Source organism: Schistocerca americana, chromosome 1 (assembly GCF_021461395.2).
Source record: "Schistocerca americana isolate TAMUIC-IGC-003095 chromosome 1, iqSchAmer2.1, whole genome shotgun sequence".
Lineage (NCBI taxonomy): Eukaryota > Metazoa > Arthropoda > Insecta > Orthoptera > Acrididae > Schistocerca > Schistocerca americana.
Window position 1 is genome coordinate 184,050,664 of NC_060119.1, and position 288,358 is coordinate 184,339,021.

At 41.2% G+C, this 288,358-nt stretch overlaps 3 protein-coding genes across 4 annotated transcripts; 2 read left to right on the forward strand and 1 right to left on the reverse strand.

Moving 5' to 3' along the window:
- Positions 1-5,940: 5,940 nt before the first annotated feature.
- Positions 5,941-73,469, reverse strand: LOC124621141 (organic cation transporter protein-like). The gene is made up of 11 exons (XM_047147119.1): positions 73,374-73,469; positions 39,661-39,807; positions 21,205-21,433; positions 21,026-21,129; positions 20,279-20,433; positions 18,885-19,053; positions 11,275-11,529; positions 10,918-11,132; positions 7,240-7,421; positions 6,978-7,114; positions 5,941-6,067 (listed from the first exon to the last, which is right to left on the reverse strand). Exons 2-11 carry the CDS (start codon positions 39,801-39,803, stop codon positions 5,992-5,994), a joined length of 1,665 nt encoding a protein of 554 aa, XP_047003075.1. The 5' UTR covers positions 39,804-39,807; positions 73,374-73,469; the 3' UTR covers positions 5,941-5,991.
- Positions 73,470-90,777: 17,308 nt separating this feature from the next.
- Positions 90,778-233,351, forward strand: LOC124614995 (lysine-specific demethylase 6B). The gene is made up of 7 exons (XM_047142994.1): positions 90,778-90,843; positions 125,143-125,304; positions 141,523-142,005; positions 192,245-192,679; positions 200,959-201,151; positions 232,632-232,765; positions 232,863-233,351. Exons 1-7 carry the CDS (start codon positions 90,778-90,780, stop codon positions 233,163-233,165), a joined length of 1,776 nt encoding a protein of 591 aa, XP_046998950.1. The 3' UTR covers positions 233,166-233,351.
- Positions 233,352-251,136: 17,785 nt separating this feature from the next.
- LOC124621157 (zinc finger protein 135-like) lies at positions 251,137-265,028 on the forward strand. 2 transcript variants are annotated; one of them, XM_047147120.1, is made up of 3 exons: positions 251,137-251,196; positions 260,513-260,587; positions 263,378-265,028. In XM_047147120.1, the coding sequence occupies exon 3, from the start codon at positions 263,379-263,381 to the stop codon at positions 264,357-264,359; it is 981 nt and encodes a 326-aa protein (XP_047003076.1). In that variant the 5' UTR covers positions 251,137-251,196; positions 260,513-260,587; position 263,378; the 3' UTR covers positions 264,360-265,028. The 2 variants fall into 2 exon arrangements, with proteins under 2 accessions (XP_047003076.1, XP_047003077.1); XM_047147121.1 differs by lacking the exon at positions 260,513-260,587 and having other exon boundaries at positions 251,139-251,196.
- Positions 265,029-288,358: the final 23,330 nt, after the last annotated feature.

The window sequence follows — 288,358 nt, forward strand, 5'->3', positions numbered from 1 at the left end:
GAGGAGTGTTGCTGAACTATCACACAGGACAAGCCCTGAACATCACTGTATTGTTTCAGCATGTATCCAAGTCTTTCATTAAAACTAGAAATATTGCTCTTGTCTGTGTCTCAGATTTTCTGGGGCATCATGTGAAGTCTATTCTTGGTGATGTGTGATCTAAAACACAAATTACACAACATACTGCTACACAGATTTAATCGGAAACATTTACTGGTGGAACCTGGTCAGTTTTCTGCACTGTTACACAAGTAAACTCAGTCTAAATAACGGTCAACAGCCTTGCTGTGATTTATGAAACAGACAGGGTTAAACTTCGCACAGCTAAGAAGCCAATTACACTACTGGCCATTAAAATTGCTACACCAAGAAGAAATGCAGATAAACAGGTATTCATTGGACAAATATATTATACTGGGACTGACATGTGATTACATTTTCACACAATTGGGGTGCATAGATCCTGAGAAATCAGTACCCAGAACAACCATCTCTGGCCGTAATAACGGCCTTGATACACCTGGGTATTGAGTCAAACAGAGCTTGGATGGCATGTACAGGTACAGCTGCCCATGCAGCTTCAACACGATACCACAGTTCATCAAGAGTAGTGACTGGCGTATTGTGACGAGCCAGTTGCTCGGCCACCTATGACCAGACATTTTCAATTGGTGAGAGATCTGGAGAATGTCCTGGCCAGGGCAGCAGTCGAACAATTTCTGTATCCCGAAAGGCCCATACAGGACCTGCAAAATGCCATTGTGCATTATCCTGCTCAAATGTAGGGTTTCGCAGAGATCGAATTAAGGGTAGAGCAATGGGTCGTAACACATCTGAAATGTAATGTCCACTGTTCAAAGTGCCATCAATGGGAACAAGAGGTGACCGAGACGTGTAACCAATGGCACCCCATACCATCATGCCGGGTGATACACCAGTATGGTGATGACGAATACACGCTTCCAATGTGCGTTCACCGCGATGTCGCCAAACACGGATGCGACCATCGTGATGCTGTAAACAGAACCTGGATTCATCCAAAAAAATGAAGTTTTGCCATTCGTGCACCCACGTTCGTCGTTGAGTACACCATCGCAGGTGCTCCTGTCTGTGATGTAGCATCAAGGGTAACTGCAGCCATGGTCTCTGAGCTGATAGTACAAGCTGCTGCAAATGTCGTCGAACTGTTCATGCAGATGGTTGTTGTCTTGCAAACGTCCCCATCTGTTGACTCAGGGATCGAGACGTGGCTGCATGATCCGTTACAGCCATGCGGATAAGATGCCTGTCATCTCGACTGCTAGTGATACGAGGCCGTTGGAATCGAGCATGGTGTTTAGTATTACCCTCCTGAACCCACTGATTCCATATTCTGCTAACAGTCATTGGATCTCGACCAACTCGAGCAGCAATGTCGCGATATGATCACCTGCAACCGCAGTAGGCTATAATCCGACTTTATCAAAGTCGGAAACGTGATGGTACGCATTTCTCCTCCTTACACGAGGCATCACAACGACGTTTCACCAGGCAATGCCAGTCAACTGCTGTTTGTGTATGAGAAATCAGTTGGAAACTTTCCTCATGTCAGCACGTTTTAGGAGTCACCACAGGTGCCAACCTTGTGTGAATGCTCTGAAAAGCTAATCGTTTGCGAATCACAGCATCTTCTTCCTGTTTGTTAAATTTCATGTCTGTAGCACGTCATCTTCGTGGTGTAGCAATTTTAATGGCCAGTAGTGTATTAAGAGTCCTGTAGCTATATAGCAACTTTCAGAAAGATTCCAAAATCTGACCATTGGACTGGAAAATGTGCAAATGCCAACAGTTCATACACTGCCTCCATCTGTCTCTGAGATTCTGCCAATAATTTTCAAAACAGCAAAACAGGAACACTTTCACAGTCATCAGCAAGAAAAGAATCACACAAAAACCTTACACTCAAATTTCCACAGAAAGGAATATAATTTATTGGCTTCAGTGAAAACCACGAGTTCAGTCTCATTTACTAAACACCATCTACCTTGCTACTTGGCTCTGTACATGTTGCAGAAGCCTTTTAATGGAGTTGTTACACTTGCTTTGCAATACATTGTTTTTGTTGTTGGGCATAAATATCAGATTCAGCTGAACTGTGAGTTATACTGTAAAAATACAAGACACAAACAGTTTTGATGCAGACTTCACCTCCTTTTCTAGGTTTCAGAGTGGAGTTATATATTCTGGTGGGAAGATTTTCAACAAGCTCCTATCTTAACATAATGCTAAAAATTGGGAATTCCTATCAGCATAACAAAAAATTGAGAACATACCATAGCAGTCACTATTTCTACTCTACATATGTAGATTCAGAGATTCTAAAGTTCTGTTAGCTGCATAGCAAGTAGCAGTGTTCATTATAAAGCTATATGACCAGTAGCAGTGTACTGTAAATAGGTCTCAGTATTTACAAATATAAAAATTTTTTTTTGAAAAATACCACTGTAATCTCGTAAAATATTTAGCCACTAATAACAGCTAAACAGCAGCTTGCAGTAAAAACTAAATAGATGGGAGCTTTTTTCAAAATAGCGCCTTTCTTTCTAACATGCTTGCATAAATTTAAATATCATTCATATGAGTAGCACTAAACGCAATAGTAATTTGTGAGTTTTTATGAAACAATGGAAAATCCGGGATGGAATGTAACAATACCAGAGAAGGAAAGTTGCTATTCACCATATAGTGGAGATGGTGAGTCATGATAGGCGCAATAAAAAGATTCACACAATCATAGCTTTCGGCCATTAAGACCTTTGTCAGCAGTAGACACACATACACACTTGCGTGCACACACACACTCACACAAATACGACTTGCACACACATCTGCTGTCTCAGAGAGCTGAAACTACAGCGACTCAGCATCTCCGCTATATGGTGAGTAGCAACTTTCCTTCTCTGAGTTTTTATGGGATATTTGTCTTTTGCTGATGTATACTTTGACTCATTCTACATCCTTGAAAGTTGCAGGGAACGTGATGAATGAACGAATAAATGAATGAGCGATATAGGTTTTGAACAGTCTCCACTTCATCATTTTCATTTTCTTCAATTAACAACAAAGAGCTTCTACTGTTTAAGTTACTGATGTTGGTTGAGAGAATAACACTGAGCCATTTGCCAGTATGAGATTAACTGCATGTTCTTCCACAACAAAAAACAGTGTCAACATCTCAATGTCCCTACTTATGAGAGTGATCAGTATGAGTTTAAGTGCCAAGTACACTGCTACAAAATGGTAGCTAACTGACCAAAATGACCTTGCACAATACTTGCCCTTCTATATACCAAGAATATTAAGAGATATCATCATCACTAACACCCTAAAATAATAAAATATTGTGTATTAATATAGGGCACTCATGAATTGATGCTGCTTTTTCTTATTTACTCTATGTGATTATTTGACATAAAATCTGATACCACTGCTCTCCTATTCCAAGGACGACTCAAGGAAAGTGTCTAGTTTCTAATGGCAACAGTTATAGACTTAACATATTAAATGAAGTTTAAAATTGTATTAAAAATAAATAGAAAGAAAAATAACTTGTTTACAAAAAACTGTTGATTTGGCCAAAGTTCTAAAATTAGGCCAAATTTTATTCGATATGACATCAGCCAAAAATGTGCTTCACAGGTCATGATTACCCGAAGCTGTGCATGCTAACAGTATGAATGCTATTAGATGAGTGTAAGTGGTGATACATTCTACATCATCTTCCAACAAACACTGTTGTGACTTTTTGGTCTCTTTTATAAATGTATCTGTCACCATAGACAGATATCTGAAGTTACAATGACGTGCGAAATGCTATCAGCATTACTCTGTTTTAATTTTATTACAGTAATAAGAACTTTAGATTCAACATGTCTTGCCTTCACAGTGTATTTCAGTCAGCACACGACTGAAGAACAATTAGTGACTATCCAGAATAAAATTTTCACTCTGCAGCAGAGTGTGTGCTGATATGCAACTTCCCGACAGATTAAAACTGTGTGCCAGACCGAGCTTTGAACTCGGGACCTTTGCCTTTTGCAGCAAGTGCTCTACCAACGAGCTACCCAAGCATGACTCAGAACCTCTCCTCACAGCTTTACTTCCACCAGTACCTTGTCTCCTACCTTCCAAACTTCACAGAAGCTCTCCTGCGAAACTCGAGTCTCAGTCCGGCATACAGTTGTAATCTGTCAGGAAGTTGTAACTATGTTTTGCACTACAGTTTAGTTATAAATAAGTATAAATTTCTGTATGACTGGATTCAGAAATATTTACTGCTTCTCGTCTTGAAACTTAAAACCCCACCCTATCTTTCCAGTTACAGTACATGAAGATCTGAGTTTTGACACTGAGCAATAAGTCAACAGAGGCACAGGGGTCATGATAGTCATACCATCATTACCCACACAGATTATGCACTCTGATGAATTAACAACCTCACTATGTTTGTCATATTAGCTTTTCACTGTCCTTCATGACAAAAGTGCAGTCTATGCATGACCCATTATGTTAATACTATGCCAACTACAGTTTGTCATTCACATTTTTGTATCAGTTCCAATACAACATACCAATATTGTTATTTGTTGAAAAGATACAGCTTCCCTATGAATAATGGATGGAATTACTTGTGGTTACATTGTTACTTATGAAGAAAGAAAATTCTGTCACACTTTAGAAAACCCAACTGAAGAATGCATCAGGTTAAGATAGGTATCCATGTAATTATACAAAATTAAAAAACTGAATACTAAACAACAATTTTGTGTTAAGAAAAAAAATGAATTTATTTCCAAATAATTTTCAGTTTTTTAGTCAAGAGTGTTATATTTGATATTCCACATAGTTGGTTTTTCCTACCCAAAATATAGGAAGTTTGGATAAATGGAACTACCAGACACAGGATCTAATTGTTCTGGAAGTGATGATTACTTATTGAGAGAAAAAAATATGGGAATAGTTTAACAAAACATAAGATATGCAGTGACAGGAAGAAATCACTCATATCCTAGTATCAGGAAAGACACAAGAGGCACATATAATGAGCTGTATGATTATAAAAGTGATTCCTTGGTGGCAGTTAATATGCATGTTGCACTCAACAGTAGTAAGAACAGTAGATTCAACTTATGTTGCCTTTTTGTTTCCCTAAGCCATTTGCAGTAGTTCAAGTTATCATGATTAATAAAGTTCCCTTCTCCATTGATATGTATTGTTAGTTGCCGTTTTCAGTGTTCATGTAACCAGTATCATATATGCTGTTGCTTGACGGCTCAAAGGGCAAATGTCATTCAGCCCATGTAAAGTTATAAGCCTGTACGGGATGGTTAGCAGCCATGTGGAGGATTCAATTCCATCTTGATATTAAAAGTTTTCTATCACTTAAACTGATATTCATTTCTGTAAATACTGGTACTCCCTGCAGCACAGTTTTGATTCCATATTAATCTTTAGGTCTCTGTATAACTGGTTATAAGGGCTAGTTCACAGTATGCAAGAAAACAAAGAAACCACACCTGTAATGTGCTGTAATGCTCTGTCCCATTTCTTAATTCATATTTGTTTAAATATATTATCTTGAAGAAAAGCAATTTGAATATCTGTATCACACCACACTTGTTTAGAGTTTTGTCCCATTTGTGTGTCTGATGTTCAAATGCAGAAATCAACCTAGTATTTGCTGGCATGTATTTAAAAAACAGTGAATCAAAAACACATGGCCACAGAGCCATACCATCCTAGATAAGTCACATTCTAGTAAGTAAATTGGATCATATAGCTGCAGAACCAGAAATGAGGGATTATAGCACAAATAAAAGTTTTATTATGCAGTAGCTTAATAAAATCACATAAACAGTTATTAACAACATTGAATACAAAATGGAAATGTATATTTAATTTCTCAACATCCACTAAAAACTGGTAACAAATTCACATTCCTTTTTTTTCCTTTCAGCTGTCAATTTTAATTGGAGTTCTTGATTCACTCATAACAACACCATTATTTTCTTCTGCTCTGTGGAAGTCCCTGCAAAGCAAAACAAACATACACTAAGAGGTCAATACTGCTTGTACAAATTACCACATAAAGTTATTTTACTGCAGTGATAAAAATGCTCAGAACACCCATGGTCTCCAACTTACAACACATTAAAATATTCCTACAATATCTATAACTAGAGAAATAAATTTTATGATCTCTGTGATATTAAATTTATGTTTATTTGTTTATTATTTAACATTGACTGTTTTGCATGTACTGTATTTTTAACAGCAGTTTTGAGATGCTGAGTAAGGCTTCTGTAAAAAACACTGCCAGTCAAACTTGGTCAGCAACATAGGGCACCTTATTCTTAATCTTCATTCAGAAAACTATGATACGTTCCACAGATTTTTTTCCAAACTGTAACTATACCATGTTCTGTGAAACTGAGCTTGCAACTGGGCAAAAACTGCTTACAACTAATGTCAGAAATGGGAAAGTTAATGATTGTCAACCTTTTAGCTGGCCTGTACAATTAATTCATTAATCTGCTCTAAGTTTAACTGTTCTAAGTCTTAATTGGAATAACCAGATGAAGATATGACTCTCATTCTTGTTGAATATGAGTTACATGTTTTAACCACTACTCCAACTATTTGTTGTAGAGAGAGAAGACAACTATCCTAGTAATAGCACAATTAAATTGCATGTTTTATGCCTTATATATAAGAACAGTACATAATACATGGCTCAAGAAAGTAAGTAAAGTGTGTTCAGCTATAACATCAGTAATCAGAACATCAACAGTAGTTGATGGGCTACATCTTGGTATTACATTGCTCTGCATACAGATCAACTTGTTATTTTCAATGCAACTTTCTAATGTTGCCTCTCCTTTTCTTTCATCGACTATTAGAAACCTTAAGTTTTGGATTGTCCACAACATTTAACTCACCGACCAAATCTCTCTCCCTCCTCTATGGTGTCTGGCAGTTTCCTTCCCATTGTTTCTGGGAGAACTAGAGCCATCAAACCTCCCATCAGTGCCAAAGAACCAAATATTAGCAATGGAAAAGGTTGCCAGTACTCAGCCTGTCACAGAAACAATTTATATTATTTCAAAAAATATATGAAAATGTTTTCAGATGTAAATGATTCTTTATTTTCCAAACATTTTAAACAAATTTGCTTAATTGTACAACAGCTGAATTACATACTAGAAGATTGATGTACGGTGCTGATATGCCTCCTACTCGGGCACATGTTGAACTAGCCCCAAGTGCAACATTGCGTATTACTGTTGGAAACTGCTCAGTAGAAAAGACATAGACTGTGCCATAAGATGCTGTAATGGCCAATTTTCCAGTCATAGCCAGCAGGATCATCAACCAAGACATTCCTGTAAGAGAGAGTTTTTAAGTACATTTTTTATTCAAGCAAATGGACATATCTTAGTTATACTATTAGGCATCCCTTGAAGAATATTTATCACACACATGCACACACAACAAAAAATTATTTTGTTCACTCTTTTGTTCATGTGAATATATTTGTTAACACTAATAATTAGTACTGCACATTAGGGTATGCATATGAACTAAACATAATGCTAGCTTATGAGTTTCAGTTCCACGCAAAATCTTATATTGTCCCTTAAACCTTCTTACATGCAAATAAAAACCAAACAAGAATAGCCTGGCCAAATACAAAGCACACAAGAAGGAAGAAAATTAGAAACAATGCATTTTCTTCCCCAGAGTAATAAAATTATGGAAACAATATTTATATTGTTTTACTCATATAAATAATTTGAGTCAAAAGAGGTGGCATGCCAATGGTTGTAAAAAAGGAAACAAGAAGAGAAACACAGTGGAGATCTGATTGGTCATGAAATTTAAAAATTTTGGCTTCTATTTGTACATTTTCTCAGGGGCTCACTTTTCTTGGAAGTTTATGCTTCTTGGTTTACTGTGCTGCATCTCTGACTATTCACACATTTCAGATAGTTTGCCAATAGTTGCATTTGTTGCAATGTGTCCTATTATGCTCTTAGTTATTGTTATTATTATTATTATTACTGATTAGTGTTTATTGAACTATTTCTCAACTCCCCCCCCCCCCCCCCCCCCCAAAAAAAAAACAACAACAAAAGTGCTGGCAGCAGTCTTACATGTCCTATCAGCTGCTTATTGCTCATCTCAGATGTTTCGTAACCTATCTGTTATTCCATTCAGCTGCTTTTAAGAAATCCATATCCTTCATTGTTTTTCTGTTTTCCGTTCAATGGGGAATTTTTCATTCTCTCTCTTGTTGCTGTTTATTTACTCCTTTCAAATGTTATAATATAGTCTTGATACCTCTCTTTATTTACACAAGGCACTAATGCTACTTAGGCCAACATCAAAATATCAAAATTACAAACTAAATTCAGATTATGCTGGGCGATTGAGAGTTAGCCAGGAAGGGAACAGGAACAACTTATAGAAAAGGGCTTGATAACTGCTTTTCGTTTTAACGATGAATAAATTAAAAGCGCTGGTTGTCTTTATTGTCAATATATTGAAACATTAGCTTTATAAGTTTGGAATATCAGAGTACAAATTTATTTATTTATGTATTTTTCTTTTTATATCACAGTCACAATGGACAACAGTATTACTGTGGGCTGTGAGTTGAAATGGAAACAGCATATTAATTCCATATGCAAGTAACTCAACTGTGCCACATTCATAACAAAGCAATTATTGCAACATACAGACAATTAGCTTCTGTGGACAATATACCGCAGACTCTATGAACCATGCAACACACTTGCAACACATGAAGGTAGAATGAGATACAAAGCATACCCCACTGACTGACAGTCCTTGAAAAAGGACCTCAGGACTCTGTTACCATAAAAAGTCTGCCTAAAACATGGATGACAGTATACATGACACTTACTTTACAAAGAAACTAAAAGACTATCTGGTGAAAAAATAATTTTAGAGTATTAAAGACAGCCCATTAACTTAAAATTGCATTTATTGATATTTATAATGAATAATGCTTGATAGTGTAACCAAAATTATTACTCCATAGAAAATAAGTGGCAATGTATGTTTTCTGTTTTTACTGTGTACATTCACTATGCACAGTGTCATCCTACAGGATCAAATAAAATTCAGTTCAATATCAGAAACTACAAATTGTATCTAGGAATTAAAACTGGAGTGAAACATGTCTAGGTCAAAAAACAAAATCATGTTTTGCTCAAGGCAAACCCCACCCAATAACATATGTTATTGTTGAAGCAAACACAGACAAAAGAGCTTCAACCTCAAGGTGAAGAGACATCTATCACAAACCAAAGATGATTACCATATGATACTGTTTAATAAAAGGGATATGGATCACAGCCTACTTGCTGCTGGAAGACATTTCTTTAATACACTCCAAAATACCATTAAGTAGTTCCATGGAAATCTTAAAGTTACTAATTAAAAGATATTTATACTCAGTTAAAGACCTCTGAAATCCATTATTTTGGGGTCTCTCTCTCTCTCTCTCTCTCTCTCTCTCTCTCTCTCTCTCTCTCTCTGCGTGTGTGTGTGTGTGTGTGTGTGTGTGTGTGTGTGAGAGAGAGAGAGAGAGAGTGTGTGTGTATGTATGCATGCATTTCAAGAATATTATTGATAGTAAATATTTATTTAGAGATATTTGAACTATCTTATGTATGTGCTTTTATTGTATATGTCCTTTATATTTGTGGTGTGATTTTACTGATGCACATAAAAGGAAAATGTCCAACTGCAAACTTATTATGGGAAAATAAAGATTATTACTATTTTCATTACTATTATCAACAAAATCTGTTCAAACACCATATAACAGCCAAAATGATTTTTAGTAGACTTATACTGAAGACCCTGAAGGCAAATTGGTGTTCTTGAAAGAAATAAAGAAATGACAAGGATCCTGTAATTACTGAAGAGCTTGAAAACAAAAATTCCACATCTTTCGTAATTCTTCCTTCTATAACACAAAAATAAATGTGAAAGGAAGACAAATTTTGAAAAAAGAGCACGTTGGGAGAGAGTAGGGAATGGGAAAAACAGAAATGATAATTTTAAGTTTAAGGATGTCATGGGTATAGAAGCTACACCATTCACATTGGCGTCAAGAAGCTATAGTATTTGTCAAGAAAATGGTAATAGCTTTCCATTTCACTGACTAATTTTTCTATAGTTTTACATCTTCAGAACAGGGAAGTGCTAAAATTTACATGCAAACATTAAATGTGAACTGTTTTCTCAAGTAACTATAAAGTTCTGTCTTCAAATATAACTATTAGCATTTAAATTGTGTTGTTATTTGCAATTTATGACTCAGATTTTAAACTGAAAACCAAACAATTGGAAATTTGAAATTTATAAACTGAATTGTCCACATTCTCTCTCTCTTTCTCAGAACTGATGTCATGTATTCAATGTATTAAAAAGTATATAACTGATTAAAATAGACCAATAAAAGATGATGACAATGATGAAAGCATTTATTTAGTCATGTAACAACCAACATCCTATTTAAATTGGGTGCAAGTGTTATACTTATTTTTTGAAGCATAGAAATAAAGCAAGAAAATAGATGGCAGTAGAACAAAAAGGATCTACAATGTATTTCATAATCAAAATGAAATGGACATGTACTTGTAGCCTGCAAAAAGCTGTATTTACAAAATAATTTGGGATGTGAATATAAAATGACTCGCTCCACATCATCACAATGTGTTACACAAATGATCCATAGAATTTGAAACTAACTAACTAATTTCATAACCAAGTTACCTGTAAAAATCATAAATTCAAAAACACCCTATTTTTAATTATTTCAGTTTTATAATTTATATAACTTACTTGATGGAACTGCAATTGTGAGCAACAGAGCAAGACCTCCAGTGAGCATGCAGCCACACAGTATGGTTTTGCGGCCCCATCTGTTCAATGTCAAGAGTAAAAAGGTATATGCAGGAACTTCAACAGCTCCTGATATGAAAAAATTGAGATAGTCATTGCCTCCCAAGTTAGATGTATTCCAGGACAGGCCATAGTAAGTGCCACTGTTAACAAACCTTCAAAAGGACATCCTGTGTTTAAATCCACTAACTTAAATGTTACATAAAGAGAATTAGCAACAATAACAGAGTGTACATAAGAATTGACAGTTTATTCACTAGATTTATGTGTCTAGGTTGTATTTTAAAATATTGTTACCAGTTGAAAAAAATATTCAGAGTCTTTCTTCGCAAGTTGGGATACAAAAATAAATCCAAAATGGAAGGCTTCCTTTCACGCTGGCTTTCATCATAATGGTCGTTTGCGCAAGACAAGGCATTAGAGTCAAGCAAATCCTTCAAGATTTCTTCTGGGATCTTAACTTTGTTTTCTTCAGCTGCTTTCATTAGCAATTGCTCAGCCTCAGCACAACGACCTTTCACAAGTAACCACCGCACTGACTCCGGGATGAACCTAAAATGTCCCACAAGTTTTAAAACTTGTTGCAGATTATAGTAAAACTGTAAAGTCACTATCAAATGGCCAAGTTTAAAGAATGCCACAGCATTTATTTAAAAATAAAAAATGATAAACATATGTTATAAGCAGTCTAAAAAACATTCATATAGCTTCTAGCAGATCGTAAAGCTTTCATACAAACTCATATTATATGCAGTACATTATTTTGCACAAATCTATGGCCCTCTTGTAGAGAGCTTGCTCTGGACTTTGAGGAATTACATAGTGTCTGCTCTGGAAAACTCATGATTTTTAGCATTACATAGAACTTTTATGAGAAATTCCAGTACCTCAAAGTTCTCCAAAGAACTGATAGTATGTAAATAGCACAAATTCTTCAATATTTCACTATATAACAATGAGGTGCAGAATGTGTGTATTGCCACCATTTCCATTCAGTGATCTCTTTTGAGTTCAGCTCACAAGTTTGACACACTGATTACTAACAGCTCACTATTATGTGAAGTTTGAAACTTTTACTGTGTAAGATTGTTTCATTAGCCCAGTCAATGGAGATCAAAATAAGTCAAATAGGAGAAAAATCCATGTAGTTACAAATTTATGTACATTGATAGGAGGGAGGACCATGAACAAAATACAAAAAATTCTGACCACTGGGAAGTGGAGGTTCCCTGCTGTTTTGGGGTGGCACTATGTGGGGCCGAAGTATGCCACTGGTGGTCATGGAAGGTGCCATAATGGCTATACAATATGTGAATGCCATCCTCCGACAAATAGTGCAACCATATTGGTGGCATAATGGTGAGGCATTTGTCTTGATGAATGAAAATTCATGCATCCATCGTGCACGTCTTGTGGATGACATCCTTCAGCATAACGACATCGCTCGACTAGAGTGGACAGCATGTTCTCCAGATATGAAGCCCATCGAACTTGCCTGGGATAGAATGAAAAGGTCTGTTTATGGATGATGTGATCCACCAACCACTCTGAGGGATCTACGCCTGGGACAATATGGACCAACAGTGCCTTGATGAACTCATGGACAGTATGCTGCGATGAATAAAGGCATGCGTCAATGCATGAGAATGTGCTACTGGGTATCAGAGGTACTGGTGTATGCCAAAATATGGACCACCAACTCTGAAGATCTCGTTGTATGGTGTTACAACATGCAATGTGTGGTTTACATGGGCAATAGAGAGGCCAGAAATGATGTTTATGTTGATCCAGGATTGACAGAGTACATTGAAAAAGTTCAAAGAAGGACAGCATGTCTTGTATTATCGCAAAATATGGGAGAGAGTGTCACTGAAATGATACAGGATTTGGGCTGAGCATCATTAAAACAAAGGTGTTTTTCATTGCTATGGAATCTTCTCATGAAATTCCAATCACCAACCTTCTCCTCCGAATGCAAAAATATTTTTTTGACACTGACCTGCATAGGGAGAAATGATCACCATGATAAAATAAGGGAAATCAGAGCTCATATGGAAAGATATAGGTGTTCGTTGTTTCTGCATGCTATACGAGATTGGAATAACAGAGAATTGTGAAGGTGGTTCGATGAACCCTCTGCCATGCACTTAAATGTGATTTGCAGAGTATCCATGTAGATATAGATGTAGATGTATTCCAGTTTTCTGTGCAGGTTCTGAAACCCTCAGAACCAAGGTGATGCAAAACATTGTTTAATGTATGTATATACAGGCTAGGTAATGTCATTATGCTGAGACTTTTTAAATGGTTTCTGCAGGACTTTCTGTGTAGTACTTCTACTAAATATATAATTGTCTTCTTCTGCCATCAGAAAATACATTTAGCTCCTGGGGATTTGCTTCAGAGCAATATCACATACAGCAGACGAGAATGGAAGAAAGCAAAATATGACCAGAGCAACAACTGTTTGCTCATACTGTTTCTTAATTTATACAATAAAGAAGTATGCAAGCCAGTTTGTGGCACAGATAATTTGCGCAGTCTTCACAAGAGAGTTTTTGGTCTATGAATACTCCAAGTAGTTTTACTGTTTAATTTTCATTTTTGGATACCTTCAGATTAAATATTATTCCTTCTGTTTTTATTTGGTATCTACACAGCTAATTGGCATCACACCAGTAATTAGTCATTTGCATCATTTCCCTGTTGTTAGCTAGTGCACTTTATAAATTCTCCCCATGGTTATTAATGTCTTGTCATCAGCATACAGAATATTCTTACATTCTATATAATTTGAAAAGTCATTATTGTAGAAAATAAACAGGAAAGGCCTAAGAATAGAGTCTTATTATAGTCCTCTTTTTTATTGGGAGTATTGCTGATCTCTGCTTATTTGGATACACAAGCTGTAACCTATTGCTTGAATAAGATTTGAATAAACTGAGTGAGTTTCCTTCTATGCCATAATATTCTAACTTTTTGAGGATTATGTCATACGACACTAAGTCAAATGATTTGCTTAAAGCAATAAGCGTTCCAGACATAGATAGCCTTATCTCATAACCTTCATAAACATTATTCACCAAAGCTTCAACTGCTCTTACAGTGATGGATGAGACCTGAATCTGAACTGCTGCTCATTTAAAAGTTTGTTCATTTGCTGTATATCTGTTTATGCATGCAACTTTCTATTACCTTGGATATGACTGGTACTACTGTAATGGATCTGTAGTTGTTTGGGAGGCTTCTATCACCTTTCTTGTGCACAGGTAATGTAACTGTGAGGTTAAGACATTATGGGAAAACTCCTTCATCTATTGCTTTGTTAGATAGTGAAAGAAGTGGAATTTTTATTTTCTTTGCTATACAGTTTATTAAGTAATCACTGAGTCCAAAATAGTCTTCTGTTTTGGAATTGCTTAGTTTGTGTATCGATTTATGAATGCTGTTTAAAGTGATTAGGGTCTATGTAAATTTCTGACTTGTTTGTTTTACAAGAGTTAGCAGGGCTTCTGCACATAATGTACAGTTGCTGAGTGGAGTGGTAGTGCTGGCAATATTTACAAAATATTCATTGAATGTACCACAGTCAATAGCCATACCATTTTCTTTATTGATATCATTAACTTTCCTTTTAATGACATTCCAGGCTGTTTTACATTAATTTTTGTAATTTAAAGTGTACTCATCATTTGCACTGCATTGGCATTTTTTTATTTTGGATGTATAGAGTTTTCTCATATTTGTGTTATTTTCCTTGTCCCAGTCACTTTTATGAGACTCACCTTTTACAATTAATGGTAGTATCCTGAGTTTGTCAAGTTGTGGAATGTACCACTTGTCGATATGATTCTGCTTATGTTTGATGCCAGTGCAATGTCTTTTGATTACAGCAGGGCATGTCTTTTCCACTACGGACTTAACCTCTGGTAGGAACATTAGAAAAACATTTGTCAATCCTTTTTTAATATCACCCACAATTATAATCTTATGCTGTCTGTATTTGGACAACTGCAATATTAAAGTATTCATTTTTTTCTATAAATACTATAAATACTTGCGAGACCGGGCAAGCAGGTGAATATGGCCTTGGAGTGGTCACACCAGAAATTATGACAGTTCTTTGAAGCAGCTGCCTTGCAGATTGAAGATCTGCCACCCCCAGTCCCTTGCCTGAGCCTGATTGGATGGTGGCTAATGGCCTCACCCAGCTGTTACTGAAGCATTTTCCAGCACTGACTGACTCAACACTCACAACAGAGAGGCATTGCCATTCTGCTCTCCATCACATCAAAACTATGCCAGTGGTTAATGGGGTTAGTGGACCTCATCACCTGCTTCCAGAAAAGCTGCATGCTGCTCAGCAGTAGTTTGGTAAGATGATTAATGATGGTTCTGTTTCTCTCTCTAAGAGTGCTTGGACTTCTCCCTTAGAGATGGCTAGAAAAAAAGATGGAAACTGGAGGCTCTGTGAGGATTAAGAGCTTTGAAATCTTATACAATCACTGATAGGTACGCTGGCATTAATATATTGGATTTTACCAGTAACTTTACTGATGTTGTCAAAACTAAGGCTCTTGCACAGGTTCCTGTGGCACTGAAAGACAAAATTAAGACTCCTATTACTACACCTTTTGGGTTATTCAAAGACAATATTATGCCTTTTGGACTGTGTACTGCAGCCCAAACATAGAAATGGTTTGTGCATGAAGTTCTTCAGGGTTTTCCACTCACTTTTCGCTATGTCAATAAAATTTTAATTTTCTCTGCTACTCATGAGGACCATTTGAAACATTCAGTGCTCTGAAGGTTGGAGGACTGTGGTGTCATGATTAATGTTGATTGTTTGTCCCACAACTGTGTAGCGAATACTGTTACTGACTGGGTAAAAGTGGCTGCATACCAGAACATGACCCACACCTCCTCAAACTGCAGCTGCATCCGAAATCAACAGGTTTATATCTGAAATGCCTAGACCTGGATGGTTCTGCAAATGGTAATGGATGCGGTATTTCTGGGCTAAAAATACATCCATTTACCCCTGTAAAGTGGTACCTAATTGTTTTTCTTCATTTCACTCTTTGGGTCACCCAGGGGTAAGAGTGACTGTGCATTTAATTACAGGTGAAGTTGTCTGGCCTGTGTTACGGAAGTGTTGCAGCAGTTTGGTGAAGAAATGCATCAAATGCAAAGTTAATAGACATATGGCTGCTCTTGTTGCTGGTTTTCCCACCCTTTCCAGGAGATTTTCTGAATTGCACGTCAACATTGTTGCCCCCTTTCCCCCTTCTGAAGGTATGGTTTCTTGGTCCCAATGATCGACCAATGTAATCACTGGCTAGAGGCTGTATCTGTACAGGATATTTATATTGCTCACATTTTGGTATCTGTGTGGTTTGCCCATTTTGGAAACCTGAAGATCATTAGTTCAGTTAGGGGACATGAATCTGAATGCCAGTTGTTCACAGAGCTATTGCATATTTATGGTTGAAAGACTATTGTTACTATGAGCTAAGCTGCCATCACTCCAGTAATGGGATGATAGAGCATAAACACCAGACCTTAAAGACAGATCTAGCATTCATCCCAGAATATTGGGGCTTGGCATTGCCTTTCATTTTATTGGGATTGCGTACTAGTGTTATGGAGGATATGTAACGTTACCCAGCACAGCTGGTTTTTGATGAATCAATAAAGGTGGCTGATGATATTTTTTGCTATCTAAACTCCTTCAATTGCAGTCAGGGGAACTGGCTGATTTTTTAAACAAACTAAAAAAAACTTATGCAAAGTCTGATTCCGAAAAACACTACTAGACATGTGACTAAATGTTTTTTTTATGCAAGGTATCGAAGACATGCCACACAATGATGCTACCAGATAACCCCTTAACCCACACTATTATGGCCGTTTCAAGATACTACAGCATGACAACAAGGTATTCATGATCAACAGAAATGATAAACCAAATGCCGTCTCAATCGATCACTTAAAGCCACCCTATTGTGATAGCAATTTAGGAACTGTTTTCATGTCAAACAAGGACAGCAGTAGTATGCTTGTAACTCACTCAAATGTAAATACAGGGTTATTCTAAATGATGAACCCATTTTCAAAACTTCACATTTATTCAAGTATAAATCCAATATGAACAAGCTTTACACCAATGAAAGGAGGAAGTTTCAAAGTTTTTTCATAATGTTTTATATCAATTTGCTGATTATTTATTACTCAGAAACATGATAAATGTTATAAATGTTCAATGTGGCGACCGTAGGCTCCACAGTAAAACATCAATGCAGTAACCAAACTCGTCCCACACATGCAAAAGTGAATCTGCTGTTACTAAGTGCACTGCAGCAGTGATCCAGTTCCGCAGATTGTTCAGAGTGGTGAAACAGAATGACAGCCCTATTGATGAGTGAACTCTAACAGTTGCTCCTGAAACCATCACTACCCAACTACTGCTGCCCGACAAAAACTTTGAAACTTCCTCTTTTCATTGGTATAAAGCTTGTTAATTTTGGATTTGTCCTTGAATACCTACGAATAGGTCCATCATTTAGAATAACCCTGTATACTTCATGTTATTGAAATTTGTTCAGGTATAAATGTTGTATGTCAATACCCTGAAGTACCAGGGGCTGCTGGTTTCTTAAAGAGTTCTTAAAAGTTTCAATTTTCATTCTGCTCCTATGTATGCGGTTAAAAAAGCTACAGCTCTCCCAAAAATGGAGGTGGGGGAGGGGAGGTAGTGGGGGGTTGAGGTAGGAGTGTGTGTGTGTGGGTGGGGGACTAATGTTGCAAATAGATTTGAATCAAGTTATGAACTTAGGATAGAATGTGATATCTTTGTTTAAGGACTGAGTTCTTTGAATACTGTTTTGTGATGTATGCTTATTGTATGTGCTCTGAAGAAAGTATATAATAAATTGAAGAAAGTTCAGTATATTTAATAGTGTTTATTCAGAGGTATTACATAGAATATCTAAATGTATATGTACATAAAAGATGACATTGACTGCATTATTATAATGCTTAAGGATGGATGACAAAGAAATAAATAAAGTATAGGGGGCATCAGCTCTTAGCTACTGCCCACAGCCTAATTTATGTACACTAAAACTGTGCTCCCAGTTGCAAAAACAAACTATTCATTTGTTCATATGTTTTATGTTCACTCATTACACAAATATGATACTGAGATAAAAACTCAATTATACAAGAACATGCATATCACATTCCTTCAAAACTGAATATTTCACATTAAGTATGTGGAAATAAATGATGCTAAATACACAATGATTATTAGAAATAAATCAGTAAAAGGATTATCCTCAAGTTCTGTACTCAGGAATGTCTTAATTCTATTTTTATGAAAAAATAAACATATGCAGGACTACATATGCATGACTGCATAAACACCAAATTCGCAGCACACACGCACACACACACACACACACACACACACACACACACAAACACACAGGCAGAGAGATGAATTACTTTATTATTTACATGCAAAGCAGGGATAAAACGCGCGTGTGTGTGTGTGTGTGTGTGTGTGTGTGTGTGTGTGTGTGTGTGTGTGTGTGTGTGTGTGTGTGTGTGTGTCAATCCAACACTTAGATCATGTGAATATAAAAATTTATTTGTGAAACATAGTAACTGTTTTGTAATGTTTTTCCAAGTGTCCATAGCTTTGTCAGCTGAAACGACATATGTTGTAGAATGTTATAATGAATGTCAGTTAACTCAAACTGCTGAGCATAAAAAGAACTTCTTACACATACAAAACTCAAAAAGAGAAATACTTCATTGTGCATCACTAAAGAGTGGAAATTACATTATTATTACAATTTTAAAATGACCATTACCACAAATTATATTAATAACAATCTACTTACCACCAGTAACTTAAGAACAGAAGTCCAGGCAGTGAAAGTGCAATTTGCAACATTCGCCAGTCTTTGATGAAGTATGCTAGCAAAGCAGTCAACAAGTAACCTATTGTGAAGAAATACTGACAAACAACACCCGCAAACAGCCTTTTGCTTGGACCAACCATTTCCATTGCTACAGGAAGTAATGAAAATATTGATTAAAAGATTTTATATTTATGTAAAGCAACATAATATGAAATAACATGTTTAAAAAAATGTCAGTAACCATAACTATGGAAACAATGGAAAATCAACACTATAACTTACTACATCACATTTTAGAAAGCAAATGGCTGAAGAAGAAAAAGATGTAGGCAATGATAATCATGAGAACTGACTACTCCATTCTGTCAGAGCTTTTCATTAAGAACTGCAATAAATATGAAAATAAATAGTAAAAAAATTCAAGAACTATTTTTTCCACATTGTAAAAAAGTATAAAAACTAGCTATAAAAAACATGCACGGGGAAGGTGTAATACCTCATTTACCACCCACATTTTACACCAAAGCTCTCATCAAACAAAACAGTTTAAGAAGCTTAGAAATTGAAATTATAAAGGAGAGCAATATAACAAATGAGGAAGTTAATTCTCTGAGAGAATGAATAAATCTGGTAGTTGGAGCAAAGGATAATATTCCTCTCATTTTGATGTATTTTTCTATTATGTCATCACTCCTCAGCATCATTCTGGAAAGTGCATGCCAGAGGGAACTTATTATTAAACAATGTTAGAAAAGAAGATTCATGCTAATCTTACAGAAGAAATGTTAAACAGAAGACAGGCATATAAACAAGAAGTTGCACACTATAGCTAAACTTTCAAACTTTGTGTGTGTGTGTGTGTGTGTGTGTGTGTGTGTGTGTGTGTGTGTGTGTGTGCGTGTGTGTGTGAGAGAGAGAGAGAGACAGAGAGAATACTTTAATCTTGTGAGAATGTAGCTATGTGTCTGAAATGGTTCTGTGTGTGCTCTGAAGAAGAATACAAGTTTGAAAGCCAAGGTACAAAGTCAAAGTCCTTGTTTATGTACCTACTAACTGCTTACCACTTCTGCTATTTCCAGTGCAACAATCTAATACTACTGATTTCATCCATAGTTGATTATATCCCAGCCTGGTGAAGTATCCCTAGCTGAGTTACTATCTGTCATTTGCATAGTTGTATTGTTGGTAACTAGCCTTCTTCCTTTATCATTTTTATTCTTTTCAATTAGGTGCTAGCCACTCTTGATAATGGCAGAAATTTATTTCCATGGGATATTCAATAGTATATCTGTTAACAAATATGAAGTTTTTTCTGTCTTAAAAAAAAAAAAAGAAACTCTGTTGTATACTTCCTGGAACAAATGACAACTCACCTATAACATAAGCTACCAAGAAAACACCTGATGTTGAAGCTCCAATCAGCATCCTTGCAATCATGAAACTAATGTAATCAGGCAAAAATGCAGCTACTGTACCACAAATAACTTGTAAAACAAGTGAGATGAAGAAGATTATCTTACGCCCATACCTAAGGGAAAGTTTCATAAAACTTTTAGTTCAGCAACTAAATTTCTTGATCAATGTAATTAATATATCTACTATACCAAACAGTATGTTTGCTGTAATAACAGTATTTTTCTGTTTCACATTGCACAGTTTGCACTAACTACATTAGCAATTTTATGGATCAAGTAGATGACAGACAAAAGTTTTAAATGTCAGTTTTTGTTTAACCTTGGTCATTTATTGTACTAGTTTTCTCACAACATTTCTAATGAAATCCTCAATTATTCTACCACAGGCATAAAACCATACTAGGAGAAAGCTGTAGAAACTACATGTTTATAGAAGAAGTGACTATTTATTACTGTTATATGTCCACAAATGAACACTGAAATAAAATTCAGTACTGTAGCTGTCTTAATAACATAAAAAGAACCTAAAATAACCTAAAAACTATTTCTTGTATTCATGGTTTAGCAGTTAAACAGCTCATCTATAAATTTCTGATTGACAGCTGTATTAATTTACTGGACAAAATTAAGGAAATTCTCATCTACTTGATCCATTTAAGGAGAAAAAACAGTTGCTTAAACTAAATCATAACAGTGAGGTCTTACCTGTCTGAAAGTTCACCGAAGATTATTGAACCAAGTAAAACGCCTACCATGAAAAGTGCATCAGCAGTTGCTCTCAACCACGCATTTTTGCAAACCAGGTCAAACTGCCAAATAAAGTAAATTGTTATGTAATCGTAAAATTAATCAGTTAGCTGAGTCAATGTTTTCATTTGACAAACCTCAGTTACGACACTGCTTTTGTAAACTGTTGTATCATAGATCCACTTGTCACAGCCGACAGTGCAATTTGCTGGAATATTGTTTTCAAAATATTCACTTGAAAAGTTTGTATCAAATCTGTAACATGATGACCAGCTTCCTGTGCTTTCATCCCTTGGGATACTCAGGTTTAATTCTCTTTCTGACAAATTAAAGCTGGCATTGTTTTCTTCATAAGGAAGCCAACATCTAAAGGAAGAAACAAATACTAATAAAATATTTTCGTTTAATGTACAATGTCTAAAAACTTTTGTACCTACTACAGAATAGTTAATGAGTTCAAACAGATATGTACAGTGTGGTGTGTATGACAGAAATATGTGTGCTGCATCAAAATGCCACTTCTATTTTGATTACTAATTAACACGGATAATTTAAATATATTGAATCAGATGTCCCAAATAGGAACAGATATAACTTAAGCCTAGAAAGCAATGGTGGAGGTTACTTATTTGATAATGATCCAGGTAACAGATTTCCTCGCCTGAAGAATATCTTGATTAGTTGAAAGATATCTGCAGCAAGCACTCACAATATAAATTCTCACATGGCAAAAGGAACACTTACTGGGTGTCACTACCAAAAAGAAACCATTGTGACAAGTAGCACTGGATGTTCAACAGCCTTAACAGTCTTCAACGAAACATACAAACAATAAAAAATATTGATGATGTTTGAAAAGGATAGATTACTACTCACCATATAGCAGAGATGCTGAGTCACAGATAGGTACAACAAGACTGTCAAAAAAGTAAGCTTTTGGTCAAAAGGCCTTCTTCTGAATTAGACACATACACACACACATTCATGCAAATGCAACTCTGTAATCTTGCTGACACAATAAAAGCAGACAAAGTTATATATTTATGTCATACTGCAGAAAAATGCTAACACATTTATACAGACTAGAAAACTAATTTTTAAAAATATTAAGGCAGTTGTACAAACCGAAAAAAGTTTTTAAAATCATGTTTGCACGTAGATATACAGAATCAGGAAACACAATTTTCCGCTTGTCTACAATTTCACTTTTTCTGTATTTTCAGCACTACATTGGTCTTCCTTTTTTCTCTCTTCATGAAGCTGGTTTACACTTGAAGAAGTGTTTTACATGATTCCCAGTTTTAATTTCCTAATTTTTTTATGAATTTGCCTGCAAATATTGCTTCAACTTATAAAAATATCCAGATACGACATGTTCCTTCAGGTTTCTTTTGAAGGTGTGCAGTTCCATTATACCAAGTGGCATCATGTTATAAAATAAGCTTTCTGCTTTTCTAGGGTCCCTGTCTGTCAGTTTCAGTCTTTTGCTGCCAATATGGTAATTTTCTCTAGTTCTTGTATTGTGGTCATGAAGATCTCTGTTTATAGGTGCTGTACAATTTATCACCAAAAGAAGTATTGTCTCATATATGTACAGACCTAGTACAGTTAATATTTTAAACTCTTTAAATCTGTTTTTGCACAAGTCCTGCAGTATTAGTTTTGCTGTGTACCAGCTGGCTTTCTTTTGAAGTTTTAAAATTCTCTGAATGTGTGCATGTGCTGTTCATTTCCACATTGGATATTTTCTTCATTAAGAATGAATTTGTACTCATTTATTGGTGTGGATTTCCCATGTCAGAAAGTTGCCCATCTCTGTACCCAGAAACCTATTGCAGCCCACTTCTTCTAGGTCTGCAGCCCCAATGATCAAAATGAAATCTTCTGAGCTGAGAGTTCCATTTGTTGAAATTTTGTACAGGTTCTTTCTTACTGTTGATAACTAGATTAGTCTCCGCAAAATATCTTTCTGCCATTATATGTTCTCACAGGCTCTCTTTTCCAAACCATTTATCAAGTCATTGCAGTAAAGCTGTGTTGTTGGAATTCACAATCATTTTTTCGATTACTGCAATGGGAAAATCATTTATGCAAGGTGTCCCAGTAGAAATGGTCAGTATTCAGGGATATGAGTGAAATGATCATTTGATGCAACAGTGTCTGGTAAACATGGGCTCTAAAATGCATACCTCAAGAGCTATGAGCACTTCTTCATCTTCAGCCTTCTTATTCTTGTTCTTCTTCTTCCTACTGCCTTTCCATTGAAGTAGGGTCCACTTTTTAGGTCAATGTACATAATTTCTTATGGTCTAACACTTCCTGTGGATTTTGGCTTCTTTATCTTAGATCGGTATTTGTAGCATCTAGCCACCATAATTTAGGTCTTCTACATTGTCTCTGTCCTTCAACAGTGAGATGATAGGCTGAGCTGATAATGAAGTAGGCAGTGCCTCTATGATATGTCCATACCACCAATGTCTCCATTCTTGCATCTTCTCATTGACTGAAGCCTCTCCAGATGATTGTTAAGATCATTGCATTGTTGATATGGTCAAACAGGGAAATGCCTAATGATGTTCTCAGTATCCACATTTCCATGAAAATTCTAGGTGTGGGCCAATACTTGGTACAATATAATGCATCTGGCCTCACTATTCTGTGGCATATCTTTGATTTCATGTGGATTGGCATTTTCTTATCACAAAGAATATCAAGATATCTCTGAACCTAATTACTCTGATTCTTTTTGCACATCTTCATTCACATAACCATCACTCTGCGGTTGCGGGTGTAGTACCAGAATGTGTCCATCATGCTAAGGGGAGCTCCAGTGATTTGTATAGTTTCAGGAGATGGGTTTGTTTGAGGTAGTTACTCTTGTGGATGTTTAAAACGTGATCAAATCTTTGTAGACAATCATATCATGTTTAGACTTGAGTTTCTAGATACTTCCTGATACCCACCAGAAGAATCACATCATCAGCATATGGTACTGCCCACAGTACACATCTCCGTAAGTCTATTATGGTAACAGAGAGCAGTCAAGGCAGAACTGAGTCTTGATGAATGCCAGCTGTCACAGGAAAGCTTCCAGTCAGTCCTACAGAGGATCACCCCTGGATGCTAGTGTTTTTGTACAGCATTTTTACCCAGTCTATGTAAGTTTGAGAAGCTTGATGATTGTGAAAAGCATACCAAATCATTTGCTGTGGCACTCAATTAGATGCCTTCTTGAGGTCAAGAAAAGCAAGATGCAGTGACAACCTCTTTTTGGGAAATTTCTCCATCAGCTGGTGTGCAGCAAAAATTTGTCTCTCATGCCACATTCCTTCACAAACCCACATTGATTTACTGAGAGCTGGATTATATTCTGCAGCATGTCACTAAGAAATGTTCAAATATCTGCGTAGGGTGGAAGAGGACAGGGGTTCGGTAGTAATTAGTACATTCGGTGTGGTCACCCTTGCCCTTAAAAATAGGTACTGTGTGTGATACTAAACAACCAGTTGGTAGGTATATGGCTGCAGTGAATGACGGAGTTGAGGAATTCTACCAACCAGGTGCTCACTTTTTTGTTAAGTCCCTCAATTTCCCTATGTCTCCGGGAAGGGCATCTGGGCCTGGAGCCTTTCCATTTTGCATGTTACGAATGGCACATTTGACCTCATCTGTTATGATACATGGAAGTGGTCCAATCATAACACTGCCTTTTTGTATTGGTGGGTGATGTAAATCAGTATTGGGTATTTCACTGAAATACTCGTGCCAACTTTCTAGAAACATTATATTGTCATGGAGCTGCCAATCATTCTTATCTTGTACAAATCTGTAGTATCCTGACCTGCTGTACACAATGTTTGGGCCAGCCAGGAGACCATTTTTTCCAATTCTTTAGTTGTTAGCTGGTTATATAAATGTTGGTGGTGATTTGCTTTGGTCTCTGCAACTGCTCATTTTGCCTCATTCTTGGTGGGTTTCTAGTTCTGAAGGGTCTCCTCATTCTGGAACGAAATCACTTCTACTTCAAGCTCTTCACTTTCCATATTTCCGGAGGAAATAGTATGGACAAGAGCAAACTGTCTAGTAAACATGGGTTCTAAAATGAATACTTGTTCAGTGGAAGATATGATAAGGATGAAGAACCAGTGCTCATAACTATTTAAAGTATACACTTTAGAGTGCATGTTTAGCAGACATTTTTATCTTGTTTTGGTCCATACAACCTCCATATAACCACCTCTCAAAATATGGAAGTCACAGAGCTTGCTATAAAAGAGAATTGCTTCACAGTATTGAAAATGAATATGATCCCCTAAAAGGGTCAAACATGTCGTTAATATTAAATAATTTCACAACCAAGACTGTTTTTATTCTGGAATAATTCGAAACTGGTTACTGTGGCACCATGCCACAATGAAATTGAATAATTTTTAGATGAAGAAGTGCTCATAAGTTATGAATTGTAGGGTCCGTGTTTACTAGGTCTTTTGCTCTGAATGATCATTCCTCTCAGATCCTTGAATACTAAACATTTCTCCTAAGAAACCATTTATACAAGACAAATAGCATAAGTCCTGAAACTTCCTGGCAGGTTAAAACTGTGTGCCAGACCGAGACTTGAACTCGGAACCTTTGCCTTTCATGGGCAAGTGCTCTACCATCTGAGCTACCCAAGCACAACTCACAACCCGTGCTCACAGCTTTACTTCCACCAGTGCCTCATCTCCTACCTTCCAAACTTCACAGAAGCTCTCCTGTGAAACTTGCAGAACTAGCACTCCTGGAACTAGCATTTTTTCCAGGAGTGCTAATTCTGCAAGTTTTGCAGGATAGCTTCTGTGAAGTTTGAAAGGCAGGAGACAAGATACTGGCAGAAGTAAAGCTGTGAGGACAGGATAGCTCAGATGGTAGAGCACTTACCAGCAGAAGGCAAAGGTCTCAAGTTTGAGTCTTGGTCTGGCACACAGTTTTAATCTGCCAGTAAGTTTCATACCAGCACACACTCTGCTGCAGAGTGAAAATTTCATTTCAGCACTACTGCATATTTGACCTCTTGAATACCAACATTTTTCTCTGTACTTCCAGATTAATATTTTATTTCAACTCACTATTACCTGTTTCCCACTAAAGTTTTGTACTATCTGCATCTTTTCCTTTTATGCCACAGCAGCACAGTGGCTCTAGAAGAATTCTGTGGCAGGCACAATAAAAAGCTTAGTAGTTATGTAAGCATAAACCTAATAATTTCTTCTGAGTTTCCAGAATCTCATTTATGTGTTATGAAATTTTCCATTTTTCTCCTTTCTGAACCCATGTTGTGCTCCATTTAAGACAGAGCTTGCCACGGCATACCAAACTGCATGTGAGTAGGATGTCCAGGCTGTATAGAGGTTGAGGCTTGGCCTGTCTCAGCTTTGCTCAACTCTTCACATTTCATTTGGTATTGTGGTGTGGCATTTTCTGGTCAGCAAAATCCTCTTTGATTTGGCAGAATCATGGTGTCAGTGCTGTTTATGCTTCACCATTTGTTTGTGGAATGAAGAACATTCATAAGTCCAGTGCTGCTTGCATAAAAAGAGGCAGTCTAGCAATCTATTGTCACATGCCTTTGAAAATGAATGGGAATGACAGAAGAGAAGGATGAGAATTCTAAAGGCCTATTATGCTGTTGCATAATTGATGAGTACTGCAAATCTGCTATGAAACAACATTACAATACCATGTAGAAATAATTTAAAGATTTAGTTGACAATGAAAGAGCGAAAAATTACAATGACTGACACATGTGATTTATTGATCTGTAATTCAAGAAGCACTCTGTGAAAAATTTACAGGCATGGAACACATGAAGAAACTGGTGGTATGAATAATGAAATTTCTGAGGTCACACTCAATATTCTACTTCCAGTTGCAACAGTTTTTGATGGAAATGAACAAAGGGTATGTAGACTTTATATACAACTATTAAGTATGCTGGTTAAGTCAAGGGGCATGCCTGAAATGCTTTTTCAATTTGAAACCCTCTATTATTGAATTTATGAAAAAAAAGGAGCACAGAAACGAAAATTAAAACATCCAGACTGGATTGCAGACCTCGCATTGTAGGTGGACTTGACTGAGCACTACCCACAGTAAGACACTGAAATGTGGAAAAACTTATTTCCAGTTAGATGGAGATGCATTTACAGAGAAAATCACACAATAGAAGGGGCAAATTCCAACAAGCACAGTCCAGCTGTCTAAGATCACTGGTGTTAAAAAAAATAAATCTGAAGAATTCGTTGTGGCATTGAGAGAATTAAAACAATAATTTTCTAAATGTTTTGAGGATACTGCGAATGTCACATCTGTTTTTGAACTGTTTCCAAGACTGTCTGTGATTTCATTTGAAAGTGCCCTGTGCTTGTGCAGGTCCGACTAGTTGATCTGCAGTGTAATTCTCATTTTGAATACAAATGCTTTTACATTAAAACTGTCCAGGATGTCTATATTGTTGTCCTCAGGTAGAGTTTCTACATCTCCATATCAAGGTTACAGAAGTGCTCCCATATTTCAATCAACATATATGTGTCAAAGATGTTTTTCAATTATGAAATTGCCACAGTTGTTATTGTCAAATTATAAGTCACAATTACATGGCTTTCTGGGTGCAGAAATCTGTGAAACTGCCTGAATCTGACCATATGCTGACAGTTTGTACCAGATGAAAATTATATTATGTCTTCAGTGCACCAAAAATCATTAAATAATACTGAAAATTAGTTTTGTTTGTTATCCGTGTTGTTGAGAAATATGAAACATGAAACCAAGCCATATGAAGTGCAACTGCAGCGCCATTTAAATATGATGTGGACACTGTTTTTCCCGTTTCCACTTCCTTCCTCTCAGATAGTGTCGCATGGCAGTGGGGGGAAGTGTGTTGCCAGTCTGAGTGCTGTGGCATGTGAGACAGGGCACAGGTTGTGAGCCAAGTTCTTGGTCACCACTGTTTTAAGATGTTTTTTTTTTTTCATTGTCATTCTATTGTTAATCACTGTATCTACTATTTTAGATGGAACAGTTGTTATAATCAAGGGTCTATAGTTTCTGGGTATCCTTTATCCCCTCCTTTAAATACAGGCATTACCTTGCTCCATTTTAAGTATTCTGGGAAAACTTCTTGCTATACTACTAAATTTGTCAGAGATTCAGGGCTTTTGCAAGATATTGTGGGCTCACTTCAAAAACCCGTTAAGTGCAGATTTTGTCATTTTTGGGTTGTGTATGCAGTCTGTATCAGAAAATGATTGTGTTTTGTCTGGAGAAACTAGTTAAATGCTAAGAAGTTCAACAAATGTGGCAGAAAACTGTTAAGTGCACAGTTAAATATTCTGTACAGCCCAAATCATTCAGGTACACTTAAATGATTTTTCCTGCATTTTGTTGATAGTGTTGGTGAAATTATTTGAACAACAGCGCTCATGATCCATTGTTGGCCTCTAATAATGTCACATTACCTCAACAATGAGACGTAAGTATCATTGTTGATTGCTAAAAAAAAAAAAATTCAAGAAGTCCTCTGCTTGTGCCATTGGCCAAGAAAATGATACCCACTGAAGATGAAAGTGCAGGTAAGCGATAAAACGATACTCTAAACATGAACTTAATTCTTCCAGTGCACTGACATTTTAAAATGTATGAAGTAATTTTATTTCATATTTTTATTTTAAGGAAATGAGTCTGAAACTTCAAGTGCATCAACTGGAACCAGAACAAATGATGCAAGCGGAGTATATGATGAAGTCCCCACATGGTCAGCAGCACAAGATAAACCAAAGCAGAAACTGTATCAGATGAGCTGGGTGGAAGTCATTTTAGTGAAGTGGTCAGGCTTGGTGCTGAAGACAATGATTTTGATTCTGATTGTCCTGTCAAGGATCCTGACTATGAACCATATTCCAGTGATGTAGACAGTACAAATCTTATGATTAAAGAAATCAGTGTCCTAAAAGAGAATAACAGTGGTAAATAAACAAAATGGAATAAAAGTGATCCCAAGACATGGAAGAAGAACATGATTAAAAAGTATAAAACTGAATCTTTTTCATATGAAATGAGGTACTCCTTTTGTGGAAGCTTCTGGGACTGCAGTTATACAAGGAAGAAAGATTTTATTTTTGTTAACACTGTGAGTCTAGCTCCAGCAAAAAGATGAAGTACAGATCAGCCAATGAAACAATGTAAGTGTGGTGTCACCGCCAGACACTTCACTTGCTTGGTGGTAGCCTTTAAATCGGCCGCAGTCCGTTAGTATACATCGGACCCGCGTGTCGCCACTATCAGTGAATTGCAGACCAAGTGCCGCCATACGGCTGGTCTAGTCTAGAGAGAATCCCTAGCACTCACCCCAGTTGCACAGCTGACTTTGCTAGCGATGGTTCACTGTCTACACATGCTCTCATTTGCAGAGACGACAGTTTAGCATAGCCTTCAGCTACGTCATTTGCTACGACCTAGCAAGGCGCCATATTCAGTTACTATGAATGTATTCTGAACAAATAATATTGTGAATCATGTACCGTCAAGAGCGACATTCATCATTAATGGATTAAAGTTAAGTATCAAACTAATTACATCCACTTTCTGAATTCTAATTCCTTGTCACGTTCCAGACGTCACGTCAGTATAGTTCTTCCCTCCTCATGCCAGCCTGCGTGAGCTAAAATGCGTGCATTTCAGCCTCTACTAGTAACACGGTGTTGGCTCTTCTGCCAACACAACAGTAAGAATTCTAAGATTCACTAATTAAATAAAGACAATAAAAAAGTCAGAATCTCTAAGAACTTCTTTATTAAAACCTTACATGTTTCAGCTGATGTTACTGATACTGCATATAAAGGAAAGGCAGGGGCAAACTTTTCATAGACAAAAGAATTCCACATAGAAAAATTAAACCAAATGATGTACAGAAAGTTAAAGAACACATAGAAGAGTTTCCTACAATGGAGTCTCACTACTCTAGCAAATCCACAAAATGGCTGTACTTAGACCCCATACTAAGTATATCTAAAATGTATAGCCTGTATGAGGAAGAATGTAAGGATTTCAAACCAGTAAGTGAAATAGATTATAGAACAATATTTTGTCAGAACAACAATCTCACCCAACACAAACCTAAAAAGGATCAATGTCAAAAACATGTGAGTTATGAGTAAGCAAAGAACAATAAAGAAAATAAAGCTTGGAAATGAGCATATTGCAAGGAAAAATTAATGCAATCAAGCAAAAGTTGCTGATACAGAAAAATGTAAAGCAAACAAGACATTTATATGTTCCACACTTGATTCACAATCTGTCTTACAAAGACCTTGAAGAGGAGTCAGTCAAATGTACTACAGTCTCAAAATATGTGCATACAGTTTCACTATCTGTGAACTTTCTGAGCAAAATGTTGCATTCTGCTCTGTTTGGACTGGGCTAAATGGAACAAGGGGTAGCTCAGAAATCTGTACCTGCGTCATGAAATACAATAAAGAGATTTGACCAGATATAAAACACATTTATTTGTTCCACAATTTATTATTAATGTTACTGTACAACCTAGGTTTCAGGTTATAAGCCCATTTTCAAGTACATTACTGATTCCCAAAGATGATAATACATTGATAAACATAATGATGAGGCAATGATAATCTCAACTTCTTAGGTACTGATCCAATTTCTTAGGTACTGATGTACACTTACATCAATGACCATTTTTTTAAACAAATTACATCCATTGTTACACATTCGCCAATTACACTACAATGACCAGACTAAAGTTATGCATCAGCTAAGATATTTTTAACTATGGTGGATTGGGGCCAAAAGTTTTCCTTCTATCCTGGGGTTGTAATCTCATCTAAAAGAGGTGAATAATTAAATGGGGTTTGCTCATTTAATAATAGATGTGGGGATATACCCATCCATTTTTTAATTTCTAAAATTTCTAATTGGTCGAGTTTGGCCCCCGTTTTCTCTTTGTGTAGGATTTGTACATCCATTGAGTATTTGTGGTTAGTATTCAGGCAATGTTCTGCAAAGGCTAAATCAGGCTTCCTCAGTCTCCAGCTTCTGTGGTGTTCCTTAAGCCTGGTACAGATTGACCTCCCCATCTGTCCAATGTAGCATGGCTGACACTCCCAGCATGTGATTTTATAAACCCCACTTTTTGTGAGAGCTGGTTTTTTCCTTTTGTATTGAATAAGAAAACACCTATTGTCTGAGGTACATAGAAAAACACATAGAAACCCTTTGCACCGACTGCTGTGGCCGAGTGATTCTAGGCGCTCCAGTCCGGAACCATGCTGCTGCTACGGTCGCAGGTTCAAATCCTCCCTCAGGCATGGATGTGTGTGATGTCCTTAGATTAGTTAGGTTTAAGGAGCACTAAGTCTAGGGGACTGATGACCTCAGATGTTAAGTCCCATAGTGCTTAGAGCCATTTGAATCATTTTGAAACCCTTTGCCTTTAAGATATTACTTATGTTATTAGATGTTTTCCCTATAAAAGGTAATCTTCACCATTTTTTTTCCTGTTTGTCATTGGGGCAGTAGGAACCTGGCTTGCTTCTTCATCTTCTTACTTAAAATTTTATCAATGGTGTTGGGGTTGTGACGCTTTTGCCTTCTTTTATTTCTCCGCTGATTGTCTTCAGTGTTGACGTACTGGCTGAAAAAATAGGGGGTGGAAGTGCAACTACTGTCTACTGTAAATGATATAGCTGACAGATGCACAGTTGTGTTTCACAGTCTTTTACTTTTATTGTTCACAACCCCCAAATAATACACAGTTATATATGTATGGCCAGTGCGCTATTGTTTAAACTTTCCATAAGCCTCATTAATAGTTGCAGGAAAACCTCCACATACGGCTACAATAGTTTACTATTGAATATCTATGAGCAGTAAAAACCTAACCACAAAGTGCACTGTTCATGAAGCATAGAAAGGTATGTATGGAGCAGACACTGTCATTGTTTTAGCACACGGCCTAATAGTGTAACACTTATTTCACAGTAAAGTTGAAGCATTGTTGTTGTTCTAACCACCACAGGTTTCTCATCTGAAACTGTGCTGTGGACTGACTCATGACCAAAACTTGGGCCCTTTTATATCATCACAACAATAGGCCCTGAAACTACACATAGTTCGATGTTTAATTTACAGAAATTACAATTAAAACTTACCAGTTCATATTTTCTAAAAACTTATGGAGTTGTCTATTGGAACCTTTCCACATACAAAGAATATCATCTACATATTTGTATCAGTATACAACATATTTTGTCAGTGGTTCTCTCTTCATAAAATCAGTCTCCCACTTGTCCATGGATATTTCTGATAGTTGTTGTTGTTGTGGTCTTCAGCCCTGAGACTGGTTTGATGCAGCTCTCCATGCTATTCTATCCTGTGCAAGCTCCTTCATCTCCCAGTACCTACTGCAACCTACATCCTTCTGAATCTGCTTAGTGTATTCATCTCTTGGTCTCCCCCTACGATTTTTACCCTCCACGCTGCCCTCCAATGCTAAATTTGTGATCCCTTGATGCCTCAGGACATGTCCAAGCAACCGATCCCTTCTTCTAGTCAAGTTGTGCCACAAACTTCTCTTCTCCCCAATCCTATTCAATAGATCCTCATTAGTTACGTGATCTACCCACCTAATCTTCAACATTCTTCTGTAGCACCACATTTCGAAAGCTTCTATTCTCTTCTTGTCCAAACTATTTATCGACCGTGTTTCACTTCCATACATGGCTACACTCTATACAAATACTTTCAGAAACGACTTCCTGACACTTAAATCTATACTTGATGTCAACAAATTTCTCTTCTTCAGAAACGCTTTCCTTGCCATTGCCAGTCTACATTTTATATCCTCTCTACTTCGACCATCATCAGTTATTTTGCTCCCCAAATAGCAAAACTCCTTTAATGCTTTAAGTGTCTCATTTCCTAATCTGATTCCCTCAGGATCACCCGACTTAATTCGACTACATTCCATTATCCTCGTTTTGCTTTTGTTGATGTTCATCTTATATCCTCCTTTCAAGACACTGTCCATTCCATTCAACTGCTCTTCCAAGTCCTTTGCTGTCTCTGACAGAATTACAATGTCATCGGTGAACCTCAAAGTTTTTATTTCTTCTCCCTGGATGTTAATACCTACTCCAAATTTTTCTTTTGTTTCCTTTACTGCTTGCTCAATATACAGATTGAATAACATCGGGGAGAGGTTACAACCCTGTCTCACTCCCTTCCCAACCACTGCTTCCCTTTCATGCCCCTTGACTCTTATAACTGCCATCTGGTTTCTGTACAAATTGTAAATAGCCTTTCGCTCCCTGTATTTTACCCCTGCCACCTTTAAAATTTTAAAGAGAGTATTCCAGTCAACATTGTCAAAAGCTTTCTCTAAGTCTACAAATGCTAGAAACGTAGGTTTGCCTTTCCTAAGTCTTTCATCTAAGATAAGTCGTAAGGTCAGTATTGCCTCACATGTTCCAGTGTTTCTACGGAATCCAAACTGATCTTCCCCGAGGTCGGCTTCTACCAGTTTTTCCATTCGTCTGTAAATAATTCGTGTTAGTATTTTGCAGCTGTGACTTATTAAACTGATAGTTCAGTAATTTTCACATCTGTCAACACCTGCTTTCTTTGGGATTGGAATTATTATATTCGTCTTGAAGTCTGAGGGTATTTCGCCTGTCTCGTACATCTTGCTCACCAGATGTTAGAGTTTTGTCAGGACTGGCTCTCCCAAGGCCGTCAGTAGTTCTAATGGAATGTTGTCTACTCCCGGGGCCTTGTTTCAACTCAGGTCTTTCAGTGCTCTGTCAAACTCTTCACGCAGTATCGTATCTCCCATTTCATCTTCATCTACATCCTCTTCCGTTTCCATAATATTGTCCTCAAGTACATCGCCCTTGTATAGACCCTCTATATACTCCTTCCACCTTTCTGCCTTCCCCTCTTTGCTTAGAACTGGGTTTCCATCTGAGCTCTTGATATTCATACAAGTGGCTCTCTTTTCTCCAACGGTCTCTTTAATTTTCCTGTAGGCTGTATCTATCTTACCCCTCGTGAGATAAGCCTCTACATCCTTACATTTGTCCTCTAGTATGGGGGATAAATGTGAGCCTATTGCCCGACCATCTGTTTGCTGGTAATAGCTCCCTTCTAAGCAGTAATAATTTTGATTGAAATAACATTCCCCTCTACTAGCAATGCTCAGCTGATTTTCTAGAGTTATTTTGTGTGAATACAATGATTGTGGCACAATATTTATACAGTCTTGCACTGGAATACATATGAACAAGCTATGCACATCAAAAGAGACTAATGTTGCATTTGTTGGAACCTTAAGGGGAGTTGGAATGCCGGAAAATGGAAAAAATTCACATTTTCAGTTTTTAACCTTATAACTTAATTTGAAATTTTCTGCTTAAAATGGTGCAAAATTTGTTAAGAAATTCCAATTGGAAGTATTTTTATTTAATTTTTCAAAATTACATGTGCGCCCAGCAAAGTTACCCATCTTGTGATTTGTACACATTTAAATCTTCGCATTTCCGAAAACATTACATATAGAAGGCTGTGGATTTCACTCTTCAGTTGTAGAATCTTTGATCCTTCCATAGGTACCATTGTTTTTACGACTAGCTGTGTTTATTGTTCAGTTTTTGATCTGTGAGTGTTTGTTTTGAGCCTCGAGTTTAGTTTGTCGCTCATTTGGAGTTTGTTATCTGTCTTGTTTTGACTTTCAGTGGTGAGTGCGTAGTTTCTACGATGCCTAGGAGTGCATCATTATTTAAAAAGCGAAAGTTTCGCGGTAATAGATTTACAAATAACGTTTGTTCAAGTGATTCTGCTTCAGCACCTGTTGATGCTGGTGAAAGTTCTGACGTTTGTACAGCTGAGATGTGTGAAGGAGACACGCCCACCAGTGCATCAAAAAAGAAGTTATCAAACTGTGCAAGTGAAATTACAGATGAAGCTTCTAATGAACAATATGTTTTAGTCGACTTTCCTGTTTTTACTGAGTTTATGAAGAAATGTTTGTGTTGTAATCTTTGTGGAGGTTCTTTTGATATGAACATAACAAAATCTATAGGACTTTCCTGCAAAATTGCTATAGTTTGTGCCAGTTGTGAAAATGAGACCTGTTTTTGGAGCTCTAAAACATGCAGTAGCAATTTGTTTGAGAGTAATATCAGGCTAATGTATGCAATGAGAGCAATTGGTAAAGGACATACTGCTGCTCAAACATTTTGTGCCATAATGAATCTTCCACCTCCACCTGCTAAAATTGACAATTACACTGAAGTGATAGGAGATGCTGTTCAGTCTGTAGCAGATTTATCAATGAAAGCTGCTGCCAGTGAAGCAAAATATATAAATGAAGGAAACCCAGATATCCCTGTTGCTTTTGATGGAACCTGGCAGAAAAGGGGTCACACATCCAAAAATGCTGTTGCTACTGTTACTAGTGTGGACAGCGGTAAAGTTTTGGACTATGAAGTGCTCACTAAACATTGTTACCATTGTGCATCTGGTAAGATAGAAGCAGCTCACATATGTAGCAAGAATTATGAAGGTACGAGTGGAGGCATGGAGGCTGCCGCTGCTGTGAAAATGTTTAGCAGATCAGAAAAAGAACGGGGAGTATTTTACACAAAATTCCTTGGAGATGGGGACTCCAAGGCATACAAAAGTGTTACAGAATCCATGCCATATGTCAATAAGACAATAACTAAACTAGAATGTGTCGGTCATGTTCAGAAACGAATGGGCACTCGTCTAAGGAAACTGAAACAGAATCTGAAGGACAAAATTTTGTCAGATGGTAAAACCATTAGAGGTCGCCTGTCAGATAAAATTATAAATGAATTACAACAATACTATGGTATGGCAATAAGAAATAATGCAAATAATTTGCAGGAAATGAGACAAGCTGTATGGGCCACATATTTACATCGATCATCAACTGATGATAATCCTCAACATTTTGCTTGTCCAGATGGTCCTCAGTCATGGTGCAATTATAGAAAATCTCAAGCTACTGGGGATCCTTATCACCATAAAAATTATATTCCATTGGCTGTTATGGAAGTAATTAAACCAATATATAGAGACTTGGGGCATCCTGATCTTCTGCGAAAATGTCTTCATGGTTGTACCCAGAATCAAAACGAGTCGTTCAACAACCTCATTTGGACTCGTGTACCTAAGAATGTATTTGTTGGGATAAAAACATTGAAATGGGGAGTCAGTGATGCTGTTATTTCATTCAATGATGGTCATATGGGTAGGCTAAAGGTCATGGCAAGGCTCGGCATTGCTCCTGGTATCAACACCATCAGAGGTCTTCAGCTTCTGGACAGCGTGCGAGTAAGGAAGGCTCAGTATGCAGCTGAATTTAATACAAAAAAAGCAAGGGCAGCAAGGAGAAGAAAGCTTCTAGGTGAAGAAGAAGAACTAGAAGATGACCCTGATTACTCTGCTGGACACTTTTGATAATAGAATAAAAGGTATTTGTGAATTTTCATAATAAATTACTTTAATCGCATTTTCTGGCATTTGACATTTTTAGTGTTACATGTACCTTTATCTCATAAACCACTCAACCAACAACATTCAAATTTTCAGAAATGCTGCAAAACAGTTCAAAGAGGCCACTGAACTAGAATCATGACAAGAACTGGCTTATTCTCTGAACTAGGGAAGTTTATGTTATACTTTTTCCAATAAAAAATGGCTTAATGGTAAAAAATTCATAAATACTATACCAACAAAAAGAAAACATTGGTTCTAGTTCAGTGGGCTCACAATATATGCTGAAAACCTCTGCCAGAATTTCAAAGTTCTGAAGATAATAGTTCCAAAGAAAAAGGTACACAAAGTTAGCAAATTTAACATTGGCGAGATAGGGCATTCCAACTCCCCTTAACATCTGTTAACTTGTTAACTAAATCTAAACTGTCCTTAATGCTATATTTCCCTTTGAAGCTCAGCTTCTTCTTGATGATGACGAGTCTTTTGGCAGTCTTGAGTACTGGAGCATGTATTGCAGATACCACTGGACAGATTGGCACTTCTGGTTTGCAGAGCTTTGGTAAACCATGCAAAAGAAAAACAACCCGCTATCACGAAAAGTGGGGTTTATAAAATCACATGCCGAGAGTGTCAGCCTTGTTACATTGGACAGATGGGGAGGTCAATCAGTACCAGGCTTAAGGAACACCACAGAAGCTGGAGATTGAGGAAGCCTGATTTAGCCTTTGCAGAACATTGCCTGAACACTAACCACAAATACTCAATATATGTACAAGCCTTACACAAAGAGGAAACGGGGGCCAAACTCGACCAATTAGAAATCATAGAAATTAAAAAATAGATGTGTATAACCCCACACCTAATATTAAATGAGCAAACTCAATTCAATTATTCGCCTCTTTTAGATGAGATCACAACCGCAGGATAGACCAAAGCTTTGGGCCCCAGTCCACCGTAGTTAAAAATATCTTAGCTGATGCATAACTCTAGGCTGGTCATTGTAGTATAATTGGTGAATGTGTAATAACAGATGTAATTTGTTAAAAAAAAGGGTCAGTGATGTAATTGTACATTAAGCTATGGATCGATACCAAAGAAGTTCAGATTATCATTGCCTCATCATCATGTTTATCAATGTATTATCATCTTTGGGAATAAGTAATGTACTTGAAAATGGGCTTATAATCTGAAACCTAGGTTGTGCAACAACATTAATAATAAATTGTGAAAAAAGGCTAAAACAGTGTTTGTTTAATTAATTTACAATGTTTCATCAAGAACCCACAGCTGATTCAATTAAAACACATTTCATTCTTCTCTGACACCTTTGGGATTAGAACAGGAATCAAAACATAGCTGCGTTGTTTCTGTACTTGGTTCATACAACAAATTTACACATTATTTAACATAAGTTTCTTGAATATGGTCATACATTAATGGAAGTGGACACATGCATAGTGCAACTGAATGTGCAATGAAATATGTACTTGTTTATACCCTGCAGGATTGACTACACATATTCAGACCAAGATCAAAAAGTTTTTGAAATAAGAAAGGTTCACCTTATGCAGTACACGAATTGAAAAATGCAGAATTCAAGGATTTGTTTAAAAATTCTGCATCTATCATTAAAAACAGAAGTAGTGACAGTCTCAGAAATAAAGTTAACTGGTTAAAAGTTAAATTCAAGGCAAGAGTGACAGTACAGATACAATCACTCATGAGATTATAAGGAAATACATACATCTGGTAAAGGACATCATTTAAATATGGAAATATTGACTTACAAGATCTTCATCCTAAGATTCTGCCAATAAGTGGAAAGAAAAAGAAGTGACATTGATGCAAAAATGGAGTCATTCCTGAGGAATTTTGTACTTAGTATAAGTCTCTTCCTACTTCAACTGCAGCCACCGACACAGTTCCTGAACCTGGTATAGAAGAAAGTGACAATAGTGACGCAGATGTATAAAGTGCAGGAAAAAAATAACTTCTTCATTGTTTTATAATCATTTAGTGATTTAATAAAATGACTGGATACACTGATTCCATTTACGTAGTGATTTGTTTTCGATATAGCTGTGCGCGAGTTGTTAAGTAACTTGAATGATGTTTGTCCAAACCATATAAGTGCAGCAATATGTCTATTTTCTGTTAATTATTAAAAAATAATCAGTTAACTAGCCAGTCATGCATTAAGCTTTTCTACAAGACATCATTATTGCAAGAACCTTTGTGGATAAAGCTAAAATTCATGTACGTGCTGAAATAATTGCTGTGTGTGTGTGTGTGTTTTCTGTATCCCACAATCTGGAAAGATTTAAAGGATGAATCAATAAATCAATTAGCTAATTACTGCAGTGGAATAATCCCTGTGATGACACAATTATTTGTAGCTTATAAAGGAAACTAAAAATTCAATTTTCTCGGTACTTTCTAAAACATAGTTAGCAAATTTTGCAGTAAGCCCATGATATCTAACGCAGCTGGAGCCAAGAAGCAATGCTTAAAATAGTAATTAAATTCATGTGACTGAGATACCATGTTCTGTGAAAAATGTGTGCAAGCAGAAGCCACTGTGAAAATGTTGAGAATGGCTGCAGTGTGAAATGTTGTTCACTAAATGATAATAAAAAAGTACATTTAAAAAAAATTGAACTTCACCCAATTGAATTTCAACAATTTTAACTGTTATAACCAGTGAATGAACTACTTCTCTCTGATCCACTTGTTGTTTAGTTGCCCTCAGCAATGGAATCAACAGTGCAAAACTTTCATTCAGTGGTTTAGATTCATGATTGAAATATTGATCACGATTTATAAATTACGTATGGCACTCACTGAAGTTTTGACTATGGATAACTCACTCCACACTAATCATAACATATTGGCAATGTATTCGTACTTAGAATGATGTGAGATAGAAATTACCTTACAATTATACAGGAAATCACAATGATGCCAAATAGTATAATGTAGCATCTGCATAATATGAAGGACATTATTTATCTCATTACCTGTGATTAGGTTTTGCTTGCAGAAACACGCCAGCTAGTTTGTGAAGTGCACATGATATAGCTGGGAGGCAGAGTAAGAGGTAAATACGTGCTTGATATGGTCCAAAATCTCCAAGGTGTTGCAGAACATCATCATAGGCCATCTTTCTGTAAAGAATACATCTTATTCAGTGCTATTATGTGTGCACACAATCTTTAAGATATACCACAGTCTATTAACTATTTAGAATGAGTGAGATAAACAAAGTGTGAAAAAAAGCCTATACTGCTAGCAACTTGGGACTGCTTACTTACACTGATATAAAATTGTAGACATGACAAAATTCAAACAGTACATCAACCACATCATGGTGAATTTGATGTATGTTGAAGGCACCATAACAATGTTATACAGCTAACAAAATAAAAGTTAAAAAAGCTTCAATAATGAAAATAGATTAATGAACTACGTGGCTAAACATAACTTTCTTTGCAATGAACAATTCAGTTTCAGGCCACAAGAAGGTACAGAGTCTGCTACAGCACAGTTAAGAAAAGTTGTTCTTGAAACACTGGACAACACTGAACACATATCTGGCACCTTCTTGGGTCTGTCAAAAGCTTTTGGCACTGTTGACTACAGAATCCTATAACATAAACTAGAAATACTGGGAATAAGAGGTGTGAGAAATTAGTGATTTGAGTGTTATCTAGAAAACAGAGAGAAATGAGTTGAAATTTCATGTACTTCAAGACGATTACTAGTAAAACGCTTACCAGACTCAAAATATATTAATATAGGAGTACCCAGGCAAATGAATTGGACCCAAATCCTCTCTCTAACTTATATTAATGATTTCTCACAGAGTGTTGAATCTGCAGAAAAAATACTGTTTGCAGGTAACAGTACCATGCTGATCACACATGAAACACAAGCACAGCTGACAAAAAACCAATGATGCTCTCAAGGATTTGCACAGATGATCATTGGACAATAAAGAGACACTAAATATAAAGAAGACAGACTGTATGAGCATCCGATTAAATAAAATACACAATGGTGCTACATTAAAAGTCAACAATGCTGTACTAGAAAGTGTAAATCAGGCCAAATTCTTGGACGAATATAGGCTGCCAGCTGAAATGGGCAGAAAACTGAAGGTTTTGGCAAGTAGAGTATCTACACCTTGTTATGGGCTTTGAATTCTTGCTCCAGTTTGCAACATTTCATGCCTCCAAGTGACCTATTTTGGATAAATACATTTAGTCCTCAGTTATGGGATAGTGTTTTGGGGAATAAGTGTTGGGAACATCCAGATTGTGTCTCAGGTATGGAAAAAGGCTGAGCGAATAATGACATATAGCAGCAGTAAGCATGTTGTGCTGAGTGATTTTAGATGCTAGAAATTTTGACTGTCCCTTGTGAATGTATACTGCAGAATATAATGTACATTAGAAAAAATATTCATCTGTACGAACACAAACAGCTCAATACATGAGAATGGAACCAGAGCATGTCACGGTTTGCATTTAAACAGGAAAAACAAGTCTAACACCCAAAACAATGTGTGACATCATGACTAAATCTGTACAACAGCTGACCCTGGGAAATTAATTTTGTGGCACATAGCGTCCACCACAGTGGCCAGATGTTAATGGTCACTTCTTTGGCATTTTCAATGAATCCTGAGATTTGAAATGCACACAGCCCACTGCACTGTTGTCATGCCCTGATGCATTTGGATGCATTTGCAGCCTCATGAATGAGAAAATGCCAGAGAAGTGACCATTAAAAACTGTCCACTGCAGCAAAAACTGTGCACCACAGGGTGGGAACAGAGAAAGGGATAGGTGAGTGAAGGATGGTGACTAATGAAAGTTGAGGCTAGGAGGGTTATGGGAATGTAGGATATATGGCAGGGAGAGCTCACACTGGTGTAGTTCAGAAAAGCTGTTGTTGGTAGAAATAATCAAGATGGCACAGGCTGTGAAGCAGTCATTGAAATGAATTGTGTGTTGGGCAGTGTGTTCAGCAACTGGGTGGTCTATATGTTTCTTGGCCTCAGTTTGTTGGTTGCCATTCATGCAGACAGCTTGTTGATTGTCATGTCCATGTAGTACACAACACAGTGGTTACAGTTTAGCTTTTAGATCAGATGAATGGTTTCACAGGTAGCCCCGCCTTTGATGGAATAGATTATGCTTGTAATAGGATTGTAGTAGGTGGTGGAGGTGGGAGGATATTGGGACAGGTCTTCCATCTGGGTCTATTAAAGAGATATGAGCCATGAGTCAAGGGCCTGGGAGCACTGGTTTAGTAGAGATGGATGAGGATATTGTGTAGGTTCGGTAGGCTATGGAATAACACTGCAGAAGTAGCGGGAAGGATAGTGCTTAGGACATTCCTCATTTCACAGCTTGGTGAGAGGTTATCAAAATCCTGGCAGAGAATGTGATTCATTTGCTCCAGTCCTGGGTGGTAGTGAGTCACAGGGGAATGCTCCTCTGTGACTCGACATTGGGACTTTGGGACTTGGTGGGTGGCTGGTGAGATAAGGCAAGGGGTTATCTGTTTCTGAACAAGGTAGGGAGAGTAATTACGGTCTGGGATGGTCTCAATGAGACCACTGATGTATTTTGAGAGGGAATGCTCATCACAACAGATGCAATGGCCACAGGTGGCTAGGCTGTATGGAACGGACTTCTTTATATGGAATGAGTGGCAGCTATCAAAGTGGAGGCATTGTTCATGGTTGGTAGGTCTGATGTGGAGGTACTGATGTAGCCATTTTCGAGGCGGAGGTCACTATCGAGGAAGTTGACTTGTTGGGTTGAGGAGGACCAGATGAAATGAAAGGGGGAATAGGTGTTGAGGTTCTGGAAAAATGCTAATATATGTCCTCACCCGTGATCCATATTATGAAGATATCATCACTGAATCTGAACTAAGTGAGGGATTTGGGATTCTGGGTGGTTATGAAGGATTCCTCTAGATGGTCCATGAATGGGTTGCCTTAGGGTGCTGCAATACAGGTGCTGTTGCTGTATCCTGGATTTATTTGTAGGTGATGCCTTCAAACAAGAAGTAATTGTGGGTGAGGATATAGTTGGTCATAGTTACCAGGAAGGAGGCTGTAGGTTGGGAATCCATCAGGCATTGGGAAAAGGAGTGTTCAAATAGAGGAAAGGCCATGGGCATTAGGGATGTTTGTGTAAAGCGAGGGGACATCAGTAATGACGAGCAGGGCACAGTGTGGTAAAGGAACGGAGAGTCGGTTGAGAAAATGAATGGTATCTTTTATGTAGGCAGGTAGGTTATGGGTAAATGATTCTATTGGGAGGAGGGGGGGACACAGCGTTCAGCCAAAATGGAACATGTTCGGTGGTTGTGTTTATGGACTTTAGGAAGCATGTAGAAGGCAGGAGTTCGGGGAGTGGTAGGGATGGGGGAAGAGATAAACTCCAGGGAGATGTTCTGGGATGGACTTTAGGATTTTATAGAGACTGGAGATCCTGCTGGATTTCTGAAATGAGGTCACTGTGGCAGGGTTCATAGGTGGATGAATCTGACAGCTGGTGGAGTTCTTCGACCAGAAAGTCCTTTCAGTTCAAAAAAATGGTGTTGGAGCCTTTGTCAGTAGGCAGAATTATGAGATTGGGATCAGTTTTTAGGTGGTGCATACCAGTTCTTTCTGTGGATGTAAGGTTTGCTTGCATGCTGAGGTGTTTGGTGAATGATGGTGAAGCAAGCTTTGACGTTAAGAAATTCTGGGAAGTCAAGAGGGAATGACTTGGGGCAGTGGAAGTGTATCATGGTTGAATGGACGAGTGAGCTGAGTTAGAAGGGGTTCAATATTGGTTTTGGATTGTGTCTGGTTGGTGGTGAAAAAGTGTTTGCACTGTAGTGACTGGGAGAAAGAGAGAAGGTCTTTCACAAGTTCAGCATGACAGAATTTTGGAGTGGGGCAAAAGGTATGGCCTTTGCAAAGAACTGATACTTCTGTGGAACTAAGTCTTTTGCAGGAAAGGTTCATGATTGAGTTTTGGGTCTGTTTAGGTTCTGGATTTTTTATGGTGGAGGGAGGGAGGTTTTGAGGGCGGGGTAAATGTAGTAGGTCTGTGAGGCAGAGTTTGTCAGCAATAGGGGGATGTGTGGGAGGTTTGGATGCTGTTATAAAGGTGGTAATCCAAGGCAGGAGTAGGAAGTGAACAGACTGGAGGGCTTTTTTGAGGTGGTGTTGTGCCTGCTGCTCTAGTTCTGGAGGGTAAAAGTTTCCGTGTGTGAGATGAGATACAGGAATTTCGGATTGTACAGCAATTTTATGGATGGAAAGAAGGTACTGTGAGGACGTTTGGGCCTGATTTATATGGTTTTGCAGGACTATGTTGGTGAGGGTTAAGGATTGATGCAGTCTGAACAGAAGAAGGTCAATGTACAGTGTGTTAACTGTAAGACGGCAGAGTTGTGAGGGGAGTGCGGGGAGAGGAGGAAGCAAGCATTGGCTGTCGAGGGGAGAGGAGCCGTTGGGGGGGGGGGGGGGGGGGGGGGACAAGGCACGCCTACCAGTTGCAGTGCTGGCACTACAAATTGCACGTCATGCTTATACGAAAGCAGACAAAGGGCTTGGAAGTAAAACTCGCTTTAAATGTTGTTCATAAACGAAACTGAAATCGTCATGTACATTAAAATCTATATATAGAAAAATGAATGTATGTATGTTCGTCTAGTATGTGCTCACAAACCATTCATCCAATTGCAATGAAACTTTGGTGAGTTGTTCTCCGAACGCACAAAATCTTCCAATGCTACGTATGCTTTGTCCTGTGTATGCAGCAGCTCTCACTGAAGATTTGTAAATGGGGTGAAGCAATTTTTTCTGCTCCCTTTCCCTTTCGCAGCATTCAATCACACACAATATAATTTTGCGAGCATCGCTACGTAATATTGGTTTCCTTCTAACCGTAGGCGTACCGGTAGGGGTTGTTGGCGACTCCCGAGATGGACCAGCAACTGCCTCTTCACTCATTTTGATAATGTTTAGCACAACTGCACAATAAAAACACGCAGAACAGTACAGCGCAAAACAATAACGAACCAGACGACAATGGCTACCTTGTACAACACAGTCAGCTATGTAATGTTGGCAGCAGTCGAAACTGCGTGCCTACCGAAGCCTCCCGACGTTTACCGACTTCTACCGATTCAGGACTAGGGAGAGGTCTGCCATCTAAAAGTTTACGCACTGTAGAAGGAAGGGTGGCAGCCAGAAATGGGTAATTTGATGGTCAGGCCATTTGGGGGAATTCCATGAGGCAGACAGCAATGCAGGAATAGTATGTGGGAGTGGATTCTGACGAGGAATAAGAAAAATTTTCTGTATTTGTGCAGAAGGAAGGAAGATAAAAACGCGTAAAAATCCGTAAATAATGTATAAATACAAGAGAAAACGTCCGCAAAAATACGTCATGATAGGTGGAGAAAATCACAAAAATGTCTGAAAGGATTAAGTATGAAGAAACAAGATAGAACTTGAGTGAGTAGGTCGATAGAAAAAGGCGAAAACGAACTGAAATCGACGTGAAAACATGTCTGAACGGATTAAGTATGAAGAAACAGGACAGAACTTGAGTGAGTAGGTCGATAGAAAAAGGCGAAAACGAACTGAAATCGACGTGAAAACACAATGAGATCAAAGGTAAAAATAAATAAATAGCCCATAATGTGGGATGGAGGTCAGTGGGCAGACATGTATGTAGAAGAAGAACAGCAGATGTGACTAGAGTAGTGAGGCTAGTGTGTGTGAACTGGAGTAAGAGAGGGGAAAGAAGCAATACCTCCACTTCAACAGCTGCCACCTATTCCATACCAAGAAGTCCCATCCATACAGCGTAGCTACCTGTGGCCACTGCATCTGTAGTGACAAGCATTTTCTCTCAAAATACATCAAGGGTGTCACTGAAACTACACAATATCCTCATCCATCCCTACTAAACCCTCACTCCTAATCCCTTGCAGAAGCAAGATCTGACCCATGCATCCTCCCACCACTGCACCTACTCCAGTCCTGTTACAAGGACCATCTATCCCTTCAAAGGCAGAGCTGCCTGTGAAACCAGTCATGCGATCTACAAGCTAAGCTGCAATGACTGTGCTGTGTCCTACATGGGCATAGCAACCAACAAGCTGTCTGTCTGCATGAATGACCACTGACAAACTGTGGCCAAGAAACAGCTGAATCAACCAGATGCTGAACACACTTCCCAACACAGTATTCTTCATTTCAATGACTGATTCACAGCCAGCGCCATCTTGATCGTTCCTACCAACACCAGCTTTTCTGAACTGCACAAGTGTGAACTCTCCCTGCAATGTATCCTACATACCTGTAACCCTCCTGACCTCAACCTTCATGAGTCACTGTCCTTCAACCATCTATCCCCTTTCGTGTTCCCACTCCAGCCCTACACGCCCTCCTATTCCACGGATGTACCCACAGTCTTTTTACTTCAATCCTTTTCCACTTCCCCCACCCCCCCCACCCCCCCACCCACCTCACACCCTGCCCTCTGTCTAGCCTTCCAACTGCATCTAGATGCCCTATGCTCCCCCACCTCATCCCTGTATGCTTCCACAAGCAGCACTTTTCTGTCCCCACCCTAACCTGATATCCCTGCCCCTACCCATCCCAGTCTCCTCCTTACCTCCACTATCCAGATTGCTTCTCCCATCACACATTGTAGCTCGCAGCCTGGCCTCAGCAGCCAGAGACAGTAGTAATGTGTGTGTGAATTGCATTTGTATGAATGTGTGTGTGTGTGTGTGTGTGTGTGTGTGTGTGTGTGTGTGTGTGTGTGTGTGTGTGTGCGTACGTGTCTGATTCAGAAGAAGGCCTTTTGTCGAAAGCTTGCCTGTTTAGCAGCCTTATTGTTGTGCCTGTCTGTGACTCAGCATCTCCGTTATATGGTGAGTAGCAATCTATCCTTTTCATAACATTGTCACTGTTGTGTATGTTATTTAATAAGAACAATTGTATCAACCAGTGATGACACCCATACAAAATGCACTGTATGACAGGTAGCACAATCAATCAACAATCATATGAACTGTGAATAAATCTTGGTTCTCTAAAGTTACTCAATCACGTTTCATGAAAATATAATTTTTTAAGGCAACATCAAACAAATGTAATTTCAATATTTAATCCAGCTTCATTAGAAATAACTATGCACAGAATGAACACTATTCAGGACAATTGGAGACTGGAGATGTATGTACGAGGGTCACTCCAAAAGAAATGCACACTATTTTTGTAAAAATACACTTTTCATTCTGCATGTGTGAAAGTTTTACAGTGTGCAGATACATCCTTCCCACTTGTTTTCAAACTCAGTTCAACCTGTTCCCGTGAGTGGCGCTGCCACAGCATGTCTTCAAGATGGTTGCTACACTTGATTTTCGTCAGAAGCAACATGCTGTCATAGAATTCCTGTGCTGTGAAAACGAGACAGTGGGAAACATCCACAAGAGGTTGAGAAAGGTGTATGGAGATGCTGCTTTCGATCGCATTACAGTTAGTTGGTGGGCAAGCAGGTTATGTGATGAAAGCAGGCACGGCAATATTGAGGATTGTCCTTGCAGCGGCAGCCTCGTACTGCACACACTCCAGACAATGTGCAGAGAGTTAACGAATTGGTGACTGCTGACAGACACATCACAGTGAACGAATTGTCACTATAGGTTGGGATAGGGGAAGGAAGTGTTTGCAGAGTACTAAAAGTGTTGGCGTTAAAAAGGTTTTGTGCCAGGTGGGTTCCCAGGTTGTTGACACTTTTTTATGGAGAAATCGAGCCAAATGGTATATGTGTTTCATTAAGACCACAGTTGTTATTTTATTTCAATAAAATGAAACATATTTGGTGACAGAAATACGCATTTCCTTGGAGTTGCAAGACAGACTTAAAATACCTTCACTGTTTTCAGAAATAGCCTCAGAAAAAAGTAGGCCTCTTGAAAGAAGTGTAAGGCAGGCAGAGAAGAGTTGTGTAGGCTAACCACCAATAGGTAAACACCAATAAAATGTTGGTTCTGCTATGTTTGTTATTGTTGATTATTACCGACTCTGTTATGTTTATTATTTTACAGGTATTGTGTGATTTTTCTTTTGAGATATATGAGTACGGAGCATACAATCTGCCAGCGACTGCCACAATATTCTTCATCTTATGATCCATACTTTATAATATACTTTACAAATTACTTCTGAAGTGATTAAATGTACTAAAATAAATAAAATGTATATAAAATGCTGCACTGTACAATGCACTTGTGGTGAGACACTCTTAATTCCTGAAATCCATTGCCCCTGGTCTCTCGCCTGCTGAGGAGCACCGCAGTCCTGGGTCCATGGAAAAACCACGAAAATCTGCCGCATTACACCACACACAGACAGACCTGGCCTGTGGACAGATCTGTGGGACTAGATCCGATGGGCAGGGCCTGCACATTAGTGGGAAATGAGAGGCTTCAGATTGGTAGCCCTGATCCATTAGAGATGCCCACAGAAATGGCCTGTCGTTTTGGTTTGTCACGGAAATCTACTCACGTGGCCAACTGTTCATGTGTCACAGACAGGAAGTTGATGAAATGAGGCCACAGTGATCCATCCATGTGACAGATAACTTGTGCGAGTACTCTGAGAATCAATATTAATGAGACTTCCTGGCAGATTAAAATTGTAAGCCAGACTGAGACTCAAACTCGGGACCTTTGCCTTTCACGAGCAAGTGCTCTACCATCTGAGCTGCTCAAGCACGACTCACGACCCGTGCTCACGGCTTTACTTCTGCCAGTATCTCGTCTCCTTCCTTCCAAACTTCATAGAAGCTCTTCTGCAGGAGACATACAGGTCATGCAAAACTTATGAAGAATATTGGATTGGTGCAGAAGTCGGTAGCATTTTTCCGTAAGTTTAATAAACACAACAGGAACACATAACTGAGACTTCACTCGTCAATAATATATTCTCCTTCACTATTGATAACAGACTGCCAGCACTGGGGTAACTTTTCGATTCCATGACTGTTGACATCACGGGGTTTGAGACTGAACTCGTCAAACATTGTTCAGAGCGCATTTTCATCCGGAAAGGAAGTTCCTTGGAGGTTGTTTGATAGAAAGCAGAAAATCAGAGAATCTTAGGGCTCAAGGTCAGATGAATAAGTTGGGTGTGCAAAGACTTCCCAACCCAATTCCTGTATAGGGTCCTATGTCAGTCTAGCAGAATGCGGGCGGGCATTGTCGTGGAGTAGCATCAATTCATGCAGTCTTCCTGGTCGTCGTTCTTGAACTGCGTCTGCATGACGTCTCAGTTGATAATAAATGTCAGCAGTGATGGTTACATCTCAGGTGTGTGTGGTTTGGGGATCTTGTGGGTGCCCAATAGCAAGGTTATCAGGGCCCTAACAATGATTAAAATAAACGAATGTGTATAATGTGTATAAGAACGAAAACTGTCATACACGCATGCACACGAAATGACCACACAATTACTCTGTCGCACAGGCACTCTCACATGCACTAAAACCAATGAGGAGGCAAGATAGTTAGTCAAGAAATTAAAACAAAGGGAAAACAAAACACAGAAGAGCTAAAAGAACAACACAGGGAAATGTGAGTGGCTGACCACTTACAAAAAACTTGGGTGAGCCAGCCACCCTGTTGACACATTAAAATCATATCCCCAAAATCTTGTTAAAAAGTGGGACAATCCATGAAACTTTAAAACACGAACCACATTAGTTTGATCATTGCATAAAATAGACTGCAGATCCGCTGGCAAATCCGCTGGTCGCCAAATAAAATGCGGTCCAATAAAATGTGGTGCACCGTGATCTGCACGCCACAAGCACCACACATCGGAGGGTCCTCTCGCCGGAGTAAAAATCCATGTTTCATAGGGCTGTGGCCGATGCGAAGACGAGTAAGGAAATCCTTGTCCCGTCGATGGATTGGAAGAAAGAATGCCACAGCTGAGTTGTGGGCTTAACGACACAGAGCTTGTTGTCAGTCACTTCTAGCCACTTATGTTCCCAGCAACACAGGACTTATACCGCAACAGTGAGGTGAGGGCATGCATAGGGATAGAACACTGAAAGACCTGACGGTCACGACACGCTTCCTTGGCTGCTCGATCAGCCCTTTCATTCCTCAGAATTCCCATGTGCCCTGGTACCCAGCAGAAAGACACCTCCTTCCCGAGTCGCTGTAGTTGGATGAGGGCATCCCGGGTTAGTCTGGGTTACTTTATCTGCTGGGTACAAATGGTGACAAGAGTAAAGGGTGCTCAAACAACCTGAACATAAGAGAAATCTAATACTGGGAGAATGTCTCATCTGCTCCAGTGCCTGCAAGATTGCATATAATTCTGTGTCAAAGATGGTAAATTCGGGAGGCAGTCTGACCTTGAGGGCACGATCGGGGAAGACGACAGAGCAACCAACGGAGTCACCCTGCTTAGACCCATCCGTATAAACAGCTACATGGTTGTGGTGCTCAGATAAAACGGCAGAAAAGACCGCATTAAAAACGGAAGCGGGAGTGCTATCTCTCCTGTACCGCACCAAATCTAAAATCACTCTGGGCCGGTCCAGTAATGAGGGTGGCAGACGGTTAAAACGCTGGACTTGGGGTCGCACTGGCGCCACACTGAGTGACTCAAGCACATGCTGCACATGAGTCCCAAATGGCATTGTGGCTTGTGGACGGTTGGAAGAAAGGTGCTCCAGATGTGGACGAACAACCGTATGGTGTGCGGGTGAAGTTGGAGGTGCGAGGAACTTGCATGCTTGGCTCACCATGAGCAGCTGGCGTGAATGGTAAGTGGCAGTTCCCCCGCCTCAGCACAGAGGCTGGGTATGGGACTGGTCAAATAAGCACCCGTGGCCAGCCGAACTACCTCATGGTGGACAGCATCAATGGAAGCAATTTGTAGTACAACACACTGTCGCTGTTGCACCACTTGCATAACATTATCTTTTGTGAATGCACGCAAGTGTCTGAAAGGGGAGTTGCTGCTTTGTTTGGACTCAACAATTCCTTTGTTTTCCTTACATTAGCATAAAGCAGTGGCAGATACAGAAAAACCTCAAGGAGGTTGCACTAAAGATATCTTGAGCTACCTTTACTTTTACCGTAATAAAAAATAATCAAGTCACATGCAATGTTTAAGAAAGTTTTTTTTAAACTGATTATACACATATACAAGACAATGATATCTTATGATATAAAAATGTTGCAGTTGTGGTTCTCTTCCTTAAATGATGAATTCTATGCCCCTATACTTCCTGGCAACTTGGGCAATTACATCATCAATAGGACAATCAATGTCAGGGTGAGTGTTCAACAGAGTTAAGCCATTAAGTCGATCCTCCTTCATTGTCGACCTCAGCCATGTCTTGGTATGCCACAATGTTGAAAAACTTCTTTCTACTGTAGCAATAGATGCAGGTAGAGAAGCAAATATTTTGTACAGCATGTGCAAAGTAGGATAGTCAGATCTTGGACAAACAGACAACACTTACATAACAGAATCACGATTATTAAGAGTGTTTATGCTCGTTTGCTTGTATAGAAGAATTTCTCCCATTAGTCTCTTTTTAATCACAAAACAGTAGAATATTCACGACTTTTCTCGAACAAATGCCAGACAGAATAACGTATCGAGATCACTAGAGTGGCAGCGACTTTTCTCGTAGGTACACTACTGGCCATTAAAATTGCTACACCATGAAGATGCCGTGCTACAGACGCGAAGTTTAACCGACAGGAAGAAGATGCTGTGATATGCAAATGATTAACTTTTCAGAGCATTCACACAAGGTTGGCGCCGGTGGTGACACCTACTACGTGCAGAAATGGGGAAAGTTTCCAACAGATTACTCATACACAAACAGCAGTTGACCGGCGTTGCCTGGTGAAACGTTGTTGTGATGCCTTGTGTAAGGAGGAGAAATGCGTACCATCACGTTTCCGACTTTCATAAGGGTCGGATTGTAGCCTTTCGCTATTGCGGTTTATCGTATCGCGACATTGCTACTTGCGTTGGTCGAGAAACAGTGACTGTTAGCAGAATATGGAATCGGTGGGTTCAGGAGGGTAATACGGAACGCCGTGCTGGATACCAACGGCGTCATATCACTAGCAGGCATCTTATCCGCATGGCTGTAACGGATCGTGCAGCCATGTCTCGATCCCTGAGTCAACATATGGGGACGTTTGCAAGACAACAACCATCTGCACGAACAGTTCGACTACGTTTGCAGCAGCATTGACTATCCACTCGGAGACCACGGCTGCGGTTACCTTTGATGCTGCATCACAGACTGGTGTGCCTGCGATGGTGTACTCATCGACGAACCTGGGTGCACGAATGGCAAAAAGTAATTTTTTCGGATGAATCCAGGTTCTGTTTACAGCATCATAATGGTCGCATCCGTGTTTGGCGACATCGCGGTGAACACACATTGGAAGCGTGTATTTGTCATCGCCATACTGGCGTATCACCCGGTGTAATAGTATGGGGTGTCACTGGTTATACGTCTCGGTCACCTCTTGTTTGCATTGACGGCACTTTGAACTGTGGATGTTACATTTCAGATGTGTTACGACCCGTGGCTCTACCCTTCATTCGATCCCTGCGAAACCTTACATTTCAGCAGGATAATGCACCACCACATGTTGCAGGTCCTGTACGGGCCTTTCTGGATACAGAAAATGTTCGACTGCTGCCCTGGCCAGCACATTCTCCAGATCTATCACCAATTGAAAACGTCTAGTCAATGGTGGCCGAGCAACTGGCTCATCACAATACGCCAGTCACTACTCTTGATGAGCTGTGGTATCGTGTTGAAGCTGCATGGGCAGCTGTAAATGTACACGACATCCAAGGTCTGTTTGAATCTGTCCAGGCATATCAAGTTCGTTGTTATGGCCAGAGGTGGTTGTTCTGGGTACTGATTTCTCAGGATCTGTGCACCCAAATTGCGTGAAAATGTAATCACATGTCAGTTGTAGTATAATATATCAGTCCAATGAATACCCGTTTATCATCTGCATTTCTTCCTGGTGTAGCAATTTTAATGGCCAGCAGTGTATGTGTACAGCTATCTATGTGCCAAACAGAAACGAATAAAATACGATGACACGGACGCGGGGTGCTACATAGGAAAAGTACAACTACTCGATTCAGTCGAGTCGACTGAAGAAAGAAACGAACGAGTAGTGTGCGGGTTGACTGGCAGGGGGGGGGGGGGGGGGGGGTTGCAATGAGGTCAGCCCCACAGGGGCGTGTCCACCATATGTATCCACCACTGACATAAAGACACCATCCACTGGCATAAAGACACCATTTCTCATCACCAGTAACGATACAGGATAGGAGTGGTTGGTGTTCTTCAACAGCCAATTGATGACAAGCAAGGAGAGATGCACATATGGCCACCCAGTGATTTTTGTGATTTCGGCTTGGAGCATGTGGTACCAATCCACGCGATTTTTGAACCTTCCCCTTGCTTGCAAATGTCACACGACGGTGGGATGATCACAGGTCATTACATTTGCCAGTTCTTGAATACACTGATGTGGCTCATTGTAGATTAATGCGGTAAAACGATATTCATCAAACCCTGAAGTCTTCCTGAATGTGAAGAGTCACTAATGTCTAAGCGATCCTCCTTAAAACAAGAAAAGCATTTTCTTGCTGGGCGCTGTCCAATGGCATTATCCTTATACACGGCGCAAATGTTTCTAGCTGCCTCCACTGTTCGTCACCCCTCTATTAAACTCAGAGGAATATGTCGAAAATATTCCAATTTCTCCATTTGGTACGGTACTCCATTTTCTAGCGTCCACAGCTCCGCCCACTATCTCCAACTGACAAAATGACAATATGTTGTCTTAGATAGCAACAGTGAACTCCAAATAAAAAAACGACAATCGAAAAATAAAACCATACCAACCGGAATACTAACATGCAAAGCTAAAACTCTATGAACTTACGCACCAACATAGTATATGTTTACCATCTTGACAACTTGTAATAATGACTACTTCGCAAGCATTACCAAACCGCTTCTTGCATTCTGCGAGGCACTCCGGTCCTGGACCGAATCCGCTCAGGGAATTAACGACGAGTTGGGTTTTCCGACCACATATGTTTTAGCTGTGGTATTTCCGACCGTCAAAGGAAGTTGCAACAGAGGTCGATGTTCTGCCGACCGGTTTTTAATAACAACGTCCCTTCACATTTCATTCAGACTGGCTACACATATAGTACATAGGCATGTTTTAGTGATTTTTATCTTCTTACTTTTACCTTTTTTTGTACAACATTACAGCAGCGAATGATGAAACTTATGGAATTTCTCACTCAATTTTTTATAAGAAAGCCAAGGATTTAAAACTCCTCTTAAATTATTATGATGTCTTTTAAGCTTTTGTAAAAATCTAAGTATCTTTTTCTTCATTTATTTTCAAATTTAACATTTACTGCTTCTTTTTTCAGCTTATTTATCAGAAAGTATGCATTCGGATGTTTATGTTTTATTGAGGAGTTTAGTTACCCGTGCCAGCCTTCGACAAAACTCGTGGTCTTGTGCCTTGGTTAAAAACATTCCCCATTTCAATTGGTACATTAGGATTTTCCATCCACTGATATCTGCGAATTTCGGACCTTTTCTCCACTGGGCATTTCCCATTCCATTTAACCCAGCTCTTGTATTTTTTGACACAGATATTGGTTGCAGTGAAAATTGCAACCGGGATGCTTTGCGAGAAACAGAACCATCACCAGTTTTCAGAAAACTATTACCTTCAGTTAATCTCAAAATGTTTTCACTCAGTTGAACCTTCGAACTGCTGCCAGAGTTCTGCATCGTCCCAGTAGCTTTCCATCTTGTTTTACACAATGCGGCCCAGGAGCTCTCATAATTTGGCATATTTGAGACGAAATTTAAACCTTAATCTTTAAAATCATGAAATTTCACGTAAAAAATTTGGAAAACAGTCAGTACGGTTTCTTCGTGGACTCTCTATTTGCAGTTACGCATTCGTTTCTTAATCATCACATCTGCTTCGTCAGGTGGGCAAGAATGTTGCTATTCAGCCACTACTCTGCCATTTGCAAGTTTTAAACGGCCCTAGTATTTACTCCGTTGGGAATTCACGCACAACCAGTTCGTATACCCATCACATTTTCTGTGCACCTGGTAGCGATGACCATCCTTGAGAAGACGCGGCTTCCCTCTCTTTGTTGTGTTTAATTCCATCACTCACAGTGTATAGAACTCATGTAATTTAGTCCTACGAAAGTACGACGGGCGTTTGAAAAGTCCGTGCAAAGTCCAAGAGATGTCACCACCGGCACGTATCGAGGTCATGTTTAGTTAGTAGCATCTTTGGAAAGAACGCACACTAAGTTTCTGCCGTATTGGTCTATTTCTTTGTGTTTAGCATTCGCGTGAATCAAGGAAGTCGAGTGGTTGTCAAGACATGGACGAAAAAGAATTTCGTGTGGTGATTAAACATTACTTTATGAGAGGGAAAACGCCTCAGGAGATAAAGAGAAGCTTGATAGACATTACGGTGACTCTGCACCTTCGATTAGAACAGTTTATAAGTGGTTTCAAAATTTTCGGAGTGGCCATATGGCCACAAGTGATGCTGAACTTTCTGCACGCCCTGTGGAGATTACGACTCCAGAAATCATTGATAAAATCCATGATATGGTGATGTATGAGAGAACGGTTAAGGTGCATGAAATTGCTAGTGCTGTGGGCATCTCGAATGAATGGGTACATAATATTTTGCATAAACATTTGGACATGAGAAAGCTATGCGCAATATCGGATCCGGGTTTGCTCACGCTTGACCAAAAATGGAATTGTGTAAAGTGTTGCAAGAATGGTTTGCAGCTGTTCAGGAAGAATCCGCAGGACTTTAAGCGTCGTTTCGTCACTGTAGATGAAACATGGATACATTACTATACTCCTGACCCAATCAACAATCTAAACAATGGGCCATTCCTTCAGCCAGGAAGGTTATGGCAACTGTCTTTTGGGATTCGCAAGGGATAATCCTCAATGACTATCTGGAAAAGGGTAAAATTATTACAGGTGAATATTATTCATCGTTACTGAACCGTTCGAAAACCGAGTTGCAAGAAAAACGCCGGCGATTGGACCACAAAAATGTCCTTTTCCATCACGACGATGCACCAGCACACATCTCAGCAGTTGTCGTCCCAAAATTAATGGAAACAGGATTCCCACTCGTTTCACATCCCCCCTATTCTCCAGACTTGGCTTCCTGGGACTACTATTTGCTCCCCAATCTGAAGAAATGGCTGGCGGGACAAAGATTTTATTCAAACGAGGAGGTGATTGCAGCAACTACTAGCTATTTTGCAGACTTGGACAATTCCTATTATTCGGAAGGTATCAACAAATTAGAACAGCATTGGACGAAGTGTATAAATCTAAAAGGACACTATGTCGAAAAATAAAAAAGTAGTTTTTATTTTTGAATTGACTTTTCAAACGCCCCTCGTACACGGTCTGGCGTAAATCAACAGTGGGGAAGGCTCTGGTTGGAGAACCAAAGGTGCAAATGTGCTTGGTCGGAAGTTCCACGGTAACTGCGAAACCTCTAAAAAGGGATGGGAACACCACGGGCAGATAGCCCATGAATGCTGTGTTGCTCTACTTGGGTAAATTGATATGTTCATCCCTTCCAGATGCTCAGGCCGAGCTTCAACTCCTTACAGCCACCACGTGAATGTTGACAGCGCCAACAGTGAAGTTGTGTTTTTACGAAAATGGAACAAGGGAATTTAGATCAACGTTATGACATCAAGTTTTGTATTAAACTTGGGGAACCGCCGAATGTAACAGGCCTATGGAGAACATTCCTTATCAAGAGCACAAGTTTTTTGCTGACACAAATCGTTTTTGAAAGGCAGAGAACACGTTGAAGATGAACCTCGCCGAGGGAGACATTCAGCTTCAAAAACCGACGAGAACGTTGAACCTATGCATGCTCTTGTCCCTCCAGGACAAACTCTTAAACAAGTGTTTTACAAAACAGTCCTTGAAAGTCTGAGGAAAGGGGTGAATCGGGTGAGAGCAGATATTGCGGATAAGTGGATGTTGCATCATGGCAATGCTCCATGTCAGACTGCCATTTTCATCATGTCCTACAGGCCGCGTGTTTACATGATATGAGTCGTTGTGAATTTTTCCCCGAAACTGGAAAATGATCTAAAAGGACGTCATTTTTGGACTCTGGAGAACATTGAAAAGAACGTGACTGACATGTTAAAGGCCGCACAAGTTTAAGCCTTTCAGCGCTGCTACCAAGATTGGAAACGATGACTACGCCGGTGTGTAGCTGCCGAAATGAACTACTTTGAACGGGACAGTATTGTTGTTTGAAAAAAATAAAAACTTTGGTATATAAACAATCAGTCGCATTATTTCTCTCACACAGCTCGTATACTCATGTCCCACCTCTGTTACTCGGTTCGGAAACATTGGGATAATGTTCACACATTTTCCCATGGGATAATATTAGACACGGACAGATGGGGTACACAGATTCCGTCCCCAGGAAGAGGGATGTTGACAGGAAGGGCTGGAACGCCAACCTCTACCACTAACATTGCCAAACCCATGTTCACATGCCAAGCCGTACAGATACTGAATATATATATATATATATATATATATATATATATATATATATATATATATATATATATATATATATTGGCCACGACATCTTGGTAGATGATTGTTGCAGTGTCTGTGTGTTTATGGGTTGCATTTTTTCATATGACTTGTCAAGCCAATGGCAGCACGGCATCTCTTGCCATAATTGTCACAAGTGTATCTGGCTGCTGAGGCAGGAGCAGTGGTAGCATTGCGAAGCTTTTTCTGCCTTAATCTGTCTAACAAGCCTTCATCATGCTTCGACATTCCAGATGATATATCATCACGCCACTCTGGTCTCATGCTAGCCTGTGCCTCCCATCTGTTTGTGTCGATTCCAAAGCTCTCCATCCTCAGAGTAACGTGGAAGGACCGAGTGACCAACGAAGCAGTGCTATCTAAAACTAACTGCAACAGTATTTCAGCTATCTTGAAGCAAAGACGACTCCACTGGCTGGGACATGTCCACCGTATGGATCCTGACAGATTATCACGCGAGGTGATGCTTGGAGAGATCTCTACAGCCAAAAGACCTGTAGGACATCCTGTATTGAGGTTCAAGGGCTCCTGTAAACGAGATACTGGATAAGGCCAGGAAAATAGAGGAAGAAGAGACCATAAGGCCCGTTTCACACTGGGACACTGGTACCAGTCGCCAGTGATGGTCACCGGTAATTGTGGTGAACACTCCTGAATCACCAGTGTCTGACACCGCAGGTATTGCTAACTGATTAATTAGTGAAATGGACTCGAGCGAGGAGGAACTTTTGTTGTAACTTCTAAGGAGGAGGAGGAGGAGGAGAAGAATAAAGACAAAATGTTTATTACACGTACATCCACTGCTACATGATCGGCTGGAGAAAGGATTGTTTTATACTCATTATGTCGTTTGAGGATACGTTAACTATTCAGAGATTGCAGGACATGTCACCTCTTTTAGTCCGTGGAGGAAATATTGCGATCAGTGCTCGTTTTTCCCGCGTGCCGTTCAAGAGTGGAACGGTAGAGTGACAGCTTGTAGGTGGTTCATTGAACCCTCTGCCAGGCACTTTATTGTGAATAGCAGAGTAATCACGTAGATGTAGGTGTAGATGTAGGTGACTTTGCAAACTACTTCGTTAGCCCTGAAGATGAAGTGGCTTGGCAGCAGCAAAAAATGTAACTGCTAGAAATGTTATGTGAACGTTAATGTGGTTAGGCCTCATTGTTCATCTGGCATTGTATTTGGGATGTGCATTGTGCAATTATTACTATGTTAACGTCCACAGCTCGTGGTCTTGCGGTAGTGTTATCGCTTCCCGCGCACGGGGTCCCGGGTTCGATTCCCGGCGGGGTCAGGGATTTTCTCTGCATCATGGTGTTGTGTGTCTTTCATCATCATTTCATCCTCATTCACTTGCAAGTCGCCGTAATGGCGTTAAAGAACTTGTGGAGTGGCGGCCGAACCGCCCCGCGAGGGGTCTCCCGGACACCAATGCCATACGCTCATTTGTTCATTATGTTAACTGCAAGGAATCACATTATTGTGTTCACTGAACTGACTGGAACTTACAATTAAAATTACAGTGTGTCAGGAACTTGTACCTCAATAACATTATAATAAATTAATAAAATGCATTATTGTAGTAGCCTTTGTAAATAACTGTAATTAAGAATAACTGTAATTAAGAATAATATTTTAACTCTATTTTGGACCATATGGTTTAGATTAGATGAGATTAGATTAGATAAGTACTTGTTCCATAGATCATGAATACGACACTTCGTAATGATGTGGAACGTGTCAGGTTAATAAAAGGTGTCTATACAATATATTACATTAGACAACATATTGCATGACACTCATTATTTCAATTTTTTTGTGGGGGGGGGGGGGGGGGGTTGGGAAATTACCCACTTACTATATCTAAAAATTCATCTAATGAGTAGAAGGAGTTGCCATTAAGAAATTCTTTTAATTTCCTTTTAAATGCTATATGGCTATCTGTCAGACTTTTGATGCTATTAGGTAAGTGACCAAAGACTTTTGTGGCAGCACAATTTACCCCCTTCTGAGCCAGAGTTAGATTTAACCTTGAGTAGTGAAGATCATCCTTTCTCCTAGTGTTGTAGCCATGTACACTGCTATTACTTTTGAATTCGTTCGGATTGTTAATAACAAATTTCATAAGTGAATATATATAGTGTGAGGTTACAGTGAAGATTTCTAGCTCTTTAAATAAGTGTCTGCAGAATGATCTTGGATGAGCTCCAGCAATTATTCTGATTACACGCTTTTGTGGAATGAACACTCTTTTACTCAAAGATGAGTTACCCCAGAATATGATGCCATACGAAAGCAGAGAATGAAAATAGGCGTGGTAAGCTAATTTACTCGGATGTATATCGCCAAAATTTGCAATGACCCTAATAGCATAAGTAGCTGAACTCAAACGTTTTTCCAGTTCAACCCCTCATCAATGCATACACCTAGAAATTTTGAATATTCTACCTTAGTTATCGATTTCTGATCGAAGTCTATATTTATTAATGGTGCCATTCCCTTTACTGTGTGGAACTGTATATACTGTGTTTTGCCAAAGTTTAATGAGAGCCCATTTGCAGAGAACCACTTAATGATTTTCTGAAAAACATCGTTTACAATTTCACCAGTTAATTCTTGCCTGTAGGGTGTGATAGCTATACTTGTATCATCGGCAAAACGTACCAGCTTTGCATCTTCGTGAATATAGAATGGCAAGTCATATATATATATCAAGAACAGCAGAGGACCCACCTTAAGGCGCAGGAGAAAAGGGGGCGAGGGATGCAAAATGTGCTTGAAGGTTACTACCCTCCTAGCCACCATTTTGATGCTATAGTCATCGCTTTTGACGTCCCAAATAGCGGGACGACTTGCTACAATGCGTACAGTATAATATATAACGAATGTTTCGTGGCGGGAGCAGGAAGGGGGAAGCGAAAGAGCCGCTTGGTTTCAATAGCTGTGTCAGAAAATTACTCTGAAATGAAGGAGAGCATAATCACAATTTAAATTAAGTCAAATAATTGTTAACAAACGCCGGCCGGAGTGGCCGAGCGGTTCTAGGTGCCACAGTCTGGAACCGCGCGACCGCGACGGTCACAGCTTCGAATCCTGCCTCGGGCATGGATGTGTGTGATGTCGTTAGGTTAGTTAGGTTTAAGTAGTTCTAAGTTCTAGGGGACTGATGACCTCAGAAGTTAAGTCAAACGAAAGCCGAACGATTACAAAATAAACTGTCGACTGAATGCAAAAGCAAAATCTTGCCTACCGATCTGAAGAAAAATGCTATTTTCCTTCAGATCATGTTCTTATGAAAAGTCAGTTAACATATCAGCACTGTCTATTCAGTCGCCGAGGGACAGTGCTGGGACAGACGCAAAGTGTGACACTGGAAGGCAGAAACGTGAATTCAGTCTTCTAAAATTGTGTCACTACGATTTCCTCTTTCAATCATGGCGCGAACGTCGAATTTGCAAATACCGAGACAAAGTGATAGCAGAACAGAATACCAACTACAATCGTTCAGCAGGGCAAAGGCGATGTACTTTATATCTGAACGGTTCAACATAAAACATGTGATGTGGTCCTACTCAAGTCTGGATTTATCGTTAAGTAGGCTCCAACAGAGATAGCGAGGGGCGCGCCACAGAATAGGCAACTCTCTCAACCCACGTACGAGCCCAAGGTACAGGGTACAGGATCACGTTTCTTGTCTTCCCAAACCTTGAGTCGGAAGAATGTATATAAAAGATATACAAAAATTATGGTCATTACGCAATCAGACCAACAACCGGGGCACAATTCTCAATAATCAATAATGATAAGTTAATTCTCAGACCTGTTACGACGAAACACACACACACACACACACACACACATATATATATATATATATATATTTAAACAGTACATATGTACATAAAAATAGAAAAATATAATCATCCAAGCAACAAGCCCAGAATACTAAAGCTGATGGTCGTAAGCTACCAGGTAAACCTGCTGCGGGTAAGACTATTAAATGCCCAGAATTATTTTACCTTTTAAATATTAACAGACATAGATAAAGGACTACAACAAGATAACCGTTGAAGGAACAAGTAGCAGGTGTTACTGACAACAGTGATACTTAGTCGCCAGACCTGCTGCGACCCAGCATATACATACATTAAAAATAAGGAAGGTTAAACAGCAATATATATAAAACTAGTACTACGTTATCTTGCTGACAACGCTAATAATCAGTCGCCAGACCTGCTGCGACCCAACATACACATACATAAAAGGGGCTTAAACAGCAATATATATATATATATATATATATATATATATATATATATATATATATATATATATATATATATAAACTAAAACTATATAATCAACCAAGTCACAAGCCCAGAGTACAACTACTAGTGGCTGTAAAACTTTTGGTAATAACAGTATTTCCAACTGTACGCTGAGTGAGCACTGAACGGCGCTCTGTCGAAAGGCTTTTCTTGTGGATTGCCGTAAACAAATTGTGATTCAACGACGCACGTTAATAACAACAGGAAATATCAACGATGCTCTGTCGAAAGGTAGTAACCTTGCCAAGTGATTACTAATCATAGAGCCGGCCGGTGTGGCCGAGCAGTTCTAGGCGCTTCAGTCTGGAAGCGCGTGACCGATACGATCGCAGGTTCGAATCCTGCCTCGGGCATGGATGTGTGTGATGTCCTTAGGTTAGTTACGTTTACGCAGTTCTCAGTTCTAGGGGACTGATGACCTCAGATGTTAAGTCTCATAGTTCTCAGAGACATTTGAACCATTTTTGAATAATCACAGGGCAACGACGTATTTCGTTATAACAGTAATTTCAACTGTAAACTCATTGAATACTCAACGGCGTTCTGTCGAAAGGCTCTTCTTGTTGCTTGCCGTTAAACAAATTGTCACGAAAGGTAGTAATCTTGTCAACAGTATTTAATAATCACAGAGCAACGACATATTTGGTTATAACAGTAATTTCAACAGGCGTAAGCTTTTTGTTAATCGTTAAAGCAATGTAGTGTTCCATGGGACGCAAAAAAACCACCCGCATGTAATTACCGTTTCCAAAAAGGATCGTCGGACAAAAACGCACAACTTTGAGCCTATACCGAATTTGTCAATCTTTTCTGTAATTATAGAATACATTTTACATTTGTATATTATGACCATACTAGAGAACTCAAATCATCCCTGTGATAACAACATGGATACTGCAAACAGTAATCTTGTGAAGCTCTGTTCGTCTGTGAGACCCAGAAGCTAGTAGATGACGGCGACGTATTCCTTGACTTTCAAAACTCATGCTATGCAGTTCCGCACTGTCGCTTACTGAACAAATTACAACCTTACGGGATATCTTATCAGGTTTAAGATGTTCACAACTTCCGAACAGATAGAACACAACATGTCTTCTTCAAAAATGGTTCAAATGGCTCTAAGCACTATTGGACTTAACATCTGACATCATCAGTCCCCTAGACTTAGAACTACTTAAACCTATCTAACCTACGGACATCACACACATCAATGCCTGAGGCAGGATTTGAACCTGCGACCGTAGCAGCCGCGCGGTTCCGGACTGAAGCGCCTAGAACCGCTCGGCCACAGCGGCCGGCAAACGTGTGTTCTTTAATGGGACGAAACTCACGTATGTTGATTTTTTTTTGTGGTTTTAGGGCGCACAACTACAGTGGTCATTAGCGCCCAGACTAAGTTAGGAATGCACTGCGAGGCACAAGGTTAAAACAGCAACTAAAAAGGGCAACACTATAAAAGGCACATTAACAGGTAAGGTATTAAAAGAAAACAGCATAATCAAATGTCCTTAGACAGGTTTGTCACGTGGATAAAACGAAGAACGCGAGCAGCTGCTCCTGGGTCATCCGCTAAAATGTCATCCAGAGTACATGGCAGGCCAAGATCAACGCGCAGTGTATTCAAATTCGGATAGAACGTTAAGATGTGGCGTACCGTCAGCAATTGCCCACATGGGCAGAACGGCGCCGGCCCAGCCGTCAGCAAATGGCGATGGCTGAAGCGGCAGTGTCCAATCCGTAACAGGGCCAAAACGACCTACTCCCGCCGAGAAGGGCGTGAAGAGGTCGTCCAAGCTGTGGGGGGAGGTTTCAAGGGCCGAAGCTTGTTTTCGGTAAGTGTAGACCAATCGGCATGCCACAGCGATAAAATGCGCTGACAAATGACCCTGCTAAAATCAGATGAAGGCACACAACAAGAACCTGTCCGAGGCTGGAGGACCGCAGCCTTGGCCGCGGCATCTGCAGCTTCGTTCCCAGGGATACCGACATGGCCAGGAACCCACATAAAGGTAACCAGAGAACCGTCTTCCCCAGCTGCTGAAGAGAGCGTTGGATCCGGTGCACGAATGGGTGAACTGGATATGGATCACGTATGTTGAAGCAACTTCAGGGGTGTCGAGGACCGTCACTGTTCACAATATACACTGAAGTGACAAAAGTCATGCGATAGCGGCATACACCTTTACAAATGGCGGTAGTATCGCGTACACAAGGTATAAATGGGCAGTCCATTGGCCGAGCCATCAACTGTTTTCGGTTGATTCATGTGAAAAGGTTTCCTATGTGATTATAGCCGCAAGACGGCAAACAGATTTTGAATGAGGTGTGGTAGTTGGAGCCAGATGTATGGGACATCGGAAACCGTTAGGGAATTCAGTATTCCGAAATCCACAGTTCATGAAGGTGCCGAGAGTACCAACTTTCCGGCATTACTTCTCTTCACAGACAACTCAGACCGACGACCTCCACTTAACGACCGAGAGCAGCGGCGTTTGCACAGTCAGTGCTAACAGACAAGTAGCATTGCGTGAGATAACCATTGAAATCAACGTGGGACGTATGATGAACGAATCTGTTAGAACAGCGCGGCGAAATTTGGCGTTAATGGGCTATGGCAGCAGACAACCGACGCGAGTGCCTTTGTTAACAGCACGACATAGCCTGCAACACGGTAACATGGTCAAATGACTCCCAATTTCAGTTGGTTAGAGATGTAGAGATGATGGTAGGATTAGAGTGTGGCGCAGACTCCATGAAGCCATGGACCCGAGTTGTTGTTAAGAAACTGTGCGCCGGCCGGTGTGGCCCAGCGGTTCTAGGCGCTTCAGTCTGAAACAGCGAGACCGCTAAGATCGCAGGTTCGAATCCTGCCTCGGGCATGGATGAGTGTGATGTCCTTAGGCTAGTTAGGTTTAAGTAGTCCTAAGTTCTAGGGAACTGATGACTTCAGATGTTAAGTCCTATAGTGCTCAGAGCCATCTGCTAAGAAACTGTCGATGCTGGTGGTGGCTCCATTATGGTGTGGGTTGTGTTCACGCGGAAAGGACTGGGTGCTGGTTATGTTCGGCTGCTTGGAGAAAATTTACAGCCTTTCATGGACTTCATGTTGCCAAACAATGATGGAATTTTTATGGATAACGAAAAACTATGTCACTGGGCCACAACAACTATTCGCGATTGTTTTGAAGAACATTCTAGACAATTCAAGCGAATGATTTGCCCCCCTTCCCTCCCCGCCCACCCCAATCGAACATTTATGGGACATACACGAGAGCTCAATTCGCGCACAAAATCGTGCACCGGTAACACTTTCGCATTTATATCAGGGGGTATCCCATGAATTCTTTCTTCTTCTTCAGTATGTGTAAATGAACTAGTGGATAAATTCGGAATTTCTTCACAGTTTTCTGAAGTTATTTGTGAGAGTGTCGCAATGCCAGATAATTTTAATAAAATAAAGGAATTCCTGCAGAGGAATGACGATTGGTTCAAGGATTGGCAAGTCATTGTCAATATACATATTTATATATATAAACTAACGAGACGCTCTTTCTTCGCAATACTTACGGCTGAATGACATGTTTGGCGTACGTTGTCGGTAATTTTGTTTAGTAAGGTTAAGATAAAAGTCAGAGAACAACGTTAGGTAACTGAAATCGTTTCTTTCATATAAATTATAGGTTTTAAGCAGCACATGCCGCTCGCTGATGTACTGCACCATCTAAAGGCGTGAACGGATTGTCCGACTGCAACCCCTAACAGTGGGAACCCTGAGTCAAAAGCTTCCATGGCCGCTCAGTAATCGTCGGGGCGGTGGCGTCAGACCGCTGCGAGTATCAAAAAATCGCTACAGTAGTTTCTGAGAGTAGCCCGTCCATGTAGACAGAAGCGAGCACGGATATATACTGAAGCGCCAAAGAAAATGGTATAGGCATCCGTATTCAAGTACAGAGATATGCAAACAGGCAGAATACGGCGCTGCTGTCTGCAACGCCTATATAAGACAGCAAGTGTCTGGAGCAATTGTTAGACCGGTTACTGCTGCTAAAACGGCAGGTTATTAAGATTGAAGTGAGTTTGAACGTCGTGTTATAATCGGTACACGAGCGATAGCACGCAGCATCTCCGAGGTAGTGGTGAAGTGGGGATTTTACTGTACGAGTGTACCGTGAATATCAGGAATCCGGTAAAACATCAGATCTCCGACATTGCTGCGGCCGAAAATGGATCTTGCAAGAACGAGACCAACGACGACTGAAGAGAATCTCTCTACGTGACAGTAGTGCAATCCTTCCGCAAATTGCTGCAGATTTCAATGCTGGGCCATCAACAAGACTCAGCGTGAGAACCATTCAACAAAACATCGATAAGGGCCCACTCGTGTACCCTTGATGACTGCATGGCACAAAGCTTTACACCTTGCGTGGGCTCGTCAAAACCGGCATTGGACTCTTGATGACCGGAAACATGTTGCCCGGTCGGACGAGTCTCGTTTCGAATTGTATCGAGCGGATGGACGTGTACGGGTATGGAGACAACCTCATAAATCCACAGACTGTTCAAGCCCGTGGAGGCTCTGTAATGGTGTGGGGCGTGTGCAGTTGGGGTGATATTGGATTCCTGATTCGTCTAGATACGACTCTGACACGTGACGCGTACTTAAGCATCCTGTTTGATCACCTGCATCCATCCATGTCCATTGAACATACCGACGGATTTGGGCAATTCCAGCAGCACAATGCAATACTCCACACGTCCAGAATTGCTACAGAGTGGCTCCAGCAACACTCTTCTGGTTTAAACACTTCCGCTGGGCACCAAACTCCGCAGATATGAACATTATTGAACATATCTGGGATGCCATGCAGCGTGCTGTTCAGAAGAGATATCCACCTCCTAGTACCCTTATGGAATTATGGACAGCCCTGCAGGATTCATGGCGTCAATTTCCACTAGCACTACTTCAGAGCTTAGTCGAGTCCATGCCACGTCGTGTTGTGGCTCTTCTGCATGCTCGCGTGGGCCCTACACGATATTAGGCAGGTGCACCCGTTTCTTTGGGTCTTCAGTATAGTTCCAACGAATCCGTTGATAGGCACACCGATATTTCACAAAACGATGTCCCGAAACCGATTTAGACAAATATTATCATTTTTACATTTTTCTGACAACAACCATAAACCGGATAATGCCTACCGGCTTTTCAAAATGCAATTTGTAATTGATTACTTTTCCATGAAGCTTAAAGAAACGTTTAATCTAAGTCAAAACATTTCAATTGATGAAGGAATGATACCGTTCGCGTGGACAGTTTAATTTTAAAGTTTACAATCATATGGCATACTCATTCGGGTACTGTGTGATTTGAATACGGGATACATTTACTCATTCAAGATATATCCCGGCGCTGGGCAACCTTTAGCAAAAACAGTGATGAACTATTCACACCTTTTTACGGAAAGTGGCATTACGTCTACATGGATAATTGTTATAACAGTTGGTTGGTTGGTTGGTTTGGGGAAGGAGACCAGACAGCGTGGTCATCGGTCTCATCGGATTAGGGAAGGATTGGGAAGGAAGTCGGCCGTGCCCTTTCAGAGGAACCATCCCGGCATTTGCCTGGAGTGATTTAGGGAAATCACGGAAAACCTAAATCAGGACGGCCGGACGCGGGATTGAACCGTCGTCCTCCCGAATGCGAGTCCAGTGTCTAACCACTGCGCCACCCCGCTCGGTGTTATAACAGTGTAGAAATGCAGAGAAGTTACTTGGAAAGAAAATTCGAGTTTGTGGGACGATACCGCAAAATAGAGGATTTCCGGAAAAATTAAAGCGCGCAGAAGTCAATGTGTTTGAAGTTTGTCATCAATGGAAAGGTGACAAGCGGCCGGCGACAAGCCAAGTTCAAAATGTTCAAATGTGTGTGAAATCTTATGGGACTTAACTGCTAAGGTCATCAGTCCCTAAGCTTACACACTACTTAACCTAAATTATCCTAAGGACAAACACACACACCCATGCCCGAGGGGGGGACTCGAACCTCCGCCGGGACCAGCCGCACAGTCCCAGACTGCAGCGCCTCAGACCGCTCGGCTAATCCCGCACGGCGACAAGCCAGGTAATCCGAATTTGCGCTGCCGGCACCAAGCGAATAAATTTATACGAGACGTGCGGACGGCAGTGTTGTTATTATAAAAATCATAGAAGTAGTCGAGACACAAGACAAAACAACTGAAAATTAAATTTCGTGTGCAACTACTGAGAAATAACTTGAATGCATTTTTTTCCTAAATAGAATACTTTTATAAAGTAAATACGTTGAGAAGAAAACGTGCCTAGGTTGATGACCGCTTTCGAATGAGAAAGAATTGCACGTGAACACCGGACAAGCAAAGAGAAGATCACAATAAATGCGACTACAGTCAAAACACTTCAGATAAAACCTGTCTATAAAGCATTACTGAGCATACTTATTGCCTACGTCTCAGTTCTCTTAATTGTTATTGTACAAATCGTACCAAAAATGTCGCATTCTTAATAGCTCTTTCATATAATGGTGCCTCAAGTAGCATTATGTGATACACTCCCGTTGCATGTTGAGGTCTTCAGTCCGCAAGCAGGATTGATACTGTTCTCCACGCTAGTCTTTCATGCGCACTTCTTTCCACATCAGCATGGCTACTTACCTTACAGCGATTTTAATCCGTTTTCTGTCACTGATTACTTCTTTCTTCTCTAGTAATGTGTGTTGTGAAAAATGCAAGTCGGCGCCGTTGTTCGGAATCTACATTATAATGTAGATTCCCCTATAACTGGCTGTGTGAGTTCAAAGGTTGATGAAAGAGAACAGCTTACCACGTCCAACAGGACCACGTGTATAGCAGTTTCTATGGTAATGCCTTTTTGTTGTCGGAGCTCCATAGGAGACTATTGTTTCCGCCTGCAGCGTGTGTGTGGTTCCGTTGAAAGCTGGCAACAGTGCTGCCAGCTGTCGGGGGTCTGTGGCGGTTTTCACCAGTAATGATTAATGAAAACTACCTCAGCCGCATTATTACGCATTTATTGTGTTATGACTGGTTTCGTTTCTTTGAACATCTTCATGTTGCCAAGTTATGCCGAAATCAAGACATAAATGCTTTGGTCTATGTAACGTTTAAGATCAAATCCATGAACACTGCTGATCGCTTGGCGGAAGTGTGGCGAGCAGACACGACATGCTGCGTACAGTAACGTTACCAGTTTTATGAAAGCTTTACTTACCGTATTTTGCTCCCTCTACACTTTTTACCCCCTACAGTGACCTCAATCATCACATTAGGTATTCCTTGATGCCTCAGGACGCGTCCCGGCCACTTACACCTTCTTTTAGTCTAGTTGTGCAGCAAAACTTTTTTTTCTCTCTGATACGATTCAGTTCGTCATCGTTACTTACTCGCACATCCATCTAATCTTCAGTAGCACCAAATTTTGCAAGATACTTTCTGAACTGTCTACCGCTCGCATTTCATTTTCATTTAAGTCTTCATTTCAAATACGAATACTTTCAGGAAATGCTTCTTACCACTAGAACCATGCCGTAGTGATCCTTTGCGTCTGCCAGAACTACCGTAGTTGCTTAGATTGACAGAGTGCATAGCATGTCTTTAGGTACCACGACTACACCTCTCGTAATATTATTAACCTCCCATAAAAGGCCTATTCTCGAATTAAACGGAACCATTATAGAATCGCTTTGTTGTCCGTCTGTCTGTGTCTGTCTGTCCGACTTTTAAGAACCCTTTTTCTCAGGAACGCATAGACATCAACTTCAAATTTAAGTCAGATATAATAGTCTATAGGCCCTTGGCACTATAAAACCTTTAAACTCCTAGGTCAGTTCAGTCAGAAGATACGGCCATTTACGTCACACAGTTTAATATTCTAAAACTCATTCATCAAAACCTATAGCGTGCCTCCAGATGACTTAGAATCATGAAATTTGGCAACAGGCAAGGTTTCACAGTACAAGTAAAGGGAAAAAAGCGAAAATTACTTATCTGACATTATATGACACTAAAATAACATTTTTTGTCATTTTTTTATCCGTCTGCCTGTTCGTCTATTAAGACCCTCTTTCTTTGGAAAAGCTTGACGTTTCAAGTCCAAATTTATGTTACATACTAAGGTCTATGGTCTCTTGGTGGTGTAAAAAATTTAAGCTTCTAAGTTAGCGTAATCAAAAGATTCGGTGATTCATGATACATGTTTTGTTATTGACAAACTCACTCATCAAAACATATAGCGTTACTTCCCGTTGATCTTGAATCATGAAATTCGGCAAGAAGCAAGATTTCACAGTACAAATAAAAATCTGAAACTTGTTAAACTGTAATTATATCCAGTGCTGTTTTTCTGAGGGAACGCTGGGGGATGCGTACTTCTAAACTTTTTCGTTGACAAATTAATTTTTTTACGATATTGAGAATTTGGACGAGTGCCAGGGGTTTATTTCACAGACGTAAATTTTTTATTTCATTTTTTCGTGTTGGTAATTGCAATACGATTGACACCAGTGCAGTTTTTGGTGGGAAAATCGATGTCATTGACTGTTTCAAGCACTTCGAAGCTGCGCCAACCGTTCTCGACAACTGAATCGCTGGCAGCCAGTTCGACAAGCATGTAGTACCCTCGCCCGCTAATAGTGGGCGATTGTAGTGCTAACGGATAGTCCGCAGCTCGTGGTCGTGCGGTAGCGTTCTCGCTTCCCACGCCCGAGTTCCCGGCTTCGATTCCCGGTGGGGTCAGGGATATTCTCTGCCTCGTGATGACTGGGTGTTGTGTGATGTCCTTAGGTTAGTTAGGTTTAAGAAGTTCAAAGTTCTATGGGACTGATGACCACAGCTGTTAAGTCCCATAGTGCTCAGAGCCATTTGAACCATTTTTTTGCTAACGGATACGCGTATGCACGTTGATGACATATTGATGACGTCATGGCTAAAAGCAGACGGGTGGTATCCCATGCTTCATGTTGTGTCACCGCCAGACACCACACTTGCTAGGTAAAATGGAAATGTCGTGTGGCTAGGGCCTCCCGTCGGGTAGACCGTTCGCCTGGTGCAGGTCTTTCGATTTGACGCCACTTCGGCGACCTGCGCGTCGATGGGGATGAAATGATGATGATTAGGACAGCACAACACCCAGTCCCTGAGCGGAGAAAATTTCCGACCCAGCCGGGAATCGAACCCGGGCCCTTAGGATTGACAGTCTGTCACGCTGACCACTCAGCTACCGGGGCGGACTCTTGCTAGGTGGTAGCCTTTAAATCGGCCGCGGTCCGTAGGTATATGTCGGACCCGCGTGTCGCCACTGTCAGTGATTGCAGACCGAGCGCGGCCACACGGCAGGTCTAGAGAGTCGTCCTAGCACTCGCCCCAGTTGTACAGCCGACTTAGCTAGCGATGGTTCACTGACAAATTTCGCTCTCATTTGTCGAGACGATAGTTAGCATAGCCTTCAGCTACGTCATTTGCTACGACCTAGCAAGGCGCCATTATCATTTGCTATTTATCTTGTGATGCATGTACCGTCAGACCGATGTTCACCAATTATGGATTAAAGTTAAGTATTTCACAGCTACGTCCTGTTTCTGCTAGTTCATTTCCGTGTCCTGTTCCAGACCTCACGGCAGCCTGCGTGAGCTTAAACGCGTGCCTTTCGGCTTCACCTCGTAGTGGCTTGGCTGTCTTGCCAAGTCACAACACTTCACTTCAGGTATAAGTAATTTTCGCTGCATTATATCCAATGTCGGAGTACCCTCAAACTTTTTTTTTAGAAAAAAAGCGCTGATTATATCACATACAAACATATTTTATCTTTTGCATGTACATTGCGTTCATCATCCGTGAAAAACGTAGTATTATTGCATAGAAACATACTAAGTAAATTGTAGTCATGTTTTAGCAAGTAGATCAAAAAGTTTTATTAAATCTTCTCTCTCTACATATGGAAACTGAAGTCTCCTGCTCGCTTCATTTTGTAGTCTGAGGAACTATTATAGAGATTAGAAAAGGTCTTGGAATTCCCGGGACCAACATCTTGCCAGTATCGATATCGATAACGGGCAAAAATCGTTGAGATTCTCGATTTTCACGGTGGATGAACTAAGTTTGTAACGAACGCTCAGCACTCGCACTTGGCCAAGTATTTGTTTGCACCACCGATGGCACCAACCGAGACTTGGGAGTAGCGGTGTGTAAATTACAATTCCCCTTAGCGTTTGTTTTTTGTTTTTTTGTTTTTGTATTTTTTTTTTTTCCCGCACTGCCGCGATTCGCTCCGGTCCTCAGTCGGGAGAAATCGGTAAATCGATCAAACAGCATGTTTACTTCGGCACGTGCTGGCTGCACAGTGCACCCTGCTACCCAACACTTAACGGCACTCATTTCCTAAAATAATCCCTCAGCTAGAGTTAATTCGTCTATACTCCGTTAATGTTGATTCGCTTTGTGTGCGATTTGCACAATAAGAATGTCGAGAGAGGCGTCGTTAGAAAGTAAATTTGCTTACAGGAAAACAAAATGGTTTATATCTTGCTAGAGAGTTACTTCAGTCGGTTTGCGATATCTCAGCCGTTGCGATGTTTTCATACTTAAATAACTATGTATATTTTTTATATCAGTATATTAAACGTATCTCATACAAATACGCACATGAAAATAAAAACGAAACGCTAACTAGCCTTATTTTCTTACTTTTCAAAGAAATTGATTTGTTGAAACCTCCACAGTTAAGCGAAATGTGACGAGCGACTAACCTTACTACCAGAAGTGAGCACTAATGTAATGACACCGGTACCAGGTAATACTTACAAGCACCGCAATATCTGCTACAGGAAACCTGTGTTTTAAAGCGATACGCATACGAAACAAGCTTTACTGCGTACGCTGGGAATAAATTTATTTTCGTTTTCCCCTGATCGGAGGTTAAATGCGATAGTGTCACGTTAGCGTCTTTGTATTTTGTTGTTGTCATCATTTATGATATTACTGTGCTATTGAAACCCTTACTAAACAGGAATGTCTTTTTGAGACACTTCTATGATTGCGGACGTTTCGTGGATAATACGCTCCCACTCCTGTCCGCTCACTTCAAAAGTTGCCATTCTGCTTGTCTGCTGGACGCCGGATCGATAGCACGCGCTCCATGCGCAAGTACGACGTGTGTCGTTTAACGTTTATATGTTCTTATAAACGATAATCAGAAGGTTTTAATCGTAATACAGCGTTCCTTAAATAGCCTTAACAAATATGTCATAAAACAGTACTTCTTCGGTAGCACTCTAAGCTACGAAAAATTTGCCTCAGTACCGCTATTTCCTTTAAAATGCACTTTTCGAAGTTAATAGTTGTGGAGTCGTTTGCTATAATAATCAAACTACGAAGAAATTAAATGCGGAACTAGCATTAATCGATTTAAATTAACCAAAATTACGAGCATCGGCAGGAGTAGTACTGTTACACATTTTTTCAGTATTTATTTGGTGTTCTACATTTGAAAAGCAATAGAAAAAGGAAAAACATTTAATACACATGCTTGTGAGAAGCATAAGCTTACCCACCTACCTTCGCACGTGTTGCCGAGTGTCAGAGATGCGGACCCCAACATTCACGCCACAGATCTGACTCGGGGTTTCAGAACCAGAGATGTTCGTAGCGCCGTTGCAATACTCTTCGCTCAGTCAACTCTCGATTGCTAGTAGTCACAAACTGGATTATAGCAAAGCGCAGATATTGATCGAGAGGAATAAAATATGAGGTATCTGTAGCTGATGTTTACTTACTTCCAAGGTAATATTTGTAAAGCCACAACAGATAGAACTGCTGAAGTTGTTCTTTAATTGGCTTCGGAAACGAGTGGAGAATGTGATGATTGTGGAGTTTTTTTAAAATTAAATTATATTTTGATTAAATTATAATTCTCTTGTGAAGATTCAGGAATCTGTTGTGAGTTTTGCACCACTTGGCGGGAAGAGCAAAAACTTTTCAAACCCTAAGTACTGTATGTGATAGTTTATATGTCACCTGAAATCGTTTGCAGAAGGCGTAGCGTTCTCGAGATTAAGAACAGAGTTCGCATTGCCGCTTAATTTATTTGTGTCGTGATCATGTTCGATCACGATCGGATATGAGACATAGCAACTACGAACAGAGAAACCTAAGGAACCAGACAGAACTGGAAATTTTCTTTGCTATACTACACCACACATTAAAAGAAATTGGATTTAAATCACAAACAAGGTAAAAAACTTCTGCATTAACTACGGCGTTTGCAGTCAGTCCCTGGTAGCTGCATGAAAACTATAAAAACACCGTTATTTCTGTTGCAGTTAATAGGAGATGGACAGCATAGAAGTACTTTAAGTAATAAGGAGGCACTACAGCATTTGAGAGCACAAAAACCAATTTAATTACTTTGTCAGTATTGTTAACAATAGGCTCCGTACATTTCAGTTTTATATCTTGCAGACTGTTTCTTTAAATAAAGTCCTTTAACATTTTCGACATTTCATCTTAGCTGCACACATAAATTCTTACATAGCACCGCACAAATTTTCTAATAACCAATTAGTGATTGCGGACCACGCCACATACGCGTCCGCCGTCTTTAAAAAAATATATCAGGACTGTGCAATTCTTCAACTGTCAAAAAATAAGAAACACAAAATATCGCTATCGATACAACTTATGAAAAATTCGTAAGATATTCTTTGAAATATCAGGTGGTCGCTGCTCACCGACAAACTAAGAAATTTTTACACAAATTGTATGGCTTTTATGAGCCTGCATGGCTAGATTATCGAACGTAAGTTTATTTAAGCTATCGAAACAGATACTAATATTACAGGATTTGTCGCACTAGGGAAACAGTGATACAACTCAACACGGCACGCTTGAAATGTAGTCTGTTATGACGAGCAAATGTACCGCAACTTTGGTGTGCTTCGTACTTACGTATAGCAAATTCTTTGGCTTACGATCTTCAAAAAATCATTTCCTCCTGTAGTCCTCAGTTTAAACTAAACCCCAGTAAATGTAGTTTATAAATACGTAGAATGTAAAATGTTTGCTGCATAGGAAGTAACAAATAGGGTTTCTATTTCTCTTCCAAAGAAATGATGTTCATTTAATTTTTTCATTCGATACGAAGAGCAATATATATAAAATAGCGATTAAAATAACAATAACAATCATAGTAATCAGAGGTTAAACATGACCTATTGATATTGCAGTGCAGAGTACGTATTCTAGGTCATAAGTCGTTTCGGGGCACAGCAGAACTAATGTATTGCAAGATATACAACTTTTTACATAAAAAGGAAAGAAAGTAATTGTATCGAACGAGCAGGATCTATAAATACACTACTGGCCATTAAAATTGCTACACCAAGAAGAAATGCAGATGATAAACGGGTTTTCATTGGACAGATATATTACACTAGAACTGACATGTGATTACATTTTCACTCAATTCGGGTGCATAGAACCTGAGAAATCAGTACCCAGAACAACCACCTCTGGCCTTAATAACGGCCTTGATATGCCTGGGCATTGAGCCAAACAGAGCATGGCTGGCGTGTACAGGTACAGCTGCTCATGCAGCTTCAACACGATACCACAGTTCATCAAGAGTAGTGACTGGCGTGTTGTGCCGAGCCAGTTACTCGGCCACCATTGATCAGACGTTTAAATAGGTGAGATATCTGGAGAATGTGCTGGCCAGGGCAGCAGTCGAACATTTTCTGTATCCAGAAAGGCCCGTACAGGACATGCAACACGCGGTCGTGCATTACCCTGGTGAAATGCAGGGTTTCGCAGGGATCAAATGAAGAGTAGAGCCACGGGTCGTAACACATTTGAAATGTAACGTCCACTATACAAAGTGCCGTCAATGCGAACAAGAGGTGACCGAGACGTGTAACCAATGGCACCCCATACCATCACGCCGGGTGATGCGCCAGTATGGCGATGACGAATACACGCTTCCGATGTGCGTTCAGCGCGATGTCGCCAAACACGGATGCGTTCATCACGATGCTGTAAACAGAACCTGGGTTCATCCGAAAATATGACGTTTTGCCATTCGTGCACCCAGGTTCGTCGTTGAGTACACCATCGCAAGCGCTCCTGTCTGTGATGCAGCGTCAAGGGTAACCGCAGCTATGGTCTCCGAGCTGATAGTCCATGCTGCTGCAAACGTCGTCGAGCTGTTCGTGCAGATGGTTGTTGCCTTGCAAACCTCCCCATCTGTTGACTCAGTGATCGAGACGTGGCTGAACGATCCGTTACAGCCATGCAGATAAGATGCCTGTCGTCTCCACTGCTAGCGATAGGAGGCCGTTGGGATCCAGCGCGGCGTTCCGTATTACCCTCCTGAACCCACCGATTCCATATTCTGCTAACAGTCACTAGATCTCGACCAACGCAAGCAGCAATGTCGCGATACGATGAACCGCAATCGCGAAAGGCTACAATCCGGCCTTTATCAAAGTCGGAAACGTGATGGTACGCATTTCTCCTCCTTACACAAGGCATTACAATAAGTTTTCACCAGGCAACGCCGGCCAACTGCTGTTTGTGTGTGAGAAATCGGTTGGCATCTTTCCTCATGCCAGCACGTTGAATGTGTCGTCACCGGCGCCAACCTTGTCTGAATACTCTGAAATGCTAATCATTTACATATCACAGCATCTTCTTCCTGTCGGTTAAATTTCGCGTGTGTAGTACGTGATCTTCGTGGTGCAGCAATTTTAATGGCCAGTAGTGTATATTACCATTTTAATGATTTGTCCACTTACTCAGTTGGTTCTATTTGTAGAACAACATAATGCTCATTTGCTAAGGCTCCTTATCACGCTATCAGTATACATACATTGAGGTGACAAAACCCGTCTCTAATGACCTCGGTGACGACTGGACGTTAAACCCAATCTTCCTTCGTCTACTGAGGTGACGAGAAGTCATGGGATAGCGATATACACACATACAGCTGATGGTAGTATAGCGCACACAAGATATAAAAGGACAGTGCATTGGTGTAGTTATTATTTGTACTTATGTGATTCGTGTGAGACAGACTTTGAACCTGGAATGGTAGTTGGAGCTAGACGCTTGGACATTCCATTTCGGAACTCGCTAGGGACTTCAATATTCACAGCGTCGAGAGTGTGCTGAGAATACCACATTTCAGGCATTACCTCTCACCACGGACAACGCAGTGGCCGAAGGCCTTCACTTAACGAGCGAGAGCAACGGCATTTGTGTAGAGTCGTCAGTGCTGACAGCCAAGCAGCAATGCGTGAAATAACCGCAGAATTCAATGTGGGACGTACGACGAACGTATCCTTTAGGACAGTCCGAAGAAATTTGGATTTAATGGACTGTGGCAGCAGATGACCGACTAGAGTGCGTCTGCTAACAGCGCTACGTCGCCTCCAACGCCCCTTTGGGCTCGTGGCCATGTCGGTTGGACCCTAGACGACTGGGAAACCGTGGCCTGTTCAGATGAATCCCGGTTTCAGTTGGTAAGAGTTGATGGTAGGGTTCGAGTGTGCTGCAGACCCAACAAAGTCATGGACCTAGGGCGTCGAAAGGCACTGTGTAAGGTGACGTTGGCTCCATAATGGTGTGGCCTGTATCTACATGGAATGGGCTGGGTACTCTGATCCCCGATCATTGACTGGAAATCGTTAAGTACAGCTACTTGGAGACCATTTGCAACCATTCATGGACTTCCCAAACAAAGATGGAATTTTTATGGATGACAATATGTAATGTCACTGGGCCATAATTGTTCGCGACTGGTTTGAAGAACAGCGTGGACAATTCTAACTAATAATCTGGACACTGAGATCGCCCGACATGACTCCTTTCGAACATTTCCGGGACATAATTGAGAGGACAGTTCGTGCACATGTAGGGAAGCAGCCTACTCACGCTGTAGTAAATTCACATCAGTTTCCATTGTGTGCCAGCCAGTCTGCTGTAACTAGCTCTGACGTCATAAATGTTGCGCAATACCTTAAAAATCAAGCAAATGACCTAAAACTTTTCTAGCATGTCAGAAGTAATACTAAATTAATATGTGTTAAATATCAGTTCGATAACTTCAGCCATTTTCGAAATTTGGACGTTTTTCTGAAAAAATCATTGGCGCAACAGAAAAGAGCTAGAGACTTCAAAATTTATATTTAGATTCATCTTTCATAATGATTTAATAAAAACAGTACTTTGGATTTCACAAATTAAAATTTTAGTGGAAATTCATGATTTTCTGGTTTTCATCTTAAAACTGAAGGAAGCAAGGTAGATTAAGTAGGCTAATAAATAAGGCTAGGATGTTTAGATTTAAATAGGTTGGAGGTCCGCTATGACTATGAAGATGTGAAAAGTTTCTTTTGAATACCTATAAAATTATAGCGATAGCGGATCTCAAAAGCGCCAGTTCAGAGCTCATCTACTGCGTGCAGTGTAATTTAATTAATTCTCTCGCCCAAAATATTTAACTTAGCCACGTCAAAATTTTATTATCAATACTTACCTGCGTGCTGAATGCACGTTTAAATTAAGAGCTTCATCGGCCATCAGCAAAAGGAGCTATAATTTATTATGTAACTTGAAGTGGTGCGTTACTAGCCCAGCGGCTAGTCGGGAGAACCGATTTGATCAGGCGTTCCCTTAGCCGTCCGCACCGCGGCTTTATATAGAAGAACGCTGCGCGAGGAAGCAAGGCCCCAGTTCTCTCCAGACGCTGAATGACACGCCATCTGTGTCGGGAGTCGCGTCGCATCGGTATCACTGCTACAAACAGCCTCGGGTGCCGTATTAAGTTACTAGAGATACGCGGAACCATGAAAACATTTCAAGTGAAGTGTTAATTTTGGGATGATTTTCATTATCTAGCTTCAGTTTGCGTATTGTCGTATTTTCACGTGCCGTCGCGGGACAGACATTCTACCAAATATTTAGCGTGGCGTTTGATGAAATAATCTCATCAAATTATGGCGAGCATTCTTTTTAACATTTAATTCGGACATTTATAGTTGCATCAGCGCATTAGACTCTGAACTGCTCTGTTAGTTAGGTTGTAGGGATACTTGTGTTTTTTATCAGTGAATTTCAGAATATACTCAACTATTTTGGAAAACCGTTTTTGATTAGAAATCCCGGACAATCTCCTAATTCCTCGGAGCTATAAGCTGCAGCTATAATGGTATTCTCAGATGAAGTGGGCACTAGGATCTCTAAGTACTGGCTTCACGTTTTGTTAAATCACTTTCTGGGTGCTAAAAAGTAAATAGAGAGCCAGTGTTGAGAACGGCGAAAGACAGCATTAACAACATTCTAAAAGCCAGAAACTGATTCAACATGCAAGCATTTATACAGCAATTAGATTTTTTTACAAACTATCCGCCGCCCCACACACAGAATAACGCACCGGCAACACCTTCACAGTTATGGACGGTTATAGAGGCGATATGGCTCACTATTTCTGCAGGGGACTTCCAACGACTAGTGGAGTTCATGCCAGTCCGAGTTGCTGAACTACACCAGACAAAAGGAGAGCCGGCCGAGCGGTTCTAGGCGCTACAGCCTGGAACCGCGCGACCGCTACGATCGCAGGTTCGAATCCTGCCTCGGGCATGGTTGTGTGTGATGTCATTAGGTTAGTTAGGTTTAAGTAGTTCTAAGTTCTAGGGGACTGATGACCTCAGAAGTTAAGTCCCATAGTACTCAGAGCCATTTGAACCATTTTGAACAAAAGGAGGTCCAGTACTTCTTTGATCTCAGTGTGTGTGCTTTAACGTTTTGTTAAGGTTTAGCCCACACTAAAACACAGTTGGTACGCCACAAAGTGTGCGACTCTTAAAAGTGGTTGGTGACATTCCACTTTATTCGAGTATTTATGGCACTTCACCTTCCCCGTTTATTTCTAACCGAGTAGCTACGAAATTGTGAAATGACACACTTTTTATACTTCAACTTCTCCTAGGACGGACTTGCCAGTAGATGTCTATTTCCATTTACAATACTGCAGGCTTCCATTGTTCAGTGTAACTGCAGTCTGCGAGTGACCAATGTGTCTGTCATTTTGATAAAAATGAGCACATCTCACTCAAAAATCTGAATTTAGCTAATTCTCATTCATTCCTGTACTTAAATACTGTACTCGTATCATGCCTCAGGGAGAATTCTCTTCATCACAGAAATATGAACAACTTGCTAGAGTCTTTTTCTCAGATGTCAACGATATTTCTGTACATACCTTTGCAATTGGCACTCAGATTGCGTCTGGGTGACGGCTTCAGATTACGGCACCCTGACCATTCCTTTTTTGGTGCTAACATTTTACCACCTGAGCAATTCACAGACTGGTTCAAAGCTTTGAATCAGGTCGTTTAACGTACTTCAAAGGCTGATGTTGGAACGCTGTCCGGAAAGGCAAGGAATGGGTTATCGAGTTTTGATCTCGCTCGTACTTTTAATTAATAGCATGGTTCGGATCAGCGCAAACATCTCTGCATTAGAAAAGAATTCATCATTAGTTTCTCACATAAACGTCTGAACATGAAAGTAAAGTAAATCTATAGAAAAAACAACAACCATTTCTTTAATTTTATTTACAAAATCTCTTTCGTATTTGAGACTTATGTGAGAGCAAGAAAAAAATCCCACAGCCTTGTCATGAACGAATGAGTTTTAATTTTGCAAATGCACTCGCTATTCGACATAGTTCCCTTTTATTTATTTTTCATTTATTTTATTTATGTATTTATTTTATCTAGAAAGATAAGAGTTTTCAGGTCCCCCCCTAACTTTAATAGGCATCCTTGGAGATCAATTAACATTACAAAGGCAAGGAAAATCGATGATGATAATAAAAATAATAATCTTTCCAGTGATGAACGTCATAGTAATTGATATTGCGATCAGTAATTTTCTCATAATGTAAGGTTCCTGTCAAATCAAACTCATGATGTACTAAAAGAGAAACAATGACATAGGACCAAACGAAATTTGGAATCATCTGGGACGACGCTAATAGGCAATGAAGGAAAAATAACGGAAGAGATAGTAGGTATATGGGCGAGAAAAGCTAAAGAAAGCTGACAATTGCACATTGGTGCTGGTCCACTTTTAAACATATCGAATATACTGAGAACGCAGCTAGTATATTGTAAACAGGAAGAGCCTTAATCTCTTCTTAAATGCAACATGATTTCCGGGTTTTCTACCACAATCATCTGCTTGGGTAAAAAGGCTGAAATGGAGAAGGCGATGGAGAAAAATATGCTTTTTAAAAATTTCGTTGAAGGAGTTTGAATACCGATAGGGGAAAGTCGGGTAAGCTGACGCCATTAAGTTGTATTACGATTTTTCTGGTCTTTACTTTGACGTTAAATAGTTTTATTTATGTAAAACTTATTATTTCTTGTACCCCTTTTAATTCAAGTTCTTAAAATTTCCTAAAACTAAAGATTTTTTAGATGCTTTCAAAATGGTAAAGAACAGCAATCAGTTGTCGTTTCCGTTCCAGCTTTATTACAGCAGATCCACATTTCGGCTAGTAACTAGCCCATTATCAATGCAGTATTTCGGAGTTGTTATAGATGCCCTAGCACGCCTACACCTGTTGTTAAGACTCGTGTCACAGTTCATGCCCTCTTTTTAGCTTGTTGAATTTATGCTCTACATTCTTAATTCAGCATAAGCGTAGACAGTTCGAACGAAGTCTGATCTCGTCAGTCCAAATCGGTGACATATTGCTCCAATTCTCGTAATCAGTCATAATTGAATGTATTTCTAAATGTGCCCACATTTTGTGGCAGATCCTGAAACAAGATAAGCAGTGTGAATTATTTGGTCCACAATGAGATTTTCAAAAAATTAAATGACAAAGATTTAATTTTACTTTTAATCAAAAATAAATAGACAAAATAGTGATTTAAAACGAGATTTTCAAATGTGTTTAAATACGAATAAAAGCAGAGCTTACTACATTAGTATGTTTCTTTTGCATAGCGACGTAAAGTAACTTCAGGGAGGTTGAACTTTATGGCGAAGGAATTAATAGGCTTTCCACTTCTTACATTCCGCGTTACCTCTTTCATTGATTCCTTGCTCCATTTATGTCGATCTGTCTTCCTTATATACAATTTCCCCATATTTATTATGTAGCCCGTAATCAAAATGACTTGACTATATATTAAGAAAGGAATTAGAAGCATGGCAACAGCGAGAGGTGGGTATGAGACGAATTCACCATCTTAGCCTCTGTGTAATTCGCCAACGTAACCGCAGTCGATATTTTGGATACAGACTGAAACATGCACAAAGTCTTACAGAAAAATTTCATTAAACCGGTAAAAGCATAAGTAAATTTATAAGGCTTTAGAGCAATCATCATTAATATAAAAGTAATACTTACACGAAACTAATGAAACTGTAGGAAAAATTGTTCAAAACACAGCTATCACTTCCAAGCCTCTGTTCTCAATAAAACAAAATGACCAACAAATTCCAGTTGAACAGACATGCCTGAGGAGCGCGCTAAGGGAGCAGTACCATAGTGCATGGCTGCACTAACACCGTCTACAGCGTTATCGGAGAAATTCAGAATTCTTCTTGTTATACTTCTCTTTAATTTACCCCGATGTTCCCCTACGTCTTTTATGTCTTTGGTTTATTTAAAACTTATGATTCCATATAGCAATGTCAACAAAACACCCACAAATTTTGTGTGTGTTTCTTTCGTGTTTTAGTTTTTAGATGCCTCTTGATTGCCCTAAATACTGGGCTCAGCTTTTTACATTACTATTTATATGGTTTTCATAGTCATGAGATAAGCCACAACCATGGTAATAGAAACAGATTACTACATATAGCATGCCACTAATCACAATCATTCTAGTTTTGAAAAACTTTTGCGTAAAAAAAACCATTGTTTTAGTCTTAAGAGTTCATACAATCACATTTAGGTGCCTGGCAGAGAGTTCATCGAATCACTTTCACGTTGTTTCCCTACTATTCCACTTCCGAAAAGTGCGGGGAAAACGGACACTTACATCTCTCAGCTTGAGCTCTGATATCTCTTATTTTACTACGATGATCATTTCTGCCTATGTAGTTGGGTGTCAACAGAATATTTTCGCGTTAAGAGGAGAAAGTTAGTGACTGAAATTTCGTGAAAAGATCTCGCTGCAACGGGAACGCCTTTGTTTTAATGATTACCACAGCAACTCGCTTATCATATCCGAGACACTCTCTCCGCCATTTAGCGATAGTAAAAAACTTTTTCTATGTTCTACGTCAATCCTATGTGGTAAGGATTCCACATTGCACAGCAATACACTAGCAGAGAAGGGACAAGCTTATTGTAACCAGTCTCTTTAGTGGATTTGTTGCATCGTCTAAGTGTTCTGGTAATAAAACGCTGTCTACATCCACATCTACGTACATACTCCAGAAGCCACCTTATGCTGCGTAACGGAGGATACTAGGATACTTCGTACCACAACTAGTCACTTGCTTTCCTGTTCCACTCGCAAATAGAGCGAGAGAAAAACTACTGCCTATACGCTTCCGTACGAGCCCTAATTTATTTTGTCTTCGGGGCTCTTACATGAAGTGAACGATGGCAGCAGCAGAACCGTTCTGCAATCAGCTTCAAATAGCGGTTCTCTAAATTTTCTCATTAGCATTCCCCGAAAAGAACGTCGTCTTCCCCTTAGGAATTCTCTCTTGAGTTCAAGAAGCATCTCCGTAATACTGGCATGTTGATCGAACATACCGGTAACAAATCCAGCAGTCTGTCTCTGTATAGCTTCAGTGTCTTCTTCCTTTACTCCTACTTGGTGGGGATCCGAAAAATATCGTTTTCAACTTTACCCCCAGATATTTAATTAATGTGACTGTGTCAAGTGGTACACTACTAATGCTGTATTTGACTACTACGTGATTTTTTTTCCCTACTTATCTGTATTAATTTACATTTCTCTACATTTAGAGCGAGCTGCCCTTCGCACACAAACTAGAAATTTTGTATAATTCACCTTGTATCCTCCTACAGTCTCTCAACGATGACACTTTCAAAATGGTTCAAATGGCTCTGAGCACTATGGGACTTAATATCTGAGGTCATCAGTCCCCTAGAACTTAGAACTACTTAACTAATTAACCAGAGGACATCACACACATCCATGCCTGAGGCAGGATTCGAACCTGCGACTGTAGTAGTCGCGTGGTTCCAGACTGAAGCGCCTAGAACCGCTCGGTCACACCGGCCGGCGACGACACCTTCATGTATGCCACAGCATCATAAGCAAACAGCCGCAGTTTGCTGTTCACCATGTCTGTCAGATCATTTATATACCTAAAGACCAAGCCTTTTTCCTGTAGCTTCGCCCACGTATTTGTTCGACAACGTATTGAACACACGTCCTCCCTCTCAGAGTCCACCTCTTCCTCCCCATGTCTGTCCACCTCATCCTCCCACCTATATCGGTCTATCTCCTCCTCCCAACTCTGTCTTTCGTCTCCTTTTCCCCCTCCCTCCATCCCACCTCTCAAACTTTATCTTCCTCAACCTTCCGTCTTGCCACATCCCTCTCACCTCCTCTCTTTCCAATACCACCTCCCCCTCTTCCTTTTCCATCTGCCCACTACCCCTCTACACCTTCCACCATGCCTCATGCATCTTCCCCTACTCTCTTCTCTCTGTCCTTCCCCTTCTCGATATATCTCAACCTTTCTCCAGCCATGCTCATCAGTCTGTGTAGCCCCTGTAATGCAGAGGCTGAGACTGCTCCCACAACACGCCTGTCATGCAGGGCCAGCGTACATGTCGGAGACTGGAAAACTGTTTCTTGCACCTGACACGTTGGCTGCCCTGCAAAGCAGTTTGATTTGGTAGGCCTATACTGTTCCTACAAACATGACTGTCATGCACACAGCCTACTCACCAGGGGCTGGAAAAACACATTTTTGTCTACAGCCCTGCTGCTAATAGAGCTAGGAGGTAATAAATGCCACAGTGCTGAAACTTGCAAGGCCTGCTGTTTCTCTGCCAGATTTGGTTAAAATCAATCCAGGGGTTTGGGAGGAGATCCTAGGCATACATACGTACATACATATACACATACACTCTGTTTTATACATATGACAGATACATATAGAGAGAATAAGAGTCTTTGTTTCACCTTACCCACATCATTATAAGTGATTGTTCCAATTTAAGTTTTTCATAATTGCAATCCTTAGATATTTAGTTCAGATGACAGTTTTTAGATTTATGCAGTATCTTATATACTGAAATTTAATGGATGTCTTTTGGTACTCATATGGGTGACCTCACAGTTCTTCTTACTCAGAGACAATTGAAACTTATTGCTCCATTCAGATATTGTGTCTGAGTCACTCTGTAATTGGTTTTGATCTTCTGATGACTTTACTAAGTGGTAAATGAGAGCAACATCTGTAAATGATATAAGAGGGCTCCTCAGATCGTTTTCTAAGTCATTTCTGTAGATTAGGAACAACAAGCTTATAACACTTCCTTGGGGAATGCAAGACATCGTTTCTGTTTACTTGACGACCAATTACTATGATCTGTGATCCTTCTGACAGGAAGTCACGAGCTAATTCGCACAACTGAGGTGATCCACTGGAATGCGATTAGATTGGAAGATGCTTGTGAGGAACAATGTCAAAGGTCTTCTGGAATCTAGAAATATGGAAGCAATTAGAGATTCCGAGTCGATAGCACTCAATATTTGACATGAATAAAGTGCTAGTTGTGTAGCACGTGAGTGATATTTTCTAAATCTGTGATGACTATGTTTCAGTAGACCATTTTCTTTGAGGTAATTCAGACTACGAAATCTTTAAAATTCATTCACTCATGATGTTCTGTAGATCACATCAAGAAGGAGAACATCAGGCGATGCGAAATGAGTCTAGGTAGACATTAACATGAAACAATAAACTATCACTGTTTATTATGCTATCAAAACTTTTGGAAAAACTTGTTGTCACCTCTGTTTTACTATAAAGTCGTTATTTAACTGCCGTCAGTATTTTAATATTTACTTGATGATAATCTCATTTTTCAAGGAAACCATTTTTACATCTACAAATACTGAGTTCTGTTTATAGTACTCTAGCTGCGTACCCAGCACTGTCAGGTATGTATTTATTTCACTCTTCTACTTGTTTATGTCCTCCATTCCCTTCTTTCTTCCTGTCTCTTCTACCTCTCTCTCTGTCCGTCTTCTCCGTTCCCTCCCTCTGTCCATCTTCTTACCCCTCTCTCTTTCCGTCTCTTTCCCTTTCTCCCTCCCCCCCCCCCCACCCATCTCTGTCTATCTCCACCCATCTGTGTCAGTCTCCTCCTACTCTCCTCTTTCTCTGTCCATCTCCTCGACACCTTTTCTCTCCACGTTATCAACCCCACGCCAATAGGAGATTGCTGGTTCTTACCCTCTCAGTATTCCTTCCCAGATAATAAGTATTATTTGGCTGAAATTGATCCAGGGTTGTAGGAGGCGTTTTTTTTTTACTCACAGCTTTGTCGGCGTAAGAATTTGTCAAATGCATTTAACATATTTCACTTATAGTTGTACATATATTTCTCCTGCATCTACAGCGAATTTCACCCTGCAGTTTCGTTTTCATGCAGTTGTTTATGTCGTCATATCTCCTGAGGTATGTGTCGTACAATGATATAATTTTGCAGATACATCCAGTGGTATATGTGGGTACTGCCTACGAAATGTGTTGCGAAACAGTTGATAAAAGTGATAAGTTAAAACGTTGTGTTTGATGCGACTGTATTTCACGCATCACAGTGTTTATGACATCTCCTATGACAATTTTTCTGGTACATCCAACGGTGTAAGCCAATACTGTCTGCAAAATGTGTCACCAATACGGCTAGTAGTAAAGAAGTGATAAATTAAAACGTTAATCCTGTATGGCAATTTCGCTGCATGAAAAGCGAAAATGTAGTAAGCGATAAATTTTTTTCCATCCATCATTTTGTGGGGACTGTCAACGAGTAAAAGTTTTGCAAAGGTTTGAAATTTTGTGTAAAGTTTGTTGCAAGTCACAACGTGCTTTTATCCCCAAATTTTGGACGAATAAAGCCTGTTTTCCTGGGTCGTGAGGTACATTTCTTTCGCCACCCCCACTCCTTTTACTCCGAAAGCGATTATTTCCAGACAGACGGTATGTGGTATGTGAAATAAAGTTTGGTTGAAATCGATTGGGCGCTTTAGGAGGGGTTGTGGAACATACATACATTCATTTTTGTAATGTATATGAATTATTGCTTGTCATTCGGCTTTATAATTAGCATTGCTAGTTGCCTTGTAGCTAACAGAACTTTACAATCTATGAACCTGGATATTCAGATAATTTGTAGCAATAGTGGCTAGTGAGGTATGTTACTAATTTCATTTCGAGCTGGTAAGGACTCTCACTTTATTCTTTTATCTTAGACAGGAGCTTGCAGCATATCTTACCCCAGGAAGTTGGTATTTTCATATTTTATTTGGTATATACTGACACTTAAGTAATGTTATTGCGCAGCCCAGAAAAAAAGTTAAGTGTTTCTACTCGAGCATATGAGATTCCTCATTGTTGTAGAACCAAAATACAGACACTAGCAGAAAAGTGTTTGTACTATTTCACGCGTAATCGCTGAAGAATTCCGCGACTGCTTGGAATTACAACGTTGAGAGAATTAAAGCAACGAGTGTAAATTTTACCAAATGAATATTTCATTTATGCATAACTCTTTTCGGAAATAGGCTCCTCTACAGACGGTACCACATGTAATTCGCGCAGGAAATGTCTAAGGATTGGCTTGAGTCAGAATTGTCCGCCCCGTTAGCTGAGTGGTCAGCGCGGTTGTCTGTCACACCAAGGGGCCCGGGTTCGATTCCCAGCTGGGTCGGAGATTTTCTCCACTCAGAGACTGAGTGTTGTGTTGGCCTCATTATCATTTCTTAATATCGGTGGAAGCAACGAGAACCCACCCCTGAAATCACTTCCCTAGACGCTCATGCGGTGGACGTCTCTGACGAGGCTTCCCCATGACAAGACCTGCCGTAAGGCGGAACACAAAGTTTTAAGGTGAGTCAGAACTACAAATTATGTACCTCCTGATAGTCATCAGGCGTATTTTCTATCGTGTCTCGGCAGATATCTGAAATTTCGTTCCTACAGTGTTCCTATGCCCGAGGCATAAACAAATATTGCTTATCATGCGACTCTCAGCGACGACGGAAAGTGCTGATTTGATTACCGTTGCAAACGAAATGATTCTTAAAGTGGATTTTACGTGCTCATTCGATGGAGCGGTCCAAAATTAGTCTAGTGAGATGTTAGTTTTATCGATATACAACAGGGACGGTAAAACGAGAAGAGTAGCCAATGGCCCAGCAGCGACCGAGTAGCGCTGTTGCATGGCGGTAGCAGTCGGCGCGGACCAGGGCGGCAGGAGAGTCGCTGCTGAAGTGCTAGTTACTGTTTGTGTTTTACTTTCCGTGTTAATGCACGTCGATAAAACGCAATGGCATTAGACTAATCTGAGACCACTCTATGGAAAATGGTCGCTGACAATTCCTCTTTAAATATCATTTTGTTTGTTTCGGGAAACAAACCAATGCTGTGAGGACGGGGCGTGAGTCGTGCTTGGGTAGCTCAGTTGGTAGATCACTTGCCCGCGAAAGGCAAAGGTCCCGAGTTCGAGTCTCGGTCCGGCACACAGTTTTAATCAGTCAGGGAGTTTCAAACCAATGCTTTACATTGACGATGGGCGCCGCATGAAGGATATGACGAGCGATTTTGTTTGGTCTGAGTTCAGCTACACATGGCAGAAGTGAAATTGCAAATATCTGCTGAAAAAACAGAGGAAATTCTCCTAGCGACTCTTAGAGGCGACACCCCGTAAAGTTACCGACGAAGAACTGACTGATTCTTATAAATTGTGACTGACTGCGATTTCTTCGTCATCACTGTAATATACACATTGTTGCTGTTCTTCAAACTCGCTGCAATGTATCACTATTTTTGTTTATGAATAGATTTGCGCTCTACCAAAACTAAGGTTCGCTTGGTTCGGTGCACTGCATAAATGCCGTAGTAAATTATGTTACTTGTAGTATTGGTAGTATTGGTCGGGAAAGAAGCATAAATGAATGTGAGAGAGAGGAACTGTTTTTAGACTGTTTGTTTGTTTTGCACATAATTATAACTTTACATCGTTCAGTATTAGTCCATTATGTATTTTTTATCATTACAAAATAGAAATTGCATTGCATAAGGAAAAAATATTTGCTCGTGTAACTTCTGCGCTTTTATATAATCAAAACAATTACCTTTGATGAGAGTACAATTTACATGCACAGACACAAAAATACCTATATAAAATGCTTACTTGGCCAGCAATTCCTTTTTTTTTCCATTTAAAACCCAAGCAGCGACCGGTTTCACACCATCTTCACAGATTACAACCAAAACAGTTTAAGCTGCAACATCGCATCTGTCATTACTTTAAATTCGCCACGTCTCTGTAATGACAGATGTGATGTTGTGGCTTCAACTGTTTTAACCGTAATCCGTGAAGATGGTCGGTGACTGAAACCGGCCGATATTTGGGTTTTAAATAAAAAAAGCAACTGATGCTTTAACATGCGTTTTATACATTACTTGACGGCTGTTAGTAATCAAATGGCTCTGAGCACTATGGGACTTAGCTTCTAAGGTCATCAGTCCCCTAGAACTTAGAACTACTTAAACCTAACTAACCTAAGGACACCACACACATCCATGCCCGAGGCAGGATTCGGGCCTGCAACCGTAGCGGTTGCGCGACTCCAGACTGTAGCGCCTAGAACCGGTCGGCCACACCGGCCGGCTGTTAATAATCACATTCCAAAATGTTTATTACAAAAATATCTTTATGATTATTGTTATTCTGCTCTCTATATATCGTTCTTTATCATGATCAAAGGCAAGAGATTCCATTTGCAACTGATAGCTTGGAAAGTTGTTTAGAAATAACAGAAAAATGTTTTACATAGTCTCAGTGAAGTATTGAAGCGTTGTTTGTATATTTTTCTTTTGCGTTTACCTTTTCTTTTGAGGAAATTGCGATTTCTAGTGCTATAAGATAAATCTGTATTTTTTATTACTACTACAACATCCATATGTTTCACATTACGAATCAATGATTTTCGAATAAAATCCTAATTAAACTACGACAGTTCCAATTGTACTACAAATACCGCTTATTTTTAAGTAACAGGCAAGAGGATAACTACGTAGAACAAAAATGTTCTGCAGGTTACGCGACCATTTAATCCACACTCACCCTCCAAATGATTCACCGCTTCCACTTTTTACGGAAATCTAGTAAGACACTGATCGCACACGCAAAGCGATCGAAATGAGATAAGGCCCGATAGGTATGCAGCACACCTGACGTACACGTAACGCCTTTACGATCTTAATTAACCAAAGCTGCGAGGAGAACTGCCGCAGTCAACGCTTACTTACGATAGTCTACGGTAGTTTTACAACCATACTTAAGAATAATCCGTAATCGTCCTCATCTGCGAAAGTCTGTGCCTCTCGTTCTTGTACCAGAGACGCAACGTTACTGTTTATTTGTTTGGAAGATTGCAAAGAATCGCGGTCAACGTCCTGAGGCGGGACATATGATACTCGCATTATCGATTTAATACTAGTTGCCACGGGGACAGAGCGCTGGGTCTGGACGCGGGAGGCACCGAAATGCCCATCAGCTGCGCGGCATTTCGCGCCATGCAGGCTCTTCCAGCACGTACGTCACAGTTTGTTTACTAATCCGAAGAACAAGAGGAAAAAAGAGAAGTTAACTCGGGAAAATAGCACAGTGTAGTCGTATCATGTAAATATTGTACGTGCTCCCTGCACTGCAGTTCCGATGGTGCTTATAAGCAAAACAGGTTTACTTGAGGGTGTCAAGAACCCCGTCAGAAGACATGTGCGGGTAAGCAGTTCGTTTTTCTTACTATGATAGAGTTTTTGTGTCCGATAAAGTAGTTAGGGTATTCATGGTGCATATAAGCATAATCAGAACTGTCAAAGCATTTCAAATACTACTGAATACATAAACTTTGGCCTTTTACATCCTTCCTGAATCATCAGTTTAAAAAAATCTGAAAATATGATTTTTTTCTTTATTTGTCTTATTTGTTTTCTATGGTCGTTAGCCCAAGACAACATGATTAAATTAAATTCGTTCCACAGCACGTGTTCTAATCAACAGGTACTGCACTTCTTCAGACGTAGGAAGCCCAATACGTTTCAGTACTTGCCATACCTACGTATCCACGAAAAAGAGTGTAAATAAGAAGCTGACTCGTTCCTGCTCTGAACATAATAATAATTTATTTTTCATTTTTTTTTTCTTAAATCAGAAAAAGCTTAGTGTTTTTCCTAAAAATCTATGTTGATAATTAGAAACACGCGCACTATTATGTATAATAACAATTATTGTTGTTATATCATTTACGGTGATTGCCTGTTAAAGCGTTTGAGCTTGGATTTCTTTATAATAATTTCTTTGTGTTTTTTATCTCTTCCCAAATTATCTTCATATGTTCGCTGTGTTGTTTCAGTCCATTCACATTCTGTCTTCTTTTCCCTAGGTGTTTCAAATTCTTGTTGGTTGTTACATCCCATCTTCTTTCTTTCTCTGGTGGTTGCAAATTCCTGATTTTTGATGGTACTCCTGAACTCTTCACGATATTTCATTTCATCTGTTGTCACACATAGTTGTCTGAGGTCATCTCAGCTTTCTTTATCAGCTTTTGTGTTCTAGTATTTGAATCCTGTGAATATCCCGTCAAATCCGAGCTTTCTTTGCCTGAACGTGACCGTTTTACCGTCTGTATTTTTGGATTTTGATGTTAGTCTACGCAGCCAAATAGCTCCTCTATTTATTGGTCCGAAAATTTTTCTAAGGATTTTCTGATTTTGTTTCTCCATTTCTTTCATTTTTGTTTAACCTTCAAATCGTATTGTGTCTACTGTGTATGGTACTTCTAAAAAATATCAGTGTTACGCTGCCTTACTTTTACGTTGAAGGATGTGGACCTCTTGGTGTACGTGATTCCCCGTGAGCATTTATGCTTTTTTGAGATTTCTATTTCCTGCTTGACTGACCCCTAAAAATAAAATTAATACCTGTTGACTGAATTGTTTCTCATAAGTATTTGGAGTCAGGGCTGTGTGCGATTTTCCCGTATGTGGTTTCAATGGGGTATTGTTCGTCAGTCTCTCAATGTACTGAGCATTTTTGTGTGAAAGTTGTAATCCAGAGTTTCGACTGATTTAGTGTTGCTATTCTGCGGAACCATTGGCTAGTGCAATTCGGATTTCATTAATTTCTTTTTTCAAGAATAATGTCAAAGAATAATGGTGAGAGGCCGTCACCCTAGCACAATCTGGTTGTGATCTCAGAAGGATCGGACATTTCACTCCTGTACTGCTCATTGGAGTTTGTGTCAGAGTGCTTCCCAAATGACTGCTCTTGTGTGGCTGTCTAAGCCAGATTTCTCTAGTGTGCTGCAGAGCCCCTGTGTGTCTGTGGAGACATACATATGCCTTGTTGAAGCTACAAAGGTGACCACTGTATTTTTGATGTTTCTCGTGCCAAGAATCGTTTTGAAGACTCCACATCTGTTCTGTGGAGGAGCGGGCCTCACGAAAACCTGACTGATACTTGCCTGTTTGTGGAACCGCTTGATTTTGGAATCTGTGTGAGAGAGGTTTCGAAAGAAATTTGTAGATGACGCCAGGTGATATATTATTTTGTAATTTTCGGGTCTTTCTGTCCCCCCCTCCTTGTGAAGTGCGTGGATAAGTGCCCGAACTCTTACGGGAATCGGCAAAAGGCCGTGAGTAATAAGTATAATGGGCAGGGGCGCTATGAATATAGTGCGGGACAAGAAGTTGGGAATGTGGGTCTTACGGGAGGCGTGCCAGAGATAAGTCCCTGCAATCGCACAATCCTCTGTGTCCTCGGTGGCTCAGATGGATCAGCCCGCACGATAGTTCAGCGTATGCGGTCAGAGAGCTGGTTGGCCTCTGTGATAAAAAAACTGAATGGAAGGATCAACAAAGGAACTTGAACGGATGTCATGTGACGTCCGCAACGACCAAACACTACGATCAGCAACGAACAAAATGCGAAAAAAAAGATGGATAGAGCATCTGCCATGTAAGCAGGAGATCCCGGGTTCGAGTCCCGGTCGGGGCAAACATCTTCAACTGTCCCCGTTGACATATCAACGCCTGTATGCACCTAGGGGGTATTCATTTCATTGTAAGTATACATTTCTATGCAAAGAGAATGCAATCTGTTTCCCAGGTTTCTGCCATGGTCGTGTAGATTTCCTTGAGTAAATTTTCGTTATTTAGCTTCTAGAGCTCTGAAAGATTTCTTCTTCTGGATTCCTGTTTTTGTGATTTAATTTTTTCCATGGGAGATTCGCAGATGAGGAGTTTGTCGAAATACTCTGCAAGGATTTGGCATTTATTTTTCAGTTTGATTTCTAGCGAGCCATTTTACCTTTTGAAGCATAGACTGGTAGCGGATGTTCTGTGAGATTTTCTTTAAACTTATTGTAAAAATTCACATTAGTATTCTTAGTGAAGTTTTGTCTATTTGTTTTAATAGATTTTTATGTTTTCCACTTCTTATCGATCTAGATGAAAGGTGTAATTAGATAAACACAATGAGGGACTGTTATGTAATGGCTCCAAACTGGTTCCCAAAATGTAACAAAATAAATAAAAAATGATAAATACTTGGAAACATTTACCTTTTTATTATTATTATTATTATTATTATTATTATTTGCAGATCAACAATACCAATAAAAGCACAGAGACGATTTGACTGGGCATAGACAGTTCAGACACTGGGCAAATGGCAAAGGAGATTAACCACTTCGTCTTACCATTTCACGGCGTTCGCATTATGTGTAGATGATTGCGACTGTAGCCTACAGATCACTCTTGCATTTCATCCTAGAATATTGCCCAATAGGACTAATATGGGATATTGAACGTAAAAAACACAGGCGCGCGAATAGTGACAGGTTTGTTCGACCGATGATATAGCTTCACAGTGAATCTGGAAAAGCTGAACTTCTCGGCCCTTGAATATAGACGTAGTGTATCCTGTAAAATCTGATTTACAAAGTTTTTAGAATCAGATTTGAGAGCTCTAGGAATGTATTGAAACCCGCTTAGATTAGTTACAGCGCTCACAATTGTATTTATTATTTACTCTTTCGGCACTTACAAAGGCAATCATCGCATTAAACGTTTAACGCAATGTATTAATTACAGTATTCTTGTAGGTGTGTTCTGAATTACAATATTCTTTACATGTTGTTAAAATTCTGTACTATATTACAAAAATTCTTTAGCCACTCTGTGGCTTAGTTAAAGGGCCTGTATATGTCCTTCAGTTTACCCTCATAACTACGGACTTCACACACAAGTAAATGGTCCATTGATTGGAATGAACCACACTCAACATTCAAGACAGGACGATAAGCCGCATTAATTCATTGGTTGCTTACATTCACTAATACTCGTCCTGACGCGGTTCGAAGTTGTCCACAATTTCTTTGGCAGGTTGAATCTTTCAATCTTCTTGTTGGACCCTTGTTTTGGTTGTTACGTCCACTTACAGCTCACAGTTCTTTCCAAGCTGTCCTTGAGTCAACGCCTTGCACTTCTGCCGCCATTTACCATAAGACAAGTCTGTTTTTATGTCTTGGTGTAATGAGAGTTGTGGGTTGTCTAGGGTTTTTTTGAATTCTATTGTGGTTAACGGTAATGAGCTAATTTCATAGGGCTCTATGTTTACAACGACGGCGAGTCAGGCACATGGGGTGGCCCCGAGTGTTACAAAGATACTCTGCATTGTCTCCTTCAATCAGATGTCCACTTTAGCTACATGTGCACGTCTCATCTAGACTGGTGAACAATATTCAGCCATACTATACGTAAATACTAGAGTTGAAGTTCTCAATGAGCTCGCTCCACCTCATCACTTCATTCCAGTCAGTTTCGGCGGAACAGCATCTCCGGATCATAGTTTCTGTTTTTATCTATAAGTCGAAGAAGCACAACGGAAATAAAAGAAAGGTTCTAGAGTGGGATTGTAATTCAGTATGAAAGGATGTCAGTGTTAAGATTCGCTGATGACATCGCTATCTTCGATGAACTACAGGGCCTGTTGAATGGAATGAACATTCTAATGACTACAGAATATGGATTGAGAGTAAATCGAAGAAGGACGAAATAATGACAAGTGGATGAAGTTAAGGAGTTCTGCTACCTAGGCAGCAGAAACGGGCGAAGCAAGGAGGATATCAAAAGCAGACTAGCACTGGCAAAAAGGGCATTGCTGGCCGAGAGACGTCTACTGATATCAAACATAGGTCTTATTTGAGGAAGTCATTTCTGAGAATTTCGGAGCATAACATTGAATGGCAATGAGACATGCGCTGTGCGAAAACCGGAACAGAAGAGAGTAAAAGCATTTGAGATGTCTTGCTACAGAAGAATGTTGAAAATTAGGTGGACTGATAAGGTAAGAATGAGGAGGTTTTGCACGGAATCGGAGAGGAAAGGAATATGTGGAAAACACTATTAAGGAGAAGGGCGGGATATTAGGACACGTATGAAGACATCAGGGAATGGCTTCCATTGTACTAGAGGAAGCTGTAGAGAGTAAAAACTGTAGAGGGAGACAGAGAATGGGATGCATCCAGCAGATAACTGAGAACGTAGCTTGCATGTGCTGCTCTGAGAGTAAAGGGTTGGCACAGGAGAGGAATTCGTGGCGAACCGCATCAAGCCAGTCAAAAGACTGATATCTCAAGAAAAGTCTTATGCGTGTGATCTTCACGTTAGAAACACAGCGCACAGGGAAGTGTAAGCAATCATTCTTCTGGTGCTCCATACATGAGCTGAAGCCGTAATATCTAGTACAATGGCAAGTACCCTCTGTTATTCACTTCCTAGTGGTTTTCAGGGCATGGATGTAGATGTAGAGAGTAACTGCCCCTGCCCAAAAGAAAAATTTCGCCTCCTGCTCCGCCACACATACTGACGTATCAGATCAGTATCAGTTTGAAGAAAGTCAGGACGTGTCACGGATACTGAAGAGCAGTAGGTGTGTCCGGAGCCATTTCTCGTGAAATCTCAAAACAATTTTGCTCTTCGCCACTGTTGTCTTGCAACCGAAAATGCCAGACGGCTATGGATTCTAAAAGCTACTAGCAGTCTTGTACTTTCAATTCCTGACTTTTTTCCATGTTACCAGCAGATATCAAAAACTATTATCAATATGAATATAGAAGGTATTCGCATGAATGTGAAAGTTACCCCACTGACAGAAAAATTATAATTATGTACGTGTCTAATACGGACTACACGGTCCAATTACATTAATGTGAGTATCATCTGTTCGACGTCAACGTACAATAACCACTCAGAGACGGCAGGAAGCAGCACTAGCTGCGGAGGGTATATAAAGCATGTCAAGGCGACGCGGGGAACCGTGCACTCGTTGTAATGCGGAAATGCAGCAATTTCTCTGACGTCCGAAAGTGTACGATCATTGGCTTTCGGGCCAAGGTTGGAAGCGTTTCCGAAGCTGCTAAGTTTATAATCCGTTCGCGTGCCGACGTTGGTAAAGTATACCGTGCTGTAGAGGTATACCACATCTGACACCAGTTTTAAATGTATACATGGTTTGGGGAAAGGGGGGAGGCTGTCGTTACATATGACTCGTGACGACAGGGTGCAGGAAGTCGAGCGGTCAGGATTAAGCAATGGGAAACCAGGCTGTTAAATGACAAAACAGGAAATTAGGTACAATAACGAGAATATATTTCTCGGTACGGTATACAGGGGCGCGCCTAGGGTCGGAAGTTAGCAGGTTTAGGCCAATCTAGAAGGTAGAACAACTAATTGAAATGGGCAACGTAAGGGGAAGCGGTTCATCTTAACTGACGATGGTGGCCGGTCGTGAAAAGCAGAGCCAGAGGCTATGCATTCCAAGAAGACGTCTGTTCTGCTCGAAGTCTGGGTTACAAGAGAGAGAAGCAACTGTGTTCTGCACCGCAGTGCCGGCCGCAGTGGCCGAGCGGTTCTAGGCGCTTCAGTCCGAAACCGCTCGACCGCTACGGTCGCAGGTTCGACTCCTGCCTCGGGCATGGATGTGTGTGATGTCCTTAGGTTAGTTAGGTTTAAGTAGTTCTAAGTTCTAGGGGACGATGACCTCAGATGTTAAGTCCCATAGTGCTCAGAGCCATTATGCACCGCAGAACACTCCAGCGGCCACACACGTGATCGGTATCCCGCGCACGCTATTGGCTAAAACCAATGGCGTGAATTCGCTAGCAGTTTCAGCAGAGGGCCCGGGCCGTCTCCTGTCAGCAGCTTTAACTGGACAGAACTGCCTCGGTTTTGAAAGACAAGCGACTTGTGTCACGTAGACACGGCGTGAATGACTCTGGGAGAAAACTTGTAAAGTATTCCACTGGGCCTTTGGAATAAATTTCTTAAACCAGTTCCCTAAAATACTCCTTGACTGGGTGCCATCCTGTACAGTGCGTGGCATAATGGCGCTACGCAAAACCGGCGCCCAGATAACAGTGGTGCACCTCGGATTATAGACGACAGGGGTGAACGATATCCGCGGAGATGTGTGCAGGCGCATAGACACGCAGCTGTTTGGCAACTGACCACCCAAATGAATCAAGGGGCTACCCACAGTGTCTCTTCAACGATCGTCCAGCGAACGGTGCTTCGTGTGGGCCTCCGCAGCAGGTTCATGCACACGTGCTGACGCTGTTCGTCGGCGACGAAGGCTGGAATCGGCATGCCAGTAACGCAACTGGACGTCCACTAGATGGCGGCAGGCGGCTTTTCTAGATGAATCGCGTTTCATAGTCCAACGGAAGATGACCGTTGGCGTGTACTGCATGAAACGTCTGAATGCAAACACCCTGCAACCTGGAGGGAACATTACGATCTGGGGAATGATTTTCGTGGAATTCCGTGGGAGATCTCGTGATTCTGGAAGCCACAACAGGTCAACACAAACATGCCTCTGTTCTTAGTGCGCATATCCACCCCTGCACGCAGTTTGCTTTTCCTCGGCACAATGGCATCTCCCAGCAAGATAATGTAACGCGTCACTAAGCTCGCACTGTATGTGTGGTTCGAAGATCACCAGGATTAGTTTACCGTACTCCTCAGACCACCTGCCAATGGCCTTGTCGCAGTGGCAACATCGGTTCCCGTCAGATCACCGAAGTTAAGCCCTGTCGGGCTGGGCTAGCACTTGGATGGATGACCATTCCGTCCTTCGAGCGCTGTTTGCAAGCCGGATGCACTGAGCCCTTGTGAAGAAAACTGAGGAGCTACTTGACTGAGAAGTAGCTGCTCCGGTCTCGTAAACTGACATACGGCCGGGAGAGCGGTGTGATGACCACACGCTCCTCCAATCCGCATCCACTGACGCCTGTGGGCTGAGGATGACACGGCGGCCGGTCGGTACCGTTGGGTCCGCGATGGCCTGTTCGGACGGTGTTCCAGGCCACCTAACTCCCCAGATTTAAATCCAGGTGAGAATTGGTGGGAGCACCTCGACAGGCCTGTTCAAGCCAGGGATCATCAACAGAGGAACCTAGCGCAGCTGGCCATGGCAATGGAGTGGCTCCACATTCCTGTTGGTGCCTTCCAGCTCCTGACTGACTCTCTGACCGTCTCCAGAGGTTCGCGCTGCAAAAGGTCGTTATGAAGGCTTCTGACTGTTGGTGACATTAATGCGACTTGGCAGTGTATATTCCATGTAAAGTAAAGTGGTGGCACTTGTATCTTTAGTGATTAACAAACATAGTTTTTACTGATTTATTACGTAAGAAATCGTGCTTCTTTTACTGTATCGCCCCCCCCCCCACCCCCAATTCCACGAAACTAATGTTATCGCCCCTTTCCCTATTCCAAGCTCAGATCTAGGTAACCTGTTGGCTCGAGAATGAGAAAAGGGACGAGAGGGGTAGAGTAGAAGAGGGTCGAGAGGATGACAGGGGAGGGAACTCCTACGTATAGAGAAGACGGAAAAGAGTTGATGGGCGGAATCAGATTGACAGGGAATATTTGCGAATGATAATCGGTTGAATTTACTCTGTGCCATTATTCAAAAGGTGTGTGGGTGTACGTTTGATGGCGTTGTGTTAGTATTAAAGTAGCAACGTACTAGGATTATAAAACTGGGAAAAATGAAAGGACTGCTGGTATCAGATATGTTCAGTATGGTGGAGGAGAGAGCGGTATTTGACAAGCTGTAAATGTACTCGTTTTATGGTGGAAGAGGATATGTGGAAAGCAGGGCGAATTGTACTACGTTCAAAGATTTGGAAAGAGTGATAGAATGTCGTGCGAGTGCAAATAACTCCAACATTTAAGTAGGATATCACAGCAGGAAAAGAGGTTTACGTGAGTTTCAGTCCATCGTTCAGTACCCACAAAATAGGTGTACTGTCAGAAGAATCTGCGGAGGAGACATGTAACTCAATTATTCCAATAAGGTTGGCATAAGAATGTTGTGCTGCCCACCTCTGTAGGATTGGAATGATTGACTCTCTCATATACAACTGACATCCACAAGATGATGAGGATTTGAGCCATTTCATGTTGGGATGTACTCAGAATGCTGCACACCCAAATGGACTGTCGGGAAACCTTTCAAACGTGCGGATACCTTGTCAACAACCATTAAAATCCGGAGGAGCTTGAATAATCTCAAAATTAACGGTGAAAAGACAAGAAGTGTACATAAATCTCTGACATATCAAACACTGTCGTTTGTAAATTTATACAAGCAGAAAACAACTACATATTTAAGGTTTAACATATTAACTAACTGAAAAGGCACATGTAAATGCCCGTATTCTTTCCAGAAAAAAAGCCACTAAAGTTAAATTTTAAACACGAAAGTTATTGAACACATGCAAGAGTATTAGTTAAAGGTTTCTGCAGCTGAAGCTGTCATCACAGTATTTATCAAAGATATGACCTAGACAGCTCTCCCTGCCGAATATTAAACTATACAATTCACCTGAAAAAATTACGTTTTTGCTTCGTCACAGAACTCATTTACGATTTGCGACGCAATTTTTCTGTCCTGTTAGCATTATCTTAAATAATGTCATCTTTTGAAATATTGTCTTACTGCTGCTGACACTCTGTCATGTCACGTTCAGTTGCTGTACAATTAGAACAATACTTCCACCATTTGGCCCAGCTGAGGTGGGAGGTACTGAATGCTACAATCACTTAGTCTCCTCTCTGTACCATTCTCGTAAGCAACTCTGTCCCTACGACTATTCATTCAATTTTTATTGGCCTTGTGGTCGCTACATTGGAGGTAAAAAGGTAGGAAACGTTTTGTGAATGTTTTAAAATTTTGGTTTGCGCCATTTTTAGATTCACTCTAGTTTTTGTATGACAGAATGTAAGAATCATCGGAAAATCCTTTGATTGTAATCAGAAACGTAGAGAGTAATATTTCTGAAAAAAAAAAAAAAAAAAAAAAAAAAAAAAAAAAAAAAAACCGTCTCACACACGAATATTTCCTTGCAGTACGTTCACTGACCATAATGTCCAATGAGATCGATGCGATCTTACGATTGCAAGAAGAAAACTTCCGTAGTACATTAGGCGTAAAACCTATTTGGAAGCTCCTGACCTTCGTTTTACTTATAACATGGTAAAACCGCGACATTCGGTATTTAAGAAATAAAATGTAGTTATTTTTGGAGTTGCAGTGCAAAAAATATAAGCGCCAACTGGAACTGCTAATTAAGACTCAAGTGTTGTGAATAAATTGTTATGCAGCAAGCCACGGAAAAACGAGGATGTCGTAAGTGGTATCATTAACTATAATACGTCGAAATATGGAAGAATGCGACGATAGATATCTTCATTAAACAGTGTCACTGGGCGAATACGACGATTGATATCTAAATTAACACGTCACGGGGAGAAATGAGCTACTCTTTAAAAATTTGTCGAACCGTCTGATGGTTAGGTTTATTGAATACCGCTGTTCGATAGGTCACATTTCGCCGTACCAAACTGTGAAACCGAGCGAGTTGGCGTAGCGCTTTTGAGTTTTGACTCGCCTTTGGGTGAACAGCGGTTCAAATTCCCGTCCGGGCATTCAGACTTCAGTTTCCCGTGGTTTTCTTAAACCGTTTTGGGAAAATGACCTGGATGCAAAGGATTTGATTGATTTCCTTCCCAAATCCTTTTCTAATTACCAAGTCGTCGACGAGACTTTAAATTCTAGTCAGATGCCTGAGGTAATATTCCCGCAAACAAAGTTGACACTCGGCGCGGTGGCTGATGGGAGCAACTGTAAATGGGAAATGCCTTACCGTCGCTCCCATCAGCCACAGTACCTAGTGTCAACTTCTTTTGCGCGTGTAGTTCGAATACTGAGACGATTCTTGCTGTTATATTCAGAGATACACTATTCCTCTAGCAGAGATGACGATGTCAGACAAATATTGAATATGACGACTAAGTATTTCGTCAAGTGACGAGTGGCAAATATATTGACACTGACAGAAGTGCATTTCGTAGTATTTATTTCAACTAAGATGTACAGGCCGTTAATGGAACCATACAAGGTATGTATTTTTCATGCTTAAAACATTTTAGACCCGTTGTTACTGCTTTAGTTTGTGTAGTTGTAATTTACAATACAAGAGGCTCCTAGGTCTAAGTTAACGATTTTTGTCAATTATACACAGCTTCTGAGTTAACCGTCATTTTACATCGTGTGCAATGACTAAGCATGTATCCTAAATTAGGTCTCTCTGGAATCAGATGGCCCTACTACAGTGTACTCTATGTTTGCTAGTGAACAAAAACTGAACAGATTAAAATATCAGAAAATGACATGACCTCCCATATGAACAATCGACTTCCAGTTGAATACACACACAAAAGAACAGGTGGCTGGCTGGTGCTTAACCAACGAGCAGCTAGTACGCAGCCTAAAAAGCACGTCTTTTAAGAGAAAACCGGCTTCTGGACGAGATCCTGCACGGCGATCTCACCTCTAACGACGAGGCACGCAGTTGAGTCACACCCTCGTATTGACTAAACACATTTGTCATGGTTCAGACAGCCGCCTACGGATTCGCTCGCTCAGACTGCTCCGGAAATCGACGCTGCGGGCATTCACCTGTATCAAGCAACAGAAGACAATAGGGATTATTGTGGCGATGTGCAAGCCTTGTCAGGGACGCAGTAAAACAAAACGAAATATATTTTCATATTAAATTGCTATGTTTAAAAAACAAACCTCTAGTTCTCTACAAAGAAAAACCAGTCGAAGGACGCAAATTTAACTTTTTATTTTTTTCACTCGATGACTAGTTTCGGGCGGAGACCCATTTTCAAATCATCGTAACGTAGTCAAAAATGGTATTTCAGAATATGTGAAAACCATGCCAAATATGTGCAACGAACAGTTACAGCGCACACAGCATTGCTTGCCAAGTACGAAGACAAGCAGTAAGAATCCTTGCCGAGTGCGGGCGGGCACTGTCTTGCTGGACTGTTATGTGCATGCGCTGTAACTGTTTTGTCATGGCTTTCACAGCTTCGTAAATACCATTTTTGACTATGTTACGATGATTTGAAAATGGGTCTCGGCCCGAAACTAGCCATCGAGTGAATAAAAAAGTAAAATTGGCAACTTTGCACTGGTTTTTCGTTGTATTGATTAACAGTAGTTGCTGACTCACAGCCACTCCAGCATGCTGAAAGTTCATAAACATTTAGTTGTCTTTCCACTCAATCAACGCCAACACCCCTACCTCTTTTTCAACACCGGAGAGGTTTGCAGTAAGCTCTATTAAGGGGAGGTTTACTAGCCTTGGCCCGAAAAAAGCATGTTCTTCGGGAATTTTTTTTCTCGGGATGGTTATAGATATCAATGTCAAATTTGGTCAAAATGTTTATTGATATTTCCTCTACAAACAGGAATTGTTTCGACCGGAAATGTCGAAGAGCAAAGGCGGAAGTGCCGTCGGAACGAAACAAAATTTCGATGTATTTTTTTTTTTTTTTTTTTTGTGGTTTTCGGGCGCACAACTTCAATGGTCATTAGCGCCCTGACTACTCTAAGAATGCACCGCGAGGCACAAGTTGACAACAACAACTAAAAGGGAAAACACAATAAAAGACAGACTGACAGGCATAGGGTCAAAAAACATCAAATGTCCTTAGCGAGGTTTGTCAAATTGATAAAACAAAGAACACGAGCAGCTGCTCGTGGGTCATCCGCTAAAATGGCATCTAAAGTATTAGGCAGGTTAAGATCGAGGCGCAGTGTGTTAAGATCTGGACAGGACATTAAAATGTGTCTAACCGTCAGCAAGTGCCCACATGGGCAGAACGGCGCCGGCGCAGCCGTCAGCAGATGGCGATGGCTGAACCGGCAGTGTCCAATTCTTAACCTTGCTAAAACGACCTCCTCCCGCCGAGAAGGGCGTGAGGAGGACGTCCAAGCCACGGGAAGAGGTTTTAAGGCCCGAAGCTTGTTGGTGGTAAGTGCAGCCCAATCGGCATGCCACAGCGACACAACGCGCCGACAAATGACCCTGCTAAAATCGGACGAAGGGACACAACAAGAAGCTGTCCGAGGCTGGAGGACCGCAGCCTTGGCCGCGGCATCTGCAGCTTCGTTCCCAGGGATACCGACATGGCCAGGAACCCACATAAAGCTAACCGGCGGACCGACGTCCACCAGCTGCTGAAGAGAGCGTTGGATCCGGTGTACGAAAGGGTGAACCGGGTACGGATTACTGAGGCTCTGGATGGCGCTCAGGGAATCTGAGCAGATGACATAAGCAGAATGTCGGTGGCGGCAGATGTAAAGAACAGCCTGGTAGAGGGCAAAGAGCTCAGCTGTGAAGACCGAACAATGGCCGTGGAGCCGGTATTGGAAACTTTGTGCCCCGACAATAAAGGAACACCCGACCCCGTCATTGGTCTTAGAGCCATCTGTATAAATGAAAGTCATGTTGTTGAACTTCGAACGAAGTTCCAAAAAACGGGAGTGGTAGACCGAACCGGGGGTGACCTCTTTTGGGAGCGAGCTGAGGTCGAGGTGAACGCGGACCTGAGCCTGGAGCCAAGGTGGCGTGCGGCTCTCGCCCACTCGAAAGGTTGCAGGGAGTGAAAAATGAAGGTGTTGAAGGAGGCGACGAAAGCGAACTCCAGGGGGTAGCAAGGCAGAGACATACAACCCGTATTGAAGGTCAAGAGAGTCGTCAAAAAAGGAACGATAAGACGGATGGTCGGGCATTGACAGTAGCCGACAGGCATACCGACAAAGCAGTATATCGCGCCGGTAGGTGAGTGGCAATTCGCCAGCGTCAGCATGAAGACTCTCTACGGGACTGGTATAAAATGCTCCGATCGCAAGTCGTAAACCCCGATGTTGTATGGAGTTGAGGCGGCGTAAGATGGATGGCCGTGCAGAGGAGTATACGAAGCTCCCATAATCCAGCTTGGAGCGGACGATCGACCGATATAGACGAAGTAGGACGGTTCGATCCGCTCCCCACGACATACCACTGAGAACACGGAGGACATTTAAAGAACGGGTACAACGGGCGGCCAAATATGACACATGTGGAGACCAGCTAAGTTTCCTGTCAAAGGTAAGGCCTAAAAATTTGATTGTCTCCACGAGTGGGAGAGCAACGGGGCCGAGTCGTAAGGACGGTGGGAGAAACTCTTTGTAGCGCCAGAAGTTAATACAGACCGTCTTCTCAGCAGAAAAACGGAAGCCATTGGCGACACTCCAGGAGTAAAGACGGTCAAGAGAACGCGGAAGACAGCGCTCCAGGACACGTGTACACTGCGCGCTGCAATAGATGGTAAAATCGTCCACGAAAAGGGAGCCTGATACATCAGCTGGGAGGCAATCCATTATTGGATTGATCGCGATGGCGAAGAGAGCGACGCTCAAAACTGAGCCCTGTGGCACCCCATTCTCCTGGCGAAAGATGTCGGACAGGACAGAACCCACACGTACCCGAAACTGTCGATCCATTAAAAAGGAACGAATAAAAAGAGGGAGGCGACCGCGAAAGCCCCATGCATGCATGGTGCGGAGAATGCCCGCCCTCCAACAGGTGTCGTAAGCCTTCTCCAAATCAAAGAACACAGCCGCGGTCGGGCGCTTCCGCAAGAAGTTATTCATAATGAAGGTCGACAAGGTAACCAGATGGTCAACAGCAGAGCGGCGCCTTCGAAATCCACATTGTACATTGGTAAGTAGGCGTCGAGACTCGAGCAGCCAAACCAATCGAGAGTTAACCATTCGCTCCATCACTTTACAGACACAGCTGGTAAGCGAGATAGGTCGATAACTGGAAGGCAAGTGCTTGTCCTTCCCCGGCTTAGGAATCGGGACAACAATAGACTCGCGCCAGCATGCGGGAACATGTCCCTCAATCCAGATGCGATTGTATGTATGAAGAAGAAAACCTTTACCCGCAGGAGAAAGGTTCTTCAGCATCTGAATATGAATAGAATCAGGCCCTGGAGCGGAGGACCGTGATCGGCCAAGTGCGGTTTCGAGTTCCCGCATGGTGAATGGGGCATTATAACTTTCACAATTCGAGGAGTGGAAGTCAGGTGGCCTAGCCTCCTCTGCCTGTTTGCAGGGGAGGAAGGCAGGGTGGTAATGAGCGGAGCTCGAAACCTCGGCGAAAAAGCGGCCGAAGGCATTGGAGACAGCCTCAGGGGCCACAAGGACTTCATTCGCGACCTTCAAGCCAGAAACTGGGGAGTGGACCTTAGTGCCAGATAGCCGGCGCAGGCTACCCCAGACAACAGAAGAAGGAGTAGAACTGTTGAAGGTGCTTGTGAAAGCAGCCCAGCTGGCTTTCTTGCTTTCTTTAATAATACGACGACACTGAGCACGTAATCGTTTATAATTAATACAATTCGCCACTGTAGGGTGGCGTTTAAAGGTGCGTAAAGCACGTCGACGAGCACGTAAAGCGTCTCTACATGCTGCGGTCCACCAGGGGACCGGTACGCGACGTGGAGAAGAAGTAGGGTGAGGGATGGAATATTCAGCAGCAGCGAGAATGACTTCCGTGAGGTGTGCGACCTGACGATCGCAGCTTGTGAAGGTTTGATCCTGAAAGGTCGCCCTGGAAGAGAAGAGCCCCCAGTCTGCCTTGGAGATGGTCCAACGAGAGGAGCACGGAGAGGGAGTATGCTGCAGGAGATGGATAACACACGGGAAGTGGTCGCTCGAATATGTATCAGCAAGTGCATACCACTCAAACCGGCGTGCAAGATGGGGAGTACATATAGAGAGGTCTAAATGGGAATAGGTATGAGATGTGTCCGAAAGAAAAGTAGGGGCGCCAGTATTGAGGCAGACAAGACTGAGCTGGTTGAAAAGGTCTGCTAACAAGGAGCCCCTCGGGCAGGATGCTGGAGAGCCCCAAAGGGGATGGTGGGCATTGAAGTCTCCAGTTAACAAAAATGGTGCAGGTAGCTGAGCAATAAGTTGCGTCATGTCTGCCCTGGTAACGGCAGATGACGATGGTGCGTAAACGGTACAAAAGGAAAACGTAAAAGTGGGGAGAGTAATGCGGACGGCAACTGCCTGCAGGCCGGTATGCAACGTGATGGGATCGTAGTAAATATCATCCTGGACCAGCAACATAACCCCTCCATGAGCTGGGATACCTACCACAGGGGGTAGGTCAAAACGCACAGAGGTGTAGTGTGCCAAGGCAATTTGATCGCAGGGGCGTAGCTTCGTTTCCTGGAGGGCTACGACGAGCGGACGATGCAAGCGGAGCAGCAACTTCAAGTCCTCTCGGTTGGAGCGAATGCCGCGAATATTCCAGTTAATAAGTGCCATCGTAAGAAAAGGAAGATGAGAGAAGGGGTCACCTCGAAGGCCGCTTAGGGCCTGGCTTCGAGCGAGCACTGCCGCCGCTAGCAGGAGGCGGACAGTCATCGTCCATGGGGTCTATAGGGTCATCGGCCATCTCGGGAGGATGGCCGGGAGGGGGAGCTTCCTCCGCCGGTGAACGGCCAGATGTTCGGCTACCAGCGGTGCGGCCAGGTGAAACGGATGACGGCCTGGGGCGGCAACCGCTGGGTGGCGCAGGAGAAGAAAGGCGCCGCGGCGGAGAAGGAGAACTGTGCTTCCTATGCGCCTTTTTAGAAGGACGTTTGGTGGAAGTACCGGTCGAAGGCTGGGAGGTCGAGGGACGGAGGAAGTCTGCACGGGATGGTTCCTTCTTGAAGGCCCGTGCATCTGACTTCGGGGTCTTCGACTGAGCAGAAGCTGAGGAAGTGGCTGGTGTCTGTGGGGTGATGGGAGGAAGAGGAGACGTCGACCGCGCGATCTTAGCACTGGCCGAACGGACGACCGTGGTGCTGAAGGTCAGATCGCATGTCTGGGTTGCTACCTCCCGGGTAGTCCGAGGAGAGGCGAGGACAGTGCTGTATTTCCCCGCTGGGAGCAGCGTGGGCTTCCTACTAGCCAATAGCTTGCGAGCAGCCGAGGTGGACACTTTCTCTTTGACTCGAATTTCCTGGATACAGCGTTCTTCCTTATAGACAGGACAGTCGCGGGAGGATGCGGCATGGTCACCCTGACAGTTCACACAACGAGGAGACGGAGGTGGACAGTCACCCTCATGGGCATCCCTGCCACAAGTGACACATTTAGCCGCATTGGAGCAAGACTGCCGAGTGTGATTGAAACGCTGACACTGGTAGCAGCGCGTAGGTGTCGGGACATAGGGGCGAACAGAAATAACCTCGTAGCCCGCCTTGATGCGCGATGGCAGCTTAACACTATCGAAGGTTAAGAAAAGTGTCCGGGTCGGTACAAGGTCATTGCTGACCTTTTTCATGACCCGATGGACAGCCGTCACGCCCTGTTCAGCAAGGAAAGATTGAAGCTCCTCGTCAGTCAATCCGTCGAGAGAGCTACTATAGACTACACCACGAGACGAATTCAAAGTGCGGTGGGCCTCCACCCGGACAGGGAACGTGTACAAGAGTGTGGCCCGAAGCAGTTTTTGTGCCTGAAAGGCACTCTCAGTTTCTAGTAATAAGGTACCGTTACGCAACCTGGTACAAGATTTGACGGATCCGGCTATGGCATCTACGCCCTTCTGAACAACGAAAGGGTTGACAGAGGAAAAATCCTTTCCGTCCTCAGATCGAGAAACTACGAGGAACTGTGGGGCAGGCGGTAGTACTTTTGTCACTGTTGGCTGGTCACGTTTCCGTTTGTGGGTCGAAGTCGAAAGCGATGGAGTAGAATCCATTGCGGAGGAATCCCCCATGATTGCCAGCGTCTCCGATGGCGCGCTCCTTCCTTGTGGGGACCCTCTCAGAGGGCACTCCCGCCTTAGGTGAATGTTTACACCTCAGGTCACACCTCCCGAGAAACAGACGGAGGGACCAATCGGCATGGTCAGAAGGTATCAGCTCAGGCAATCACCCCTCCCCGGGCCTGGCCTTTACCAGGGGGTACGCGCGTGCCTTACATGTCTACCCAGGGCGGGGACTTACGCGTTACCCCGTCACCGGCTACGCGTGCGAACGCGTGGGTCGGCCTTCAGACACGCACAGGGAGGAAGGAAGAAGAGGAAAAAGAAGAGAGAGGGAGAAAGAGGACAGACTGTCTCAAACGCCGAGGCGGAGACCAGAGAAGGCAAGGAGAAGAAGGCAATGAGAAAGCAAGGAGAAGGAGGCAATGAGAAGGCAAGGAGAAGAAGGCAATGAGAAGGCAAGGAGAAAAAGGCAATGAGAAGGCAAGGAGAAGTCAAGGGAAAGAGTAAGGAAGACAGTGAAGTGGAGAAGAGCAAAGAAAGGAACCAACAAAAGGAAGGAAGAGACGAGAAGTGAAAAACCAAAAGGACCACGATTATAGGTCGTGAAACCGTCCGTCTCCGGACGCAGGCGCTAACTACCCCCGTGAGGGGGATGGACTCCTTTTAGTCGCCTCTTACGACAGGCAGGAATACCTCGGGCCTATTCTAATCCCCGGACCCGCAGGGGGAAAATTTCGATGTAGACCTCTACGCGCGGTATGTCACAGGCCAGCTGGCTCGTCTGAAATCAAAATTGAGTTGACGTTAGCGAAGTATATAAGATTCTTTAGGAGCTGTACCTCGCTTTAGATATTTGGACCATAGGAAACAAAATGGCGACCATTTCAAAAAATAGGGTTTTTTCATCGATTTTTCGACTTTATTGGTTTAGTAAAAATATTTATCGTTGATGGATCGGAATAAAATTGGTACAACTCCTAGACGATTTCGTTAGCTTCGTCGTAAACAAAGAATCATGCTAATCGATTCAGTAAATTTGAAGTTACCATACCGCGCGATAAAAAAATGTCATTTCGAGAAAAACGCGTTTGAAGTTTTGACTACATATAAATGCAATATTATGCAACGTACGTTCAATCTGCTATTCCGCGTCCATAAACTAGTCCTTCCTCTTCCTCATAGAGGGCGTTCTGCTCGATTTGTGCCATCCTGCGCAGTTCCAGAGCCGCTCGTACGGCCGGTGACAAGCGGTTTCCGGTCACTTGAATCCGGTGGTCGTCCGAATGCTTGGCGAGCTTCGTGGTGACGTCCATCGTTGTCATGGTCTTCAGAATTGCTGGATACCCTTCGTTGAAGCTGCTCACTGCCAGGAAAGTCGGAATCTCCACAGCCCTCGCACCAGATTGCAAATGCTTGGGGACTAACTTCCAAGCACACGTGTTCAAACTTTCATTTGAATTTTGTGTGTTTCCTCCCAAGCACCGGTACAATAACTCGTCCTCCGAAAGAAAAAAAAGGCAGACTTCAGGAAGGTGCATTTTTTTCTTCAACCGCGAATAACAAACATTTCCGTTTCGTATTCGGAAAAACCGTTTTAGGGGTGCATTCTAAACACTTTTATGGATCCAAAAATGCATTTAAAAAATCGATTTTTTGAACCAAAAGATAGTAATGCTCCCCTTAACCTCTTGAACTTCATCATCGTATCCGAAATCTTTTACACAGATATTGTTTTAACTTTGTAAACAAATGACGAGCACGTAGTGCGAAACTTAGACTCAATGGTGAATGCGACAAAACTTATCACAGGAGCGCAGAATTTACTGTGTGCCACCCATAGTAGCTGGACAGGTGCTGTCATGCAGATAAATATTTTTGTCATGTTTTTATTGGCTTTTGGATTCGATGCCAAGCCGAATAACTGCTAGTCTAAGGGCCAGACACGGAGAAATGCGCTATTGACTTGCTCAATTTGTGAAGCTCTTTCTCTTGAATCACCATCCAATCTTTTTGAAATGTAGTCATTTGTTTGTCTGTACATCTACATCACATCTACTGATTTCCGTCCCATTCGGATAATTCCTTCGTGGTCCGTCGTTTCTTCTGTCTTAGCGTGTATATATGATCAGTTGCCAGTCGTGAACGTTGTCAGTGACACTGATACACATACACTAATAACAACATTACTGCCGTTACAGAATAAAAAATTTGAATCTGTTACAAAACAAGAAGTATACTGTTAATAAATAATTAGTAAAAACTGTTGGATTTACCCTACATACACTCCTGGAAATTGAAATAAGAACACCGTGAATTCATTGTCCCAGGAAGGGGAAACTTTATTGACACATTCCTGGGGTCAGATACATCACATGATCACACTGACAGAACCACAGGCACATAGACACAGGCAACAGAGCATGCACAATGTCGGCACTAGTACAGTGTATATCCACCTTTCGCAGCAATGCAGGCTGCTATTCTCCCATAGAGACGATCGTAGAGATGCTGGATGTAGTCCTGTGGAACGGCTTGCCATGCCATTTCCACCTGGCGCCTCAGTTGGACCAGCGTTCGTGCTGGACGTGCAGACCGCGTGAGACGACGCTTCATCCAGTCCCAAACATGCTCAATGGGGGACAGATCCGGAGATCTTGCTGGCCAGGGTAGTTGACTTACACCTTCTAGAGCACGTTGGGTGGCACGAGATACATGCGGACGTGCATTGTCCTGTTGGAACAGCAAGTTCCCTTGCCGGTCTAGGAATGGTAGAACGATGGGTTCGATGACGGTTTGGATGTACCGTGCACTATTCAGTGTCCCCTCGACGATCACCAGTGGTGTACGGCCAGTGTAGGAGATCGCTCCCCACACCATGATGCCGGGTGTTGGCCCTGTGTGCCTCGGTCGTATGCAGTCCTGATTGTGGCGCTCACCTGCACGGCGCCAAACACGCATACGACCATCATTGGCACCAAGGCAGAAGCGACTCTCATCGCTGAAGACGACACGTCTCCATTCGTCCCTCCATTGACGCCTGTCGCGACACCACTGGAGGCGGGCTGCACGATGTTGGGGCGTGAGCGGAAGACGGCCTAACGGTGTGCGGGAACGTAGCCCAGCTTCATGGAGACGGTTGCGAATGGTCCTCGCCGATACCCCAGGAGCAACAGTGTCCCTAATTTGCTGGGAAGTGGCGGTGCGGTCCCCTACGGCACTGCGTAGGATCCTACGGTCTTGGCGTGCATCCGTGCGTCGCTGCGGTCCGGTCCCAGGTCGACGGGCACGTGCACCTTCCGCCGACCACTGGCGACAACATCGATGTACTGTGGAGACCTCACGCCCCAAGTGTTGAGCAATTCGGCGGTACGTCCACCCGGCCTCCCGCATGCCCACTATACGCCCTCGCTCAAAGTCCGTCAGCTGCACATACGGTTCACGTCCACGCTGTCGCGGCATGCTACCAGGGTTAAAGACTGCGATGGAGCTCCGTATGCCACGGCAAACTGGCTGACACTGACGGCGGCGGTGCACAAATGCTGCTCAGCTAGCGCCATTCGACGGCCAACACCGCGGTTCCTGGTGTGTCCGCTGTGCCGTGCGTGTGATCATTGCTTGTACAGCCCTCTCGCAGTGTCCGGAGCAAGTATGGTGGGTCTGACACACCGGTGTCAATGTGTTCTTTTTTCCATTTCCAGGAGTGTATGTCCATTACGTCTTCTGCCGTGTTGAGTAATTGGAGTCATTTCTCCAGGTTGTTCCTTTCTTCTTAACGTGTTCTCCCGCCCGATACAGACACATTAGGGTGGCCACATTCGCACGTGGCGTCGTGTTGCACGTTTCCTCCGCCTCGTGCCTGGCTCCATAATGATTTTCTAACAGTAGTCGTGGCATAAGAGAACAAACATGGCTTACCCATAATATTTGCATTTTTCAGTGCCTGATTAACTTCTTGACAATAGTGTGCAGAGGTTTATAAACTCAGACTTGTATTGTTCTCAAGAGAGTGGTAACAAGCATCTCGAGCCTGTCGTATCCCTCGGGGATCAGCGTAGGTAGAGGGGTGGCGGGGAGCAGCTTAGCAGCAAACATTCGCCGTAGGGATCTGGGCAAAAGCAAATAATTAATCTGCGTAAATAGTCTGAACGTCTATTTACGCAAATTTGATCATACCAGTAGTCAGAGTTTTATTTTTAATCAAACATACCTTATATAATTGTTTTAAGGTGTCATCTATGATCAAGGAGAATGACTATTGTAACACTTACTTGCTAGCATAGAAATGATATGTTTGGAGTCGTTTGGAAGCACACGGACGGGAAAAAACGCAAAACTAAAAAGGAATTGTGCGACATAAACGAAAGTTGATAGGTGTGTTCACACATCTGAAAGTTGATGTCTGTTCAAATTTCACGCCAATTGCGTTAAGTGGCGCTAATAGCGCCTCTATGAGAATGCAAATCTGGTTTGCTTTAAATACACCCTGTAACGGTCATGTGAGGTGATTACGTTTGAGACTGAACGTTGTGAGTTTATGTTAGTCGAGGAAGTTTTTAAGGTGATAAAGACACCATTATCAACAACTCAGTGAGCATTCCAACAGAATAACGCTCGTCTACTTACCGCTGTTGTAACTCAACCGGCTCTACAGAGTGTCGATATGCTGGCTTGGCCTGCTCGATCACCAGATTTGTCTCCAATCGAGCACATATGGTACATCATCGGACAACCCTAGCGTCAGCGACAAACGGCATTAACCGCCCCTGTATTGATCGACCAAGTGCAACAGGCAATTGAATTCTGTCCGACAAACTGGCATCCGGCACTAGTAGAACACAATTCATGCAGCTCTGCATGCTTACATTCCACATTCTGGCGGTTACAACAGTTATTAATGTACGAGCATTTCAGATTAGCTATGGCATATCTCGCCCTTACATAAACCTGTGATCTTACAGTGTTAATCACTTACACACGTTACCTAGGAAAATGTATTCCCAAATCTGATTACACTACTTTAATTATTTTTTGGTACTGAAATTCTTTCCGTCAGTGCAGTTACGTAGCTCTACCGATTCATAGCAATACTTTTACGTTAACTTATTATTTAAATTATTCATCATCATCCTGTAAAGGATTAGGCTGTTGCTCGTTTTGAACCGACAAACAAGATCATTCTCACATTAGAATTATATATTAATACCTTCAGCTGCTGACGGGAGTTGATATACATCAACGGGGACATGTGAATATGTGTGCCCCGACCGGGACTCGAACACGGGATCTCCTGCTTACATGCCAGACGTTCTATCCATCTGAGCCACCGAGGGCACAGAGGACAGTGCGTCTGCAAGGACTATCTCGCGCACGCCTCCCGCGAGACCCACATTCTCACCTTATATGTCCACACACTACATTCCTTGTGTCCCTACCCAACACACTCATTACTCGTGGAAGACATTCTTACCAAGTCCCGCAAGAGTTCGGGTAATATGTGTGCATCCACACAGAAGAAGGAGGTCATGGCCGGTATTTCGAGAACTATATACTTATATGGATATGGTGTCTGTTCTTTCGGATATGGCTGAAAAAAAAAAACAGACGCCATATCCATATAAGTATACAAGGTGAAAAGTATTTAAACCGACAAACTCTAGGAGGTTGTAGGGGACATCAAAACATATTTTTCCCTAATGTCATTTTTTCCTATGAGGATTGTTTAAACCGGTGGAGGCCGTATTACGCTCTTCACTTGTTAGAGGCCGTATTACGACCTTCAGTTGTTAGAGGGCGTATTACGCTCTTCAGTTGTAGACAACTGCTGTCAACCAGTGTAGTAGTGCATTGTCTCCGTGTACTAGTGGAGCGATACACCTGCAGTGGCTACACTGACATGGTTGGTGCGTACTACGTAGCGCACCACAACGGACGAGCCGCGCAGCGGGTTTATCAACAACAGTATCCAAATCGCCGTATCCCGCATCATACCACCTTTGCTGCTGTGTACCAACGTCTGCGTGAGACCGGGTCATTTAGCAGATTACCTGGACAGGGACGCCTTCGCACAGTAAGAACGCTGCAATTTGAGGAAGCTGTCTTGCAGCATGTGGAGCTGGATACTTCAACCAGCACTCATGCAAAGAACAGTCCTTCGAGAGCAAGTGTTACGTCCATTTCACTTGCAGCGTGTCCACAACCTGGAACCAATTGATTACCCACCCAGAGCACAGTTTTCAAAGTGGTACATGGGACACTGTGAAATGCATCCTACATTTCCATCCTCTGTGTTGTTTACCGATGAAGCAACGTTCGGGCGTTATGGAGTCTTCAACATGCACAATTAGCATGTTTGGAGTAAGGATAACCCACATCCTACAGTTACTAGCGTTCATCAAGTGCAGTTCTTCGTTAATGCGTGGGTCGGTGTTGTTGGGGACTGTTTAATTGGGCCATATCTGCTACCTAGGCCATTAAATGGCTGGTACTATTACAATTTTCTCGCCAGAGCATTGCCGGAATTGCTGGAAAACGTCCCGCTCCCTACAAGACAACGTATGTGGTTCCGACATGACGGGGCGCCGGCACATTTCAGTCGTCGTGTGCGTCCATTCCTGGACCGACGGTCACCAGAAACGTGGATTGGCAGAGGTGATCCTGTACCATGGCCTGCTCGATCCCCAGATATGTCCCCTTTGGACTTTGTTGGTTTAATTAATTAGTCGCCAGAGAAATCTTCCTCTACCGGTTTAAATACCCCTCACAGGAATAAATGACATTAGGGAAAAATATTTGTTTTGATGTCCCCTACAATCTCCCAGAGTTTGTCGGTTTAAATACTTTTCACCTTGTATAGTTCTGGCAATACCGGCCATAACCTTCTTCTTCTGTGTGGACGCACACATATTATCCGAACTCTTACGGGACTTGGTAAGAATGTCTTCCACGAGCAATGGGTGTGTTGGGCAGGGACACAACGAATGTAGTGTGTGGACATATAAGGTGAGAATATGGGTCTCACGGGAAGCATGCAAGGGATAAGTCTCTGCAGTCGCACTATCCGCTGTGGCCTCGGTGGCTCAGATGGATAGAGCGTCTGCCATGTAAGCATGAGATCCCGGGACACACATTTTCACCTGACCCCGTTGGTATATATCAACGCCCGTCAGCAGCTGAAGGTAGTAATATATAATTCTAATTTCGTTCTAGATGGTTGCACGTCATCAATGGTGTCTGTTCTTGCGGACATGCGGGAGGCGTGCCCGAGACAGTCCCTCCAGTCGCCCTATCCTCTGTGCCCTAGGTGGCTCAGATAGATAGAGCGTCTGCTATATAAGCAGGTGATCCTGGGTTCAAGTCTCGGTCGGGGCCACATTTTCACCTGTCCCCGTTGATATATATCAATGCCCGTCAGCAGCTGAAGATATTAATACATAATTTTAATTTCTTTCTAGACGGCTGCAGATCATCAATGGTGTCTGTTCTTTCGGACATGTCCGAAAGAACAGACACCACACCCATATAAGTATAAGATCATTCCCATCTTTTTCGAGGTCTTCCAATATCTCTTTCCCCATTCGGCTTGTAGTCAGGATCTTCTGGGGAATTCTGTGACCTGTCATTCTCACGGGGTGTTGTCTCCAATCTTCACGATATTTTTGGATTTCTTCATTCACGTTGAAAATATTTAATTCTGTTCTAATATCTTCATTTCTAATCGTGTCTCTTCTTACGCACCCTTCATCTTCCTTAGAAACCTCATCTCTGCTGTTCGAATTTTATTTTCTTGTCTTTTTGTGGTAACCCAGCTTTCGCTTCCATAGAATAATACAAGAACTACCATCAGTTTGTAGAATTTGATTATGGTTTCTTTTTGTACTTTATGGCCAAATGTTCTGTACCACAGACAGCTCGGAGTTTGTGTGTTTTATTTTCAGTTTGAGAAACAAGATCAGAACTTGTTCCACTGTCTAAATAAGCGATTTGAGAGACTTGCTCTAAAACTGAATTATGCAAAATAATTTTTGATCTTAGTGGACATTTTCCTTAGAAACTATCCTTTTCGTTTTATTACTAGAAATTTAATGTTGCACTAATTGCAAATTTCGTTCAGCTGGCATACTGATCGTCTGAATAATTACGATATCATCTGCAAACAGAATCACATTAAAGGTGGAATCAACTTGAAGATATGTTTGAACACCACAGTGCTTTAATAGGCATGGTACCGTTAGAGGTGATATGTCCTTGCCTTTTTCATAACTTTGACCTGATTTACTGCTCTTTCCTCCGGAAAATACGGAACTTAGCCATACACAGAAGAGCGCCGAGCTACCTGCATCCCAGGCACACCACAGTTATGATTAACTTTCTTAAGGGGCACTGTCGGTAACGCCTATTTTATGCATCCGCCTGATGTCACACAAACAGTTCTCAAATGACATCCTTCCACCAAACGCGAATACAAATAGACTCATGCTCCACTCATTATTCGCATAGTTTCAGCGATAATAGATGAAGACAGCATCTGCACAATTGTCTACAGTCACCGCCAGAATGAGCATAACTGAACATTCTAGAAGTGGTCGTACTTATCGATCACTAGATCCAAGACTAGACCAAAGTCGAAGGTACATCAGTGCAAGTGCACCTTGAACTATTGCCGCCGTCTTGGTGCAACAGTTAAGTATTTGTAAAGTTTCTGTTAAGAAATTGCTGCTGACCTGTGTTGCCCTCATTTTGCCGTACCTGTTGCTGCCTCTATTTGGCATCGCGACGAGGCTCTATATTTGCTGCGTGCAAGTGAGCCAGCTCAATACAGCAACTACTTGCGGTGGCAGAGGGTTTTCTTCCTGCCACATTATTATGTTTGACGCCAAGAGTATTTGACGAGTATAGCTTTTACTTAGCCAGTTACAGGGGACTTACGTTTAGCATGTTTCACAAACTACGATGCAATTTGGGGGTTTTTCACGTTTTGTTAACTGACACTTAAGAGTACTGTGACTTGACGGAGATCGGGCCAAAGTCCCTCGCACCATAGTCTGGTTCTTTACCATCGAACCACCTAAGACCAAGTTTAATTGGATACGCTTAGAACCAATGTAAATAAAATATCACTCAGTTGGTTTTTGTTGTTTCCTTTATTTGAAATCGATATCGACGCCTTTTACGGCTTTATCTTCTGGCACTTAGATTTAGACCCACCATTGCTATAACTTTGCCTAAGAGCATGGAAATGTTACTACATCTTGTAATATGGTAAATACTTACCACATTAGAGGGTGATCTGATACAGCAACAGAATATACTTGCTGGTGCACGCCGTTTCGATGACTGTGCCTGCGTAATTGATGTTTAAGCTTCGACACCGACTGCAAATAAAGTAAACAACAAACATAATTGAATTGAAAATTGATGTGAAAGTACCCTTTGTGTATAATTCGTGGCAGAAGTCCCCGAGGTGCAGCTCACAGGAGCAACAAGTACGAAACAGTGGTCGCTTGCAGTCAACGATACATGCTGATGACCGATACTTACAAATTATGGCTCGTAGGTGCTACGAAGGGAATAACACTGGGTGTACATAAAGTCCGGGAACACTTTCAATTATTTACTGCACAATAACCAAACATTGTGTAGATATCACACGTATGTCATTTTGAAGAGAAACCTTGAATTTTTTTCATGTGTACTGCCACTGCGTAGTTTGGTAATTTGCCGATAGTCACCGCTAGTTGCAAACATGACGAGTTCGGGTGCGGAGTCAGCTGTTTCATGGTTCAAATGGCTCTGAGCACTATGGGACTTAACATCTGTGGTCATCAGTCCCCTACAACTTAGAACTACTTAAACCTAACTAACCTAAGGACATCACACACATCAATGCTCGAGGCAGGATTCGAACCTGCGACCGTATCGGTCGCACGGTTCCAGACTGAAGTGCCTAGAATCGCTCGGCCACACCGGCCGGCTGCTGTTTCATGAAATGGCCTCCCCGATGACCAGATCTCACTGCATGTGACTTTTTTCTGTGGGGGCACATTAAAGACCTGGTGTACGTACCGCCTCTACCACGTGATGTAGGCGAGCTCCGGGAGAGAATACGGGAAGCGACTGCCACAGTCGACGATGCCATGCTGGGACGGGTATGGCGAGAATTCGATTACTGTACTGACGTCTGCCGGGTCACTCATGGTTCGCATATCGAATGTCTGTAAAGAAAAAACTTTCAGAGTTTCTCTTCAAAATGCAATATGTATGACATTTGTGCAATAAATAATTAGAAGTGTTCCCGGACTTTATGTACACCCTGTACAGAATTTCATGGTGCTTAATTGAAGGCAACTGGAAGGGGTGTGACATCCCAGAGAGTGCGCAACCTTATCCACAAAACCAGTTTGGCCTCTAGGTGCCCATCATGAAAAAACAGCATAAACCCGTAGCACCACTGCGCTCGAGCAAGTTGAGCAGGGTACACGCAGACTGTGACATATTTCTTTGGCGACGTTTTCTTTCGACTGGCGAGCGTAGGATTTTTCTGACGCCCTATGATCGTCGTGCAAGGGAGGGAAGATCACCACGTACGAAAGTACGTCTTAGGTATACAATTCCGAGGGTTCAGCGGAGAGATGCTCAGTATTGTTTGAGGCTGGTTTCATGTATGGATGACTTTTTTTTTGTGGTTTTAGGGCGCACAACTGCAATGGTCATTAGCACCCTGACTACGTTAAGAATGCACCGCGAGGCACAAGTTTAAAACAACAACTAAAAGGGAAAACACTATAAAAGACAGACTGACAGGCGTAGGATTAAAAAACAGCATCATCAAATGTCCTTAGAGAGGTTTGTCAAATTGATAAAACGAAGAACACGAGCAGCTGCTCGTGGGTCATCCGCTAAAATGGCATCTAAAGTACATGGCAGGTTAAGATCGAGACGCAGTGTGTTAAAATCCGGACAGGACAGTAAAATGTGGCGGACCGTCAGCAATTGCCCACATGGGCAGAACGGCGCCGGCGCAGCCGTCAGCAGATGGCGATGGCTGAACCGGCAGTGTCCAATGCGTAACCGGGCCAAAACGACCTCCTCCCGCCGAGAAGGGCGGGAGGAGGACGTCCAAGCCGCGGGAAGAGATTTCAAGGCCCGAAGCTTGTTGTCTGTAAGTGCAGCCCAATCGGCATGCCACAGCGATAAAATGCGCCGACAAATGACCCTGCTACAGTCTGATGAAGGGACACAACAAGAAGCTGTCCGAGGCTGGAGGACCGCAGCCTTGGCCGCGGCATCTGCAGCTTCGTTCCCAGGGATACCGACAGGGCCAGGGACCCACATAAAGCTAACCGGAGAACCGACGTCCACCAGCTGCTGAAGAGAGCGTTGGATCCGGTGCACGAAAGGGTGAATCGGATACGGATCACTGAGGCTCTGGATGGCGCTCAGGGAATCGGAGCAGATGACATAAGCAGAATGTCGGTGGCGGCAGATGTAAAGAACAGCCTGGTAGAGGGCAAAGAGCTCAGCTGTGAAGACCGAACAATGGCCATGGAGCCGGTATTTGAAACTTTGTGCCCCGACAATAAAAGAACACCCGACCCCGTCATTGGTCTTTGAGCCATCTGTATAAATGAAGGTCATATTGATGAACTTTGAACGAAGTTCAGCAAAACGGGAGTGGTAGACCGAACCGGGGGTAGCCTCTTTTGGGAGCGAGCTGAGGTCAAGGTGAACGCGGACCTGAGCCTGGAGCCAAGGTGGCGTGTGGCTCGTGTATGGATGACTGACGACTCCCTTTCGAAGGTAGTTTGAAGGCTGTGTAGGGTGATCGGACCTATCCTACAGCCGTGCAAATCAACGTTTCTGCGATGAGTTCTTCAAGATGGTGATGAACGAGCGCACACGGTACCCGAGTACACTGTACCCGACTCGTAAACACCTTCCTCCAGGCCGTAGTTATCCATCGAACTGAGTAGTACGAACCCAGTTAAACATATTCGTGATCAGTCGAAACTTGTAATGCGTTGCCGCTGGATGGCTCTACTGGATAACCCACGGAAGCCCGCCATCGAAGAGTGGGTGGTCTTCAGAAGCAGTGATTCGATCAGGCTATGAACAGCATGCCAAGGAAGATACAAGCATGTTCAAATGTATGGGGTGAAGCAACACGACCTGAATTTTACCCAGAAGTAAATATTATTTCATATATGTGCTCTTGGAATAATCTGCCCTTATTTTGGTTTTTATTTAGTTTTTATTTCACAGTTAATTTGTTTTTAAGTTCGTGTGTCAGGACATGATGGCTGTAGCAAAATCTGTACGCCGTTGGGTACCTGGCAAATGAGACACCAAAACAAAACACAAAGAATGGCTGCAGCACTAACGTTTTTGACACAGTATCAAGCAGACGGAAATGCTGTTCTTGATCACATTTCTACTGGTGTTAAGACGGGTGTATCTCCTCAACCCAGAGACGAAGCACGAAGACTTGAGTGGCATTATACCACATAAAGAAATAAAAAAGAATAATTTCAAACTCTTGACAACAATTTTGTTGGATAGTAAAGGTGTTCTTTCGCTGGGTTTCATGCCAAGAGGTGTTACACTCAGTGTAGATCGAATCTGTGACTCCGTAGGGAAACTACAGCGAGCAATCTAAAATCGTATGTGTGGAACGGTATCTCGCGGTATTGTGCTTCTTCACGTCAGAGGCTCGCCGAGTTCATTTGGATGGAAAATCTGATATACTCAACCTACAGTCTGGACGTTACTCCGGACGATTTAAAAAAAAAAAAAAAAAAAATGGTTCAAATGACTCTGAGCACTATGGGACTTAACATCGGAGGTCATCAGTCCCCTACAACTTAGATCTACTTAAACCTAACTAACCTAAGGACATCACACACATCCATGCCCGAGGCAGGATTCGAACCTGCGACCGTAGCGGTCGCGCGGTTCCAGACTGAAGCGCCTAGAACCGCTCGGCCACACTGGCCGGCGACGATTTTCAATTTCACGAAACTCAAAAGAGTTCCTCGGCGGGCAGCGTCCTGGAAGTGATGCCAAATTGAAGACTGCAAGAAACCACCTAAAGGTGGCGGACTACGACACGGACTGCTAACGCTCTTGAGCAGATATGACAAACGCTTCAGTAACGGAAGTGGCTGTCGAGAAAATTAATCATTCTGACGATCCAGTGTGAAACTGCACATCTAACATAAAAATAGTTTTGCTTATATAGAATCTGTTTGGTGAAGTCACCCATTTAACGTTCTATACTTCAATCCGTATAAACGGAACCCTTATAGGATCATATTATTTTCCGTCTGTGTCCGTCCGACTGTTAAAGAGTCTTTTCTTCTCAGGATTGGGTTGACATATCAAGTTGAAGTTTACCTCACATGCTACGGTCAAGGGTCCTTTGACACTGTAAGAAAGTTAAGATTCTACGTTGGTGCAATCAAAAGAAACAGCCATTTGTGTTACATATTTTCATATTAGCGAACTCAATCATCCAAAGCTATACGCGTACTTCTCATTGACCTACAGTCATGAAATTTGGCAGGAAGCATAGAAGTTCCGTAGTAAAAGTAAAGGAAAAACCGCTAATTGTTAATTTGTAATTAAAAATTTAAAAAAAATATTTTTCCTCGTTTGCTACCGATTTTCTTGTCCATCTGCTAAGACTACTTTTTGTCAGGAACGGGTGGACGTATCAAGCCTATAGTTCCTTGGCAATGTGATAAATGTAAGCTTATAGGTCAATGCAATCAGATGATACGGCCATTCATGTCACATATCCTGATACTCGAAATCTCACTCTTCAAAACCTGTAGGTTCCCATTGCCGTAGAATCGCGAATTTTTTTCAAGAAGAAAGGTTTCACTGTACAAGTAAGGGTAAAACGATCCGAAAAACGTTAATTTGTAATTATATGACACGAAAAAATATTTTTTCGTCACTTATAAAAGTTGAAATTTATGTCATGTATTCAAGTCTACGGTCCCTTGGCGGTGTAAAAAGTTAATCTTCCGCGTAGATGCAGTCAAAAGATGCGGCTATTTACGTCACATATTTTGTTATCTTGCCAATACTGATGTCGGTAACAGGCAAATATCGCTGAAATTCTCGATTTCTGGGATGGATGAGCTGTCTATACACATCATTAAGTTTGTACGGGACCCTGGTGCGCGAGTCTTACCCTCACTAAACCGGATTTTTTCTAGCTGAGTGCACTTTGGTAGACACCCAGAGGCACCTGGGAATGGCCGCGAAAAATGTAACGCAATATCCATTCCTGTCCATTAAGACTACTACATCAAGAACGCAAATAACGAATTTTCACTTTTTGTGCGTATGTAGTACAGCAGAAAGAACACATGGTTTAATTTGAAGGTGAGTTGGAGGTATACAAGGTGAGACTTCTAGTACACAGCGCTGCCGTATTTGACAGTAACAATGACTCTGGCACGGATGGGCATCAATACAACTGCTCTTGAACGACATATATGGGAATGTCATTTGGTGATGCCTCAACCCTACGCCAGAGTTCACCAGTTGTAGTGGCTGGCGAGAGACGGCTTACGGTCTCTCCGCAACCCATGACGTGACGTTTTGGGTGAGCGTGAGAAATGTACATACTGGCCAAGGCAACAGTCGAATACCATCCGTATCGAAGTAGGCCAGGTCTGACGTTATCCTGTTGAAAGATAACGCCACAGGGACTTTGCAAAAACAGGAGAAGATACCGGCCTTAGCACGTATGAAATGTAATGGCTGCTGTCCAAATTGCCCAATATGTGAACGAGAGGTGATCGCACTATGTAGCCAAGCGTAGCCTAGTGCATCTGTCTATGGCAGTCGGTACCTTCCATAACCTGATTGACTCTCTTCCTGCTTTTCTCACAGCAGTTCGCGCTGCTAAAGGAGGTTAGTCAGGCTTCCGACAGGTGGTTACCTTAATGTGACTGAACAGTGTACAGGGTGCTCCACTCATCGTGACCGGGCCAAATATCTCACGAAATAAGCGTCAAACGAAAAAACTACAAAGAACGAAAGTTGTCTAGCTTGAAGGGGGAAACCAGATGGCGCTATGGTTGGCCCGCTAGATGGCGCTGCCATAGGTCAAACGGATATCAAGTGCGTTTTTTTTTAAATAGGAACCCCAATTTTTATTACATATTCGTGTAGTACGTAAAGGAGTATGAATGTTTTAGTTGGACCGCTTTTTTCGCTTTGTGATAGATGGCGCTGTAATAGTCACAAACATATGGCTCACAATTTTAGACGAACAGTTGGTAACAGGTAGGTTTTTAAATTAAAATACAGAACGTAGGTACGTTTGAACATTTTATTTCGGTTGTTCCAATATGATCATGTACCTTTGTGAACTTATCATTTCTGAGAACGCATGCTGTTAAAGCGTGATTACCGTAAATACCATATTAATGCAATAAATGTTCAAAATGATGTCATTCAACCTCAATGCATTTGGCAATACGTGTTACAACATTCCTCTCGACAGCGAGTAGTTTGCCTTCCGTAATGTTCGCACATGCATTGACGATGCGCTGACGCATGTTGTCAGGCGTTGTCGGTGGGTCACGAAAGCAAATATCCTTCAACTTTCCCCACAGAGAGATATCCGGGGACGTCAGATTCAGTGAACGTGCGGGCCATGGTACGGTGCTTCGACGACCAATCCACCTTTCATGAAATATGCTATTCAATACAGCTTCAACCGCACGCGAGCTATGTCCCAGACATCCATCATGTAGGAAGTACATCGCCATTGTGTCATGTAGTGAAACATCTTGTAGTAACATCGGTAGAACATTACTTAACGTAACTTCTGCATGCATCACTTACGATGTGGTGACGTGTGTTATCATGAAGCAGCGGCACCCATTGTCTCAGTTTTCTTGGAAGTTTCACTTGAATTGCAGCTGTAAACCACAGTGTTGCGTAGTACCGTTCCCCAGTGATGGAGACACCATGTTCCTTGAAATCAGTAATCAATGTGCCCCAGTAGCCCGAGATCGACCAGGGGCTTGTGTCGAATCGTGACCAGCACGGAACTTGGCGCACCATTCCACAACGGTGGTTTCCGATGGACATGCTACCCTATACATATTCTTCATTCTCTGATGGATGTCTACCAGTGTTTGTCATTCGGCAGCCAAGAAAAAAGTAACAGCATGTTGGTCCTGTTTAGACGAATATGGTAATAATGTCGCCATAGTTCACGTTTTCTCATTTATTGCATGCACTTCAAAAGACACGAATGCCACACGAATCCCTCGCCTTCATGTCTGTGCTTATATACTTGCATCGGAGTCGAGCGACGTTGCATACACTCGCACGGTGCAGCCACGACCTCAAACGGAAACTTTTTGATCGCCCCATCTATAACAGCCATGGTGGAAAATGGAACTGTATTTCAATTCTTTTAGGTCGGTGTCGGCAGACTGGTTTACTCACGGAACAAAAGCTTAGTCAACCATGGCGACTAGGTAGAAAATCAATGAGTACTAATGCCTTGGTAACTTTGTGTATCTCATAAGAGCGCCGTCTTTTGCGACTACTGTCGATTAAGTTAGTTCTTGGGTACTGATAATGTAGCATTCTTGCAGAATTGATTAATCATTTATACTCATTATGTCTTGATTTCTTGAATTAACCGTTTCTCGTATAGAAGTTGTTGCTGTGCTTTCTAAACCTACCCCGAATATGTCTTGAATTCATTTATCTCAAACACTTCGTTACGTCACGGATTACCGTCATGTTCGGGATTCATTTCTTGTAAGGTATAATTTTTCATTCCAGGTGCCATTCCAATACTGTTTCAGGCAGAGACGGTACACTTCCCCGTGGTGGCTGGACCTGCCCCCTACGCACTGAGGCCCTTCGCTGGAGTGTACAATCCCTTCCCGTATGGCTGCTCCATTCTCTGCAACCACCCAGCCGACTTCGAGGCCAAGGATGTGGTCCGCAGGGCGAAGGACACCTGGGTGAGTACAACTGCGCCGCGTCATTCGGTTGCTCCAATAATTTCCTGAATAAATTCAAATTCTCCTGCTTTTACCATGGGGCGCATTCATAAAATCAGGATGCACTTGTGTCATCTGTAGACTACAGAAATCGTCTGAGTGTGTAAATCGAAAATACAAAATCTTGAACTCAATGATGAGGTTCAGAGACGGGTGATTAATCTCCTGTGTCTTGAAGAAGAAGAACCCCACTGATGAATAACTTTGAGGTACTGTATATCCCTTGTACATGACGCTTCCGTGAGTGCCCTACAGAAATAAGAATGTCTTCCGGCTTTGGTGGTGGCTGAAAGACAGTATTAAGGTTACATTCTCTCTGCGACGTACCAACCACCCCCGGAGACGAAAAATATTTTTAAATCTGCGAAGGGTCCACTAAAACTTCAGGTGCCAGTGATATATTCTATCGAATGGCATTAATCTGGTGACCGTCTTTTAATAATTAATTTCAACTTGCCCTATAAGCACGGCCAGTAGAAATAATTAATGAGTCATAGTGTAGACGGACAGAGGAGGAATGAAGGGGGAGGCTACTACCATGCCTCGACACATGGTGAGTATGACTCTTGTCAAAACGCAGTATTTCAACGCTGTAAACCCCAACGGAGATCCAACAGTTGTTCGTCGAATAACCAACGAAGTCATGTACAAGGACATCAAAAAAACTGTTATCTTATTTGTTTGTGGAAGAAGTATTCAAGATGTAAACAAAACTTTTAGAACGGACATAAAAGTGCAGTACGTACAAATGCATCCTCGGAGTCTTTCGCTGCGACATGTTTGAATAAAATCTTCTCGAGCTTTCGAGATAGCCACTGAAAGCTTGAGGATTTTATTCGAATTGGCGCGGCTTGAAAACCGAGAAGATTTTATTCAGTACGGATAAATACTACATTTAAGATTTTAAAGAGACTGTTGCCTTCTGGCAAAAATTAAGACAGATTTAAAACAACTGTTAAATGAAATGGACGCGCTAAATGGCACAGAATTTGGACTGAGGATACACGAAAAAATTACAAAAGTGCAGAAGAATAGCACCAAGGATAATAACGACTGGCTATGCAGCAGAACGGAAGACTTAGTAGTGGATGTGGTAGCTTTATGCTATCTGGGAGGCAATATCATATTAACTATACTAATAACGAGAACAAGCAGGACGCAAAAGAAATCGAAGTGTAGATATTGCTTTAGAATCTCTTAGTTATTATTATCAAACGGAGAGAAAAATTAAAAGAAGGTGAACTAATGAAGTTAGCTTACTGATTCCACATCACACGAAATGACGCAGACTATATGATTGTAGAAGGCAGATTAGATCAGGGATTTGCCGGATAAACCACGACACGTGAAAATCTGGATATGGTGTAAGGTGTCAGGCAAATCCAACACCTTCCATGAAAACCCTGACATGATAAGCAAATCCAGTAGCATGTCACATAGCTCCGAATAAATCGTGACATTAAATTAACCAAAGTAATACGAGTAACGAGTGAGCAAATGGAATACCACAGACTAACACAAGAATGGCTAAATGCATGTCATACCTTACCACCGTGAGACAGACGCAGTTCCGAGGGGAGAAACGAGAACAGAAGCCGAGAGCAGAAGCGTGTTAAGCGAGAAGGCCCTACGATAAGGGACGGACACCCACGTCGCCAGCTAACCGCTACGACTACACCACCCGCAAGTTTTTAGCGGGAGACTTTTTCGCGTCTCTGTCACGTTAGGACCACCCCCCAGACCATGTTAAAAGCTAGAGCCCTCCAGAAGAACAGTATAGATCTTACGATGACACAAAAAGGGCTACACCACCCGCAAGTTTTAGCGTGAGACTTTTTCCCGTCTCTGTTACGTTGCACACGTAAAAACATTGCCCCACCACGAAAAGTATAACGTTTCTCATTGGATAGACAGAATTTTTGTAGGCAGAGCTTAACATTGAGACCCTGATTGATCAGATGAAAACACAGCCAGATAGTTTTTTTTAAACCAACTTCGGTAAATTGTAGTAAGGAGAAGTTAGGAGGAAGTTGCTTGGGAGACGGCGAGGTGAGCGCAGCTGTGCTGCCCGTCGTCCCCTGACGAACAGCGACAAGGTAATGAACGCACACGATGCCACATAACAGCGCATAAAGCTTCACTCAGAACTGCAGAAGTCTCATCTGTTACACCCCCTTTTTGCGTAATACTAGTGTCGATCGTCAATTAAAGCTCATGGTGTTCACATTTGCCACTTGAAGTAAAAATCTGAAACGCAATGATTTTTCTGTTCTATAGTTATTGAGAAGCCACATCAGCCACTGTAATTTACGACAAGTTAGATAAGTAATTAAAGACAATTGAGGGTCACTGTAGATCATTTTGATAATTTGCTTTTTTGCGAAACTTAATTCAAACCTAGATTATAGATGTGATATGGCATAGGTCATCCTTCGATCCATTGTAGAACTTGGAAACTCATTCAGGGAAAATTCATTCACAATTTTGTTGAACGCAGTTGGTTTTTACCATCCTGTATTAAGACATTTCCTTTATCAATAGTGCAATTTATGAACGATGTTTTGCGAGTAGAATAAAATTTCCAATGGTAAACTTAACTGCTATTAACGACGTTATTTTACCAGCTAACTAAAAATAGGAAAGCCTTGAACCCCTTCCACTAAATTTAGTTAGTATTAAGATTCCTTTGCAGGGAGTGCAGTAGAGCTGATGCTGAAATCATTAAGTATTTGGTTATATCATCGCTAGTCTCACTGAACTCTTCTGAATTCTACATGTCATGTGTGGTCTGACGTCTCCTTACCAGCAACAGGTCCCAGGTTGAAACTAGTCAATTCCATAAAAACACGCTCAGAGCGTCGTTGCGCGAAAGTGGTAGGGAGACACGATATCGAACAAACAGACACCTTGCAGAATGTTTAGAAAATGGCGACCCTGCCAGGATGGTAAAATACCATGATTGAAGGTCGACAACATGCCTAACTAGGTCAGAAAAATATCCTGTTGAAAAATTTTCGCAGTAAAAAATTTTTTCCTAAAGTGATAAATAGTCGAAAACAGTAGCTGCAGCGATAGATAGTAAGAAAGTATTCAAAAATGAGAGATTCTAGCAGAGAAAATAGCATAATTAAGTTATGAATTTTAAAAATTGTTAGAATTAAGTTTTCTCTCCAATGCAAGCGCACAGGTGGCGGATACATCGTTGACAAGTTGGTTCTGACCCAACAAGTAACTGAATGGATTGTCAGTCTTGGTAGTGTCAAGTCGTGTGATCAAAAAGTTTATGAAACGCATGAGATCGTATGAGCGCATGTTGACTCGAAGTAGGGCGCGTGAATTACTTTTAAAACAGAAAATAAGGGATTCAGAAAGATTAGCAATGGCAGATCGAGACCTTGACCGAATTGAGGTAGAGACCCAGCATGAAAATGGACAGAGAATAGAGGACAGTACAACAGACGATGCAGTATCGCGGGAAATAGGACATATAACGCACCATAACGAGGATAATGTACATCAAGGCACAGAAAGCCTAGGTCAGCATACGACAGAGGAGCAGGAAAGAAGAGAGACAGTCGATGAGGATTCCAACTTGCGTCTTGAATACATAGAACCCATAGTACAAGTAACCAGAGCTCCCTCACCACAGAGTACAAAGAATGCGAGCAGAAACGTGTCACAGCACAGTTCAATGCAATCGGTTGCAAACCAACACTTGGGTGAAAACACAGAGCGTAGGACGTCGGAAGAAAACGCAATAGGACCCACCAATGTGGCAGAATTGTTACAATTAATCACGGAAACCATGACAAGACAAAATAAAGAAATTGCGAACCAAATTAAATGTCAGAATGCAGAAATGACGAAACAAAATGCAGAAACCACGAGACAAATGCGTGAGATTAAAGAACAAAACAAAAAAATTCAGTTACACCTAAGTCATATTGATGACGAGGCAAAAGAATCTCGAGAAGTGATAGGAAGCTTAATAACAGGTTACAATCAATTGAGAACAGACATTGACAAGGTACAAGCGGACGTACAAACATTGCGTAATGACATTCAGGAAGAAATCAAAACATTACGTAACAACACCCAGGGAGAAGTCAAGAAACTAGAGAAACAGATAAACGTAATTACTAGACAAACAGCAGGTACAGCGCGTGAAATTGTTGAAAAAAGTGTGTTACACAAACGTATCACAAAAGCAGCGCTGAAAAGATATGATAACCGAATAGTCAAAATAGAAGCGCAAACGAAGCGACAGTTTCAGAAATTGCGAACAGAGCTGTTGCAAACCATTGAAGAGCGTAGTGAACAGGATCGAACAAGCACAGAGTCTGCAACCACATCCGTATCTGTAACAGCACCGGAAAAAACAAGCAATTAACGAAGATATTACACATTTGCGATTCCAATCACAGGTGGAAAGTAACATACGTGAAATCAGACAGCCTGCACAGCAACAAACACGTTTCGAAATTCTTGATGAACAAACGGCACCACAAACACATGCGGAACCACATATGTATGTTTCAAGACAGTCTGGATTCTGCAATGAAGCAACAAGGCTAGCCAGACAAGATACCGAACCAATACCTAACAATGGAAAGCCAGGTCGCGAAGAGTACTGTGCAATGCATTCAGCTACACGTTCACAACCGATGGAAGAAAATTACTGCGTACCACTCCAACGATACTACGCAAGGGTAGGCGAAAGTTACAGTGGAAAATATCCAATGGATCTACCACAACCGGAAAGAACGACGGGAGAAATGATCAGAAACAAAAGTGGTGAAGAATCGCGAATTTCATATGGAACTATGACGAAGTACGACAACGATCATTTCCTCACAGTCAGAAAATTTCAACACTTTCGAGAAGGAAACTCATTACATCCACGAACTTTTACTGATCAATTCCGAGTAGGATTACCAGAACACTGGACACTAGCACACAAATTAGACTTTATATGTGCACACATGTCAGGAACAGTCGCAGAAACCATGCAGAATTTTGCAGCGACATGCCGATCGTACGAAGATTTCAGAGAGAAGTTTCTCTCACGATATTGGTCCAGCGAAGCACAGAACAGAGTGAAGCACGAATTACGAGGGGCGTTCAGAAAGTAAGCTCCGATCGGTCGCGAAATGGAAACGACTATGAAAATCCGATAAAGCTTTGCACAGATGTATTGGGTAGTGTCTCTAGTATAACCCCAGTTAGCATCACGTCGCTCTTCTCATTTCTGAGCTCGCAGTGAGTGCGTAAAGATGTCTAGAAAATAGTGTCTGCCGCCAAGTACGAGGGCCTGGTGAGAAATTTCGCCTGAAGCTATGCAGCTAACATTACATAAATGTCGTGCTGTTTCGTCTTCACGACAATTCTCGGCCGCACTCTGCAGGGGCAATGAAGATGCTCCTGCATCGTTTTCAAATGGAAATGTTAGATTACCCACAATACAGTCCGCAATTGTCTCCCCCTGAGTTTCATCTCTGGTCACATGAACCGCTGTCTTTGAAGACAACATTTTGACACAGACAACGAGGTGTAGGCCAGCGTGGAGAATTAGCGGAAAGCACTGCCGGCTGCCTTCTATGATGAGGCTATTGAAAAGTTGGTACAACGCTATGACAAAAGTCTAAGTCAGAACAGTGACTACGTAGAGAAGTAGCTGAAAGGTGTAGCTAATTGTTACAAGTAAAACATTTCTGATGTTCACTGTGGTTTCAATTTGGCAATCAATCGGAGCTTACTTTCTGAACAGGCCTCGTATTACAGAACCCATATTTTGAAAATTCAGGGGAGAAGAGTCCCGTGAAATTTTTCGAAGTAATGGCAAACAAAAATCAATGCTTAGATGTACCTTACAGTGACGGAGAGTTGATTAAATTATGCGCGATGAAGCTACCATTGAAATACCAGCAATCATTAGTAGGTCGCGGAAACAATGACGTCGAAGCATTTAAAGGTATTCTAGGGGAACTAGAGTTCATATTTTCGGAAGATGACGCAAGAAAAAGACGAAGTGCACGTGAAAACGAAATCAAAAAGCAGTGGAATCCACAAGACACAGTACGAAGAAACTATAATTACGAACCATGTGATAACTTCGCACCAAGAAACGACAATAGATTTCAACAAAGAACCGGTTATGGATTTAGAAGAGAATATGGCAATAACTATAATTCACCCAGGAACGGCAATAACTATTACAGAGCGAATAACGACAACCGGAACGGGTACTGGAGAACCAATAGACCGACAAATTATCGACAAAGAAACCACTACCAACAAGCTGAACAAGAAAAGAGAATACACATAGAAGAGGTGGAGGTAAGACCACCAAACCCTGATAAACGTTCGAATTGACAGCTAAGCGCCCATGCCAAAGAGAATGACGCACCGACCCAGGACTATTACAGCACCTTGAACAGAGAAGTAAAAATCTTATCACGAGAAGAGAAGAAGGAAGAAACAAATCCGCAGGGACCAGATGAAAACGAAGACAAGAAAATAACAATATCGTGTTGGGACGAAATTAATTGGGAGAATAATGACGAAGAAGATGAATTACCACAGGCATGCACAACGAATGTAGGAGAAAAGGACGAAGTAATGAGTATTGCAGAGCTATTTGAGATGGAAACCAGGGAAAGCGAATTCAATGAGGATAATGTGCAGTCGACAGAAGTTGAAAATAAGTTACGAGTGGGCACACAACCCAATGTATATAATGAAGGAAGTTATGAAGCGATAATTAGAGCATTTAGATGCGATTATGTGGAAGTAGTGATGAAGAAGGAGAAGATAGACGAGGAAGAGGAAAAAGTAGAGGATGTTGAAGAAAGTGTGAATGAAGGAAGAAATAGAGAAGAGGAAATAAAAGAGAGAGAAGTGGCAGCCGAAGCTTATCCTACAGAAAGTTCGAATTCACAAGGGAAATTCCTAAAAAGACTCATGTAGGATTCAGTGGAGGATTCTTTGATGCAAGAAGAAGAAGAACAGAACCAACCCTTTCAAATTCAACCACTTGTGAAGGCCATGATAAAGAATATCCCAGTCAATATTGTAATTGATAGCGGAAGTGAACTGACTGCGATCTCAGAAAATTTATTCATGCAGTGTAATGCCAATGAGGAATTGCCAGTTCTGAAAATACATAAGATTAAAGTAAGAGGTCCTATTAAAAACAATGCTGCGGAAGTTACAAGACAAACAAGGTTAACTCTTTCGTGCCAAGGTCAAAAGATCGAAGCCAACTTCATGATTATACCTAAACTAACTGTAGATTTGATTATAGCTGCAGATTTTTTAAATGAGAGACTGGCGATAATAGATATGGGGAAAGGTAGCGTAACATTCGGGAATGTCACACTTCTCTTTGAGCAAAAGCTAAAATTAGAAGAAATACTAGTTATAAACAAACAATTCACAATGACGCGAGATAATGAGGATGGAGAATTAGAATGGTATGCACAAAAGGGGGAATCGCCTCAACTCATGTTAGAAGTTCATAAAGAAATCGACAAAAAATTGCAAGAAGTTCAAGGTATTTCAGAACACAGTAAAAGAGAATAAAGCAGAGGTATTTTTACCTAAGACTGGCAGCATTAAACACTTTCAGTACAAGTTTGAAGATTAATTTTATTACTGGTAAATAATCAGCACAATATTTCAAGATTATGTTACAGATAAGATCGTGAGGAGAAAGAAGAATGAAGAGAGAGGAAGGTGGGAAAAAGAATGTAGTTTCAATAAAAACAAAAACAAAAATAACACCAATGGTACCATAAATTAAGGTGAAGGATAAAGCGTAGATAGTCTAACAGCATGAAATACTAAAATGCTATACACCACGACACTACACAAAAAAAAAAACAAAAAAAAAAACGAATTTGAGGATTTCTTGTAGAAGTTAAGACTCAAAATATCTTAGAATTGTAACATGGAAAGGGCGCCGAAATTTTTAAAGCTTTTTAAGAAGGCGCAAAATAATGTAGGTACTAGACATATGTTAGATGATTATAAGTAAAACTTTTTGTAAGAACCATTGTAAAAACTCCAGCAAAGACCAGATGCAACGACCCACAAGTTGCAACGCGAGAAGTATTAAGAAAGAAAAGGACGTAATTAGCAAGACACGATTCCTACAAGGCAGAAGTGTCGAGAGAAGGGAAAGGACAGCGAGACCAACAGAAGGCCCTTGTAACTGAAGTGGGCAATAAGTTTAACCGCTAGGTGGAACCCTGCTGGGACGGAACACCCTGCAGAGACGGGATGCCGAACGCCGGAAAGGTCTCCGAGCACCCCCACTCAGTGGAGTGAGCAAAAAACGGCCCGACGAGAAGACCGCTTGGGCAAGCCACCACTGGCAAAAAATATGTGTAAAAGTCACACTACCGCTATTAAACAGCGCGCTGATGCACGAAACTGAAGAAAATGTCCACAAAGTAAAAATGACACGCCCAAACAATTTATCAAACTGTTACTAGGAGAACTTCAAAGCGACTAGCTGTCAATAAATATTTCCATATCCTGCCCAGAGAAGAACCAAGAATCAAGTAAGAAGCAGAGAAAAAGCAGGAAGAACTGAAGTTGAAGATTCGCAAGATTGAGACCAAGAAAGAAGATGTGTGAAGAATAGACCACATACCTTCCCAAATCCCTATCCTATTGTAAACTAGTCGTCTGCGAAGTATTACAACGAAAAACGACCGCTTTCAGCGACACATAACGATGACTTTTACGCATACAAAGCCAGTAAACCACGAGATTCTACACTCACAGCTCCATTCCATTATGGGACCTCCACAACAGCAACACACACTTGCAAGGCCAACAAGGAACGACGAACGAAGCTGTACATCAAATACTTGCCCACATCCATCTCGCTCAAGTCCATCACCTTCGTGCAAAAACATTCACCAACCTCATGCTTAAACATTCATAGGATTGTGTGAATGTGTGAAATCAAATTATGTGATGTAGGAATTATGCAAAAGAAATGTGTGAAAAACTAAATAAGTTAAGCACACCAGACAGCTAATAAACTACAAAATAACAGTCATTGACTGGGGACTTAAGTAAAAAATAGACTATCGTAAAAAATGAGTCATTAGTTCTGAAATGGACAGTATATAAAGAACAAAAGTAAGGCACAATAAACACTAAAACTATATGTCACCTATTTTCTTCTCATAAAAATAAAAGAACCACTTTATTTTACTAATTTTCTCCTTAAAAAAAACAAAGAATAAAAAATTATCTTGTTGGATGTTTTGCCTTTTTTTTAACATTTGTACCATTTGTTAGGATTATATCTCAGTACTTGTGTATGTATATTTCTTTGTCAAAGCAATTCTTGGAAATGATTCTTATTTGTTAGTGTAACAATGTTGAAATGAGTGTCTAGAAACAAAAACATTTTACTTTTACATGATATTTAGAAAATGTGTTAGGAATAGATTTTACTTAATTACTACATTTATAAAAAAAATATATTTCTAAGAAAACCGATGTGAAAGACTCCTCACCTTCGATAACAAACTTCTTTAAAAAAACTTCACACTTAAATAAAGAAAGAAAATAATTAAGAATTAATAATAGCATAAAAATTTTCTTCTCTTGTCATTTTTGAGAATAATTTGGAAGAATATAAAAATATAAATTAGTAATACAAACTATCATAGAACCAGAATAACGTGGCTGAACAGTAGGCAACAAAATTTAGATAAAGAAATAATTTTTGACTGACTTAGACAACGATTCAATCATTGCCTAACTTCAGTGCAAAAATTAAGTTCGAAGGGTGGTGATATGTAAGGTGTCAGGCAAATCCAACACCTTCCATGAAAACCCTGACATGATAAGCAAATCCAGTTGCATGTCACATAGCTCCGAATAAATCGTGACATTAAATTAACCAAAGTAATACGAGTAACGAGTGAGCAAATGGAATACTACAGACTAACACAAGAATGCCTAAATGCATGTCACACCTTCCCACCGTGAGACAGACGCAGTTCCGAGGGGAGAAACGAGAACAGAAGCTGAGAGCAGAAGCGTGTTAAGCGAGAAGGCCCTACGATAAGGGACGGACACCCACGTCGCCAGCTAACCGCTACGACTACACCACCCGCAAGTTTTTAGCGGGAGACTTTTTCGCGTCTCTGTCACGTTAGGACCACCCCCCAGACCATGTTAAAAGCTAGAGCCCTCCAGAAGAACAGTATAGATCTTACGATGACACAAAAAGGGCTACACCACCCGCAAGTTTTAGCGTGAGACTTTTTCCCGTCTCTGTTACGTTGCACACGTAAAAACATTGCCCCACCACGAAAAGTATAACGTTTCTCATTGGATAGACAGAATTTTTGTAGGCAGAGCTTAACATTGAGACCCTGATTGATCAGATGAAAACACAGCCAGATAGTTTTTTTAAACCAACTTCGGTAAATTGTAGTAAGGAGAAGTTAGGAGGAAGTTGCTTGGGAGACGGCGAGGTGAGCGCAGCTGTGCTGCCCGCCGTCCCCTGACGAACAGCGACAAGGTAATGAACGCACACGATGCCACATAACAGCGCATAAAGCTTCACTCAGAACTGCAGAAGTCTCATCTGTTACACCCCCTTTTTGCGTAATACTAGTGTCGATCGTCAATTAAAGCTCATGGTGTTCACATTTGCCACTTGAAGTAAAAATCTGAAACGCAATGATTTTTCTGTTCTATAGTTATTGAGAAGCCACATCAGCCACTGTAATTTACGACAAGTTAGATAAGTAATTAAAGATAATTGAGGGTCACTGTAGATCATTTTGATAATTTGCTTTTTTGCGAAACTTAATTCAAACCTAGATTATAGATGTGATATGGCATAGGTCATCCTCCGATCCATTGTAGAACTTGAAAACCCATTCAGGGAATATTCGTTCACAATTTTGTTGAACGCAGTTGGTTTTTACCATCCTGTATTAAAACATTTCCTTTTATCAATAGTGCAATTTATAAACGATGTTTTGCGAGTAGAATAAAATTTCCAATGGTAAACTTAACTGCTTTTTCGACGTTATTTTACCAGCTAACTAAAAATAGGAAAGCCTTGAACCCCTTCCACTAAATTTAGTTAGTATTAAGAGTCCTTTACAGGGAGTGCAGTGGAGCTGACGCTGAAATCATTAAGTATTTGGTTATATCATCGCTAGTCTCACTGAACTCTTCTGAACTCTACATGTCATGTGTGGTGGTCTGACGTCTCCTTACCAGCAACAGGTCCCAGGTTGAAACTAGTCAATTCCCTAAAAAACACGCTCAGAGCGTCGTTGCGCGAAAGTGGTAGGGAGACACGATATAGAACAAACAGACACCACGCAGAATGTTTAGAATTGGGAAAGCCTTTATGCGAGAGTAGATGAAAAAATGAATTATTTTGACCAGGTAGTTTAGAGCTTAATAGCTTGCAGAAACAATTGAAATTAATAGTATTAGCAAGCTATTTCAAAGAGTCTTAAAACGTGAGGAACCAAGAGCAAAATCCCTAAAACGAAATCCAATATGCACTTATACAAACTCAGAACCCCCAGCACGGATGAAATCCATAATATTATTAAAGATTTGAAGAATAAGGCCCCTACGGAAGAGTCCACAACTACTGAAATGTGGAAAATTGCAGACGCTGGAACAGTCAAGAAGCTACACGGAGTCTTTCAGAAAGTCTTGGAAACAGAAGCTATACCACAAGATCGGAAAACAGAATTAACTCATCCAACCCACAAAAAAGGAGATAAAACTGACTCCAACAACTATAGAGGAATTCCCTGCTTCAAGTGACTTACAAAATTCTTTCGAAAGCATTACAAAACAGACTAGAACGCCAACAGGATCAGTAATTAGGAAAGTACCAACGATGGCTTTGAAAAGGACGAACGCGTGAGGAACAAATTTTAAATCTGAAATTTATAATCAGGTACAGGACAATGAGAATCAAAAGCACTGATATAGCATTTGTAGACTTCAAAAAATCATACGATTCTATTGACAGAGAAACATCATTCAACACCTTAAAAGGGTTTGGAGCTGACAGCAAATCAGTGGCAATAATGAAAAACACACCAACAAATACAAAATTCTAAATTAATTTCTTTGGTGGAACCTCCAAGGCTTTTGAAATCCAAACTGGTGTAGGATAAGGATAAGGGCTGACCCCATTGCTATTCAGTTGTGTACTATAGAAGTGAATCAGGAAGTGGAAGAAAAGAACAGAAGAAGACAGGATTTAATAACTCACAATCATTGGGAGAAAAGGGTATAATCTGAGTACTGAGTTTTTGGCATTTGATGTCTTAGCTAAAACTGTGGAAAATGCAACACTGAAGATAAACTTTTTCCAGGAGATAGATTCAAAAGCAGGCCTAAGAATATCATTTGAGAAAAGCAGAGTATATGACAGGTGCGGAGGAGGCGCCGAAATACATGGAAAGAATAAAAAAAAGACTACAAAATTTAGATGTCTGAGTGAAATAAAGCAGCAAATGCTTTGTACAAAGAAACTGGCTTAGCAAGGGCAAGGAAAATAGAGGTGGCTTCTCAGTTAACAAGAAACCTGTGTAACAACAAATTTACTCCCATAAATGCAAAACTCCAGCACTACATCAGTGTCATTGGACAAGAATACCTAGAATGCCTTCCGTTACATACAGCCATAATATACAGTAACTAGGTGAAATTGAAAAGAAGGAAAAGAAGATAATCAGGAAAATCTTGGGACCAAAATGTGACAATGATATATGGAAATTGTGGTTCAAATGGTTCAAATGGCTCTGAGCACTATGGGACTTAACATCTGAGGTCATCAGTCCCCTAGAACGTAGAACTACTTAAACCTAACTAACCTAAGGACATCACACACATCCATGCCCGAGGCAGGATTCGAACCTGTGACCGTAGCGGGCGCGCGGTTCCAGACTGAAGCGCCTAGAACCGCTCGGTCACACCGGCCGGCTATGGAAATTGTGAAGTAATAAATAAGTTTATGAAATAATGTAACGAATAATAGACACAATGTGGGAGAGAAGAGTTGTATTGTATGGACATCTAAAAAGGATAGATGGTGAAAGAGTAACAAAAAGAATTTTAAACTTTTTTGACAGAAATCCAAAAATATCAATGATGTGGATCGAAGAAGTTAAAGCAGACCTGAGGGAAACAGAAGTATTCAGGAAGAAATAGGAGAACGAGAAAAGTTTAGAGCAAAAGTAAAAAGTTTCAAGGGCTTCAGGAGAAAACAAAGAAAAAGATAGGTGTAATATGGAGAGATGAAAGAAGAGCAAAACGTAGCGAAAGAATCAAAAATTACTGGAAAGAAAGGAGATAAAGAATACGTAAGTTATTTCATGTGATTCTTAGTGGGCCTAACGAATAAAAAACGTTAAGTAGACATCACATTACATCTGTGTAGACGATAGATGGGAATGAAACTACCAACAAAGAAAAATTATTACACTGCTGACCATAAAAGGTGTATCAGCAGGAAGGATAGAAAATAATGAAATTTTAGTTACTGTACGGATACGACGTACTAGAAAGAATATATGATAATTTTACAGGATATGAAATTTTGGGCCGGCCGCTGTGGCCGAGCGGTTCTAGCCGCTTCAGTCCGGAACCACGTGGCTGCTACGGTCGCAGGTTCGAGTCCTGCCTCGGGCATGGATGTGTGTGATGTCCTTGGGTTAGTGAGGTTTAAGTAGTTCTAAGGCTAGGGAACTGATGACCTCAGATGTTAAGTCCTACAGTGCTCAGAGCCATTTGAACGAAATTTTGGACATAGAGCTGCCACCTCTGACAGCCAAAGTGGCTATAACACGGATAGGCGTCGAATCGAACTGAGTCTTGATGACAGATGGGGCTACGTCATTCTGTGCTCCTACTCTGGCACAGAGTTCATCAAGTGTAGTGTCTGCCTAGTGGTGACCTGCTCGTCTCTCGGCAACTCGTGACTAGATTCTATAACAAATCAAAGATTTCGTCGTAACCTCTTATTGAATAATTAGGCTACTATTTATAGACTGAAGCAATAATATGCGATATGAATACACTCCTGGAAATGGAAAAAAGAACACATTGACACCGGTGTGTCAGACCCACCATACTTGCTCCGGACACTGCGAGAGGGCTGTACAAGCAATGATCACACGCACGGCACAGCGGACACTCCAGGAACCGCGGTGTTGGCCGTCGAATGGCGCTAGCTGCGCAGCATTTGTGCACCGCCGCCGTCAGTGTCAGCCAGTTTGCCGTGGCATACGGAGCTCCATCGCAGTCTTTAACGCTGGTAGCATGCCGCGACAGCGTGGACGTGAACCGTATGTGCAGTTGACGGACTTCGAGCGAGGGCGTATAGTGGGCATGCGGGAGGCCGGGTGGACGTACCGCCGAATTGCTCAACACGTGGGGCGTGAGGTCTCCACAGTACATCGATGTTGTCGCCAGTGGTCGGCGGAAGGTGCACGTGCCCGTCGACCTGGGACCGGACCGCAGCGACGCACGGATGCGCGCGAAGACCGTAGGATCCTACGCAGTGCCGTAGGGGACCGCACCGCCACTTCCCAGCAAATTAGGGACACTGTTGCTCCTGGGGTATCGGCGAGGACCATTCGCAACCGTCTCCATGAAGCTGGGCTACGGTCCCGCACACCGTTAGGCCGTCTTCCGCTCACGCCCCAACATCGTGCAGCCCGCCTCCAGTGGTGTCGCGACAGGCGTGAATGGAGGGACGAATGGAGACGTGTCGTCTTCAGCGATGAGAGTCGCTTCTGCCTTGGTGCCAATGATGGTCGTATGCGTGTTTGGCGCCGTGCAGGTGAGCGCCACAATCAGGACTGCATACGACCGAGGCACACAGGGCCAACACCCGGCATCATGGTGTGGGGAGCGATCTCCTACACTGGCCGTACACCACTGGTGATCGTCGAGGGGACACTGAATAGTCCACGGTACATCCAAACCGTCATAGAACCCATCGTTCTACCATTCCTAGACCGGCAAGGGAACTTGCTGTTCCAACAGGACAATGCACGTCCGCATGTATCCCGTGCCACCCAACGTGCTCTAGAAGGTGTAAGTCAACTACCCTGGCCAGCAAGATCTCCGGATCTGTCCCCCATTGAGCATGTTTGGGACTGGATGAAGCGTCGTCTCACGCGGTCTGCACGTCCAGCACGAACGCTGGTCCAACTGAGGCGCCAGGTGGAAATGGCATGGCAAGCCGTTCCACAGGACTACATCCAGCATCTCTACGATCGTCTCCATGGGAGAATAGCAGCCTGCATTGCTGCGAAAGGTGGATATACACTGTACTAGTGCCGACATTGTGCATGCTCTGTTGCCTGTGTCTATGTGCCTGTGGTTCTGTCAGTGTGATCATGTGATGTATCTGACCCCAGGAATGTGTCAATAAAGTTTCCCCTTCCTGGGACAATGAATTCACGGTGTTCTTATTTCAATTTCCTGGAGTGTATATGCAGATAGCGGTAGTATCGTGTACACAAGGTGTGAAAGGGCAGTGGATTGGCGGAGCTGTCATTTGTACTCAGGTGACTCGTGTCACAAGATTACTGACATGATTATGGCCGCACGACGGGAATTAACAGACTTTGAAGTTGGAGATAGACGCATGGGACACTGTTTCGGAAATGGTTAGGTAATTTTATATTACGAGATCCACAGTGTCAAGAATGCTCCCAGAATACCAAATTTCAGGCATTAGCTCTCATCACAGACAACGCAGTGGCGGAGTGCCTTCACTTAACGATCTAGAGCAGCAGCCTAGTTTACACGACACTAGGTTGCAGGCAACTGCGCTACCAGCCACTGCGCATTTGCGCCTCGCGTTTGCGCACTAGTTGCATGAGTTAGGACGTTATGTGTATTTGTAGAGTGTATACAAACTGAAATATGACGTGGGGAACGGAGAATAATGTTAGATTTTTTTTTTGACTAAGCGACGTATCTGAGAAATCGGGTTCTCCTCGTGTTCTCCTCGAGAGTGAATGATTTTTTATACGAACTTCTTAGGGTTTTTTACGGAGATCAACTGACGAACTTTTACTTCCAAGGTCACTGAAAGCTCCTCTCCTTGCTCTCCTTACGCTCTATTTTCGCTCGGTCGGTGTGTGGCAGGCGAGCGAGGGCCGCGCGGCACTGGCGTACGGCGACGGAGAGGCGGCGGTGCCGGAGGAGCTGTTCCGGCGCTACACGGACACCGACTCGCGGCCGCCCACGCCGGCGCCCACGCTGGCGAGCGCGGGGGCGCGCGGCTCTGGCCGGCGCTGCGTCACGCCCGACGCCGCCACCTCGGCCACGGCGTCGGCGGGCTCGGCGGCGGCCCGCGGGCGCTCCCGCTGCGGCGCCGGCCGCACGCTGCTCGTGCTCGACCTGCGCCGGTCGCGCAGCCAGGGCGCGCTGCCGCTGCCGCCGCCCTCGCCGCCCACGCCGCCCCCGCACCTGCCGCCGGCGCCCGGCTCGCTGTCCTCCGCTTCGGCGCCCGCCTCGCGCTGCTCCAAGGCCAGCTCCCGCAAGCGCCGCGGCCCCGCCCCCGCGCCCGCGGGCCGAGGCTCCGCCACGGCGCCGCCCCAAGCCGGCGAGCCGGCGCCGCTCCAAAAGGTTCGTGCCGTACACCTTCTCTCTCTTATAGTCCGCCCCCGTTAGCTGAGTGGTCGCCAGAACCTCTTGTGCCTCCAGGACACACTTCAACGGGTTGAGTTTCTTAATCTTTATGTGGCATCAAAATTGGTTCACATCGCGCAAGTTCTCCCTCTGCCAACTGCAATTGGGCGCAACCTTCAGGCGGCTTTTGGCTATTATCTCATGGCTGGTTCAATGTTTCAAGTCCTTTATGAGACACCTCCCCTGCCCTCACGGTATGGTGGCGTCGGGCTCGTCAATGTCCGTATGCGAGCTGCAGCCTTGTACATGAGTACCGTGAGAAAACAGTGGATGGGCCAGGCTACATCTCTAACACGCAGCTTGCTTGAGGGCCTCCTACCTGCTTCCACCTCACCACCGGTGTCTGTCGGCCATATCGTGCCTCATTTGTCCCATATTTCGACCTCTTTCGTCCACTACAGTTACATACATACCAGTCTCCCAGATACACGCCCACCCAGGACTAAGGATTTTTACAGCCTGTTGCTGCGCTGTGTTCCCCGGAATGTGATGGAGACCAAACATCCCTCCATCCAGTGGCCCATAGTGTGGACTACCGTCCACCAGCCCTTCCTCCCTACGAACGTCCGGGCACTGTGGTATCACATAGTCAACAGGACATTTGCCACGAAGCAGCGCCTGCACAACATTGGCTTGTCAGAATCCCCTCTTTGTCTCCTTTGCCAGCAACTGGACACTGAGGAACACCGTCTGACATGCGCCTCATCGCAAGATGTATGGCGCTTCGTGCAGCAAATCATTGCCTTCTATCTCCGGGCGCCACCAGACACAATCGAACCTCGAATGTTTCTATACCCGGAGGACAGACATTTTCCCGCCGTCAAATGTCATGCTATTACGTGGGTCAAAGGGTGGACGGTCGCTTACCTCTTTCATGAGGGACCTAATTCCCGCCTCGACTTCTGGACCTATTTACGAACAGCCCATACAGCTCTCGAAAACACGCCACGTTACCGAACATTATTTGCTAACTATCTTCGAGCGGTCTTTCTTTGTTAGACCTCCACTGAGTTGGGGGGGGGGGGGGGGGGTGCCTGGCTCAGAGGGCACACCTACCCCTCCTCCCCCGGCGGTGTCTGAGTATCAGCCGCCTACGATCTATTCTATTTCTGACCTCCGCGGATGGGAGAGCGCGTCGCAGATTGCACGGATTTAATTTCTTTTTGCTTTTCCTTTTTCCTTTCTTTTTCTTTAACCAGAATTTATATTTCTTTTCTCTTTCGCCGATGTGTTCACATAATTTCATGATATTAGTGGATATTACAAAAACACATGCAAATAAATAAATAACAACGCCTTTCACTACTGTTGATTCCTGTGTCTCCCATTTCCCTAAGCACCACAGGCTCGGTGGTGGTGAGGAGGACACTGTGGCCAGGCCTCGGGTTTCGACCCCTGCCCACTTTGCCCCCCCAGCCCCCAAGGGCCCACTTAAAAAAAAAAAAAAAAAAAAAAAAAAAGTGGTCAGCGGATTCGATTCCCGGCTGGGGCAGGTGATTTTCTCCGCTCAGGGACTGGGTGTTGTGTTGTCCTCATCATCATTTCATCCCCATCTCCGGCGCGCAATGAGTTACAACTGGTGTGCAGTACCACGTTGTACAAATACGTCTATAAAAAAAGCCCTGAAAATGCAATGCAATAAGTACTTGCCCTCGGCGGCCGAACTTCCCCGAATGGGGGACTCCCGGCTCTCAATGCCGAACGCTCATTTCATTTCTCTAGCACTCAACACGCTGGTGTGGGCGTCCGGCTCCTACACTGCTTCAGAGTAAGGTATTTGCCGGTTTTCAGAAAATCGTCTTAATCCATTCATTACGTCATTTTATGCTGACAATATGTTTCCTTCCTCATAATTTTCCGTATTTAAAGAAAAAAATAACGGAAATAAAATTCAATTAATTTGAAAGCCCGCTAAAACAATTTGGATCATTTCACGACTGTGACGTCACTGGCTAGCAGGCTAGTCCTACTGTCGTAAAGCTCGTCCCCAGTGATATCTTGTTTCGGAATTTACGTTTCGGAAATGAGTTACAACTGGTGTGCAGTACCACATTGTACAAATATGTCTATAAAAAAAGCCCTGAAAATTGTTTTTGCGTTTTCTAAAAAATTAGATTATGCGTGGTTGCAACTACCTCGTAGTGATGCAACCAAGATAGTGAACACTATCTAACGTAACAAGCGACAAAGTGTTCAGATTACATGTTTACTTACATCGAATTGAGCGTCACAGAAATAAACACGAGTGTTTATTTCAGTGAGGCTTAATTCGATGTAAGCAAACACTCAATCTGAACACTTTGTCTCTTGTAGCGCGAAAGGTAGCGTGCTGAACGCCTAGTGCAGTCTTCATGAGATCGATTCTCAATTGGAAGAAATATTTTTTAAAATTAATACTACTGTCTTCTCAAGTTAACTTAATTTGTTATAAAGTTATGTAGCAGCTTTGAACTGAAGTGTGTTCGCAAATTCCAGTTACAAATTTCTAGGACTTGTTTTGGGGAATGAGTACGTAATATTTTGAACAGGAGCCCATGTCCAGAAAATGGTTGAAATGGCTCTGAGCACTATGGGACTTACCATCTGAGGTCATCACTCCCCTAGAACTTAGAACTACTTAAACCTAACTAACCTAAGGACATCACACACATCCATGCCCGAGGCAGGATTCGAACCTGCTACCGTAGCAGTCGCGCGGTTCGGGACTGAAGTGCCTAGAACCGCACGGCTACCGCGGCCAGCCATGTCCAGAAAGGTACCGTTTCCGTTCTACAACGTTTTCAGTTTAGATGAGTAACTGTCCGACGTCTGCAGAGGGAAAGAGAGAAGTCTCAGAGTTCCTTGTCTTGCTGTGCAAAAGGGTAGACAGCATGACGTGAACTACGTCAATCGGCCACTTGATGTCACTTAACATCTGTCTTGCTGCGAGACCTGTTCAACGCCTGTGCCTTCGAAGAACACTCAAGTGCCAAAGAAACTGGTATAGGTATGCGTACTCAAATACACAGATATGTAAACAGGCAGAATACGGCGCTGCGGTGGGTAACGCCTATAAAGGGTGTATCATAATTAATGGACGTAAACGCATACTAGAAGCAAAAAAGGTTCAGTAAACATATGGTCGAAAATGCATACCTTAAGAAATACGAGCAGGTGAGCGTTCAGGCTGATGCATGATCTGTAATGATGCGGGGCGTGTGCAGCTGGAGTGATATGGGACCCCTGATACGTCCAGATACGACTTCGATACCCTGCAGGAAATCTCTTCTACTACAAGCTCTTTGCTTTCCACATTTTGGGAAGTAGTACTATGGACCAAACCAAGAAAAAAAAGTTCAGTAAACATGTGCTCTAAAATGCATACCTTAAGAGCTATGAGCACGTGCTCATCTTCGCTACTTGGAAACACAACCCTTCTAATGAACAATTGCTCATAACTTTTAAGGTATACATTTTAGAGCAAGTGTTTACTGGACTTTTTTCTTCTTTTGGTCAATACTACTACTTCCCAAAATGTGGAAAGCAAACAGCTTGCAGTAGAAGATATTTGCTCCACAGTATCGAAGATGAAAAATTGCTCGTAGCTCTTACGACCCTATGTTTACTGAGAACTTTTTGCTTCTAATATCGTGTACTTTTAACTGTATGCGTTTACGTTATTAATCATGATACACCCTGTACAAGACAACTGTCTGGCGCAGTTGTTAGATCGGTTGCTGCTGCTACAATGGTAGGTTATCAAGCTTCAAGTGAGTTTGAACGTGCTGTTATAGTCGGCGCACGAGCGATGGGGCACTACTCCTCCAAGGCAGCGATGAAGTGGGCATTTTCCCGCACGATCATTTCACGAGTGTACCGTGAATATCAGGAATCCGGTAAATACCAAATCTCCAACATCGCTGCAGCAGGAAATAAATCCTGCAAGAACGGGACCAATGACTACTGAAGAGAATCGTTCAACGTGACAGCAGTGCAACTCTTCCGGAAATTGGTGAAGATTTCAATGCTGGACCATCAACAAGTGTCAGCGTGCGAACCATTCAATGAAACACCGTGGATATGGGCTTTCGGAGCCGAAGGCCCACTCCTGTACTCTGGATGGTTGCATTACACTGGACTGCTGATTACTGGAAACATGTTGCCTGATCAGACGAGTCTCGTTTCAAACTTCATCGAGCGGATGGACGTGTGCGGGTATGGAGACAACCGTATGAATCCATGGATCCTGCATGTCAGCAGGGGACTGTTCAAGCTGATGCATGCTCTGTAATGATGCTGGACGTGTTCAGCTCGAGTGATATGGGACCCCTGGTACGTCCAGATACGATTCTGAGAGGTGAATTCATGGTGTCAGTTCCCTCCAGCACTACTTCAGACATTAGTCGAGTCCATACGATGTCGTGTTGCGACAGGTGTATCAGTTTCTTTGGCTCCTCAGTGTAGTAAAAATGGCTCGATACATGGTTTCGAGTACGCTAACATACTCTTTGCACACGGCGAAACTCGAGGCAATGCAAGAGCTATTAGTCGTCTGTATCACGAACGTTTTCCGCAACGTAGCACACCATCGCACAAACTTTCTGCCGCAGTTACGCGGTGGCTCCGAGAAACAGGTACCTTCACGGTGAGGAGGCAGGACTATGGCGCTCCACGGCAATGTCTTACGCCAGAATTTGAATAACGTGTTGAAGAGAACCCGTCTACGAATACTCGAATAACTGCGCGTACAATGATTGTTAATCACAGTATCGTCTGGGACTTCCCGCGTGAGCGACAATTGTATCCGTACCACTTGCGGAGGGTAGACGTTGTGGGTCTAGCCTATTTTCCACAACGCGTTGTATACTGCACGTTGTTCCTACACCCATCTATCGACACCTCTGTTTACACGTCTAGTTCTGTTCACAAATTAATATAAGTTCACTGTGGACTGCGTTCTGAATTCTCGAAACAACCATGTCTGGGCAGACGAAAACACTCTTGCACGATCAGGGATTTCAGCATCGGTTTGGTATCAACGTGTGGCAGTATTCTGGACGGTCATGTGATTGGGCCATACCTCCTGGTCCTGCATACTTGATCTTCCTACAAAACGCATTGGAAGGTTTCCCAATGAATATCCTACAGGAAATGGAGTTTCGAAATGATGGGGCAGCGCCTCACTTCTCACGTCGGTTCGGAGACTTCTCAACAGACGAAGACGATGTTGTGAAAGGTGGATAGGCCGAGGTGATCGAACCGAGTGGCTGCCGCAGTCGCCAGATTTAATTCGTGTGGACTACTCCTTGTGATATCGTATGCAAAGTTCAATTTTCGAGACACCTGTAGAGACAGAAGAACATATTCTGGCACGAGGTTTGGCCACTGTACAAGAAACTGAAGAGACCTCATCTGGGATGGAGAGTGTATACCAGAACGTGCTTCGTAGGTACTATGTCTGTAACAACGTTGATGGTCGCCACATCGAGCCGCTGATGTAATACGTCAGTACTGCTCTATAAGTACAGTACGCTGGGTTCTTTTTAGTTTTGGAGTAATGTAAACACGTAATGTTAAGGTATTCCTACAAACAAATGTCTAAGTGATAAATGGATGTTTCGCTATTTTCCCTTTCGAATTGTTACCTTACAATTGTACTTCTCACACCTAGATCAGTTCCTCAGGCAGAAGTGGATGAGTTAATCATCGGAACTGAAACCTTCGCAGAACGGAAATGGTACGTTTCCGGACATGTGTTCCTATTCAAGAATATTATGTAGTTACTTCCCGCCACAAGTCCTAGGAGTTTGTAACTGGAATTTCCAAACAAGCTTTATATCATATTACACTTCAATATCTATTTTAATGTATGTTTTGTGAATAAAAACTGCTTTTTCTTGCTGCACTGTATTTTATTTCTCCCAGATGCGTTATTTATTTATTTACTTTAAGGCATCTTCACGGGGATCTAAAATGATACAGTTTTGTTTTGACATGTGTTATTTGTAGGTTGTATTGCAATGCAGTATTTTATAATCTACGTATAACACGTATCAAAACCAAGTTGTGTCATTCTAGATCCCACTGAAGATGCCTTAAAGAAAAAAAAAGCGAAACGTATCTGGGAGAAATAAAAGACAGTGCAGCAAGAAAAAGACGTTTTTATTTACAAAACAAATATTTCTGGATTTGCTGCGGAGGACCACCCTGTAAACAAAATTGTTATCTATTTTCATGTATTAGCTTCATTTTACGCCTGGTCAATTTGAGATGAAACACAAGTATAGGGTTAAGAAACTATTTCATGCCTGATGTAGCTCTTATTCTGAATAATCTAAGAAGCCATTTAACAATTTTTGACCACATTATTCTCCCCAAACAAATAATTTGCTACTTTCAACTGTCTCCATTGAGCTTATTGTAAAGCTATACGATTTTGACAAAGAGAAAAATTGAAAATTGCTTGGAACCTACGAGAAATATAATAAAACCACGCTATAACGATAAAGTGAAAGTTCGTCCTGCTCAAGTACCTTTCAATCATAGTATTTTAGTAGAAGTTAAGTATGCAGTCGAACAACAAATAATCTACTTCAAGGTACTGCTGCGTCACCTGCGTATTTCATAGACGTAATTTTCCGGTGGTGGTATTAATAACCTGAAGGAATAGAACAACTGCAATGTCTAAAGCTGTTGAAGGCAAAAACGATAATGTTGTGCAGTTCCTCACGAGTATTAATACGCTGAATTTGAGAAAAAGAGGTACCTGGAAAACAGTAGCAGTTCTGGCAACAACCGCAGTAGTTAACAATCACGACTATCTTCTGAATGGAAACTTTTCTTCTGTTTTATTGTGGAGGACTTAACAAGTTGCCCTGGAAAACCTCTTCAGCATGGTGCGAGCAAATAATCCAGTTCCAGATTCCCTCCGTTTTAAGACAATTCTGCGAATTATTGCTGTCATAGTACTACCGTCCTCAAAATCTGGGTTGTTTCTGAGTTACGAAGATACCGAAATGCATCAACTTTCTGTAGGTTTCACAAACACTCTTCACAAAATTCCTTTTCGTTTTTACTTAAGAGTTGTAAATGAGTTTCCCCTCACTAAATAACTAAACTGTTTGCGGAAAAAGTACGGAAAAACACTAGTAACTTCAGCTAACATTCGTATAACACACCTATAGCTTCGTCCTGCTCTTTGACTGTGACGTCACCAGAGCTTCACTTTAGTGATATTTAAGTTTTAATTACAAAAAAGACATTATGAATAATTATAGCATTCAAACAGAATTTTCGAGCAATACTCTCACAAAATAACAGCAATCCGAACCATATTTTTAACATTGGAAAATAGCCTTCTGTGTATCTACATAATTATAACGGCACTGTCATAACTAATAGCGAAAACTGACACAGGTAAGTACATGACAGCAAAAACTGAAAAATTAGAGTGAATAGAGACTAGTTAAGTTAGATTAAGTAAACGAGTGGATGCTAATTCCAGAGAACAGCAAGCTAATGTTAACGCATTAAAAAAGACTACATCTGTCTTTTGGAAAGAAAATCTAAATGTATCGGGAAGGATATATCTGGGTGGTTTAATGTACTCACCACGCACATGAGAGGAAGTTATACTGAGAATATGTTGAGAGGATCTCTACTGTCTTGTTGCAGTAGAGGAGAATCAAGATAAATGAAGGTAAATGAGAAGAACTTACAGATGAACAACCTAAATGATTGCAAGAGGACCTACATGTTTTAAAAGATGAGTGTGGGAGGGAAAAGGCAGAGTGGTTGGTTGCTTTCTCAAAACAGGAAGTTGGTTGGTTTAAAAAGGGGGGGGGGGAGGGACCAAAGACAGGAAACCGTTAATCAAATACAGCAGTGGGTGTCGTACTATTCTACATTGTTACAAGGTCTTCAAAAAGGGATTGAAGAATTAAATGCCATTTCATTGCAGGGTATTTCAGAGAACAGAGAGGAAGTACAGGAGGTTGTTACTACCGTAGTACATCTGACAGCTAGTGTTCACAGACGTTCAGGCAGTACAATGCCTATAACTGTTCGTGATTTAGAGGAGTATAGCAAAAAACGTACCAGTAAACACATGTCGGCAAACGAGCGCGGTTTACCACACGATCGTAATTGTGTGGTTACGAGCCACTACTGACTTTAGTACGAAATAATGCCGCAGTTAAAACAAATGTATTTGAAATGTAAAGTTTTCGGTATGTCCTCATCTAATTGCGATCAAACTTGACCTACGGCCTGTTCAAGGACATAGCCAGATTTTGTGAAAGATTGGTAAAGAGGACCTTAAAAAGGTTGAGCTTTATTCTGAAAACAAATTTTATATATATACACACGCATCAAAAAGAATTTTGCATCACTCCTGAAGAAAAACGTTGACTGTGGATATTGTATCACAGATACAGTTCCTTTGATTGTTCAGAGATGTCACTAAACCCGCCCAAACATGTAAACAACCATGCATGAGCAGCGCTTATTGGATGGAGGGGGTCCGACAGCCGATCAGTTCGTCATTCCACCAGAAAAGGTACACGGCTCGTGTTGTCTGTATTTCAATCATGCTTAGAAGGTCAATACCACGGTTCGATCGCGTCCACATTGTTACTTTGTGCCAAGAAGGGCTCCCAACAAGAGAAGTTTCCAGACGTCTCAGAGTGAACCAAAGCGATATTGTTCGGACATGGAGATACAGAGAGACAGGAACTGTCAATGACATGCATCGCTCAGGCCGCCCACGGGCTGCTACTGCAGTGGATGACCACTGCCTACGGATTACGGTTCGGAGGAACTCTGACGGCAGCGCCACGATGTTGAATAATGCTTTTCGGGCAGCCACAGGACGTCGTGTTACGACTCAAAATGTGCACAATAGGCTGCTTGATTCGCAACTCCCGACGTCCATGACGAGGTCCATTTCGGAACCAATACATTGTGTAGCACGGTACAGATGGGCCCAACAACATGCCGAATGGACCGTACAGGGTTGGCATACATTCTCTTCACCGATGAGTGTCGCATATGCCTTCAACCAGACAATTGTCGTAGACGTGTTTGGAGGCAACCCTGTCAGTCTGAACGCCTTAGACACACTGTCCAGCGAGTGCTGTTTTGGGATGGCATTATGTGGGGCCGACGTATGCCGCTGGTGGTCATGGAAGGAGCCGTAACTGCTGTACGATACGTGAATGCCATGCTCCGACTGATAGTGCAACCATATCAGCAGAATATAGGCGAGTCATTTGTGTTCATGGACGACAATTCGCGTCTGCATCGTGTTCATCTTGTGAATGACTTCCTTCCACTAGAGTGACCAGCATGTTCTCCAGACGTGAACCCTAACGAGCATGCCTGGGATAGATTGAAAAGGACTGTTTATGGACGATGTGGCCCACCAACCACTCAGAGATCTAGGCCAAATTGCCATTGAGAACTTGGACAAGCTGGACGTACAGTGCCTTGATGAAGTTGTGGATAGTATGCCATGACGAATACAGGCATGAATCAATGCAAGAGGACATGCTACTGGGTACTAGAGGTACTGGTGTTACAGCAATCTGGACCACCAACTCTGAAAGTCTCACTGTATGGTGATACAACATGCAATGTGTGGTTTTCATGAGCAATAAAATGGTGGAAATGATGTTTATGTTGATCTCTATTCCAATTTTCTGAACAGGTTCCGGAACTCGGAACCGGGGTGATGCAAAAGTTTCTGTATATATATGCGTGTATGTGTGTGTGCGTGCGTGTATGTGTGTGAGAGAGATAGAGAGAGAGAGAGAGAGAGAGAGAGAGAGAGAGAGACAGAGATAGAGAGAGAGACAGAAATACCCCAATCCGTTTTATTTGTCGATATGATAACTTCACTCTGTTGCCAAACAAATTAAAATACAGCCTTCGATACTAACAAAAATGAAATGAAGTAATCGCACGGCATTTATTGGCCAGGATATCCCCTTCGGGGTTCGGCCGCCGTATTGAAAGTCTTTTTAGTTGACGCCATTTTGGCTACTTGAGTGTCAATGATGATGAAAGACACACAACACCCAGGCCCTGCCGGGAATCGAACGCGGGCCCCTGGCGCGGTAAAGGCCGGTTCCCACTAGGGCTGCCACGCGTCAAAACCGCGCGGCAGCGGCGTGGTTGTCATGGAAACGCCGTCAGCGGCGCGGCGCGGCGGGGTCTGCGTCACGGTTTGACCATGTCGAACCGCTTCCGCTGCTGCGTGCCGCGCTCCAGGTCCGCGCCGCCAATCACAGAACGCGCTGAGAGTTAAGTCAGAGACGGAACCCCGGGCCACACGAACATTCGCCGAACCGCTGGCGCGGCCGCGGCGGCAGCTATGAAATACTTATCATCCAATTCCAAGGAAACTATTCGGTAGAAAAATGTTATAGCCTGATATCTTCTCTCGATAAAGGACCTAATTTCTTTTTGGTTATTCGTCGTGGTTACTTGCTGTATCGCATTTACGTAAACCTTTACACCAAATTTTAATGAGTGTGCAGAGGTAAAAACGCAGTGCGTGGACTTTGCGTACAGTAATACATTATTTCGTATCAAATTTAGTCAACATATCGAAATTGTTTTTAAAGCTGAGACCAGAACGATAGCTATCACCGTTCTCGAGATATTGAATGATATGTCGGCGGACGGGCTGTGCGGTGACCGCGCGCGGGTCGCTCCCGACGCGACCGATACTTCGTCCTGCTCATCGTAAACCATTTGGTTGCATCAACCGCAAATGTCGTAAACGGTTCAAGATATCTGAACAGTTTTTTTGCAAACGATAACTTGTAAAAACTCATTTTTATCTACCGAGATATGAAAGCAGCTACAGTTTTTCGGAAGGGATAGGTGAATTTTTTTAAACGGCATTTAATAGCGTGTGGAATGAGAAATTAAATCGAAACTAATTTGTTGGTATGTCATAATATGTAATTTGCTAAGTATCTACAGCTACTGATTATTTCCTTTGGTAAATAACAAACTTTTTTTTCCTTTATCTAGTGTACTTTATTGGTTCAAGACGCGTTTCGCCTTTTACTTTAAGGCATCTTCGGTAGAATCTAGAATGATTCAGTTTTGTTTTGATATGTGATACTTGCAGATTATAAAACAGTTCACATCTTTTTGTAAGCGAATAACTGATTACTTACAGTGAATCGAGTTTTTGGCGGACATCTGCGTTTCCGCTCACCTGGTCACATGCTGGAGGTTGAACTAAAACTTAGATTATGGAACATAACCACATTTTCATGTTCGCTCTTTTTTCTTCTGTCATTAGCTGTAGACATTTTACCGAAAACACTGATTTTAAGTCGTAACTACAGTGTGTTCACCTGATGTCCCTTCCTGTTTGGGTTGTTTATGTACATGTTGCCGACCTAAAGAATTATGTGCTGAAAACTAATGTTTGTTTATTTCTGTTCTCCTTATATCTGTATGTGTGTGTGGCTAGCCAGTGATAGTTATAGAAAGTTGAAAGTGAATGCAGTAGTTGTCAGAGTGTGGTTGAAAGATTTGGTGTTCAGCTGATTTCAGTTTTGGTTTAAATGTTTTGTGGAGGAGTGCATGGAAGAGTAAATTTACTGCTTACATTAAAAGATAAAATAGTAGAATAGCATTTCAACAGATGATTATTATCGGAATACTATCACCCAACCCCTTTGTCCTCACTCTTTGACGCCTCATAATATGTCCTGTCAACTTACCCCTCTTGTAGTCAAAGTTGTGCCGTAATTTCCTCTTCCTCTTCCTGCTCTATTTAATTCCGTACCTCTTCTTTAGCTACACGATCCTCATATCTAATCTTCAGCATTCTTATTGATCACTACGTTTTGATAGCGCCCATTGTCTTCTTGACAGAACTGTTCATCACCCACGTTTCACTTACACACAAGGCTGCAGTCCACACAAATACTGCACTCCACACAAATACCTTTGTAAAATCGTACCCAATCATTAGAATTTATATTTGACGTGAACAAATTTTCTCTTTCATAGCGCTTTTCTTGCTATTGATAGTCTTCATTTTATATCCTCTCTACTTCTGCCTTCTCAATTACTGCTTCCCTTTCAAGTCATTGAAGCCTTAGAAATGCAGTTCGGTTTCTGTACAAGTTGTAGATTATCTTGTGGCGCTGTGTTTTATCGATGACTTCTCCAGAGTTTCAACGAATGTTTTAATTAAGAGTGTCAAAACCTTTCTCTGAACATGCAAATGCTATAAACACAGTTTCGCAGTTCTTCAGTGTGTCTACTAAGCTAAGTGGTAAGATCAGTATTGCCTTGCGTGTTGAGACATCTCACAGGAATCTAACATTGTGCTTATGTTAGTTTGTACAACCCCTCCTCCTCTCCTCTCTACATATTCCTTCCACTTTCTAGCCTTTTCTTATTTGCTTAGTTCTGGCTTGCCAAATGAGTTCTTGACAGTTGCTTCTCCTTTGAGCAAACTTTTCTTTCTTCTTTCTCATTTTCATTCCCCTATGTTTTCCAAAGTGCAAAATCGCTTTGCAGTTTTGGACTTTCTGTCAACGTCATGTTTAGACATTTCTGTTTCCCATGGCCTACTTTATTTGTTGCATTTTTTTATTTTTCCCTCTTGTCAAATTTAATATGTCACGTTTTATCTAACGATTTCTACTGTACTTTCTTGCCGTTCACATACTTTGCTGCATTCACCACTTCTTCTCTCAAAGATATCCATTCGTATTCTAGTGGATTCCTTCCTCTGTTTCAGTCAGTCGTTCATTACAGTAACTTTAAGATTATCGAAAAACTGTGGGTCTTGACTTATTCAAGTTCCATTTCCTTAATTTGCTACTGTTTACTGTCTCTTTAGTTGTAAACTGCAGCTCGTAACCAATTAATTATTGTAGGTTTGTGTCTGCACCAGGAAATGTCTTATAATTTAAAATCTGGTTTCGAAAATTTTGTTCCAAATATGTGTTATTCTTTCATGATTCTTAAGCAAGGTGCTGGCGATGATTACATTATGCTCTGTGCGAAATTCTATCAGGTGGCTTCCACTTTCATCCCTTCCCCCAAGCCTTTGTGTTCTTACTGTTTTCCTGTACCTGCTACCATATCACATTTTAAATTTTTGTCTCGCTTAACTATCTGAATAATCTCTTTTGTCGTACATTGAAGCAATGTGTTAGGAGATAGTGAACAATCATGAACGGTAGTCATGAAATCTGTTTATGGTGAAATGAGAAAACCTGAACAATGAAATATGTGAAAGAGTACATTGTACAGAAAATGAAAAATTGGTATGTCTTCACCCAACTTCGTCTTTCCTTCATGTAGGTGTAAGATACAGTTAATCAAACGCGCCGAGCGTTTCAGTGGGTCCCTCCCCGTACCTCAGTAGCTGTCCGTCATTGGCTACCGCTAGCGTCTGCCGCTTCCAGATGGGAACGCCAATTCCGCGATCCGCCGCGTCAAAGCGGAAAACGCTTGCCGCTACCGTTGCCGCACGACGCGCTGCCGCGCTCTTGTGGGAACCGGCCTTTAAGCTGTAGCACTACCGCTGCGCCACGGAAGCGGACACGATGCTAACAAACTCCTCTACGATGTGTAACGCACGTACTTACAAAGTTCTCAATTAGTGAGATGACCGGCGAACTTGCTGGACGAGGTAAGGTTTGGCAAGAACGAAGACAACCGGTAGAAACTCTCTTCGTGTGCGGGAGGGAATTTTCTAGCTGAAATTTAAGTCCAGGACAGCTTATCAAGAAGGACAACAAAAGGAAGCGTAGAATACCGTCGAGGCACCTCTGTGCTTTAAGTATGCCGCGGATGGTAACAAGGGTTCCTGCTATGGAAAGATATGGGACCCCAGACTGTCACTGTTGGCTGTCGGGCCTTCTGGCGGGCGACAGCCGGGTTGGTATCTCACGACTGTCTGGGGTTTCCCGGCACGTCTTCGCTGGTCATTCGGGCACAATTAGAAGAGTAGCTCATGACTGAAGACAGTTCTACTTCAGTCGATGAGATTCTAGGCCGACGGGGTGTCTGGAGACGCCTCGGAGAGCGGAGGAAAACCCTGTTTCCGGCCATCCAGGATTAGTGGTCTCGGTTGCCATTTCTTTCCATAGCAGGGCCCCTTGTGTTGTCATCCGCTGCATCCTTACAGCACAGCGGTACGTCGACCATATTTTACGTCCCTTTTGTTACTCTTCGTGACGAGCCATCCCGGGCTTACATTTCAGCAAGATAATGCCCGCTCGCACACGGCGAGGTTTTCTATTGCTTGTCTTCGTGCTTGCTAAACCCTACTCTGGCCAGCAGGTTCGCCGGTTCTCACGCGAACTGAGAACTTTTGGAGTATTATGGGCAGGACCCTCCAACCAGATCGTGATTTTTACGATGTAATGCAGCGATTGGACAGAATTTGTCACGATACCCCTCAGGAGGACAACCAACAACTCTCTCAGTCAATACCAAGCCGAATAACTGCTTGTATAAGGGTCAGAGGGGGACCATCGCGTTACTGACTTGGTCTATTTGCGGTCTTTCTCTTGAATAAATCATGCATTTTTTCTAAAACTGTGATAAGTTGTTTGTCTCTGTATGTACATCACGTCTACCGATTTCCTTCCCATTCGGATAATTCCTTCGTGGTGCGTAGTTTCTTTGATCTTAGAGTGTATTTTAATGTTTTAACTTGAAATGAAAATTTTTCTTTAAACTATACACGTTCTGTAAAATCAGAGTATTCATTGAAGGTTAGATACGTCTACCAACTAAACAACCATTTGTTTTACATGAAATATGGATTTCTTAGATAATTAGTTCTTTAAAAATGTTTTTGCTGTAATTGCAGTTGGTCACTAATTTTCTTAAATAACATTAAATTTGTTTTAATGCACTAATAGATACCACAGAACTTTATTTCTTAAGTATAGTAAAAGTCTTACTTTCCTTTCCCTTGCAATGACATGTAAGACGTCTTCTACTGTTAAAGGAAAAGGATAGTGTGCTGACATTAAGGCTAGTCCGGTCCACCTTTCATTGCCTACTGTGCTCTGCAAGTAAGTCTTCACTCGTTTCATTGTGGAAACTGACCTCTCAATTTCACATGTTGATACTGGTAGCTATCGTATGTTGGACAGAAGTTCTTCTTGGCACAAGCATTAAAAAACCAACATAAGACTGGTAGTGAGGAGGGACATTTCTTGATAATACTTTTCTCACACCGTAATGAGTTCTCTGCTTCAAGTATGGTTTGCGATACTATATTCTCAACGAAAACTTTCGGATAAATTACTGAAATTCTCCTCATGGCAATTAATGGGTATCATTATTTCGTTTGAAGATGAGAAATCCTTGTTTCGATGAAATTCCTTCTCCAGATTTTAAATGAGTCAGAAGTTCTGCCCTTCTATGAGACATTTCAGGAGAGGTCGTGTGGATGGTTGTCTCTTTCAGTTTGTTTCCTTACTTGTCCAGATACTTCGATAACAGATTCAAACACTTCTTTAGCTAACACTTCTTTAGCTAAGGTTGATGATTTTTCATGTATCTCTTGAAATAATGATTTCTCCTGTATTTTTCATTATCGAGTCAACTGATGATTTTCTCGTTTACTTATTTACTGTGCAGAAGTAGCACTTAAAATTCATGAGTGGTAGACGAATGCAAACAAATTTTAAAAATTAACATATTTACAGTGTAACATGCAAACAAACTCACATTGGTGGTAGTTGTTATTAAAGGCAGCATCTCCACGCAAATTGATGTTTTTATATACACACATCAAAAACAGTTTTGCATCACCTCGGTTCCGGGAGTACCGGAACCTGTAAAGAAAATTGGAATAGAGATCAACATAAACATCATTTCCGCCCTTTTTATTGCTCATGACAATCACACATTGCATGTTGTATCACCATACAGCTAGACCTTCAGAGGTGGTGCTGTAACACCGGTACCTCCAATACCCAGTAGCACGTCCTCTTGCATTGATGCTTGCCTGTATTTGTTGTGGCATACTATCCACTAGTTCATCAACGCACTATTCGGCCAGATTATCCCACTCCGCCGCGCGGGATTAGCCGAGCGGTCTCACACTCTGCAGTCATGGACTGTGCTGCTAGTCCCGGCGAAGGTTCGAGTCCTCCCTTGGGTATGGGTGTGTGTGTGTGTGTTTGTCCGTAGGATAATTTAGGTTAAGTAGTGTGTAAGCTTAGGGACTGATGACCATAGCAGTTAAGTCTCACAAGAATTCACATACATTTGAACATTTTTTTGTCCCACTCCTCAACGGCGATTCGGCGTAGATCCCTCAGAGTGGTTGGTGGGTCACGTCGTCCATAAACAGCCCTTTTCAATCTATCCCAGGCATGTCAATAGGGTTCGTGTCTATAGAACATGCTGGCCACTCTAGTCGAGCGATGACGTTATCCTGAAGGAAGTCATTAACAAGATTTGCACGATGGGGGCGCGAATTGTCGTCCAAGAAGACGACTGCCTCGCCAATATGCTGCCGATATGGTTGCGCTATAGGTTGGAGGACATCATACACATATCATACAGCTGTTATGGCGCCTTCCATGACCACCAGCGGTGTACGACGGCCCCACATAATGCCACGGCAAAACAGCAGGAACCTCCACCTTGCTGCACTCGCTGGACAGTGTGTCTATGGCGTTCAGCCTGACCGGGTTACCTCCAAACACGTCTCCGACGATTGTCTGGTTGAAGGCATACGCGACACTCATCGGCGAAGAGAACGTGATGCCAATCCTACGCGGTGCATTCGGCATGTTGTTGGGCCCACCTGTACCGTGCTGCATAGTGTAATGGACCTCGTCATGGACATCGGGAGTGAAGTTGCGCATCATGCAGCCTACTGCGCACAATTTGAGTCGTAACACGACACCCTGTGGTTGCCCGAAAAGCATTATTCAACATGTTGGCGTTGCTGTTAGGGTTCCTCCGAGCCATAATTCGTAGGTAGCGGTCATCCACTGCAGTAGTATCCCTTGGGCAGTCTGAGCGAGGCATGTCATCGACAGTTCCTGTCTCTCTGTATCTCCTCCATGTCCGAACAACATCGCTTTGGTTCACTCCGAGACGCCTGGACACCGCGATATTGACCGTCTAGACATGGCTGAACTACAGACAACATGAGCCGTGTACTTCCTTCCTGGTGGAATGAATGGAACTGATCGGCTGTCGAACCCCCTCCGTCTAATAGGCATGGTTGTTTAAATCTTTGGGCGTGAACAGTCAAAGGGACTTCAGGAGTTCTGGGAACTGCGGTGATGCAATTTTTTTTTTATGTGTGTATGTTGGTTACACTTGACAAACTCTAGTATTATTTATTTCATGTCCTAATAATAAAATACAATCGTAGTTTTTCCATGCATGTTTACACATTTTGGTTCTTTGTACTTTATGTGACATACTTTACACTTTAATCCTCCATATTAATCACCTTTCTCCGCCTATAGTGCATAAGTATTACGCTATTGTACATAATAGTGCATTTTGTGAGTATTGATCTATAAAATATGATATTCCATATAGAAGGTTAAACCATTTTTTTCTATTATGATTTCGGAGTTTCCACCAAGCAGAGATATAATCTTATTACTTGAGGGTGCTACATTTTGGCAAACAACTACGAAGCCCTCATGCTCCAATCTCTATTCATCCTCCAAGGCCAATTTACACTCATCGTAAAGTTTGTTGGGATAAACAGATCTCATATTATTCTGGTCGACAGAGAGGCTGGAACAATTTCTGGTGGCGAAAGTGCAAAGAATCTGCTATTATCCGGCCTTATATTTTCCCAGACTCCCTCATTTAAGTATGCATCTGTCATTTCTTGCAATGTAGAAAGATCATTTTGTGCATGAAAGATTTCCCGGCAAATAGACGCATGAGCCTAACTGGGGAGAATTTGGATTATTGTTTACTTATCGTATGGCTTTTAGTGTAGGGAGTCTCCAAAGAGGTATTTGGCCTGTCTTTGGTGGAGTTCTTTCCATTTGCGCAGAGAGGCTGCATCTTTAAGGAACTGGACTCTGTCTGGGAAGAAAGGAATTCGGAAGGCATGGGCTGTGGCCCATGGAAAGCATTTGCCTAGATTGAAAACGGGGCAGAGACCACAGAAAATCATTTTCAAGGTTGTCAGTGAGTGGGTTTCATGCACCTGGCTTCTCGAATCCACGGATTTGCCTCAACTCAGTGGCTCTGCGCGCAGAGCTACCCCAAGTCGGTGGGGAATTTCGAAAAACCGGTTTTGTACATTGTTTTGAAATAAAATAAAATGTAAGTTTGATAGTCCGTGTTTTTCCTTTAATTCTGCATGTTTGGTCATATGATTTTACATGAATGAATGCATAATTTAAGATTTAATTGAGCTTGGAATTCCAGTCTCAGTTATTATAGTATTATAAGGGTGTAATTAGATTTTGAACGCAAGGGGAACACGGACATACGGGGCGCAGTCGGCTCTAACGAATTCGAGCAGCCTGCTGAAATAAATCTTTTGGAAAAGAATTAACTATAGAAAGTTATCACATACCCCTTTCGGTCTCCACAAACCCTTCCCCATCGTTCTGTATCTGAACTGGTTTTCATAATTATCACCCACGTTACTACATTAGGTGATATATTGCCATTTGGGGTACTAATGATAGAATTTTGGACACCTTTGTTTTTTTTAAAGAAGAGTAACCCTCGCCATTTGGGCGATAATTTTGTTGATCGGCACGAGTTTTGGGCGACACAGCTAAATCCAAGCCTATTTTAATTCACTGATAATAAATTAATTTCATTTATAACGGTGTTTACTGCTCCGCTGCCTTGTGAAATACTGCAATATTGCTCATCCGCAAAACACTACCAGTCTCAAATAAAGGCTCGAAAGCTAACACTGAATTGCTACATATAGTTAATTAAGCTATTGCAGTAGTGCGTACATATTTTTAACTGAGCGTCACGCTAGTGGACGAATCAAAATAAGTTTTCTTCTTTCTTGTTAGAAACTTAATTGATAACTATCACACAGCACACAGCACAAAAACAATAAACGCCAGCACATCTGACATTAAATTCACCCGCAAGAACGGACTTATTGGCTATCGACGGTGAGTATCCCATTTTCGTCACATGATTGAAAATCGAAATGTCTTTCATTTTCACTACAGGCCAAATAGATCGTGTGCAATTTCATTGCTGTGATAGGGAGGATCAGGACCCCAGGACCCCCCCCCCCCCTCCTCTCGCCCCCTCTGCTTGGTTACATCCTTGCCTACCTTTACAAGAAATATAGCACTATGCCAGCACATTGTTGTAGTCGTTGTTGTGGTCTTCAGTCTGAAGACTAGTTTTATGCACATACACACACGCACATCATTCCCCCTCTGTTCCCCACACTTTAGTACCATACCGTAAGGTTTTGCAAACAAAGTTCACGTTCTGTTTATCATTTTGTGCTGTGAAGTGTACGTATTTGGTTAAAATTGTGTTTATCGTTAGGACTATTTTTTTGGCGAATTGTTTTCTGAACTTTCATGTCTGAACTTTCAATGAGTATGACTAACCGAAAGCGGAAATGCGGACATTTTTATAACAAATAGCAATGCAGACAAAGTAAAAACAATATTACTGAAGCCAAATTTGCTGGGATAGCTTTCAACTGACACTATGTCAATCCTTGCGGATTTTCACTACAGTCGACATAACCGTGTTGAGAGTATTCAGCAACTGTATACAGGTATGTATTTAAGATAATACTCATTTATTGTTCCGTCTCAGTTGCTCTATGTTGTTCTGAGTAGGCAAGACTGGTTGCCGACGCAGTTATCTATATCTGAAGATGATCCAGAGTAACTGAAACATGTAATCGAATTAAAAATTGGTGCAACTGAGACTGAACAATAAATGAGAATTATCTGAAATACCTCGCGGATTTGTTGGGTGCCAACCGAAAGCAAATAACGAAACATGTATCAATAATGTTTGATCCTATTGACAGTCCATCTGGGTTTGCCTGGCAGTTTGTTAACGAGAATGAGACGAGAACACCTCACTTCACGTCAGGCACGGAACGTGAGAAGAAAAGAAGAAGTCGACTTCAGCTGCCCCAGTGGGTATGACCAGTGTCCTCCAGGACGCAAAATGGTTCTTTGAGGGCAGAAGAGTAACTATCGCATACTAGACATGTGTTATATTTCATCACAACTATGCACCTACCCATAAGGTGCTTTCCCAGTGGAGAATTAAGGGACACGGAGACTGTTGGGAAATCCGTCGTTTTCACTAGTTCTGGCTTTCTATTAGTTAATGTTGGGCTGTCTGTAGAACTGCGTGTCTAGAAAATGTTTTGGAGTCTATCGAAGGGGTTATAGTAGCTGTAATGCTTTTTAAGAGGTCTCTCAGAACCGTGCTTCAGAGATGAAGATGAACTCTTACGGTGAAATGTAGTTGCCTCGCGTAGGTGACCGTAATGAGTGAATGTACAGCATAATGTCGTGTTTGTTTTGCCACCGAGATTGAGAAAAAGGAAAGGATGAACCTGATGGCGACACGTAATTAACTCATCTGGAATAGCATCAAACGTGCGTCCGCACTTAACGGACGGATAGCCGTTAACAGTGTCACATGCCCTCACCCGATAAGACACTGCAGTGAGAGTTGGAACCCATGTCTAGACATTGGCGTAATAGGAAGGAAGACAAGAAGTTCCGGATTTAGCGCCCCGCCGACGACAAGGTGATTAGAGACAAAGCACAAATTTTGCTTGGGGAAATAGGAGGAATGAAACAGGCCGCGTCCTTTTCGGCGGAATCGTTACGGCATTTGTCTTTCGTGTATTAGGAAACTGTGGAGAAACTAAAGCTGGATGGCCAGAAGTACATCTGAACCGCCATCCTGCCGAATACGAATCCACTGTCTTACCATCGCGCCATCTCGCTTGATGGGTTGATTTAGGACATGGTGAGCATTCGCTGTATGTTACCGCTTCTACTCCCCTCGGCGGCCAAATACTGGCGATGGAAATTTCTCCACACTATGACTCTAAGTGGATTTCAGAGGTGAAATCTAACCACTGTAAAAAAGCTGAATATAGTGCTTTAATCTAGAACAGATCTGCTTCGCAAAATAAGTTCATTTCTGAGCTCGGAAACAATCTTAACTGCAACAACATGAGATTTAGTCTCCCAACTCGTGTACAGATCTGAAATGTTCACACGATGTGTTATGATGACACCGTCGTGAGTTCTGATTATCTTTGCAGTCCTGTGCATGTCTAGGTGTGTTTGCTCTATGTCGAACTTCACTTCCAGATCAAAAGGGAGCACCAAAGTAGTCGGCAAGAGCGGTATGACTCTGTATTCCCATTCCTTAGGCTGGCGGTTCAAGTCCTCGTGCGGACATTTAGGTTTTCTTGCACTTAACGTCATCAGTTCTTATGTAGCATTCATGCTAGTTCTAAATTATATCTTTTTCTAGTTCAGGGAATATACTAAACTCATTGTGCCCGATTGTAGCGTATACTTTATACCATGTGATTTCAGTCCCTCATTTGTTTTCATTTCTGAATGTTCCCAGCACGTAGCAGCATCTAATTAAAGAAAGCTGTTTATCGTAGTCTAATCATATCTTCCGGAAATAAAGGTTATTTCTGTTTTTTAGTTATTTTGGACTTCACTGTGTTTATAACAAGCTGTAATATGCTAACAAACCGTGCACTATCCAATAAGTGTTTGTTTATTTCATCACAAAAATTCAACGATTAAGTACTTTAGATGCAGCTTTGGGACTATATTCGGCAACGACCTGTACTTTCATATCCAGTAACATTGTTTTCATAATTTTTATGTGTTTAATATTTAGTTTTGAGTAATGCGCATATATCATTTATTAAATAACATTTACGTTGAACATGTCCTAAAATTTTGATTAATCACACCATTTTTAATCTAGTATTTTAATCTTATTTTGCCTCCAAACAATGCTTTGACCATCAATATAAACTATTCATACATAAAATCTAACCTCAGAACTGAGGAAGATACGGAAAACGCTGGGATGATTCCTTTGAAGAGGACTTGACCGTTTTCCCTCCCCCAGCCTAGCCCAGTCAGAGCTCGAGTCCATCGTTAATGATCTTGGCACAGTCTACTGGCCCCAGTGGGAAAGAGGAGGAGCGACTGAGTGAGTATGTACAACATTAATATTTTTAACATTTATTAGGATCAAATTTCACAGAACTTCAGTCACTGACGACCATACAAAACAATTCTCATTACGTAACTCTTCAGGCTTTCCCGGCGAGATCTTGACATGTGGAAAAATCGGGTCTACTGCCGGATGTTTGTGTCGCTCTGGCACAATATTTCGGCCACGTAACTCGTTGCCTTCTTCAGGTGCTACCTGAGACTGCCGTGTTGGAGGATCTTGTCCAGTAGATCCTCCAACACGGCAGTCTCAGGTAGCACCTGAAGAAGGCAACGAGTTACGTGGCCGAAATATTGTGCCAGAGCGGCACAAACATCCGGCAGTAGACCCGATTTTTCCACATGTCAATTCTCATTACAATTATCCGGTAGAGAACAATCCTTTTTTGTTTATTCTCCTTATTTGAGTAGAGCACTCATAAAGTACTTCAAAATGAAATGACTTTCATAAGAAAAATATTTAAGACAATATTCCAGCCGTACAAATAATTATAGTAAGATTCACAGTGTAACATCTAAAATTGAACCCTTTTGCCAGTTTTTAAATACTACTCTCCCTCTTGAAATTATAATTGCGTTCACTTTACGTCAACTAGCAGTTAACTGCCTCTTTCCATGCTGACTTACGGGGCGGGAATAAATCAAACAAAACCAAAGATAAAATCTTTAAGATTGCAAAGAATACCAAAAGTCGACAACGATGCACATATTTCAGTTATTTCATAACATAAATAGCATTTACGTTGAACATGTTCTAAAATTTTGATGAATCACACCAAATTTAATCTTGTATTTTAATCTTATTTTGTCTCAGAACAATGCATTGACCATCAATATAAAGTATTCATGCATAAAATCTAACATCAGAACTGAGGAGGATACGAAAAACAGAGGTAATTTGTTTCACAGTAACTAATAGTAAAGGAATTGACGGCAAGTAACTAGTAGTAACGCAGTCGACGGCAATTAACTAATATTAATGTTCACAGAATTTACATTTTTAAATAATCAGAAACAGGACATAACTTCGATTTTGGTAATGTCTGGTCGCGTTCCAGTCGCAGCTTCATCACATAACGTGTTCGTCGGTGTCCTGCGTCTGCCTAGCTCAGTCCACACAACTAAACGACAAGACCAACTCTTACACCTGCAACAGCTCAGTGTTAGGGACCAGAAATAACAATAGTTTTGAGAAGTCAAATATCTCAGGCAAAATTCAGCTCCAGTCATGGCAAGCGGTCGTATGCTAGCGTTATTAATAAACAACCGGACAAAAGTTAACATAAAAAAAAATGGCTCTGAGCACTATGGGACTTAACATCTATGGTCATCAGTCCCCTATAACTTAGAACTACTTAAACCTGACTAACCTAAGGACATCACACAACACCCAGTCATCACGAGGCAGAGAAAAGGTTAACATCAAGTAGTTCCGCAAAAATTAAAAACCCACAATTCATAATCCCCTTTTGCAAAATACGTACTTAAGCAGCCATTAAGTCTCAAAGTAAAAGACTGCAGAATCCACAGAACACAAGCCTTAACTACAAGGTTCAGCGGTATTATATCGCCGCACCACCAAAATGATGACAACATAATATTGCTGAATGACAGTACCTGTTGCAAACCTTCCCATCAACACAACGGCTGCATTTACCCTTCATGTATCTGGCCTCCTGAAACATGTTATGCTCGTATCCATCGCTGTCTACTTCGGTTCGCCGTGCCACTTACATACTCAGTGCACCGACCGCTGTGGCCGAGCGGTTCTAGGCGCTTCAGTCCGGAACCGCCCTGCTGCTACGGTCACAGCTTGGAATCCTGCCTCGGGCATGGATGTGTGTGATGTCAAAATGTTCAAATGTGTGTGAAATCTTATGGGACTTAACCGCTAAGGTCATCAGTCCCCAACCTTACACACTACTTAACCTAAATTATCCTAAGGACAAACACACACATCCATGCCCGAGGGAGGACTCGAACCTCCGCCGGGACCAGCCGCATTGTCCATGACTGCAGCGCCTTTGAGACCGCTCGGCTAATCCCGCGCGGCTGTGTGATGTCCTTAGATTAGTTAGGTTCAACTAGTTCTAAGTCTAGGGGACTGGTGACCTTCGATGTTAAGTCCCATAGTGCTCAGAGCCATTTGAACCATACTCCGTGCGAGAAGCCAACGGCTCTCCCTAGCGTAACCTCGACCGAGTAACAGCATCTATCGTCGCGCCCTGCTTTCCACAACAAAAGCACAGTACCTCCCGTCTCCATCCGTCGGCTCTCTGTCAGGTACTAACACCGACTTCCTTTTTTTTTTTTCAAAACATGCCCGTCCCCCAGATAAACCCCAGATTTACATACCACTGATATTGAAGCACCGAAAACTTTGGTCGGCTAGTGTCAACCTCGGCCATCGTGCCGTACACGGCACAACCTCTTCATCGAAGGGATGTTAAACTCTAATCCTCTCTTCCTCAACTCTGAGTTCTTCTATCGAAAGCATAGGTTTTGGGATTAATGCCAAATGCTATCTGACTGACGGCTATTTTTGCAACAATATCTTTCAGTCTCAGTCCAGGAAACAATGTACAAGTACATCACGTTCTTCAACTTTGTAGCTTGATATTTACATTATTTTCAACCCAGTTTTCAAACAATTCATGCAATACTGTACCCGGGACTCACTTTTAAGTTACGTTCTAAGCTGCGGTTAGTAAAATAAGCTCTAAAACACAAAACAAGGAAAAAGCAAAAAACGAAAAGACACACCACCAAGGGATTATCGGAATGGGACAGGAATCGGTAGACGTGATGTACATATATAGGCAAACAACTTATCACAATATCAGAAAAATTGAATGATTTATTCAAGAGAAAGACCTTCGCAAACAGATCAAGTCAATAACGTGTTGGTCCGCCTCTGGCCCTTATACAAACAGTTATTCGACTTGGTACTGATTGAGAGAGTTGTTGGTTGTCCTCCTGAGGGATATCGTGACAAATTCTGTCCAATAGGCGCATTACTTCGTGGAAATTCCGATCTGGTTGCAGGGCCCTGCCCATAATGCTCCAAAAGTTCTCAATTGGCGTGAGAACCGGCGAACCTGCTGGCCAAAGTAGGGTTTAGCAAGCACGAAGACAAGCAACAGAAACTCTCGACGTGTGCGGGCAGGAATTATCTTGCTGAAATGTAATCCCGGGATGGCTTGCCATGAAGAGCTTAGAATGCCGTCGATGTATCGCTGCGCTGCAAGAGTGGGGCGCATGACAACCAAAGAGGTTCTGCTATGAAATGTTATAGCTCCCTATTAGCTACGCATTTAACTGACTTCCGTCGGGACGTATATGTCCCAGGACCGGTTATCAGAAAAATCAGTATAAAGGGAATCCTGCAGATGTTCTGTACTGTTGCATCGAATTAGTTACTGCCCTCAGATAGATAACCCAACGAACATGTTTCGTGCTCAAGAACTATGACGTTTTTGGAGAACAAAAATCTCCTTTGTAAATATCAACATGGATTCCGCAAACAGAGATCTCACTCTGTTCCTCCATGAGCTCCATAGAGCTCCGGTACTGTCTCAAACCCGCGTCCGGCCATCCTGATTTAGGTTTTCTGTGATTTCCCTAAATCGCTTCAGGCAAATGCCAGGATGGTTCCTTTGAAAGGGCACGGCCGATTCCTTTCCCCATCCTTCCCTCATCCGAAGGGACTGATGACATCGCTATATGGTCCCTTCCCCCAAATTAACTAACCAACAAACGGTGCTGTGGTTGATGCCTTGTTCCGCAACTTCAGGAAGGCATTTGAAACCGTCTCCTACTACAGTTTGGTGAAAAAAAAAAAATACGAGTTTGCCGACTATCGGAGCAGATTTGCAACTGGATTCAAGACTTCCTTGTAGGCAGAACTCAACACGTAGCTCTTTACGGAACAAAATCGATAGATGTAAGGTACTTGCCGGGGTACCGCAAGGAAGTATGACAGGTGCTGTACTGTGTGCAATGTATATAAATCATCTAGTAGGACGCGTCGGAAGCTCCTTCAGGCTGTTGGCAGATGATGCGGTTGTCTTTAAGAACACGGCTGCGCCAGAAGACAGTACCGATTTGCGGAATAACGTGCAGAAGACTGATGAATGGTGCAGGCTCTGGCAGTTGACCGTGAACGTAAATAAATGTAACATATCACGCAAACATACGAAAAGAAATTCATTACTGTTCAACTACACTATTGATGGCAAACCGCTGGAAACAGTATCTACTGTAAGACACCTAGGAGTAACTATCCAGAGCGATATTAAGTGGAATGACTATGCCGGCCACTGTGGCCGAGCGGTTCTAGGCGCTTCAGTCCGGATCCGCGCTGCAGGTTCGAATCCTGCCTCGGGCATGGATGTGTGTGATGTCTTCAGGTTAGTTAGGTTTAAGTAGTTCTAAGTCTAGGGGACTGATGACCTCAGATGTTAAGTCCCATAGTGCTAAGAGCCATTTGAACCATTTGGCACCCCAGACCGTCATTGGCGCTTGTCGGGTCGTGTGGCGGGCTACAGTCGGGCTGGTAACCCAACGTTATCCAGGGCGTCTCCAGACACCCTTCGCTCGTCGCAGGGACTCAGTTTGAAGCGAGACTCATTATAAGACAGCTCTGCTCCAGTCAGTGAGATTCCAGGACAAACACATAGCTAAAGACGCCCCAGGCAGCGGTGGGATACCAAACCGACTGTGGCCCGCCATACGGCCCAACAAACAAGAGTGATGGTCAGGGTTGCCATTTCTTTTCATAGCAGAACCACTTTGGTTGCCATCCGCCACACCCTCTCAGTACAGTGGCACGTCGACGATATTCTACACCTTGTTCTGTTACCCTTCATGGCAAGCCATCCTGGGCTTACATTTCCGCAAGATAGTGCTCGCCTACATAGGGCGAGAGTTTCTACTGTTTGTCTTCGTGCTTGTCGAACCCTGTCTTGGCTAGCAAGGTCGCCAGATCTCTCCCGAGATGAGTACGTTTGAAGCTTTATGGACAGGGCTCTCCAACCCTCTCGTGATTCTGACGATCTAAGGCGTCAGTTTGACAGAATTTCTCACGAATGCCCGAGGAGGACACCCAACCGTTCTACCAATCAATGCCAAGCCGAATAACTGCTTGCATAAGGGCCAGAGGTGGACCAACGCGTTATTGACTCGATCTGTTTGTGAATCTCTTTCTCTTGAATACGAGGCGGAATCAAATGAAAACCTTAAATATTTTTTAAAATATTATTGTGCAGAAGTGGTACAAAGCTGTATCACTTTTCAACATAATCTCCCCCACGCTCAATGCAAATCCTCCAGCGCTTACAAAGTGCATAAATTCCTTTAGAAAAAAATTCTTTTGGTAGTCCGCGCAACCACTCATGCACCGTGTGTCTTCATCAGAACGGAACTTCTTTCCTCCAACTGCGTCTTTGAGTGGTCCAAACATATGGAAATCACTTGGGGCAATGTGTGGTGATGAGGAATGGCGCCATTCCTTGCTCGCTCTCTTCGTTTCCGGTTGGTGAAAGTGAACACAGGTTACGTCCCCAGTAACGATTCTTACAAGGAAACCATCACCTTCTCGTTCAAAGCGCCGAAGAAGTTCTCCACAAGCATCAACACGTCGTTCTCTCATTTCAGGAGTCAGCTGCCGTTGCACCCATCTTGCAGACACTTTGCGAAACTGGAGCACGTCATGCAGAATGTGGTGTGTTGTCCCATGACTAATCTGTAAACATGCTGCTGTGTCATTCAGTGTCACTCGGCGGTTTTCCTTCACTACGGCTTCAACTGCTGCAATGTTCTGTGGAGTCACAACTCGTTGTGCCTGGCCTGGACGAGGAGCATCTTCCACTGAAGTCACACCATTTGCGAACTTCCTACTCCATTCGTAGACTTGCTGCTGTGACAAGATGCATCACCGTACTGAACCTTCATTAGTCGATAAATTTCAATAGGTTTCACACCTTCACTACGCAAAAACCGAATAACAGAACGCTGTTCCCCCTGGTGCAAGTCGCAAGTGCTGGTCGGTGTGGCCGAGCGGCTCTAGGCGCTACAGTCTGGAACCGCGCGACCGCTACGGTCGCAGGTTCGAATCCTGCCTCGAGCATGGATGTGTGTGATGTCCTTAGGTTAGTTAGGTTTAAGTAGTTCTAAGTTCTAGGCGACTGATGACCGCAGAAGTTAAGTCCCATACTGCTCAGAGCCATTTGAACATTTTTGAAGTCGCAAGTGGGGCGGCCATCTGTATACTGACACTGCGACGGTATGTATGTGTGCATCTGCACTATGCTGCCACCTACATGCCATTATGCACGTAGTTTGTAGCACGCTTACCAACTTACAGGATAACGGCGTGAAATTTCGATTTGTTATTACAAATTTAAAATTTTCATTTGACTCACCCTCGTAAATCATCCAGTTTTTAGAAGAAATTTTAATCGCTTGTTTGTCTATAGATGGGCATCACCTCTACCGAATTCCGTCCCATTCGGACAATTCCATCTGGTGCGTCGAGTCTCTCTCTCTCTCTCTCTCTCTCTCTCTCTCTCTCTCTCTCTCTCTCCCCTTTTTTTCCTTTGACAAGGTCTCAACTGATTTTTCCCCGTCATTTCTCCGATTCGAATTTGGTCTACGTCTGTAGTGACGTCGACGATGAGACGTAAAACAATATTCCTTCCTTTCAGCTTCGCCTATTTAATATTCCTAATACGTAGTCCTTATAGGGGCTATGATATATTGTAATAGTGAAAAACGACAATATTTCAGAGAAGCTTTCATTCAACGTGGATGGAAGCACAGCCATGTGACACTTATAGAAACTCGTCAGTCTGGAATGCATGCCGACTATTGCGACGGCGGGAATGGTAGGCAGTAACGAACAGTTTAACTGAGTCCCCTGCCGAACCGCATTGATCCCTGGCAGCACGGGCCGTCTTAATGTCAGACGTCGCCCAGTGTGTTCAGCTGTGTCTAGCCGCATCCGCCACTAGCCGCTACATCATAACTCTACCGCTGCCGCTAATAGAGCCTGTTCGACCCAGTCGCACGGGCCGCAATGTCACGCTGCACATTAACCCGCGGCCGCCTGCTTGGCATCCTCCCAAGAGCCTGGAAGGTCGTGGCGCATTCCCTACTATGCAGTACCTGTCGGCGGAAACTGATAGGCGGGTGGACATCAGAACAGAGGAAAAATATGAGTTTATACAGGGTGGTCCATTGATAGTGACCGGGCCAAATATCTCACGAAATAAGCATCAAACGAAAAATTGCAAGCCGACCGCGGTGGCCGCGCGGTTCTAGGCGCTGCAGTCCGGAACCGCGAGGCTGTTACGTTCGCAGGTTCGAATCCTGCCTCGGGCATGGATGTTTGTGATGTCCTTAGGTTAGTTAGGTTTAAGTAGTTCTAAGTTCTAGGGGACTGATGACCTAAGATGTTAAGTCCCATAGTGCTCATAGCCACTTGAACCGTTTTTTTTTTTTTTTTAATTACAAAGAACGAAACTTGTCCAGCTTCAAGGGGGAATCCAGATGGCGCTATGGTTGGCCCGCTAGAAGGCTCTGCCATAGGTCAAATGGATATCAACTGCTTTTTTTTTTAATAGGAACCCCTATTTTTTAATTACATATTCGTGTAGTACGTAAAGAAATATGGATGTTTTAGTTGGACCACTTTTTTCGCTTTGTGATAGATGGCGCTGTAATAGTCACAAACGTATAAGTACGTGGTATCACGTAGCATTCCACCAGTGCGGTCGGTATTTGCTTCGTGATACATTACCCGTGTTAAAATGGATCATTTACCAATTACGGAAAAGGTCGATATCGTGTTGATGTATGGCTATTGTGATCAAAATGCCCAACGGGCGTGTGCTATATATGCTGCTTGGTATCCTGGGCGACATCATGCAAGTGTCCGGATCGTTCGCCGGGTAGTTACGTTATTTAAGGTTCAAATGGTTCAAATGGCTCTGAGCACTATGGGACTTAACTTCTGCGGTCATCAGTCCCCTAGAACTTAGAACTACTTAAACCTAACTAACCTAAGAACAGCACACAACACCCAGGCATCACGAGGCAGAGAAAATCCCTGACCCCGCCGGGAATCGAACCCGGGAACCCGGGCGCGGGAAGCGAGAACGCTACCGCACGACCACGAGCTGCGGACGTTACTTAAGGAAACAGGAGGTGTTCAGCCACATGTGAAACGTCAACCACGACCTGCAACAAATGATGATGCTCAAGTAGGTGTTTTAGCTGCTGTCGCGGCTAATCCGCACATCAGTAGCAGACAAATTCCGCGAGAATCGGGAATCTCAAAAACGTCGGTGTTGAGAATGCTACATCAACATCGATTGCACCCGTACAATATTTCTATGCACCAGGAATTGCATGGCAACGACTTTGAACGTCGTGTACAGTTCTGCCACTGGGCACAAGAGAAATTGCATGACGATGACAGACTTTTTGCACGCGTTCTATTTAGCGACGAAGCGTCATTCACCAACAGCGGTAACGTAAACCGGCATAATATGCACTATTGGTAAACGGAAAATCCATGATGTCTGCGACAAGTGGAACATCAGCGACTTGGCTGGCAAATGTGTGGTGCGGCATTATGGGAGGAAGGATAATTGGCCCTCATTTTATCGATGGCAATCTAAATGGTGCAATGTATGCTGATCTCCTACGTAACTTTCTACCGATGTTACTACAAGATGTTTCACTGCATGACAGAATGGCGATGTACTTCCGACATGATGGATGTCCGGTACATAGCTCGTGTGCGGTTGAAGCGGTATTGAGTAGCATATTTCATGACAGGTGGATTGGTCGTCGAAGCACCATACAATGCCTCGCACGTTCACCGGATCTGACGTCCCTGGATTTCTTTCTGTGGGGAAAGTTGAAGGACATTTGCTATCGTGATCCACCGACAACGCCTGACAACATGCGTCAGCGCATTGTCAATGTATGTGCGAAAATTACGAAAGGCGAACTACTCGCTGTTGAGAGGAATGTCGATGCATTGAGGTTGACGACATCATTTTGGGCATTTATTGCATTAATGTGGTATTTACAGGTAATCACGCTGTAACAGCATGCGTTATCAGAAATGATAAATTCACAAAGGTACATGTATCACATTGTAACAACCGAAATGAAATGTGCAAACGTACCTACGTTCTGTATTTTAATTAAAAAAACGTACCTGTTACCAACTGTTCGTCTAAAATTGTGAGCCATATGTTTGTGACTATTACAGCGCCATCTATCACAAAGCGAAAAAAGTGGGCCAACTAAAACATTCATATTTCTTTGCGTACTACATGAATATGTAATTAAAAATGAAGGTTCCTATTTAAAAGAAACGCAGTTTATATCCGTTTGACCTATGGCAGCGCCATCTAGCGGGCCAACCATAGCGCCACCTTTATTCCCCCTTCAAGATAGACGAGTTTCGTACTTTGCAGTTTTTTCGTTTGACTCTTATTTCATGAGATATTTGGCCCGGTCACGATCAATGGACCACCCTGTATAAGCGATGCAGGATAAAACGAAAACGGGCACTTTTGAGGAAGAAAAAGAAAGATTCGCAGAAATTTAACTATTGCAACAGTTTATTGATACACGCCCGGATAGCGTGTTGAAGCGCCGATCCTGGATCGAATCCGTCTGGTAGATAAGGACGAGGGCTGGTGTGCTGCCATGCTTGATGTGGTTTTTAAGTGGTTTCCCCCATCTGTCTATGTGAATACCGGAGTGGTACGGAAGTCCCGCCTCAATTACTCGATTCGCAAATGTTCTGAAAATTTTCGTACACTTTCCTGCTGAAATGTAGGATTTCGCAGGGATCGAATGAAGGGTAGAGCCACGGGTCGTAACTCATCTGAAATGTAACGTCCACTGTTCAAAGTGCCGTCAATGCGAACAAGAGGTGACCGAGACGTGTAACCAATGGTACCCCATAGCATCACGCCGGGTGATACGCCAGTATGGCGATGACGAATACACATTTCCAATGTGCGTTCACAGCGATGTCACCAAACACGGATGCGACCATCATGATGCTGTAAACAGAACCTGGATTCATCCGAAAAAATGACGTTTTGCCATTCGTGCACCCAGGTTCGTCGTTGAGTACACCATCACAGGCGCTCCTGTCTGTGATGCAGCGTCAAGGGTAACCGCAGCCATGGTCTCCGAGCTGATAGTCCATGCTACTGCAAACATCGTCGAACTGTTCGTGCAAATGGTTGTCGTCTTGCAAACGTCCCCATCTGTTGACTCAGGGATCGAGACGTGGCTGCACGATCCGTTACAACCATGCGGATAAGATGCCTGTCATCTCGACTGCTAGTGATACGAGGACGTTGGGATCCAGCACGGCGTTCCGTATTACTCTCCTGAAACCACCGATTCCATATTCTGCTAAGGGTCATTGGATCTCGACCAACGCGAGCAGCAATGTCGCGATACGATAAAGCGCAATCGTGATAGGCTACAATCCGACCTTTATCAAAGTCGGAAACGTGATGGTACGCATTTCGCCTCCTTACACGAGGCATCACAACAACGTTTCACCAGGCAACGCCGGTCAACTGCTGTTTGTGTATGAGAAATCGGTTGGAAACTTTCCTCGTCAGCACGTTGTAGGTGTCGCCACCGGCGCCAACCTTGTGTGAATGCTCTGAAAAGCTAATCATTTGCATATCACAGCATCTTCTTCCTGTCGGTTAAATTTCGCGTCTGTAGCACGTCATCTTCGTGGTGAAGCAATTTTAATGGCCAGTAGTATATAATCGATACGCCTACCGGGGCAGTGGATCCACCTTCATTGTGATGCACAAATACGTCCGATCTCTTGTGGGAATCTCTGAGTAGCAAACGTGGAGTATGTGGACAGGGGCTGTGGATGGCTGGCTCTTGGTGGGAGTGTGGAGCGGTCTTGAGACGTGGTGAAATAGTCTGTGCAGTTGGGATAACGCTGTGTCCCGGATGTAGCGGTAGTTAACGCACTTGCTTAGTAAGTAGGAGATCCTGGGTTCGAATCCCCGTCCTATACACATTTTCACTCGTCGCAGCTGATTCCATGTAATGTTGCGTTGCAGCTGACAGCAGCGATCCCCTTCCGTTTATTATATGAAATGGATCGAGCGTATAAGGACGGTAGTAGGAAAGGCGAGTGGTCGATTTCGGAGAACGCGAATACCGTAAAACACTAGTGCGACCCATTATTGGATATTGCTCAGCTGTCTGAAACTACCAGGTCGGATTGAAGAAAGATGTCGAAGCAATTCATAGGCGGGCTCCTAGATCTGTTACTGGTAAGGTCGATCAGCATGGGAGTGTTGCGGAGGTGATTCGTGGACTCAGATGGAAGCCGGCTGGAGTGGCCGAGCGGTTCTAAGCGCTTCAGTCTGGAACCGCGCGACCGCTACGGTCGCAGGTTCGAATGCTGCCTCGGGCATGGATATGTGTGATGTCCTTAGGTTAGTTAGGTTTAAATAGTTCTAAGTTCTAGGGGACTGATGACCACAGATGTTAAGTCCCATAGTGCTCAGAGCCATTTAAACCATTTGACTCAAATGGAAATTCGTTGAGGGGCGACGGCAATCTGTTCTCTAAACACTATTGAGAAAATTTAGAAAACAGGCATTTGAATTTGACTGCAGAAGGATTCTCCTCCCGCCAGCGTCCATTTCAGTTGAGGACCACTAAGACAAGAAAAATTCTGATTTGACCCATTATAAACGGTTCTGAAATTAGAATTCGTGTAGTGGCTTATAGGCAGTCATTTTTTCCCTCGCTGTATTTTCGAGTGGAACAGGAAAGGAATTACTAGTGGTGCCCCAAGGTACCCTCCGCCATACACCTACTGCGACTTGCACAGTACGTGTGTAGACGTAGGTGTACAAAGAGCAGCGGCCACAGATCAGTTAGCGGGCACGTACAATGTAACCGTTTTCTGACAGATCACCTAGGGCGTTCGAGTTAGCTTATACGTGTCGTGTGAAGGTCGCAGCCGCGGTCAGGTCACACCGAGACGTTGTTCACCGAGTTGTCCACGTCGGACGTCGACTGGAACTTGCGTCCTCTGAAGCTGCTGCATTTACTGTAAGGACTTCACGAGAATGATCAGTATTTCTGTTTACTGTGTTGCCAACAAGTCAAGAGAAACACAAACCAGGAGATTTAATTTCAGCACAAGCTGTGAATTTTAGCTAAGGCCAAGTTTCGTCTCACAGGTTGCGTTAACAAGCGAAACTGTATTTTCATTCACCTATTAGATGCAGTGGTCCGCAGGTGATGTTTGAAGTGATCGCTGTATCAAGCAGAAATAGTAGTCTTTGAATGTTGGCTCCTATTGTGACTGGAACCGAGGTTGGAATCTTCTTCATGTCGGTCAAGGGGCCTGAAGATGTAATATATCGCCGAAAGTGGTAGCCCAATAAATTTACGATTTGGAAAGACGGCCGAAAGGTGTTTGATTTGATATTCAATGCTATGGAAATTGTGGTGGTGCTCCGTCGTGAATAAATGACAGTAGTTTTGTGCCGTATCTGTGCAGGGTGTGCGTGGTTATTAACGGTTACTTGTAAGGGATGGCTGGATGCTCTTTCTGTTGCTACCCCATTACCTCCCGGGACGAAATGTGTGAAGCCCAGCTACCTGATGTAGTGTTATTTATGTACAGGCCTTTCTGGATACAGAAAATGTTCGATTGCTGCCCTGGCCAGCACATTCTCCAGATCTATCACCAATTGAAAACGTCTGGTCAATGCTGGCCGAGCTACCGGCTCATCACAATACGGCAGTCAATACTCTTGATGATCTGTGGTATCGTGTTGAAGCTGCATGGGCAGCTGTACCTGTACACGCCATCCAAGCTCTGTTTGACTCGATATCCAGACGTATCAAGGCCGCTATTACAGCCAGAGGTGGTTGTTATGGGTACTGATTTCTCAGGATCTATGCACCCAAAATGCATGAAAATGTAGTCACATGTCAGTTCTAGTATAATATATTTGTTCAATGAATACCCGTTTATCATCTGCATTTCTTCTTGGTGTAGCAATTTTAATGGCCAGTAGTGTATGAATGCGTGGTTTCCACCCTTTTGGACAGTCCTAAAGAACAGGCACCACACATTCAAAGAACATTTCATAGAGCTTTGGAGTGTTATCCCTAAATGTTAGCCAACGTGATTGTGTCAAGCACACACTACTAATACTGTATTCGAGCATTACAAGATTGATTTTCCTACTCATATCCATTAACTTAGAGTTATCTACATTTAGAGCAAGATGCCATTCATCACAACAACCATAAATTTTAAGTCATCTTGCATTGACCTACATTCACTAGACAATGACACCTTCCTTCACACCACAGTCATCGGCAAACAGCTGCAGATTGCTGCTCACCCTGTCTGTCAAGTCATACTTTCCAGGAGCACCCCTAACGTTATCGTTATCCTGGCCTCTGGCGAACACTCGCTGTTGAGGACAATGTACTGGGTGTAAGATATATATACACACACAAATGGATAATGCATCTGAACTGTCTTCTCAAGCCCACGGTGTTAAACAGACATTCTATACGTATAGATATGAATCTGGCCCTGTAAGGTAGCTAATATTAGGTGCGGATTGTAACAATTGAATTAGAAATGCTGCTGTCATGTAAATAGAATGCTTTAATTAATAAAAGTGAAAGTTTGGGATCTATTCTAGAAAAACAAACAGCTGTTCGCTTTTTCATTCCACATATAATTTATCAACTGTGCTTTCAGGGGTCAAGTGGTACACAACAATCATGTTCAATTACTTTCAACACTCACTCAATAACAAAATGTTTAACTCTTGGAGATATTGAATTGGCAATTATTAAATCGTTATCTCTACAAATGAAAATGGCCTCACAGGCAAGAATGATCAAAAATATTCATCTATTAAATTTACTTCTACGATATCATAGCTGGTCAATGCACTAAGTTGGTGGAGAATAAACCTACCTTTTTAAACCAATGAAAAAAGTCTCATGTACTCAATGTGAGGGTAGGTTAGTATCCTAGCTTTTGATATTCAATGGTCGAAGTGTACGGAGGTTGCAGTGAGCAAAATCTCGACTCAACATGTACGGTGGTCTAATGCACGATGGTACTTTACCAATCGGGATCTGCAGCGGCTTTGTCTTCGTGCTGGATCTGGAACGCTAATTCCCTACTCTGGCCTTGACCGAATTCACTCGGTCTCAACTTTCCTGTGTTCCGTAGAACGTTAATGTTTCCCTAGTCGAAAGGGTTGGAGTGACGTATACAATTTCATTGCCCACAAAAATTCCCACAGGAATAACTAACTACCTCTTTGCTATCTGTCGCCACAATACGTGAAGCATATCGTCCACACTTTGCAGATGCTAAGCTCTCACCGCCTTCGCTATTTTACACACACTTGTGTGGTCCACCATGAGATGAGGGAGATCTTCAAATTTTTAGTTCTCAAAATGCTTTTATATAATGGAGCTCTCCCCACCATGTCGCCCAGTATGGCTTCGGCCAACCATCGTCTCATTAGAGGTGAATTTTTATTTTTCTTGCCGCGTCGCCGCTAGCCCTGTTAAAGCTGTGCAGCCACTTACCCTTGGTCCCGGCCATATTTACGTTAAAAGCAATAATGTGTTGTTCTGGCCTTATCCCTTTCTGTGCTGAAGCTCGGCGTCCTCTTGTTAAGTGGGGTTTTCCAATGCCATTAACCACGAGCTCGGTTCGTCTCCAAAACGCGTTTCATTTGAATTTATTTATGCATGCCCCTGTCCTTATATTGATAGATATTGTCTTGTTAGTTTTTGGTACATGAGATTACTGCAATTGTTTCTTGTCGATAATATAGTTTTTTTGAGGATCTCATACTGTATCTTACTGTCGTTATGGACTGAGCTCATGTATGGTCCGTAAAATCCAGACGCCTTACATGGGTTCTATTACTTCAGAAGTCTTCGAGCCACTCACATATCTGGGAACCTGTTACGTATGCTCGTAAGTTCGTTAACACTCTGCTGTGGGGCATCGTGTCGAATGCTCTCCTAAAGTTTGGGAAGCAGACTGTAATTGTTGTCCTCCTTTCACGATTCACAGTATATCGTGCGAAAAAAATGGCAATCTGAATTACGCTCTTGCGAAGCTTTTTAACTCCATGCAGATTTATGAAGCTTCTCCGTCTCAAGGAAATTTATTATATTCGAACTTGAGTGCATTCAAGAATTTTGCAGCATACCGATGTTAGGGATACTGGCCTATAATTCTGCCGGTTCCGTCCTTTTACCCTTCTACCCTTATTTCCAGTGCCAGTTATCGGCTGCATGTGGGGCGGTAACCACACAGATTTTGTTCCGAAAAATCTACTCTCGTGAACTGGCTGCGTTAACTTTATTACCTAATTTCGAAGATGAGTAGGAGAAACATTGTAAGAATGTTATGGAGATGATAATGCATTCAATGGAGTTTAACGTCCTAAAAGCATAATTTAATACTACTCCATTTCTTCCTAATGATACTGCCAACTTATTTGAACAAGTAAAGAAAGTACCGAAGAGTTATACCGATCGTAAGAGTAAATTAACATGAAAAGGAGAGAGTAATTGAGAAGAGACTCAGACAGGATTGTAGCTCATCCTTTATATCATTCGATCTTTATACTGAGCTAACAGTAAAACAAACCAAAGAATTATATGCAAAAAAATTAGAGTTCAGGAAGAATAAAGAAACTTTTGAGGTTCACCAGTGACGTAACTATCAGATACGGCATAAGAACTTGAAAGAGCAGTTAATCAGAAATCCTTATCTTCTTTCCATTTTACTTCATTGAGTATAAATATATCTAGACTGAGACTTAGCATTAGATTTTTTAGGTTTTGTAGGTTCTTTATCAAATTCAAACTTTCGACGCTCCGCGCTCCGTCCCCTAATTTTTACCGTTTCGCGGACCTAATTCTGCCTCCCAAAGATCCGAACGTGTGACTAATTCGCAATTTTTTGCCAGTGGAGGGTACATCACGACAGGTTTTGCAGACACAGACCACATTTCCTGTGGATAATCGTTGTGTGTCTTTAGTGCAATAGTTTCCACTGCTTTCTGCATCGCCATGTCGTTGGTCCTTACCGATTCTTACGGATTTCGGGAAAATTTCAGCACAGACGTGGATCTAGGTTCAGTTCTGGAGGTGGTCACAGTTTATTACTATCTGTCTCGCCCCCTGCCCCAAAAAACAAATGGTTTCACTACCGCTTTTAATAACAACAGCAGAAAATACATTTTAATATAAAAATTGAAAGTCGTTTATATCAGTGTGTAACACATCGTTTTATCATAAGTTGCAAGAGACTGCAGTTCAGAGAAATATAATATTTGAAAATTATTAGTCCTAAAATTAGAGAAGCACATGGGTATGAGGGCGAGTATTTGAAGCGAAACGTTTTGGTTCAAATGGCTCTGAGCACTATGGGACTTAACATCTGAGGTCATCAGTCCCCTAGATCTAGAACTACTTAATCCTAACTAACGTAAGGACATCACAAACATGCATGCCAGGAGCAGGATGCGAACCTGCGACCATAGCAGCAGAGAGGTTCCGGACTGAAGCGCCTAGAACCGCTCGGCGCGAAACGTTTTCACGTACGTTTACGAAGCCAGTCATTCTGTTACTTTCTCCTAGATGAGCGCTTTTCCCCTTCTGTCTCGCCTTACTCAAGTCCTTATACACTGCTGGCCACCGTAAATGCAACACCCTGAAGGAAGTATCCGAATCGAGTGAAATTTACACCATGAGTTTGCAGCGATGAGATATGCAACTGATTAGAATTTCAGCGCAGACGCACATCACGCGCGCCTGTGGCGCCCCCTCATAACGCCATTTAAGGGTTGGCGATTTCGACGAGTGTACGTTCGGCACGTGTGTTTACCTTGTGGTTGTTTCACAAGACGATCAGTTATGCCTCGTAGACAACAGCGAACATCTTTTGATCAAGTATCCGAGTTCGGCAGAGGAAGGATAGTGGCTTACCGAGATTGTGGATTATCATACAGAGAAATCGCTAGTCGTGTTGGACGAAACTAAACAACTGTAATGCGGATATGTGACCGTTGGATGCAGGAGGGTACGACGGACCGACGTGGTCGATCGCATTCACCTCGGTGCACCACTGCACGTGCTGATAGGCAAATTGTGCGCATGGCAGTGACGGATCGCTCAGTGACATCCCGAACCATAGCACAGCACATTGCGTCTGTAACGCATCATCCAGTGTCTGCGCGTACCATTCGACGCCGTTTACAGCAGAGTGGTCTGTCCGCAAGACGTCCATTGCTTCGTCTACCATTGACGCAGAACCACAGACGTCTCCGTCGCCAATGGTGTGATGACAGACGGATGTGGACGGCAGAATGGAATGACGTTGTCTTTACTGGCGAGGCACGCTTCTGTCTGCAGCACTACGATGGTCGGATTCGAGTGTGGAGACACCGTGGAGAGAGGATGCTGGGCAGCTGCATTATGCACCGCCACACTGGTCTTGCACCGGGTATTATGGTATGGGGCGGTATTGGATATTACTCTCGCACGCCTCTAGTACGCATTGCCGGTACTTTAAATAGCCGGCGCTACATATCCGAGGTACTGGAGCCAGTTGTCCTTCCTTACCTTCAGGGCTCGGCCACAGCCATATTTCAACAGGACAATGCGCGACCACACGTGGCACGCATTGTCCAAAGGTTCTTCGTCAATAACCAGATTGAATTGCTTCCCTGGCCGGCTCGCTCTCCGGATCTTTCGCCGATAGAAAACATGTGGTCCATGGTTGCTCAACGAGCGACCCAGATTACATCCCCAGCTGCCACACCAGATGATCTTTGGCAACGTGTGGAAGCTGCTTGGGCTGCTGTACCCCAGGAACACATCCAACGTCTCTTTGACTCAATGCCGAGACGTGTGGCAGCGGTCATCTCCAACAATGGCGGCTGATTCTGGCAGGAACCACATGTCACAGACGTCTGTAAACGTAATCATTTGATACTTGGTCAACGTGTTATCTACAAAATAAATTTTGTTGTGCTACCTCTTGTCTTTCTTGGTGTTGCATTTACGGTGGCCAGCAGTGTAGTTTGCCAGTTGTGCATATCGTCTCACGATGTGTGTTGGATTTGTTGTTGACAGCTGTTACAGTCGGCCTGTGAAGTTGTGCCTTTGCCACGATGTTGTGCTTTGCGCTGGTGGTTAGACCGTAAGCTAGGGGCGGGCCCTCATGCTATTAATAGATACGTATCCCATGCCAAACATAGCACGTAATTTTATTTATAGAATTTCTTAGCATTTTCATTCCACTTTTTTCTCCGGGATTTATCTAAAAACGTATTTATAAATAATGACTTAATATTTTTTTAACATAACACGTTTTTAAAGCGAACGAAAAAAGTACAAAATAATTTCTCCTAGGCCCATACAGATTCCTAACTCCGTACAGATATTACTGAATATTTTTGCTTGCGAATTTTTAATAGCTATGAAATTAGTTGTAGAATTTAAACAGAAAACGTGGGGCGCGTACAGTAATAGTGAGGAGGTGAACTATTCGTGCATCAATTATGTATTGTTTGCACCCCATGTTTCTCCTTTTAAATTCTGTAAGTATTGTAATAGTGATTGAAAATTCACAAGCACAAATTTTGAGGATATCTGTATGGGGTTAGGAATCTGTATGAAGCTAGGAGAAATTATTTTATACATTTAAGTTCGTTTTTAAAAAACATGTTATATTATAAAAGATTTTTATTCAATTGATCATTTTATGCTTTTTAGTATCGATTGTTTCAAATTTTTCATTCGACTTCAAACATTTTAATGAGAGGTCGCCAGTTAAGGATACACTTAGACGTCCCTAGCGCTGTAGGAAAATCCAAACAGCACTCGTACTTACTTCGACAAGTAGTAAATTTCAGGATTATTTCAGTTTCTCTTCGTTTGATTCAACCGCTACATTGATTCCTCCTACGATTATCTCACGAAAAGAACTCGAAGATAAAAATTATAGGGAATCGAGCTCACACAGGGACTTAACCTGTAACCGTTTTCCCGTTTTCACCGTGAAATATTAGCAAGTGGGACAGAAAAAGGGGGAAATAACGCTGGTACACAAAGTATCTCCGCCACAAACTACACACGAAAGCCTGTTAACATTGCATTGTCATTGATTCTGAGCTATGTTGAAAATTTCAAGTGTCTAGGACCCTGGGAAATGATAGTAGTAAACAAAGTCCCTCCGCCCCACACCAGACAAGAAAATGAGTTTATATTGCATTGTCAGTGAGTTCTGAGCTATGTTGAAACTTTCAGGTCTCTAACTCGTCTGGAAACGATAATGTTAAATAAAGTGCCCTCCGCCATACACCAGGCAAGAAGGAGAGTTAACATTGCATTGTCATCCACTTCTGTGCTCCGTTAAAAGTTTCAAGACTCTAGCTCTTCGGGAAGTTGGTTTAAAGTGAATTGCAATATTTGTTCCGAACAATTACGTAGATGAGTAATAGACCTAATAAAAATGTTTTAAGATGTAAATAGCTTTGCTGAAATGTATTCTCGGCGCTGGGGAGGAGGGGGGGGGGGGGGGTCCATGACCCGTTGGCGCGAAACGAGGATGACTTCTAACACCGTATATCTTCGTCCTGCCGTAATTGATTAATCATACTCAGACCCTAAGTAGTGCTCAGATCGAACCCAGAACCCATGGTGTTTTATTCACTTACCGTGCGGCTGCCGTAATATTACGTCGCGGGCGGAAACGAAGAAAATGCATCCGACGTAATATTACGTCCCGCCGCATTCCACACTGTTTTAGTGTTTCAAACGCATTGTTAGCGTTCCCGCTACAACCTGTATATCCTCTAATGCTTGTAGTTCATCATATTAGCGCTAGATACGCAGCACCTAGTGAGGTAATGCGATATACCCGTATGTATTTCCGAACGAATTCACGTTTGTTTTTCACGCGTATGTTACGTGTTCTGTGGTGTCCTGTCGTTTGTTTACCGTTGATTTTGGCGCTAGTATTCTGGTTTTAGCTTGTTTATCTTCTTTTTACTCACAATGGCGAGTGATGAGGATGCAAAACTTCGAAAAATGATTGAAGAAGTACAATTTTGGTAAACATTTTTGGAAAACAGTGATCAATTAATTATTATATTTTAACTAAAGTTCAGTCTTGATCACACCATTTATGTTTTAATGATATAGGTAACCGGTTTCGGTTCTTTTTACAAAACCATCATCAGACCTGTGGATAAATTTTAGGAAATACTAGAAACCAATCTTTAAATAAAATGAAAGTGTCTAATGATGTCAAAATTTAACAAGATAAAATAAAATTAATTATACCCATGGCTCCCTTAGGATGGTAGGCGGAGCTCTCCTCACTGCTACGCATTCAACTGATGGTTATGAGTGCTGAGCAGTTATGAGTGCTGAGCACGAGCTTAAATATGCAGAGGCTCCGCCTACTTCCTGTTACACTACTTCACAACTGCCAATCAGCGTTCATAATATGACGCCATCGTCAAAGTATAAAAGTAGGAAATACACTAATAACATCAAATTGATTCATTTAAATGTCTGATTAACAGATAGTTAGTATGTGTACATCTTATTTATATTTTGGATAAAAACAGTAAACTACGATGTGTAATAGTTGTGCCCTGTATGGGCAACCTTAATACTATTGCAGTATCAGTTACATCAAAGATGTGAAAGTCCTTGGAGTTGTGGTATATATCGATTATACCGAGTCGCCTACATCACAATTGCATCTTTGTTGGATGCTGCAGAATCGTCTTACTTTAACTGTAGTTTTCACAGCAATATTCTTTATAGCAGTAGGGTAGAAGCCAAGAGTACGTTAATGTCAATTTAATAATTTTTTTATGTATGTTGTACAGCATATTTTACATACATAGCTTTTGCCATGGGTATAACTAGTCTTATATTTTAAAAAACAAAAGAGTAGATGCTTTTATCATAAAATTTCGTCAAAAAGGTCGTAATAATATTTTTCGCGAAAATCTAATTGTTCATTGAGCAGCATTGATGATTTGGTTTTCAAATGAGCATATATGTCGATTTCTTCTAGGATATTCATAAGTAAGCCTTTATTTGCATACCTAAATTTATATCACTGATTAAACTGCATAAAAAAAAGAAATCTATACGACCTATTGTCAACTACAAAAGTAGTCCTTCATATAAACTAAATATGAAACTTAATAAAATTTTGAAAGCATTCTATATATATGACAGTAATTTTAGTATCAAAAACAGTTATGAACTAGCACAACAAATCCACAATATAGACATTCCAACTAGCGCAAGTTTCGCCTCATTAGATATTAAAAATTTGTATACAAATATACCCATTAATAAGACGATTAATATAATTAGGGATAACTTAGTACAATACAAAAATATGACTAAAGACGAAATAATCGAATTTGTAGAACTGCTTGAATGCACTTTAGATTACAATTATTTCTCTTTTAATACTAAAATCTATTGTCAGAAAGATGGCTTAGCGATGGGCAATTCTTTGGCTGGGACAGTTGCAGACATTTTCGTGAACCACATTGAGACGCAATTCCTGAAAAATAACCCTGATTTCGCAAATAAAATCATATATTACAAGCGATATGTAGATGATACATTATTGCCTTATAATGGTTCAAAAGATGAAATTGAGAAACTTGCTATAAAATTAAACTCTATGCATCCGAAGTTACAATTTACGGTTGAGCATGAAAATCGAAAATCTGTTAACTACCTAGATCTCACTATAACTAATAACAATGGGAAACATTTCTTCACCATATACAGGAAACCTACAACCACTGATGTTATTATTAATGCCACATCATGTCATCCTGACAAATATAAAAAAGCATTTTTTAGGTCTATGATACACCGAATACTAAAATTACCGCTAGAAGCTAATGAAATCAAAAAGGAAATGACCATCTTAAAACAAATTGCAAAAACCAACTCTTTCGACACACGACAGGTAGATATCATTTTTAATAAAGTGCAACAATCACAAAGTACTCCACTAATAGGTAATCCAAAATATATGAAGATGACATATACGGGAAACATATCAGATAGAATTACTAATTTATTCAAAAATTCTGGAATAACAATAGCATTTACAACTGACAATACTTTACAACAAAAATTAAGACATACCGTAAGTAAAGATAATGGAAAATCTATCAGATCAGGAGTGTACAAGATCCAATGCAGAGACTGTGAGAAAATATATATCGGCCAAACAGGTCGAAATTTTGCAGTAAGGTACAAAGAACATACGTCGGGTACCTCACGAACAAAGTCTGTATTCGGCCATCATATAGCATTCAATAATCATGCTGAGGGGACAGTAGTGCAGAATTTTCAAGTTCTTCATTATGCAAATAAAGGCTTACTTTTGAATATCCTAGAAGAAATCGAGATATATGCTCATTTGAAAACCAAATCATCAATGCTGCTCAATGAACAATTAGATTTTCGCGAAAAATATTATTACGACCTTTTTGACGAAATTTTATGAAAAAAGCATCTACTCTTTTGTTTTTTAAAATATAAGACTAGTTATACCCATGGCAAAAGCTATGTATGTAAAATATGCTGTACAACATATATAAAAAAATTATTAAATTGACATTAACGTACTCTTGGCTTCTACCCTACTGCTATAAAGAATATTGCTGTGAAAACTACAGTTAAAGCAAGACGATTCTGCAGCATCCAACAAAGATGCAATTGTGATGTAGGCGACTCGGTATAATCGATATATACCACAACTCCAAGGACTTTCACATCTTTGATGTAACTGACACTGCAATAGTATTAAGGTTGCCCATACAGGGCACAACTATTACACATCGTAGTTTACTGTTTTTATCCAAAATATAAATAAGATGTACACATACTAACTATCTGTTAATCAGACATTTAAATGAATCAATTTGATGTTATTAGTGTATTTCCTACTTTTATACTTTGACGATGGCGTCATATTATGAACGCTGATTGGCAGTTGTGAAGTAGTGTAACAGGAAGTAGGCGGAGCCTCTGCATATTTAAGCTCGTGCTCAGCACTCATAACTGCTCAGCACTCATAACCATCAGTTGAATGCGTAGCAGCGAGGAGAGCTCCGCCTACCATCCTAAGGGAGCCATGGGTATAATTAATTTTATTTTATCTTGTTAAATTTTGACATCATTAGTCACTTTCATTTTATTTAAAGATTGGTTTCTAGTATTTCCTAAAATTTATCCACAGGTCTGATGATGGTTTTGTAAAAAGAACCGAAACCGGTTACCTATATCATTAAAACATAAATGGTGTGATCAAGACTGAACTTTAGTCAAAATATGATTGAAGACGTACTTGCTGAACCTACTGATAATGATTTTTCGGATTTCGATAGTGACAGTGATTACGAAATGCCGGAAAATAACGATAGTCCAGGTAAGTCTAACATCTTACTAAATCGATGCAGAACAAGACAGTTCATGTTGCGATTTGTTCTGTTACGTTCTGTATTATTTCAGACACAGATTTGTCGTCAGTTGAAGGTGAGCCACCGCCTGTGTTCTCCCCCATTCATCTTTGAACGAGGCCAAGATTGAGTGACATTTCACAGGATGACTGGACTATAGTGGATCAACCACCAAACATTTTGTTATTTACAGGTCTCATGGTGTGCTGAATAATGTAGGACTCGGTCAGTCTAGTGAATATTTAGATTTTTTTCTCATTTTATAAATGACAGGGTTATTTCAATTATGAAGGAACAAACAAACAAACCTATATGCTAGACGGAAGCTGGCCACACTGACAGCACAAAACAAATTAGGGCCCAGTTCTAGATTCAAGCAGTGGAGGACGCTAACAATTGCTGAAACAAAGACGTTTCTGGCTATTATCCTCCACATGTCAGTCAGTGAGAGGCCAAGTATGGCCAGTCACTGGTGTAGTGATCCAGTGGTTAGCTGCAATTTTTGCCCCAATATTATGCCAAGGGACAGATTTCTGAATATTTTGTCTATGTTCCACATAAATGACAATTAAAAGCAAAAAAATGAAAGGTGAAGTAGACTTTGATGCCCTTCATAAGGTCAGGCCTCTTCTGGATGATTTGGTAAGGAATTTCAAAGAAAGTTATCAGCCAGGTGAAGCGCTAACCATCGATGAAGGTATGTGTCCTTTCAGAGGGCGTGTAGGTTTCAAAGTTTATATGGCTAATAAGCCAAACAAATATGGCATGAAGCTATACATTCTTGCAGAATCCAAAACTGGGTACATATACAACTTTGAAGTTTACCACGGAAGGGACGATAAACTGGACGACAGTGCTTCTGCAGTGGTAAAGCGATTGCTCAGCTCACTACAAGGTAAGGGCCACACTGTATATGTTGACAGATTTTACACCGGTGTTCAGCTAGCCGAAGAACTGGCTAGAGCCAACACTGGTCTTGTAGGGACTGTAATGCCAAACAGAAAAGGATTGCCCAAGGCTCTCAAAGAGGGTAAACTCAAAAAGGGTGAACAAATATTTCACCGTAAGAACGATGTGCTAGCATTGCGATCGAAAGACAAGAGGGATGTGTGGATGATAAGTACCAGGCACACATCCTCAATGTTGCCTGTTGCTACAAGAGAAGGCAATGAGAAGTTGAAACCAGTGGCAGTGCTGGATTACAACAAACTTAAAGCTGGTGTAGACCTTTTTGATCAGTGTCTTTCATATGGAGCACTTGATTACAAAACAGTGAAGTGGGAGAAAGCTTGCCTTCCACTGTATAATTATGGCAGTTTCCAATGGTTGTATTTTGCACAGTTGCATCAATGAGAAGAAATTGAGCACTCCTAAGTTTATACAGGAGGTCTGCACTGCGTTAGTGTTACAGAGAGGAGAGAGAATTGAGGATTCTCATGGAACTGCAACGATTGCTCGATTGTCGCAGAAACATTTTCCGAACCATGTGGAAATGGCAGAAGGGAAGAAGAAAGCACAAAGACGTTGTGTAGTGTATAGTGGAAAACAAAATAACGTTACTGGGAAAGCTGGGAGGAAAGATACTTCTTATGAGTGCAGTGAGTGTAATGTAGGTTTGTGTGTCACCCCGTGCTTCAAGCTTTATCACACTGTGGTTCACTATACAAAATAGCTTATGTGTATGTAGCTATGCTTTATGTGCAAATGGTATAATGAATGTCTTTTCAATGTCAAATGATCGCTTTCCAAAATTTATTTCTTCTTTAAATTGAATAAAGTAGTAAAAATAAATTTTTGACAAAAATTTATTTTCGCAAAATCGAGGAGAAATCCGCATCACTTCTTGGAAACAGTATATGCCCCATACAGATGACTGTTAACCCATGTAAAGTTGAAACCTTAAAGTTTTAAACCATACCTGTAGTTTTTATGTATCTCTAACTAAACGTCCTTTACAGCTATTTAAAGTCTGATGTAAATAGAAAAAATCAGCCAGCACACAGGGAGTGGCACGCAGTTAAGGGCTTAGCATGGTAAGTGTTAACCATTTCGCTGCTGTGGGCATGTACACGCGTCCTATTTCGCGTTTCCCCAGGTATTGTCGAAGTGAGTGCGAGCGCTGCTTGGATTTTCCTTTAGTGCTATAGACGTCTTAGTGAATCCTTAGCTGGCGACTTCTGACTGCTGCGGACGAGTTACCTCCATATCTCGGCGAATCAAAATGTTTCGAGTATTTTATGTTTAGAGTATTTATCTTGCAACATATGTGCCTTATTGCGTGCAATCATTTCCAAAAAAGTAAAAAGTAAAAAAAAAACTTGGTTGCAATATCTTGAATTGCGATGCGCAAGGAAGTGAACGGGCGCGTTGCGCGCAACCGTTCTTCGGATATAAAATCTAGTTACTCGTGAACGAAATGAGACATCGTTCTGCTCTCAATTTTAAATTAAATTCTGATGTGTTATTTACATTTCATTCACTGCATTGTATGAGCTGAAATCAACCATACGTAAAATTTACGCAAAGCATTTTTACTTCTGCGACCTCTTTAAAATTTCGTCCAGTGTTTTGCTTAATTTGAGGCAGCGCTGTAACTACGGCATACAATGAAAATGATTTCAATTCTCTATCGAGTGAAGATATCAGACTGTAAGATGTGAGAAAACCAAATTTACTCGTCTCATTGTTCTCGAAAAAATCGGATGATAAGTACCGGGTGATCAAAAAGTCAGTATAAATTTGAAAGCTGAATAAATCACGGAATAATGTAGATAGAGAGGTACAAACTGACACACATGCTTGGCCATGGGGTTTTATTAGAACCAAAATTACAAAAGTTCAAAAAATGTCCGACAGATGACGCTTCATCTGATCAGAATAGGAATAATTAGCGTAACAAAGTAAGACAAAGCAAAGATGTTCTTTACAGGAAATGCTCAATGTGTCCACCATCATTCCTCAACAATAGCTGTAGTCGAGGAATAATGTTGTGAACAGCATTGTAAAGCATGTCCGGAGTTATGGTGAGGCATTGGCGTCGGATGTGGTCATTCAGCATCCCTAGAGATGACGATACACTCTCGACTTCAGGTAACCCCAAAGCCAATAATCGCCCGGACTGAGGTCTGGGGACCAAGCATGACGAAAGTGGCGGCTGAGCACACGATTATCACCAAACGACGCACGCAAGAGGTCTCTCACGCGTCTAGCAATATGGAGTTGTAATGGTACTTGAATTACGTAACCATTATGGTACCTCACCTGAACCTCTCGATACCAGTAATATTCTACTGTATTTCTGTTAAGTACTTAACATATTTCTGAGACAACATTCAGATTTGATTTCACTTTTGATACATCGATATGTTTATATTGCAATGATATTATTCTTATGTGTATTCTTTCTTTTGTCACTACGATCTTTGATGTACTTGTAACTCTGGTTTTTGGGCGCGTAAGCGATAGTTAGTTAGTTGTTGACTTGTTAGAGAGTCGGACCTCGAGAAGGTCAAATCTTGGACGTCATGTTGGAAAGACTCATATTATAGTTGGCTTGTAAAATGTGAGGAAGATGTTTTCAAGTATGTTTTGTATTGTGAAGTGATGTTTTGTGTGTTACGTGATGTTGCAATAAAAGCAATTAAAAGGAAGTGTAACTTAAATTTGGAGTGCTGATTGCTTTTTTTTACATCACCATTGTCCTGCGAAAGTGTAATCTTCAAGAATGGTTTGAGAACCGCATCTACAAAACTTTTGAATATAGCAGGATAAAACCTAGGCCTCTTTGCGTTCGAACTTGGAATCATAGCCACCTAGATTTTCAACGATTGAGCCATGATTTTACGACGAGACCAGCGTGGGAAACACAAAAAGATGTGTGCCTAGTTTTCTGATTATTACATGAAATGACACCTGCCACATAATGACTGTTGTTGCCCGAAAATGCAGTATTTAGCAGTGTGAGCAACACCACAATCATTAAATTTTGACCTTTACTGTGGTAGGGTTGTTAGAGGGTGGAACGCCATCCTAATAAAACCCCATGTAATTCCAAGCACGTGTGTCAATTTTTACCTCTCTATCTACATTACTCCGTGGTCTATTAAGTTTTCAAATTTATACTGACTTTTTGATCACCCGGTATTTGAAATTGGCCGGAAAGCCGTCTCTCTACAAGCGTCAGCATTTGAAGAGCCGTAACAAACGCCGGAATGCGAGAGGCATGCTAGCAACAGCTAAGGGTTAATAGCCAACGACAGTACCTCCAAACCACAGCCAGCGACCCGTGCTTTCCAAGTCGCTCTGTGGCGGGTGTATTAAAGTGGGGTGTTTGCTTTCGCTCGCTAGTTGCAGTTACCTCCCATCCACAAGATTCAGCCGAGTCCGGAGACGTCGACGGTGCTGACGGACACGACAGGCGGCAGCGGCGACGAGGACGTCCCGCGGCGCAGGGGGAAACGGCGCAAGCGCGGAAAGAAGGGTCGCGACGGCTCGCGGGAGCCCGAGAAGGAGTTCCAGGGGATGCCGGAGCCCGGCGAGACGCAGGTGTCGGCGCTGCCGCTGGACTCGCGGGCCGCCAGCGCCCGGCCCTCGTTCAGCGCCGCCCCCTCGCCGGCGCCCGCCCCCACCCCCGCTAACTCCGTGGCCTCGGCGCCGCCTCCGTCTGCGACGCCCGCGACGCCTCCGCCGCCGGCGCACGTGTCCTTCCTGGACGCCGCCGTCCTCCGACACCTCCAGAGGGAGCTGGACCACGAGGTCGTCGACAGCGAGTTTCAGCCAAAGGTGAACGCGACTGCATGTCAATACTCAGCACTGCACTTGAACTGGCACCTAAATGTACATCCGTACTCTGTAAACCACTGTTAAGTCCATGGTAGATGGTAAACGCTGTCTAGTAGGTCTCAATAGTTCTTTAATAATAAATTATTTAAAAACTTTCATTCACTGTTTCATCTCACATGGGATAAATTTCCAAACATGCAGAAACACGCATTTGTTTATTTCTGATCGAGAAACAAAATACTGTACCAGTTTTCGTAGGTCTAGCTTCAAATTTACCTTAATAGCGATATATTTTCAAAAAGCCTTTGTAAGTAGGCTGTTTAGGTTTTTATGTTGGTAATGCCATGTAGCGATCTACAGGGTGTTACAAAAAGGTACGGCCAAAATTTCAGGAAACATTCTTCACACACAAAGAAAGGAAATATGTTATGTGGACATGTGTCCGGAAACGCTTACTTTCCATGTTAGAGCTCATTTTATTACTTCTCTTCAAATCACATTAATCATGGAATGGAAACACACACCAACAGAACGTACCAGCGTGACTTCAAACACTTTGTTACAGGAAATGTTCAAAATGTCCTCCGTTAGCGAGGATACTTGCATCCACCCTCCGTCGCGTGGAATCCCTGATGCGCTGATGCAGCCCTGGAGAGTGGCGTATTGTATCACAGCTGTCCACAATACGAGCTCGAAGAGTCTCTACATTTGGTACCGGGGTTGCGTACACAAGAGCTTTCAAATGCCCCCAGAAATGAAAGTCAAGAGGTTTGAGGTCAGGAGAGCGTGGAGGCCATGGAATATGTCCGCCTCTACCAATCCATCGGTCACCGAATCTGTTGTTGAGAAGCGTACGACCACTTCGACTGAAATGTGCAGGAGCTCCATCGTACATGAACCACATGTTGTGTCGTACTTGTAAAGGCACATGTTCTAGCAGCACAGGTAGAGTATCCCGTATGAAATCATGATAACGTGCTCCATTGAGCGTACATCCTGACGAAACTAAAATGAGCTCTAACATGGAAATTTAGCGTTTCCGGACACATGTCCACATAACATCTCTTCTTTATTTGTGTGTGAGGAATGTTTCCTGAAAGTTTGGCCGTACCTTTTTGTAACACCCTGTATATGAAAATCACTGACTGTGCTGTGTGCAGTCTGTGGCTGGTTTACATTGTTGGAATTTACTATTGTAGTGTTGGGCAGTTGGCTGCACGTAGCGTTGCGCAGTTGGAGATGAGCCGCCAGTAGTGGTGGATATGGGGAGAGAGATGGCGGAGTTTTGAGAGTGGATGATCTGGACGTGTGTCCATCAGAGACAGTAAATTTGATTATATATATATATATATATATATATATATATATATATATATATATATATATATATATAATGACTTTTGAACACTATTAAGGTAAATAGATTGTTTGTTCTTTATCAAAATCTTTAATTTGCTAAATATGCCTATCAGTAGTTAGTGACTTCAGTAGTTAGAATCTTTTATTTAGCTGGCAGTATTGGCGCTCGCTGTATTGCAGTAGTTCGAGTAACGAAGATTCTTGTGAGGTAAGTGATTCCTGAAAGGTGTAGGTTATTGTTAGTCAGGGCCATTCTTTAGTAGGGATTTTTGAAAGTCAGATTGCGTTGCGCTAAAAAATATTGTGTGTCACTTTAGTGTTGATCAGAATAAGTAAAGAGAGTAATGTCTGAGTACATTCAGTTTTGCTCAGCTGTTTGAAAATCAAATAACGTAAGGGGTTTACCAGCACAGTAATTCACAAATTTTTCTAAGGGGACGTTGCACCTTTCTCCCCCTATTTCACTGCCTTAGGCGTGGACTTCCGTAAAATTCCTTCTAAAATGACGCCTCCAGTATAAGATCAATATACCCTCTTCAAATTTCAAGTTTCTATCCGTAGCGGTAGGCACTGGGAGATGACGAGTCATTCAAGACATTGCGTTTTAGACAGTACTGTATTGCGCTCTAGTACACGTTGATCTTATTCTGCGTAGCGAATGTGACAGAACAAGAACTAAATAGACCAACAAAAGAATTAATATTTTCTCTCTCTATCATTAAGTACAATACAATATGGTTATATTTTAGCCTCTTCAAAGACTCCATTCTTTGTCCATAGAACAGAACTTTCATCCACTGTTTCACCTCACATGGGATAAATTTCCAAAAATACAGAAACACGCATTTCTTTATTTCTGATCGAACCAGTTTTCGTAGGTCTAGCTTCAAATTTGCCTTAATAGTGATATATTTTCAAAAAACCTTACTCCCCCTATTTCACTCCCCTAGGCGTGGACTTCCGTAAAATTCCTTCTAAAATGACGCCTCCAGTATAAGATCAATACTCTCTTCAAATTTCAAGTTTCTATCCGTAGCGGTAGGCACTGGGAGATCACGAGTCATTCAAGACATTGAGTTTTAATAGTACTGTATTGCGCTCTAGTACACGTTGATCTTATTCTGCGTAGCGAATGTGACAAAACAATTGCACCACCGGTCTAAAGTTTTCGGTCGCCCGTGAGAAAAGCTGTATACTGTATTTCATTGTACAAACACACCGTAAGAACTAAATAGACCAACAAAATAATTAATATTTTCTCTTTCTATCATTAAGTACAATACAATATGGTTATATTTTAGCCCCTTTAAAGAATCCACTCTTTGTCCATACAACAGCTGCACAAACTCTTGGCATTCTGGAGATAGGATTTTGTAGTGGTTTTATAGATATTGCAGCCCAGCATGTCTGTAAATTATTTCACAGGTTTTCGACATTAGATGACCTCAGTTTGCTGACCTCCCTGTCTAGTTCATCCTATAAGTGTTCAGCGGGATTTGTGATAGGTGACCTACTTGGCCAAATAATATTCTTCAGTTCCTCACGTTCCTGTTTTCTATTGACATTCCTCCGCACAATTAAGAAGCGTGTTTCGGATCATTGCCCTGCTGATGAACAAACCCAGGATTAATAAGTCGCTTGCCAGACCAAACTGCATTGATCGGTGATCAGTATCCTGTGATATCCATACTTCTTTAATGTTCCATTAATTAGCACTAGATCACCGACTTTTCACCTGCAAAACATCCCCACACCATGACCGACGCTCCACCATACTTCACCGTCGGCATCACGAAATTACTCTTCATATAATCTCTACGAAGTCAATGAACAAACGTTCGTCGATAGATTCCAGATATTTCAGACGTAGATTCGCCCGTGAATAACACCTTGGGCCATTGCTGCACGCTCCAACCTTTATTTTGCTGTGCCCATTACAAACGTATCACCTTATTTTGTTTGAGTAATAAATGTTTTTTGACCGCTATGCGCCCCTTTAAACCTTGATCACAGAGTCGGCATTGCACTGTTGAGACAGACTGGGGCTGATCGCATACTACAAATTTACTTTCTCGCGAATTACAGATGCAGTAAAAGTCCTCTGATGTCTACTCTGTACATACATCGAGGTGGCAAAAGACATGATATGGTGATACGCACGTATACAGAAGGCAGTAGTATTGTGTACACAAGGCATAGAAGAGCAGTGCATTGGCGGTGCTGTAATTTGTATTCGAGTGATTCACGTGTAAAGGTGATTATGGCCGCAGCCGCGCGAGATTAGCCAAGCGGTCTCAGGCGCTGCAGTCATGGAATGTGCGGCTAGTCCCGGCGGAGGTTAGAGTCCTCCCTCGGGCATGGGTGTGTGTGTTTGTCCTTAGGATAATTTAGGTTAAGTAGTATGTAAGCTTAGGGACTGATGACCTTAGTCCCATATGATTTCACATATATTTTTTTTATGGCCGCATGCGGGAATTAACACACTTGAACACGGAATGATAGTTGGAGCTAGGCGTGTGGAACATTCCATTTGAGAAATATTTAGGAAATTCGAAGTTCCGAGGTCCACGGTCTCAAGAGCGTGTCTGGAATACCAAATTCCAGGCATTACCTCTCACCACGGACAACGCAGTGGCCGACGGCCTTCTCTTAACGACCGAGAACAGCGGCGTTTTCGTAGAGTTGTCAGTCCTAAGAGACAAGCAACACCTCGTGAAACGAGGCGAACTTCCTTCCGCCTCTGAAAATCTTTATATGTTATAGCTGACCCGGCAAACGTTGTTTTGCCATATAATTTATCTCTAGTCTATAAGAATAATGTATACGTGTAACACAGTGTATACGTGTAACACAATAGCCGTATCCGTTAGGACAGTGCGGCGAAATTTGGCGTTAATGGGCTATGCCAGCAGACGATAGACGCGAGTGACTTTCCTAGCAGCACGACATCACCTCCAGCGTCTCTCTTGGGTTCGTGGCCGTATCTTATGGGCCCTAGACGTATCAAAAATCGTGACCTGGGCAGATGAGTCCCGATTTCAGTTGGTAAAAGCTGGTGGTAGGGTTAGAATGTGGCGCAAACTCTACGAATGGAGTCAACAAGGCAGTGTTTACGTGGAATAGACTGGGTTCTCTGGTCCATCTGAACCGATCATTGAATGGAAATGGTTATAGTCCGCTGCTTGGAGACCACTTGCAGCCATCCATCGTCTTCTGGTTTCCAAACAATGGATTTTTTATAGATGACAGTGCACATGCCACCGGAACACAGTGTCCGCCCCGATTGTTGAGTGGTCAGCGTGACGGATTGCCGTCCTACGGGCCCGGGTTCGATTCCCGGCTGGGTCGGGGATTTTCTCCGCTCGAGGACTGGGTGTTTTGCTGTCTTCATCATCACTTCATCCCCATCCGGCGCGCAGGTCGCCCTATGTGGCGTCGATTGTAATAAGACCTGCACCAAGGCGGCCGGACCTGCCCCGCAAGGGGCCTCCCGCCAATGACGCCAAACGGTCATTTCCATTATCGGAACACAGTTGTTCGCGATTGGTTTGAGCCGGCCGGAGTGGCCGTGCGGTTCTAGGCGCTACTGTCTGGAGCCGAGCGTCCGCTACGGTCGCAGGTTCGAGTCCTGCCTCGGGCATGTATGTGTGTGATGTCCTTAGGTTAGTTAGGTTTAATTAGTTCTAAGTTCTAGGGGACTGATGACCTCAGAAGTTAAGTCGCATAGTGCTCAGAGCCATTTGAACCATTTGATTGGTTTGAAGGACATTCTGAACAATTGGAGCTAATGATTTGCCTACGCAGATCACCCAACATGACTCCCATCAAACATTTATGGAACAGTTCATGCACAAAATGCTGCACCGGCAACATTTTTGCAATATGGATAGCTATAGAGGCAACATGGCACAGTATTTCTGTAGGGGACTAAATTGGCTCTGAGCACTATGGAACTTAACATCTGAGGTCATCAGTCTCCTAGATCTTAGAATTACTTAAACCTAACTAACCTAAGGACATCACACACATCCATGCCCGAGGCAGGACTCGAACCTGCAACCGTGGCAGTAGTGCGGTTGCGGACTGAAGCGCCTAGAACCACTCGACCACCACGGCCAGCTACAGGGGACTTCTAACGACTTGTTGAGTTTATGCCAAGTCAAGCTGCAGCACTACACCGGGCAGATGGAGGTCCGATACGATCTAAGGAGGCATCTCGTGATTTTTGTCACCTCAGTCTGTATGGGCTGATCCCTCCTGTATGATTGTACTCGTGGTCTTCCTGATAGCGGAACACTTGCATTGGCACCAATCTGCTTGAACCGCTGCAACGTGTACACCACTGTAGATTTGGCTACTCCAACTTATGTTACTATTGTACAGCCTTCCTGATTCAGAGCCACAATTAAAGCTCGTTTTCCAATTCCAGTCTCTTGCTTCCGCCCCATTAGAGAGTAATACGGTATGAACCTGATCAGGTATGCAAATATGCTGCTAGGTGCACATAATGTGCTATAAACTAATGCGAACCGATTACTACAGAGACCTCAGAAGGAATAAGGCCTACTCGAATGGAACCACGTTAGGTAAAGGCACGTCAGTGTCATTGTGGAGATTCATTAGCTATCCTCTAGGAGAATAACCAGACAAATACACAACAGAGGCGCTTAATACGAACTGACGAAACTAACGTTCAGACTTTGTCCTCTACCCGAAAACGCCGAGCACACATTTTGCTATTTTTGGTACATTTGCTGTCTTTCCTTCTCATAGCGTTAATCCAGAGAACTGTTAGAGTTCGTCTGACAGGAAATCTTAAGTCAAATGACAGAAATAATACCACTATTTGTTGTAAGCAACAGTAATCGGCGCAAGCGTAATTCATGAACATAAAATTTCGCATGAAGGAGTCCACGTACGTACGAAATATGATTCCTTTACACTTTAGGCTACAATCGGAATAATTAGCACAATGTAACTGACGCAAACTGACATTATAGATCAAGAGATTTCAACCAGAAGCTAATGCTTGGGGCAACTAACAAGGTGGACTCCGGCTTCAAGTTTGTGATGTCCTGAAATCTCCTCTTATTGAACCTCCATGCCGCTTACAAGCTTCACATCGTAAACTCGTGGCGTCACACATGACGTACTCTCAACGCCGAGAAGTGGAATCGAACGCTAGAGCTGACCCCTTTGATATTGGTTACACGCAAATCAGCGATATTCTAGGATGGGTCACACGAATGTCTTGTAAGAAGTCTTCTTTGCAGACGGACTGCGTTTTCCAGTTATACTGACAAAGAACTGAGCTTATGTGATTATTACACTTCATATCTTTCTCTCTCTCTATTCGTTTAGTCGGTTCCGACTCTTCGTGACCCCATGAACCAAATCACGCCACTTTTTCCTGTCTTGGATTTTCTCCCGTAGACCTTCCAGGTTGGAACACATTGCTTCTGTGATGCCATCGATCCATCTCATCCTCTGACGTCCTCTTCTTCTAGTTCCTTCAATCTTCCCCAGCATTAATGTTTTTTCCAGCGAGGCATGTCTTCGCATTGTGTGTCCAAAGTAGGTCAGCTTTTGTTTTAGCATTAGACCTTCCAGGGAGAAATCTGGTTTTATTTGCTCCAGTATTGATCTGTTGGTTCTCTTTGCAGTCCATGGAACTCTTAAGTTTCCTCCAACACCACAATTCGAGGAGTCAATTTTCGCCGTTCAACCTTTCTAATGGTCCAGGTCTCACATCCATGCATCACAACTGGAAAGGCTATAGCCTTCACAATACGGATCTTTGTTGCTAGTGTTATATCTCTGGACCTTATAACCTTGTCAAGGTTTGACATCGCCTGTCTACCGAGCAACAGGGGTCTCCGGATTTCATGGCTGCAGTCGCCATCAGCAGAGATCTGGGAACCGAGGTAACTGAATGTCGTCACTACCTCCATGGTTTCTCCTGCTATATCCCACGAATTGGTAGGTTTGGTTGCCATAATTTTCGTTTTCTTCACATTCTTCACTTCATATACACCAAAACATTTGCATCCAGGAATTTGCATGAGTTTACTGATTTCAATTGTAATTCACTAATATTGTAGTCATAACATACCTGCTTAAGAGTGTCAGTAAAAGTGCCGAACAGTGTTGAAATACTTATTAACTTCACCTAATTTATTGAAAATACTGAATATTGTGGTGTCCATTTTCCCTCCTCCTAACATCAAAAAGTCCTTTCAAATAACTTCCGGGAATTCAGCCAGGTAATACTTTCAGCGACCGCCGATATTTCGGCGGGAGAACATCCCACCATTTTCAAGGCAAACTGCAACGGACAAGCGACGTATATACAAATTTAAAACCTCGGTTCTCGGACTGATGCAGGAAAGATAACATACACACTGAACACTTGTGCCACCAAATGTGACCAATTTCAGAGATATCGATAGTGAGACTACGAACTCGCAGGTGAGGTAGCATTGACTCTGTCTCCTCTGTTTTCTGACACGGGAGAGAGCCGGATTCCAAACAGAGTTTAAACAAAAACCTCCATCCCTGTTAACGAGGTTGCTCGCTAATTTAATCTCAACTGCCTCCTTAATAACACTGTTCCAATAGCTGAACGTGCATGCCAATATCTCGTTGTTATTATAGTTGCAGTTGCAGTTTGCCTTGAAAATGGCGGGGTGTTCTCCCGCCGAAATATCGGCGGCGCTGAAAGTGTTACCTGGATGAATTCCCGGAAGTTATTTCAAAGATATATACGTCAGGAGAAACTCAGCCATCAAAAAGTCCGTTTGAATTTTATACAGATTTGTCGTTTTACGTTCACTTTTACTTTAAACTATCAGCTAAATATCCATTACAGTTTTGTAGTTTTTGAAAACGTTACCTGGTGAATACTTAACGTTTGTTTTCAGAAACACAAAGCACTCGAAGAAGCACTGAAAGCCCGCCCGCACGAGAAGCGTCGCGCCGGAGAAGAAATGAGGAGATTGAAGAAGGAGCTGAAATTGCCGCCCAGCGACACCGAACTCTGGCTCACGCTGCCTCGCATTTTCTCTCGCCAGAGCTCTCGGTTCGAGCTGCCTCTCGACAGCCGTACTCTTAACAGTTAAGTATTCACACTTTTGTTTTCCTATGTAGGCTGACAGCCACAAGTATAGCCAGTAACAAAGTACGAGCATAATTATTGTCTATGTACAGTGCGGTACCGTAAACACACGATTAAAATTGCACGCGGTTTGGGTTGTCTTATCCTTTCGTGTATGCAGGTGGACCAGTCGGTTAACACTCTCGATCGAATAACACAGCTCTTTATTTAGCAATTAATGACGCTTATATTCATAGCTTTCCGTTGCTGTGACTGACGGGAGCACACTAGGAATTACGAGGGACCTCCAATAAGTAATACAACGCATTTTATTTCTAAACTAGCTATATCCAGCGAACTTCGTTCCGCCTCTGAAAATCTTTATATGTTATATATCTGACCCGGCATCCATTGTTTAGCCATATAAATTATCTCTAGTCTATAAGAATAATGTGTACGCGTAACACAATGTATACCCGGCGAACTTCCTTCCGCCTCTGAAAATCTTTATATGTTATAGCTGACCCGGCAAACGTTGTTTTGCCATATAAATTATCTCTGGTCTATAAGAATAATGTATACGTGTAACACAGTGTATACCTGTAACACAATAGCCGTTGTTGGCGGGAGCTCGTGACACAAACAATAATAATGGCCGAAAACTGTGTAGGGAGTGAGAAAAGATTTAGGGGGAAGTTCGACAGTATCGGCCACTATTAGTTCTGGCGTTTCTACGATAGATCGCGCGGGTTTAAGAATTGCAGCCGATACACGGCTCGTCCATGAGCATACAAACATAGCGGCAATTTCGTATCGAAACGTGTTCGCCAGCATTATGAATAAGGCCAAGCACACACGCATCGGTTTCTATCGCACGTAAACATATTGTACGATTACATTCTTTTAGAAGATCAAAGGAGAGCATAGGAACTTCTTTGTCCACTGAAAGACTTTGATCGTACGATAAAAATCGATGCGTGTGCGATAGGCCTAAATGTCGGTTTGGCGAATGACGCGTGCTACCTAGTTAAACTTCTCGGTCTAGTTACGTCGATTGAAAGAGGGATATTCGAGTCGTTGCTTTTGATACGTTTTCTTCTATTACCTATCTATCTAATAGTGAAAGACTATCACCGGTAGACACCTGGCGGGGATAACTGGTCAAGTGATAATTGATCAGTTATCGACCAGGGTTGAAAATCATTAAATTACTAAAATCGCTATTAAAAAATAGGGGTTGGTGGTAGAAGGGTGAAAATTTAGGGTTGCGTATATTTTTTAATGCCAAATCATAAAAAATAAAAGTAAGAAGTTCTATCCAAAGCATAAGAAAATTTTTTGGGGGTGGACCACCCTTATTACTTAGGGATATGAAAAATAGATTACGACCGATTCTCAGACGTACCGAATATACATGTAAAATTTCATCAGAATCGATCGAGCTGTTGATCAAGTGATAACTGCTCAGGTATCAACTGAGGTTGAAAATTATTAAATTACTAAAATCACTATTGAAAAATAGGGATTGGTGGGAGAAGGGTGAAAATTAAGGGTGGTGTGTATTTTTTGATGCCACATCATGAAAAAATAAAAATAAAAAGTGCTGTCCAAAAAATAAGAAAAATTTTTCGGGCTTACCACCCTTATCCCTTAGGGGTATGAAAAATACATTACGACTGATTCTCAGATCTACGATTTAGAAAAAATATCTGAAAGGTGCGAAAAGTGGCAGTTGATTCTAAATAACGAAAAGTGTGAGGTCATCCACGTGAGTGCTAAGAGGAACTCGTTAAACTTCGGTTACACGATAAATCAGTCTAATCTAAAAGCCGTAAATTCAACTAAATACCTAGGCATTACAATTACGAACTACTTAAATTGGAAAGAACACATAGAAAATGTTGTGCGGAAGGCTAACCAAAAGCTGCGTTTTTTGGCAGTACAAAATGGTTCGAACGGCTCTGAGTACTATGGGACTTAACTTCTGAGGTCATCAGTCCCCTAGAACTTAGACCTACTTAAACCAAGCTAACCTAAGGACATCACACACACATCCATACCCGAGGCAGGAATCGAACCTGCGACCGTAGCGGTCGCGGGGTTCCAGACTGAAGCGCCTAGAACCGCTCGGCCACCCCATTGGCAGGACACTTAGAAAATGTAACAGACCTACTAAGGAGACTGCCTACACTACGCTTGTCTGTCCTCTTTCAGAATACTGCTGCACGGTGTCGGATCCTTACCAGATGGCACTGACGGAGTACCGTACATCGAAAAATTTCAAAAAGACCAGCACGTTTTGTATTATCGCGAAATATGGAGAGAGTGTCACGGAAATGATACAGGATTTGGGCTGGAAATCGTTAAAAGAAAGGTGTTTTTCGTTGCGACGGAATCTTCTCACGAAATTCCAATCACCAACTTTCTCCTTCGAATGCGAAAATATTTTGTTGACACCGACCTACATAGGGCGGAACGATCACCACGATAAAATAAGGGAAATCAGAGCTCGTACGGAAAGATATAGGTGTTCATTCTTTCCGCGCGCTATACGAGATTGGAATAATAGAGAATTGTAAAGGTGGTTCGTTGAACTCTCTGCCAGGCACTTAAATGTGATTTGCAGAGTATCCACGTAGATGTAGATGTACCGAATATACATGTAAAATTTCATCAGAATCGATCGAGCCGTTTCGGAGGTATTACAATACAACATACTATTCCCTATTCTTTTTGCTCCAAAGTCTTATTTTATAACACAATCTCGGTTCAGTGTGACGGCCTCACGCCGTCTTACTGAGAGAGCCTGTATGCCCGCAGGGTACCATTCTACCGGTCGACCTCTGAGCGAACACCTTGCTGCTTCAGTAACCTCGCAATGATCCACGTACTGCTTCTCGCGGAGTGCATCCTTCATTGGGCTGAACAGATGAAAGTCGCAACCTGCGAGATCCGGCTTGTAGGATGGACGAAGAAGAACAGTCCAGTGAAGTTTTGTGAGCTCCTCTCGTGTGCGCAGACTTGTGTGAGACCTTGAGTTGCCGTAGAGAAAGATACGTTCGTTTGCATTTTTGTGGCGACGAACACACTGAAGTCGTTTCTTCAAGAGTTGAACTATGAGGGAGAACATCAAACGGAGCAACACCTTCAGAGTAACAAAAGACCGTTGCCATTAGATCTCTTCAGTGGAGAGATGTTGCGGCGCCACCCTATGGACTGCCGTTCTGTCTCCGGTTCGAAGTGATGAACCCATGTTTCATCGCTTATGAGAATGTTCGGCAAAAAGGTTGTCACCGTCAGCCTCCTAAGTGCAAGCAATTCCTTGATATTTCCTTATGGAGTTTCGTTAGGAGGCAAGGAACATTTGAGACCCCAACTGATGGACGAGTGTGTCAGCAGTCCCAGCGGAGACGTCCAGTTCAGCAGCGAGGGGTTTGACTGTGATCTGTGGATCACCTCGAATAAGAGTGTCCGCACGTTGCAACACAGCAGAAGTCGCAGCTGAGTGAGGCTAGCCAGCATGCGGGAGATTGGACAGGTTTGTGCAAAGTTGTTGCCATGATGACAGACGCCTCGCCCAATGAATCGCCGTGCTTTTGTTCACTGGCAGGCTCCGCAGACATTCTGCAAGCACCTATGAATACCTGCGACGCTCTGGTTCTCTGTCAGAAGAAACTCTATGACAGCTCTCTCGCCTTGGTCAAATGGTTCAAAGCACTATGAGACTTAACATCTGAGGTCATCAGTCCCCTAGACTTAGAACTACTTAAACCTGACTAACCTAAAGACATCACACACATCCATGGCCGCGGCACGATTCGAACCTGCGAACGTAGCAGCAGCGCGGTTCCGGACTGAAGCCCCTAGAACCGCTCGGTCGCAGCGGCCGGCTCTGCTCGATCACACAGGGCATTTTAGGTCTATGTATAGTGCTCTGCGACGTATCGAAACTTCATGAAACAAAAGGGGCTGAAGCTGGAATATTTCAGGATGCCCATAACAATTTCTGTATTTTTTCAACCGTAATTGGCCGAGAAAAAATTATTTGTTGCGTTACATCTTGAACGCCCCTCATAGTATGCATCTACCCTCCACGGGCGACACTCTCGTATGATGTCAGTATGTGACCACCTAAGAGAAGTCTGACAGTATAACGTTACTGTAGGCATGCAAAGGCAGCCAAAAATGAAATACATCTAATTTCTACAGACAGGGTGGTTATAATTAAACTTTCGCTACTTCAAAGTACCCTAATGAAAAACGAGTGAGGCTCGAGCCTCGATGGGTTTGGGCCGCCGATGATGCTGCGTGGACGTGTAGCAACTTTGCGGCGGTCGATTGCAGGAGTGATGTTATCGATGATCGATGACACCACAGTTTGGGATTTGGCAGGATGCTAAATTTAGTACACAGAGCTGCCACCATTGCCATCAACCACATATCAAACATGGCTGTGCATCGGACCGAACTGCACTTGGATGACAGTTGTGCCTGCTGCTTCAAATCTGTGCCAATGTTCGTCAGTCATAGTTGCTGAGAATGGTGGCATGCCAGGCTCTTGGTAACCCAGGACCAGATGTGGGTGAGAGGTATGAAGAACGTGGTGGTCACGGAAACAAACACTCTCTCTTCATCGAGATAGGTCAGGACAACATGGGCAACATGCAGTCTTCTGTTATCTCGTTGGAAGATAACTTTGCTGAGATTTGGAAGATAGAACACTACCACAGTTCTTAATACGACGGGGATGGAATGTTTGCTGTCCAATTTACTGCTTACGCGTTCCTAATGGCACCCCTTACCATCAAATACGCTGCCGGGCTTTTGTGATGATCTTGAGGACAGTCTGATGTTATTGTTCTCTTTGGAGCCTTCTTACATGACTACATATATCGTGAAGCTGTATACAAAACTGGGCCTCGTCTGAAAATCCCAACAGGAAGCCAACACGACACAGTTTGCGAACCAGTATCCCCACCCCCTCTTCCTCCCTCTTCCTCCTCAAATACTGCACTGAATCATTGGACGGCAAGGGAATTAATAGGTTCCTGGGCCTACTAACGTCGAATCGAAATTATTATCCCCAAGTGCCCTTACCCTCCTAATCTCCATTTATAGACCTTGCTTTAAGCTATGCTACATCCCTTCCACCTTGAAGCAAGCAAAATATGTCAATTTGCCGAAATCGAACAAAAATTCTTTAGTATTGAAAAATTATCCTCCTAGATAAGATCACCTTGATGCTGTACGCAGAACTGAGAATCGTCTCAAAGGAGAACGTTTTGGTACTCCTGTGTCTAGATGGGCGCCTAACTACCGGTACCTCTTTCTATGGCAGCATCGAGGAAGTCACAACAATGGTCGCCTACCTGCGAGTTCGTAGCGGTCCAGACGTGGTCGCAATGCATGTGTGGCTGCTCCTGCTACAAACTCTTGCTGTCCACTCTTGCTCCAGGGATGGCTGGACTTGCAATATGTTTGCCTTCTCAGATCTTAGTAGCGCAGAACTTCTGAGATCCTGCATAGTGTTGAGCACAGACTTCCCGAATCGTCGATTCCATTTTAGCATTATGGTTCTGGGATCCCACCAACGCGAACAGGAAAACATGGAACGGTGAACCACAGTATCGATGGACCACAACCCTCCCGCTGTCACACATTACACCCCGATTCATAGCTTACCTGCTGTCCTCTGCTGAGAAGAAAGCACTCGACAGGAATCACCTGATGTGCTGTAGGCAGTATAGTATCAGTCATATGGAAAATGTTTTCATGAATGCATTTGCGTCAACATTGTAACAGTGACAGACGTGAAGAGATTCGATCTGCTTAGGTACACTGTCTGACAGAGAAAGTGAAGCATCCAGAAGGGGAGGAGCAAACGAAATGGAACTTGAGGGCTGAGAGTGTATAAGATGTTACTGCAGTGATTGCAAAATCAAGTCAAACTCACAAGAAACTTGGTAGTATAAAGATCTTAGCAGTATGATGTTGCACTCCCCTGGACTGACTCGGTTGGGATGAGTGCCAAAAGCCGTTGTACCCTCGTCTGAGGCAAGCTGGCCCAAAACTGTTGGTATCGTATTGGCATGGAGTGACATCCGACCCGGTCTCACACATGTTCTGTCCGATCTGGTCCCACACATGTTCTGTCAGGGGACAGATCTGGCGATGTTGCTGGCCACAGGCGTTCCTCAGTATCTTATAGAGAATTCGTAGACAACATGTGTCTGCTTAGACCAGCGTTGTCCTGTTGAAAAATGGGACCACGATACCATCGCATAAGAAGTAAACCGTAAGGACACAGGGTGTCTGCTTCGTATCGTTGTGTTACAAGAGGTCCCTCACTCACTGAAGTCATAGCCACACCATGACGCCGAGAGTAACACCGCCGTGCCATTCCGAAAGATTTCAAGAACTGGATCCCTCCTCAGGTCGCCGCCGCACTCGCCGACAATGGTCATCTGGGGTGATGCACAACCGCAATCCATCGCTGCAAACAATGACCTTCATCAACAATCCATGCTTCCCTTTCTTGCCACCAATCCATACACATTCGTTAGCACTGTGATGTTAACGGCAACCTATACATGGGATGGCCGGCCGCTGTGGCCGAGCGGTTCTAGGCGCTTCAATCCGGAACTGCAATGCTGCTACGGTCGCAGGTTCGAATCCTGCCTCTGGCATGGATGTGTGTGATGTCCTTAGGTTAGTTAGGTTTAAGTAGTTCTAAATCTAGGGGACTGATGACCTCAGATGTTGTCCCATAGTGCTTAGAGCCATTTGAACCATTTTGAATACATGGGATGGCAATTCGGTAGTGCAACTGCTGCTAGTCTCTGGCCAATGGCGTGGGATGACACAGGATGTTGCAAGGAGCCTATTACCTATTCTAGGATGGCGGCATGGATATGAAAGGAGTACGATGTGCTTGATGCTCAGTATGACAATCCTCCTCGTGGTGGTCAGACGTGGTCGACCAATACTTCACGACAGGTATGCCTATCCCCATGTCCCCATGCAGTCCAGCATCAGGCCACCATCATATCGGAATGCCCCACAAGTCTGGATACTGCAGTATTCGACTAGCTGACCCAATGGAGACCCATATGTGGCCTCAAACTCTGTAAGGAGATGATAGCGCTGTCCCACGTGAGTAGACGGCGCCTCCGTGTTCTTGACAGTGATATCTCAACACCTGACACTTTGCACACCCCCTATATACACCACTAGGTTTGGTAACAACACTAAACATGAACTACATTAACACGCTGTGGTCGTCATTCTACCTGTCACAGAGAACCGCTGGTCTAATCCTTTACATACCGACTGATGTCGTGCACCTATAGGAAGTTACATTGGCAACCGACCATTTCGTCTGGGTGCCTGATTTTTTTGTCAGATTATTCATATTAAATCATCTCACTCTTGAATGTACCAACAGTTACGGAGTAACATAGAACAAGTTCTCTATTTAAGTGTATATGGCGTCAATAACTACAGTGTTAAAACTTTTTGATAACGATTCTGTGTATGCAGCTTCTGAAATATGCCTTATACATCACGATACAAGTTACGTTTTATTCAGTTAAAATATCGCCATTGGTAGGATCTTCACGCCTGTTTATTGTGTACAATGCATTGCAGAACTTTCTTCTTTCATATTTGTTGCTATACACAATTTTAAAAAATGAGTCAATGTAGACAAAACGGCAGGAAATTCGGACAGTCTGGTAACAGTTGTATAAAAAATAATCTATTGTGTGTAACCAGACAGAGGAAGTGAGTCATTTATATAGGAATTACAAGGTATCCGACGCTCACTCTGTATGCTTACCCAGATCACATAAGAAACAGATTGACCGTCCTTACGGCGGAACAGGCAACCGTAAAAATAGTTTTCCCGTCGGTCAACAGATGTCGCAGGCGATGCTACAATGCTAACTGACCTGTCCATGTCGCGGAATTGGCAACGCTGCATCTTCGGTGACGTGAATGACGCTGATTTGTGTTCGGCTAGAGCGCTGCGCACGAATTGCATTCGTCACACAGCTGACTGTAGACCATGATCGGCAATGGTTTTTCCAGAGTTTTCAATCGGAGAATGTAGATTAGCTCCTGTAATTATACAAACCAAGTTTATTTCTACTGTAGGGATACTTCTCACAATCATATGCGAAATGAAATAAATGGAAAGTAACACACAAATATTTCTCGTGAGTTACTGTTTAAATGCAGACTGTATTGCAGTCGCATAGGTTTTACACTCGCCTTCCATGCCGTCTATTTCCTCTTTGTTATACAGCTCTTCTGATCCAGATTATGGTGGTAAAAAAGATCTCCACGTGCAGGTTAACACTAGAAAATTTTCAAAATCTTCTCAATGTCTTTGAAATATAATCCGTTAATTTACTGACAAATATTGCACTGAGCAGTGGGTTTCACGTCCTGGCATTACCGATATAATTATTTTCCTATGCCACTTTGTTTGCTCTGTCAAAACCAGCGGGCAAAATAATCTTATCTCAATATCAAAGATTTACATCGTAGCTGTAACTAGAAGTCTGCACGGACAGGAAAAATGCCGCCGTCCGTATGGGCACCGCATCCACAAGATCATTATCCACATCTGCCAAGTTGCTTATCCGCATTCTGAGGTATTAACGTTTTGTAAAGCAGTTTAACCCACCACTGCTCTGAAAAGAGACTTGTGCCTGGCCTGAATTTTTGTCTGCTGATGTCCGCACTCGGTTGTGATGCAAATTAAGGCCGGAGATATTTCAGTGACAGTCATTTCAAATTTAAATTCTTTTACTTTGCATATAACTTATCGTAAATGATATAAGAGTGGCACAAAACGATGAATTTTGGATTGTTGTTGAAAGGGGGCTGCAAACGCTGTAATATACAAATGAAAGCGTGTTTTTCGAGCATATTTTGGCGGTGTCAACTTTGAAGAGCCACAGACGGCAAAAGCATAATTATGTTAAAAATTTACTTTGTACAGTTTAAAGATAACCCGCAAATATTCGCAACAGACGTACACTTTTATCTGCAACACAGTTACTACTAGAGATATCCGCACTCGCACAGACCTGTTACTATAAATAGTGTTGTTTTCGAGTGATAGCTGTGTGAGGATTATTAGCGCACAGATAAAAAAAAAATTAAAATAGGCAGCGTCTATAGTTTGCATGCTATGCTCGTTCTCTTCTATTCTCTTCCCTTCATTCCAGTATAAACACTTGTTCACACGTATAAAGGAATGGCAGTGAACATTGGCGAACTATCTATGAATACTCATAGCCCAGCAGTGTAAATGAGGTTTTACACTCGTTCACTTCGTTCGCTCTAATATATACCAGGATTTAGAGGGACCGATGACCTAGCAGTTAGACGATGGCTATTATTCATTTATTTCACTGTTGCGATTTCAGCTCTAGAGCCATTTTAAAGTACCAAGGGAAAGGTCTTGTAAGGTAATGCTTCTTAAATTGTTTACCAAATGTTACCACACTATGCTTTGCATTTTGTTATCCACATCTTATATTGGTTTCAGTTTCCCACATTGCACACAAAAATGCCTCTACAGCCAAAATTACGATAGTGTAGTGAATAAACAGTTTAAAAAAGTCCAAATCGCAGCAAAGATTTCATTTAAAAATTATATTATATGATTCTTGTACAGGAAGGGCTGCCACGTTATATCAGAATATAAGATCGACAAAATTTGGATAGGACCGAATGCTTAGGGCTCTTTATTAATTCTTACTCGTAACTAATTTATTGATTTACCTGAATTTAAAATCCACTCCACTTTCTTTATGTTTGACGGGAAATCTGAACATTATTAGTTCAGGGTTTGTCCGTCTACTCCTTCCACAGTTGATATACTTGCAGGCCTTCGGCATGACGACTCGATCCACTACCACCGGTATGTCAGAAACAGCTGTGCTTCTGACGCCAAATAGTGGAAAGCTGCACGCGTTCGGCCGATGTTGCCACATATTTCACAGAACGGAGTGCCATCTAGTGGTGGATTCCACAAGTAAGGGTGTGACGCTGTTGCCGCCTGGTGGCCGTTCCCTGACAAGGGTTGCCTGCTAGACCATGCGATCGAGCAATCTGTTTCTTACGTGATCTGGGATGCTTATGCCCCATGTGTACGGATGCTTACTTGACTGGCTAGAAGAGGGCGCTCCAGATTGCCTTCTGGCTTCGAGACAGACTATAGGAATCACTGAACGTTCGAATACACTGAAAATAATTAGATACCAACACATATGAGGCACAAAGAGTATAAAACTTTTACGAATGCGTTTGAAGTCTACGATTGACGCTTATCTTTTTAACTGGAAATAACTTTAAAAACAGTTCCATTATACCGCATGTTTAATGCAAAAATCTCTTTCCATCGTGTTTTCCAAATTGAAATTATAAATTTCCTCTTTTGGGAATCAGATTAATGCCAAAAATTACAAGTACCTGCCACAGGTGTATGGAGTCATGCGAAAGAGTGAGAGAAAAAGAGAGATAAGGGAAGGAGGAAGGGACAGAGATGGGTGTGAGTGCAAAATAGAAGACTGAAAAATGAGATAAGCAGACCTAAAAGAGAAGGATGTCATAATTCCATTTCTGTCAGCGAAGAGAGAAAAAGATTATGAGGTACACATGTTTAGAGAATGAATAACAGGCGAAGAAATACGAAATATATAAAACTGGACTATTTTATAGGTTTTGGGCGTAATAATAGAGAAGAAAATCAAAAGAGGAGTGATAGAAAGAAATGAAAAGAAAAAGTACAATTTAAACGCAAGCTGCATTATTTTTTACTATTTTTGCGAGAATGAAGTAAATGGGCAAGTGAGGGCTGAGAGTAAGAGAGAGGAAGTGAGGGGTGTGGAGAAGAAATTAAAGTACGATTCCTTCTTGTAAGAGCCATTCTTTTAGTGGCTGGATACTTTTTCCGACATTTGACTATTTTTTCACTATTCTCTGAAGAAGAAAAATATTTGAGTTACAATGCTTCCAATAAACAGTAAGGCCAGCTGCTTCATTACTATCACACTTAATTGCTTACTTTGCATAAACATTCTCCTAATTTCGAGTCGTTCTCTTTACGATGAATGCATATGTTTAAACGATAAGAAACTATTCATTTTCAGACCATCACTCCATTACACCACGAAAAATATCTGTGAGTGTTCTCCCCAACATAGGTAAGTGGATACGTGCACAGGGGATATGTAATTAGGCAGCCCACACAGTAAGCTAAGGAGTAACTGCACTTAGGAGGAACCAGTAAGTATACAATGGTAGGATATTCAAACAGTAGGGAGACTGTACCATCACGTCAACTCTGATTTTTGACAGTAATGTAAGCAAACCGGTCACTTGGCCTGGGATCCTTATGTAAACAGATCAAGCACTGCTGTTCTTATGTTTATGTAAGTCTAATTCATGTTCTTTAGGTAAGCAAAGTGCCCCTTGTGCTCTTATCTGGTGACCCATTATCACACCATCCTGTGTATTTAGCATAATCTTAATTATATTATAATTTGTTAGTAAAAATGACTGCCTCTATATGGGGTGATCAGAAACAGGCTTAAAAACTTATAAGGTTGGTCTGAGAAGTAACTGTTACGAAAAGAATTCGATACGTTGCGCCGTTTCCGAGTTAATTAGCATTGTAGTTGGCCAATCAGACTGTTGTGTGCACAAATTCAAGCCACACCCACCAGTGACGATTTCGTCAAACGTGATCTTCGTCTGGTTTACTAAAACTGAAATTGTACTTGGTATAGTAGTAACAATCGAACCTGAGGGAAAGACTGAGCAGTGTCGTGTGCTGTCATCTGCATTATGATCACAATTGACACTTACTGTATATGGTGGGCAACTTGAACCAGCGCGCGCAATGGCCTGATTGGCTAACTTCAATGGTAATTTACTCGGAAAAGGCGTAACCTACCGAATTTTTTGCTTAACAGCTGTTTTCCAATAAAACGTACCCTGCAACACTCTTACAAGCTTTTCAGACCGTTTCTGACTACCCTGTGTGTATGTCACCCTAATCTTAATTACTGTAACATAGATCCAAAACAAATTCAGATACATGAGAGTACGAGTTGCACGCCGAGGGTTCCATACAAACTTAATTATGTATACAGATAGTTCTGCCATCCCAGGAATGGAGAATCTTGACGATTTTCCCCTGTTATCGATATCGGTACTGGGAATTTCAAGACTCTCGAGAATGACAAATATGCTTTTTTCGTGTGATATAATTATAAATTAACAAATGTCGGTTTTTTCCGTTCCTTTCACTGTGAAAGCTTGCTGCTCACTGAATTTCATGATTTTTTTGTCAATGGGAATACACTATAGATTTTGATAAGAGAGTTGGCGAGAATCAAAATATCTGATATAAATGACAGTTTCTTTTGATTGCATTGACTTAAAAAGCTTACATTTATTACACCGCCAAACCTTTTAGCATGTGACATCAATTTCAACTTGATATGTGTACCCATTCCTGAGAAAAAGAGGTCTGAACAGACAGATGGACAGACGAACTGTTGGATAACAAATCACAATTTTTTAGCGTGATGTAATTACAGTTTAAAAATTTTCGGGTTTTTTCGTTTAGTTGTAATGTGAAACTATTCTTGTCCAATTTCATGATTCTTGGTCAGCTAGAAGTACCCTAGAGGTTTTGATGAATGGTTTTACAAGTAGAATATCAAAATATGGGTTATATAAATGATTGACGTGACCTTAGAATGTGATATAAATTTCAACTTGATACGTGTACCTGTCTCTAAAGAAAGAGTTTTTAACAGTTAGATAGATGAACAACAAGTAATCCTATAAACATTCTGTTTTTACAGAACTCTAAAAATGACGTCATGGCTACTCCGACACTCTGACATTACAGTGGATGTGTGAAAATGGGGGGGAGGGGGAAGTCAGAGAGATATTATCCTTTTGGCTGAATTATCTAATTACTATTATTTACGTCCCAGAAAAGACGTCATGGCTGCCCAGATATTCTGACATTACAGTGGATGGGTAAACTTCAAGGCTGCCTGATTGCTATAGCAAGAGTCTACCCATTATGGCCAACGCACTGTGACGCCAGCATCAGGCTGCATATGATGATTCTGACATCATGACATGAGTATGGATGTGTAAAAGCAGTGGAAAATTAAGAAAATTCAAGTAGAAACATTTCTAAATACATGTATGTACGTTTAAAAAACACACGAGACATCGCCAAATTGCACGGAAGTCTCACATTTAACCAGTTTCCCACACTTGTGCTGTTAGCACAACCACTGAGATAGTACACCAACTATAGCAATGTCTTTATTAGAAACAAACAGTATACGGGAATTCCTCTCACATGGCCCACTGCCTCTCACACTGCAAAGGCCCATTCTGGCACAACCACAACCACCAGCCGGCTTTTCGTGTGGAGACAGCTTCACAAGCTAGTTCGATTGTTACTAACAGTGTCGCTTCGCATCTGAGCAGCCAGGAGCAAACACTTTGGAGATGAAATGTGCGATAGTGCGACAAGGATGGAGGGCCATCTGAGGGTTACCACAGGACACATGTCTAAACATTTCACCCCACCCAGCATCAGTGGGAACATGTATGCCTTTCTTCTCCAGGCCAGAGACAGCAGCCACAAACTTAATTACATAACTTATTAAAAACTGCACATACACGAATTTGCTTCCATCTTAGTGACATGAAATGTAAATTCAGCATACACTGTCTGATTGGCAATACCTGGCCACAGACTAGTGGACGCTAGTATTGGGCGAGATTACCAGTAAAATCGCACACTGTATTTAAAGAAAGAAAATTATTTCTGATGGTAAACTAATTACTTACATGAGTGGGATTTGCACCCATTTATCCATTACATATATCATCCTGAGAGTTGTCCAAACATATGCGATGCCTGGGGTGGTTTCTCAACTCTGTGGTAAATGGGATTCCATGGAAAAATGACAACATAGTTCCCATGACTCTCTGTTCAGTGAAAATGAAATAATCGTATGGCACTGAGGGCTGGTAGTCCTCACTTTGGTCGCAAGTCTTCTCAGTAGGCACTACATTGCGTGACTTGTGTACAGATGATGATGAAAATAGTACAATACCGAGTCCTCGAGCGGAGAAAATCTCCGACCCGGCCACGAATCGAACAAGGACCCACTGTATGGCACTCAGATGTACTGACCACTCAGGTAAGGGGTAGGGCTCTGTTAGGCGATTTTAGGGAACGGACGTTTAAGGTACACTGCGCGATAAATCTACCTCCGCCACCATATATCTCGCATAGACATCTGAGGAATAAGAAAGAGAGATTATAGTGTATGCATCCATTCACTATTCCGCTGCTCAATACACGTACAGGCAGAAAAACTGCTGAAATCGGAACCAAGCACTCTCTGTCATATACAGTGAACTGTGGATGTAGCGGCACGTAAATTGGATGTAAAATACTTTGAGGTCTGCATCGCTTAACAATATTACACACAAATCAACGACATATGTAAAGATTAAGGGGTTTGTTAGAGGCATAGCTCGTATTTCGCACATGCTATTCAAGAATGCAGTGACATTTCCTAAGAGTTGTTTCGTAATATTATCAGCAGCAAAGCTCCCTTTTAGAGTATTACTGTGTGGTACTCCATTTCCCTATATACTTGCCATTAACAAGTATTCCATTAAAACTCCATCCAACTAGGTACACAGTATATGCAACTTCCTGATTTTGAAATGCAATTTGGTTATTGTTGTGAGCACTTTTCATTCCTTAATTGTCAGGCCTCAGTGTAGAATAATTCAAAAGCATACCAATTCATTGTTATTTTCTATATATTGTTATAAAAGTTCATTTGCCATCGACAGCACCAAGGTGAGAGACCTCTGATATGGCACTAGTCGCACCTCCATTGAAGTTCCAAAACACTAACACTATATTTATAGACTCATTAATGAATTATGACAAGAAATTTACATGTGTATTTTGTATGAACTTAAATGGAATTCCACGGAAGAGAGACAGTAGCTTTCTGAGATGATACTACACTACTGGCCATTACAATTGCTACACCAAGAAGAAATGCAGATGATTAACGGGTATTCTTTGGACAAATATATTATACTAGAACTGATACGTGATTACATTTTCATGCAATTTGGGTGCATAGATCCTGAGAAATCAGCACCCAGAACAACCACCTCTGGCCGTAATGACGACCTTGATACGCCTGGGCATTCAGTCAAACACAGCTTGGATGGCGTGTACAGGTACAGCTTGCCCATGCAGCTTCAACACGATACCACAGTTCATCAAGAGTAGTGACTGGCGTGTAATGACGAGCCAGTTGCTCGGCCGCCATTGACCAGACGTTTTAAATTGGTGAGAGGAGAATGTGCTGCCTAGGGCATCAGTCGAACATTTTCTGTATCCAGAAAGGCCCGTACAGGACCTGCAACATGCAGTCGTGCATTATCCTGCTGAAATGTAGGGTTTTGCAGGGATCGAATGAAGGGTCGTAACACATCTGAAGTGTAACGTCCACTGTTCAAAGTGCCGTCAATGCGAACAAGAGGTGACCGAGACGTGTAACCAATGGCACCCCATACCATCACACCGGGTGATACGCCAGTATGGCGATGACGAATACACGCTTCCAATGTGCTTTCCCCGCGATGTCGCCAAACACGGATGCAACCATCATGATGCTGTAAACAGAACCTGGATTCATCCGAAAAAATGACGTTTTGCCATTCGTGCACCCAGGTTCGTCGTGAGTACACCATCGCAGGTGCTACTGTCTGTGATGCAGCGTCGAGGGTAACCGCAGCCAATGTCTCCGAGCTGATAGTCCATGCTGCTGCAAACGTCGTCGAACTGTTCGTGCAGATGGTTGTTGTCTTGAAAACGTCCCCATCTGTTGACTCAGGGATCGAGACGTGGCTGCACGGTCCGTTACAGCCATGCGGATAAGATGCCTGTCATCTAGACTGTTAGTGATACGAGGCCATTAGGATCCAGCACAGCGTTCCGTAGTACCCTCCTGAACCCACCGATTCCATATTCTGCTAACAGTCATTGGATCTCGACCAACGCGAGCAGCAATGTCGCGATACGATAAACCGCAATCGCGATAGGATACAATCCGGCCTTTATCAAAGTATAACGTGATGGTACCCATTTCTCCTCCTTACACGAGGCATCACAACAACATTTCACCAGGCAAGGCCGGTCAACTGCTGTTTGTGTATGAGAAATCGGTTGGAAACTTTCCTCATGTCAGCACGTTGTAGGTGTCGCCACCGGCGCCAACCTTGTGTGAATGCTCTGAAAAGCTAATCATTTGCATATAACAGCATCTTCTTCCTGTCGGTTAAATTTCGCGTCTGTAGAACGTCATTTTCGTGGTGTAGCAATTTTAATGGCCAGTAGTGTAGTATCCATACCAAAAACAAGACGCATACAACCTGCAAGTCACCTTGTGATATATGATGGAGAGTACATTAACCCTCATCCCTGCTTCATTTGCAACACAAGATTGATTGCCAATAAACCTTCATATTAGCTTTGATTTCTCTTTGTGATCATTTCCAAAACCTATGTGGGAGAAAGTATTATATTACCTGAAACGTACCTTCCCAGATTTTCAGTAACTGACATCTTCTTGATGCACAATATATCTATCTTATAGACTCTGCCATAAGAATGATACATATGTAGTAATTCCATGATAGGTCGCTTCACATGGTTACATCCAGGTATTTTATTATTCCAAACACATGTAACTCATTGATCCCTACTACTGAGGAATAATACCACAGAATCCATTTAAAGCATATTTGAAGGAATTATTCTGTGCACAACAAATCACACTCCGCTAACCAAACATCTGTAACAAAATGACTCGAGGGAACAGGACTCAATATAATGACAAGCTACAAACATGTTTTAACGTGCCGAAATCCACTCCCTTACTTTATGGAGCATGTGCATTTAGCTGTCACATATAATAATAATACACAAGTTTATAAGTTTGTAGTAGGGTTTGGGATTCATAGCTGAAGTTGTAAAATAAGAACAAGGATATATATAAACCAACTTATTTAGTTAATTGATTAGATGTTTCAATACACATCATATTAAATTTTTTATACAAGTTTTGCACGATAGTCGTAGTCTCTTCATTTACTGTTGTTGTTTCACAAACCAGTTGTTATTGTAGTTTAACTACAGTGTACAGAGTCAAACTCATTGATGTATCTCCAGCCCTTTACAATTGTGTCAGACAGCTGTCATTGACATACCTATATATGTTTTCAACACTTTAAACACAGTTTACAGTCTGGAAATAAGTCCAGCTGCATGGAACTGTTGTCGCACATGAGATGGGATATTTGCAGTTCACCTGTGAGGCATAACACAAAGCCAAATTCGAGACTTATTTTGTAAGGCCAATAGCAGGAAAGGAATTATAGTAACTTGTATACACAGTGTGCAAATACATACAGTGGTCACAATATGCACTCAGACACATACTCATACACACACACATTTTCATGATATCCACACACACACACACACACACACACACACACACACACACACACACACACACACACACACACACTTTCATGATATACACAACACATTCATACATGCATACACTCTATCAATAAAGCGAATAGTGTGTATATTCTACAGTTCCAACCCTGTCATCACAAATGAAAAGCTTGTTGTTGTGTCATGACAGACCAGTTCTCAGTTGTGATACAGTATGCACCTCAAATTTTCCTGGTTGAATACTGTGTTGTTGCAAAATGTTGAAGGGGCTGTGAAGCACTGTCGACACAAAACAGGTATTCCAAGTATCATCAACTACATGTACTATTGAGGCTGTAAGTCACACACTGTTTGGCCATCTAAGGATAGCACATGTCACTGTATGCACACATTTTGTATCTACAAACTCCATATTTCACAACCCATTTGCTTTCCCTCTCATTAAACCGATAACCTTCTTGTTTCCAGGTGTTATGCTGTAAAGGTTATCGGCCACCTGCCCATGCATGATGAATGTACCACCTGGATTGCTACCCTTCACCAAGTACATAAAGCTATCTGTCCCCAACTTTGCATTTATGATAAGAGTTTTTGCAAACTCATAATAGAGCTGATACCAGTTGAGTTTGGATGGGTCCAGTGTAAACATACCAACATAAAAGGTTTTGTGAACTATACCGAAATTTATCGAGCTCCAGACTGACTAATTCTTTATTAAGGATTTTGGCCTGTTTAAAATTCGGCATGGTGATGTAATCTGTTGCACCATAATACTCCAACCAATCGTTAACTAAGTGAATTTCGTGGTGACCTCTAACAGCATCCATAGCTTTACCTAAATTTTATTATTCTTAAGTTTGTAACAATCTTTCTCAAATGAAAACGTCGTGGTAACCCTCCATTCGGTATTTACATCAATGTGTTCCTTCCACGAGAGCCACTGCTCGAAAGAAACAGTGCAGTACTCTGCAGTATCAGCCCCAACGTGAAATATTGCTGGATATTACTATAATGTATTATGCATCTTTTTTCCTCTCCATCGTTGTCAACAACTTGGAGTAGAAACCATTTCGTAGAACATGGTGTTCTGAACATAGAGGCAAAGTGCTGTGCACATCATGCAAACTACTAGCATATGTTAAATCTAACTCTAAAATGTATCTCATTTCAGATTCTGTCACCACAGATGAGAATCTTGTCAATATGTCGATTTCCATATCCGATAGCCATCAAAACTCTCCAACAGGTAAATTTGTTGCCTGACATATCCATGTAAGTTGTTTAAATCTAAGTACATGATGTAATTCAATTCGCTGGACTCTTTGTCGAACTTTCCACCAATTCACAGGTTCTTTGCCTTAGCGCGTCTGTGAACATACCGGCAAAGCCCTCCACATATCCTGCGCTCCGAGCATAATAGCATGTCAGCGTCGGTTAAGAGTTCAATGTTGAATTCTCTCTTTGAAAGAATTGTAGTAGAAGGTAGAATCTAGAGAGTGTGTTTCCAGATATACACTCCAGACTCCTTCGCAAATATCTGTGAGTAAGTATACATCTGTACGTGTATAAAGCGTTGCATATTCCCTGAATTCGACAAGTTGAACTCTTGCCATACGCTTACCATATACTCTTACCCATACACTGATGTGGCAGTGCCTCTAAGTTTGCCAGAAATCGTGTTTATATCTGGCAGTGTGATATCGTTGAGTTCCTCCCTCAAATCCACATATTTGTATGGGAAAATGTTTCTTCATTACAAGCTAAAACTTAGCATCATCGTGAAATGTGGAAAAAAATTGCACCACCGAGAAGGAGTTGTGAGACATAAGCGAAAGTTGGTAGGAGTATTTCTACATCTGAAAGGTGATGTCTACTCAAAATTTGCGCCAGTCGCTTAAGAGTGGCGTTAGTAACGCCACTGTGAGGACGCAAATCAGCGTTTGCTTTAAATACGCGCTGTGACGGTCGTGAGCGTTAGTTATCTTTGAGATTGGACGTCGTGAGTTAATGTTAATGAATATGCCTTTAAGGCAACGAAGATGTCATTTCAGCCTCTCACTGAGTTTAAACGAGGTCGTGTAATAAGGGCTACGAGAACCTGCGATACTGCAGGAATGTAGCCACTGTACATGATTGCTCGCAGCAGTAGTCAGGAGAACATACAGTCGCAAGAAGACCAGTTTCTGGACAATCACATGACCCTATGGATAAGGAAGACGATCGTGTTTGGCGTATGGCTTTGGCGCAGCGGTTCGCACCACAGCGGCACAATGAACTGTTAGAAATGGGGTACTTCAAGGTCAGCTCCGAGATAGGCACCCTGCAGCGCTCATTCCATCGACCTCAAGCCACCGCCATTTGCGACCAGTAGAGTCAAGGGAGAGCTCATTGGATGGTCTGTTGCGTTCTCTGATGAAAGCTTGTTCTGCCTCGGTGCCAGTGACGACCGTGTGTTGGTTAGAAGGAGATCAGTGGAGGACCTCCAACCAACCTGTCTGCGTGCTAGACTCAGCTGGACCTACACCTGGAGCTGTGGTCTGGAGTACAGTTTCATATGACAGTAAGAGCACTCTCGTGGGTATCCCATGCACCCTGACTGCAAAATTGTACGTCAATCTGGTGTTTCGACCTGTTCCGCTGCCTTTTCATGAGCAGAACTCATGGTGTTTCCCAACAGGATAACGCTGTTGCAACCGAACTGGGTCTATAGAGTGTTGCTGTGGCCTGCTTGATCACCAGATCTGTCACCAATCTAGCACAAACAGGACATCATCGGACGACAACTCCATTGTCATTCACAACCAGCATTAACTGACCCTGTATTGACCGACCAAGTGCAATAGGCATGCAACTCCATCCCACAAACTGATATTCGTCACCTGCACAGGACAATGCATGCACATCTGCATGCTTGTATTTAACGTTCTGCCGGTTACCACTAGTTATTAATGTACCAGCATTTCACATTTGCAATGGCTAGTGGCTGCCCACAAGTATGACAGTCAACTGCATTCTTGTACAGAATTTTATCTGCCAACGTTTCCATCATTGGTCAGAGGAATGTTGTTGCAGTAAATCAAATCAACTCTCCTTGCAAGGTCTTCAAGCTCAGAGAGCAACCATCTCGTAGTATCATCACCAATGTGTGAATCAAAATGATTAAGTATGGGAGCGAATGCATATACAAACCAATGCGTCAGTACAGAAGTAGAGTTGCACGCTACCAAAACAATGGCTTGGTAATATTGGTACAGTAAATAATTGATGTATTAAATGCAAAGGTTACCAGTGGTATTGGTAGCGGTGGCAGGGAAAGAAACACAAAAAAGAATATATGAGAGCCGAAGACTTCTCTTTGCTTTTGTTTGTTTGTTTGTTTGTTTTATATATACTTGGAACCACACATCATTCAGTGCTAGTCCATTACAAAATATAACTGCATTTTATGAGAAATGAAAATGTCTGTGGTTTTTTGTAATCAAAGCAGTCACTTTCAGTGAAAGTAGAGACTACATGCACAGACATTAAGAACTCTATATAATTATAGTTGTTATTTTGTACTCTGTGGAACATTCCTCATCGTGATCAAATACAAGAATTTCTTGTCATTAGCGTTAAGTGCAAAGGTTGTTTATGAATGACAGACACAAGTATTAGACAAGTTGACGACGTATTGAAGGGACGTTTAATATTTTTTTTGGGAAATTGTGTTTTCTAGCGCTATATGATAAATCTGTATAGCTTTTTTTACTTTTGCTACAGCAGCCCTCTGTTACTGGTTATACAATAGCAACTGTCCAATAAAACCTGAATTATACATTGACAATTTCAGTTTTACTTTAAATGCTCTTTCTTTTTAATGAAGAGACGGAAGGATAACTGTACAGAGCAAAATGTTTCGTGGGTTATACAACCCTTTATATATCCTTGTTCAGTTCCTAGATGGTTCATCGCCTCTTGTTTGTAGGGGACTCTAGTAAAATACCTATCACATACACAAACAAAGTGATGGAAATGAGGTAGCACCAGATGCGTATGCAACACACATAACATACAGATGACGCAGTTATGATCTTGTCCGACCAAGTCTATTAGGAAAACTACAGTACTCTACACTTTCTTATGACAGTCTACAGTAGCCTACTGCAGTTTTACAAGTCTACGCAAAAGGCTCACGCTGTGCAGCAAAATTAGTATGTGAGGCAGTGAGATGACCCTCCACAGCCCACCACAGGCGCGAGAAGGCAGTCAAAATCGGAATATGCAATAAATTGGAACACACTCCTGGTGGTAGAAATTTTTAAATTTTAAGAACTTATTTACCTCATTGGCATTTATACACATACTGGCCCGCAGGGAGGCAATCCAGCAGATGCTGCGTTCATTGGTCGCTTGTAGTAAACGAATTCAAGCACCGGGTACTATACGGGGTGCACCTTTATGTTGTGACAACTGAGCGGAAAGAATGTGGGACATGTTCTTGACCAGCAGTAGTATCGTTTCTCACCCTAGGCGATTAACAACAAATCTGCGTGTATTGCATGCCGACAAGCGGGTTTTAAAAAGTTGAGGGGAGCAACAACTTTATGTGTAACAACAACATCATCTGATTTGCTGGGTAAATCCATTCCATTAAAGTTATAATACCGAGCGAGGCGGCGCAGTGGTTTGTACACTGGACTCACATTTGAGAGGTCGACAGTTCAAACTCGCGCCCAGCCATTCAGATTTAGGTTTTCCGCGATTTCCCTAAATCGCTTCAGGCAAAATCCGGAATAGTTCCTTTGAAAAGGCACGGACGATTTCCTTATCCATCCTTGACACAATCCGAGCTTGCGCTTCGTCCCTAATACCTCGATGTCAATGAGACGTTAAACCCAATCTTCCTTCCTTCCTTCTAAGTTATGACACCCATCAATGTTATCTCCTACTTGGTACATTGTGTATTTATCTTCTAATTTCTTTCGCAACCCCCCAATTTCTATCTGTAGCCTCTAAAGGGGGAATATAGGAGGGCGCCCACTCCTCGCCACCAAGTACTGGACCAAATACCGGCAACTCAACGTCCAAATACAGGACTCTAATAAGAGATTCACGAGAATCTCTTGCTTGGAATTCAGAGAGCTAAGTCTGTTATGGCTTCAGTGTGAAGGTCTAAAACTACTAAGTGATTGAGCAGCAATTGTTTCCTATTTTAACATAACTACACTTTCAGACACATCATACATGTATAGTAATTAAAGTAATTGTGAAGTATATATATATATATATAGAGATGGCCATTTTGGGTGATAATTTATGCTAATTAAGAAAAGGCTGTGTACACAGGATTTATGGTAGTGGGTCACCGGATAAGAGCACAAGTGAACACTTTGATTACATAAGGATAATAAATTAGAGCTACATAAACTTAATATGGTTTGTTTCATGAGGGTCCCTAGCCAAGTACCCAATTTGTTTACGTAAGGGTCAAAAATCAGAGCAGCCAGAGTTCCCCTACTGTTTTAATTTCCCTCCATTCTACACGTGGTGTTTGCTCCTACACTACAGCTGCCCCTTGAACTGTAGTGTGGGTTTGCCTATCTATATTACGCCTGTGCTCATATCCACTTACCTATACTACTTTCTGCTTGATCACAAGAGTCCATCACTTGCCATAGCCAATTCTTTGGCATTACTGAGCATTCCAAAAGCAACAAAACTGTAATTTAAAATTGCAAAATATGAAACTAATAGATATTAGCGAGAAACCTGTAGGTATAATGGAAATTTCATTTTTAGTTATTTGAAATTAAAGATTTAAGCCTGAATGGTAGCTTGCAAAAGAATTCTCAAGAGTTTTATAAGCTCTGTGCCGCATATATGTTGGCATCCGATAGCTGTCGCTAGTATTCCGTGTTAAGTGAGGTCCATAAACTGTCTCATAACCAACAGATGTTCTTGAGAGCTGTATTACAATCAGTCAGGTAAGCAATCCCTGTACATGAGGCATAGACATACAGAGTGAATGTTGGATACCTTGCATTTCCTATTCCTTAAGCTGACGTCACACCCTGGAATAGTTTTACTCATTCTATTACCAAATAGTTTTGTCCATAGTAATTCAATTTGTGTTGTTGTCGAGCATACATAAAAATTTTAAAAAATGTGGAGGCTATAATCGGCGTCCAATGTAACACAAAAAAGCTAACTGTGAAGTCTACTAGTAGGACATATTTTCGGGACAGCTGATAACACAGACCGTGGGTAGCCCCATAGTATACGGAAAGGAGGTGAAGGACTGTTTCCCCACTTTCCATCTCATCCTTCATGGAATTTTTCGCGGCTGCCTACTGTACACTAATACTTGTAATATAACTATCACACATCACGAAAAAAAGGGATGATTATATCCTGAGGAATGGACCTCTTTCTGATAAGTGACTGAACCTTCCACTTATGGTCTCCTCGACATCATTCACATATGAGATCAATCTCTCCCTTCACACACACACACACACACACACACACACACACACACACACTTACATAAACAATGTGTACAATTTAATATTAATTTTTTCCATTACACTCATTAGAAGTTCAGGGCTATAAAATAGTCTATAGCATGGAATTAAATAACAATAAGAAAGAATTTCAGAGTCATTTAAATGATCTAGATATTTCTCAGGTGTTACAAATCTCTTCATGGGTCACAAGACTTGTACGCCAGTGAAATCAATTTTTTCTGGACCAATCTTAACTCTATGTGGAGAATAAAGCAATTTATGATTTCTTCCAGCATGTGTTTCAATGGATGTTGCTATTTCTTTCAAGCAGACATGAGTTTGCATAACACATTATTTTTAACAAAATAAATATCTAGTGAATATGGCTACCAAACGTTTAACATGTCGCCACAAAATACTGCTTTATGGATACCTCATATAACTTTCACTGTACCTTTGGGGAACAAGGACTTGTTCCTTTGGAAGCTATATACTGAACCACTAGTGACTGTAAACGTGAAGAATATGTTATCTTTCTGATTTGATGCTTTTCAAATAAGTCCAACTAATTATTTCAAAACTTCTACAATATTTTTGAAATTTGTGTGAATATGTGGGATCACTTCAAGTCATATTCCACATATACCCATAGAGTTACATTCACTGCTATGTGACTGTTTTCGTAGCTGTAAAAGTAATTGAGTCTGTACATATAACCTTACTAATCTGTGTAATTCACTACTTTCAGTCCCCTTCGTAGTTGGCAAATAGTTAGGTACAATTAAAGTGACTGAGGTAATAAATGAGAGGAAAAAAGAAATTGCCAAATAGTTAGGTACAACTAAAGTGACTGAGGTAATAATTGAGAAAAAAATAAATTGTAATGTTCCCTTTTGTTATAACTGATTATACTGTAACACCTGTTGAAGCCTTGACATGACTATTCATGTGGTTTTACTGTTTTTGCCCATTTCATTGTTAATTTTTAAATGTTTATTTGTATAACAGATTTCAATATCTGTTCATATGATGTAATCTGACTGCAGCGAAATGTTAGTGGCAGAATTTGCAACTAGCAAACTTTAATCTTCATCATTTTTCCCCAAGTGCTTATTTGGAAACAGTGTTGTGATGTATATTCTGCTTTGAAGAGGTATTCTGCTGTACATGTGTCTAATCTTTCCTGTATTACCTTCAAGATAATAGTCAGCTCCACCTGAGTAAGTTGTCATTTTCTTGAAGTTCATTTGAAGATAAATCATTAAATGAAATAATAGGTCTATAATCAATTCTTTTGGGTTTTCAACTGTTACTTCAATTTTGTTTTATGGCAGCAACTGTTGTCATATAGCATTACCATTAACTGTGCTCTGTAAGTTCACTATATTCACCAATTTGTTAAAATAAAACTTGTTCGATTATTTTCTTGTCTAGTAGTTGTGTCACTCCTATGCTGTCAGTATACTATCTAAAAATAGTTAATTATCTCAATATTTCTACAGCACACCCATATCTTTCAATGTTATTCACTCTTACATCCATCACTCTGGCGTCTTTTGGCATTCTGCTTGTGTTGTGTTGTGATGCTACCCTGGCATCCCCTCTCATGGTTTAACATAACTGTGTCACACACTATACCTTTTAACAATTGGACAGCATAGCTTCACAGTTGTTCTCCAAACAATTTCCTTTCATTACTGGCGTTTTTCCTTGTAAAACATCTATATAAAATTGTGGCTGAGTTCAGCTGAATTAAACTATTCATTTACATATACAAAAGTTTTAATTATTTTCCAGTTAACAAAATGTGAGATGTCATCAATAGTTCCTGAAGATATGAGCGTCTTCAAACTATAATTTAAAAATAGTTTGATTGTAACCCACTGTTGAGAAACGGTATTGACAGCCTTCTGGAAATACAGAAATATGTAATCAGTTTGTCGATAGCACTCATAACTTCATGAGTATAAAGAGCTAGTTGTGTTACACAAGAACTTTCTGAATCTGTGCTGATTTTGTGTCAATAGAGTATTTTTCTGTTTATGTGTCAATATATTGTTTTTCTATTACTTGTCAACAGATCGTTTTTCTGACTATGTGTCGGTAGGTCGTTGTCTCTGGGGTAAATCATAATGTTTGAGTGCATGATATGTTCCAGAATCCTACTGCAAATCGAAGTCAGTGGTATAGGTCTTTAATTCTGTGGATTACTCCTGTTTTCTTTCTTGAGTATTAGTGTGCAACTTTCCAGACTTTAGACATCGATCTTTCGTCGACTAAGGGGTTGTATATGATTGAATGTGTGGAGCTATTATACCAACATATGCTGAAAGGCATCTAAATGGTATACAGTCTGGACTGCTGTTATTAGGTGATCTGAGTTGTCTCTCTATGCCAACGATATCTGTTTCTAAGTTACACATGTTGGCAGCTGTTATTGATTCGAATTATCGAATATTTACTTCGTCTTCTTCCGTGAAGCATTTTCGGAAAACCGCCTTCAGTAATTCCAATTTAGGAGCACTGTCATCAGTAACAGTATCTTCACTACCACGCAATATAGGTACTGATCAAGTCTTGCCGCTGGTGAACTTTACATACAACCAGATTTCGGGAGAGAGTTTCGTCGTGGACACAATTAAAAGCATCTCGCACTGAAATCTGTGCTAAATTTGGAGTTTCTATAAAACTTCACAAACTTGGGGATTTTGCATTCTTCAAAATTTTGTATCCTTTTCGTTGCTTCTGAAACAGCGTTCTGCCTTTTTTGTGTACCGTGGGGAATTCGTTCCATCTCGTATTAATTTATTTGGTATGAATCTCTCAGTTTATGTCGATATAATTTCTTTAATCTTAGGCCACATCTTGCCCACTCTTACATAGTTCGTTTGAAATGAACGGAAAATATCTATAAGGATGCCGTCAAGCGAACGGCCTTGGGGCAGTGGTAACATCGGTTCCCGTCAGATCACGGAAGTTAAGCGTTGTCTAGCTGGGCTAGCACTTGGATGGGTGACCATCCCGTCTGCCGAGCGACTTGTCAAGAGGAGTGTACTCAGCCATTGTGAGGCAAATTGAGGAGCTACTTGATCGAGAAGTAGTGACTCCGGTATCGTAAACTGACATACAGCCAGGAGAGTGGTGTGCTGACCACATGCCCCTCCACATCCACATCTAGTGACGCCTGTGAGCTGAGGATGACTCGGCGGCCAGTTGGTACCATTGGGCATCGATGGCCTTTTCATACGGAGATCAGATTTTTTTAATAAACTGATATATTTTGCATTAATTTTTGGAGGGTTTGGGTGTTAACAGTATTCAGTGTCGTTACAATCATCCTCTGGTAAATAATCCCTGTATTCGTCATGATGCCCCTATTTCTTCTAGATTATTTGTTACTAATAGGTTAAATATGTTTTCGCAACCATTTGCACTGTGAGAGGACTCCTGAACTAAATGCTCAAAAAATTTTCAGAGAAAGTATTTAGTACAATTTAGGACGATTTTTATACCTTGCACAAGCTTTGAAAATGTATTTTCGCCAACATATCGAGAGTAGATTGGAGTCGCACCGACTAAACCTGAATGAGCGGGGTAACCTGTTTGAGCCTCTCAGCAGCTGTATCATTTGAGAGTGAGGAAGGTAAAAGGATCTAATTGTTAGTTAATCCGATTGTCAAGTGTAACTACCAGCCACACTATGAGCGGTATTGAATAAGAAATGCAGCACATTTTTTCGTACTGTTTAGGTTGAAAAAGTGCGGAATTTGTCATGGGGCATCGTGGAATATTTCCTCTTCAGCCCCTATAGTTTCATGAGGTTCCAATAGGTGGCAGTACTATATGTAGCCTTCAAAGTCACTTCTGTAACAGAGATGCGATCCAGGCAGAGAGCTCTCATAAAGCTTCTTTTGGAGGAAAACTGGAGCATCTAAGATATTCATAGGCACTTGCAAAATGTCTATGGAGACCAGGCACTGATCAAAAAGACAGCGAGTCATTGGGTGTAACTGGTTTGCACAAACATGTCCAATCTCCCATGTTCCGGCCGGCTGCACACAGCTATGACTTCTGCAGTGTTGGAATGTGGGTATGGTCTCATTCAAGGTGATCGGTGGATCACAACCAACACATCGCTGGTCAGATGGATGTCTCTGTTTGCAGTGCTGACACACCTGTCCATCAGTTAGCCGGCCGAAGTGGCCGTGCGGTTAAAGGCGCTGCAGTCTGGAACCGCAAGACCGGTACGGTCGCAGGTTCGAATCCTGCCTCGGGCATGGATGTTTGTGATGTCCTTAGGTTAGTTAGGTTTAACTAGTTCTAAGTTCTAGGGGACTAATGACCTCAGCAGTTGAGTCCCATAGTGCTCAGAGCCATTTGAACCATTTTGTCCATCAGTTGGGGTACTCAGACAAGTGTGCCCTCTGGGTTCTCTGGCACCTAACAGCAGACCACAAAGAGCAACAACTTCAGTGCATTTGTCACCACAAAAATGCAAACGAACTTCTCCATGATGATGCAAAGCCTTGCACAAGTATGTACATCTGAGAGGAGCTCACAAAACTTCATTGGACTGTTCTTGCTCATCCTACCTACAGCCCAGATCTTGCATTTTTCCACTTCCATCTGTTTGGCCCCATGAACAGTGGACTCCATAGGAAGCAGTACGTAGATGACGAGGAAGTTATTGATGCAACATGATGTTGGTTCTGATGCCGACTAGTAGAGCGGTGCCATGTGGGCGTCCCCCCCCCCCCCCCCAAGAAGGTGACAAAAGGCCACTGCACTGAACAGAGTTTATGTTGAAAAATAGAGTTTTTTAGCTAAAAGAGTGGGGAATAATATAATCTTCTGTAATTTGAATAAAGCAAATCTGCTTTCAGAAGAAACGGTGTTGTGTTACTTATTGCATGCCCTCATAGGAGCAATCTATGTCAATTTCGCCACAAGATAAATTACTTCTACCATCGACAAACGTGGCACCACTAACCATATTTAATCCATCCTTTCCGAACATGGTTAGATTCTCTGTAAAAACTTTGGCTGTTCTATTCTTTGGCTTTAGGCAGCTTTTGCAGCTTATAATGATTTGAGCGAACTTTGGTTCTTTCTAACACAGCTACAACAGCTTGCTACTGTAATACCAGTGGTTCGTAGGTGTAACCTCATCCTGTGTTTGACCCAGACAGACGACCTTTTCGGTCTTTCCCAAGGTTCTCTAACCTAAAAATACCCCCAGTCCACTCCACACAGGCCCCGCTACACAGGTAGCCACCTCTTGGATGTAATGGGCCCTTGACCTACTAGGCGGGAGCCTATGGTGTAATTCAATGACTCTGCAGTCTACACAGTTGCAGAACTGTCTAAGCCTCTGATTCCCACCACTCAACTCTGTAGCAAAGATCCACAATGAGCCCTTCGAGGGTGCTACAGATTGTGAACTCTGCCTTCATCTTGCAAGCAATACTGTCAGTCTTCATCACTTCAGATAGTCACCCAAAACCAGACAGAATCTCTTCTGATCCGAAACGACACTCATAATTTGTACTGGCATGAGTGACTACCTGCAGTTGGCTGCCCCCTGTGCTCTTCATGGAACGAGAAGGATGTGTTCCACATCAGAAATGACTCCTCCCAGTATGCACACAGCAGGTAACATACTGGACTGCTTACCCTCCTTGGAAGCCACATGCCTATGGGAACCCATTACAAGCTTAGTGTTGGAGTTCCCAGCTACCAGTAATCCCACCCTCTGCGACTGCCCAGATTTTGCAGAGCCTTCCTCTGAAACACAACAACCAACTGCAGCTGGAGCAGAAGACGGCACCTGAAACCTGTTTCTCAAACTAATTGGGGAGGCCTTTCGATTGGTAACCCGGAAATTGTTTCCCTGCTTATCAACCTTGAAACGACTTCCCACTCGATTAGGGTTTGAGGGGTCAACCTCAGTGTGGGCATTAATTAGGGCAGCCATAGTAGTGGACTGATTGGGGTACATGTGTGATGTGCAGCAAGTCTCTCCCATCCCCACATCCAGCAGTGGTCCACTGGCGGCAGCATCTAACTACATGACCAAAGCCAGCATTGCCTGGAGCCATGAGTGAAGGGTCATAAACTTAGGTTGCATCCAAACACAACAATCACAGTCTATATCCATAGTAAACGTGGGGAACTCCATACGCGATTGTCTAATAAGCACACAAATATGAGAGAAATTTACGAATTAAATTACTCAGCACACAAGTACATGAAAATAAGTATTATCTGTTTACAGTCCATGAAAATAATTCACAGACGAACGCTATTTTCGCCTGTGGTGCTGTTGGGACATGAGCTGCCGCTTTACATCTTTCTTCTATCAGTGATCATTGTTTTCTGTTTATTCTTCCTGAAATGTTTTGCACTAAATTTATAAAAGTATGTTATCAACATGGGTTCTGTTATAGCAGTTTGTGTCACATCTTTCTTTATTTCTTGGATTCTCTGGCCACCCTTTATTCGTGTGAGCACAGTTCAGAAATCATTCAGTGGATCTACTGCAGTCAAGCCCCACTGTACAACCAAAGAATCTAAATCACGTTTCTCTAATCTGATTAGACATTTATTCAGTTTCTCTATTCTAGCAGAGGTCTTCATTACATTTGTATCATTATTCGCCTTTCTCTGTTCTTGATGGCCACGTTTCTTAAAATTTTTATTTCTTTCTTTCTTTTTTGTCTTCTATTTTCTTCATGTGCCATCGAGAATGTACATTCTATAGCATAGAGTCTCCTTGGTACTGTAATGTCAGATTTAATGCTGAGTGATGGATTCTTTTGTGTGTGCGTGTGTCTTTAATCAGTTGGTGTACGATCTTCAGATTCACCTTTCTTGTCTTGCCTGACTGTTTGTATTACCAACTTTCTATTTGTATTACCAACGATGTCTGTTTCTTCATAGTCTGTTTGTAACTGTTTAAGAGAGTTTGCCACATTGAATTTGATTGCCTCAAAGTTTTTGTAGTCCAATTTTCACACAGACTGTTTTCAGGAGGTATACTTATTCTAATACTGTCATTAAATTTTCAGGAAATATAGCAATGTCGTCAGCAAAGGCCAGCAGAAGTGCAACAGTTAAAATTCCCATAATGTGACCTCATCATATAGTCCTCTTTCTTGGAGTTTTTTTCCAGATGCTATGCCATTCTTCAGGATAGAATTAAAGAAAACTTGCTAGCTTGATATTTGTCCTAATAGTGAATATGTCAGATATTTCTCCTACGATTTTCAGTGTTGTCTTGCTGCCTGTCACATTCTCTTTGAGCATGTTAGTTGTATCCTTAAGTTCATTGTATGCAATCGTCGTTATATTTGTGTAATTCGATAGTTTCAGTTAACATATGTGCCACTGTTGCAGAAATGTCTCCTCTACAGTACCTTCAGTCTCATGTAGATGTTTCAAGTGGAAGGAAACTTCTGTACAATATGGTTTTCAATAGACACAGAGAAGAGTTAGATGATGAAGATACTGACAGAAGAATGAAGGGAGAGGTGAGGCTGCATTCACTCAAAGAACCGCTGATTTGTGGTAATCGATGATTGCAAACACAGTAAATATATATTCATATCGTGTCATGTTTTTCTTCAGAATGTCGTTATTGGTCTTGAAGAAGTAATGGGCGCTCCTCTGTCAGATGCACAGATTGAAAATTTCAGGTCGCTTGTCGGCTGGCAAGATTCTGACAAGCTGGATTTCCGCACATGGTGTGGTATATGCGCTGCTTGTGAACGTCTGCTGGGTCCACAGTTTTCATCGCAGGTGGCTTCTAAGGAGGATGATCCGTGCCATGAAGTGGAAAAAGCTGACTTTGAGACATTGCCACGCAAACTGCAAGGTCTCGCCCCAGATCCACGACTGCTCACTATTTTAAATGGCATTCGTGAATTGTAATGTAATAAATGACAAAATAGTTGTCACTTGTTTTAACTGTAACATTAGAATTGGGTAGACTAGGCGAAATGTTCAACTACATTCTCCGTATCATTAGCAGTCTTTATAACTGTAAGAAATAAAGTTAAATATGTACTGAATATTCCTACATTTATAACATAGAAAGATTTAAAACGAAGATGTGTTATTTACAGATGCTGACACATTAACCAATAGAATTTTATGGACATTAAATTATTTTTGCTTTCTCATACAAAGTCAGATTTAATTTATCTTAAAATACTTGAATCATAACATGTAAATAAGAATTACTGACTTTGATGGCCTTTCATTCCTCAACATCATACTGATCCTAAACAGCTCTTCAAGTCGAAGTGTTTAATAAAAACCAGTTCAGTTAATATCAAAATGTTAAGAATATCTCTCATTGTTGTAAGGGTATGAAATAAATAGACTTTACTAAAACCCATTCTTAGCTTTTGTCACCTCTGTATTGTTTCCCTAAATACTGTTTTTGAAATGTTGGATCCACTGAACAACACTGAATGAAGTTGTTGTTGAAGTCATATTTGGGAGTAACAGGGCCCACTTCCATGTGTAGTAGTATGTATTGATGTGTCAAGAAGTCTTTCAAGAGGTCTGTGTTCAATAAATCATTATATCCCCTTCAATATTTTGTCAACAGTACACTGCTAGGATATGGTCCTTGCTCAGCTATACAGTAAGGGACTGAGTAATCTGTCAGTAATCTGGTTGGTTAGCCGGTTGATTTTGGGGGAGAGAACCAAACAGTGATATCATTGGTCCCATTGGATTAGGGAAGGATGGGGAGGGAAGTTGGGCATGCTCTTTCAGAGGAATCATCCCAGAATTTGCCTGAAACGATTTAGGGAAATGGTGGAAAACTTAAATCAGGATGGCCAGATGCAGGTTTGAACCATTGTTCTTGCAAATACGAGTCCAGTGTGCTAACTACTGCGCCACCTCGCTCGGTTAGTCAGTGATATGCAATCAACATTGTGCAAATGTACATTTATGGGCTTTTGTGGCTGAAGTAAAATCCCATAAGGTTCTTTGGGTCATACACTGCATGATATTGTAAAATATGGAACCATTGTTCCAGCTGTTACTGCAACAACTCATCGTCAGGGCATGTGACACTAATAGGGTAAAGCAGTTATACATATGCATTATCCTAGTACTGCATACCCTTCAGTGGTGACTGAAATTTTTGTTCAAGGTTATGTGAGGTATGTTGAAGTTCTAATATCTCTGATTTTTTTTTTTTTTTTACAAAATATTCGCACAAATCGAATCCATGTATCCATGGCCACAAGAGCCACTTCCTTAGGATTCTGTTTTGAGACTGGAAATCCCTGATGTAACAGCAGCATGACTGGAGATTGTGCAACTACTGAGAGAATCTTTCATTGTTGTAAAAAAGAGTCCTAGGAACCAAATCCGATGAATAAGGAGCATGGAAAACATTTTAAAGTTGCTGTGCCATGCAGACCTAATGCACTGTTACACTGTCTAGTGCAAGAGCACAAGTAACCCTTTTATGGTTGTTTTTCACGTATTGATGAACGAAATCTATTTTTCAAACCTTGTTTGTAGCTTGCACCTTTCACCATAGTCCTGGAACATATAAATAAGGGTTACAAAACATAGTAGTCATCATGTTTTCAGCATTATCACTTCCGAGTCTTTTTTCCAACTAGTCTGTGTGCTTCCACTAAGCTGAGCACCAAATTATTTCGCATTGAAACCAACATCATAGCACATTTTTTGCCTCAGCTGTCGAAAATAAAGACGTATTCGTGCTGTCATCGAGTATTATCTGTTGTGACTTGGCAAGACAGCCAAGCCACTACGAGGTGAAGCCGAAAGGCACACTTTTAAGCTCACGCAGGATGGCGTGAGGTCTGGAACAGGTCAGGGATATGAGACTAGCAAAAATAGTACGTATCTGTTGGAATACTTAACTTTAATCCATAAGGGGTGAACATCGGTCTGACGGTACATGCATCACAAGATAAATAGCAAATGATAATGGCGCGTTGCTAGGTCGTAGCAAATGACGTAGCTGAAGGCTATGCTAACTATCGTCTCGGCAAATGAGAGCGTAATTTGTCAGTGAACCATCGCTAGCAAAGTCGGCTGTACAACTGGGGCGAGTACTAGGACGTCTCTCTAGACCTGCCGTGTGGCGGCGCTCGGTCTGCAATCACTGACGGTGGCGACACGCGGGTCCGACATATACCAACGGACCGCGGGCGATTTAAAGGCTACCACCTAGCAAGTGTGGTGTCTGGCGGTGACACCACATTAACATCACATGGTAAATCACAATGTGCACCTCCTTGAGGTTATCTGTCAGAATTCCTGGTGTCTATCTCGAGGATATTTTCCAAATCTCAATTCATGATGCACGATTATGAGCATAGATCTCTCGGAAATGCCACCTAACAAAGCGATAGCTTTCACACTAAATCTGCAGCAATCTGAAACGAATTTGTCCACTCGCATGACAGTGCAGTCAGAACAGCTGGTACAAGGCCAAAAGTATTTCGGTTTGTTGTCAGACATGTGGCCTATTTAAACTGTTGCACCCAGAAACACACATTCGTAACATTCATGATACAATCGTTATGTATTGCACTCAACTGTGGATGTATTTCAGTAGGTGCCACACGAAGAAAATGAGGAAAAATGTATGATTGCTCCATGTTCTTTCAACTACAATGTCGTTAATTCTTATATCAAAACCACTCCTCACTCTTACTGCAACCAATAGGGTTCTGTGTGCCATCCATGGTGCTGCCATGGTGCCCACAAATTTAAGACGACCACATGTTTCCAGATGCCCTCAGTCCTGAGAAAAAAAATTGAAGACCTCAGAACTTGAATGCAATACATTCAACACTACATCGTCTATGACCCAAAAGAACTTGAAATGTATTGTCAGACATACATTTTGTATCAATTGTAAATAAATGCACAAGCAAAGAACTGTAAAGGAATAAATTTCTTCAACTCAATTAAATGATTATGCACGTTATGTTACACAAAATAAATTTTTACTGTGGGTGATGAAAAGAAAAGTAGGATAGAAATTCAACACCATCTGCAGATATGATATGGAATTTCTGGTGCACTTCTGAATTTCCATTCATTTCTTTCACAAAATGCTCATGGCACCATTTTCAATCTGCTTTCAACAAATACCTCAAAATGCTGACTGATTTTCAAAAGTGAAACTTATTTCAATAATTGGGAAAAAGACATCAAAATATATACAAAAGTAAATGAATACTGTATATTTTTCTAGAATTTCCAAAATCAGCGCAAACGAAACATCTAAAACTGGTAAAAGATGAAACATGCTACACTGCATACACTTTTTCAGCAACAATTCTGAATATAATATAAAGTACTGAAACATGTACAAACCACCTATTTTCTCTGGAATTAATGAGTAATATCAAACCAAAATCCACTAACTTATAAGTTCCCAAGCATATTAATTAGATGAGTCATTCATTAAGTAATAAAATATCATGTTTTGAATACCCACATTTTATTTCTGACAAAATTCTGTATGCTCAGTAGACATCTTGTTGAACATTAACCACCTACAAAGTACTTTTATTAAAACACTTTATGAGTCTGTCAGGTAATGGAAAATTATACTCACAATCCAAAATGAACTAACTTTCCTACTGTAATTGATATCTGCAAAGATAAACTTCTTATTCAGCTCAAGTTCATGTTGTCTACCTTTACTACATCAGTTATTTAATTTTCTGAAGAGTTGCTTATTCATTTTAATTCTGTATATACAGGGAAAAAAGTAAAATAGCTGTTCAAATCTGCAGTGCCTTAAGCACCATCTGAAGGAAACACTAGATGGAAATTATTTTTGTCTCTATGCAGTTTTTAGAAATCATTCCTGCTGTGACTTATAAGTAACGATTTGTGTCCCATACTCATTATATAACCCTGTGTATCACCAGGTATCTAATCACTGAAAACAGCACACAGTTTCATAGTTATTTTCTGTGTCATATTTATAACATAAATACTATGTTTGCTAATGAAATCAAATATATGGATATTAGTTACATGTTGCATCTCCTTGTTGTGTACCATGTTTAGAAACATGAAATGTGTCACACACTTTCAAGAAGTTATTTGACAGATGGAAATTCAACATTTCTTAACGAAATGCTTCTTTGCATTCATTCTTTCGATATATAGTCTGGCACTTAACATGGTCAAATAGTGAAGTTTTTTCTCAGTTTTCTTTGTTTTCTAAAATGCTCTCAGTTTGAAAAACCAAATTTATGAAGTAAGGGTTGTCATATCCTTTGAATTAAAGCAATTCTTTATATTGAGCACCTATAAAATTGTTTATAATTTACTTCGCCTTTAACTATATCCCATTTTCTCATTATCATATTTATTTACAGCTATTTCTTCTCCATGAATAATGATAAGTCTATCAACTAAATTTAGAAAATCACTGACCCAACCACATCTAGTTAGTTTCCAGTAAAGGGGTTTATGACCTTGTAGCTTCCGTCAGGTGTAGTTAATGAGTTATCAGATACTGACTTTAGTCTGTCTGCTTTGGGAAGTCATGTCTTACACCTTTTTTATCAAGTAATTGTATTTATCACCATTACAACATTTACTTTGTTTCTTACAAGACGATACTCCATTCTCATAAATGTAACTTAATAAATCAAAAGTCTCAAATTTTATAATCAATTTGAGCAATTAATCACTATATTGATACATTATCTCTTTTATTCCTGTGTCTAATATCTTCAAAATTATTCTTTACTTCTGTATCTCTGACCCACTTAGTGTATAATCATTACAACTGATTAACTAGCAATACAAGCATGTGTATATAATTTTAACATATGTTTACCCCATTTATTTTCTTCTTTGATATTTTCAACTGCATCAATTAAACAGTGATATATGTGTTCATATTTCTCATAATCCATTCTAAGCCCTAACTTATAAGTAAGAAAAGCTTCTTTAAAACCTCCTTGTTTCTAATACTCTTTCGCTTTTTTAACAATCTCTGTACACCATATTGCTATTACAAAAAATTATGATTAACAGTTAACATTTATGTTGTACACTTAAACGATGTGATTATCTTTTAATGTTTATAATTAACACGAAATATATCAACCAACTCATTTTCATATCCATTTAATGTCACAGAATTTTTAGTAAAAATAATTAATGTAATATCTTGTTTATATTCAGTTTTATTACTTTTCTTTATAAATTCTTGATGTTTAGATTAATGTTTGGAATAGACATATGAATGATTGAGTTTCTCCTACTTCAGTCATTCTGGAGGTAAACGATCATAACCAATGATTGGAGGCTTCTTCACATCCACTTGGACCTACTCAATAACTTTCTATATTTGTGTTTTTTTTCTGTCAACCTCAGCTTTGCTCTCCAATCTGTTTCACTTACTTACTTAACTGAGTTTTCTTACTTTGTAAATTCTATATTATTTCTGAGTTTTGCACCAATTTTACTAAGATTGATAAGCTAATTATTGTGATCAGTAACTGTTATTACTAAATATTGAATATTGAAATTAATCATGTATTGCTACAAATGAAGGATGTTTTGGTTCACGAATAATATAAACAAAACTCTAGATTTCTGGAAATACTCGACATTTTATCAAACATATAATCAACTGAATTAAAGTTTACATGAATTAATTAAAATACGAGAGTCCTATGAATGTCATTAGAAATAATTTTTCATTTAATTGAGTGCTCATATTATCCAAAAACACTTGCAGTAATACCTTTCCTTCTCAGTTACGCAAAAACTGCTGAATGTTACATTGGAGATTAACTAAAACAGCTTTCATTTATTAGATTCCGTTATCATTTCTCACTACTAACGATATTTCATAAAATAATTTATTGTATGGTTTTAGCGCGATTCATTATGCGGGTGAAGGTGATAACTGATATCAACAAATAAAACTAGAAGACTCTCATGTAAAATAGACAGATCTAGTGACAAAATTTATCGATTGTTATTCTGTTTAAGAGTTTTAGAGAGCTTCCTCAGATCATTTAGCCAAAGAAGTTTTGACACGCATATAACTCAATAGCCAGCTTTTGGAAAGCAGTACTCAGATATAATAAGCAAAGTGTTCAGTTTACCTTTATAGCAGGTGATGAGGAAGATCATATACTTTCAAATATAAGTTTGAGTATAAAGAATGATTCCAACTGATAGTTATGTAAATAGTGGAGACTTCAATATTTGTGTAATCACTTCAGAAAGCCAATCGTTTCACTATATTAAAGACACATCTTTTTACTAGTAAACTGAAATAAATACATTTAAAACAGTTCTTGCAAGTTTAAACTGTCTAAATTTACTGAAGCAGATAATGAAGAACGCTCTTCCTCACTCTACAGAATTGTTTTGGTGCTTAAAGTGTAAAAAGTCTTGAGACAATTGATTCTGAAGGAATAACAATTACAAAAAGGAGAGAACAGGTTGACAGCATTGTACGGTATATAACATGCAGAAATGCAAATTCGATCAAAAGAATTGTAGAATGTAACATGACTTGTGTATGTTCACATAGAAATTATAATTTAATTATATAAGCCAATGAGAAAGAGTTTTACTTGAACAAATGTTATTTCACATAGTATTCATGCTTTATTAGAAACAGATTTACTGGAAATGAATTGCAGTAACATTAAAAAAATTCTAAAATAAGTAAATGTTGTAAATACTTAGTGATATGACAGATATATTTTGAAATGTAGCAAGGACTACATGAGTTAAAGATGTATCTGGTAATACTGCAGCTTTTGTAGCTATCCCCTTAAAATTCCTGTGTGCCTATTGTCATTCATTGGGTGATGTAGTATACGCCTTTCCCCTCAGGGAATGTTGTCATTGGCTCTGTCGCTAACCTAGTGTGAAAATATAGAAGGCGTCACAATTTGTGAACAACATAAAAATTCGATTAAATGAAAATCTCAACAGTGCATACAGTCTATGCAAGTGAAGCAGTAGGTGCTAAGTTAGTTTCATGTAAAACACTAATACACGTTAAACAAATTGTTCTTAAATAAAGGTATTATCATTGTACACTTTGTGTTTTATTATAAGTAGGTGCAAAATTTTCGACAATTTTTAATACATTTGGTGTCAATACTCAGTACCTAAGTCTCTCGACATAAAATGATGTTATAAAATTACAGAGACATTTAACTGATATCTACGTTAAGCTACTTATACACTGGTGTCCAAAATTTAAGCACAAAAGAAACCTTTGCTTTATGTGTCACTTTTGCTTTATGTGAACTGTAGATTAAAACTGGGGAAAATGCAAAAAGGTGGGAATTTAAGGAGACGAGACCTGGATAAACTGACTAAACCAGAGGTTGTACAGAGTTTCAGGGAGAGCGTAAGAGAACAAATCACAGGAATGAGGGAAAGAAATACAGTAGAAGAAGAATGGGTAGCTTTGAGGGATGAAGTAGTGAAGGCAGCAGAGGATCAAGTAGGTAAAAAGATGAGGGCTACTAGAAATCCTTGGGTAACAGAAGAAATATTGAATTTAATTGACGAAAGGAGAAAATATAAAAATGCAGTAAATGAAGCAGACAAAAGGAATACAAACATCTCAAAAATGAGATCGACAGGAAGTGCAAAATGGCTAAGCAGGAATGAGTAGAGGATAAATGTAAGGATGTAGAGGCTTATCTCACTATGGGTAAGATAGATACTGCCTATAGGAAAATTAAAGAGATGTTTGCAGAAAGGAGAGCCACTTGCATGAATATCAAGAGCTCAGGTGGAAACCCAGTTCTAAGCAAAGAAGGGAAAGCAGAAAGGTGGAAGGAGTATATAGAGGGTCTATACAAGGGCGATGTACTTGAGGGGAAGTATGATACTGCGTGAAGAGTTTGACAGAGCACTGAAAGACCTGAGTCGAAAAAAGGCCCTGGGAGTAGACAACATTCCATTAGAACTACTGACGGCCTTGGGAGAGCCAGTGCTGACAAAACTCTACTATCTGGTGAGCAAGGTGTATGAGACAGACGAAATACCCTCAGACTTCAAGAAGAATATAATAATTCCAATCCCAAAGAAAGCAGGTGTTGACAGATGTGAAAATTACCGAACTATCAGTTTAATAAGTCACTGCTGCAAAATACTAAGACGAATTCTTTACAGACGAATGGAAAAAGTAGTAGAAGCCGACCTTGGGGAAGACCAATTTGGATTCCGTAGAAATATTGGAACACGTGAGGCAATACTGACCCTACGGCTTATCTTAGAAGCTAGATTAAGGAAAAGCAAACCTACGTTTCTAGCATTTGTAGCCTTAGAGAAAGCTTTTGACAATGTTGACTGAAATACTTTTTTTCTAATTCTGAATGTGGCAGGGGTAAAATATAGGGAGCGAAAGGCTATTTACAATCTGCATAGAAACCAAATGGCAGTTATAAGAGTTGAGGGACATGAAAGGGAAGCAGCGGTTGGGAAGGGAGTGAGACAGGGTTGTAGCCTCTCCCTGATGCTATTCAATCTGTATATTGAGCAAACAGTAAAGGAAACAAAAGAAAAGTTCGGCGTAGGTATTAAAATCGTTGGAGAAGAAATAAAAACTTTGAAGTTCGCCGATGACATTGTAATTCTGTCTGAGACAGCAAAGGACTTGGAAGAGCAGTTGAACGGAATGGATAGTGTCTTGAAGGGAGGATATAAGATGAACATCAACAAAAACAAAACGAGGATAATGGAATGTAGTCGAATTAAGTCAGGTGATGTTGAGAGTATTAGATTAGGAAATGAGACACTTAAAGTAATAAAGGAGTTTTCCTATTTGGGGAGCAAAATAACTGATGATGGTCGAAGTAGAGAGAATATAAAATGTAGACTGGCAATGGCAAGGAAAGCGTTTCTGAAGAAGAGAAATTTGTTAACATCGAGTATAGACTTAAGTGTCAGGAAGTCGTTTCTGAAAGTATTTGTATGGAGTGTAGCTATGTATGGAAGTGAAACATGGACGATAAATAGTTTGGTCAAGAAGAGAATAGAAGCTTTCGAAACGTGGTGTTACAGAAGAATGCTGAAGATTAGATGGGTAGATCACATAACTAATGAGGAGGTATTGAATAGGATTGATAGGATTGGGGAGAAGAGACGTTTGTGGCACAACTTGACTAGATGAAGGGATCGGTTGGTAGGACATGTTCTGAGGCATCAAGGGATCACCAATTTAGTGCTGGAGGGCAGCGTGGAGGGTAAAAATCGTAGAGGGAGACCAAGAGATGAATACACTAAGCAGATTCAGAAGGATGTAGGCTGCAGTAGGTACTGGGAGATGAAGAAGCTTGCACAGGATAGAGTAACATGGAGAGCTGCATCAAACCAGTCTCAGGACTGAACACCACAACAACAACAACATGTGTCACTATCATAGCTTGGCGAAACTTGAATCATATGTAGAATGAGCTGTTGCAGCAGAGTACAGAAGATCATCATCATCATCATCATCATCATCAGCCAATTCAATCATTAAATGATGTGGCCTCTTCAAGTCGTGGATTCAGGGAGGCTTTCAGGAGTCTTCTCCAAGTGGGACGGTCTTGGGCAGTTCTCTGCCAGGTGTTACCAGCGATCTTCTTTATGTCTTTGTCCCATCTGTCTGGTGGTCTTCCTCTAGGCCTCCGGTGCTCTCTCGGACTCCACTCCAGTACTAGCCTCGTCCATCTGTTGTCTCTTCTTCATGCGACATGGCCAGCCCACTGCCATTTCAAGGAACCCACTGTCTCTAAGATGTCATTAACCCTAGTCACAGACCGGATGTCATCTGCCCTTTGCCTATCCTTTCTTGTATAGCCCAGCATTGATCTCTCCATAGCTCTCTGTGCTGTCCTAAGTTTCCCTTTTGTAAATGAGTTCAGTGTCCATGTCTCACAGAAGATAACAGAAAGAAATACAAGAAAAACAGAATGAGATGAACAGAAATGACTCTTTTATTCAAAGACGATAATTGCAGTATGGTCACCTTTATTTATGATGGTGTACATTTTGAAAGGGTGGAACTGGTTCTTAATAAGGAGTGTGATCAACGTAGACAGCAAAGCATGCTTTGCAACATGCTCCCATTCTGGCCACAAGGCTGGTAAGGAGTTCTTGTGGCAGAACATTCCATTCTTCCACCAGTGCAATCAACAATTGCTTGATGGGTGTTGGTGCACAAGGACATGCTCCAGTACATCTTCCTAATGCTCCCACACATATTCAAGGATTTAATTAGAGGAATGGAAGGCAAGTGCACTAACGAAATAAACTGTTATTCTAAGAGCTCATCCACATCCACTGATGTGATTGCACGTTGTCACTCTCAAAAATTAAGTCAGTGCTAAATGCACCTCTGAACTATGGACATGGTGAAGGAGTGGTGTCTCTCAATAACATTGAATGGTGAATGTACCATGTGCAAATATTTGAGAATCAGTACACCTATGCAACATTATGTGTCCTCACACAATTACACCCACACCAACAAATCGATCATATTTACCAAAATTCCTGGGTGCATTACATGCACTTAAAGTAGACTAAAATGGGTCTATGAGTGTACTGTCGAATCAAATAAAGCGTAAACTTGGATGTGCTCCAGAAATTCTGTATCATATCCACTAAGATGCCCTGTCAAACACACTAGCAGCATTCACCTTGTCCTCCTCGTTTAAATTTCCCTGGTAGAAATTTGTGCACATTGATGCAACAGTCCATTAAAGTGCATTGTATGATCACCCTGTTGGAGGAATTGCATGATTTGTTGCAGTGAGACGAATCCACAGCGCTTAAAAGGTCTTAAAGCAGAACGTAAACAAGCTACAGCATCATGCAACTGCAATGATTTTTTTACTTGATACTAGTGCAGTAAGGTGCCCAATGAAAGGAGTAGACTAACCTTCTTGCAGAGGATATGACCATACAATTGAAAGTTGCTTACCCCAAGTTCAGTGCATCTGGTCACATTTTGAAGTTAAGGGGAGGACATACAGTGCTTGTAAAGAAAATTGGGAAGAAATATAGCAGCAGAGAGTTCACCAATGGTGTAATTTGCAGTCCTCTTCCTCCCCCAAGCTCTTTAGAAGATTGTGGATTGCAATCTGGACAAGCAGTGTGCAGCACGTGAGATACATCATGAGGATAACGTGCCATGCTGACAAATTCTAGATTCACCAACATAGTATAAGGCACAGTGGTGTGAGTCAACACCATTCCTGTGCAGACAAATTCTAGTATGTGGATTGGACATCATAGCAAATCTGGTATCCAAATGTGTTTGACTCAAGCTAGTTTGCAGTCTACTGTCCTTCATGCACACTGAATTCTTAAATGGTAGCATGCATCAATACATATTTCTATGTCACCATGTCCATCCACAAATTATTTTGCTAGTTATCAGGTTTGCCTATGGCCCATAGAGTGAATTAAAATGTGAAAACTGCTGTTACACAATGAGTCACTATCTTGACTGTACACATCTGTTGTAATAAAAGAACAAAATATTTGAGGGTTCACAGTAAAGTGCTATTCTGTGGTATTTTGGCAGTATCCTTGATTTTTTAAATTCAAATTATTTGTAATTCCTTCAAATAGTTTTTATCAAAACCATTGCAAAAATACCATGGAACAGCACTTTACTGTGATCCCTCAGACATTTTTTCTTAGTCTGTTACTGAATAGTTTCGTTTTGTGCTCTGTGAATGAACTGGTCATAAAGGAAACTGTATTGGTCGAACATAATAACTGACACCAGGCTATGGATCCAAGCCATATCAATATTACACAGTTTTAGAAGAGGTTACTTGAATAAAGTGCGTGCTGCTATCAGAAATGTTTTGTTGAAACAAGTCGCACAATAACAGGAACTGTCCATAAGACTGTGGCTACCACTGCGATTATAAAGTGAATATTGTAAACTTGTGGAGGTCCGGTAACTGGGAAAAATGGAACTGGTACATCTCTCTGATGCTTCATTCATATGAAATCAAAGATGTTATAGGTGTGAATTTGTAGTCTTGCCACAAGAACCAATAAGTGAACAAAAGACAGTATACACAGAGTGGCTAAAGGATGATGCAAAACAGCAAACCTGATAGTATGTATGCTAAGCAAACCAGTTGCTGAACATGTGTTGATGTGCAATAATACTAAGAAATATGAGACAAATTACATGCACATTTTGAATGTAGCAGGTCGCAGTGTTTAAACATTTTAATCGAAACCTTTTCTTTCATGTGAAGCACAACGAAACAAAAGGTGTTAGCATACATGTAGCTAAGCCTGAAAAGTTGTTTTTAGATCTAAATGACAAAGTAACGAAATATAAAAAGCTACATTGTGCGAAAGAGTATTAAATGGTCTAATTTATCTACGCTGGGATAGGAATTTGATAGTACTGTGAACAAAAGCATTGTAAAACCAGAGTTTGAATTTACTTATTGAAAAACTTCATGCTACTGAATTGCGTAAACAGAATGTAGTGGAAGCAATTGCATTTGTAATTCCTAGTGCACAAAAAAAGAAAAAAAGAAAACAATCATTTGAAGATGTCAAAAGAGCGACCAAAGGAAAACTTTTTGGGTAACAAATGTAAACAGATAGGTCACTCGGCAGCAGAGTGACCGCAGAGCAGTCATGACTGCAATAATGTGTGACAAGGCGTAAGGTGAGTAGAAATGCTGTGTTCACGTTCTGTGCCACAGGTGCTTCTATTGGAAACTACATTAACGCAGACAAACACTATTGTGGCAGTGGTGCTACGAAGCATGTCACTAACAGTACTTTGCTTCATAAAGTGATTTTCATGTTCTGGAAATGGCTTCATTGGGGAAACAAGGTACTAATTGCATGTATTTGCTCAAGAAACAGTTTACACCGAAAGCTGGCGATATAATTAATTTTAATGCGCTAGAATGGAAAATCTTTTGTAAATGCCTCGTCAAACATTTTACTACATGAAAAATCAAAATGTCGTTGTCTACATCTACATCTCCATGGATACTGTGCAAATAACATTTAAGTGCCTGGCAGAGGGTTCATCGAATCACTTCACAATTCTCGATTATTCCAATCTCGTATAGCGCGCGGAATGAACACCTATATCTTTCCGTACGAGCTCTGATTTCCCTTATTTTCTCTTGGTGGTCGTTTCTCCCTATGTAGGTCAGTGTCAACAAAATATTTTCGCATTCGGAGGAGAAAGTTGATGATTGCAATTTCGTGAGAAGATTCCGGCGCAACGAAAAACGCCTTTCTTTTAATGATGTCCAGCCCAAGTCCTGTATCATTTCTGTAAGACTCTCTCCCATATTTCGCGAGAATACAAAACGTGCTGACCTCCTTTGAACTTTTTCGATGTACTCTGTCAGTCCTATCTGGTAAGGATCCCACACCGTGCTGCAGTATTCTAAAAGAGGACGGACAAGCATAATGTAGGCAGCCTCCTTCGTCGTAGTGGATGTGACCCCACCCCACATTTTTATCGTTTTATGGATTTCTACCTCAGCTTCATCATTGGCGCTTTCTTGGCCGTACCATATTTAATTCTTTGGCTGCTTCAGTTGCTGGAGTAATTTCTGGTGCTGTAGGTTTAGCCACCAGCTTCTGCAACTGACTAGTCCATGATATTGACAACGGCAGTTGTTGAATGTCTTGTCCACTTGTCCCCAGCGAATTCAGTATCACTGTGAGTTCTCAAATTTTCTTCTCTAACATAAACAGTACCATAGTTAAACGTACTTTCCGAATACCAGAGTATGTTTCACTAGATTCCAGTCGTCAGTAGCTAATTTTTTCATAGCTTAAGCGCTTTACTCACTGCAAAAGCTACATCTGGACGGGTTTTTGTTGAGAGATACATACAACATCTAACTACTTCATGATAGGGGACAGAGGATGAAACTCACTTTCTTCATATCCAAATGGAATTGAATTCATGTTGGGTTGTGTCATTAGAAATCTTTCCAATATTTGTTTTGTGTATTTTACTTCACTTGTTGTAATCGTCCCACCTCAATTTTGTTTTATTTTTATTCCAAGGAAATTGTCAAGAATCCCCACTGTTACATGAAATTCACGTTTTAAACTGTTCAGAAAAGTTGTGATTTTTTTCTTTATCATCACCAACAATTAGACCATTATCAACGTAAATTGGTACATAAAGTATATTTTTATTGTATTTATGACAAAGCAAAGACAACGATCTGCAACACTGTATTGAAAACCCACTTTATCCATGACTCCCTTAAAACGTTCGTTCTAGCACCGTGATGTTTTTCTGAGTCCATAGAGATTCTATTTCAAGAGACACACTCGATGTGTATTACCTCAAAAACATTCTCGTTTTTCCATATACACTTCACCTTGAAGTATTCCATTCAAAAAGGCCGTCTTCACATCAGATTGTTTCAACACCATCTTCTTTGAAGCAGCTACTGCTAGCATGGTGTCATAATGCGCACTCTTCATGATCATTTTCTGCTTGCTGAATATACACTTTAGCGACTAATTGGGCTTTGAAGTGGATGCTTCCATCAGCTGGAACTTTTCGACATAAAACCCAGTTATTTTGCAATAATTTGCCATTTGTGGGATGTTCAGTGAACACCCACAAATCGTTTTCCTCTAGTGCTTTTATTTGTTCATTAATAGCTTGCACCTAATTTTCCTTTTCATTTGACAGCAACATGTCAGAAAAAACAATTTGGATCTTTATGTTCACTAGCACTAACTTTTCTTATCATCAAGAACTCGCCACTTTCTATCCAGGCTGGTTTTTCTGTTCTCCAACGTATCTCCATCAGGAAACTCAGAGACTCCAGTTTCAGGAACTCTGTTGATTCTGTATTACTGTCATCTGATACATGAGTTTGTCCAGAATCAACTGCATAAAATTTTTCTTCACTTTGACTTCCTCCAGAAGCAGACTGCTAAGTAATGGTACATTTAATATGATCACTGCAGAAATTACAAACTATTCCTAGCTTAAATTTTACATCATGTCTCATGACCACCTTCTTTTTTGAAGGAATTATTGACTCTCACTTCATCTTTGTCATTGATATACACAAGAAGTTGACCAAGAACAGCCTTATCATCAAACTTTGAAAGAGAATGTCTGTTTACATGAACATAGCTCCCCGCAATAAAAATTCTTATGTGATCAAGTTTTCCCACTGGTCAACTGTAGCAGAGCTCATAATGAAATTAGTCTATAGCTAAAGATCTTCAATTACGATTTGAAATACAGGCATTGTATTGCAAGTTTCTGCCCGGAATACTCTTGCTAGTTTTCTTGCATTGAGCATCAAACATGAAGCTTCAGCAATTGCTCTATTTTCACGTTCGGCCACACTATTTATTCAGGAGTATAGGGTGGAGGAATCAGTGATTTTGTTCCCTTATCTATGAACAATTTCTTAACTGTGATGTTATTAAATTATTTAGACCCATCACCTCTAAACTGTTTAACACCATGTCCTTTCGTTTGAGCTTCATTTAAGAGTTGTTTAAGCACATCGTACACTTCATTTTTGTGCTTTGGAAAGAAAATTTGACGAAATTTACCTAAGTCGTCCTCAAAACATAAATAATATCGAACACTTCAAAACAACTCTGTACTCATTGGTCAATTGACAACTATGCTGATTATTTCGCCAGTAATTGAGGATCGAATTGCTCATAATCTGAATGGTAACCTATGCATCTCTCCTAATGCGCAACTATCACAGAATTCATCATTACAGCCCTCTACATATATGATATATTTCTTCTAGACGTTCTTGACATGTTGTTTATTTTGATGACAGAATATTTCGTTGTACAACGTTTCAGAAGACGTAATTGAATTCCTTTGATTACAATTTTCAGGTATAACAACACACATATTTAACACATACAGCTCATTTTCCACATACCCTTTCATGAAGATATCACCCCTGACTTTTTCTCGAATCCTGACTCCTTTACAACAAACGTTATATCCCAGTCGTTACATGTGGCTGCTTTGGCTGATAACAAACGAGCACTTACATCAGGCACATACAAAACATTTTCCATTCTAGCACTCTATCATTCATTGTTTCGTCTTATTTCGATATAGACTGCCAAATGCATGCATTTTAGTACCTCGTTATCCTAATGAAACCACTTCAGGAGCATCAGATTCACTATACAAAAAGTTTGTTAAGAGTTGTATGCTTTTTAGCATCGCTACCACAGTACAACTTATTTACATGAATACAATTTGTACTACATGAACCTTTCATGCATGGAGTAAACACGGTGTTCCCACTCACCTTCTTTTCTTGTCGTGCGCCATTGCAGTCAAGAGCCTTCAGTGAACTCTCCATTGTCCAATGATGCAGTTGTTTACATTTGTTGCATGTAAATTTTTATTTTGTCCGCTCTTTCGATATCTTTTTCCGTGTGTTAGAAACGACAAGTGCACTTACGTCCGTTGCATTTTGTTCATGGAATTCGATTGTACAAAGTTTTTCAATAATAAGTTCAAACTCTTATATACCGCTGGTTTTATCTCCCAGATATCTTTAAAATTATCATATTCTTTTCTCAGCGTAGATAAAATTCGACCATTTAATATCCTTTCAGACAATGTATTCTCTTCATGTTTCGTTAATTCATCATTTAGATCTACGAATAACTTTCAGCTTACCCACATGTTTGCTAATATCTTCTGTTTCGTCGCATGTCACCCAAAAAAATATTCCAGTTCAAGCATTGTGCGTTGCTATGCTCAAATCGCACATGTAGTTTGTCCCATATTTCTTTAGCATTTTTGCATGTCAACACAAGTTCAGAAACTGGGTAGCTTACCGCACTTGCTATCAGACTTGTTGCTTACGAGTGATTTTTTTTTTTCTGCCATTTTGCATACGCTGCCTTCTTTTCACTAGTAGGTTCGCGAGGCAACACAACAGGTTCGCGCATGCTGATAACAATGTTTTCGAGTTCATACAAACGGAGCATCATAGAGATGTGCCATTTGTATTTTGGCCACTCTTCAGGCCCTTCAAGCTTATCAATATTCACTTTATAATCTCCTTTTGTAGCCATGTTCTTACTGTAGAACTTGTTTCACCAAAGAGTTCTTCCATCCGCGCGCACTGCAATGAATCTTTGTTTTTTTATGTATTTTGTTCATTTATACGGGCCAGAGCCCATAACCTGTTGTAAAATGTTAAGTACAAACAACACAGTTTTATTTATGAAGGGCATATTTTCTCAGGATACAGACACATAGGCCTACAACTTTACTTCATAACTAAAAATGATCTTCAAAGAAAATATATGAAAACAAGAATATTGAAACAGTATCAAGGAATAACGCTTTACAGTAAACTTTTTTTTTCCCTTTTATCACAACATTGTCTTTGACGCAGTCCCTGACGTGTTTCCTCTCTGTTTTATATACTTCTTATTTTGTCGTTGAATGTGCTTTTCAACGGAGGAATATGAGTTACGGCTTGTTTTTTTGTGTTGCAATAAACTTAAATACCTAGCCTCACAACAGCATAAAGCTCTGTATAGAGAACGCTATGAAGCTCAATCTATGTCGAAGTACAGTCTTATATTAGCTTGTGATCGAATTCATACACGAAGTCTGCGGTAATTGTACAGTCAAAGATCGTTGAGAATGCATCGGAATGATTTAGGGTAACTTCACACTAACTGGTCGTGGTCCCCTTTTTAAGTTTCCTGAATATTTGAACATTACTACCTTGCGCTTTAATTACGCGATGATGAATGTTACTGCACTTTAAAATGAATAACGAATCATTCAAATCGAGCTATCGATTTAATTTCGATAACTGCGAAAGTTATTGCAGTGTATCTCTGTTTAGCTCAAAACTGTATGACGGTGGGAAGCCGCAGAATTTGTGTTTGCGTTGAGGTATTTGCTGATCAGATTATATCGTATTCCTCGACTGTAGAACAAAGAAACATTTCACAACAGTTCTTAGATAATCCTAGAAATGTTGGTTTATTATTTTTATTTTATTGTTACCGTAATGACGTGCATTTATTGCATAAATTTTTGAATAAATGACACTGATAAATGTTTTCCTTAGTTGATGGACGATACTTCTTGCAGAGATCTTGGAATAGAAGACTGAAAAAGACGCACAGGAAACACTTTGTGGCCTTTATAATTTATCAGGATGTATTGTGATAGCAGATTAGACGCTATCGAAATACGCAGTTGCCAAGTGAATGGTTTTGTGCCGTGGAAGAGTTAATTCCCGTTTTAATGGTTACGGTCAGCACTTAATCAAAATCTTACGGAGAGTTACAGTGGCTGGAACATAAATTTATAATATACAGCATCGTCTGATTCAAGTTAGAGGCTCTTCCAAAATATTTTCAAAAGTTGGGATTTATGTAGGAAGATCTGACTCATCCTCTGTAAATCAGATGCTGTTTCAGCATGTAGAATTTTATGAAAATTTCAACTATTGGGGAAGTAATTAAGACCTCGACGTAATAAAAATATTTCGTTAGTTCACCCAAGCAGCCTCAATATTTCTGTATTGATCTGTGTTTCGTACTGCCTTTTTATGGGTATTCATCATTACTTTGCAGCAATGATATCAGTGTGACATTACTGAAAATTAGCATATGTGCATCGAAGGAAAATAAAATTTCAGTATTTATTCATAAATAGCAAATGAAGAAACGGTAACAAAAATGTAACAAAACATTGCCCATGTAGCTAATATATGTACAATAGTTGCTTCCAAATTGGTACTAAATAACTGATGAGATCGATGTGTGTGCCGAGAAATTATTTGAGAATGACCTCCATAATATTTCAATTAAGAGGTCTTATGTTGAACCATTCACATGTTTGAGCCGACATCCTACTCAAACACTTGTTACCTCAGATGCTTGCAGTAGAAACAGGGGAACTCGCTTGAGATGAGCCAGAGTTTCTTCTCAACGGAAATGCCATTACCCCAAACCTATAACAGATATGAGATATAATGACTCGTGTTTCTCAGTTGTCAAAGACTACTACTAGAACTTCTCCATTGATTTTTCTGGGACTCAGCGTCTTTTCAAGTAGGCTAGGCCTATGCAGCTCAGGTATGGCATCACTTACTGCACTTGGTTGTACAGGAATTTGCCATTTTGCTGCAGTCTCTCTCAAAAAAGTAAAAGTGACCACATATCTTAATAGACGCAGAACAAGACATATGTATTAAAATATTTCTTCACTCACACTTAGGTTTGCATTGATTATGTCATAAATCATAAGTAGTTGCTAATCTGCTTACTTAACCCTGCCCCCCCTCTGACTCACAGTGTAGAGGAACTTACATCTATCCGCAGTTACAGTTTCTGCCTCTTTCACTGACAGTCTTACTCCCCTGCAGTGCTTCTTCTATTCCATTCTCACATTCTTTCTTGGCAGTCATTTCTCGGCTTCAATCCTAACCTCCATCATTAACCTTGATGCACAAATTTTCAATTTATACTGGACAGCTGCAAATGACATCTGTTGCTTTTGATAGTATTCATCAGAGGCTGTGGATTTTTTCCCCCCTATTGACTGTGTTCTAGGCCTGTCTCTTTGTTTTCTGTTTTCAGGACATACCCTATTTTTTTCTAGTTTGATCTGAGCATTTGTTTGCCAGCTCATTGAACAAGATTTGCAGAAACTTCCTGGCAGATTAAAACTGTGTACCGGACCAAGACTCGAACTCGGGACCTTTGCCTTTCGAGGGCAAGTGCTCTACCGACTGAGCTACCCAAGCTCGACTCACGCTCCGTCCTCACAGCTTTAATTCCGCCTGTACCTCGTCTCCTACCTTCCAAACTTCGCAGAAGCTCTCCTGTGAACCTTGCAGAACTTAATCTGCCAGGAAGTTTCGTATCAGCTCTCACTCCGCTGTAGAGTGAGAATTTCATTCTAGAAACAATCCCAAGGCTGTGGCTAAGCCATGTCTCCGCAAAATCCTTTCTTCCGGGAGTGCTAGTTCTGCAAGGTTCGAAGGAGAGCTTCTGCGAAGTTTGCAAGGTAGGAGACGAGGTACTGGCGGAATTAAAGCTGTGAGCACGGAGCGTAAGTCTTGCTTCGGTAGCTCAGTCGGTAGAGCACTTGCCCATGAAAGGCAAAGGTCCCGAGTTCAAGTCTCGGCCTGGCACACAGTTTTAATCTGCCAGTAAGTTTCATATCAGCGCACACTCTGCTGTAGAGTGAAAATTTCATTCTAAGATTTGTAGAAGGTGGTCATTACTGGGATGTAGGTAAATCGGGTCGACAGAAGCATCCGATCCAACGCGTCGGCTTTGACCCATGACGTAAGGGTGTTGTCGTGTGTGACGTCATGACGGCGCGGAGTTTGGTTTGAGTGTGGCTGTCTGCAGTTCTGTTTTATCTTATTTTATTTACTTTTCTGATCTGTTCGTTCTATCTAGTGAGATTTTTTTAAAATTTAAAAACACTTATTACTTATTTTAATTATCTGTTTCCTCGAATTTCTGTTTTAGTTTATTATATTTATCTTTCTGATCTGTTCGTTCTATCCCATGAGATTTTTTTTAAAAAAAGACAAAAAACACTAATCAGCTACTGAAACATCTTTATCTTCTATGGGTTGCAGGGGTTACGACCCCTGGGGAGGTGGGTTGGTATTCATGCATGGCTGTCTTCACTTACACGTTGTAGCTACGCAAGGCGTCTAAATTTGTTTATATTTAGTTTGCCCCCCACCCAAAACACCCCATTTCCCGCGCTTGTCCCGTTAGTGTCATTAGGCTTCTTGTGGAAAGTGTGTGTGTGTGTGTGTGTGTGTGTGTGTGTGTGTGTGTGTGTGTGTGTGTGTGTGTTTTTGTTTCCGCCATATTTGTGACGTCATGGGTCAAAGCAGATGGGTGGGATCGGACGCTTCCGCATGTCCGGTAAATCTGTATACTGCTCTGCCTCGATTGATATCTTTCTCATTTTGAGAAACATCTCCCTGACTGCATTAAATAAGAGAGTATGTTGCCCCAACTAGTTTCCCTTATTTCTTCTTCCAACTTTCCATCTACACATGTAACAACCTTTTTGAGGCATGATCACTCAACTGTGATCTTGAGCTTTTCTTCAGTTTGGTTTATAATCACAGTATTTGTTTTTCCATGTACATGCGAATGTAATGTAATACATACTTCTGAAAATGTCATATTTGTACCAGCAGTTCATGCTCTATATTGTGTGAAATCATAATGAGTTAATTTACCCACTTCAGGATAAAGCCCTGAAGTTGAAACCCTGTGTATTACTCTACATATAAAAGTAATACAGCAGTCTAAGTAACAGTTCATATAGGAGTAATACAGTGCATATAAGAGTAATACACCTAGGGTATAAGCAGTCATAACCTGGAAAATGCTACATTAGATCATGAACTTCCTATGTATGCAAGCTTCAATTTACGTTGTTTATGATGTCATGTAATCTGGAAAATGTACACCATATCTTCTGCCTTCTATTCTTTTACTTTCTATTTTTTCTCAAATGATATTTTTTTTGCAAGCAGATTATCCTTAGAATGTCTTGAAAGTCTCTTTGAGTTTGCTGCAGGATCCTGAAATTATCTCTATTTGATATTTTGGCAATCCAACTGTTTGCCATCTTCAGGAGAATGCTGATGAGTCCTATTGAGAGCACATTGCAAATCAGTGTCCTATATAGGCCTTCATACTGTACACGGTGCATGTGCCGTCCATCATGGTTGCTGCCCTCCAGAAGTGGGCAGGTGGCGCAGCCGTCAGTAGAGCACTGGTGGCAACGATATATCGCACTCGAGGATGATTTTTGAGCACTCAGACTGGCCATACTGAAGAACGTTCTGTTTCAATGCGGGTTAGTATAGGATTAGATGTCCTGCTAAGAGGAAAACTGTTCTCTCTATTAATTAAACTATCCGCCAACCTAATTTCAATTGCCTCTTCATAGACACTGTTCCAAAAACCAGAAGTGTTGGCGACTATCAGTCTCATACTGTGTCCCTACTACTGCTGATTTTTTCGAGGCTCTTGTAGCCTCGTATGATGGCAATGTTCCACACATGTGTCATGAATTGTGTGAACTGTACAGCTGATGTAAGACTTCCCATATTGACACAGAATTTTGTACACCGGCTTTCCTAAGTGCCAAATCATCTTTCACAGAACTGAGTAGTGCCCTAATCTTGGAATATTGGCGGAACACACTCTTAATGTTAAAATTCTTCCAGTCTTAAATGATATGCCCCAGCATAAGGAATAAAGGCCACTGATCTATGTTCCTCTTCATGCACCTTTGGTCATGGTCCACGCTCCATAGCCCGATGAATCTGCTCCTAATAGTATCCATTTTCCTTAAAAACAGCCATGAAATGCGCAAATTCAAGGGTTAAACTGTACGTGTTGGAAATGGGATATGCTCTATGCACCAAAGTCTTACGGACGCCACTGCGTTGGTGTGATGGCTGACAACTCTTAGACTTCAGACCCAAAGTATCATCTGGTTTTTTGTAAACCATAGCATCCAAAATTGGAAGCATCTCATCACTTTCAACCACCTCCTTTAATGCACAGTTGGAGTGGTCCAAAAATCTATTAAGAACATCACATCCATGTGGCCAGGCAAAAAATGTATCATCCACATATCTCCAGAAGCATGTTGGTTGCAAAGCTGAAGTCCTCCATAAATAAATTTCTGACTATGGGTGATAATGGACTACTCAGTCGTTAAATTGAAAATATGTGGATGTCGGCACATGGTGACAAAGCTTCACCAACTCTTCATCCAGTTTTTCACTAATCAAACTAACAGACTCTTCTCCTGCAGATGGAGAACAGTTGGATCACCTAAATATCGAATCGAGTTGGTTTTAGGATCCAGCAGCAAACCCAAAGAGACTTTTAAGGCTTATTATGCTGGGAAAGCCTATGAAGTCATATCTTTAGAAAGGTCTGACCCTGTTTGCATTTCTCTTTTTGATCTACTTAAGTAGAGTTCTTGTTTCCTTTTACTCTTTCTAACACTACTATATTTCTTACTCAATCTACCCATTTAATTTACTCCCTCTGTTTCTTAAGGAAGAGCTTTGAAGGAGCTTGAAATCTTCCTTTTGTGAATTGAAACTGATCCATATTTGTTATACAGGCTATTGCTTTTTCCCTTGCTTTCCACGGTCTTTCTTTTCCAGAGATCTGATATGACTGTCTTAAATATTCCTTTTGTAATATTTGGCCAATTCCACCTCACATTATTCTTGTTATCATTCACGATATATTCATCCACATAATTCTGAGATGCATACATTTCCACATAATGAGTCCAAATCTATTGCATAGTTTCTGAGTCGAAAACTACATTCTTGTGGCTATTATGCCCATTGTCATTATTTTCTTTGGTTATTTCTTCATAAATTTTTGATTGTCTTATTCATTTCTTGTATCTATTCTTTTTCTAGCTTTGTTAGCTTGCAGTTTTAGCCATCCAGTCTTTATATGTTTTACTTGCTTAGTTCATTGTTTGTTTTATATTATTGATTTCTTTCTATATGTGTTTTGATATACTTAGATTTCTTCTCATCATTCATTGTTTCAGTCATGCCCTGTGTTATCCATTTCTTCCTTGTTTTCTTGCACTGTTCTCTCCCAACATTGTAAACATCTAAGTTTTCACCCTAACCTTTTTTTTTAGTGCAAGTAACAGCTTGTATCAAAACATTATTTGCACAACTGGAGATGACATCAGGAACATTGCACAGAATGCTTCTCACACTAGTGTCAGTAAGAAGAAAGTGAGTGGCTATATATGCAAAAGAGGAAGAACAAAGAACATGCTCCAAGAATAAGATAAAAAGATTTAGAATATGAATAGACAGACTAAACTAGTAAGCTGAATGAAATTGAGTCTCTGGTAAAATATCTGGCAGAAATAGTGACACTTTCAATTGGCCACTGAATTCAATGGCACCTTCCCCACAATGGCTGCAAACACTCCATCCAATAATAAACAAACAAATACAGGTGCATTAGATTTACTTCTGCAGACACTGCACATGCCACCAACAATATTAGGTTAAAAAAATACAGTTCCCAAGGAGATAACAGAATTCATCAGGTCATTAAAAAATAGTAATTCTACTGAATTTGCTGGTGCTTGTGGCACAGTATTTAAGTTTCATGCTGTCTAGATAGCGTTACCGTTAATCTACCTTTGTACTTGATCAGTGAGGCAGGGAATATTTCCTGACAGGCTTAAATTGGCTGTAGTATCACCTCTGTACAGAACTGGACCCAGGTCAACCACCTCCGATTACAGACCTTTGCCAACCTTTCAAATCTTTTCAAGGTGTTTGAGAAAATGGCCTTTGGTACATCAGAGCAGGTCTTGCCAGTTGTGGCCCAGTTTGGCTTTCATAAAGGGTTATCGCCGAAGAAAGTTATACAAGACTTCAGAAATTAAGTGTAGCAGGCCTAAACAGTGAAAAATTATCTCATGGGTGTATTCTGTGACCGTGCTGTAATCCACAAAGCCTTTGATAGTGTGGATCACAAAACCTACTTGGCAGATTAAAGTTTTGTGGCATTAATTACATCACTTCACAACACAAAGCAGAAGGTGTCATTAATGGACTGCATCTCAGGCATGAAACTTACTTAAAATGAGGGCACAGAACTAGTGGAGTGCCACAAGGATTGGTACTGAATCCACTCTTGTTCATAACCTACTTGAATTACTGTCTGTTGATTTTAAAGGACAGTTCAGAAACTGTAATGTTTGCCAAAGACAGGCATACTAATCAAGGGTCCAGACTCACCCACAGCAGACAATCTGATACATAACATTTGGTTTTGACATATTATGTCTTTTCAGACAATCAATAATGACCTTTTAGCACCTGATGTAGACAATAGTGATTATAGGCTAAATGAAACACACTGCAGATAAGAAGTTAAAATGGAATCAATGTGTAACTGAACTATTAAAAACAGCTCAGTTGAGTTTTATAACCCCCATTCTGTTGACCTAACAACAAGTGTTGGCTTATTTTACAAATTTTCACTTATGATTATGTTGTGGAATTATACTCTGCACCAAATAGTGTCTATGCACTAGATGTAAGCAATAAGATCATGTAAAGTAGATTACTGTACCGACACTCTTTTTTTAAAGATCCTCAAATTTGTCCAATCGCTTCCAAGTACAGCTACTCGTTACTGCTTATTACTGCTGCTAATGAAAATCAATTTCAACTGAACTGTAATTTATACAGTCTCAATACAAAACATGAAAATAACATGGGTTGGTTTTACTATTACATCAGTTACAAGTAAATGGTGATCCCTATCAGCATTTGTTCCTGGTAAGGATCTAGCATTTTTGATACTGTTTTTCAATGCATATGTGATGTGGGTAAGAGTAAAGTCTATTTGGCTTGTTCTGAAATCCCGTGGTTCTTTCCATGTGTACCATTAGAACAAAGTATCAGTAATCCATACGTACTTTTCCTTCGCAGAAGCTTCTACGCATATTGGCTGTTTCATTTTTTTACCGAGTTGAAACAACTACACAGTTCCTCCTTCCTTTCCTGTGCCAATAATGCTACTTAACTCACCAGTTATAAAATAAATCACCTTTCTTGCAATTTTGGGTCAAGTGAACATACCGATATTGGGTGTTGGCTTCATCTGGTAACTTAATTATATTGCAGTGTGTAACATCATACATGTGCACGCAGGAAGAGAACTGTATACTGATAAAGTTTATTTTGTGTCTGTATTAGTTTTTGGAATGTAGGTTCTGGTGACAGACTAATCTGTAGTGTAGGCCAAGATCTATGTTATGTCGGGATGTGATAATTTGTTTGAGAGTTGGCTTATCAGTATCGATCACTTTTGATCCCATGTCTCATTTACTTATTTTCCGTTGATGTCTGAAGTTGGCGTGTTGACATAAGTTTCATTTAGCTCAGTGCAAAAATTATGTCCTCCCATACCCATCAGTTCGAAGAAAGGGGGGGGGGGGGGGGGGGGTGGTGCTTAATTGCCAACCTACATGTACTGAAGAAGCGTTGCTTCATTGCTTGCGATAGAAGTAGACAAAATCAATGGCTGATATAGCAGGACCGCAGTATGCTGTGCCCTCTGTAAGCAAATCAATGTGTGACACGCACATGAAAGAAAGTACTAGTTGAGTACAATACTATTGCACCTGGGACTATTATGAGGGGTCCCCCCCCCTTCCCTCCACAAGGAGACGCTGAACCACTAGATAGTATATGTGTAACTGTCATAAAATCATTCACAGTGCGCTTTTCTTAGTCACCTCTGTTTACTGTAATGTCACCCTATGTTTCCAGTAACAGGCATGGGAGTCCATTGCAGTAGTATCATGGTCGCATAGTATAGTTCAAATCAGATGTATGAGCAGAAATATCTGTGTGGAAGCACAGGCTGCTCAAATCGTACTATATGTGCATTTTGCTGATGAAGTAAGTAAAGAGAGAGAAGACTGAGGTACATGCTGATAAATGGCTCTCATACAATGTTTAATTTGTTGAAAGTACACCCTGAGCAGTGCAAACTCGCAGCATAAGACTATGTATAAATTAATGTGAACAACACTTCTTTAAATTTTGTGATGCTTCTAGGCTGTGCAGCTTTTATCTCCTTGGGAAGAATGATTCAAGCAGTAAAATAACTGAGGGGAGAAATAGCAGTGTTTATCACTGACACATTGCTGTGATTACCAGTAACCTTATCACTGCCTTACATTCAAGATTATTATGAAGTCTACAATGTACTACACTATGATTTCTAGACCATAAGGCTTTACATGTAGCTCATCTGTTCCTCTAGTTACTCCCCGCATGTGTGATGTCTGTGCCTCTCTATCTCCATCTATACCTTGAGTCAAGTTGATGAGAGCCTCATACAGTTACTATGCATGCTCCAACAGTTTGGGTGATCCAATAGTTTGTTCAACGCAGTTGTGATTCTCACTGTGATGTAGTTGGTGATTATTTCTATGTTTCTTGGCGAGGCTTCATAACTCTGGCAGAACAGTGCCAGCTCCTGGTCTTATTTTAACACTAAAACCAAGTAGATCACTTCATTAGATGAGTTCCCAACTGGTACTGAAGTTTTCACATCAACATTGTCTACCTCTTGGTGGGGTAGTTCTAAAACACTTCATTTGCAGAGAACTCGTGTTGTTTCAGATATTGAGGGCTAAAGTGTGCACAGCAGTTAGTGAGAATAAGAAGAAATCAAGGACCATGGCAGAAACTTTTGAGGTATGTTAACAGTTTTGTATTACACCAAAATATGGAAGTCAGTCAGGAGGATATTAAGGGAAGTCTACAGAAAAAGAGGATTTCTGAATAATGGTACACAAGTTTTGTTGCAGTGTGGACTTTCAGGTTTGACATAACTTAGTAGAACTGCCCCTTTTTGAGGATGCCTTCAAATGAAGTTTATAAGATAGAAAAATTAGAGAAATTATTTTAAGATGCAAAACAGCCTGCCATAGGTGATTATACTACACTGAGGATAAAGTAAGGAGCTCAAAACAATACAACACTGGGCTCTCATTCGGGAGGGCGTCAGTTCAATCCCACGTCCGGCTATCCTGATTTAGGTTTTCCATGATTTCCCTAAATCACTCCAGGCAAATGCCGGGATGGTTTCTCTGACAGGGCACAGCCGACTTACTTCCATAATCTGAATGGACTGATGACTGCACTGTTTGGTCTCTTCCCCCAAATCAACCCAACCCAAAATAATACAGTGGTGTACGTAGTTTTGACATGAAGGGCAATCTGCAGACTTCATCATGTTGTAACTGACATTAATTGTTGTAGAAAGTATAACTATGTCAGTTACAACATGATGAAGTCTGCAAATTTCCCTTCATGTCAAAACTACGTACACTACTGTATTTTTTTTTTTTTCACTACTCATTATATTATCCTCAGCGTAGTATGATCCCTTATGGCAAGCTGTTTTATATCTTAAAATAATTTCTCTAATTTTTCAATCTTATAAACTTAATTTGAAGGCATCCTCAAAAAGGGACAGTTGTAGTTTCATTACTCAAATAAGGAACGGGCAGTATCATAGAAAAGTTAAGCTGTTCTAAACCTTAAAGGTAGGTTTGAACACTGCCATGGTTTGTTGGAGTGGTTGAAGTGGTATACTCCTGTTTTCCTCCGACCTTTGAAGTAACAGCCAGTCAATTGTAGGGAAATGTACAGTTTAACATGAGGTCTGGATCGTGGTGCAACTTGGCATTATCACATTAACAGCTCATTGTCAAAGAAGTAATTTCTTTCCAAAAAAGACCAACTGAGGATTGAGCTCTAGATCTTAGGGTTTGTACTCTGGCACTGCATCAGTTTTGACTATGGCCCTGAGCAATCATAGCATAGCAATGCTCTAACATGATGTGTAGAAAGATGTAAGAGAAGAAGATTTACATATGTCCCATGTAGATTACAACCCCAAAATCTTGAAAATCGGTTTTTAATATAAGACAGTGCACACTAACGAATATAGAAATTGGTATCAGCCTGATTGTGTCTTCCCACAGATTCTCAGTTGAACCCGGGGAGTTTGGTGGCCAGGGGAATACAGTAAACTCCTGTGCTCCACGAACCATGCACATATATTGCAAACTCTGTGACATATTGCATTGTCTTGCTGGTAGGTGCCATTGTGTCAAGGAAGCAAAGCCGACTGCATGTTGCAGTGGACATGGTCCCCAATGATAGTGTTGATCCACAGTATCTTACAGAATGACGAGATCAACCAGGCAATGCCACAATAACATTTCTCAAACCATAGTTCACCCTCATCTGGCCTGGACCTTTGCAACAATTGTTGCAGGTACATACATGCTAATAAGCATCTGTTCAGTGGAGCATAAAATGTGATTCATCTGAAAAGGCCAACTGTCGCCACTCAGTGGGTGTCCAGTTGCAGTATTGGTGTGCAAATTGCAGCCTTTGTTGTCGATGAACAGCAGTTAGCATGAGTACATGAACCAGGTGCCTGCTGCAGAGGCCCATGTGCAGCAAAGTTTTCTGACTATCATTGAGGAGGCACTGTTGATAGCCGCCCCTTGGTTCGTCTGAGTCTTCAGTTGCACATATGTTCACCCGCACATGTCTCCGCAACCATCATTCATCCCCTTCATCTATGGCTCATGATGCATCACATTGCATTGACATTTTGCCATACACCGTATCTCTTAACCACAGTGGCACACAAAGAGTTTACAAACTTAGCCATTTTGGAAATGCTACCACCCTTGGCCCCAAGCCAAAGGCATCAAGTAAATCGCTCCGTCTCCGCATTATGACAAGATGGCCCGGTTTTCTGCATCCCCCAGACCACCCGTTCTTATGTCCTTAATAACAAAACTGCTCGTCTATGATACTGCAATGCTGACTCCTATGGTAGAAAGAATGTCTTTCAATGTGAAGTCCATGAGATTGTAAATTAGATTGCACTCTTCACTTATTAGTCATTAATATCAATGTTATTGATGTTAGAAACTTTGCTAAGTGGAAATTTCAGTTCGAAAATAAACCTTAAGCACCTATAAGCCTTTCTTCACGTTTCCCTTTGTTCATCTCACAGCATCTTTGGAGTGATCTTGTTAGGATTTATGAGAGAGATGAATTGACATATTGGAGTGGCAGAACACTCTGATTTTTATGAGGTACCTCAGTTGATAAACTCATTGATCATAGAAGGCAAAGATGTGCACAGTTTTAATCAGTGTCTGATTTTAGTTTTAATATGATTTTTAAAAATCCACAAAACATACACTTGAATGAGTATATGTATTGCTGTTTTTATGTCTAGGCTGATGACAAGTATTTACAGCCATGTGATATTCCCAATCTTGATAAAAGTTGCACAAAAGAATCACTTGATTCCTGTCTAAACCATTCTCTTTCACATTGAAAAAAAAAAATTACAAGAAGTGATGTCTTGTAGTAGTAATTCACTGTATTTTTATTTTCTATGTTTGTTGTTTTATTTTAAGAGTAGTAATTTGCTTTCTTTTTAATTTTTAGCATGTCCCAGGTATCTCACGAAGGATGCAGTGCAGTAGAAGATGATATTTCATCAACTTATCTGTGTGCAGACTCCAGTACCAAGTCTGTCTCTGTTGTGACAGAAAGCATAATAAACAATGTTAAAGAAAAGTTGCCTGATCAAGGAGACAATAGCTTATCTTCTGGTGTACCACTGAAGGCATCCAGTGGTGAAAAGGAGAAAATGAGAGATAATAAGATCTCCTGTGGTGTATCAACGAATGTCACGTTCACATGTAGCACTTGTTTCAAACAGTTCTTATCAAAATCAGCCCTTATCAGACATGTCTTTATTCACTTGCCTGATGCACCAAAGCCAGGAGATATATGTGAACTATGTGGTGAAGTGTTTCAATCAGCAGAATTTCTTCAAAGACATGTTGTGTCATTCCATGTTGGAAAATCTGTTAGGAATGGTGCATTGATTGGACAGGATAGTGAAATACCTGTAACAAATAGTCCTTGTGAAGATTCTTTTGAACCACCAAGGAAAAAACAGCGCTGTGTGGATACAACTGGCAATATTCTCATCTGTACTCTTTGTGACAAGAGTTTTTTGCGTTTAGACTTACTCCGGAAGCACTACATGGTACACACGGGTGAGAAACCATATCGTTGTGAGGTATGTGGCAAGACATTTGTCCAGAGAGGTTTGCTTGGTAGGCATCAGTTTGTACATAGTGCTGTGCAACCATTTGCATGCAACTCGTGTCCTGAACGATTTTCAAACACACAAGCCTTGAGACAACACACTCTTGTTCATACCAGTGGAAGTGGTTTAGTGTACAATTGTGAGATGTGTGGTGTACCATTTACTGAACATGCTGGCCTTAGACGTCACTGGATGAGCCACTCAGGAGAAGATCCTTACCAGTGTGATATATGCAGCAAGTCATTTGCTCATCCTGGTCACCTTAGAATGCATCGGCTTGGTCATCTTGAAGAGATACAATTTTTATAAAATCTTTGACAGTTAAATCTTTTGAGCTATTCATTCTTAAATCCAAGATACACACTCAAGTTTCCCCCTTCCAACAGTGAAGCAGTCATGAGTAGTATCTGTAAATGTGGACTGTAGTTACAGATCATCATCATCATCATCATCATCATCATCATTACAAATTTGTGTCCTCCTTGACACTGTTAATATTGTTGTTGATTTTTTTTTTTTTTTCTTTTGAAAGTTTGCAATTATAAGACTCATCATTATATCCTTGATTGCTCTCCTCACTATTCCCTACAGTTATTTCTTGACCTCCAACTGCTTCAGAATTAATGGAGGCAAAAAGTATAGACTTGTTTTATCAGTTGTTCTTGGGTGGAATATTGAACCATTAATTTTACATTAATATGACTGTCAGTCAGTCAGTCAATGCTGTTAACTTGTTTAAATGCTTTAGCTGTAATTAAATAATTAATTGTTACAGCTTTTATGTTGATGGCTGCTTTGTTTTAAGTTCCTAAGTGTAATTAACCGCCCAAAAGTTTTGTGTGTGATAGAGAGATGAATTTTCAACAAAGTGAAGTACCAATAAAGTGTGATTTGCAACAATCTAAAAATGTTGTAAGCATAATTTTTTATATTCAAAACAGTTTGTGTTAAACACTATTAAAATTATGTTGCTAGGACTGCAGAATAAACAAAATTATTAATTTTGTGCAGTTTGTTATTTGTGACTGAAAATGTTGACTTTCACATTTCTTTCAGCATTAAAATTTTATTTATATGCTTTAAAATATGGGGCTGCCCTCTTAATTTTTATGGCATGATATTGTAACATGGCAAAATTTCTCTTCTTTTATTGTTATTGTGGAAGAGGAGTTGAGTGCGGGAGGGCCTCATGTTGATCCAGAACTCAGAAAATATCATGCCAACAACTATTTGTACTCTATCATTCAATTTTAATCACATACATAACAACCAGAAGTGGGTGACAGAGGTTGCTTTCACTTTTTGGATACAGATAATTTAAAATAAATCAACTTCTGTTGTCTCAACATTAGCAGAATATAGGTGGTAAGTAAAGCATGATAAAAAAATGGGAAAGTGATATGGCAATGGTTATTTGTGGTTTGATAAATGCTGAAAACTATGACTGACAAGCTGTATGATAGTCAAAATGAAGAGAAAGTTTGAAAAATTATTTATTTTTGGGCCCAATGTTTTCTTCTTTTCTTTTTTGTCATTATGTGATTGGTATTATATCACCCCAATAGCCAGTAATAGCATTTGCTGTTCATGCAGAGTGGATGCTGATTCCCCAGGCATCAACTATTTTCAGTGCAAACAAGTGGTGATCTAAACAGACATACAACAGTGAAAATACTTGTTTGCACATTTAAAAAAATCTGTTATCTTTTTTAAGGTTTACCTGCAGGAAGACAAAAGGATACTCACCATGATTTATTAATGTACAAGTAACCACTAGATCAGTGGTTCCCGCTGTGGGTAAAATGTGATTTCCTGTGGGGTAAAAACAAAAGAGTACAATTATGTTTCTAGTCATAAAATTAAATTATACTTTAACGCATGACATGTTGTTGGAATTTCTGCTTGTGAAATTAATGTATGAACATAATCTTTCTCACGTAATCCATCAACTACACACATACTGTTTACTTTGCACCTTCATCTCTGACAGTAAAATTGAAACAAAAACATCATATATGCTTGAATATCTCATGAGAATGCCGTCTCCAAGTTGTTAGTTCTTGCAATAGTCCAAAAAGTGCTTCTTATTTCACTTCACAAAGAAAAGTGAAATAACTGACAGCACAACAATAACTACTTAATGACTACTGTACTGCTATAATGCCCACACTTTATTGTTATTGCTGTTATTGTTAGTGACCATGGTCAAACACAAAGTATTAGCATCCCAAGATCTTCAGTTTCTGTCAGTTCAGAAGTAAAGACAATCAAATGACTTACAAACAGTAGGCCTAAGTATAGTACACACATTTTAGTTTGGTTGATTTTGAATGGCGGTGCAGGAAGTGTGTGAACTAAGTGTTGTTAGGGAAAGGAGTGTTGCAGTGGAAGCATGTTTTGTTAAAAGTGTCATCAGTTGATGATGTTCCGTGCTGGGTACACGTGGCAAAGGCTATAACATATTGTTTTACATCTGACTTAAGCATAGCCACTCCAAATTCTGACTATTGCTATTTAGCAGTGTAATTTTACGATTTAGCAACTGTTCATTCTGATGAAGACATCCCTAGTAGGTGTCAATATGTAGGCAATGTACCTAACATTTATGTGCAACAGGTTGGGTGTTTATTCTTATATTGAAACTAGTATATGGTTGCTGAATAACAGCCATGTTCAAAGCTGGAAGTACCTTAATTCATATGAAATTGCACAAGCTAGTTATTACTCGGACACTTGTTACATGATTAAATAACATAGGAAAATATTGGGTGGTGTCCAGTTAATGGGATGAGTTCAGGTAACCACTCACCATATGATTTGTTCAAACCACTGCTGTGTATGTAATGTTTTATCCATTTTGAGAAACAATAGGTTTTATTAGATGCATTATAATAAATTATACAAGAAATTATTAGTACTTTTATGTTGCTGTACTCTGCAGAAAGATGTCATTATTTTGATGTGATTATCACTGAAAATAATTTATGTAGTTTTATTTTATTTCAAAGGGCTCAGGTAACTTGCACCACTTTGCCTCTGATCGAACTTACATACACAATGTGTCCCAGATCCATTACGATTGCGGCTGTGAAAAAAACGGTCAGTGATTATGTTCACAAAATCACTGTATTTATTCTAGATGGTCTCCTCCTGAACCAAAACACAGCTGATATCATTTTAAAAGTGTTTTCAGTCACCGTAGTCCTTTTTTGGAGTTGCATTTACTACTGTAATACAGTTTTCATGGATGTCGTGAACTGTGTCCTAACAGTTTTCTTTCATTGCCTACTGGAATTTGGGGGACTAGCAGAAGCCAGCTAGCACCAAATCTGGTGCATACAATGGGTGATCCAGGAGATACATTTGCTGGCCTAAAATGTGCACAGTCTTCACCTTTTGGGCTGGGGTGTCATCATGGACTAGCAGCCAGGAACATGCCTCTCGGCATTCGGGTTCAAGTCAGCAAATTCTCGCCCACAAATGCTGGAGGACTCAAAAAACTTTGTTGGCTCACTGCTTCATTGCCATTTTCTGATGAGTGTTCGGCACCTATTGTTAATATTCACAGCCAGGATACCTGCTCAGCAATGCTAGTGCATTGAATTTCTACGCAGCTGTTTCTGAAACTTCAAGGACTGGAGCATTGCAACTATCATTACTCATCCACTTGACTGCGAGTGGCATGTCAATGGTAGATCTAGGCATTCTGCAAAGGGTGGACGGGTACTAGGGAAGACTCAGGGTGTTGTACTGTTCCCCTAAGTACCAAGTTTGAGGTGCTGTCTTTAACTGAAACTGAAACTGAGCCAATGGGACTCACTTCATCAGTTTTGGGGAAACCTGTTTTGTCCAGTGTTAGGAGAAGGGAAGTAATTTTTTTTTTTTTTAAATATAATCTACACCTTGAAAGTGTTAAAATTTTTTATATAGAAGGCTACGGATTGGTAGCACTGTCAAAAACAGTATGATATTGTTTCATAGTATAAACACGCATTGTATGTCCAAGTGCTAACGTTTTTCAGAAGAAAAGTGAGTAATAGTTTGGTAAATCTCTCAAAAAGTAAAGTATGATGCCAAAACGAAGTGTTTTTAAGAAGCATGGGTTTCGTGGTAATAGATTTTCGAATAAAAGGAAACACTGTGTTCAACATGTGGCATGTAAAGTTGCAGACAATGTAATACAGGCAAACTTGTCAGTATCTAGAGAAACACCCATTAGTGCTTCGAAGATTAAAATAAAACGTGATACATAGCTTTCTCAAAACAAAAGTGATGTCAATGGCAGGTTAGGTTATATTTTGATAGATTTACACATCCTAACAAGGGTGTTTGGTGAATATGTGGAGGGCCAGTTAGTTAGTGTACATGAAGACAGTGAGTATCAAATGGACTAGCCAGGAAAGTTATCATTAATTATGCCAGTTGTAAATATACTCATTCATTTTGGAATTCTGGTAAGTGTAAAGATAATTATTTTGAAGTAAATGTTAGTTTTATGGATTGAGGGCTATTGGCAAAGGACACACTGCAGCAGAAACAATGTGTGCCGTATTGAATATGCCATGCCCACCTTGTAAAATCGACAAGTATGCAGGATTTATTGCAGCTCCTGTGAAATTTGTTGCATGTGAGTCTGAAGGATGCTGCAAATGAAGCTGTCGAAATTAATGATGGTATGACTGACATACCAGTAGCTTTTGATGGAACTTGGTATAAGTGCAGCTACAGTTCTAAGAATTCTGCTGCTATGGTGACCAGTGTGGATACTGGAAAGGTAATAGATTTCCAGATTTTAACCAAACATTGTTGTAAGTGTAAATCATAGAATGAAGAAGGGCATATCTGTGACAGAAATTATGAAGGAACAAGTGGTGGTATGGAGGCCTCTGCAGTTATTGAAGTTTTTAGTCTGTGAATGAAAGGGGTGTGTGTTAACCTAAGTTCGTAGGTGATGGAGACACAGAAGCATATAACAGTGTAGTAGCCGCTAAGCCTTATGCTGAGAAGATTTTCGCAAAACCGGAATGTGTTGGTCATGTCCAGAAGAGGATGGGCACCAGGTTGAGGAAAGTGAAACAAAGTTTGAGAGACAAGAAATTTTCTGATGGTAAAACCATAAGAGGCAGGCTGACAGACAAAATGATTGCTGAACTACAGCAGTATTATGGGATGACCATTAGAAATAATACAGAGGATTTGTTGAAAATGATGCAGGTAGTATGGGCTACCTTCTTCCACAAACTGTCAACTGATGAAAAATCTGTACACCACCTTTGGCCTCCTGAACCTGATATGGTGCAATTACTGCAATGCCCAGTACTGAAACAGTTCATACAGCCATAAACATTCCAACCCAGCAGCAGTCATGGATATCATAAAACCTATTTGCAGATACCTGACAAATCCTGAATTGCTGAAGAAGTGTCTGCATTGTCAGACTCAAAATCTCAATGAGTTGTTCAATAATATTATATGGACTTGCTTACCAAAAAAATGTTTTTGTTGAAATGAACAAACTAACGTGTGTGGGGGGGAGGTGAGGTGTTGGGTCAGTGATGCTGTTATTGCTTTTCATAGTGGCAATGTTGGTAGGGTGCGTGCTACAGAATGTGGGAATTAATCCTGGAGCAAACTGCATCAGAGAACTTGAACGGATGGACAAGGTTCGCTTTGATAAAGCAGAGTATACAGCACAGTTGGCCACTGAGGAGTCCAGAAAGAAGAAAAAACTTGGAAAAAGATCAAGAGGATGACATACAGTATGGTGCAGGGTGCTTCTGAGTGACTAAAAATACAAAATTAAGCATATATTAAATGAGTTACAGTCTTTTGAAACTTCAGAAGCCATTCCTGAAACTTTGTATTTTCTGTTGCAGCTGTGAAGGACAATCTAGGGCTTTGAACATGTGGAGGTACAAAATACCATATCAAGTGGGGCTGCTACTATGTTGGCCAAACAGTATGCACTGCAGAGAAATGCCAGACAGAATGTGAGAAGTGCTTACACCTATGCTATCTTGAAAAATCAGCTGTGATAGAACACGCTTTAGAATATTGACACCGAATTCTGTTTGATGAAACATCTGTCATTATGAGGACAAAAGTATTTTGGTATAGCATCATAAATGAAATGGTAGAAATAAAATTATCTGAAAACACCATCATCAACAATGACGTTTTGCAGCTCAGCACAGCCTGGGGTTGACCCATCACAAGGTTGAAGGGGGCGCAGTGGGCACAGGACAAAATCATTACAACAATTAATGAGGAAGAGAGCACCAGTGATGTATAGCCAGGAGTGTGGCTACATAACTGAAAGACCTCAGTGGCATGATAATTATTTACCGCTTTACTCTGACTGAGGAGTACTCACTTGAAAGCTCGTGGCATTTTAACCACCTGAGAAGGCTGAAAGGCCAAGAAGATTTTCCTAACTCACATTACCCTGAGACCATGCATTCATACATTCTTCTTCTTCTTCTCTTTCTTCTGCAACCAAGAGAATGAACTTATTAGTGTTGTCCTTCTACATTTTTTAGGTTTGACATCAGGTTTGTTGTAATTTTTAGGAGATTGTAGAATTTTAGCTCCTACATATTTTAGATTATGCATAAAGTTTGTTATTATTTTTCAGAGTTTATTCAGTGACATTACTTGTGTAGGGCAACCGGTATTGAATTTTGAAAGATAACATGGTATTGTGATATTGCCAAAGAGTATTATGTAGTTATAAAGCGTTAAAGTTGGGCATTTCAGATTCTGGTGATTCGTAATGAACAGTAGATCCTACATTTTCCAATATAATGTGTTCGCAATTTGCACCTTCAGCAGATTGGGGGACCATTACCACTACCACAAGTATATTCTAACTCATATGCATGTAGAAACTCTCATATCACAAACACTTACAGGAATAGTGGTGTAAGTCTTACTTGCACCACAGAGGGTATTAACAAAGTAGCTGTTTCATTCACCACTGAAATTGCTGCTGCCATCTATGAGGGTATGAACGAAACTAGGTCTTACGCCCCTCTTCCTTTTAACAGATCTACATCTCAAGAGCATATTTCAGTACTTAAGTCAAAAATTTTAAAAACATGACTTATATCACTTCCGCTTTAACCCCCTTATATATTAGTGGCACTGACTGGTGTGTAGGCACAAGAACATTTTTACATCATAGTAACTCAGATTATCAACTAATATTGTTCTTCAGCACACAAAGCTGGTCCCCACATTGTAGACTATGTTCTGGAGATGATCAAAAGTTCCTCCTGCCCTATCTTAATTTAATTATGGTCAGTTGGTGTACAATTCGTTACTATGTTCTCACTACCTTTGCGGTGTTGTTTCTTTGTAAATACAGTAAATATCTTTGTCTTACCTGTTACAGAACTGTAGTGGCAGTACTGCTTAAGGAGCGGAGCCCTACATGTGAGGTGCAATAAATCAAGGCCTCACACCCTGTTGTGCACAACACCACATAAAAAGCAGTATATGTTGGCTTAAATAATTTCACCAGAAATCTGACTTCTGCTGTTGCACTTCATTTATCATTGCTTTGGGGTACTTTTGTCTGTAAACCAAGAAATTTATTTTCATGGATGTAATAATAATTGGTGGTAATATCTAGAATACTCCTCCTACTTATCAAAGGTATTTATTTCTGAAGGTTTTTACTTTAGTTTCTTTTGTGGTTGATTTCAGTAACCTCATAAAGGGACACAATGTCTGACAGTACCTAAATTCAGGAAGGGAAGATTTTAGTACTGCCAAAGTGAAAACACACAATGATATTAATTCAACAATATTGTGAAAAGGAAAGTTGCAGCTCACCATATAGTGGAAATGCCGAGTTGCAGATAGGCACAACAAAAAGACTGCCAGTAAGGCCTTCGTCAGAATTAGACAACAAACATACCCAAGCGTACTCACACAAACAGAACTCACACACACAGAACTCACACACACAACTGCAGTCTCACGCAACTGAGGCCACACTGCGAGCTGCAGCATCAGTGCATGATGAGAGTGGCAGTCTTTTTTGGTTTGCCTATCTGCGTCTCAGCACCTCTGTTATTTGGTGAGCAGCAACTTCCCTTTCCACAATATTATTTCATTCCATTTTGGATTTTCCAATGATGTGAATTCATTAGCCTGTACAAGTGTTGACTCAGGAAAAACTTACTCTGGTAATAATAACTGCTGACAACTCACTCACTAAGATATGCTTCATAGGTAAAAAGAAAACAATAAGGAGGATTGAGGAAAGCCAACCTGTTGTTCTGTAGGTGATTTATGTGGGGCTTACATAACAGCTGAGAGACTGTACTAACTTTCAGGCTTCCAGTTTTTTTAATTTGAGTACACACTCACATACATCGAAACGTACCATCTGTGGCAATGCTGACAGCTTATGTGAGGTTGCTCCATTTGAAGATTGGGGCAGAGGAAAGGTTTATAACAACTGGGAGGGGTAAAATGCATGGGATAAGGGAGAGGTAGAGAATTGGAGGAATACAGGAGAGGTGGGGATAAGTGTATCACAATGAAATTAACACATTGAGTGTTGAGAAAGAGGGGGGGGGGGGGGGGGGAGAAGGGAGTGTACAAGGTTTTGATAGTGATATGTTATTGTCCACATCAGTACATTTATCTGTGTGTTCCCTCCTCCTGTCAGTTTTGTGGCTGTCACTTCTTTCAGTCCTTATTTTATTAATACTATCAAGAGGTGTCTATCGTGTCTATCTTCTCCTCTTCTGCCTCCCATTGTGTCTCCACTACTTTCTTCTTCAATTCATCTTACCACTTTTGGTCAAGAAATGATAGTTCAGCTGTGTCTAAGACTAGGAAAAGGAGCAATAGCTCAAAAGCTGGTAAAATCTCTGTGCTGCTGTGTAACTGTGTTGACCATTCATCACTCAGCTACTGGTGAGTGGTTGGTTTTCCTCATTTATGCTTATTGTTTCATCTTGGAATTTCCATTTGTGTAATAAGCAGTTAGCTTTGGATGTTATGACTGGTGAGAGAAATTATGATGTCTGTGAGAATATAAATCATGAAGAATCAGACAGCTAGATTTCTTTTCCATGTTGTAGCTCATAAACACATGAAATAGTGTAATGTATTGTTTGTTGAAAGTTAAGTCTCAGAGATGCAAAACCATTTATACCTAGATCTTAATGCATGCATAATATTGCAGAAATACTTGTATTTATATAATTACTTTCTAAAAAATGTTTGAAGTGATCCCTGTAAGCCATTATATACAACATACGAAGTTGACACCGTTCATAAAAGCATTTGGGTAAAAAGAATTGTGGAACATACAGATCAAACATACTGCAAATCTGCAAGGCATTTCTCAGATCTAATCTTGGCTATGCATCTAATGAATATTTTTGTATAATACCAACATGTGTAAAGACTGGGACCCCATGCACCAGGAAGGAATTATAGTGGCTGCAGGTGCATGGAGAACAACTGTCATTCCACCATTGGTGCAGAGGCTGGTGTGAACCCACTATCAGTTTTTATGTGTAACTATTTTGCTCAAAACTCCAACTTCCAGGTTTGCATACATGTCACATCTGCACAAATCCCCTGTTTACACACAACAATTTGTCTGCACAAATGTTTTGTGAAGACACATTGTTGCATATTGACAGGCCTTTAAGTTCATATGTTCTTTTATTTACATATACAGTGGCGGTCGAAATAATAGAGCCACCTCTATTGACGAGATTAAGAACTAGGATATCTATTAGTTCGCGAAATCGCCACGAGTGCCGTGTTGTCAGTCCCTTGTAGACAACATCAGGGAAGACGTTGCTGCTATCTTTAGTCGTCCGAAAGGAAGCGTTTGAGCTAGACGTGTGAAAAGAGGCATAAAGGTAAGAATCTTATGGGTCAAAATAATAGAGCCGCTTTACACATGTGCCTTTAAATTGATTTTTATGCAGTTGTTTTGTATGTAAATTGACGTGTGGTTTTGTTTACATTCGTCTAGATGGGCAGAGCAAAGCATACCAGTGAAGATGAGCGTATAGTAATGTTCCGGATGTTCAAAAGTGGGATGTCCATGAATAAAATAGCCAATGTCTTGCACGTTTCGCGAAAACGAGTCCAGAACGCCATGAGACGGTCAAAACAAACAAAGCCGCAGGTGGAGAACAGGGGGCGACCTCGTGTAACTACTCCTCGCGTAGACAGACTCATCACTAGGGAAGTGAAGAAAGACCCATTTTTGTCAACACCACGACTGAAAGCCATTTTGTTTAGCGACGAACATGATGTTCAACCATCAACCTCAACGATTCAAAGACGACTGAGATCTGCAAAATTGAATGGGCGCATTGCAAGAAAGAAGCCACATGTTTCACAAGCTAATGTTCGGAAAAGGTTAGCCTTTGCCCGGAGAAATGAACAAAAACCTAATACTTGGTGGAGGAACATCCTTTGGTCCGATGAATCCAAGTTTAATAGGTTTGCCTCAGACGGAAAAGTCTATGTGCGCCGCCCACCAAACCAGGAATTTAATCCCAAGTACACTTTAAAAACTGTGAAATACGGTGGCGGAAGTGTTATGGTATGGGGATGTTTTTCGTGGTACGGCATTGGTCCAATACACCGTATCAACGGCATAATGAACGCAGAAATGTACAAAGACATCTTGGCAAATGTGATGCTGCCTTATGCTGAAGAGGAAATGCCGCTGAAATGGAAATTTCAGCACGATAACGATCCAAAGCATACTGCAAGGATCATAAGGCAGTTTGTTCAAGAGCACAATATCGAAGTATTAGAGTGGCCACCTCAGTCCCCTGACGCATCACCCATTGAGAACTTATGGGAGATCTTAGACAAGAGAATTGACCGCTCAAAAGCTACATCATCAGAAAAACTGTGGGAAGAAATCCAGAGAGCCTGGTATGCGATCAGTAGTGACGAATGCAGGCGTTTAGTAGACTCTATGGGTAAGAGGTGCAGGGCAATCCTCAAAAATAAGGGTTACCCCACGAAGTACTAATGCAGTCCTATGCAAAAAAGACTGTTCCTGTACGTTTCATAAGACTGAGATCAAGTACAATATATTTGTTTCAATTGGCTCTATTTTTTTGACCCTGTGGTCTGGTATTCTTTTGAATATTATCGATTATTACTGATTATTTTGTGTTGTGTTATCGATATAACTGACTATAGTACAATGTGACTCGGTTGTAATGGTTTCCATCATAGTTCAAACATGTCAAGTAATAAATGTGCACTTTATTCCAAACCTTTGCCAGGTGGCTCTATTATTTTGACCGCCACTGTATATTATGAGAGGTACTGTGGATCCACTTCTTTTAATGAGTTATTTTGGCTGAAGAACATAGGAGATGCCATACTGGATTGTGTCGAGCTCGTATTTGGTGTGTTTTATATTATAACTTGTGTCCTATGAATATATGCTACATCAAAACACCATAAAATTGAGTATCTCTCAAAAATACATCCATATTCATATCATTTGTTGCAATTTAAATGCCAGGTAATGACTTATCAGTGTTTATAGCTTTGAGGTTATCTATGACACACAACCAAGGCAAGGTACAATATGTCTGATATCACTGTGGTGTGGTGAGTTTTCAACCCGGTTACGAAATAAAAAGCTGTGTTCACATACACTTCCAATTGCAAACAGTTTAATTTTAACCTTTCGCCAATTTTGTTTTTCACCTTCACATTTCGGAGATATTCTGGCACTTATGTTATTAACTTGATAGAATTATATTCTGTGACGAGTGAGGCATGAAAGACCAATCCACACTGGCTGTGATGGCACTGTCTTATCTGTCGCATCATGGCAAAACACTTAAAATCAATTCAAGTCACACAGTTTTGTCGTGCATAGTTGCTCTCAACTGATAATATTTTTTTTATTATTTTTTTTTATTTATATATATATATTTTTTTTTTCCCCGTGTGGGAAGTACACAAAAAGAATACCGGTAGCTTATATACATGGATATTGGAGTCCACATTTGTACAAAAATGACATTATTGGATTCATATGATTTGCAGCTTGCAAACATAGCATGTACATTAGAGAAGGAATATGGAAGTGTGAGACAATGCAAAAAAATGTGTGGGTAAGAAAAATGTTATTACATGGTACAAAAGGGGAATTTCATACATCACAAAGAACTCAAGGAAGGGGAATCTGCATTCTGCAAAGTCAAAGAACCAATTTCTTAATTTGCCATGTCAAATTGTGTCCAGAACTACTGTAAGAACACAGTGTTACAGGCCGCATCACATCCATTGAGAATTTGGCTTGTTGAAGGCTAAGTTTAGTTGCCAGTCTAATCAAAATTTATGTGCTAGACATGTCACCCTTAATACTTTTCCTTCGAGATTTATAGGTTTTCTTTGCATCTTGTATTTGCCTTTTAATAGTTCAATTGACCACTGCTGCTTGCAAAACTGTTTCACAGTCACTCCAAAGAACTACTTAACAATAAATAAGCATGTCACAAAAACGTATAGTGTGTTTGGAGCTTATGGGCACTCAACAGCAAGACTATCAGCAGCCAAAAATACATATTTAAACCAATGACTCTAATATGCATGGTTGTCAAAAAAAGTATTTTGCCACTGTTTTAGTGTCTGAAGGTTTCTGTCCATTTCTTTCTGAAACGTTACAAGTGCCTGACAACATACAAATAAATTCCATTTACTAATCAATCTGATTCTACCTGAAGTACTTTTTTCACTTCAAGTTTCAGCAATCTGTTTCATTGTAAAATATTAAATATGGTATGGTACTGGTATGTATAAAACACCAAATTATAACTGTAGTAGATGACAAGTAATTTAGTATGCTCATGTTACACAATCCAGACTGCTGCCTCACTGCATCAATTAATCTTCCATCATTTATTATAAAATTGTAAACTTATAAAAAGAAATAACAAATCGAAGCAATGTGTTAAAAAAATGCAAACAACTGTTATCAGCCACGAATACCACCACGAAATAAAATGTGGAGATATATGCATGGCCTCGTATCAGGAGGAAATGTTGTGGGGGGTCAAAGTGATCAACGATGGTTGGATGACATCAGCCACCAAAACTTTCTTCCTGAGGTATCTTGACGGTGCCAGGGTGGGATGGTATGGCCAGTGTTGTTGCTGCCATTTTAAATGCATTGCAGTATTTTTTGATGAAATGTGGTTTGGCAGCCTGTATGAATAGGCCGTCATTGTCAATAATTTACAAATAAACATGAAACACAAAAATGCGAGCAAATATTCAAAACGCATTGATTATATGGTAAAACAAACTACCATTCAGAATGAGAAATATAGAAATGATTGACACACATGGGAAAAAAAAGTAAAAGGTGACTTAATCTCAATCTCCTATGAAGCATAAAAGGAAATTTACGGGCTAATTATTTTAGGAGGTGACTTCTTTTCCAAATCAGAATGTCTTCAATTAAAGCACATATGCAGACAAATTGTATTCTGGTACTGGTACCAGATGACTCTTTTTTTCATTGTTTCAGCTATTTTCGAGTGCAAAGGTGGACTTTTACTTTCCTGTCACTGAATTGTAATTTTTTGTGCAAATTATAAGATACTTCACACATCCAGCAACATATCATCATTGTCGGCTGTGTGTTGTCATTGCATTTATTAAGTGGAATTGCATGAACCGCCACTGATGATATTGGGGGACAGTGATCTTTATTCCTTGCTTTTTGCTTGCTCTCAGAGAGATTGTACATAGTTACATATAGCTTGACTACTGACTCATCATTAACTGTGACCGCATTTTAAGAGACAATTCTACACGGCTGTGAAATGTCTCCTGGCTGAGTAGAATGCAGTTGTTCACTGTTCAAATAAATCATGTTATTGTTCTACATAATTCAGAGAATGGATAATTTACGCACTCAAGCAGGTATGGAAGATACACGCTTAACAAAGACGGGCAGTGCTAATTACAGCTGCACCAGCAACTGGTGAGCCTGACATGATCCAAGCCTAAACTGTTAAATAAGAAGATTATTACAAGATGCAAGAAGAATCCAGAGTATCACAATTAACCATATGCTATCCATGCTTCTGGCCACACAAGCACATCCTGCAGTTCCCTCACATTGAGTAACATTTTCATTAGGTAAGAATTATCACTGATTCAACATGATGTTTTTCTTGGTAGTGAGCGAACTAGAACATCAATATGCTGTGCAAGTTCAAGATACTACAGCTGTGCCACCAGTGGAAGAATCTTAAAGGAAGCTAAAAGCTGAGCTCAAACGAAGAGTAGCCACTTCACAAGAAGTCCGCATCTGACAAGTGCTAATGCAAAAAGACATTAGGGATGGTAAGTCGTCCTAGCACCTCCAGCAATTGTGGAGCAAGATGGACATCGGTCCTGTTTCAGACATCATGTTATGTACAATATGGAGCAACTGCCTGCCACCACAAGTTAAAGAAACTGTAGCACCCCAAACAGAGGTGTCATTGGGTGCTGTTGCAGAACTTCCTGCATACGAGAGACTATCATTTCCATACGAATGAGAGCCGTGGTAAAACCATAAAGCAGCCCAGCAACACCAGGAACTGTTGTGTGTACTGATTATGATTCACTGTTAGTGAAAGTAGACAGTCCGTGCAAACAGATCAATGAATTACTGTCTTGATATGGTACCAGCTGGCACAGAAGGTATTATCGTCACAAATCCAGGAGCTGGTCCTCGAATAACATCTTGTCTTCTAATTCAAAATGTTTGGTAAACTGGTATTGTCGAGAGTTTGGTGAACAGGCATGCAAGTGCACAAGTCCATGCATGTTCCCAAATGCCAGCAGCAATCGATCTTAGTTACAGCCGACTGCTGGGCAGTTCATCAGTGACAGGAAGTCTCAGCTAAAATGTCTAGTAGACACAGGTTCTGATCTGAGCACGCTGCTATGGACATCAGTATATCACTTTTGGTCAAGGATCACATTCTGCTTGTCAGCTGCTAACAATTCGACAATATTGATGTATGGAACTTGGCATGTGGAACTGAACCTTGGACTACTATTTTATAGTTTGGTTGGTCTTCACCGTCTCAGAGTCAATCATTGACACAGATATTCTGGTATATCCCCAGTTGATGCCTGACATGGCGAATTCCCAACTCGTGGACAGCATGACTGGCCTGACTAAAATTGGTTGCCGCCACAGCACGACTGTACACAGCGCCAAATTGATGCAAGCAAAAGATTGTAAATATACTTCTATATTATGCCAATTTCCTGCTCTGACTAGGCCCCCTGGAGGTCCAAATATGGGAAGCATAAGACTGCACATTTTATTTAAACCACAATGGTCTTCTAGTACTAAGTAGGCCTAGAAGTTTGGTACTGGATTGCCTGGCAGTAGCTAAGAGCGCGTTTGCCACAGTGTTAAAAGGAGATATTATCTGACTACCAAGTCGTCTCCATTACGCCGGATTCCTAAGAAGAGTGAAGCATACAGTGACTATAAACCATGTAATGGCAAGAACTGTACCAGACTATTACCCTATTCCATTGCTGCGAGATTATAATCATGCTTTACATGTTGCAACGATCTTTAGTGTGATGAACTGTGTGATGGCTTATACTCAAATACCAGTGACAGAAGAAGATATACCGAAAACAGGGATTTGACACCATTGGAATGTTTGAGATCGTGTTTGTGACCTTTAGGCTACGCATTGCAGCCCAAACCTGGCAAAGATTTATTGATTCTGTACTACAGTTCCTGTCCTTCTGCCTTACCTACCTTGTTGATATCTTGATGACATCTTTCTGACCACTGAAGAAGAACATCAATAACACCTCAGAGATGTGTTCAACAATTGTAACAGTACAATGTCGTTTTGAAGACAGCAAAATGTATATTCAGGGGACCTGAAGTCGATTTTCTCGGTCGTTGTATATCTTCTGCAGACTCCCTTCTCCTACTGGACAAGGTTGAATGTATTCTGCAAATGCACAAGCCAAGCACCATCAAGACACTACGTTGGCTCCTCAGGATGCTAGACTTATATTGCTGACATCTACTGTGTGCAGCAGAGCTACAAGAAACATTAACAGCAGTGCTTTCTATCCATAATATTAAAGGAAAAACTGGTGCAGTGGACCGAGGCAGTAAGCCCCATCTTTGGCACCGCAAAACAAATCAGGGTGAATGCGGAACTTCCAGTACATCCTAAGCTAGAAGGACCCTTAGCAATGGTGGCTGATACAAACCAACACCTATAGGTGCTATATTAGAACAATGAACACATAGCTTGTGGCAGCTGCGACCCCTTTATCCTTGTAAACTGCCACCGTCGCAACAAAAGTGAAGAACTTATGACAGAGAACGTCTCACCATGTACAAAGTCATAAAATACTTCTGACTGCAGATAGAAGTGAGAGACTTCACTATCTATACAGAACATGAACCATTAATGTATGCTGCCTGCAAGTCTCTCAAGCATGCAGCTGGACTGATGATCGTTGTAGAACTTATTTTTGATGAGTTAATGTGCCACCACATTATTACTGCTAACTGACACCCTGGACCAGTGGCTGCAGTATATACACCAGTCGTCTCCCCCCACCACTGACCCTGTGTATTGGCTTTACAATGTGCCAACCATAGTGGTGGGGGTAGCTCATGCTCAGGATATGAGTGGTGGTCCTCAGTCTGTGCTCCACCTTTGCCATGCTCGGTGTTCCATTTCCGTTGTATCTGGAGAATTTTCAGTGCTGGAGCCCATGCTCGACTAAGTTGAAATCCATTGTCATTGTTGATGAGGTTCTCATGTTGCTGGATTTCGACAGCTTTTATACACAGCCCAAGTAGCGGGATGTGTTTTGTAGTTTTTTGTGTCTTCATATTTCATTTTGTACTGAGTTTGAAGGCTATGTTCTCCAATTGCTGATTTTGTGGGCTGCTGGAGGTTGGTGTGTCGTTTGTATTCCATGCAACCTTTCTTCAATTTTGTGAATATTTTGTCCGATGTATGCTTTCCCACACTCGTATGGTATTTAGCACACTACAGGTTTATGGAATCCCGGTCATCTTTTATTGTCCCTAATAAGGATCTGGTCTTTGCTAGCAGTCAGTATGCACATTTAATACTTTTTCATCATAAAATTCTACCTATTTTTCCAGATTTGTTGCCTGCATATGGAATGTATGCTATCTTTTTCGGTTGGTCTTTGTCAGGTGTTGTCTGTGATGCGATATTTTGCTTGAAGGTGTGTCAAATTTGGCAGTCGGCATAGCCATTTTTCTGGATCACGTCTCTGAGGTGGTCCAGTTCATATTTTAGGTTTTCTTTATCGGAGATCACAAAAGTTCTGTGGACCATCTTGTTTAGCATACCATCCCTTTGTGACAGATGATGACAGCTGGATCTATGAATGTACTGGTCTGGGTGAGTTTTCTTCCAGTAGATGCTGTGTCCCAGTGTTTCGTCCGATTTTCTTCATACCAGAACATCCAAGAAAGACAGCTGACTGTTTTTCTCCACCTCCATGGTTAACAGAATATGGTTGGGGACAGAGTCTGAAATTATGCAGAGAATAAAAGAGTTGCCAGTGTAATTAAGATGGGACAGGACAGGACTTCAACTTCTTTCAGACTCTGGTTTATTGTCAAACTAAACTTTATAATTACAGTCAATTCTAGTGTTCAACACGTTTTCTTTTCTCCTTTGTACCAGTATTTAAGGTGTCTTTTTACTGTTACATTATGACAATACATGCATATTCATCTTTGCAGAAGCAAAACCCTGTAGATCCTTGGGAACAGATACAAAACTCGATTAATCCAAATTATTTTAGGTGAGCACTAGTAAAAGAAAAGCTGAATATTTCAGGAATTTTCAGAAATATACCCCATAGAAAAACATAAATCTGTAATGAAAAGGAAGTCTTAATATCTGCCATGTGAAGGAAGTAAGAAGTTTTTTGCGTTTCCTGAAAAAAGTGTTCTGATGCCCTCACTAGATTTTTCTTCTGGACACCTCACTTACTCTCATTATTACCTGGCACGTAATCATGTTCAGAGGAGCTACATTTCTGGATTAAAAACGCATTTTCTTTAATTACAGCTCCTGTACTGTCATCACGTTGTACAAATCATTCACACTGCGCAGAACTTTGTCGTCACTGACTTTTGTATCAGTAATTCCTTTGTTAATAATGGCCAAAATATATTTTAATCTTCCTTTGTACAATTTCAAGCAAACTCATTCACACATTTTATTCGTTTTCTACTGCCATGATGGTTGTTTCATTTTCTTTTGGCGTTTCTCTTCTACACTCATGCTCATAAATTAAGGATAATTGCAGAATGTGGTGCCACACAATGCGGCACTACACAAAACTGGCGCTAATAGCATAGGCACATAGGGAACACATACGACACAGATCTGTAAGTCCACGGTACTGGTGATAAGTTGAGAAAACCATCCTGAAACACATGTGCTACAAAATGCCACTGTTTCCTGCACATGTACCCCGACTTCAATATGGGATATGATCATCATGCGCATGTACACAGGCCGCACAGTGGGTTGGCATACTCTGGATCAGGTGTTCGAGTAGCTGCTGGGGTATAGCCTCCCATTCTTGCAACATTGCCAGTCAGAGCTCCTGAAGTGTCGTAGGGGTTTGAAGACATGCAGCGATACGTCGAAAGAGAGCATCCCAGATGTGCTCAATGGGGTTTAGGTCCGGAGACCAGGCAGACCACTCCATTCACCGGATATCTTCTGTTTCAAGGTACTCCTCCACAATGGCAGCTTGGTGGGGCCGTGTGTTATCATTCATCAGGGGAAAGGTGGGACCCACTGCACCCCTGAAAAGGCGGACATACTGGTGCAAAATGACATCCCGATACACCTGACCTGTTACAGTTCCTCTGTCAAAGACATGCAGGGGTGTACGTGCACTAATCATAATCCCAACCCACACCATCAAACCACAACCTCCATACTAGTCCCTTTCAAGGACATTAAGGTGTTGGTACCTGGTTCCTGGTTCACACCAGATGAAAACCCGGTGAGGATCACTGTTCAGACTATACCTGGACTCATCCATGAACATAACCTTGGACCACTGTCCGATCACCCTGTACTGTGTTCTTGACACAAGGCTTTATGGGCTCTCCTGTGACCAGTGGAATGGACCTTGCAGGTCTCCAGGTGAATAAACCATGTCTGTTCAGTTGTCTGTTGACTGTGTATACGAAGACAACTGTTCCAGTGGCTGTGGTAAGGTCCCAAGCAAGGCTACCTGCAGTACTCCGTGGCCATCTGCGGGCACTGATGGTGAGATATCGGTCTTCTTGTGGTGTTGTACACTGTGGACATCCCGTACTGTAGTGCCTGGACACTTTTCCTGTCTGCTGGAATTGTTGCCATAACCTTGAGATCACACTTTGTGGCACACGTAGGGCCCGTGCTATGACCTGCTGTGTTTGATCAGTCGCCCTAGTATTCTACCCCTCATAATATCATCAGTATGTGTTCTTTGAGCCATTTTCGACACACAGTCATCATTAGCACGTCTGAAAACGTCTGCACTCTTACTCGCTGCACCGTGCTCTGACATGCACCAACACGCCTCTGCATATGTGGACTGCTTCCAGCACCGCCATGCGATGACCACAGGTCAAATTCACTGCATGGTCATACCCTGAGGTGATTTAACCTGCAAACTGCCCACCAGAGTGTTGTTTCACCATCTATTAGCATTATCCTTAATTTATGAGCATGAGTGTATTTCTAATCCAACTTCTGTCATTTGTGTTTGCATCTTCATGCTTTGGTGGCTTACGGTATTTTGTCTGGTCATCACCATTCACTATTACTCATGCTTCTACCTGTGGAATTTCTTCAGCGACATACTCTACCCTTCCTCAGCTATCATGATCTTTCCTTTCCACATGTCTCACAGACCTATTAATTCTTTGTGTTTATTTTTCCAATCATGTCTGAACTCTTCCACTACTCTTTTACTTTTGGTTGATTTTTGTTTTAATTATGCTGACCACAGGTGCCAACCAAACCAGTTCCATTCCCAGCCACTGTGCTAGGGTGTCCATTTCATTTTCACTGAAAAAGGGGACATTTAAAATAAATTAGAGAAAAACCAGGGACAATGAAGAAAAAAAATGGGACCTAAATACTGTATTTACTAAATTTAATACACATACAAGTTTACCTTTACAACGTGCACTCAGATAATCCCAAATCGCTTTTTACAATTATTCTGTTACACTATCACTGTACTTTTCACTTTTATGTACTTTATCAAGAAGTGCATTTTCGTTTGAAATTATATCATAAAAGTCAGTACACAATACACCATTAAAGTGTGTTTTGACAATGAGCAAGGTCCTCACTGTTTCAACTTTCATTCTGTTTTTTTCATCTGACCACAAAGAGTTCACTAACGAAAACACACGTTCTACAGCAGCATTTGACCCAGGAATTGCCAGACAAAACTCCACCAAATGAATCATGTTTTTTATGTTAATGTTTTTACTTTTGAAATAAGCAAATATTTTACACCACGTTGCACTAACACTTTCTTTGTCTCCTCCTTCACTTTTTATGAAGTTCTGTGGACATGAAAATTCATCGAACTGTTCACCTTCATCAACAGGAAAATTTGGTACAATACTTTTTAACAAAAACACAATAGTCCTGAATATCCTTCCACTGTAGCTGCTCCTTTTCAGTATTAACCCAGTCAAATGCTTTAAAAGGTGTGAGAAATGGTAAATACCCTCCTTTAATATACTCAATGCGAGAGTCATAGAAGATGCCAGCAAAAATGTGAAATTATCCTACAGTGATTTCACCCTCTTCTTCCAGCTTTCTTAAGAGTCTTATGTACAAAGAATTTGAGAAATCTTTCAGATTTTCTACATTGTAATTTGCCCAATAATTTGTTTATTTCTTGATAAACTTCCACTATTGTGATTTCTTGTTTCTCAATACATTTCATTGTTGTGGAGAAAGGTTTTAGCTGGCTAACAAGAAAATGCAGAAGAACAATAGACACAGGGCTATCAAAGAATTGTTAAAGGATAACAGGACACTTATCAAGGGAAATGAAATATGATTTCAAAGCAGGAAATAGCTCTACAATTCTTTCCAATGCTGGTAGCAGAGATGGCCACCCTGTCTTGCTGTGCCCAAGTATAGTTTTGTATTCAGTTTCAGTAAACTTACAGAATGACTTCAGAGATTCAACCCTTACTGTATATATGTGGAAATGCTGGTAGATTTTGTTTACAATTAATTGGCAGTCGATGGGTAGGCAATCTGAGCCAGTTTGTAAGGAATTGTGCACCACATGTGCTGGACAGCCAACACCTACTATATTATTCACTGCGTTCTGTTGCAGTTTATAGAACAAATTGTTTTTTCCTTTCCTCTGCTTACCACCAAAATTGGTGTTAGTGTTGTCTGCAGAAACTGCAATCATCTTTCCCTCAAGATCATATTTCTTTAAAACCTCCAGCACATAATTCTGAAGTAAATCTGAAGTTTCTCCAGCTAAAGTAACCAATTCAAGCAATTTCACCGTGATGCCATTTTCAGGGTGAAAATACCTGATAAGGAGAGGAACCAACTTCAAATCCAGATGATTCGATGTATCAATCATTACAGAAATGAATCGAGCACTTTTCAGTTCATTTAAAACCTGCTGAGATGCATACAGTGCAAAAACATTTGAAATGATTGCATTAATTTTGTGTGTCCACATGTGAATTTAGGATTGAAAAGTTTTTTAACAACTGTTGTAGTACAGTCCATTGACTTAAAGCTATGGTTATGCATTTCACTGTGGTATGCAAACGTAGCTTCTTGTGCTGCCAACTGCCTATCCATTTCTGTTGCTGATTTTAAGTTTACACAGTAGTCAATCACGCATTTATTTGCTCTTTTCGTTTGATCACTCATGTGATGTTTCTTCGTCTTAATGTGATTCACAATGTCAGACCTTTCACTATGACCAATAGCAAATTTTGATCTGCACAACATACATTCTATAGTTTCTCCACTACCAGTGATAAAAGTAAACTCACTTATTACACTGCTGTTAAAATTACACTTTCGTTTTGGCATAATGAAACAGTGATTGCACAGTGCAAAACATTAACAGTGTGGTGACGAAAGCCAGAGAGCAAGTATCAGTGGTGTAGAGTATCTCTGGACTGAAAGGACTGATTCAGTGGATCATTTTAGAAGAGAAGAATCTTGGTTGTTATTCGTAACCAGTAGTGCGTTTAAAATTACTTGTGATTTTTGACAGTTTGGTACATGTTTGGGGTATGCTGAAAGTCATCACACACTTCCTAGCATAAATAATTGCGCAGTTAATACCAAGTCAAACAACCAGTAACGTAAAATACTCTAGCCAAGTGGAATCATAAAAATATGGGACATTTGAGCGTCTCCAAAAAAACTTTCAGGACATCGGGACATTTTGGTAAGAAACGGGACTGTCCCAGGAAAAACAGGACGAATGGACACCCTACACTGTGCGGATGCTGGTGAGCTGCCTTTTACATCTGGCGAGAACTTCTCATGGTGCGATGTGTATACAAAGTGGAGTCCATCTTCAACTATCCTGTTCTGCTATTGGAGCTGAACAACCCAACATCGTAGGTTTACTGGTCGACAGTTGGACAGAAAATGTCCAAGTGAAGGAATATCTTAAGAAACTTGATGTAGCAGACATGCCAATTCTTAAAGAGGGATGGAAAGAGCAAATCGCCTCCCTGGATGAGTGACAGGCTCATTCTTAACTCGGATGTGACAGAGTACAACAAGCCCACCACTCTGCATTTGGTTTTAAAAAGGGTTTTTCACGTCATTTTATTGGAGTATTTGGAACACAAGGTGGTTTTTACTTTGCAGAGATATGGATGGTCAAGAAGGCACTGGAACACTTAAAACTTTTTAGTGAAGGGAGTTTCCTGTTTGCTCCAAAGACTATTCAGCAAAATTTCACAGCAGATAGGGTAGTTCAGTTGCTGGTAAGATAAGGCCTTCCAGTGTCAGGTTACACGTTTGGCCGACTTATAATGAAGACCTCCCTCCACCCTCCCCTCCCCCCCATGGAACCACCGGAAATTGATCAAGGTCACTCGGATGAACTTCCCACCCCCTCCCCTCCACCCCAACCCTCCCCGACAAGCCTTATAAGGAGAGGTCCCCAGAAGTGGAACCTATTTTTTGCAACTAGATGTATGGTGATGTAGGTTAAGATCACAGGTATCACACCCTCCAGCCAATCACCCTGGCGACCCTCGTTTACGAGTAACTGACGACAAAAATTTCAGAATTTTGCATGGTGCTCAGTAACATGAAAATTGTCAGGTTACACACTCTTGTTGCATGCTGTAATGGCTATAATAATAGCTTCACATGCAAGAAGTTGTGGGATCAAATTACTTCAAGTGGGGTAATATTTTGTAGTTTTAAATATCCAAATGACTTTTATCATTATTTTTATTCAGTTAATAGCTGTAACTGTAATTTTTTATTTTTGTTCCTTTGTCACATTATTTTAATCACCATATGAACTTTTTTCATTTGTTTCTTTTTTCTTTATATCATCCTTTTTCCTATCGGAATTTTTGTGAATATTAATTTAATTATAATTATCCATTATAATATTCAGTGTTTGAAAGTCCCAATATATCACTTAACAAGCAAAAGGTCAAATCACCTAGTTATATTGACTGTACAGTGGTGTGAAAAATGTGTTTTTCGTTACTAGTTGTGCAGTTTTTTTTGTGAGGTAATTGTCATACAAACATTACCTAGGACAAAATAACGCAGACGGAGATTAAAAGAGAAGGGTTTATAAGTACAATAACATTCAAATAAAATGAGAAATAGATATAATGAACGCAACAATGTGGCCAAAAAACAGGGTGATAAAAGAAATTAAATGGAAATTACTACATAAAAGTAATTAAAAACACACAAACAACGAACTGAAGTGGAAAAAGAATTATAGGCAGAAAAATGAGAGCAAGTGAAGAAGTTGATATTATGATTAAAATGATGTGATAAAGGAATGGAAACAAGAACTACATTTAAATCAATTAATTGAATGAAAATGACAATCAAAATAATTTCCATAAAGATTTAAAAATAAAAAAATTACTACACCTGAAAAAATTCGAACTCACAACCTCCTGCACATGAAGCCTACCATTCTATCATTTTTTAAAGGTATTTATTTAGCATTTAAGTTCC

What these genes read in the sequence shown, in the direction of transcription:
- LOC124621141 (XM_047147119.1), bottom strand. Translation starts at nt 39,803, where the DNA reads ATGGCCTATGATGATGTTCTGCAACACCTTGGAGATTTTGGACCATAT. An exon ending in CTGAATATTTTTTTCAACTG is followed by an intron (nt 11,133 to 11,274) that starts GTAACAATATTT and finishes GTCCTTTTGAAG; the next exon opens with GTTTGTTAACAGTGGCACTT. An exon ending in CACAATTGCAGTTCCATCAA is followed by an intron (nt 7,422 to 10,917) that starts GTAAGTTATATA and finishes TCTCTCTTACAG; the next exon opens with GAATGTCTTGGTTGATGATC.
- LOC124614995 (XM_047142994.1), top strand. Translation starts at nt 90,778, where the DNA reads ATGGTGCTTATAAGCAAAACAGGTTTACTTGAGGGTGTCAAGAACCCC. An exon ending in CCGTCAGAAGACATGTGCGG is followed by an intron (nt 90,844 to 125,142) that starts GTAAGCAGTTCG and finishes ATACTGTTTCAG; the next exon opens with GCAGAGACGGTACACTTCCC. An exon ending in ACAGAAGAATGAAGGGAGAG is followed by an intron (nt 232,766 to 232,862) that starts GTGAGGCTGCAT and finishes GTTTTTCTTCAG; the next exon opens with AATGTCGTTATTGGTCTTGA.
- LOC124621157 (XM_047147120.1), top strand. Translation starts at nt 263,379, where the DNA reads ATGTCCCAGGTATCTCACGAAGGATGCAGTGCAGTAGAAGATGATATT.